We start from the raw sequence: 214,257 nt of genomic DNA, 5'->3' as shown, positions 1-214,257 counted from the left end.
GGCTAGAGGATGGAAGAATTAGGAAAGTACATGGATACAGCTGAAGACAGTGTGTTGGAGTCTAATCATAGAGGGCTTGAGTGCCCAAGTGAGGATTATTCCTTAATTGCAGATGCTGTGAGGCCCTTTGAAGGTCTTTAAGCAGGCAGTGACTTGCCCGGAAGTCTTCTGGCTGCTAGGGCACTGTAAGCATAGGAGGGGGTTCTGAAAGCAGGGAGGAGGGGTAGGAAAGACACTGCTGCAGTGGTTCAGGCGGGAGATAAGGGGTCCAAGGATGGTACTCTAGGGAACAGAGCAGTGGGCTGATGTGGGTGGAAGGAAAATAATGGAGGTAATGTACGTAGTGCCTAGTGAGTGGTGGCATTTAGGAGGCAGAGAGAGAGAAGACTCACAGAGAATATTCATAGTTTGGAAAACCATGAACAGAAATACCCACAACAGGCAAAGCCAGTTGAGTGGGAGGGCCAGGAGAGGAGACAAATGTGGAGTTTGGTGCTGACATACTGAGCACGAGGGACCTGTGGCATGTTCAGGAGACGTTCAACAGGATACTGGAGATCCAGGTCTGAAGTTCAGGAGAGAGGAGGTTCTAATCCCAGCAATGGTGGGCAAAGGGTTTAGGGCAAACTCTTCTGCTGAAAGCAACCAGAAGAGATGGGGAAAAGGTTCAGAACACCTCTTTGAAGGCATCAGAGGACTACCAAAGCAGTGAGGAACTGGGGCCCAAGTTCTAGGAGAGGAGGGAAGCTAAGGAATGTGAGCCTAACACTTGGAGCCAGCTTCCTCTCAAGGGGATTGTTAGTTCTGAAAGCAGAGGCTGAGAAGCTGAGCAGAGCTTCCATGAACAGGGCTGAGGAGATCAACACTTGAGGGCCTGCCAAGAGGGAGGGACCCTGATAAATGTACCAGGCTTTTTGTTGGGACCCTGTGGGCTACACGCTAGGAATAAAGGTGAAAGTAGACTAAAGCCCAGCTTTGAGTCATATCAATCCTTGGTTGAATTAACGTGATCCAGGCTTTCTGGGGCCCTTAGCCTAGAGCAGCCCACAACAAGCAAAAGTGAATTCTCTCTGATGGAAAAAATTCCATCCAAAAATAACTAAGCACGTAAAGACGCGTGCTCAGAGACATTTTCAGGGACAGGCAACAACAGAAATCCTAGGGAATTCACATAATGGAGTTATCAGACCAGATTTAAAATAGCTATGACTAAGGAGTTCAAGGAAGTGAAAGAAACTATTGAGAATTTCAGCAGTTTGATAATTTGAGAACTCAAATTTACAGTGTCTGATAGTAAGAATTCAATAGGTAAATTTAATAGTGGGTTAGACATAGCTGAAAAGAGAATTAGTGAACCAGAGGATAGAGCAGAAAAATATTCAGGCTGAGACACAGAATCAAAAGGATGAAAATAGAGAAAAGAGCATAAAAAACAAGTGGGATATGAGGAATAAGATTTATAAACATGTAATTTTAGCTGGAAGGAGAGAATGGAGCAATGTTAGAAGAGAAAATGGCTAAGAATTTCCCCAAATTGATGAAGAAGTCAAGCCACAGACTCAAGAATCACCATGAACTTCAAGAAGATAAAAATACCTTCCCTAAAAGAATTTTTAAAAATCTACATGCCTCTTGTTTGTTTAAATTGACATCTAAAATATTCATAATAACTAATTGGTTGCAAGGCATGTACTTTCTACTATATTGTAAATATTGATTCTTTCAAATAAAATTGTTCCATTGCTCTTTCCAATATATCCAGTGGCAGCTAGATACCACAGTGATTCGATACTCACCAACATCCATTAAAAAAATACATGACAAAGCTATTCATTAACATTTAGAAATTTCAGATTCTTGCCTTTGCTCCATGAACACATACTACCATTCCAAGACCTACCCTTAAGATCTATCCTATTAGAATTTTTTTGTGCTTGAAAGAATTTTATTGATAAACGTATAGTTCTTTGTTGTAACAAAACTACGTAGTATAAATATAATGGACTTATTTTGGACTGACATCCTTATTATTAGTAGTAGTATACATTTAATTAAAGCAACAAAATATACCAGGAATTTCATAAATAATTATCAAATGTAAAAAGTACAATTTTATTAGAAATTCCTGTCTGAAAGAGATGGATAAGCTTGTATTATCTATTGCTGTGTAATAAGTTATTGTAGAACATAGCACCTTAAAATAACAAACATTTATTGTTTCACACAGTTTCTGAAGGTGATGAACCTGAGAGGGTGTAACTGGGTGGTTCTGACCCAGGATCTCCCATGAGGCTGCAGTGAAGCTGTTGACAGGGGCTGCAGCCATTGAAAGCTTGATGGGGCAGAGTATTCCACTTCCAAGGTCACTCACATGGCTGTTCACAGGGAGGCCTCAGTTCCTTTGCACATGGGACTCTCCAAAATGTTTTTCAAGACACAGAGGTTGACATCGTCCAGAGTGAGTAATCCAAGAAAGAAAGAACGACCGGGACACAGGCATGGTATCTTTCTAACAACTTTATTGAGATACAATTTAGATACAATTCACCCATTTAAAATTTACAGTTCAATGGCTTTTAGTATATTCACAGAGTTGTGCATCCATCTCCACTATCAGTTTTAGCACATTTTCATCATTACCCCTGAAAGACACTTTGCACTTTTAGTCACCACTCCTCAGCACTCTCAACTCCCTCAGCTCCAGGCAACCACTAATTTTCTACTTTCTGTCTATAGATTTACTTACTGTGAACATTTCATAAAAATGGAATTATACAGAGTGACATCAGCATCATGGCGAAGTGAGCTGTTCCCTTAGTCACTTCCCCCTAAGTTACAACAAAATGGACGTAAGTTAACCAACAGAATATTCTCTACAAAGCACAATAGGATGTCTGAGAGGTCCCCGCAGCCATACCTCTGAAGGCAGGGGTACTAGATTCTCCAGGAAGCAGTGGAAGGAGGTGTGTGGATCACCTCCCCCTCCCAAGCAGCAGCGACCTAGGTCACAGGTCCTCACACAGTAGCTGGCAATTGTAAGAGGAAGAGGGGGAGCAGGCAGGCCTGTGCATGAATGCCTTTACTTTTGGAGTTGCAGCTCGGCCTACAGGAACACTCCACACCAAGTGGTGAGGCTCAGCCACTGCATGGGTGCCCCCAACAAATGCAAGAGCCTAGGTGACTGCCATGAGTGTAGAGCAGGCCTGCATGCACGCAAAAGAAAGCCCCCCTCCCCCCTGCCTAGCACACCACCTTGGCCAGTCCTTGGCCAAGGCAGTGGACCTGCACCAGAGTGCCTGGGTGTGTATGTGTGACCCACCACGTAGCTGAAGCCAGTGGGAAAATGCAGATGAGCCCTATTGGCAAAACTTCCAGCCGATGTGGTAAGTTCAGAAGACACAGCTCCTGCCCCCAACCAATGGTGGCAGGTGGAATCTGCAACCTGATACTACTACTATGTGCTAGCAAAGGGTCACTTCATCAAACACCGTGAAGAACTACATTAACACTCCAGAGCAGAAGGAATATGACAAGTCTCCAGAAACCAATCCTGAAGTCACAAATTACAACCTAAGTGACAGAGAATTCAAAATAGTTTTCATAAAGCAACTCAATGAGTTACAAGAAAACTCAGAAAGACAGTTCAGTCAACTCAGAAATAAAGTTAATGAGCAGAAGGAATTCTTCCTAAAAAAGATTGAAACTCTAACAAAAAACAAACAGAAATTCTGGAGATGGAGAAGACAATGAATGAGATTTTAAAAACCAATCTAGAAACCTCAAAAACAAAGCTGACATTATGGAAGATGGAATTAGTAATTTAGAGGCAAGATAGAGAAATGCCTCAGGTAGAGGAGGAGAGAGAACTTAGACTTAAAAAAATGAAGAAACTCTTCAAGATGTCTCTCACTCAATTAGGAAATGCAACATAAGGATTATAGGTATTCCAGGGGGAGAAAAGAGGGAGAAAGGAGCAGAGAGCTTGTTCAAAGAAATAATGGTTGAGAACTTCCCAAACCTGGAGAAAGAACTGGACTTATAAGTACATGAAGCCAATAGAACTCTTGATTACATCAATGCAAAAAGACCCTCTTCAAGGCATATAATAGAAAACTGGCAAAAATAGATGGCAAAGAAAAAATATTAAGGGCAGCTGGGCAGAAGAGAATAATCTTCAAAGGAACCCCTATCAGGCTTTCAGTGGGTTTCTCGGCAGAGACCTTACAGCCTAGGAGAGAATGGAATGATATATTCAAAATACTGAAAGAAAAAACTATCAGCCAAGAATACTCTATCCAGAGAAACTATCCTTCAGATATGATGGAGAAATAAAAACTTTCCCAGATAAACAAAAGCTAAGGGAGTTCCTCACCACTAGAACTCCCTTACAAGAAATGATCAAGGATGCCCTCATACCTGAAACAAAAAGGCAAAGGTTTACAAAGCCTGAGCAAGGAGATAAATAGGCAGACAAAATCAAATAATTACAGCTCTCTACCAGAACAGGTTAGCAAACACTTAATTATGAAATAAAAGGGAAAGGGAAAGAAAGCATCAAAAATAACTATAAACACTTCATTTTAATCACAAACTCACAACACAAAACAGAATAATTTGTGACAACAATAAGTTAGATGGGGAATAGGAAAGGGATGGAACATGTTTAGCCTAATGGAGGTAAAAGGCTATCAGAAAATTGACTGTCTCATCTATGAGATCTTTTATACAAACTTCATAGTAACCACTAAAGAAAAAATTAGAGCAGAGCCACAAATAATAAATACTGAGAAAACCATCACAGAAAACCACCAAAATGAAATGGCAGTCAGAAATACAAGGGAAGAGAAACCAGGGAAATATAGAACAACCAGAAAACGAGATAAAATGGCAGTATTAAGCACTCATATTTCAATAATCATTCTAAATGTAAATGCATTGAATTCTCCAATCAAAATACACAGAGTGGCAAGATGGATTAAAGAACAAGACCCAATAATATGCTGCCTCCAGGAAACATATCTCAGCTCTAAAGACAAACACAGGCTCAGAGTGAAGGGATGGAAGACAATACTCCAAGAAAATGGCAACCAAAAGAAAGCAGGTGTTACCATCCTTATATCATACAAAGCAAACTTCAAGGTAAAAAAAAAGAGAGAGACAAAGAGGAGTAGTATATAATGATAAAAGGGACATTCCACCAAGAGGACATGATACATGAATATATATGCACCTAACACAGGAGCACCAAAGTACATAAAGCAACTATTAACAAACCTAAAGGGAGAAATTGAGAGCAACACAATAATAGTAGGGCACCTAAACACCCCACTTCCATCAATGGATAGCTCATCCAGACAGAAAGTCAACAAGGAAATAATGGACTTAAATGTAAAACTAGACCATATGGACTTAATAGATATATATGTATAGAACATTCCATCCAAAACAGCAGAGTAAACATTCTTCACAAGTGCACATGGAACATTCTCAAATAGACCACATGTTGGGAAACAAGGCAAGCCTCAATAAATTTAAGAAAATTGAAATCATATCAATCATCTTTTCTGACCACAATGCTGTGAAACTAGAAATCAGCTACAGGAAAAGAGCTAGGAAAGTCACATATATGCGAAGACTAAACAACATGCTACTGAACAAGCACTAGATCAATGCAGAAATCAAAGGAGAAGCAAAAAATACCTGGAGAAAAATGAAAATGAAAATACATCAAATGAACTCTTAAGGGATGCAGTACTGGTTCTAACAGGGAAATTCTTAGTAATACAGGCTCATCTAAACAGACAAGAAAATTCTCAAATAAGTAATCTTAAACTACACCTAAAAGAACTGGAAAAAGAAGAACAAACAAGGCCAATGTCAGCAGAAGGAGAGAAATAATAAAAATTAGAGCAGGCATAAGTGAAATAGAGACCAAATAAACAATAGAAAGGATCAATAAAGCTAAGAGCTGGTTCTTTGAGAAGATAAACAAAATAGACAAACCCTTGGCCAAACTCATTATGAAAAAAGAGGGAAGGCTCAAATAAATAAAGTTAGACATCAGAGAGGAGAAATTACAATGGATATCACAAAAATACAAAGGATTATAAGAGAATCCTATGAAAAGTGGTTTGCCAACAAATTGGACAACCTAGAAGAAATGGATAAATTCTTAAACTCAAACAACCTCCCCAAACTGAATCAAGAAGAAATAGAGAATCTGAATAGACCAATCACAAGTAAAGAGATTGAAACAGTAATCAAAAACCTCCCCAAAAATGAAAGTCCAGGACCAGATGGCTTCTCTGGAGAATTCTATGAAACATTCAAAGAATATTTAATACCTGTTCTTCTCAAACTATTCCAAAATATTGAGGAAGACAGGATGCTTCCTAACTCACTCTATGAGGCCAACATCACCCTGATACCAAAAGCAGACAAGGACAACACAAAGTAGGAAAATTACAGGCCAATATCTCTGATGAACATAGGTGCAAAAATCCTCAAATATTGGCAAACTGAGTACAGCAATACATCAAAAGGATCATACACCATGATCATGTGGGATTTATTCCAGGGACATAGGGATGAGTCAACATCTACAAATCAATGTGATAAGCCACATTAACAAAATAAGGAATAAAAGTCACATAATCATCTCATGTGATCCAACATCCATTTATGGTGAAAACTCTCAATGAGATGGGTATAGAAAGAAAGTACTTCAACGTAATAAAGGCCATATATGACAAACTCACAGCTAATATCATATTTCAATAGTGATAACTGAAAGCCATCCCTCTGAGGACAAGAACAAGACAAGGGTGCCCACTCTTGCCACTCCTATTCAACATAGTACTGGAAGTTTTGGCCAGAGCAATTAGACAAGAAAAAGAAATAAAAGGTACCCAAACTGGAAAAGAAGAAGTGAAACTCTCACTGTTTGTGGATGACATGATCCTATATATAGAAAATCATAAAGAATTCACTAGAAAACTATTCAGGAATAATCAATTACCAGAAATAATCAAAAACAACAGCAAAGTTCCAGGGTACACAACCAACTTACAGAAATCAATTGCATTTCTATACACTAAAAAATGAATTAGCAGAAAGAGAACTCAAGAATACAATCCCAGTTACAACAAAAAGAATAAAATTTCTAAGAATAAATTTAACCAAAGAGGTGAAAGATCTATACACTGAAAACTGTAAGACATTATTGAAAGAAACCAAAGATGACATAAAGAAATGGAAAGATATTCAATGCAATCCCCATAGAATCCCAATGACATCCTTCACAGAAATAGAACAAAGAATCCTAAAATTTATATGGAACAACAAAAGACTTTGACTAACTAAAGCAATCCTGAGAAAAAAGAACAAAGCTGGAGGCATCACAATCCCTGACTTCAAAATATACCACAAAGCCATAGTGATCAAAACAGCATGGTACTGGCACAAAAACAGACACGGATCAATGGAACAGAATTGAAAGCCCAGAAATAAAACCACACATCTATGGACCATTAATCTTTGACAGAGGAACCAAGAACATATAATAGAGAAAGGAAAGTCTCCTCAATAAATGGTGTTGGCAAAACTGAACTGCCTCATGCAAAGAATGAAAGTAGGTCATTATCTTAGACCATACACAAAAATTAACTCAAAATGGATTAAAAATTTAAATGTAAAACCTGAAATCATAAAATCCTCTAAGAAGATATAGGCAGTATACTCTTTGACATTGGTCTTAGCAGAATCTTTTCAAATACCATGTCTACTCAGGCATAGGAAACAAAAGAAAAAATAAACAAGTGGGACTACATCTGACTATAGAGCTTCTGCAAAGTAAAAAAACCATGAACAAAATGAAAAGACAACCCACCAACTGGGAGAAAATATTTGCAAATCATATATCCAACAAGGAGTTAATTTCCAAAATATTTTTAAAACTCATACAACACAACAACAACAAAAATGAAAAAAAAAAAATGTGCACAGGATATGAACAGACATTTTTCCAAAGAAGATATACAGATGGCCAACAGGCACATGAAAAGATGTTCAACATCACTAAATATTAGGGAAATATAAATCGAAACTACAATGAGATATCACCTTACACCTGTTAGAATGGCTAAAATTACCAAGACAAAAAATAACAAATGTTGGAGAAGATGTGGAAAAAAGGGAACCCTCATACACTGCTGGTGGGAATGCAAACTGGTGCAGCCACTATGGAAAACAATATGGAGATTTCTCAAAAAATTAAAAATATAAATACCATATGACCCAGCTGTCCCACTGCTGGGTATTTATCCAAAGAACTTGAAATCAACAATTCAGAGACTTATGCACCCCTATGTTCATGGCAGCATTATTCACAATAGCCAGGACGTGGAAGCAACCCAAGTGCCCATCGACCGGTGATTGGATAAAGAAGATGGGGTATATATATATACAATGGAATACTACTTGGCCATAAAAAAGACAAAAGCATCCCATTTGCAACAACATGGCTGGACCTTGAGGGTAATATGTTAAGCAAAATAAGCCAGATAGAGAGAGACAAACACCATATGATTTCACTCATGTGTGGAAGATTAAAAAACATATGTATAAAGAGAACAGATTAGTAGTTACCAGAGGGGAAGGGGGTTGGGGGTGGGAAAAAGCAGTAAAAGGGCACATATATATGGTGACAGATAAAAGTTAGACTACCTGTGGTGAGCGCGATGCAGTCTATACAGAAACTGATAAATAATATTGTACATCTGTAATTACACAATGTTATAAAGCATTATGACCTGAATAAAATAATTGAAAAAATATGGAATACTATATGTGGTCCTCTGTGACTGCCATCTTTCACTTAGAATAATATTTTCAAGGTTCATCCATGTTGCAGCATGTGTCAGTACTGCATTCCTTTTTATAGCTGCATAATATTCCATTGTGTGGATATACCACTTTTATTCATCTGTTTATCATTGATGGACATTTGGATTGTTTCCACTTCTTGACTATTATGTATAACACTGCTATGAACATTCATGTACAAGTTTTTATGGGCACATATGTTTTCATTTCCTGAGTATATATACCTAGGAATGAAATTAATGGGTATATATAACCAGTATATATATTACTGGGTCATATGATAACTCCATGTTTAATCATTTCAGAAATTGACAGACTGTTTTCCAAAGTTGTTGCACCATTTCCCTTTCCCACCAGACTGTGAAAAGTTTCAATTTTTCCATATCCTCACTAACACTTCTTATCTGTCTTTTTTATTATAGCCACCCCAGTGGGTGTGACATGGCATCTCATTGTCGTGTGTTTTGTTCTGCACTAAACTGATGACTAATGATATTGAACATCTTTTTGTGTGCTTTTTGGCCTTGTGTGTATCTTCTTTGAAGAAATGTCTACTCAGATCCTTTGTCCATCTTTTAATTGGGCTTTTTACCTTTTATTATTGAGTTGTAAGACTTCTTTTATATTCTAATACGAGTTCCTTGTTAGATATGTACTTTTCAAATATTTTCTCAATTTGTGTCTTTTCATTTTCTTCATGATGTCCTTTGAGGCCCAAAAGTTTTTAATTTTGAAGATGGTTATTTATTTTTTTGGAGTCATATCTAAGAAATCACTGCCTATCCAAAGTCATAAAAACTTACACCTGTGTGAGGCTGATAAAATTTTTTTAAATTAAAAATCAGGAATAAAAAAGGGATCACTGAAAAATCTAAAGACATTTTAAAGATCATAAGAGGACATACAAACAATTATATATTAATAACTTTGAAAATTTAAATGAAATAGAGGAATTCTTAGAAAAGTAAAACTTAAAAATAACATAAGGAGAAATAGAATTGAATATTCCTGTAACCAGTAAAAACACTTTAATAGATTAAAAACTACCCCACAAAGAAAACTTCATTGGCATCATTAGTGAAAATTCCAGTCTTCATAAATTCTTCCAGAGAAAGAAGATAAAAACAACAACCAGCAAACATATACAGACAGAGATTGGATTGGTGGTTATCAGAGGGGGAGTGGGGAGGGAGGAAGGCAAAAGGGGTGACTAGGCACATGTGTATGGTAATGGATTGTAATTAGTCTTTGGCTGGTGAACATGATGTAATCTACACAGAAACTGAAATATAATGATGTACACCTGAAACTTATATAATGTTATAAACCAATGTCACTGCAATAAAAAAAGATTCTTCCAGCTATTTTAAAAAGGAGGATAAACTCCTCAACTCATCTTATGGGAAGCATAATTATGATACAAAACCCAACAAAGACAGTGAAAGAAAGGAAAATAACAGGCAAAGTCATTCAAGAATATACCTGGAAAAACACTGATTGGGAGTAAGATAGAGTAAGCACGTTCCTCCTGGTCTTTCCCACTGAACGCAGCTATTACACCTAGCCAGGAAGCAGGGAGCAGAAGCTATGGAGAACTCTGAGCAGTAGACAGTGGCAGGAGAATTGGGGAGGAAGACCAAAATAGGAAGTGCTGAACTGGCAATGAGTTCACCACTTTTTATCCTCTGGTCCTCCTGCCACTTGGCCTCAGACATGGGCACAGCTATGAAACACATGGAAGAGTGGGCTGAGTTGGGCTCCAGCTTTGTGGCTGGGGAACCAAAAAGAGAATCCCCAGAGAACTGAATAGTACAAGGAAGATCACAGAGAGGGAGGAGCTTGGGAAAGTGACCCCTTGAAATTGTTTACACTCTCCTGGGCTCAGCCCTGAGCTGTACTTAGGTGATCTGGTCTTAATCAGCATATAAAAGACTGAAAGAACTGGATTTACCATCAGCCAGGTCCCAGACTGGCCACTGGGTGGCACACACACACGGGACAGATCTGAATACCAGTGCAAAGCCTGAAAATTGAAATGAAATTCTAACCACAGCCCACCAAAGTTCAGTTGGAACTTAGGGACTGAACCTAATTAGGTCAAATGCATACTAATACAAAAATATCAACATTCTTCGTAGAATTTCAACAAGAGCCAGAGTCCAGAGTCTCATAGCACAATATTCAAAATGTGCAAGAGTTAATCTAGAATTACTTGGCATATGAAGAACTAGGAAAATTCACAAACAAAAAGACAGTTGACACATGTCAATACCAAGATGGCTCAGATTTTGGAATTATCTGATAAAGACTTTAAAGCAGCTATTATAAAAATTACCCAATAAATAATTGTAAACACCCATGGAACAAATGAAAAACTAGAAAATTTCAGTAAGGAAATGGAAAATATAAAGAAATAACAAAATGGAAATATTGGAACTGGAAAAAAAAAAAACCCTTAGAAATTAAAAACTGACTGAACAGAATCCAATGCAGAATGGAGATGACAGAGGTAAGAGTCAGTGAACTTAAGATTAATTAGTAGAAACTAGTCTTAACAACAGTGAAGAAAATAAAATGAAAAGAGCCCCAGACACTGTGGAACAATAAAAGAGTCCAACATTTCTTCCATCAGACTTCCAGAAGGAGAGGAGAAAAGACTGCTGGAAAAACATTTGAAGTAATAACAGCTGAAAGTTCCCAAATTTGCCAAAAGACATAAATCTACAGATTCAAAAAGCTCAGTGAACCCCAAAAAAGATAAAGGCAAAGAAATTTATACCCACACATATCATAATAAAACTGCTGAAAACTAAAGGAAATTAAAAAGTCTTCAAAGTGGCCAGACCAAAAAAAAAAAAAACACATTATTGATAGAGAAACAAAGATGTGAATGAATGTTGAATTCTCATTAGAAAGCATGAATGCCAGAAGGAAGTGGCACAACATTTTTAAGGTGCTGAACAAAAGAACTATGGAGCCAGAATTTTATATCCAGTGAAAATAACTTTCAGTAATGAAGATGAAATAAAGACATTCTCAGATGAAGGAAAAGTAAGAGAATTCGGGGCCCGCCAACGTGCTCTAAGAGAATTGCTAAAGAAGTTTTTCGGAGAGAAGGGCAATGACACCAAAAGCACACCTGGAACATCAGGAATGAAAGAAGAGTGAAAAAAATGACAAATATCTGGGTAAATATAATAGACAATAGACTATTCTTTTTCTCTTGAGTTCTTTAAGATATGCTTGACGTCTGAAGGCAAATATATATATATATAACAGTGTCTGCTGGGAATTCCATGTGTGTAGATGTATATAAGCCAACTACCGTATAAAGGGAGGTAATGGGACCAAGATGAAGTAAGGTTTTATATTCCACTTGAAGAAGTAAGCTATTAATCTTAAATAGATTATGAAGTTCATTATATATATTGTAATCCTGACAACAACCATTAAAAACTTGATACAAAGAGATGTAGTCAAAACACAATAAATTAAAATGAAACACTAAATAATATCCATATAACCCAAAAGAAGGTAGGAAAGATGGCAGAGGAATGAAAAAGCGGAAAATGGAAAACAAATAATAAAATGGTAGATCTGAGTCCAAACATTATCAGTAATTGCATTAAGTGTAACTGTTTAAAACACACCAATAAAAAGGTCAGAGGTTGTCAGAACGATTAACAAGACATGGACCAATTATATTCTGTCTATGAGAAACTCACTTCAAATATAGTGATATAGATAGGTTCAAAGTAAAAGGATGGAAAAAGACACACTGTGCAAACACTCATATCAGAGTAGGCTCAAAGCAAGGAACATTACAGGGGATAAAGGCATATATTACACAATGATAAAAGGGCCAATTAACCAAGAAAAGATTACAATCCTAAATGTGTATTATGTAACAACGATGACCTCAAAATACAGGAAGCAAAAACTGACAGAACTGAAAGGAGAAACACACAAATCCACAATTACAGTTGGGGACTTCAACACTGCTCCCAGAAACCTCTATAGAACTCATAGATAGAAAATGAACAAGGATATAGAAGGAATGAAGAGCACCATCAACCAACTGGATCCAACCGGCATTTAGAGCACACTCTATCCAACCATAGCTGAATATACATTTTTTTTAAATTAATGTTATGATAGATTACAACCTTGTGAGATTTCAGTTGTACATTGTTAGTCATGTTGTGGGTACACCACTTCCCCCTTTGTGCCCTCCCCCCACCCCCCCTTTTCCCTGGTAACCACCGATCAGATCTCCTTGTCAATATATTAACTTCCACCTATGAGTGGAGTCATATAGAGTTCGTCTTTCTCTGACTGGCTTATTTTACTTAACATAATACGTTCGAGGTCCATCCACATTGCTGAGAATGGGCCAATTTTGTCTTTTTTTATGGCTGAGTAGTATTCCAATGTATATATATACCATATCTTCTTTATCCAATCATCAGTTTCTGGGCATGTAGGTTGGTTCCACATCTTGGCTATTGTAAATAATGCTGCGATGAACATAGGGGTGCAACGGACTCTTGGGATTTCTGATTTCAGGTTCTTAGGATAGATACCCAGTAATGGGATGGCTGGGTCATAGGGTATTTCTATTTTTAACTTTTTGAGAAATCTCCATACTGTTTTCCATAGTGGCTGTACCAGTTTGCATTCCCACCAACAGTGTATGAGGGTTCCTTTTTCTCCACAACCTCTCCAACATTTGTCGCTCTTGGTTTTGGATGTTTTTGCCAATCTAACGGGTGTAAGGTGATATCTTAGTGTAGTTTTGATTTGCATTTCCCTGATGATTAGCGATGATGAACATCTTTTCATGTGTCTATTGGCCATATTTATATCTTCTTTTGAGAAATGTCTGTTCATGTCCTCTGCCCATTTTTTGATCGGGTTGTTTGTTTTTTTGTTGTTAAGCCGTGTGAGTTCTTTGTATATTATGGAGATTAACCCTTTGTCGGATAAGTGGCTTGTAAATATTTTTTCCCAATTAGTGAGCTGTTTTTTTGTTTCAATCCTGTTTTCCCTTGCCTTAAAGAAGCTCTTTAGTCTGATGAAGTCCCATTTGTTTATTCTTTCTATTGTTTCCTTCAACTGAGGAGTTATAGTGTCCGAAAAGATTCTTTTGAAACTGATGTCAAAGAGTGTACTGCCTATATTCTCTTCCAGAAGACTTATTGTTTCAGGCCTAATCTTTAGGTCTTTGATCCATTTTGAGTTTATTTTGGTGTGTGGTGAAAAAGAATGGTCAATTTTCAATCTTTTGCATGTGGCTGTCCAGTTTTCCCAGGACCATTTGTTGAAGAGACTTTCTTTTCTCCATTGTAGGCCCTCTGCTCCTTTGTCGAAGATTAGCTGTCCATAGATGTGTGGTTTTATCTCTGGGCTTTCAATTCTGTTCCATTGATCTGTGGGCCTGTTTTTGTACCAGTACCATGCTGTTTTGATCACTGTAGCTTTGTAGTATGTTTTGAAATCGGGGATTGTGATTCCCCCGGCTTTGTTTTTCTTGCTCAGGATTGCTTTAGCAATTCGCGGTCTTTTGTTGCCCCATATGAATTTTAGGATTCTTTGTTCAATTTCTATGAAGAATGATCTTGGGATTCTGATTGGGATAGCATTGAATCTGTAGATTGCTTTAGGTAGTATGGACATTTTAACTATGTTTATTCTTCCAATCCATGTGCATGGAATGTCTTTCCATCTCTTTATGTCGTCATCAATTTCTTTCAAGAAAGTCTTGTAGTTTTCATTGTATAGATCCTTTACTTCCTTGGTTAAGTTTATCCCAAGGTATTTTATTCTTTTCGTTGCGATTGTGAATGGGATTGAGTTCTTGAGTTCTTTTTCTGTTAGTTCATTGTTAGTGTATAGAAATGCTACTGATTTATGTATATTGATTTTATACCCTGCTTCTTTGCTGTAATTGTTGATTATTTCTAATAGTTTTTCTATGGATTCTTTGGGGTTTTCTATATATAAGATCATGTCGTCTGCAAACAGAGAGAGTTTTACTTCTTCATTACCTATTTGGATTCCTTTTATTTCTTTTTCCTGCCAAATTGCTCTGGCCAACACCTCCAGTACTATGTTGAATAGGAGTGGTGAAAGTGGGCACCCTTGTCTTGTTCCTGTCCTCAGAGGGATGGCTTTCAGTTTTTGTCCATTGAGTATGATGTTGGCTGTGGGTCTGTCATATATGGCCTTTATTATGTTGAGGTACTTTCCTTCTATACCCAATTTTATTGAGGGTTTTTATCATAAATGGGTGTTGGATCTTGTCGAATGCTTTCTCTGCATCTATTGAGATGATCATGTGGTTTTTGTTTTTCATTTTGTTGATGTAGTGTATCACGTTGATTGACTTGCGGATGTTGAACCATCCCTGTGTCCCTGGTATAAATCCCACTTGATCATGGTGTATAATCTTTTTGATGTATTGCTGTATTTGGTTTGCCAGAATTTTGTTGAGGATTTTTGCATCTACGTTCATCAGTGATATCGGCCTGTAGTTCTCCTTCTTTGTGTTGTCCTTGTCAGGTTTGGGGATCAGAGTGATGCTGGCTTCATAGAATGTGTTACGGAGTACTCCATCTTCCTCAATTTTCTGGAATAGTTTGAGAAGAATAGGTATTAAGTCTTCTTTGAATGTTTGGTAGAATTCTCCAGTGAAGCCATCTGGTCCTGGACTCTTATTTTTGGGGAGGTTTTTGATTACTGTTTCTATTTCCTTACTTGTGATTGGCCTATTCAGATTCTTCATTTCTTCCTGATTCAGTTTGGGGAGATTGTAGGAGTCTAGGAATTTGTCCATTTCTTCCAGGTTGTTCAATTTGTTGGCATATAGTTTTTCCTAGTATTCTCTTATGATCCCTTGTATTTCATTGGTATCTGTTGTGATTTCTCCTCTCTCATTCCTAATTTTATTTATTTGCGATTTCTCTCTTCTTTTCTTGGTGAGTCTGGCTAAAGGTTTGTCGATTTTGTTAATTTTTTCAAAGAACCAACTCTTTGTTTCATTTATCCTTTCTACTGTCTTTTTTTTTTCAATGTCATTTATTTCTGCTCTTATTTTTATTATTTCCCTCCTTCTACTGACTCTGGATTTTGTTTGTTCTTCTTTTTCTAGTTCTGTTAGGTGTTGTTTGAGGTTGCTTATGTGAGCTTTTTCTTGTTTAGTGAGGTGAGCCTGTATTGCGATGAGTTTCCCTCTTAGGACTGCTTTTTCTGCATCCCAGATGATTTGGTATGTCGTGTTCTCATTTTCATTTGTCTCCAGATAATATTTGATTTCTTCTTTAATTTCTTCAATGATCCATTGTTTGTTCAGAAGCATGTTGTTTAGTCTCCACATTTCTGCACCTTTCTCTGCTTTTTTCTTGTAGTTGATTTCTAGTTTCACGGCATTATGATCAGAAAAGATGCTTGATATTATTTCAACTCTCTTGTATTTATTGATGTTTGCTTTGTTTCCCAAAATATGGTCAATCCTTGAGAATGTTCCATGTGCACTTGAGAAGAATGTGTAACCTGCTGTTTTTGGATGAAGTGTTCTATATATATCTATTAAGTCCATCTGGTCTAATTTTTCATTTAATTCTATTATTTCCTTGTTGATATTCTGTCTGGATGTTCTGTCCATTGGTGTTAATGGGGTGTTGAGGTCCCCTACTATTATTGTATTGTTGTTGATGTCTTCTTTTAGTTCTATTAAGAGTTGCTTTACAAATTTTGGTGCTCCTGTGTTGGGTGCGTATATATTTATAAGTGTTATGTCTTCTTGGTGGAGAGTCCCTTTTATCATTATATACTGTCCCTCTTTGTCTTTCTTTATCTGTTTTGCTTTGAAGTCTACCTTGTCTGATATTAGTATAGCGACACCTGCTTTCTTTTGCTCATTATTAGCTTGGAGTATTGTTCTCCATCCCTTCACTCTGAGTCTGTGTTTGTCTTTGGGGCTGAGGTGTGTTTCCTGGAGGCAGCATATTGTTGGATCTTGTTCTTTGATCCATCCTGCCACTCTATGCGTTTTCATTGGGGAGTTCAATCCATTTACATTTAGAGTGATTATTGAGATGTGGGGGCCTACCACTACCATTTTGTGTCTTGTTTTCTGGTTCTCTTCAGTTTCCTTTGTTTCTCGTCCCATGGTTTAATCTTTTCTGATGAAGAGCTGCTGCTCTCTGTTGTTGTCCTTCTACTTATCTCCTCTGCTCTTGGTTTTGTAGCCCCTTTCCTTTTTTTGATTTTTCAGGAATGAGGGTTTTCCTGAGGATTTCCTGAAGAGGAGGTTTTGTGGCAATGAACTCCCTTCATTTTTGTTTATCTGCGAAAGTTTTTATTTCTCCATCGTATTTGAAGGATATTTTCACTGGGTAGAGAATTCTCGGCTGTAGGTTTTTGTCCTTCAGATTTTTGAATATATCATTCCACTCTCTTCTAGCCTGTAAAGTTTCTGCTGAGAAATCTGCTGATAGCCTGATGGGGGTTCCTTTGTAGGTTAGTTTCTTTTGCCTGGCTGTCCTTAGTATTTTCTCCTTGTCGTTGACTTTTGCTAGCTTCACTACTATATGCCGTGGGGTTGGTCTTCTTGCATTGATAAAGTTTGGAGATCTATTGGCTTCTGTCACCTGAAGATCCATCTCTCTCAGCAGATTTGGGAAGTTCTCAGCCATTATTTCTTTGAATAGGCTTTCTGCCCCTTTCTCCTTCTCTTCTCCCTCTGGTATACCTATAATCCTTACGTTGCGTCTCCTAATTGTGTCTGATAATTCTCGGAGAGTTTCTTCATTTCTTTTTAGTCTTATTTCTCTCTCCTCTCTGCCTGCAGCATTTCTATATTCCCATCTTCCAAATTGCTAATTCTTTCCTCCATATTATCGGCCCTACTGTTCAGTGCATCTAGATTTTTCTTAATTTCCTCTATTGTGTTCTTCATTTCCAGTATTTCTGTTTGGTTCTTCTTTATCGTATCAAACTCTTTTGTGACATAGCTCCTGAACTCGTTGAGTTGTCTATCTGAATTCTCTCTTAACTCATTGAGTATTTTAATGATGGCTGTTTTGAAGTCATCATCATTTAGGTTATATATCTCATTTTCTTTGGGATTGTTTTCTGTGTATTTGTTATTTTCCTTCTGTTCTGGAGATTTAATGTATTTTTTCATATTGCTTGATGTTGTAGATTTGTGCCTCCGCATAGAGATAGAGTTTAGTTGCTCCTTCCACTTGTTTCTGCTGCTGTGGTGGGGGAGCAGCTGTTTATACTGCACCAACCAGGAACCCTATCCGCAGTTGCTAACTGGGCCTGGGCCCCTCCTCGTAGTCACAGTGGTCCTTTGGATTCCCTCTTCTGCCATGGGGGCCGTCACAGGGGGGCTTCAGACTGCTGGTGCCTACTGTTGCAGCCCACATAGACGTGCTCCCTCCTTGGGGTCTGCAACGGTGTTATGGGCTTTTCCAGCAGCCAGGGGTAGGATCACTTATATTTGCCACTCCGTCACTGTCGGCACCCACAAAATCTCACTTGTCCACTATGGGTCACAGCAGAGCTACTGGCATCTTCTACAGTCTGTGGTTAGCTCACCTAGCTATGCTACTTTTGTCGCGGGGTCTTCCAGCCTCGTGGCTCCCGGATGGGTGCTCTCTACTAGTGCTGTGCAGAGGCTTTCCCTGAGGCTGCTGTGAGCCTGTAGGGTTTCCCCCTAGGCTACGGAGCTGGGTCACTGGAACTCCACCCAGCCCCAGTCCTGTTCCCCAGGAACTCGGGGAGCCCTTTGCCCTGTCTGGGGATAGCTGGAGATCCTGATTTCAGTGGTAGCTGGTCAGCTGCTGCACTGCCTGATATTCTCCTCTCCGGGACCCTCCTGATGTTGTGGATGCTGGGAATAGCCCCTCCGCTAATAGCAGACAGAGAGTTTTGTCTGCTGCCCAGGCGGAACTCTGGAGCTTCCCCTCCGGGCCACAGAGCCGGCCTTTGGAGCTCCCCCCAGCCCCAGTCCTCTCTGAGATCTCTGGCAATCCCTAGTCCCACGGGGCCGGCAATGGCAGCTGGGGGTCACCTCGCCCTGTGGGATTCTCTCCGGGAATCCAGGACTTTCCCGGAGTTGTGAATGCTGGGCGTGGCCCCTCCACTAATGGCAGGCAGAGAGTTTTGTCTGCTGCCCGGGCAGAACTCTGGAGCTTCCCCTCCGGGCCGCGGAGCCGGCCTCTGGAGCTTCACCCAGCCCCAGTCCTCTCTGAGATCTCCGGCAATCTCTTTCCCCACTGTGCAGGCAGTGGCAGCCGGGGGGGCCGCCGTACCCTCTGTGATTCTCTCTGGGACCCTCCGGGCGCCGTGAACACTAGGCGGGATCTCCCTGTCAATGGCGGGGCGAGGCTCTCCCCGCATGCTCAGGTGTGTAACTCTAGAGTTTCCCTCTGCATTTAGGAGTAATTGCGGGGGGTTTAGGTAGGGTTCTGGTCACCTGTTTCCACCGTCGCTCCTCTGGTGTGTGCTCACTCCTGCCCTAGGTGTGTGTTGATCTTCTGGGGGCGTCCGTTGGACGAAAGCCCTTGCAGGTACTAGGCTGTTAGGTCGGGGTTGGAGAGTTTTCACCTATCTCCACATCCTCCCGGAGGGAAGTCCGTCTGCCTTCCGATATATAGTCGTGTGGGTCTCTCAGATGTCCTGAGATGCTATCTGGATATCCTTTGTTAAGCGATGAGTGTCCAAATAATTGTAGACTCAAAGGGGGAGAGACAAAGAGGACTACTCACGGTGCCATCTTGGATCTCTTTTTGAATATACTTTTTTGCCAGTGCACATGGGACATTCACCAAGATAGACCACGTCCTGGGTCTTAAAACAAACCTTAAATTTAAAAGAATTGGAAAAAAGTACAATGTATGCTCTCTGCCCATAATGGAGTTAAAGTAGATGTCACCAACAGAAAGATACGAGCAAAATTCCAAACCTTTGCAAATTAAACAAAACACTTCTAAATAATCCAGAAGTCAAAGATGAAGTCTCAAGGGAAGTTAGAAAATTTTTTTAACTGAATGAATGAAAACACAAATATAAAATTTGTGGGATGTAGTTAAAGTTGGTTTTAGAATAAAATTTATAATATTAGTGCTTATATCACAAAAGAAGAAAGGCCTCAAGTAAATAACTGGTTTCCACCTTAAGAAACTGGAAAAAGATGTGGGATATAAACCCAAAGCAAGGGAAAGGAAAGAAATAATAAAGATAGGAGTATAAGCCAATAAAATTGAAAACGGGAAAATAATGAAATGAAAAGATCAATAAATTGATTTTTTGAAAAAAATCAATAAAATAAATCTATAGCCAGACTGATAGGAAAGGCCAGCCTGGTGGTGTAGTGGCTGAGTTCATGTACTCTGCTTCAGCAGCCCAGGGTTCGCAGGTTCAGATCCTGGGCTTGGACCTATATATAGCTTATCAAACCATACTGTGATGGTGTCCCACATGCAAAATAGAGGAAGATTGGCACAGATGTTAGCTCAGGGCCAATCCTCCTCACCAAAAAAAAAAAAAAAAGACTGACAGGAAAAGAGAGAAGAGACAAATTATCAACATCATGAAATGAAATACCCTTCAAACATTAAAAGGATAATAAGAGAACATTATGAACACCTCTATGCACATAAATTTGACAGCTTAAGTGAAATGGACAAATTCCTGAAAGCCATAAACTACTGAAACTTACCTAAAATGATACAGAAAATCTGAATAGTCCTATGAATATTTAAGAAATTGAATTTGTAGTTAAAAACGTCCCCTCCCCCAAAATCTCCTTGACCAGATAGTATTCCTGGCCAGTTCTGCCAATTTTTTAAAGAAGTAACACAACTTCTACACAGTATCTTCAGGAAAAACAGAGAGAAGGGAGCACTTTCCAATTCATTTTATGAGGCAAGCATTACTCTGATACCAAAACTGGACAAAGGGAGTGAAAAAACACTATAGGTCAATATCCCCTAAGAACAAAAACACAAAAATCTCCCAACAAAGTATTAGCAAATGGAATCCAACAACATAAAAAGAACAACATATCATGACAAAATGGAGTGTATCCCAGGACCCAAGCCTGGTCCAATATTTGAAACATAAACCAACGTAATCCACTACATTCACAGTCATATGAATAAAAAGCACATAATTATACTAATTCATGGAGAAAAAAAACATTCAACAAGATTCGACATCCACTTATAAATTATAAAATCTCAGCAAACTAGGAGTAGAACAGAACATCCTCAGCCTGTACGAACATCTATGCAAAATCTATCATATTTAATGGTGAAGGACTGAATGCTCGCCCCCTAACATCAGGGACAAGTCAAGAGACAAGTCAAGGATGTTCCCTCTCATCACTCCAGTTCCACATTGTACTGGAAGTCCTAGCCAGTACAGCAAGACGGGGAAAAGAAATAAAAGGCATGCAGATCAGAGAGGAAGAAATAGACTCCTAAAGAAAAAAGTGAGTTTAGTAGAGTTGCAAGGAAGATGGTCCACACATAATCATCAATCATATTTCTATATACAGTACTGGCAATGTACAATTAGAAAATAAAATTGCAAAAATATCATTTACAATAGCTGCATATTATAACTTTACAAATAAGAACCTGAGTGAATCTACAGCAAATGGAATCGTCATATTTTAAAGGACTTATATAATTACTGAATCTAATAATTTTATTAAAACATATAGTGCTTTACATAAAAATATATAATATGTCATAACCAAGTTAGGTTTATCCCAGGAATAGATGGAGGGTTTTACACTGACAAATTAATAAAAGTGACTTGCAGTGACATCAGCATCCTGGCGGAGTGAGGTCTTGCAGAATTCTTTTCCCTCCAATATACAATGAAAAACACATTCATACTCCAACAGAGGACATCCAAACCCAACACATAAAAACGTCAGAGAGATAAACGCAGCCATACGATGGAGGGTGGAGAGGCTAGAGCCTCCCTTGGAGGTGGAACCGGGTAAGAGAAACCTTTGCTCCATCCCCTGAAGACTGGGACTGGGACTGTGGGAGGCCTCCTAGAGGGAAGGAATGGGGGAGGGGATGGTCTTTCATGGGAGCATCAAGGACTCCCTAGGGCCCTTGCAGCCTAGAGGGAAGCCCTCTACTAGGGTGAAAGCTCTCCCTGGGGCGACCTCATCAAGTCAACACCCCAGGACAGCAGAGGGAGAAAACCCCAGCAGCACGCAGGAGAAAGCGCCCTTCCACATCCCCCACCCCCACAGAGTGCAGCCCAAGCCCCTGGGATTTTGGCTGAAGGCGGAGGGCTCAGAATATAGGGCTCTTGACCCCCACCCAGTGGCAATAGGTGGTAACTGCGACCAAATAACACCAGGATAAGAAAAAACAGAGCCTCTAGGAATATCAAACACTTTATTAGATCTCCAGACCAGACAGAGAATGACAAGTACTCAGAAATCAGTCCTGAGGATGCAGAAATATGTAATCTAGATGACAAAGAATTCAAAACAGCTGTCATCAAAAAACTCAACAAGGTAAAAGAGAATGTAGAAAAATAATTCAAGGAGTTTAGGAGCTACTTCACAAAAGAGATTGAAACTATAAAGAAGAATCAATCAGAAATATTAGAGGTGAAAGACACAATAGAAGAGAAAAAACAAAATACAGATTCCCTGAACACTCAAGTGGACATCATAGAGGAGCAAATCAGCATAACCAAAGATAGACATGTTGAAATGCTCCAGACAAAGGAGGAGAGACAACTAAGACTACAAAGAAATGAAGAAAGTCGCTGAGAAATATCTGACTAAATTAGGAAATGTAACATAAGAATTATAGGTGTTTGAGGGGCCAGCCCCGTGGCCAAATTGTTAAGTTTGCACGCTCTGCTTCGGCAGCCCAGAGTTTCACTGGTTCGGATCCTGGGCGCGGACATGGCACCGCTCATCAAGCCACACTGAGGTGGTGTCCCACATGCCACAACTAGAAGGACCCACAACTAAAAATATACAACTATGTACCGGAGGGCTTTGGGGAGAAAAAGGAAAAATAAAATCTTAAAAAAAGAATTATAGATGTTCAAGAAGAATGGAGGAGAAAACTTGTTCAAAGAAACAATAGCAGAGAACTTCCCAAACCTAGAGAAGGAAATCCATGTAGAAGAGGTTACCAGATCTCCTAAATATGTCAATGTAAAAAGACCTACTGCAAGGCATACAGTAGTGAAACTGGCAAAAGTGCATGACAAAGAAAGAATACTAAGGGCAGCAAGGCAGAACAAAATAGCATACAAAGGAACCCCTATCAGGCTTTCAGCGGATTTCTCTGTAGAAACCTTACAGGCTAGAAGAGAATGAAATGAAGTATTCAAATCTTTGAAGGACAGAAGCTTTCAGCCATGAGTACTCTAAACAGCAAAAACACCCTTCAGATACGATGGAGAAGTAAAACCGTTCCCAGACAAACATAAGCTAAGGAAGTTCATAGCCATGAGACTCCCCACCCCAAGAAATCCTCAAGAAGGCCCTCATACCAGAAAAAAAAAAAGTGAGAAAAGGGTTAAAAGGATAGACTAAGGAGTTAAGTAGGTAGACAGAATCAGAGTAGGATGGCAAATACTCAGGTATAGCATTAAAGACAAAAGGAAGGAAAACACCAAAAACAAAGATAATCTTGTCATTTTAACCACAAACTCATAACACAAGATGGAATAAGATGTGAGAAAAACAACTTAGGAGGGGAGGAGGAAAGAGACTGAATTGGTTTAGTCTAAGGAAATTAGAGGTCACCAGAAAAGGGACTATCCTATCCACGAGATCTTGAATACAAACCTCAGAGTCACCACTAAAAAAAAAAAAAAAGCAGAACAGAGACACAAATAATAAATAAGGAGAAAACAAAGAAACACAACATAAAAAACTACAGAACTCGACTGGTAAACCAAAACACAAGGATGAGAAACAAAGGAAATGCAGGAGAACCGGGAAATGAGTGATAAAATGGCAGTATGAAGCCCTCATATATCTATAATCACCCTAAATGTAAATGGATTGAATTCTCCAATAAAAAGACGCATAGTGGCAAGATGCATTAAAGAACAAGACCCAACAGGATGCTGCCTCCAGGAAACACATCTCAGCTCCAATGACAAACAGGCTCAGAGTGAAGGGGTGGAAGACCATACTCCAAGCTAATGGCAAACAAAAGAAAGCAGGTGTTGCCATATTATATCAGACAAAGTAGACTTCAAGATAAGACAGGTAAAGAGAGACAGAGGGGCAGTATATAATGATCAAAGGGACATTCCATCAAGAAGAAATAACACTTATAAATATCTATGCACCCAACACAGGAGCACCAAAGTACATAAAGCAACTATGAACAAACCTAAAAGAAGACATTAATAATAACACAATAATAGTAGGGGACCTCAACACTTCACTCCCATCAATGGATATATCATCCAGCCAGAAAGTCAACGAGGAAATAGTGGAACTAAATGAAAAGCTAGACCAGATGGACTTAATAGATATATATAGAACACTCCATCCAAAAACAGCAGAATATGCATTCTTCTCAAGTGCACACGGAACATTCTCAAGAATAAGCCATATGTTAGGAAACAAGGCAAGCCTCCATAAATTTAAGAAGATTGAAATAATAACAAGCATCTTTTCTGATCACAATGCTATAAAGCTAGAAATTAATTACAAGAAAAAAGCTGAGAAAGGGACAAAGATGTGGAGACTAAACAACATGCTATTGAATGAGCAATGGATCATTGAAGAAATTAAAGGAGAAATCGAAAAATATCTGGAGACAAATGAAAATGAAAACATCCCATACCAACTCACAGGCATTGCAGAAAAAGCCATAGTAAGAGGGAAATTCATTGCAATACAGGCTCACCTTAATGAATAAGAAAAACCCCAAATAAGCAATCTGAAACTACACTTAATTGAATTAGAAAAAGAAGAACAAACAAAGCCCAAAGTCAGGAGGAGAGAAATAATAAAAATCAGAGCAGAAACAAATGCTATTGAAACAAAAAAGGCAGTAGAAAGGATCAGTGAGACAAAGAGCTGGTTCTTTGAGAAGACAAATAAAATTTACAAACCCCTAGCCAGACTTACAAAGAAAAAAAGAAAGCTCAGATAAATAAAAGTAGAAACAAGAGGAGAAATAACAACAGATACCACAGAAATACAATGTATTATAAGAGAATACTATGAAAAACTGTATGCCCACAAAATGGAAAATCTAGAGGAAATGGATAAATTCTTGGACTCACAACCTCCTCTCTTGAAGAGATAGAGAATCTGAATAAGAAGGAAAGAGATTGAAACAGTAATCAAAAGCATCCCAAAGAATAAAAGCCCAGGACCAGACAGCTTCCCTGGGGAATTCTACCAAACTTTCAGAGAGGATTTAATACCTATCCTTCTCAAGCTATTCCAAAAAATTAGGGCAGATGGAACGCTTCCTAACACATTCTACAAGGCCAACATCACTCTGATACCAAAGCCTGAGAAGGACACCACAAAAAAGGAAGACTACAGGCCAATATCACTGATGAACATAGATGCAAAAATCCTCAACAAAATATTGGCAACCTGAATACAGCAATACATCAAAAGGCTCATACATCATGATCAAGTGGGATTTATTCCAGCGACACAGGGATGGTTCAACATCCACAAATCAATCAACGTGATACACCACATTAACAAAACGAGGAATAAAAACCACATGATCATCTCAGTAGATGCAGAGAAAGCATTTGAGAAGATCCAATAGCCATTTATGATAAAAACTCTTAACAAAATAGGGATGGAAGGAAATTATCTCAACATAATAAAGGCCATATATGACAAACCCATAGCCAATATCATACTCAATGGGGAAAAACTGAACGCCATCCCTCTGAGAACAGGAACAAGACAAGGATGACCACTATCACCACTCTTATTCAACATAGTACTGGAGGTTTGGGCCAGAGCAATTAGGCAAGTGAAAGGAATAAAACGAATCCAAATAGGGAGTGAAGAAGTGAAACTCTCACTGTTTGCAGATGACATGAGCTTATATAGAGAAAATCCTACAGAATCCATCAGAAATCTATTAGAAATAATTAACAACAACAGTAAAGTTGTGGGGTACAAAATCAACTTAGAAAAATCAGTTGCATTTCTGTACTCTAATAACGAACTTACAGAAAGAGAACTCAAGAATACAATTCCATTTACAGTTGCAAAAAATAGAATAAAGTACCTAGGAACAAATTTAACTAAGGAGGTGAAGGACTTATACAATGAAAACTATAAGACATTATTGAAAGAACTAGATGATGACATAAAGAGATGGAAAGAGATTCCATGAACATGGATTGGAAGAATAAACATAGTTAAAATGTCCATACTACCCAAAGCAATCTACAGATTCAATGCAATCCCAATCAGAATCCCAATGACATTCTTCATGGAAATAGAACAAAGAATCCTAAAATTCATATGGGGCAAGAAAAGACCCCGAATTGCTAAAGCAATCCTGAGGAAAAAAACAAACCTGGAGGCATCACAACTCCTGGCCTCAAAATATACTACAAAGCCATAGTGATCAAAACAGCATGGTACTGGTACAAAAACAGGCACGCAGATCAATGGAACAGAACTGAAAGCCCAGAAATAAAACTGCACATCTACGGACAGCTAATCTTCGACAAAGGCACCAAGAACATACAATGGAGAAAAGACAGTCTCTTCAATAAATGATGTTGGGAAAACTGGAGAGACATGTCCAAAAGAATGAAAGTAGACCATTATCTCACGCCATGCACAGCAATAAACTCTAAATAGATCAAAGACTTGAAGATAAGTCCAGAAACCATAAAACTCCTAGAAGACAATATAGGTAGTACACTTTTTGACATCAAACTTAAAACGATCTTTTCGAATACCAAGTCCTCTCAGACCAGGGAAGCAAAAGTAAAAGTAAACAAGTGGGAGTTCATTAGACTAATGAGCTTCTGCAAGGCAAAAAACTAGGATCAAAACCAAAAGACAACCCACTAATTGGGAGAAAATTTTTGCAAATCATATATCCAACTAGAGGTTAATCTCCATAATATATAAGGAACTCACACAACTGAACAGCAAAAAAACAACCTGATCAAAAAATGGGCAGAGGATATGAACAGACATTATTCCAAAGAAGATATACAGATGGCCAATAAACACATGAAAAGATATTCCAACATCACTAACCATCAGGGCAATGCAAATCAAAACTACACTAAGATATGACATTACACCTGTTAAAATGGCTATAATCACCAAGACTAAAAATAATAAATGTTGGAGAGAGTGGAGACAGGTGAACCCTCATCCACTGCTGGTGGCAATGCAAACTGGTGCAACCACTATGGAAAACAGTATGGAGATTCCTCAAAAAATAAAAATAGAACTACCATATGACCCAGCTATCCCACTACTGGGTATCTACCTAAACAACTTGAAATCAACAATCCAAAGTAACATACGCACCCCTATGTTCATTGCAGCACTATTCACAATAGCCAAGACATGGAAGTTATCCAAGTACCCATGGACCGATGATTGGATAAAGAAGATGCGGTATATATATATATATACACAATGGAATATTACTGAGCCAAAAAAAAGACAAAGTCATCCCATTTGCAACAACATGGAAAGACCTGGAGAGAATTTTGCTTAGTGAAATAAGCCACACTGAGAAGGACAAACACCAGATTATTTCACTCATATGTGGAATATAAACAAGCACATCGACAAAGAAAACAGTTCAGTGGTTACCAGGGGAAGGGGGGCTGGGCACAGGGGGTGAAGGGGAGTACCTATGTGGTGACAGACAAGAAATAATGAGCAACTGAAATTTCACAATGATGTAAACTGTTATTAACTCAAAAAAAAGTGACTTGCCCTATTAATAGATTAAAGGAGAATACGTACTCATTTCAGTAGATGCAGAATATTCAATATCTAATGATAAAAACTCTTAACAAACTTGGAAAAGAGGAAATCTCTGTAAAGTAAAAAACAAGTCATTGTTTATACATGATATAACTGTGTATGGAAAGTATGGAAGCATCTACAAGTAAATTATTAGACCATTCTTTACATATTCTGGATGCAAATCCTTCGCCAGATAGGTGGTTGGCAAATATTTTCTTCAATTTGTGGCTTGTCCTTTCATATTCTTAATAGCGTCTTTCCCAGAGCAAAGAGTTTTCATTTTGATGAGATAAAATTTATTAGTTTTTTTAATAGATCATGCTTTTGGTGTCAAACCTAGGCAATCTTTGCTCAACCTCAGGTCACAAAGATTGTCTCCACATTTTCTTCTGAAAATTTTGTAGTTTTACATTTTACATTTAGAGCTGTGATTCATTTTGAATGGAGAGAAGATATTTACCACATGGACAACTGATAATGGGCTCACCTTGAGAATATCTAAAGATCTCCTACAATTTTCTAAATATAAATTCAATATATAAAAATCGACTATATTTCTATAGCCTAAGTATACAAAGAGGAAATAAATTTTTTAAAGAATACTATATATATAATTCTAAAGTGTCAAGTACCTAGGAATAAATCTAACAAAAGTTGTGAGACAAAAGTTATTTACTGCTAAATAGTAAAGTATGAAACTTTAAGAGAAATTAAAGAAGACTCCCCAAAATGGAGAGATATGCCATGTCCATGAAGTTTTAAAACTGATATTGTAAATCAATGAAATTTCCTGAAATTGGTCTATAAATTCAGTGCAATCACGACCAAAATCCTAACAGGTTTTTTGTGAATCTTGACAAACTAATTCTAAACTGCACAGGAGATGATAAAGCTATAGTAACAGAGACTGTGGGATTGGCACAGCTCAGACAAATAGACAATGGAATAAGAGAGCCCATGAACACATCCACTGGTGTATGGATGTGTGATTTACAACACAGGTGGCACTGCAGAGAAGTGGGAAAATTGGGCTGGGTCAATTACATATCCATATGAGAAATTCGTGACCTCAGATTAGAGAAAGATTTCTTCAAGTATCAACGAGTACTAACCAAAAAGGAAAAGACAAATCAGACTAATTAAATTAAAATGTAGTATTAAGAGTGAAAAGGCAAGCCACAGAGTGGGAGAAGACATTTACCACATGTGTAACTGATAAAGGGCTCATATCGAGCATATATTAAGAATTCCAAGTCAATAAGAGATATAGTCAACCAAATAGAAGAAGCAGAGATTTCACAAAAGAGGACATTCAAATCGTTAATAACATGAGAAGATGCTTAACTAATTATCAATCAAGAAAATGTAAATTAAAACCACATTGAGATACTACTTCATATCTGATTGGTTATGATCAGGAAATCGGACAATACCAAGTATTGGCAAGCATGTAGAGCAACGGGACTTCCTGTACTCTGCTGATGGCAATGTGAACTGGCACAATCACGTTGCAAAAGAGTCTGACATTATCTAGCAATGAGGACAGCAATTCCACTCCTAGGTATGTGCCCTGGATAAACCTGAGTACAGGTGCACCAAGATACATTCACAAGAGCAGCATTGTTTGACACTGCCCAAACTGGAAACAACCCAGATGTCCATCAACAGGAGACTAGATAAATAAAATGGTGGATTCCTGTGACACAACACTATACAGAAGAGGAATGGAAAGAACTACAACTACATACAACATGGATAAAATGTAAAAACAAAATTTTGAGTGAACAAAGCCAGACACAAAATAATTCATACTCTACAATTCTCTTATATAAAGTTCAAAACCAGGATGAACTAACTTTATATTTGAAATGCCTACTTAGATGGCAAAACAATATAAAAAAGCCAGGAACACATTATCATAAAGGTCAGAGGGGAGAGAAGGGTTATAATCAGGAAGGAGCTACACAGGAGAATTTGGAGGTGTTGGCAATGTTCTATTTCTTGAACTCAATGGTGGTTATGTGGATATTTACAATAATTCATTAAGCTACACAATTATGTGTGGTCACTTTTTATGTTTGTTGCATTCATAATAAAAAAAGGTTTAAAATGTTTCTTACGAGGCTGAATGAGCATTTTAACCTACATGTGATATATTTAGTTTTGTTCAAAGATGTAACACTGCCATTTTGGAAGTAGATGTGGAACTTCTTACATCATCCCTTAAATGTTACTAAATTGGCACCTGGACATGGGAGAAGGGGAGCTCTTTCTCACCACAGAGAGTGGTGAAAATGCAGAGAGGACCCTCTTGGTAGGGAATATTTCTAACATACTTGCAACAAAGCTTGGATATTCTAATTCTAAGACAGATGGAGAGGTAGGAACATATAGAGACTTGTCATGATTCTGTGGCCTGAATGAAATAATGCACTATGACCGTCAATGTTTCTGAGCCATGCTGTCTTGGTTTTGTCCTCACAGAGCTCTCCCTCAGGAGTCATACTTTCTCTGACAATCATTGAGCATGGAAGAGACTAGGTTATTAAATAAACATCATCAAAAATAAGCTCATGAAAAGATGCTCCACATCACTAGCCATCAGGGGAATGTAAAGCAAAACCACAGTGAAATGCCACTTGCTCCCACAAGGATGACTATATTTGGAAAGGCAGACAATAAGAAGTGTTGGTGAGGATGCAGAGAAATTGGAACCTCATATATTGCAGGTGGGAATAAAAATGATGCGATTGCTTTGGAAAACAGGCTGGCAGTTCCTCAAATGATTAAACAAAGAGCTACCATTTAATCCAACAATTCTACTCCTACGTATTTAGCCAAGAGAAATGAAAACACATGTGAACATAAAAACTTGTACACAAATGTTCATAGAACATTATTCATAATAGCCAAGAAGAGGAAGCAACCTAAATGTCCATCAACCAATTGATAAATGGATAAATAAAAGGTGGTAAATCCACACTATGGAATGTTATTCAGCCATAAAAATAAATGAAGTACTGGCATATGCTATGATATGCATGAACCTTGAAAGTAGTATGCTGAATTTCTGGGAAGGTGGTGGCATAGGTGGACTCTGAACTCACCTCCTCTCACAGCTCAACAAATTTACAACTACTCTTGGAAAAATTGCCCCTGAGAGATAACCGAAAACTAGATGAAAAGAACCCCCACAACAAGGGAGAGTACTAACTGAGGAGGAAGAGGCAGAAATTTTTTTCTGGAGAGGAAAAAGCCACATTTTAGCCATGGCACTTCACAGCTGGAGGCAATCTTAAGGTATGAAGCATTCCCTGGAGGAGCGGGGGATCTGAGCAGGAGAGCTTTGCCACTATAAGCAGCTTTTGGACTCATCACAACCAAGATGAATATCATAATATCTGGCTTTGCTGGCTATTAACAACAATGGGGAATACCCCCAGAAAAGCTATCAGACACAAGGGGAAAAAAGCTTGCTCTTAAAGGGCCCACATACAGATTCACCCCTTTTTGAAAGCAACCTAAAATCACCAGAAAGAGGTACACAGTCCTTTGGTGAAAAGAGACTCACTTGATAGGCTCTGGGGGCATGTTGGTGAGAGGTGAGACCTCTGCAGGCTGAGACCACCTCCCCAGGGACTGAGACATTGGCGGCAGCCGTTGTTGTGACCTAGGACTGGTGTGATGACACAGACACTAGCAGACACCATTGGAGTTCTTCCCTTGACCTGTTTTTTGTGCAGGGGTCTACCCCACCCACTAGAGCACACTGATTTAATCCAGGTCAGCCAGGACAGGCAGCCTGCCCTAGGGACTGGCCAGCCCCAACAGCAAGCCCTCAGGAAACTTGTGGGCCCCATAGGCGGGGTGCATGGGACCTCTGCAGCAGGGCGGCTGGGTCCGCTTCAGTGTGGTGGGGTAGGTGCACGGGGCAGGACTACATGGACAGGGTGTGTGGGCCTGCAGGCGGTGGGGCTTGTCAGCTGCAGCAGACTTGTGCTTCTCAAACAGCCACATAAGGGATCTGCCCCACCTTCCAACGCCTGAAATAACTGGGTGCTGAAAGGCCTGAGGCCAGCCCACCCAGCTGCAATCCTGGAAGAGCTGATAACAACTTTGCAGGTGGGAGGCCTACAGCAATTGTAAGTCCCTGAGCCTAGCAACCAGCCATGCTAGGGATCTACACACTTCACAGAAAAACTGCAGCACAAATGTGCTATCAGACCTTGCAGCCAACAGTCCTGGGGCTCCCCACAGCCAATAAAGTAACGGAAGGGACCATAGCAGCCACATGCAGCTGAGCATTACAAACAGTGAGCCAGGTAGACAGCCTAGCCTCCCTGTGCACCTGCAGCAAGAGCAACCCTGTCATAAAAGAAGGACACATGTAGCACACAGGGGACACCCCTGGAACATTTGGAACTGGTGATGAGAGGGAAGGCATCTCACGCATAAGGCTAGGTGCCATATTGTTGTTAGTGCCCTCCAGAGGATTCTGACTCCTAGCAACCCTGTGGACAGCAGAGCGGAACACTGCCTGGATTTGTGCACCATCCTCTCACCTTCCACTACATCAGACAATGTTGCTATTCACAGGGTTTTCATGGCCAAGATTTTCGGAAGTGGGTGGCCAGGTCCTTCTTCCTAGTCTGTCAGTCTGGAAGCTCCGCTGAATCCTGTCCACCATGGTGATCTTGCTGGTATTTGAAATCCGGGTGGCATAGCTTTCACCATCACAGCAACACACAGCCACAGCAGTATGACAAGCAGGTGGTGGTCTGGTTCCCTGAGCTGGAAAGGTACCCAGGCCAGGGCAGTGAGAGCCCCGAATCTTAACCACCAGACCACCAGGGTTGGCTGCCTGCTGCCATTATTTGGTTAATATTGTAACAGTTTGCCCAGAGCTGGCATTCCTGGCTGCTCGCTTCATAAATACTTGTCATTGTGGTTGGTTCTTCCTTCACGGTGGTGGGGAGTCTGGAATCCTCGGTCTCCTCTGGGCCGGCTCCCTGCGCCACCTCCTGCCACGCGGTGGGGCTGGAGAGTCACCTCCTGCCTGGAGCCCGCCGGCCGGCCGACCGACTGCTCTCAGCGCCTGCGCCCTGACCCCGGCGCAGCCCCTCCGGCGAGGAGAGCAGCGGGGGCTCCCCTTTCCCGCGGGGCTTCCACGCGCCTGCGGCCGCAGGGCAGATGCGCCAGCGCAGGTCCCCCAGCTGCGACCCCGAATTCAAATGGCAAGGCCTCTCACGATCACCACAAAACACGCCTGTGCCCACTTTACAGAGGGGAGTACTGAGCCCGAGAGGGCGTGCGCAGCCTGGGCCCCCAGGGAGCAGCAGCCTCAGCCGGACCCTCGTGCCGGGCCAGGTGGGGTGTTCGCAGGCTAGGCCACCTCGGATCCCCGCCTCGGGCGGGCGCGGGGCCCCGAGAGTTCCTATGGTGGGCCCGTGCCAAGGAGAGGAGCAGGGCCAGGCAGGGCCCCCGCGGAGGGGGCCCCACTCGGACCCCTCTGGGGGCTCCCAGAAAGGGGCCCAACACGCAGGCCCTGGCGGCATTGGCTAGACGGTGCAGAGAGGCCCTGGGCTCGGCCCCCACCCCTGATCCTCCAGCCGGGCCCTAAGCCCCACTCTTGACCCTCAAGCTGTCCTCAGTGGTCCTACTAGGAAAGTGCAGTGTCACTGAGAGCCTGGGGAATGTACACCTGCCAGCTCCTTTCCTTCCTGGATTAGTCAAGTTCTCATTGGTATTTACTGTCTTTCTCCCTCATCCTTTGATTCCAGACCTAGCCTTTCATTTGGGGATTTGGTAACTTGAAAATTATTTCAAAGCACCTACCTTTTAGCGTTGAATTTGTTCACCTTGACGCCTGACGGGCATAGGGGCACTCAGTCTCTTGAGATATCTGTCTGCAGAAGGCTAAGAACTTGTTTTCCCCGTGGGAAGAAGGTTTAACCGCAGCTGCTCCACCACAGACTGGCTGCGTGGCTTAGGTGAGTTCCTCCCCTTCTGTTCTCTCCCTGTGGGAATAATTGAGCTCTAATTGCTTCTCCAGCCCTTATCTCATGAGAGGAGGCAGCGACTTGGGCAGAGGATGAGGCCTCTTGGTGCTGATGCCAGAACCCTTCTCATTCCCATTGGCCTCCAGGCCTGCCCTTAAGAGAGGCTGGCAGACTTTACCTCCTGGAGCCTCCCTACCCAGGACTAGGGGATGGGTGGGTCAGGCCCCGCTGCTTCGCTGCTCCTTTGTCCCCACATCCTTCAGCCTTGGGGACATTTTGGTGGAGGAGGTGGCTGTGCCCTTGTTTTTGTTTTAAGCCCCAAAAGACTAGAGCAGGAAGGTCTCTCATCAGATGCTTCCATCTAGTAAGAAAGTTGGGCCTAGGGGGTGTCACGATGACCTGAAAGGATCCAGTAGACCTAACTCCATGTACCAGACCTTGTACAGCTGGACAAATTGGGGCCCAGAGAGGGGAGGGGGCTTGCTCAACTTGGAGTGCACAGAACTAGGGCTTGGAGCCGAGGTTCCTGACCCCTTTCTCTGCAATCCGGCTGCAAAGGAGAGCTGGCAATCTGGCTTGTCCTCTGCTCTTGTTGAACTTGTGGGAGTTGCCGTCTTTAAGAAATCCATTAAAGAAGTGAGAGTAGTGCCCACCTGCTCAGCCAGCTTTGTTGTCAGGCTTTTCTTTAGCCTGGAAAGTTCCCTTGGTCAGCTTTTTCCTTACTCCAGCCAACTGAGGAAACAGACTCTGGCCTAAAGAGGCTGGCTGCATGTCAGTGTCCACCACCTGGTGATGTATGTGTGTGTACCGGGTGGAGAGTGTCTCTAGGAGCCACCAGGAAGTTGACTGGTCAGAGTCCCTGTTGCTCCTGGTGGCTGCCCAGGTGTGGCCAGAAAAGGACCTCAGCCCAAGGCCTCAGCTAGGTGTATTTACCCCATCCATCCTCAGCTTCCTGCCCAGCTCAGCATTTTCTCTCATGGCGACTGCTTAGAGGAGGGACCCCCAATATTCTAACCTCCTGGAAACCATCAGTTGATATCAACTTGCTGGGAGGCCTGAAGAAAATGAGGGGCATGTTTGAATGAACACAGATTCGGCCTGGAACTAGCACTCTCAGGATCAGCCTCTCAGTGTCTGCACCTCTTCTGTCCCTCTAACTGGGTTTCTCACTTCTGTTTACGTCCAGCTCATAACTTGGCCTGCATCGAGCTTTGGCTTGCCATGGCCCAAATTCAAATTCATGGCATCCTTATTTTTTCAGTTCCACTGGTAAATTCTCTCCGTATTTCTTAGCTCAAATTCCTGATCCATGGCCCGCCCAGGAATGGGCTGCCCTTGGATCATGTGTCCACTTTAGTCCAATCAGCTGTGTGATGGTAGGTCGTATGGTTTAAAACATAGAGAGGTTGGAGGTATTCAGAAGCTTGAATTACCTAACACAAGAACTCAGCGTTATGGATTACCTTAGTCACCAATTAAGAGTCTGGCACGAATTACATGGGAGGAAGATATCACAGAAAAGAAAGATTTTATTGTGGTTTTAGTCAATATCCCTGGGTGAAATGAAGGGCACAGCAGGCGACTGTGTTCACAGTGCAACATCCACCTTCAGGAAGCATCTCTCAAAAACTGGCCGCTCAGACTCCTGTTTTAAGCTGGCAACCCCCTAACTCCCGACCCCGCTGCCTTCCCACCGGGACATGCCATAGTTTCAGGGACACTCCACTTGGTATCTGGGTTGGTCCCTCCCACATGGACCATGTGAAATTGTTATTCAGGGGAACTCTGTGCAGTTTGAGACAAAACACAGAACTATATTAGTGACTCTAAGCCCCCACATGGGGTATCTCCCTGGAACATTTGGGCCTGTCACACACCCAGGGAAGAGCAGCAGCACAGCTGCAGCCACAGCTGCCAGGGCCAGGCCTGGGCTCCCGCCCTGTGTGCAGGGGGGAGGGCTGAAGCTGGAGGGCTTCCTCTGGGGCCCAGAGTGAGCTCACCCTCCCTCCTACGCTCTCTGACTTCATCTGTCCAAGGCTGCTTGGCCAAGAGCCCAGGCGTGTAAGGGGCTCCCTCCCAGAACAGGCCCCGGGCCACCTAGAAGAGGAGGGGGAGGCGTGTATTTCTGGCCTAGCCCAGCTCCTCAGAAACCAGGGGGGCATGCTGAGCTCTCAAATGCCAGAGGAGTTTCAGACAAAAGGGTGGGGGGCAAGGGGTGGCGGTGGTACTTTGCTATTTAAAGGCAGAAAAATGCGAGGAAGTAACGCTTTTTTCTCCATCTGTTCTTTGGCAATCCCATTAGAGAATTCCAGGAGGCATGCAGATGACATCAGGTCTCACAACTGAGAAATCTCAATCATTCTGTGAAATAGAGCTCCTGCCTGCCCCATGTTTCTGACAGAAGTTGCCTTTATATTTACATGTTTAAAGCCGTATTTTGTGTCACATTTAAATGAGAGTTTGATTTTCTTAAATATCTACCAAAAGTAGATTACAATGCACGAAGATCACACAGAATGAACTTCACTTCTTAGCATCACAAACATGTGGAATACAAAAAGCCCAAGGATGGGTATTATAAGTAAGAAAGGTATAAAAGAAGTTTGCTTAGAAAATAACAAAAAACGTTTAAAAATTGATTTTTACCCCCAAAGTCCAAATAATTCTGGTGTAGGTAACCATTAGGGTAAAGCCTTCATATGCTTATTCCTTTGATAAGAGTGAGTTCATGCAGAACTGTATATCCAAGCGTGTGTGCAAGAGACACACGCATCACACACACAAGCACACACACCCACAGGGACAGGCACACAGCTGAGTTTTTGTTGTTCTAGGCACTTCATATCTATGTTCTTAAGTTTGCTACCGTCCCATTACATTTGACAAATTACTTCTTTGGAGGCAGGACATTTTCTTCGAAGAAGCCCTGGTTGACAACATTCCCTGCTGGGAAGTATCTGGCAACCACGAAGGAGGACCCGTCACTGGCAGATGCCTTCCCCACTCCCATCTTCTTTGTATTCTTCCACACCATGGCTGTGAAGTGTCCTGTAGGGGAACGGGGCGGGGAGGGGTGGGAGAGGGAAACAGGCTAGTTAGCAGAGCCTGGAGAAGGATGGTTAAGGGGTTCTTGAACCCCTGCACCATCTTGCCAGGCTCAGGGAAGCTTAATGCTCACAGACCCCAGTCAGAAGAAAGAAACACAAAACATGCCAACTGCCTGACTTTCTGAAGCCTCAGATCCTGTCAGTCACCCACATGGACCCTACTCACCTCACCACTTTCTGATGCCCAAAGGTTTCATGCTCTCCCACAGATCACGACAAAGCCCAGTGACCCCAATAATCAGGAGGCCACCCTACCTGGCACCTGCCTCCACCCCTCCCCACACACTGTACTCTTCAAGGTCACCAACCATCTCCATGTTCCTCCCCAGTGGTCACTTTTTGTCTTCATCTTACTCGACAGCTCAGGAACATTTAATAGCGTTGACTCCTTCCCTTTTCAAAGCACTCTTCTTTTTGGTTTCCACGATGCCGCCCTCGCTTGGCATTCCTCCCGTCTCACTGCCTCTTCCTCCTCCTCTTCTATCTCACTGGTAAATGTCTGAGGACCTGCATTTCCCCAGACTCAATTCTGGGCTCTCCTTTCTTTTCTTGCTGAACTCTTTGGGCAATTTCATCTCTCCCTGGCTCCCAAATTGATTCCTCCTGCCCGAATCTCTCCTCTGTGTTCCAGACAAGGCTACTTACTCAACATCTCCACTTGGATGACTCATAGGCATCTCCACTCTAACCCCACTCTTGATTTTGGTCCCCCCAGAGTTACTCCTCTCTCTTCTCTCCCATTTCCATGAACGGTGCCCCTACACACACTGTCCTAGGGCTTGGCCTGCATTCCTCCCTCTCTCTCATTTTCCCCACAACAATCTATCATTCAGTCCTGAAGAATCTAACTCCAAAATACATCTCAAGTCCATCTACTCCCCAAACCTTAGATGCTCAATAAATATCTGATAAGGAAAGAAAGAGACAGAGAGAAGGAGGAAGGAGAAAAATCATGATCAGAGTAGCTAAGCTTCCCACAGGGTGGTTAAGAAAGAGAGGGTAACCACTTTACACCCAGTAGGATGGATATTATTTTTAAAAAAACAAAAACGGAAAATAACAAATGTGAGGATGTGGAGAAATTGGAACCCTTGTGCAATAGTGATGGGAATGGAAAATGGTGCCACCACTGTGGAAGACAGGACGGTGGTTCCTCAAAAATTAAACATCAAATTACCATATGATCCAGTAATCCCACGTCTAGGTATATGCCCAAAGGAATTGAAAGCAGGGACTCAGATATTTGTACACTTACGTTCACAGTAGCATTATTCACAACAGCCAGAAGGGACCAAATGTCCATTGATAGATGAGTGAGTAAACAAAATGTTGTATACACACACAATGGAACATTATTCAGCCTTAAAAAGGAAGAAAATTCTGATGCATGCTACAACATGGATGAACCTTGAGGACATTATGCTAAGTGAAATAAGCCAGACACAAAAGGACAAATATTGTATGAGTCCACTTATATAGGATACCTAGAATAGTCCAATTCACAGAGACAGAAAGTAGAATAGTAGTTACTTGCGGGGGACGGGCGAGGGGGTTATTGTTTGACGCGTTCAGAGTTTCAATTTGGGATAACAAAAAAGAAGTTCATGAGATGGACGGTAGTAATAGTTGCACAACAATATGAATGTACTTAATCCCACCTGAACTGTATGCTTAAAAATGGTGAAAATGGTACATTTTATGTTAAGTACATTTTACCACAAAATGAAAGAAAGAGGAAAAGAGAGGCTCGCCTCCACACTCTGCCTATCCTTCAGGGAAGAGACAAAGTCACATCCCCCACTGTGTCTCATATATGGTAAGGACTGAATAAATGTTTACTCATTAAACTGTATTTTTTCCCCTACAGTTGAACTCCATTTTTATCATTTTTCAACTTAGGTATAGTTTATTTCTTTGTCTTCATCTACAAAAGATCTGAGGTTACTAAATTTTTTATGAAAATAGCCAAACATGAACCCTAAGAAATCAGCAGAGCTGATGTGATGCCATCAAGGCAAGAATGAAAAAAAACAAACCCCAAGTACAATTATGCATCTTCAGCACTTATCATTTCCCAATAAACTCTGATTTTCACCTTAGAATAAAGGAGAAACACTTCTTGCTAATTCATTCTTTTGAGTCACAGCTCCGGGCTTCTGGCAGCTTTGCCAGGTGACCCTGCTTCTACAGGCTGCCTTTTCATTAAGGCTTGAGCCCTTCTTCTTTTCTTTTTTTTTTTGGGAGGAAGATTAGCCCTGAGCTAACTGCTGCCAATCCTCTTTTTGCTGAGGAAGACTGGCCCTGAGCTAACATCCATGCCCATCTTCCTCTACTTTATATGTGGGACGCCTACCACAGCATGGCGTGCCAAGCGGTGCCATGTCCACACCCAGGATCCGAACCGGTGAACCCCGGGCTGCCAAAGCGGAACGTACGCACTTAACCGCTGCACCACCGGGCCGGCACCTGAGCCCTTTTTCATATTAGCCTTTTCTCTTAAGGGATCAAATGCTTTGGCCATTGACCCACCCACTCTCTCTGTCACCTAGGCAGGGAAGAGCTGCCATTTATCCATTGGTGGCCAAGAAAATGATTACAAACACAAGGTGACTATCGGCAGCATGAATGTCTGTGGGAAGCCTTTCCAAACAGAGGAGACTCAGTCATCTTTCTTCTGGCCGGGGAGGTTTCTGTCAGCACAGAGATCACTAAGTATGGGTCTTTAAAGATGAATTAAAGGACACAACTTCCTTAGCAACCATCACATACACATTGATTTCTAACCCTATACTACTACCACAGCTTCCTTCTTTTTCTTTCTTTCCTAACAGGAGCACATCCTCTTTCCAGCTATGGACCCATACTTCCTAGAATATATCTTTGAAAAACACATTAAATAAGTTACAGTATATCGTTGCGAGGGAATAATGTGCAACAGTCAGAAGAATGAGACAGCTCTTTTTGTGTTGATGTAGAACAATCTTGCCAATCTGCTGTGTGAAGAACACAAGTATAAGACAGATCCTACATCTGACATCAGAACATAACAAATGGAGAAAGAGAACATACACACATGAATGCTGGTGTACGCTCAGAACAAGCCCAGAATGAAGCACAGGAAACTGGTTGGGCGGGAGAGTGCTGGAGGCCGGGAAAGGCCTGTATACAGCTTGCAAATTTCATGTCATGTAAAAGCATTACTTATTCAGAATCAACAAACAAACCGACTCGTTAAGGGCCGCCTGGTGGCGCAGCAGCTAAGTGTGCACATTCCGCTTCTTGGCGGCCTGGGGTTCGCTGGTTTGGATCCCAGGTGCGGACATGGCACTGCTTGGCACGCCATGCTGTGGTAGGTGTCCCATATATAAAGTAGAGGAGGATGGGCATGGATGTTAGCTCAGGGCCAGGCTTCCTCAGCAAAAAGAGGAGGATTGGCGGTAGTTAGCTCAGGGCTAATCTTCCTCAAAAAAAAAAAAAAAAAAAAAAAAAACCTGACTCGTTAAAATAGAATATAACAAAGGAATTGCAAGAAACCGTTTCCCTCCACTCAGCACAGAGCACAGAACTGCGTCCTTCATCATGAGATGCTGACCTGGGGTGGGGTGGGGATAGAGTATAAGATATTTCAAAGGCCTGTTCACCTACAACGTGGACCCAGGGAATCCCTGAACGGGGCAGCAAGAAGAGCTTCGGGGGAGGCTGAGGCATGGGGGATGGGCCTGAGGATCTCTAAGGGTCTCACAAGCCCTCAGTATACCACCAGCCAAAACTGTGCTCACCTCCTAGGATCAGGCTCTGTCTGTCCCCAGGCATTGCCGACTGGCACCTGGGATGGCAGAGGGGCTAGTTGCTCTGAAGTTTTCCTCTTTACAGGTGGGAGATGTGGGGCAATGGGTGGAACAGGCGGTCAGTGACCCTGGACAGTTGGATCCCATTCCTAGCTCTGACACTTGCGAGAGTCCCACCGTGGAGCAGGGGCCATGGAAAAAGTGTCAGATCAAGGATAGAAGGTATAAAAGAAGTTTCTTCTCCTTTCTGGGTCTCAGTTTCTTCCTCTGCCAAATGGGTGGAATAAATGCCCTGTCTTCAAATGGTGCTGCGAGGCTTACGTGGCCATGGATGCGGAGGTGCTTTATAACTGTCAAGTGCTGTGCACAGATGAGCAATGCTAGTAACTTGCTCTGACACATGTCTCATTGCTCATGAATCTTGCTTATGGGAAAAGCAAATGCAGATGCTATGAAATAAAACACCCTCTGCACATGGGAGGAAGACGAGGCTCTGCGGTGCATCCTCAGTCACCGGGCGGGGCTCTTACTGCTCCCGCCCTCCCCGCTCAGATTTAACCGCCACGGGACCATCAGTTCTCACTCAGGGCCCTGACAGCAGCCTCCTCATCGTCGTGGGCCTGCTGTGCCAAGAGGTAAACGCTTCAGCAGACGCTCTGCCTCCCCCTGGTCCTGCCCACACGGCTGCAAGAACCCCTGACCAAAAGGCTGCACAGCAAACAAACCACAGGAAACGGTGACTGGTTCAGAGAACGTGTCCCTTCCTACTTCTGAAGAAGCCTCCAGGGGTGGGAGGCTAGGAGTGGCCCCACCATGGGGGGATCGGGGGAGGGCAGAGAATCCCCTTTCCAGTTTCCCAGTGCCTTCTGGTCGGAGAAACTCATGGCCCCTTCCAACCATCCTGGGCCCCAGGCGGATCCAAGTGGGGTCTGACGCAAGACAGCAGCCTGGGGCGGCCTGGGGAGGGGCAAAAGGGAGCCCTGAGCTCAGGGCAGCTGCTGGCCAAATGTTTGCTGGTCACCGTGGAGGCCTGGGGGAAAGGCTGGATGGCCCCACAGGTGGCCCTCCCAGCATCTAAGCACCAGTTCTCAGAATGGCCTGTAGAGGCCACCAGCTTGTCCCTCTCCCTCAGGGACAGGGAAAGACAGGGAGTAGACCCAAGGTCCCACGATTAATAGTGCCAGAGCTGAGACTAGATCCAGGCTTTTTGCATTCTAAGCTCTCTGAACCACCAACTAGACCATAAAGGGGAAGCCAGAATGCCTGGGAGGCCCTGAGGCGTGGGTCATGCAGGAAGGATGTGGGGGTGAGAAGGGAGGAGGGAGTTAAGACCAGGAGAAGAGTGAGCAGCTTGGCCCTTTTCCTGACGGCCCCAGGGAGCCACTGGCAGTTTACTCAGGAGAGCAACACAGGCAGAGAGCGCTTTATTATATCCTGGCTGCTGGGGAGCAGGCTGGACGGAGCGGAGCAAGAGTAGAAGCAGGGGAGCAGCTAAGAGGCTGAGGCACCGCTTCTGGAGCAGAGACACAGCCGCCTGGAAAACCCACAGCCCCCTTAGGACACTCGCCAGTTATCTGAAGGACTCTGAGCTGGGGGGCAGGAACCAGCAGCTTGTGTGCTTAGATGGACGGGTGTGTGTGTGTGTGTGTGTGTGTGTGTGTGTTGGGGGAAAGAGAGTTTTTCCTCTTGGGCAAAATCAAGCCAGAAAAGTATGGAAGGAGTAAAACAGGAAGGAAATGATTGCTTTTCAAAGGGTTAGTTCCTCTCCGAGGTTAGACGCCCCAACTGCAGCCCCACCCAGGGCCAGGCCCCTGCTGTGACCCCGTCACTCACCAGTCCCGGAGGTGAAGCCAGGCTGCTGGAAGTTGTAGTTCTTGATTTCACTGTACCATCTATCAGCGACCTCCTTTCCTGTGTGGAAGAGACACTGTTTAAACTCAACAGCAAAGTCAACCCACTCGATTCCTTCCACCTTCTCCCATGAACCCCGAACCTCCCATCGCACAACTGGACGTCTGAAGAAACACCAACGAGCTGAAACAGGGACTCCTGCCCAACAGCGTATCCAGCTTGGAGAGAGGTCCTTGTCGGGGGTTGGGAAGAGCCCTGGTCTGGGGTCAGGGGACCTGCATCTGTGTCCCCGCCCTGCCACTAAATCGCTGTGTAATCCTGGGCAAGGCCTTCCTCTCGCTGGGCCGCTGTACAAGACGGGTGAACGCAACGTACTCCAAGGGCTTCTGATGATGCTCTGAGCTTCCGGGAGACTCTGGCCTATCCCACCCCAAGTCGGGCGCCTGAAAATATCCACAGGAGGAAAGGCAATCCGGCTGGTGGGCCAGGGTCTCCACTGCAGGCAGAAGGGTCCTCACCTGGAGCATCCACTGGCCCAGCAGGTGTTGACAGGAGAAAACCCACAGCATCTCCCCGGGAGCTGCTGATCTCAGGGCCAGAGCCAGGAGCCTCTGACCTCAGGGCGAAAGTCTGCAACCTCAGCGTGTGCACATTGTCCCCTGGGGCTCTTGTTAAATGCAGATTCTGCCTTCAGCAGGTCTAGAGTGGAGCCTATGAGTCTGCCTTTCTAACAAGCTCCCAGATGCTGCTGCTGGTCCGTGGACCACACCTTGAGTAGCAAGGCCTCAGAGAACAGTGGCTACACACTGGCATCACCTGGGCAGCATTTCAATTACTGATGCCTGGGGCCTGCCACAGACTAAGTGTATCAGTGTCTCTGGAGGAGGGACCCAGGCATTGATATTTTTCAAAAGCTCCACAAAAGATCCTGATGTGCAGCCAGTGTGGGGAACACTGCCTTAGAAACCGCCTCCCCAGTCTTCTTCTGTAGAGAGGGAGAAACTGGGGCCAGAGAGGGGAGGACCGGCTCCAGGTTCCACAGGGAGCCAGCGCAAGGCTGGGATGGAACCATGGCTCATGCAAGCTTCTTCCCATCCCTCTCCCCTCTCCTGGGCCCACTCAGGCCCACGGCCTCGCCCCGGGGAGGGGGCTGCAGGCTGCAGGCTCCTGCCTGCCTCGGGAGCATGCGCACACCTCGCCTGAGGGCTGCCGCGCTGGGGAAACCCAGAGGGCCCTCGCCCCAGGAACTCCCAGGAATGTGCGCTGGCCCGCCGGCCCGGAGGGAGGACTCACTCTCCCGCTGGGATTGGAGAAAGCTTCCGAGAGCAATGCAGCTGTCTCCAGCATTTTTCCTGAAAAGCCACAACAGCCCTGTCAGGGCCAGGAAGCTCAAGAAAGTTTGGTCAGTGTGGTGGGATCAGCATTCCAGGCTGCAACCCTGGATGGTGGAGTTATCTTCTCCATTATTTTTTTTCTAACATGGACAAAGCTTTATTGTGCTTTTTCTGATGATAAATGTTAAGAGACCAGCACTGAGGAGGGAGGGAGGGAGGGAGGGAGGGAGGGATGAAGGAGGGAAGGAAGGAGGGACATTGTGAAGGAAGGAAAATTTTTCTGTAGCTGGGGCTACTTCAGCGCCCACAGGGAGGCTGAGCCTCTGCGTAGAAACCGTCAGTCCCCCACCCCCTCTCCTCAGCTGAGAGCTCTTCCGAAAGTGGGGGCTGGGCAGCCTGACTCATCTCTGTGTCCCGGGCGCCCAGCACAGGCCTGGCCCTGAGCCAGCCACCAGAGGCCTTGTGGAGAAGCGCAGTCAGGCCCTGGGAGCACGGGAACGCTGGGCTTCCTTTCTCTTTCTGGGCCTGTGGCTGAGCCTCGGCAGCACCATGGCTACACCACGAGGGCGCTGAGGCCAGGAGGGGCCTGATGCCCGGTGTCCTCCGCTCAGCTCGGGCAGACAGGAGGGGAGCCGGGGAAGCGACCCACCTGTCTGATCATAGGATGCCCATGCCAGGTTCTCTCCACACTGGCCCCGGCTGGACTCCGGGCTGTGCTTGAGGATCCTCGTGCTGGCCAGGGCCTCCGAATACCTGCCGGAGGCCACGGAGCTTCTCAGAGCCGGCATGGCCCCAGGAAGCCCCAAAGTGTGAACCCTCCACTGTGGGGCTGGGCTTCCTTCCCGGCCTGGGCTCCCCGAGGCCATCAGGAGCATCGCATCAGCATCTCTTCTGAGCCCCAACAGCCCCAGTTTACAGAGGAGCAAACTGAGGGTCCAAGGAACAAAGGGACCCGCCTCGGTAAGCCGCAGAGTATTATTTAAGCCTGGCTTATCTGCCCCCAAAAGCCACGTCCCTCCAGCCCCCAGGGCCCCTCCGTGACTGCAGCCGCAGCACTGCGAGGGCCTGAGGCGCCCCAGGGCCTCGGGCACTCACTGCTGAGCCTCCCGGTTGAGCTTCTTGCAGAGCTTCAGCGGGGGCACGCCATGCTGCCGCCGGTACTCGTTGTGGGCCTTCAGGACCTCGTCATTAAACTGCTTGGAAGCTGCAATGATTTCAAAGCGGAGAACGTCTCAGGACAGAGAAAAGACCCACCAGAAGGATGACAGCAGGCTTCAAAGGGACGCCCAGCTCACAACCCAGGCCCCAAGGACAGGCTGCTGCTCGCCTTCAGCACCCCAGCCAGAGGGGCCACCGTGACGCCCTGCTCCCCACCTTTGCCCATCCTGTCTCCATCCCTGGTGGCACCCTCTGCATCTCTGCACGGCCACACCCCATGGATTACGCTGGGCTGCATGGGCCACTTCAGGGATGTGGGTCTTTATCCAAGGCAATGGAAGCCACTGAATGGGAGCAGGGGAGTGAGCTGATGGGGTCTGTGCTTCTGAAAGACCCTCTGACTGCTGAGTGGAGGACAGGCTGGAGGTGCAGAGCAGATGCTGGGGGGCTGGACACCTCAGACTGGACCTATGGTGTGTCGGGGGGACTGCAAAGGGCTAGAGGTGGGAGCCCAGAGACAACAAGCCTGGCTGAGGTGGAGAGGTGCCCACACTGGTCTGGAGAAACCAAGAAGACAGAGGCACAGATGCAGAAAAGAGGACCAGGGCCGGGCAGCCCTTTCACCCCAGAGGCTGCAGTGACCCAGAAAGGAGGCTCCTTCCCCTGCCTCCGCCAGATCCTCTAGGGCTCCTGAGCCTTCACGCCAAATCCCACTGGGCCTCTGAGGGAGCTCGAGGGGAAGCCCAGGGCTGGCCCTCAAGGGGCTTTGGGCCCGATGCAGGCCCAGCAGAGGGGAGGGCTCCTGCAGCTCCGGCCAGCCATGCTCCAGCTGTCCAAGGGCATTCCGATAAATTGAGGAGGGAGCAGCACTGACCTAGAGGACTCTGGGACCCTGCGGGGAGGGCCAATGAGGTCCAGTCACAGTAATATGGGGGGCACAGGGATGTGGCAGGGCGGTGTGGGACTGAATGCCAGGATCTGAGAGCTTTGGGCTGACAGGCAGAGATGGGAGACGCTGTGAACACAGGTGCGGAGGTGAACACCCTGGCGAGGTAACTGGGCACAAGGCGGAGGACCGAGCCACAACCTGAAGCCGTCAGGTCTTTGTGGCCAAGAGACAGGCCTTGTTGGTACAGAGACAAGGATTTCAGGTGTACTGGAGGGAGGAGGAAAGGGAAGGTACTGTTTAACGGCTACAGAGTTTCAGATTTACAAGATGGAAAGTTCTGGAGATCTGTTTCACGACAATGTGAATATACTTAACATTACTGAACTGTAGAGTTAAAAATGGTTAAGACGGTACATTTTATGTCATGTGTTTTTACCACAATAATAAAAAAGGGATTTTGGGTTTGGCATGTTAATGTGGTGTTTGGGATAACGAGGTCACAGAGGCCTCTAAAGAATCTCAGGTGGAAGTGGCGGGAGCCATAGTGACTCCTGGGAACCAGAGAAGCGACTCACTGAGGCATGCTAAGGAGTCAGGTGGCCTAGGGGCCAGAAACCCAGGAGCTCCTAGGTGATGCGTGCTTGCCCTGCAGGAGCCAGGGTCCCACTGGGATGCTTCCCCCAGCCCACCCCCACCTCATGTGAGAGGCAGTGACAATCTAAGTGTGTTCAGAGGTGGTGACGATGTGGAGAAGGGGCTGGAAATGGGGTCTGATAAGGAACAGTTGCAAGTACTGGGTATGCTCCTCCTGGAGAAGGTCAGACTTTGGGAGACATAGGGGAGGCCCCTGATGAATTCTGGGACCACAACAGGGCAAAGCTCAGACTGGTGGGTGGGAAGGGCAGGATGGCAGATTCCAGCTCAGCCTAAGAAAGAGCTTTCTCTCCATCAAAGCTTTCTGAAGACTGCAAGCGCTATCTCACGAGGTAGTGAGCTCTCCAGCACTGGGGGAATACGAGCAGGTGACTCATCTCAGAAGGATTCAGGCACTGGAGGCCCAGTCAGATGACCTTCAAGCCCCTCCAATCCTGAGATCCCGTAAGGTCCCTCAAGGTGGCGGTGGGAGGAGACAAGATGAACAGCTGGCCCGGGACTTCTAGGAGCTCAGGCTTCTCTAAGGAGACAGAGTGATCGAGATGCGTGTGTGGACGCACAGGGCAGGGCTGGGTGCACCCAGGCAGGTGGTGGAGGGTCCCCATCCGAGTGACACGCGTGGCCAGGCCCATCTGAATGTCCCTCCCAGCTCCCATGTCCCAGGCAGGCCATGGAGGGACCCCACGGGAGACGCATGGGACTGAGTGGCATGGGCAATGGGAACCACATGTGTCTGGGGGAAGGCTCCCTGGAGGAGGTGTTCCTGGATCAGGAGGCATGAAGTGAGGAGGCAAAGGACACTGACAGGGTCAGGGTGGATGGGATCTGGGTATCCCAGGGCTGTGGGGAGGAGGTGGAGATAGGGTAGTGGGGGTAGCTAAGGCGAAGCCAGTTTAGAGGCAGCCCTGAGTGTCGGGGTCAGGTTGCACTGGACCTCACAGTGCTGTGGGCCTTGCAGTCCCCTTGGCAGAGAGGGACCTAAAAGGCTGCTAGAAACTAGGTCACTGCATTCCCAGAATGTGGGAAGTAAAGAGAAACAAAAGTGAAAGTTCCTGTGGCCAACCTAAGCTCAGAAGACAAACTGGTCACGGTCCCCAACAGGGCCAGCTCCCAGGAAGTTCCCAACAGGGTTCCAGGAAGGGGTCAGGTGATCTGGAGAGGAGCTCTCTCTCCCCACCCCCGCTGGGAGGCAGGGGGCCCCAACCGAGCCACACTCAGGCTGGCCCGGGAGTCCCCTCCCCCCAGGGCAGCCACTGCCAGCCCAGATGGCTCCTCAGCCTCAGGGAGGCAAGATATCACTGGTGACCACACCCAGCAAGAGGCACACACCCTCCTGGAGAGAAACCCAAGAATACAGATAAACATCAGGAAAAAAAGTCAAAATCCACCCATCCCCACATTAGGCAGGGAGAGGCTCTCGCCACCCCACAGTGGGGGAAGGTAGGAGTGGTGTCCTCATTTTGTAGGAGGGTAAACTGAGGCTCAGAGAGGTCATACAGCCTCAGGGGGTCAGCCCAGAATGAGGGAGATCTTTCTTCTGCTTGCTGGCCAATCATTTCCAGGGGCTGGGCCTGTGCACGATCTTAATTACTTCTCACCACCTTTTGTGACAGCTTCCACTACTGCACCCATTTTTTGGATGAGGAAACTGAGGATCAAGAAGGGAAGTAACCTGCCCACATCCACTCAACTGGTCCAGGGGTAGGCCCCTCAGGAGGGAGACCCTGTCCTTAACCCCACACCACCCCCAAGGGTCATGAGACAAAGGACACCACCGAGAAGAGACAGAGGGGTCACCGGACCTGGGAGGAGGGTGAGGCCCAGCAAGGTTGGCAGCTGCCTTCAGATCTCTGAGGGGAAAGAAGAGGAGGAAGGAAGAGGAGAAAGGACTAAGATTCCTCATGAGCCTCCTCCGCGCCAAGCCCGCTATGGACAGACCTGCCTGAGGGGCCCCAGAGGAAACTCAGGGGCTGTGGGGCAGAAGTGAGAGGCAGCAGATTAGAGGTTTAAGATTAGAGCTGCCGGAAGGTGGCAGGCGTTCCTGGGCATGGCTCCCTGCGCTACGAGAAGGCAGCGCGGGCTCTGCGGGGGAGACCCCAGGCAGCTTAGGTGGCGCTGAACTTAAAGGCCATTTGGGGCGGGGCTTTCAACTGCTGAGGGGCTCTTTCTTCCCTGCCACCCCCCAGCTTTGGCTGGGACAGGCTCCGCCGTCAGCATCCATCCTCTTCTGAGGCCTCCCAGAGCCCAGCCTGACTCACTTCTCTCCCCTCCAGACTCCCCACCAAGAAGCCCAGGACATCAGGGGCCAGGGCAGGAACTGTGGGCAGGCCCCTTCTGTGCCTTGGCAAGAGGCTGGAAAGCGACCTGGTCCCACCTTGGGGCACAGCTGTTTTTGCCAGTTTTTCAGAAAGGAAGAATAAAAAGTTGCCAAAAAAAAAAGCCCAGAGCGAGCTCCAGATGAGCAGCCCCTGCTCCTTCAGCCTGGGCTGCGGGAGGTTCCAGAGGAGAAGCCCAGCCCTGCCTCCTCCTGGCCGGCGATCCTGGGAATTCAAAGGATCAATCTTTAAATGCTTCAGAACAGTTCTGGAACACAGTGAACAGTTACGAAATGTCCACTATAATCATCATCGTCACTACAGGGTGGAGACCCTTTAGCCTCTGGCCTTAGGAGAAAGTGCCCTGTCAGACCCCCCACCCCAAATCGGGGGCAGGGCTGCGGCTATTTAAGTTGGTCTTTGATGACATCTTTTCGCACCTCTGAGCTGGATTATTTGCTGAGTGAAGGAGTGTGAGAACAAATGAACGAGGTTCTCCCACCTGCACTGGGGAGGCACTAGGACAGACACCTTCTCATTACAGATGAGGACACTTGGGTCTTTGGGAGGACATGTGAATTGCCCAAGGTCACGTTAGAGCCAGATCTAAGAATGTCCCTCCCTTCACCCCTCTCCTCCCCAAATCTCAGACGCTTTCCACTTTCCACACATCTTCCTCTCCCTAAGCAAGAAGGACAGTCAATGAAGAGTCGCTCAATTGCTTACAGGAACAAGGGTGTCCCAGGGAATTTGCCCCAGGCTGCCCCTTGCAGACAGACAGGAGTTGATGAAGACAGAAGGAGCCAGGGCAGGGAGGTACTTGTTCCGACCAGCAGAGAGGCTGTCCATTCTCCAGCCCTGCCTGCTGCTCCACTAGGCCTGCGACAGCGCTGGGCCACGCCCGGCCTCTCTGGGCCCGCTTCCGCTTCTGCGTGCGAAGGAATAATGGCATCTGTGGTTTTCCAAATACCTTCACAGCAGGGAAACCCTTTCTTTGAACTTTTCTTTTTTTCAATAAAATCAACAGATGAAAATGGAACTGCTGACCTGACCCAGCCCACGCCACCTCCCCCTGCAGAGGTGTGAGGGTCCCACTCAGCAGAAAGTGCCTGGGCTAGCTGGTCCCTAAAGGCCCTTCTGCTCTGATATCCCCTGATGCTGGGACATACGGCAAGGGGGACACTAAGATTCTCAGGGGAGTCCAGGCTGAGAAGCAGGCGGGGAGCGGGTGGCAAGTGGTTGGTGTGGTAGCGGGGAGTACACACAGCTGGGAAGCCAGAGAGCTGTGTGCCAATCCCAGCTCGTCCACTCACTGGTCAGTGTCAGCTTGGCAAGGCACCCAACCTCTCTCGGTCTATAAAATGGAGAAATGCCTTGCAGGACTGCTGCAAAAGTTGGTAACATATATCAAATACGTAGCTCCAAGTCCGGCGCACAGCAGGAGCTGAATAATTGGTGGTCGCTGTCACTGAGGACTAGAGGCTTTCACTGAGCCCAAGGCCATTGCCCTTCACTGCCCCATGACACCTGCTGCAAACTGAAGCCCTAAGGGAAATCAGGGCTAGGACAGGACCTGGGAGTCTCTGAACACGGGGCAAGAGTCTTCTGGAATTTAAGCTGTGTCAGTTGTGTGACACTTTTTCAGCAATGCCCATGATCCACAGCAGCTCTGGAGTATATGTGAGGTTAAAGGTTAAAAAGAGACTGTCTCCTATGCAGTGATGAGGAAACTGAGACCCAGAAAAGGCAGGGACTGGCGTCTCCGATGGTCTTTATGGAACTACATAGAGCCCTGGGTGGCTACACGTGTGTGGGTGCTCCCCGCCCTGCGGTGCAGACAACCTCAGGCTGGTGGCCTGGAACTTCAAGATGGGGCCTGGGTCACCCAGAATAGTCACTTTTTCTTGGGGACCCTTAGGGGAGCCAGACACTGTCCTGGGGGCTCACACTCTTTGGGGAAGACAAATAAAATGCATGTGGCTAGGAGGGAGATAGGCCTTGGCCAGCAACTGGAAAGTCCCTGGGTATGGGGGGCTGGGGAGCACCTGCCTGAACCAGCTTTAAATCTGCTTTCTGCCACTGTCCCCCTCCTCTCAAACTTGCCCCACTCTGCATCTTCAGTCCAAGAAAGCATCACCACCATCCTGCATCCAGACTCACACCACTGACCCTTCCCTCTCATTCACAATAAGTTGGTCACAAAGTCTGCTCAAGGCTACCATCTCGAAATCCATCCTCTCTAGTCCCTCAGATGCCTCTGTCATCTCTTGCCTGAGTCACAGCAGCAGCCTTCCTATGACCCCCCACCTTTACCCTCTCCCCATCTGATCCACCCTCCTCCCTGGCACAGCTCTGGTCCTGCCACTTTCAGATCGATGCCTTTCAATGGCACCCCAGGTACCATGGATAAAGTCGCAATTTCCAAGGCCCTCTAGGATCTGAACGCCTCCTCCAGGAGCCTTCCGTGGGCCCCCTGCAGAGATCTCTCCCTCCCCTGAGCTCTACCACTCTTCACTTGCACCGTCTGGGGGCTTGGACCACTTTTCACCTCTTCCTGGAGCCACGTGGTGCCTTTCTGTCCCCTCAGTCGGCTTAACGATTTATTTCACCATCAGATGCACGATTCTGAGGCCAGGGGCCACACCCTCCACAGCCCTGGTCCACAGCTTGGTACAGAGCTGACAAATGGAGGAATGAAGGAAGAAAGGGAGGGAGGGAAGGAAGGAGGGAGGAAGGGATGGATGGATAGATGGATGAACAGAGAGAAGGATGAGAACACAGCTGAGTACTGGCAGTTCTGGAAAACTGTTTCTTAGGGAACTAGAAACAACTGATTAAAATGTAACTTTAGAGAATTTGTGGATGTTCCCCTAACATACAGAGAAAGGAGCTGGTTTCTCGAAATGCTCTCTCACACCTGCCATGCTCTTGCCCCACCACCAGCCTTCATCCAGTTCTTTAACTACATGACTCCTTACATCACCCTTCCATACTGCAAAGGACCCTGGATCATATGGGCCACCCTCACTGTACATGAGAGGAAGCTAAGGCAGAGAGACAGAAAAAGCCTTGCTCAAAATCACACAGCAAGTCATTAGCAAAGCCAGTGCTGAAAGCCAGACCTATGACTACAGATAAGGTAGGTTGGGACCAGTGTCAGGGAAAGCCACATACTCGCAACACTGGTGACTCGTGAGACCAGATCTTGGAGGACAGATTCAAGAAGGGACCCAGCCTCGTCCACCTGAGGCTGACAACCGCAACCTCCCCTGAAGCAGGACTTCCGGACTCTGCTCTGCAGCTGCTCTTTAAGCCTCCTGTGAGGCAGGAATTACGCTGAGATAGACAGGGCCCTGGACGTCAGGAGTGAGGTGAGTATGGGAAACAGGTCTACGGTTGGGTAGTGTCCCAAGCTGACCGCTGGGCGGGCTGCCACAAAGAAGACACCAGGTGGGCCGGTCCCTCTCGAGGGAGGGGAAAGCAGCGGGGGACTCCCAGGTCAGGAGCTGAGCCTGTAAGGACCGGGAGGATTTTCAATCTAAGGAGCGGGGGGCGATGAGCCCTGGGAAATGGAAGCCAGCGGAAGGCACCAGTGTGCCAGCCGCAGGACAGCTGAATGGAGGAGGAAGCAAAGTAGGACCACCAACTCTCAGGGGGCCCCAGGAGGAGCTAAGGACTGTGTACTCTTTCACCTGTAGACAGTGGATGGAAGGCGTTAGAAAGTGACAGGAGGGAATCTGCATTCACCGTGACACCCACAGTGCTGAGGATGGGCGGGGAGAGGCAAGAGAGAACGTGGAAGCGGAGTCTGTACCCGGTGGAGCCTGACTGAGCCTGGCACACAGCCTGGCACAAAGGGGGCGCTCAGGGGAGGAGGGAGAAGGACAGAAGAAAAGGATGCTCAGAGCTGTCCCTAGGAGGGTTAGTTGGGGCAAGCTGCTTTGCAGCCAGAGATGCTGTCACAGTTTGGTAGCTTTTTCCAACTCTCTGTTCTCCTGAAACAAAGCAAAAGCCACGCCTTGGCGGGACGCTGAGCGCTCACCCCTCAGCGCCGGGAAGCCCTCCCTGACGCAATCTCTGGCCCGCAGACAGGGGGACCCTCCCTCGGTCTCGCCTTCCCTCCCTCTCTCCCGGCCGCCTGCGGCCACCCGGCTTCCTGGCTGCCCCGGAAACTGCCCGCGCCTCGCCTCCGGGCGCCTCGCCCGCGCGCCCCCAGCCCGCACCCGGGGGTCCCGCGGCGCCGCCGGAGCCCTGTCCCCACGCGGAGGCGCCGCCGCGTGCCCCGGGCTCCCGCGCCCGCCCGCCGGCCCGCCGGCCCGGGGCTCACCTGACTTGCCCATGGCCCGCTCGCGCGCTCCTGCCGCCGCTGCTCCCGCCGCGCCGCGCTCCCCGGTCGTCCCCACGACGCCCGCGAGCCGAGGAGGAGCCGGCGGCCGCAGCCCCTCCCCCGGCGCCGCCCGGCCCCCGCCTTATAAGGCCGCGGCCGCTGCAGGCGGAGGCGCCCGGGGCCACGCCGCCGGCTGCCTGGAGGAGGCGCCCGGGGCCCCGCGCGCCTCCCCGCCCTCCTCCGGAGGACTTGCCCCGCGAAGGGACCCCAGCGACTGCCCAGGGCTCCCGGGTGCGGGCGGGGCACCGGGACCTCCCGGATCTCCGCCCCTAGCGGTCCCCTCTCGGGACGCGGATGGCCGGGGGAGGCGAGGGGTGCATAGGGAAGCCCGCGCCTGCCGCTCGGTTCCCGGTAACTCAGCGGCTGACGCGCTGCGAGGACCGCGGAGCTCACTGTCGCCGCGCGAGGGACGATTCCGGCCGGTGTCACCAGTGGTCGGTGTTCTCCCGGCCTCGGCCTGACGCAAAGCACCTCAGGCCCCGAGTGTGCCTTTTCCTCTCCCCAGCGGCCCCGGGCTCTGAAGGGAATCTGCGTCCTCTGCCCAGGCCACACCCTCTGGTGCGAGGCCGGCTGGAGCTGGGCTCTCCCTCCGCTCCCGCGGGCCGCCCCGGGAGGCTCCTGCCGCCCCGTCCTGACCTGTCTGCTTGCCCCTCACTGCCTGTCACACCAAGCTAAACCCCCGCCTCCGGAGTATGGCCCCAGACCTGTCTCCTCAACTCCCTGCTTCATCCCATGCTCCAGCCGAACTAGACTTCTTGAGGTTTCCCAAACGTGTTCTGAGATGCCCCACCTCCTTGCCTTTGCTCAGGCTGTTCCCTCAGCCTGGGGTGCTGGCCCTTCTCTTCCCTTCAAGTCCTCCCCATCCCTCAGGGCCTAGGAGTCCTTTCAACTCCAGAGGTCCTACCTTTCCCGACCTTGGGGGCAGCGGTCAGTGCCACCTGGCACTGGCAAGACTTGGTCCCAGCCGTGGCCCCACCCGTGTGAGAAGAGCCCTTGCATGAAGGGGTAGCAGGACTCCTGTGTGGGCCTGCCCAGGGGAACTCCTGACTGCCGAAGGGGCTCAGGAAACCCTCATGGAAGGAAGCAAATTTTAAAACCTTTCAATAAATGTGGACTGAAGGAACCGACTTGCTGATTATAAAGGTAGAATTTGCAATACCAAGGGCTTCAAAAGTCCAGCAGGGCAACAGCAGGGCTGGGCACTGCCCTTTCTACTCCCTCCATGTCAGACAAGTCCTTTCAGACCGTGCCAGAGTGCCCTGAGAACTTAACTGCTGAGCCACTGGGCTGGCCCCAAATATTCAGACCTAAAGTAAACTGTGAAAAATTCCTGAAAGTAGAAACTGTTCAGTCAAATTTTCTGAATATAACAGAACTAAAACTTAGTAACTAAAGGTTAATTGAAAAATTGTGACCCACTTAAAAAATCGTTGAAAATCCCAAGTAGAGCACTGAAGGGGGAAATCAAAGCAGATGCTTAGAGATGGGTGACAATTAGAACACGCGGTCAAGAGCACGGGCCAGGGATTTGAAGTCTTGGGGCCCCAGTCCCAGTGCTGGCGCTGCTGCTCCCTGACTGGGATTCCAGTCACGGGCTTGAAATGAAGGTGGTAAGACCTATCTTAGGAGGTTTTTATTTCTAGATTAAATGAGACGATAATTAAAAAATATTGTTTAAACATCACTTACTTTTGTATGTAGAATATTTTGCAGTCACAATTTAGATATGTAAAGAGGTGACTGTTTCTCTGTATAGATCAAGCTCAAATTCTGCTGATGGTAGAAAACTTGTGCATTGAAGAAAACTCCACTAAGTTATACTACTTTAGTCTCTTGGAGCTAAATATTCAAGCAATCCAGAATCTTTCCCAGCCCCTCTGCACTTCTGGGCCAACTCCTCCAGACTCAGATTCTTCGGCAGGAGCATCTGTTGGACTAAGCCTGGGTCACATGCCTTCACACAAGCTTTCAGAAAGAGAGCAGAGGAATGTCTTCACCCCTTCAGCTTCCATAGTTAAGTACAAGATCTTTTACACTCAAATAGAGACTTCTCCACATGCCAAGCAGCCAAAACCCAGCAAATGTCTCCCCTCTCTCCCTTTTCAGAAAGGGGAATTTTGTTTCTCTCTTACATCTGTTTCCCCAGAATGTTCTACACTCCATGACTCAGCCATTCTCAGTGTCTAAGCTCTTACATCATTATGAGTTCTTCCCCAAACTATGGCTTAAGATACAACTATGCTTTAAGCCCTTCAGGCTTTGGCTTTTGATCTGCAGAGGTTTTTGGAATAAAAAATTCATTGTAATAGCTTAATGTATGGAAGGCCATGGCAACTAGAAAAGTGGGGGAAAGAAAAACCTTGGCAGAAAAATCTCCTTATTTTATCCTCTTATACTCTCTTTATTGTTGTTGTTAGAAAATGTATGGGATGCTGCCAAAGCTGTACTTAGAGGAAAATACACAGCATGAGAAATATGAGCATAAGCTTTGAGTTAGTCCTGGGTTCAAAATATCCCTGCTCTGCTACTTACCAGCCATGTGACCTTGGAGAAATTATTTAATCTCCTCAATCCTTAGTTGCATCAGCTGTAAATAGTGTTAATAATACTATTTGCCTCATAGAGAGATTGTGAGAATTGCATGAGATAATTCATTTAAAACACTTGCTACTATGCTTGCGTGAAAGGAATCCTTGGACAATCTTGAGAAAGTGGTCCAGGAATCTTCTTGGTCATTCTTGGCCACTTGTCACATGACAGTTCTTCCAGTGGGAACTGTCAGTAAAAGGGCATGGTACACAAAGGCTCAACCCTCTCTAATCCCAGGAGATAATAGACATAAGATATAACCAAGCATGGAGTGTTTGCTAGATTTTACATTTTGCTGATTTGTAGTATAATGTTCCTGTTAATATACAGACCAAGTTCATCACTCAGTGCTCAAAATGAGAAAGAAAATCTGTAGTTAGATGACATCACTGTCAATCTTGGATAAGCAAGAGGAAGGTAGGAAAGCAGAAGGGAGAGAAGTAGTCACCAGGTCATGTCCATGGAGCTAAAGCGTTGATGAGCCTCTGATTGACCCCCTTCCTAAGAGAAGGGGCTCATTTGACTCTCTGCCCAGGGCTTGGAAACCAGGAAGGAGAGAAGCTTCACCATCAAAGGGTGGAGAAAACGTATAGATAGTCACTTATTGTTACTTAATACTTCCTTGATTGAACATAAAGGGACTTCAATGAAATCCCTTCCTATTGATCTCTGTATTGCTGTAGACTGAATGTTTGTGTCCCTCTAAAATTCATATGGTGAAACTATTCCCCAAGGTGATGGTATTTGGAGGTGGGGCCTTTGAGAAGTGATTAGGTTATGAGGGTGGAGTCCTCACGAATGGGATTAGTGCCTCTATAAAAGGGACTCCAGAGAGCTCTCCTGCCCTCTTTCCTCCCGGTGAGGAAACAACTAGAAGTTGGCAGTCTGCAACTCAGAAGAGAGCTCTCACCAGCACCCAACCATGCTGGCATCCTGATCTCGGACTGCCAGCCTCTAGAACAGTGAGAAATAAATTTCTGTTGTTTCTGAGCCACCCAGTCTATGGTATTTTGCTCTAGCAGCCCCAGCTGACTAAGACATGTATCTTAGAATCCTGAACCTTACATTTACTGACTATGAAAATAATCTATTACCGAATTTGGAGCCTGGAAGGAGAAGGCTCTCCCCTGATCTTTGATAAAAAAATTCCCCTGAAACAGCCTGAAACATGATAGATGGCCGATAAATCACAACTATTATTATACTCCTTATTTAAAAAGAGAAAAATAAACTCTAAGTGTTGGACTAAAGAAGCTAGACAAATTACAAAACAAATTAAAAAAAGAACTATAAGCATAGTTGAACTCTGGTTAGTGAGTGAATGAATGCTGACGTGTTTCGGGGTGAAATATTGACGTTTACAACTTACTCTGAAATGCATAAAAAAATAAAATGGATTCAACTTACTTTGAAACACACATAAAATAAGATTGATGGATAGAAGGAGAGATGGATAGCTAGTGACAAAGCAAATCCAGCAAAACGCTCACAGTAGAATCGAGACGGTGAGCACAGGCATTTTCGCCTTAAAATTGTCTGCAGCTTTGAAATTTTCCCTAATAAAGTGTTTAAAAACTAACTGAATAAAGAAATTAATATAGATAAAAACAGAAAATTATGCATTAGAAAACAGAAAGGAGCAGAATTGAAAAATACATCCTAAAGCTGGAAGACATATTGAGTAGATAAATCTCTACAAAATCAAATCAATAAAAAGTCTAAAAGGAGAGAAAACTCAAAAGTACTACATTAGTAATAAAAAAGGGGATATGATCTTTTTTTAGAAATGTTCAGAAAAGTAATATCCATGTCTCTACTAGTAGTTTTTCTGAATTGGGCAATTTTCTAGGAAAATACAAATTTCTGATATTTATTTAAGAAGAGGAAAAAAAACTCTATGTGAACAAATATAGCCATAAAAAAAAGAAAAGGAAAATATCACTGCTTACCCAAATAGAGATGGACTCAGGTAAGTTTGCAGGCAAAGCTCGGTCAAGCCCTTGAATGACAGATGAGTCTGGTACCATGTACATGTTCTAAAGCAGAGAAAACCTCCCCCATTCGTTTAGTGAAGCTAGAATGATCCTGACTCCAAAACCCGAAAAATGTAGCAAATACAAAAAACCAGAGTGCAACAGCATTTATGAATATAAATACCAAAATCCAAAATAAAACATCACCAAATTGAATCTAGCAGTGTATTGTTAGAATAATACATCATGACCAAATAAAACTTATTTCGAGAGTATAAGGATGGTTCAATATTAAGATATATACTCGCAATTTATAATATTAATAAGTCAAAGGAAAAATATAATGTAAACAAGTGCTGAAAATATCTTTGATACAATTCAATATCCATTACTGAGTTTTAAAAAAATCTCTTATTTTCCCTTAGCAGAATAAAGCGAAGCCTCCTAAAACAAACGGTAAAACATGTCATACTTAAACACGTCCCACTTAACAGTAAAACAATGGGACACTCCCGTTGAAATCAAGAACATCATAAAATTTCTTGCCATCATTACTGTTAATCAACATTGATGTGGACTTCTAGCCAGTACTAAGACAACAAAAAGAGATAAGAGGTATAGATATTGGAAAAGGAAGAGCCAAGTTTTCATTATAGTTTCTCCATGGAAAAACCTAAGAAAGTCCACTAAATTCATATAAAAAAATTTACATGATGGCCAGGTCCCAAAAAAATATTTAAAAAAATCAGCTCTTTGGGGGCCAGCCCGGGGGCATAGTGGTTAAATTCACATGATCCACGTCAGCGGCCGGGGTTTGTGAGTTCGGATCCCAGGCACAGACCTAGCACCACTCATCAAGCCATGCTGTTGTGGCGTCCCACATACAAAATAGAGGAAGATTGGCACAGATGTTAGCTCAGTGACAATCCTCCTCACCAAAAACCAAAAATGAAAACAAAAACACCAAAACAAAGTCAGCTTTTTTACATAGCATCAATAACCAGTTCGAACATATCGGGGGAGAAACACTGAAAACAGTAACGACAATAACCCCTTTTAAAAGCACCTGGGTATAGACTTATGTTGCTATAATACATTCATTTTATCATGAGGATTGTAGACGTGCCTCCCATGTGACAGCCTGGGCTCTTTTAGGAAGAAAGTAAATACTTGCTATGATGAGGGGTGGCTCCTCGCCACGGGGAAAGTAAGCTAGATCCAGAGCGCCACGTTCCCCACACGTGGGGCCAGAGCCCAATCCTCTGCTTGAGAGGCAGCAAAGCCGGCTTTGAACTGGCGAAGCCTGAACGAGCGCGGGCCACCGTGCAGCTCTGGGCTGAAGCCCGAGAGCCGGCAGCTGTGTTGGTGTAGCTCCAGAAGGGGCAGAGGCTGGCCTGCTCTCTGGGTGGTGGAGCAGTGGGGTTCTTGGGGAGATAGGGAGAGACTCCGGACAACACGGGCGTGAAGAAGGGCTAGGAGAGGCAGATGGAGAGGAATGAGGTCAGGAAGGAAGGAGCATTCCGTGGGCACCTCCGAACGTTTAAACCAAGAGCTCTTGCCCATCTTGGGCGGTGTGCCAGAATGAGTGGGCAGATCCTGTCACATCTCCTGGTCCTTACCCAGCATTGCCCTGACCTGCTGCGTCGGTATCTTCTTTTTGCTCCACTTCCTTCCCTAAACTGACTCTCCGCCCTGCTCTCTGCCCAGAAGGCGGACCTGTCGAGTTACCACAATGGGCTCCAGGAGTGGGGAGACCTGAGGGCGGTGGGGGAAATGCCTGCTCCAGGCAGTGCTCTCCTGGGTTCCGGTAACTACCCCACCACTTTGGCCTTGGGGGTGCTAACAGCCTCTGTTACAGCTCACGCCCTGCACTCTTCCTGTGGTTTAGTACATCCTGCTCACACCTTTGTAAATAGCTCCTTTATTGAGACTTCCTCAGATTATCCTAATTTGGGTGGGTCACTTGTTTACCTGCTGGGTCCTGACCAACATAAACCTTACCTGACAGCTCAGTAAAGCAACTGCTCACATCTCCAGCAGAGTTCAGGGGGAGATTGGTCTGGTGAAGACAGGTGAGCTGGCCCTCAGGAAGAGGACAGCACGTCGCCTGATTGCTGGCTGGGGTTCTGGTCAAGATGGGGCTTCACCCTGTGAACCATTAGACAGGGAAATGCCAACCAGCAGACAACTTCCCAAATAAGAAGCCATGTTCCTGAACTTGCCCTCACAGGGCAGTGAGGTAAGTGCCTCCACCCCGATGTGGACAGAGGGCCCCGCCCCAACGATAGAGAGAGAGATACGTATGGAGGATTCTGTTGTGCACTCACTGGTACAGGCAGGGAGAGCAAGGGGCAGTATGGGTGACTTTTTCCTTTGTTTAAATTTCCAGTATTTGGGGAATGCACATGTTGTTTTCATAATGAGAAAATACAGTGAACTTCATTTTGGGAAAATGAAAGAGCAGGTGGAGTTGGAGGCAGGAGTGTGTTAGCAGGCTTCCTCATGGGAAGGCTTCCTGCCTTCCCCTTCCCCCGCAGCAGCCTGACTTCCTGAGAACCTCACTCCACCTTTGGACTTTAGACTTTTTAGACCTTGCGTGTGCTCTCTGTGCACCATTTTGTGTGGGCCAGCGAGAACAAGGTGAAAAGCGCAGTGTAAACTGTCTTGGAAAGTGCCAGAGAGCTGTGTCAGTTACTTGTATGATTCCTGCTGCTCCTCGACCATGCATGTCTGCCTTGTTGGGCTGACCTGACCTTGAACCTATTCCACTGTGCCCGCCCCTGGTGCCCACCTTCAGGAGGCTCTGCCGCACGGCTGCTCCATCCCTGAAAGCACTCATCCCGCCCAGCTGCCTTGTGCCAGGGAAAGCCCAGACCTGGCCTCAGGCCTTGGCTTTGCCCTGACTTGCTGTGTGACCTTGGGCTAGTAATTCTGCTCTTCTGGCCTGTCTTCCTCTATACAAAGTGGAAATCCACCCCCCAGCTCCAAGCTTGCTTGCCTGGGGAAAGGAATTTCCCTAGGCATGAGCCCTCTGCTTTCTCTTCCCCTCAACAGGCAGAGTGCCCAACGCAGGCTCCTTCCGCAGCAGGGAGAGAGGGAGAGAGGGAGGGAGAAGGCTCCCGGGGCAGGGCCTCCAGTGCCTTTGAGAGATGGAGCGCCCTCTGGGGGAGCCTGTGGGTTTGGCTCCCACTAGCTCAGGGATGAAGGGAAACCATTAAATCAGACGAAGGACAATAAACATCTTCTGTGTCAAGACCATCAGTGTTGCTGGTGGGTTTAACTTTCTCCCGGCAGTGGAGCTGAAACAGACGCAGGCTGGACCCTGAGGGAGGGCACCGGGCGCAGGGGAAGCCTGGCACCCAGCCTCATTCAGTTAATGTTTGCTCAGCAGAGTCGAGGATGAGCACAGGACAGGGAAGGGAAGCTCGCCTGACAGCGAGGTCAGTGGATGATCTCGAAGGTCTCTCCTGACACGGAAGTTTGACACACACAGTTCTCTGCACACCAGAGCTATCCAGATCAGTCAGTGGAGCCGGGAGGGAAGGGCAGATGCTCTGCATGCCACTCTGGCCCGGCATTCAAGGCCAGCACGTCTGACTTGCCTCACACCTCCCCTCATCACCCCTTCCCAACCCATCACCTCCACTGTTCTACCACTGGGACGGCCCCAGACTCTCCTGCTCTGTGCCTTTGCTCAAGCCGTACCCTCTACTTAGAATGCCCCTCCTTAAAGCCATCTGGACGAGCCTCCCTATTTCTACCTGGCCCAGCTCAAATCAAACCCTCAAAGAAGCCTTCTGTCTCCTTGTTAGACTTTCTCTCCTCTTCACACCTCCTGTGGCACGTTGTCTGCACAACCGGATTACCTGCTCCTCCTGTCTTGCACAAGCAAACCATAACTAAGTGCGATGCCACTTGGGAGCTCCTAGTTGACACACTTCCTGACTAGAAACGAGCGTCCCACAGCTTATATTGAAGACATCCTAATGACCATTAGTGACTGACGCCAGTGACATGCCAAGCTCACTGTCCTGAGGAAGTGAGCCTTGCCTATGTACAGGGCGGAGACCACAGCTCCCACCCGCTACTCTAGGCAGTTAGAGCCACTCCTCCAGCCTGGGCAGCGGGAGGCAGAGACGCCTTTGAATTGGCTATGGCACTGAAGTTTTTAAAATAACCAGGAGAGAGGCCTGAGGAACGAAGTGAGACTGAAGCAGTAAAGGCATGGAACTTGACAGAGATGTCGTTATGGGCTCCACTACCTAGTAGGAACCAGCGGCAGTTACTGGACAAAGAAAACTGTGCTCATATTTGTACTCGGATAAGCTGAGACAGCAGTTTTATCTCGAGGCAGATGCACTTCGCCTTTTTACTTGCCCTCCTGCACCTGATGTGATCTGGGCAGCAGCGTGTGTGGTCCCTGACTAGCCAGCTGTGGCCACCCTGCTCCCCGGAGCCAGTAATTGGCCTGGGCATGGGATCCAGCCAAGGAGACACAGGGGTGACTGCCGAGGAATATTTTTCTTACTCATAAGAGGCCCTGGCAGCAAAAGGAGAAGGCACTGTGGCTCTCATGCCCTTTCTTGCTGAGAACACTGTGCTGGACCTTAGCTAGGAGCTGAGACAGCCCCCATGAGACCAAGAGGGCAGAGCTGTGATCTCTTCGTCATGCACACAAAATGAACATTTGGTGGCGTGAATGATGTGCATTTGCTGTCCCCAGCCTACAGAAGAATGATTATGTAGGATTAAGGAGAGACCAACTGTGTAGTGTCATCCAGTGACAATCAAGCCTTAAGCCCAGATCCTGTCCCGGAGCCCTTGGGAAGCTCCCTGGCAGAGCTGACTCTGGAGCGAGACCTCCAGGAAGCAGGCAGAATCTTCCACAAATTGACCTGCTTCTTTTTGCACTGATTTCAATTTTCTGCACTCTCTTTTTTGCCATTTTTGCCCTGGGTGTAACAATTATTTCATTATTAGCCACTTTGGATAATTCCCTTTTTCTATAGGTGAGTCGTACAAAGCGCCCCAGGGTCCTTACTGGGCTCTGGGGGCTACATCTCCGGTCTGTGCTCAGCCTGAGGGCGAGGCAGTGCTGTGTGCCCGCAGGCTGAACTGGTCTGAGGGCTAATGGCCTCCTGCTAGAGAGATGCACACTCCTCAGAGGACGCAGCCAGCAGAAGGCTTCTTCCAGGAACAGTTACTTCCTGTGAGAAATCCATCGGGCCCGCTGTAGGCGGGGCTGCAGCTCCCATAACTTTCCTGCTCTGCTACAGAGGTGAGCTTGTGACCCAAGCCGGGCCTGTGACCCTCTTGGGGTCCACACCTGCCCAATTACTCGCTTTAGACTGCACACGGAGCTGTTTCATCTGTTTTCTAGTGTCTTGGTTTCATTACCCATGGCATAGGAGCCTCTGAATCTTTCTCTCTCCCCCAAGACCCAGTTGTCTCCTGCAGGATCTGCATTCGAGGCCTCTACCAGCCTGACACACTTGGCCTTGGGCAGAAGGCTGGAAAGCCATCCAGCACGAGCTCCACCTGCACTCATGCTGGGAAGCCATGAGGCAGCCTGGGTGTGCTCAGCACAGCAACTGGCCAGCGAGGAGCACCCTCTGCCTGTCCTGGGCTTGTCTGGCCCCTAACATCTCATGATTGTGTCCTCAGAAGGACAACCTTTACATCTTTCTCTCCCTTGATACACCCCCACCCCCAAACCCCAGCACCTCTCATTTTCTCTTCTTTCTTTCCCAGGCCATGAAACTGGTATTACTTTCCCAATAAAAAATTTAGTCAGTCTGGCTGTTGTCCTATCCTGATGAGAAAGGACCTCTGTGGTGGACTATTATTATTCAAAAGACTCATGGTCCCTCCTCCAGCTCCTCCCCTGCCACCTCCCCCTAACACACACACACACACACCCCCCAGAAGATTAAATATCCCTTCCTTTTGAAATCAGGAGTGGCTGTGTGACTTGCTTGGGCCAGTAAGATGTAGGCAGAAATGACAGTGCCACTTCTGAGCAGAGACCTAAGGGCCAGTTGTGGTTCTCTCTGCCTCTTTCCTCCCTTTTGTGGGGACACTGGAATGGGTCCTTGGAGTGAAGACAGTGTAGAGAAGAGCAGCTGGCCCACAGTGGACATGTGACACGAGCAAGATGTGAGCCTCTGTTGTTGTCAACCATGGAGATTTCAGGATCTTAGCCTCAGCTGATTGATAGAATGTCCCAGGCCTTGATCAACAGGCCCTCTTTCTCCACAGTCCAAGGGCCTCTCTGCCCCAGGACACACCCTGAAGCTAGAACATCGGGCCCAAAGCAGTGCGGAACAGAGCTGCCTAGTCTGCTCCTGGGTCTCAGAGGGCCTGGAGCTCTCGGTCCTGAAGGCCTAAAGCTGGGGTCTTTGTATTTAAATTCCTGCCACTCTGGTGATGCCTGGTCTGGTCTGAGCCGCTCTCTTCCAGCTGCCCCACTTGCCCAGGGCCCATGGCTGGCAACAGTAACACTCCATGACTTCCTATTCCAGATGGAGGACACAGCTCACCCAAGAGTGATCAGTGGTTTCATTTTAAATGCCCACATTGCTTAGAAGTACATAAGATCATATAAAAATTGTTTTTATTAAAATAGAAAAGCTTTCCAGTATATTGCATTGAAGACATTTATAGAGAAAAGGCCGATGCAGCAAACACGCTCCAGCAGCCCCGAGATCATCCGGAACCTTGAAGTGCCCACTGTTAAACAACGTTTTGGTAAAATAAGCACATCCCTATATATTCCAGAGAGTACATATAATACTGAAAACAATACTTCATGTAAAGTCTAAGTTTAGGTGCATACAAACAAGAAGTATTACATTGAATAGCTTATTTCAAACTGTGAAACACATTCAAAGTATTCCACTTCTTAGACAACATGCAAACATTTTAATACTTAGATTGACATTTTTAAATATATAAACCATAATTCTTTATAATTCTATATCAAAAAGAAAGTCAGACAGAACACTTATCTATATTGTGCATATCACAGAAAGCAAATGTGTCTCCACGAAGAGAAAGTACTGGGTTAACATGCATGATTGTCGCTTTACAAATATGGCTGTTCACCTTCATAATAAAATAGAAAAATCATGTATTTTTTACATGAACTACTCTTTATTTCACTTTTTGGCAATTAAATAAGTAGCAGCAATTGGTTTAAAGATTGATGTTTAAAAACTCTAAATTTAACTTGGATGAATACTGAAGAATATACATCTGGTTAATATAAAAATGCATAATGCAAGACGCTTTGATGCGACGTAACTGCCTTTCACAGAAGTCACAGTAAGCACATTAGTAACCACTGAGACGGCCACCATATATCATTATCTGAGTGTCACTTAATCAGCTTGCTTTTACTTAACAAGATAGATGGGTTCCCAAATTACATTTCTGTAAATTAAATTTGCCCGATGACTTACATGATCATTTCAAAACGCTTTCCCTTTATTTCTTCCTCTAATAGCAGCAGCTCTTCACCGCGAGCCCCCGCTTCCAGACAGAGGAGGTAACTGTCTGCAAAGAAACACACACCTCCTAGGGGCATCTGAATACTTAACGGAACTCTGAAATGAAGTTCCTGTGATATGAAGCCCACAGTGAAGTGAGCTATCTTTCTAAAAAGGGATCATCTCATTTATCAGTAATCCTGAATTTGGTTTAGAGTAGAGGACCCATCAAAGGAGCAAAATGTAAATGGTAAGGGGTGATCCACCTGAAGGGGACATCCTCTTTTCAAAAGTATTTGGAAGCATATATTTTAACATTTGTAAAAAACAAAACAAAAGCCCTACAAATATTGGCAGGTTGAAGAAAAAATACTGTGTGGTGAATAGAGGTGACAAGAGCTTTCACTTGGCCACTATTCAACTACAAACCAGCAGTCCTGTATGTTTTTCACAAGGTAGAAAAACTAGATCGAGGCACATTTTACCCTTCTCACGGGCAGTCAGTTGTGTCTCCAGAGCAAGTGCAAGGCGAGGCCCAGGCTGAGGAAGAGGCAGGAGTGGCAGGGGGGTGTGGTCCCGATGCCGGCCGACGGCACGCTGCTAGAGACCTGTACCTGGGAAATGATGAGGGCAGACAGGGGGATGTGGGATGCCAGGGTAGGGCTGTCAGAGTTGATGAGGGATTCGATCTTCTCCGCTTCTTTATTGCAGGCCTCAATCTGGAAGAGGAAAATCAGATTCTTTTAATATAAAACCACAGAACCCATAAAAAGGTCAAGTCAGACAAATCCCACATATATCCTAACACATACATAACATAGGGAATACGCTTTCTCTCTGTCCTATCCTTGGCTGGAGTCACATTTTATTAGAGTCTTAATTTATTACACAAATCATAACAGCATCAATGAAAATGAAATCAGAGAAGAAATGAGCCACAATGCCACTGCCCTTTCCTTTTTCCACCATCGTGCTCACCACTTATCCCCATTTAGACATTATCTTTCCATGGTTAAACAGTCACGAGGAATGGACTGTCAATGCCTAGTTAAACATGAGGGTGAAAGCAATGAGACTTAAGGAGCTTTCTTATTGTGCAGTTTACCAGGGGCTTATATTCACCCCCTTCATTTGAGCCCTCACTATTCTGATGCCGAAACTTGGGCCTACATGCATGAGGCTCCACATACATCTCGATTGTGAGGAAGAAAGATTGGGGCCCACAAGACCAGCTCTAGTGGGCTGCCCTCCCCAGTGGGAGCAAAGTCCTCCAGAGACTGGAGTCTATTCTGGCTCTGTCACTGCATGACCCGTGCCAGTCCCTCCCCCCCGGGCCTCAGCCAACTCGTCTGTACGATGAGCAGCTCCTTCCGTCTCTGCACCCTCTGAGTCACAGCATCTCAACCTCTCCTCTCTCCCACTCCTTTGAATCCTGCTGTCAAAAGGGTACCCAGCTTCAGCCCCCCGGAAAACGCTCCCCAGTGTAGCTCTGTCCTTCAGAGACTGCCTTGCGTCTCTCCCTCCTGCCCAGCCGAATGCCTCCATGTCCTCACCACCTGGTCCTCCCCTGGCTCTGGTTTGTGCCCACCCCTCCCAAGTCCCCCAAACTTGACAGTGACAAGATGGTGGCACAGCACCTGCTGAACCCCACCTGCAAAGCTTTTGGAGAATGATCAACAGGAACAATCAGGATCACAATTTCTGACTCAATGCTGAAGTATCCAAATACGTCGCACTGTGGGACAGACACGTGCATGCGGATTTTCTGAAGTATTTCCAGAACTGTTATCGGCTTTTTGTTTGTTACCTATAAAGAGAAAAAGTTTCTATTATCTGAAAAAAAGAATTCCTTATTATTGCCAAAGCTGCCTCGCCACCTTGCCTAAGGCAAGGAGGCTCTTTCAACCAAGGAACCGCTAAGCGCAGGCCCCAGAAGGCCCTGCCAGCTGCATTCGAAATCTCCAGTCTGTTCCAATGGGGTCTGGCCTGACTGTGAAGCTTTGCAGCCTGGATAAGTGTTCTCAACAGAAATGCTTCTTCTTCTTCTTTTTTTTTTCTTTAAATAAAGTATTTTGAGTTGGAGGCTGCAGGGAAATAATTAAAGTCTTTGTATAAAAATACAGGTGTTTTAATCCAAATGGGGACAATTTTCTAGGTAGCGGCAGGTGTTGTCTGGAGCCCTGCCTCCACAACAGTGAGCAGCCAAAGGAGTGGCAGAGAAGCAAAGTGGGCAGAGCCACAGTGGGTAGGGGCTGGCGCTGGACGCACCGGGAAGAGTGGGGCCTGAGAGGGCAGGCCACCTGGAAACCAGTGGGGCGCCTACCAGTCTCTGGTTGCCTGGTTCTGCCTCCAGCCCCAACTCTGCTTACCAGGCCAGGAGGCGATCTTTCCTAAGAAAGACTCAGGCTGTGACATGCGAGCAGGGTCACCATACAGCCAGGCTGCAAAGGAAAGGAGTGCAGGACCCGGAGCAGACAGCCCGGGTTCAGAACCTGAGTTGCTTCTCTGCAGATGGGTTTCTTCATCTATAAAGGGGATAACATCTTCTACTCTGTAGGATTACTGAGAGGTTTATCAATCCGCTTCGAACAGTACCTGGCATATAAAGCAATTTACCTTAGCAATAGTATCCAGCTTTTCTTTGTCAAATAAAACTCTTAACATCCCAGCACATAACGGGCAACAAGCACCTGTATAACAGAAAGCATTTCACGTGTGTTCAGAATTGGAAGTGTGGAGAACCCAGAACAGTTGGTGAAACCCCCCGGCCCTTCCTTCCGTGCTCGGAGAGCTGCAGCTGCTCTCCTGATGGAGCACTTTTAGATGTGTTCCCTGACTACCTGGGAGGGCCTCAGAATTTGCACATCCACCAGAACGCTTCCTCCAGCCCTGCTTTCATCCTTCAACACTTCTCAGGGTGAGGCAGCTGTGGTGGAAGGCAGCACAGAGAGGGCTGGCCTTTCGAGAGACATGGGGCTGAGACCCTGGCCCGCCTCAGAAGTCACTGTGTGATCCTGGGCAGGTGCTTTCCCGGCCCTTAGATTTCCTGTTTGCGAAAGCAGGGACTCCCGGAGTGTTTGATTCTAATTTAATATTTAAAATTATTTTAAACTGTTAAAAAACGATAACAAAGTATCAGAACAGCTTTGTTTTGCTCACTGCTGCGTCCACAGTGCCTAGAAGAATGTCCGGCACATGCTGGAAGCTCAGTAAACATCTGATGAATTCATGGATGGAGGAATGAGCTTGTTAGATTCCAGATTAATGTGTTCTGTGCAGACTTGGGATAGAGTCTCTTCTGCCACCTCTGTTTAACTGAAGAGTATGAGCCTGTAAGGTAAGCTGTTTAAGAAAATTGTTACCGCTTATAACAGTCTATGAAATAAGACTTTCTTGATTATACGCAACTAAAACAATTAGGTGCTAACGCCAATCTAAGACAACTCTCTTCTGTTTCTCTCAATTTCAAAAGTTGGTGTGCATCAAAACTACTTCAATTATTCATTCATTCATTATGATTTCTTTATTAACTTTATAATAAGTAAATATTATGCATTTGAACTAATAACCATAATTTTAGTAATTAAATACTGCTTTATCTGTTTATATATTATTGTTTGGTGTAAGATTTTCCTCGAAAAAAGTTTACTATATTGTTTTAAAACCACCAGACCAGATGATGTCTAAGGTAACCTGGTTGACCCGGAATAACACATCTAATCAGCATCAGGCACAGTCACGACTTTTTGAAAAATGTAAATAAACTAGTCAGCTCTCTTCCCCTCAGTGACTCACTCTCTTCCCACTCCCACCCCGGCCCCTCCCCAAGCACTGCCAGCCTACCAGGTGGGATGACAGGTTTGCACTCAGTCACCGAGAGCGAAGGACACTTCACAGCAGCGCATTCAGTGACAGAATTGTACTCTGAGAGGACCCCGATGGCCTGGCAGGGCCCGTGGTAATCCACCGCCACACGATCCGAGTAGGCAGCACACACGCTGCTGTAGGTCTCCCCATTGTGCCCGCAGACGGGCTCTGTGGCTCTGCAGAACGGCTGGGGGCAAATCAATCACATTCAGCCTGGAAACCTCAGTGATGCACTTTTCCTACCCAAGAACACACAGTAGAGGGCTCCCTACTTCCAGGAAGGAAAAAAGATGCAGGCGGATCCTCTTAATGAATCTCCCGAGGTGGGCTAAACACAGTGGGGGGGCGGGGAACAGGACTCTCCCAAGATGAACTGAGGAGATCACTCTCTCAGCCTCTTTGGGACTTGGGTGCTCATTCCATGTGAACTGATTTGAGATACAATCCCCTCCCTCCAGACTTCTATGCTTCCAGAAATGCCTGTTTGAAGAAAACGAGATCCACCGTCCTACAAATATGGAGGCTTTATCATTTCACACTGGGTGAGGGATAAGGGCAGAGTCAGTGGGCAGACAGACTCTGGATCCATGGGGCAGGTTAAGAATACGTAAGAGAAAAACTGTAGCCAGGAAGAGGGGACAAGTAGGAAGAGGAGACCGGGAATTCAGAGCAGCAGTCCTGATGCAACTGGAACACAAGTGCTGAGAGGAAACAAGCCCAGGGAGACAAGCAGAAGGGATTTTCTGACAATGAAGACCAGGAAACGAGAGCCAATCATGTCAGGTGCCAGCTGTTCGCAGGCAGGGGACGCTGGGCCCGAGGACGGGAACCAGAAAGGGGCGCAGTTGGCACACAGACCGGTGGTGCACGTGGGAAGCCTCAGTGGCACTGTCCTTGGGGTTATTTTTAACATGAATATGGATTTCACAACCTTAAAAGACTGAAAGATAAACTGATGTAAAAAGACATTAAGTCTTAGAGAAATTTTTGACCACTTTTCAGTACTGAGGGAGGGACTTCGGTGGGAATTGTGGGGGGAAAACTCTTTTCTTGGCTGTTTTAACTTGAATTCTTCGTGATTTCTTTTCCAATGACGGCCCACAAAACTACGGGAAGAGAAAATGGTGCTGACTGGCACCAGAGGTGTAAAACTTCAAATTCTTTACTAAGAGTGGGTGGCAAGAAGGCACTCTCCTTTCCTGCTCGTACACTAGATGTGCGGAGGTACACACACGAGCCAGGGAGGCCTCCAGAGTGAGGAGGAGAAGCCAGTCTTGGGCTGGCTCACTGTGAGTGGAGGACTGAGCTCTCTCGACGGAACAGGATTAACAGAAGACCCTCAAGTGGTCTTACTGCTGAGTCATCTGCAAAAGACCATCAACTGGTTTCCTGCGTACTTGGGTTTGTCAGCCAAACGACGGTACCTGGCAGGGGCCTTTGTATAAGAGGCTTTTCCCTCTCTGGTACAAAGTGCAGAGATTGCTGTGCTCCAGATGGTTTGTGTCACAAACAGGATCGCGGACCTGGTCACAGGTGAGCTGTCTTGGCAAACATTCATGTTGGCTACATCCAAATTTATCAAACGTCGTCAGACAGACTTGTGGTTTGGGTATGCATCTGAAAAACACGAATGGTGCCCCATGAACCAATGTTGGGAGGGCTGGCAGAGCTCCGATAAGGCACAGGAGGCTGAGGAGAAAGCACTGGAAGCAGTCCCCATCCTCCAGAGCTGATGGAGAACGGAGAGTCAAGCACGCATAGAAAGTAGGCTATCAGGTAGAAAATGTCATAAACGCCTGTGGGAGTGAGCCCTTCTGACTGGGGAATCTGGAGAAAGCCCTGGGAGCAGGTGGTGTCCTGGCTGGACCCAGTGGGGTGAGGAGGGCCACACAAGCTTGCCAGGCTGAGGGTGCAGCCTGAGCAAAGGAATGATGCTCAATACCCTGTGGTGCTGAGGGAAAGGGCAGGGGACCCGAGGGCAGGAGCAAAGAATGCACAGGGTCAAAGTGGCATGCAGTGAGGCCATCAGGTGGGTTGGGGTCTGATGCTGGAGGCCCTGTAATCAGAGATAAATGGAGCATCTTCAGGGGCTTAATTGTCAGTTGGCCAAAATGAGTCTTTTTTTTCTTCCTCATGGTGGAAAATACTATTTAAAAATGGAGAGAAAAATAAGAATACAGACCCCTGTTTGCTTGTATAAAGAAAGGAAAATGCAAGAAACAAACCTCACAGCGGCTATTGAGGAGGTGGGGTGGGAACGGGGGGAGGAAGGCCTTTTTATGTTTTTGGATATTTGAACTACATGAACGTATTATCTGTTTGGAAAAAAGTCTGAATATTCAGAATAAAGGCTGAGGGATTCTGGTGGTCTGTGTCCCCAGGATGCTCCCATCAAGGCTGTTGAGTGAGCAATAAAACAGCTGGCATCTGTGGAGCACTGACCACAGGCCAGGCACTGTTCTGGGTGCTGGATGCATAGAGTCATAACTTGCCCTGGTGTCCCTGAGACTTCCGGGTTTGAAAGCTGAGTCCCATGTCCCAGGAGCCCTCCTCAGTCGGGTTTCCAAGAGTCAGCTCCTTTGGAGCCCACAACTACTGTCCCAGGGCAGGTGCTATCAAGCCCCTTTTAGAGATGAGGAAACTGAGAGCCAGAGACGTGCATCTGAACTCAGGAAGGCCAGCGCAGGGGCCCAGGCTGCCGCCGTGCCCGTCCAGACTCTCCAGTCTTCCAGTAGCCCCAGAACGATCTCCTGGGAAGGCCAAGACCCTCTCCCACCCCCATCTGCTGACGCAGGAGTCCCCATGCCACCCCAGCCCCTGTCCTGGCCTCCAGGCTGTGAAGCTGCAGGAGGGGGACTTGGGCCAGAGGGGAGCTACAGACCCAGGAGCGGGGTGCCACCCAGCCCCAATCCCAATGGGCAGGTCTCAGCATACTCCAGCCTGGCTGCCAGCGCCAAGCCTGGCACCCACAGCCTTCTGTAAATGCCTGCAGTTATTCAGTCCCTCTCCTCTGAGCCTTGGTAGTTGGCCAGAGGTTTGGGCTCTCCCTAACTATGCATGGGGCTTCCTGGGGTCTGGAACAAGTCCTGAGGGTGGCCAGGGATAGAGTCTAAGCTCCATGCCCCCAGGGATTCTCAGACCACCAAGGGGAAATTGAGATTCAGAGAGGTTAAATAACTTGCCTAAAGTCACATAGCCAGTGAGAGCCTGGGGTTCAAGCCTAGGTCTACACGACCCATGAGATGACCCCACAGTGAGAAACTCTTGATTCCCCAGCTCTGGAGGGGGAAGTTTTGTGGGAGGGGATGCTATGGGCACGCCTGCCTGGGGTCAAGGCCCTGCCAGTAAACAATGATGTGAAGGTACATTACCTTCCCCTCGAAGATAAAAATCCCTGGAGGGGACTGCCCTGGGGGAAGCATAGGCCAGACCAATCGGCTTGCGGGCTGGTTCAAACTAGTGCTTTCTGCCTTTGGCTTGGAGACCTTGAGGACGGCCTGTGGTCATGCTGGCATTCCAGGGGCCTGTTTGGCAAGTGGGGAATGTCCCAGCAAAAATCTAGGTCTTTGGAGAGGGTGAGAAAAGGGAAGTGTTCCTGACAGGGGTAGGGGTGGGCGTCCCAAGGGAACGTCCCCTTTGAGGGAGGAGGATGGAGAGCTGGGGTCTTGAAGGAGGAGGACTGCAACCATCATCACCTTTCCTGTGGACCCTACTCAGCGTCCTATGAAGTCAGGGCCTGGGGGTACAGAATGGAAGGCACGCTGGCCCTGGAACCAGACGCCTGGGCTCTGTCCTTCCGGGCTGTGCTGTCCAGAACTGTCTCACTTCTCTGACCGCCTAGGAAAAGGGCACACTGCCCACTCCACTGCCTGTAGACCAGAACCCTGTGGCTTCTGGACCCTCAGAATGGGAATGCTGGTCACCTGTCTCAGCCACTACCATGGAGACCAACATGGGCCAGGGAGGCTTGGTGCTTGGGTCCCAGGGAGGGGCCTGGGTGGCCTTCAGAGCAGTGTCCTGGGAGGGCGGGAAGCCTCAGGGAACCACAGCCCCTGCTCTGGAGGGCCAGGCTGCAAGGCCTAGGTTGGGTGATTTGGGGTCTGCAGACCCCTCTTCAGCTCCTGGCCTGCCACCAACGCTTCGGCCAACAGGCCCTTGCAGGCGATTCTTCAAGGCGCTGCTCAAAGGCCACCTCCTCCGAGCTGCCTCCCGACTGCCTCCACCGAGTGTGCTCTGTGGTCTTCTGGGTCTCTGTCACAACCTCACACCTAGCTTGTCCTTCCTCCCCGCTAGGCCTGGGTGGGGGTGTCCGAGGGGCCGGGGCTCTAGGTGAATCCTCAGGCTGCGGCGCGTGGAAGTGGGGGCACGGCATTGGGGGCCGGGGGCTGGGGCGCGGGCGGTGGCCCGAGGTGGGCGCGCTGTAGAGGCCAGCCCGGCAGAAGCGGGGGCAGCGCGAGCCGAGCCGCGCCCCACGCTCCCTGCGCGGCGGCGAGCCCGGAGCGGGGCCGCTGCGGGAAGACTTTGCGGAGTGCAGGAGCAGGGCCACCTGGCCCTCCTGCCCGCCGCCACCAGCACGGCCGAGGCGACGCGGAAGCAGTTCGGCCTCATCAGCTGCAGCAACGAGTGCCTGACGGCCGAGGCGTTCGGGTTCACAGTGAACGCATCGGCCAGCATCCTGAGCAGCAGCAGATCTGTGTGCGGGAGCAGCTGCCCGACGAGGCCTGCACAGCCACCTGGGCCGCCAGGTAGCGGCCGACAAGGACGGCAAGGTGACTTGCGAGTGCGAGTTGCCCGGCGCAGCGCACGACGACGGCCGTTGGTCGCTGCAGGCCGAGGCGCCCCGGCGCTACCGAGGATCGCCTGTCTTGCAGCCCGTGTCGCCGGCAGAGGAGGGCAGCGCACACCTCGCCACGCACCCGCCGGTCAACGTCCACAGCCTGACTGCAGGCGCTCCGCGCACCTGAGCGCGGCCGGCCGAGCTCCGTGGACCGCGACGTGCCCTGGGGGGTCGACTCGCTCGTCCCGCTGGCCTTCCAGAACCGGCGCTGCAGCCTGCAGACGGCCCGCCACCGCTTCCTGCGCCACGACGGGCGCCTGGTGGCGCGCCCCGAGCCCGCCACCGGCTACAGGCTTGAATTCCGCTGTGGCAAAGTGGCCTCCCGCCACCGCGAAGGCCACTCCCTGGCGCTCAAGGCCACCGGGGGGGGGGGGGGGGGGGCAAGGACAAGCTCTTCGCCCGGGAGCAGAGCTGCGCCCAGGTCGTGCTGCAGGCGACCAACGAGAAGAACGTGCCCACGCGCCAGGGTGAGTGGGGACGCCGCCCCTCGCCTCTTGGGTCGCTGTACAAAGCGCACCCCACCCCCAGGATTCACCCAGAGCCCCGGCCCCTCGGACACCCCCACCCAGGCCTTTCTCGCCCGCGGCGCCCCCCGCCGGGCGTGCTGGCCTTTCCGCCCCGCCGCGGGACGCACGCTGGGCCGGAGGAGGGGCGGGGATGGGGCTCCGCCGGTCCTTGGGTGCCGCTGCACTGCCCCACCCGCCTTGGGGTTGGGGCTCCCTAGGCCCCGCGTAGGCATCGCCCCATGTGTAGGCACCCCCAGCCCAAAGTAGGCTCTCCCCACACGCGCTGATCCCTTGGATCCTGGGGCCCAGCCCTTGGGCAGAGTCTGTCTTAAGAGAAGACTTCACAGTATGTGCTAAAAACTTAGGTGTCTGTGCTCCCAAGGCTGAGGACCTGACGCTGGCTGGTTGCGAATCGCCGAGAGAACGCCACTCCACGAAGCTGGGTTTCCTGTAATATCTGAACCTTGCTTCATTCTTAATTCTGAACTTCTTGAGAGGAGTAAGGGATGAGGCCCTTCTTCTTTAGACCCTTAGACATCCCTCATTTCCATAAATGTTATTTATAACTTCCCATAAGAAGATAAGACCTATTCAAATGTTCAGCTTTCACTAGGTATTTGAAATAATGGGATACACAAATCTTAGTCTATAAAGGAGAAAAATATAGTAGCAAGCATTAGTTTAATTTCAAAGGAAATTACCTCTACTCTTTTTAGGGGTAAGCCTCCTGCCCTGAAATGCCCCCCACCGTCACCACCACCATCTGTGCTCGCCTTTTCTGATGGGATTTAAAATTAGAACGCACCTCGTTATGGTTTTATGGAAAATTAAAACATTTGAAGAGAAAGAATGGAAAAGAATATTTAGAACGTCATTACCTATTAACACGAAAGGGATGAGAACCAAGAACATCAGGAGAAATTTGGTAATTTTGGAAGGAAAAACTTTATCAATATGAGTATGTAAAAATAAGAGGATCAGCAGGGAAGGCTGAGAATCGGGGGGTCAATTAAACATGCTTACTGTTGTGTCCTAGTGTTGAGAAAGATGTCTGACACATCAGTAGACACTTGATGAATGAATACAACTTTTTATTTTTTAAACAAATTTTTTTTTAACATAATACAAGCTCATGGTGAAACTGAAAAGATACAAAATCATATATGGTGGAAAATGTCTCCCTCCTACTCTTATGTCCCAGCTACCTAGTTCCCGTCCCTAGAGGCAACCACTATTACCAATTTATTGTTTATTCTCCTGGAGATATGTAAATATAAGCATTTTCATATGCTGATTCAAAGAATATGTTATTTAAAAATTTTGGTGGGCGTAGCCAAGTTGCCCTCCATGGAGGATGTCCCAATCCTCCCCTCACCCCTCCTTTCCTATGGGAATGCCTGTTTCCCTATATTATATTATCAAACTTTTTGTCTTTGCCAATCTGGTAGATGGGAAGTGGTACACAATTGTAGTTTTAATTTAATTTACATTTCTGTTAATATGAGGCAGGTTAAGCATTGTGGTACATTGGTCAGATGTTCATCAAATTCATTTAATTTTCTTCTTGGGCACACACTTGGATTACATTTCCTAGTCTCCCTGGCAGTAGTAGTGGTCAAGTGACTGAGTTCTAGACAATGGAGTGTGGCTGGAAGTAGAGATGAAGGCCAGTTTTAAACCTGGCCTACAAAAGCTTCTCAAGAGCAACCTGCCTCATCTCCCTTCTCTTATCTCCTGGCCAGATGCAGAAGATACAGAGGAGGACTGTGAGGCTGTAGGAGCTAGCAGAGTGACCAGATGGAAGGCTCTTAAGTCTCTGAATCACCAGGTGGAAAGCCACCTGCTGAACACACAAATGGACTGTATTTGAACTTGTATTATGTTAAAATGCTGATATTTGGGAGTTTGTGTACAGTAGTTAGAGTTATCCTAATTAAAGCATCTTTTCAAGTGTTTAAGAACCATTTGTATTTCTTTTTTCTATGTTTATGTCCTCGATCCATTTTTCTATTAGGTTGTTGACCTTTTTCATATGGATTTGTAGGGGCTCTTTATATTGGATGGACATCAGCCTTTTCTCTGTGAGCTTCTTCCCAGTTTGTCATTTGTTTGTTACAATGCAGAAAATTTTCATTTCCATGTAGCTGCATTTTTCAATCTTTTCTTTTATATTGGTTTTGTATTATATTTCCCACTTAGAGATTTTATTATTTTATTATAAAAGCAAGACACCCTTATCCAGAAAGGTTAGCAAATAGAAGAAAATAAATAAAGGCACAAACAAATACCAAAACAACCCTCAATTCTATCCCCCAACACAATTATATTATCCTTTTGGCTTATCTTTTTTCCTAATGGACAGCACCTATGTTCTTTCCACAGGAACTTTTTGGGCTTAGTTTTCATGGTATAAACTTTGCCAGTTGGTGATCAACTCTCTGCCATTTCTTTTAACACAGGAGAAATCCCCCACCCCCCTGGCCCCGACTACACCAGAGTTTTCAGGATGGAGAAGCAATAGCTTATTCTCCACAAAATCCTTCATAAGGAAAGGACTCTGGCACTGGAATGTGTCCTGCTCAGGTCTTTGAGGCAGCCAGTGAAAACTCCAGTTCTAGAAGCCTGAAATTTAAGAGAGTCAGTAGGACCCTTGCTGCGGCCACCACATACAGAAATCTGTCATTAAGCCTAGGTCAACTGCACTCTGAGCTCATGAGGAAACTGCAGAGAAATGGCCCCTAAACCAATAACATTATATACATTTATGTTGCATTTCCACAGATGTCTCATGTCCAATCCCTAAGATGGAGATAGATAAGTAGAAGGAAGTTTCCCATTACTATCAAGCATAAATAGCTAACAAGGTAAGCAAACATCCATTTCTCTTGTCTCCTCTGCTCCTTCTCCTTGCCTCCTGCTGTTTCAGTCCTACAGAACTGCTATAAGCTTCCAGCCTCCAGCACGCTATCTTCTCATTTCCAGCAGCTGAGATCTCTGCTCCTGTTGCTCTCTGCCTTCACCAACACCACCATTCCTCCACTGTACACTCTGCCTGCAATCTCCTCGTCTTTGCAGCCGAGTATCACATCTTCTAGAGGCTTTCCAAGGCCTCCCCTAGGCTGCATCAACTGGTCTACTTCTGGGCCCTCAATCACAGCATGTTACCAAGCAGCTGTACATAGCTCCTTCCCTCTAGACTCCACACTCTTCAGGGCAGAGACCTTCTTGATTCATCTTTGTATTTTCACTGTCTGGTACACACTAGATGCTTAGTAGGTGCTGGTCTTCAGTTGAAAAAGATAAGGAGCCATTTGACTTACCTTTGATTTTTGGGGCAGGGGTTAGGATTACATGGATCCTTTGAGATGCACGATCCAAACTCAAATTGATGGTCTTGGAGGCCCACACAGCGAGCAATGCAGGCACTGGGGTAAGTGCGTCCGTTCTGCCCACACACGGGGACAAACTGATCTGCACAGTTACAGGGCAGACCTGAGGAGAGGAAACAGCCTCAACAATGTGTACTTGTACATGCCCCTTCCTCTCAAGTTTGTCCTTTTAGATCGGCACCTGAGCTAACATCTCTTGCCAATCTTCTTTTTTTTCTTTTTCCCCAAAGCCCCCCGCCAGTACATAGTTGTATATTCTAGTTGTAGGTCCTTCTAGTTGTGCCTTGTGGGATGCCGCCTCAGCATGGCCTGACAAGCAGTGCCACGTCTGTGCGTAGGATCCGAACCGGCAAAACCCTGGGCCATGAAGCAGAGTGCGAACTTAACCACTTGGGCAAGAGGCCGGCCCCTCACATTTTCTAATTAAGGCAAAGTACTAACAATCATGTGGGGGGTCTCATGTTAAAATTGTAAATTAAGTGAGAAAAAACATCCCTCCAATCTCTGACAGTGTTTTTAAGGGTGGCAAGGCTCTGAAAAGCCATTTGTCTGCATAATGGTGACAAGAAATTTTCACATATTGACGTATGTGGGGTAGCTATTCTGGTTTAAACCAGATTCAGCCTGAACTAAAGGAGTCTGACTTACAGCTATCAAATGCAGGCTGTACATCTGCTTTAACTATTAAGATACGGATGCATCAAACATTATCTCAAAGTAAAAGACTGTGCTCTGTGAAGCTAAGAATGTATACTTCCCATCCTATGAGGCCAGTATCAGTATTTCTGAAGATAAAGTTTCCTCTTGGACATTAAGGTCATGTTGACCTGCTAATCTGTAACTAGATATCGCTTTGAAACTTTGATGAATATGTATCCTGGGTGTGTTTGGTGTATGTTCTTTGTTCTAAAAAGGTATAAAAACGTCCTGAAGCCCATGCTTATCTGGAATGCTTTCTTCCTTTGTCGAGACTACCTTCCCAGGCTATAGTCCTTCAGTCTGGTTCAAATAAAATTCTCCTCTCTCTCTCTCCGTAGAATAGTTATTGGTTATTTGCTTCAACATTTCTTGGCATAACCGGCAGAATTTGAGAGAAACCCACCTGAGACCATGTGGAATCTACTTTAAACTGGCGCTTGGTACCAGCATGGGCTCACTGAGTCCCTCCGGCTTCACTGCACTCTTTGGGTACCTCAGTGAGTTCTCCTGAAATCCAGACCTCCTTATTGAAGTTGTAGGTCCTGACTTTTACCTGAGCTGTTTCAAGTCTTAAGACTATGTGTCTAAAGAGGGTACTGGTATCTATCCTAGGTAAGAGGAACCTAGGGGGAATTTCCTAGGTGGAACTTGGGAGTGAACGGGGCTGGCTGACCCTTTAATTTGGCTTTAAATTGGAAAACATTGTATCTAGAAAAGCTGAGCAAATTGTTTGATTGCAAAATGAGAGACTGAACTCATTCAGCTCTGAAGAGAAGGGACACCAGCTCCCTCCAGCTATAAGGCATTCTCAGGCAACTGAGAACCTAGTGGAAGTGTCAGAGGTTGATCCTTGTGTTGTGTAGCAGTCCCATAGGGAAATCCATCATGATTGTTCACTTTAAGTAAGTAACTGACGGCTCATCCAGGGATGCACACATAAGGATTGGTCACCCAGTGCTCCCAGGCCCCATGGTAATTTTAGAATGCCAGTGGGAGAAACCAAGACATGTAAGAGAGTGTTCACGGCCTTGTAGGAAGTGACACTCACAAGCAGCACACTTCTGACCCATTACACTGTCCTTAGAAATTGTTCAGATTTCATACTAAAACAAAACTAAAAGACAATGGGAAGTCATGTTTCTAAAGCCAACCAGCTCCTGAATGGGCCGCCTTCCCCTGGAACTCCAGCTGACTGCATGTATAGTACATATGGAGCTGTTACTTGCAAGTGCTAAACAAAATGGGAAAATTTTACAAAAGATGACCTCAGTCTTAAATGGCCAAAATGAGGAATGTTCAATTTACTGAAATTAGTTTATTTGCATGCACACCTGGAAAAAGCTGGCTATAAAATCAAGCAAGCACAATGGAAAGCATAGTTTAAGTAGTATTTAGAAGCTTCAAAGTGTGGTAATGATAAAATGACATCTTTACAGGAAACTAATAAAACATTATTATAAACAGCTGCTAAATTAAAGAAGTTTTCTTTTCTGCTGAGGAAGATTCGCCATGAGCTAATGTCTGTTGCCTGTCTTCCTCATTTTTTCTTTTTCATGTGAGCTGCTGCCACAGCATGGCCACTAAGAGATGAGTGGTGTAGGTCTGCCCCTGGGAACTGAACCTGAGCTGCTGAAGTGGAGTGCACCAAACTTAACCAGTAGGCCACTGGGGCTGGCCCAAAAAGTTTTTATTCTATCTGCCAGAAACACAGTTTGGATCCAACTATTCTTTTATAAATTACTGAATTTTGTATTGTACCTGATTCATTGCAAAAATTTAATGAAAACTATTTGAGGTCTCTGCATCTGTCTATGTATCTATGTATGTCTATATATGTATGATCTTTTTTTACCTTCAGATGGGATAATTTCTAAAAGAGCTCTATTTAATTGGCTTAAAGTAAGTGCTTATATAAATTATTTCTAAATGTAACAGAAACTATACCAAATGTTCTTGAAGTTAACATGATATAAAACAATCTTTGGTAAATGAAGTTTAGTTAAGTTTCTTAGTTTAATTGAAATAAGCACGTCTTCAAAGTTATCAGCATTGGAGATGATGCATACATGCAGCCTTCATTCAACCTGGGTTTATTAGTCAAATAAGTTCATGTTATCTCAGTTACAAAATTTGCCAGCAAAAATAATAGCTTAGAATGATAGCTGATTTTATCTAATGTCTCATGAAGTTTTTGTAGGCAATCTAAGCATAATTATTGGAAACAAATAAACTAAATTGATGTAAGTAAGATAAAAGTTTTGGGTGAACTTCTTTTTTTTAAGATTTTATTTTTCCTTTTTCTCCGTAAAGCCCCCTGGTACACAGTTGTATATTTTTAGTTGTGGGTCCTTCTAGTTGTGGCACGTGGGATGCCGCCTCAGCATGGCCTGACGAGCAGTGCTATGTCTGCACCCAGGATTCGAACCGGCAAAACCCTGGGCCACCAAAGCAGAGCACACGAACTTAACCAGTTGGACACAGGGCCAGCTCCTGGGTGAACTTTCTTAACGGTAACTGTGTCATGGTACATATACTTAAAAATAACTTCAAAACCTTTTGATAACTTGAAACCTTAGAGTTTTGATTAAGTTAAATGATAGAAATTTATTATCTAAATCATTTTCACATGAGATAAAATATTAGCCATTAGTTACTATAGATTTTTCTACCTTTGGCTTATTACAGAGAAACTATAAAAATACGTGAGTTTATTAATAAACATGTTTTGTGCCATGCTGAGAAGTTTTCTATGAGAATGCACGTTTCTAACACAGTATTTATAAGTCTGCCAATCCACAGGATGCTAATGTAAAAGAACAAGGGAAATATCCGTATACAAGGAGAGTAGATGTGTGTTTTCAGTAAAGAAGGTATAAGGAATGGAGATATTTTTGTTTGTTTTGCTAAAAAAGGTAAATGTGTCCTAAAGTACTAGGAAGGAGGGAAGGCATGGGACAAATTCTGAATTGAAAAAAGAAAGTTATAGAAGGTTTATGGAAGAGGAACCCAGAGGAAAGAGTTTTGTGCATGGGCAAATTGGCTAAGAGTGAAGTGAATTTAATGAGTTTCAATATCAAAAGTAAGCTGGTACAAAAATTAGAATTTGGTTTTCTCTCTCTTAAAAGGGTAATTTTCTTGGACTCTTAGTCTGCTCTTGATAAAGAGATTACAAAAGGTTTTTCTTCACCTTTGAGTAAGTCTGCCTAAAAGGCAAGAGTTCTATGTTTTGTCAAAACAATTTCCTATTCAAAAAGCTGAGGTGTCTCTATTAAGAGCACTAAGACTTTTTAAAAAACTTTTTAACTCTTTATGATTGCCTTTAAAATCTTCGGTTGTCACTTTGGTTAAATGGATAACTAAGCATTGTTTCATAGTGACCGACAATCCTATTTGACCAAGTGTTTTAAAACCTTTTGAGATTTTTGACAAACTTCCTCAAAATTCAAATCCTAAAAAAACCCAAAAAACAAAAAAACTTTCTTTTGACCTGAAAGTAACTTTGAGAATTTTCAGTGGGCCCCTGAGACATCTCATAGAATTTGTTCTCTTTCTTCCTATAAAGAGGGAGCTATTAAACTAATGAGGTTTGTTTGGTATGTTAAATTGCAATGAGAAGCATTACTAAGCAAATGATGATAAATCTTGGGTTATGTTGTGTGGATAAATGTTATTAATATAAGTGTTCTAAAAATTATATAAAATTCCTAAAGATCTGATATGTCCTGGTATAATTCTACTCATTATCTTAAAATGTGTGTTATAGAAATAACTAAATTTCCTTGTCAATTGCATTGTAATCATATCTTCAACTATGCCAGTTTTGACTTTTGTCATTTACAGGCAACATTGTTTTACCCTGATGCTTTTGCAAATATGTTTCATCTTCAGGGAGGTTCACGCAAAGGACTCTGACACCTACTCCAGAATACAGGTTTTTGATGAACTTTCAGATCATAAAACTGAACTGGATTTAAATAAATCTTTTCTCCTAAGCTATCAACAATTTGGTAAGATATACCTTTGTAAACAAAGATGAAACATTTACTTTTTCTCCCTAACTTATCCCTCCAGAACTCAGAAACTCTCAGTGAGTATTCTTGTTTTCACTTATATAAATAATCAGCCCAAGTTTTAATATAAAAAAAATTAGTTTTACTCTGATTATCTTTGGTAGAAATGAGGATAACTGTGGAGAGAAAATTATATTGCACCTTTGTGGATGTCAGATTCATCCTGTTAATTGTCTTTCAGGTTTTGTTACATACCTATAGACTGGACACCCTCCCCGCTTGGGTAAGGTATTGCTTTTTGTCTTGCCGATGTGGAAAACAGTATTTTTGGAGACTTTCTCCCACAGTGGCTCATAAAGCATCGTTAAACCTTATGTATGTCCTAAATACGATCCTGGGAAAACACCTCATGGGTCACAAGGTCACTTTCCCCTTCTTAAAGGACCTTTTGTGGTATGGCAATTGGACTTTGTTCAAATGTTACCATCTCAAGGATATAAATTTATCTTAGTAATGATTTGTATGTTTTCACATTGGGTTGAGGCCTTTCCTTGCAGAAGAGCAATGGCTTTAACAGTAGTTAAATTGTTATTGGAAAGATCGTTCCTGTTTGGGGAATTTCTATCGAGTTACACAGTGACTGGGGAACTCATTTCACTGGACAAGTAATGAAATCTATCTGTAACATTTGGCTAATGATGTAGCACTTTCACCATGCTTATCATCCCCAGTCCTCGGGATTAGTGGAGAGAACTAATGGCACTATCAAAACTCAATTGGCAAAACTTTCAGAAGCATTTAATCTCTGGTGAAAAGCTCCTCTGTTAGTACTTCTCAATCTTAGATCTATATCTTTTGGTAAACATTGGCTGTCTCCTTTTGAAATAATAACAGGATGGCCTATGTAATTAGATGAGGGAATATATGAACCAACTTTGCTCAAGGGACATATATTACATCATTGTCAGGGTCTCATTGAGGTGCTTAAAAGAAATGAAAGGTTGGAAGTTGATTCTTTTCACAGAGAGCTCCCACTAGACAAAGACTTTAAGGATCACAGACTACAACCTGGAGATTTTGTTTACTGGTAGAGGCATCAAGTAAAAGACTCTTTGCAGCTCTGTTGGAAAGGACCATATTAGGTACTTTTAACCAGTCCATGTGCTGCAAAATTAAAGGTCATAAACTCATGGATTCACATTTCTAATTTTAAAAAGGTCCCTCTGCCTGAGTGGATTTCAATTCCTGTTTCTGACACCCAACTTCAACTGACCAAGACAAATCCCTCCAAATAAGGATAAGAAGAAGATGGTATCTGTTGTAGACAGCTGTCCCAAGACTTCGGACCAGGCCTGTATTTCCAACCTTATCTCTCTTCATTTAAACCCTTGTAATGCATAAACTATATATCCACTTTATAATTGCTACAATAATCATGCTCCTAAGTATACGAGCAATTTTAATACTCTTATGATGCTGGTCACCTTCCTTGTGTTTTAGATGACTTTTTTGGTACTTTTTAACTATGTCCTTCCCTTCCACAATACTTTATTTTCTACCCCTCCAACTCTATGACATAGATTAGAAGCTAATTACAAAACCTTTTAATTAAGCACAAAAACAGCATTTAAGGTTTTCCTGATACTATGCTTATTTTTCCAGTCCACATCTGAATGGGACTCGGATGGCAGTGTCTTTTTACAGTGGACTCATTCCTTGGCTTCACACAAAAATCAGTCCAATTGTTGCATATGAGGCCAACTCTCCCTTTGTAGCACATCTGGGATACCTTGGTGGGTTTCTCTCTTTCAAGGTACAGATTGGAAAGCTTTAAAACAATTTATTATGATGGAAAGATCTCATTCCAGTGTTTGCATTTCATCCCATATTACTAATTATGATAGTGAAACATGGCTAATAGCCCACATTGTTCTTCCTATGTGTCATCTCTGCTAAAGCACATGAAAAATGCCCTAAGCAATCCTACACCTAGTTTTGATTGTTTCATTGGCTCCCTTCAGGTACTGGCTCCCTTTTGTGATCCAGATTGCAATTCCTATTTCCAGATTACTCCTTGGAATTCTTGCATTAATCATAATGTTCAAACTAATCACTGTTTTCTTTAGTCAGTGTTGTAAGACTGGCATGCAGGCTAAAGAGTGATAATTGCTCAATGACTTAAGATTGTAGATCAATATTATAACTCCGGATGAATTTCTTTTCCTGATAAAGATTAGGCCTAAAACTCATTCTTCTAAATTAATCATTCAAGTATTAAGTTTATTACCATTGTTACTATATCTGTTCTGTAATTACAAACAATGTAACCATAAGAAGTCATGTATAAGCACATGTACAATGTTTGTTTGACAATTTAAAAATTGACAAATCACATAACTTATGAAATGCTTCCCCTGTCAATATATATACCTCTATGCTTGTCCACTATATCCAGTTATTTTCCAACATGGATGCTTGGGCAAATCAATGAAATAAAAGCCTAGCACTGAGGGACATGAGGGACCCAGGGCAGGCAGCAACCACCCTGGCACCAAGGGACAGTATGTTGATCATCAATGCTTTCTATCAAAAGATTATTGATCAAAAGGGTAAAATGACAAGAAATTTTCACATATTGAGGTATATGGGGTTAACTATTCTGGTTTAAGCCTGATTTGGCCTGAACTAAAGAAGCTTGACTTACAGTTATTAAACATACATTGCACATCTGCTTTAACCATTAAGGATGCATTAAACATTACCTCAAAGCAAAAGAATGCACTCTTTGAAGATAAAAATGCATACTTCCTATGATGCCAGTATCAGTATTCCTGAAGATAAAGCTTCCTTTCCTGGAAATCAAGGTCACTGTCGAGCTGCTTATCTATGACTAAATATCTCTTTGAAACTTTGATGAATATGTATCCTGGGCCTGTCTGATGTTATGTTCTCTATTCTAAAACCATGCTTCTCCAGAATGCTTTCTACCTTTGTGGAGACTGCCTTCCCAGGCTATAGTCCTCAGCTTGGCTCAAGTAAAATTCACCTTATCTCTGTCTCTCTGCAGAATGGCTACTGGTTATTGGTAATGGTTATTTGACAATGGCTTTCCTTTGTTCCACTTATTGCCAGATAATTGAGGGTCTCCAGACCTTGATCTTAGGGGTAGTGACCCCTATAAACAAAGGTATAGGTGGGAAAAGTAAAGACTGTTTCTCCCAATCTGGTATATAAAATCTAAATTTAGATGTTTGAAATCTGGCTTGGGGGATTTCTGAACTATTAAAAAGCAATACCAAAAATAAGATGAAGAACAAAGGTTGTAAACTCCTCCCATAGGCTCCTTCCATCTCCTTAGGGAGGGGGAAGAACAAGAAGGTAACTTGGAAAACTATTGTAATTTTAAGACTTAAGAATTTTTATGAACATCTCTCTCTGAGTCATGTTTGGATGGGGACACTATCTGAGTCCCAACAAATGTGGTAGACTGTGGCCAGTAAAATCTCCTTAGAGTCTACTAGCTAAACAGTCATTAATTTATCCCAAGACATGAAGGGCTACACACTACAGGGAAAAAGAGTGCTGCTAGTTCACCTTCAAAAACATTTAGATATAGGTAAATAAATAAAGTCTTCCATATATCTCTTTGGCTCACTTGTCATCCCCACATCATTACATGGTTTCTCTAAGCAGAATAAATTGTCCATATCAGAGCAAAGCAGAGAAATGAAAATAATAAACGACAAGGACAATGACAACCACAACAACAAAGGAGCAGAGGCTGGTTCTCATGAGGGTGGATAGGGGATGCAATCAAGCTAGTCCTGCTTCTACTTCCCCATCAGTCTGCCATTCGCTTCTTATTTCTGATCTCCTTTTTATTTCCAATGGGCTGGCGATACAAGGTTGGTAAATCCCTATCCTGTTCTCCCCCAACCCCACTCTATGTGTAATACTGACTCCAGGGAAAGAGGAATCAAGTTGCTGCTGCAGCAGCAGCATGAAGTGGGCCAAGGGCAGCTACTTGGCTTCTCTTTACCTAGAACCAAAGGTATTTCTGGGAAAAAGCAGATACCAATTGATACCAGTAGACTGTGCTGTTGCTGTTGGCAACTGTAGCTTCTTCTCAAGGGTAGAGCATCCCCATCTCACCAGGCTTTTCACTTATGTAGCTGGTATGAGCATAATACCAGCAGCATAAAGCATAGGAAAGTCACGGAAGTAATATAGTTGATTGATTACGGGGACCTAAATGAACCAGTAAGCTAAAGTAGGTCAAGAAGGTGGTGAGAAAAACACTAGAAAGACACAAACTTAGAAAAGACATGGACATTTTAGACCTTTTTAGTAGCTAAGGTAAATGGGGTATTTTAGCATGTAGAAAGTTCCCTTTAACTAAAACCATCCCAATCACTGGCCCTGTTCTTTTTGGCTCACAAAATTCCAGAATATTAGTGCTGGAAGGGCCCTAAGAAACCATTTGGTATAATAATACCTTCAAATCACAGAGGAGGAAACAGATCCAGAGAGGGGAAATATCACGTTCTCAGATTATGCATTTATTTCACTCTGTACGTTTGCAGTAAAGGCAAGACCAGAGAAGCTGCCTTGAAGGGCAAAATAAATACAAAGGGGTGCTGGTCCATCGAGGACAGCTCCTGGTGACCACAGTTACCTGTGAAGGTGCGACGGTCATCGTCTGAACTGTGCTCACTGATGCACAGGCGGGTAGAACACACTAAATTGCCAGCAAAGCAAGAGCAGACATTGCAGTCGATGTTAAAGGATGCTCCATGACCTGAGAGAAAGAGAAATAAAACGGTGACCTATAGCATGTATTTATGAAGAAAGCATAAATTAAAAACTTAATAGTTTTTAAAAGTTATAAAACAGAAATTTTTGAAGGATGGCTTTTGAATATACAAATTAGGCAGTTCAATCTGTAATACTTACATTTTCTTATTTACCTCTCATCATATCCTTCCAAACCCCTAATTTGCTGTCTCACCAGACTGATCCCTATTCTGAGAATGCTTCGCACACAGTTAAGAGTTCAAGTGTTAATTAATTACTATTTTCTATTAGTCCCTTCTTGAGGAGGTTTCTAAGAGGGTTCCTTATAAATCCTAGTGTCCTCTCAAATTTGTTGTTACAGTGCTGTCAAGTGGATTCCAACTCCTAGTGACCCTGGTACAGCAGATTGGAACCCTGCCTGATCTTTTTTGCACCAACCTCTCACCTTCCAGTGCTCTATCAGATAATATTCTATTGTAATTCATAGAGTTTTCATGGCCAATTTCTTCAGAAGTGAGTGGCTAGGTCCCTCTTTCTAGTCTGTCTTAGTCTGGAAGCTCCACTGAAACCTGTCCACCATGGGTGACCCTGCTGGTATTTGAAATACTGGAGGCATAGCTTTCAGCATCACAGCAACAAAAAGCCACCATAGTATGATAACCGACTGATGGGTGGGTGGTTTCCTGAGTGGGAAATGAACCTGGGCCATGGCAGTGAGAGTGCTGAATCTTAACCACTAGTCCACTGGGGCTACACACGACTTGGTAAGTGAGGGCATTTAGGAGGCAGAGAGAGAGGAGATTCACAAAGAACATTCATAGTTTGGAAAACCATGAACAGGAATAGCCACAACAGGGAAAGCCAGTTGAGTGGGAGGGCAGGAGAGGAGACAATGTGGAGTTTGGTGCTGACATACTGAGCACGAGGGACCTGTGGCATGTTCAGGAGACGTTCAACAGGATACTGGAGATCCAGGTCTGAAGTTCAGGAGAGAGGAGGTTCTAATCCCAGCAATGGTGGGCAAAGGGTTTAGGGCAAACTCTTCTGCTGAAAGCAACCAGAAGAGCTGGGGAAAAAGTTCAGAACACCTCTTTGAAGGCATCAGAGGACTACCAAAGCAGTGAGGAACTGGGGCCCAAGTTCTAGGAGAGGACGGAAGCCAAGGAAAGTGAGCCTCACACTTGGAGCCAGCTTCCTCTCAAGGGGATTGTTAGTTCTGAAAGCAGAGGCCGAGAAGCTGAGTAGAGCTTCCGTGAACAGGGCTGGGGAGATCAACACTTGAGGGCCTGCCAAGAGGGAGGGACCCTGATAAATGTACCAGGCTTTTTGTTGGGACCCTGTGGGCTACACGCTAGGAATAAAGGTGAAAGTAGACTAAAGCCCAGCTTTGAGTCATATCAATCCTTGGTTGAATTAAAGTGATCCAGGCTTTCTGGGGCCCTTAGCCTAGAGCAGCCCACGACAAGCAAAAGTGAATTCTCTCTGATGGAAAAAATTCCATCCAAAAATAACTAAGCACGTAAAGACGCGTGCTCAGAGACATTTTCAGGGACAGACAACAGAAATCCCGGGGGATTCACATAATGGTGTTATCAGACCAGATTTAAAATAGCTATGACTAAGGAGTTCAAGGAAGTGAAAGAAAATATCGAGAATTTCAGCAGTTTCATAATTTGAGAACTCAAATTTACAGTATCTGATAGTAAGAATTCAATAGGTAAATTTAATAGTGGGTGAGACATAGCTGAAAAGAGAATTAGTGAACCAGAGGATAGAGCAGAAAAATATTCAGGCTGAGACACAGAATCAAAAGGATGAAAATAGAGGAAAGAGCATAAAAAACAAATGGGATATGAGGAATAAGATTTATAAACATGTAATTTTAGCTGGAAGGAGAGAATAGAGCAATGTTAGAAGAGAAAACGGCTAAGAATTTCCCCAAATTGATGAAGAAGTCAAGCCACAGACTCAAGAATCACCATGAACTTCAAGAAGATAAAAATACCCTCCCTAAAAGAATTTTTAAAAATCTACATGCCTCTTGTTTGTTTTAATTGACATCTAAAATATTCATAATAACTAATTGGTTGCAAGGCATGTACTTTCTACTATATTATAAATATTGATTCTTTCAAATAAAATTGTTCCATTGCTCTTTCCAATGTATCCAGTGGCAGCTAGATACCACAGTGATTTGATACTCACCAACATCCATTAATAAAATACATGACAAAGCTTTTCATTAATATTAAGAAATTTCAGATTCTCCATGAACACACACTACTATTCCAACACCTACCCTTAAGTTCTTCCTATTAAATTTTTTTTTGTGTTGGAAAGACTTTTATTGATCACCCTATCATAGTTCTTTATAACAAAAATATGTAATATAAATATAATGGACTTAAAAAAAAATCCCTTGACCATAAGGCTTGGAATGCTGAAATTTTGTTTTGGATTGACATCATTATAATTATTAGTAGTATACATTTAATTAAAACAACAAAATATACCAGAAATTTCATAATTATTAAATACAAAAATCACAATTGTATTAGAAATTCCTGTCTTAAAGAGATGGATGGGCTTGCATTATCTATTGCTGTGTAATAAGTTATCGTAGAACATAGCACCTTAAAATAACAAACATTATTTCACACAGTTTCTGATGGTCAGGAATCTGGGAGGACTTCACTGGGTGGTTCTGACCCAGGATCTCCCATGAAGCTGCAATCACACTATTGGCAGGGGCTGCAGCCACTGAAAGCTTGATGGGGCAGAGTAATCTACTTTCAAGGTCACTCACATGGCTGCTGGCAGGAGGCCTCAGTTCTTTGCCACATGGGACTCTCCAAAACGTTGTTCAAGACACAGAAACTGGCATCCTCCAGGGTGAGTAATCCAAGAGAGAAAGAACGACCAAGACACAGGCATGGTATCTTTTAACAACATCACTGAGACACAATTCAGATACCACACAATTTACCCATTTAAAATACAGTTCAATGGCTTTTAGTATATTCACAGAGTTGTGCACCCTTCTCCACTACCAGTTTTAGAACATTTTCATTATTACCCCCAAAAGAAACTTTGCTCCTTTGGTTGCCACTCCTCAGTCCTCTCAACTCCCTCAGCTCCAGGCAACCACTAATTTTCTACTTTCTGTTTCTATAGATTTGCTTATTGTGAACATTTCATAAAAATGGAATTGTATGGTAAGTGGTCCTTTGTGACTTGCTTCTTTCACTTAGCATAATAATTTCAAGGTTCATCCATGTTTTAGCATGTATCACTACTCCATTCCTTTTTATGGCTGAATAATATTCCATTGTATGGATATACCACTTTTATCCACCACCCATTTTCAGTTGATGGACATTTGGGTTGTTTCCATGTTTTGACTATTATGTATTGTTTTGCTACGAACATTCACGTACAAGTTTTTGTGTGCACATAGGTTTTCATTTCTTGAGTATACATACCTAGGAATGAAATTAATGGGTATATATTCCCAGTGTATGTATTACTGGGTGATATGATAGCTGTATGTTTAATCATTTGAGAAACTGCCAGACTGTTTTCCAAAGTGGTTGCATCATTTTACATTCCCTCCAAATTGTGAAAGGTTCCAATTTTCCCACATCCTCACTAACCCTTCTCATCCATCTTTTTTATTATAGCCATCCTATTGGGTGTGAAGTGGCATCTCACTGTGGTTTTGATTTGCATTTCACTGATGGTTAAAGATACTGAGCATCCTTTTGGCTCTGTGTATATCTTCTTTGAAGAAATGTCTTTTCAGATCTTTTTTCATCTTTTAATTGGGCTTTTTACCTTTTATTGTTGAGTTGTAAGACTTCTTTTATATTCTAATGCAAGTTCCTTGTCAGATATGTACTTTTCAAATATTTTCTCAATTTGTGTCTTTTCATTTATTTCATGATGTCCTTTGAGGCCCCAAAGTTTTTAATTTTGATGATGGTTATTTATGTTTTTGGAGTAATATCTAATAAACCATTGCCTACCCAAAGTCATAAAGACTTACACTTATGTGAGACTGATAAAAGTTTTTTAAAAATTCAAAATCAGGAATAAAAAAGGGATCACTGAAAAATCTAAAGACATCTCAAAGATCATAAGAGGATATACAAATAATTGTATATTAATAACTTTGAAACTTTAAATGAAATAGAGAACTTCCTAGAAAAGTAAAACTTAAAAATAACATAAGGAGAAATAGAATTGAATATTCCTATAACTAGTAAAAACAATTTTATAAATTAAAAACTATCCCACAAAGAAAACTCCATTGGCATCATTAGTGAAAATTCCAGTCTTTATAAATTCTTCCAGAGAAGTTTAAAAACAAGGATACACTCCTCAACTCATTTTATGGGAATCATAACCTTGATACAAAACCCAACAAAGACAGTGAAAGAAGGAAAATAACAGGCAAAGTCATTCCTGAATACAGTTGAAAAAATGCTGAGTGAGAGTAAGATGGAGTAAGCACATTCCTCCTGGTCTTTCCCACTGAACGCAGCTATTACACCTAGCCAGAATGCAGGGAGCAGAAGCTATTGGAGGACTCTGAACAGTAGACAGTGGCAGGAGAATTGGGGAGGAAAACCAAAATATGAAGTGCTGAACTGGTAATGAGTTCACCATTTTTTATCCTCTGGTCATTCTTCCACTTGACCTCAAACACAGCATGGCTATGAAATGCATGGCAGAGAGGGCTAAGTAAAACTCTGGCTTTCTGGCTGGGGAACCAAAAAGAGGAACCCAGGGAAAGGAATAGTACAAGGGAGATCATAGAGAGGAAGGAGCTTAGGAAAATGACCCCATGAAATTGTTTAGACTCTCCTGGGCTCAGCCCTGAGCTGTACTTAGGTTGATCTGGTCTTAATCAGCATAGAAAAGACTTGAAGAACTGGATTTACAGTCATCCAGGTCCCAGACTGGTGACTGAGTGGTGCGCACATGACACAGATCTGAATACCATTGCAAAGTCTGAAAATTGAAAAGTAATTCTAACCATAGCCCACAAAAGTTCAGTTGGAACTTACAAACTGAACCTAATTAGATTAACTGCATATTAGTACAAAAATATCGACATTCTTCATGGGCTTTCAACACAGAGTCTCACAGCAAAATATTCAAAATGTGCAAGATTTAATCTAGAATTACTTGGCATATGAAGAACTAAGAAAATCTCAAATAAAAAGATGATTAACATATGTCAATACCAAGATGACTCAGATTTTGGAATTATCTGACAAAGACTTTAAAGCAGCTATTATAAAAATGCTCTAACAAATAACTGTAAACACCCTTGGAACAAATGGAAAACTAGAAAGTTTCAGTAAGGAAATGGAAAAAATAAAGAATAAAAAAATGGAAATGTCAGAACTGGAAAATAAAAAAATCCAGAAATTAAAAACTCACTGGACAGACCTCAAAGGAAAATGGAGATGACAGAGGTAAGAGTCAGTGAACATAAAGATTGATTAGTAGAAATTAGTATGAACAACAGTGAGGAAAATAAAATGAAAAGAGCCCCAGACACTGTGGAACAATTAAAAAAAAAAAGTCCAACATTTGTTCCATCAGACTTCCAGAAAGAGAGGAGAAAAGACTGAAGAGCTAGAAAAACATTTGAAATAATAACAGCTGAAAACTTCCCAAATTGCCAAAAGATATAAATCTACAGATTCAAAAAGGTCAGTGAACCCCAAACAAGAAAAAGGCAAAGAAATTTATACCCACACACGTTATAATAAAATTGCTGAAATCTAAAGAAAATTTAAAAATCTTCAAAGTGGCCAGTCAAAAATAACTTAAATGACAGAGAAACAATGATTTGAATGAATGTTGAATTCTCACAGAAACCATGAAGGTCAGGAGGAGGTGGCGCAACATTTTTAAGGTGCTGAAAAAAAGAAATATGGAGCCAGAATTTTATATCCAGTGAAAATAACTTTCAGTAATGAAGATGAAATAAAGACATTCTCAGATGAAGGAAAAGTAAGAGAATTCAGGGCCAGCCAACGTGCTCTAAGAGAATTGCTAAGGGAAGTTTTTCAGAGAAGGGCAATGACAACAAATGGACACCTGGAACATCAGGAATGAAAGAAGAGCAACAGAAATGACAAATATCTGGGTAAATATAATAGAGTATTCTTTTTCTCTTGTTTCTTTAAAACGTGCTTGATGTTTGAAGGCAAAAAAAGTAACAGTGTCTGCTGGGATTTTCCATGGGTGTAGATATAACATATAAGCCAACTATCATATAAAGGGGAGGGTAAAGAGATGGCAGTAAGGATTTTATATTCTACTCAAAGTAGTAATCTATTAATTTTAACTAGACTACGAAGTTCAATATGTTTATTGTAATCCTGAGAACAAGCACTAAAAACTTAATACAAAGAGATGTAGTCAAAACACAATAAATCAAAAGGAAACACTAAACAACATTCAAAGAACCCAAAAGAAGGCAGGAAAGATGGCAAAGGAACGAAAAAGAGGGGAAAAATGGAAAATAAATAATAAAATGGTAGCCCTAAATCCAAACATATCAATAATTGCTTTAAATGTAACTGTTTAAAATACACCAATAAAAAGACCAGAGGTTGTTGAATAACAAAACATAAACCAATTATAAAATGTCTACGAGAAACTCACTTCAAATATAATGATATCGATAGGTCCAAAGTAAAAGGATGGAAAAAGACACTGTGCAGACCTTCATATCAGACAGAGGAGACTCAAAGCAAGAAAAATTATAAGGGATAAAGGCATATAATAGACATAGTAAAAGGGCCAATTCACCAAGAAAACAGTATAATCCTAAATGTGTATTATGTAACAATAATGATCTCAAAATACATGAAGCAAAAACTGACAGAACTGAAAGGAGAAACACACAAATCCACAATCATAGTTGGGGACGTCAACACTCTTCTCACAAACCTCTGTAGAACTCATAGAAAGAAAATCAACAAGGATATAGAAGGAATGAGGAGCACCATCAACCAACTGGATCCAACCAGCATTTAGAGCACACTCTATCCAACAATAGCCTAATATACATTTCTTTCCAGTGCACATGGACCGTTCATGAAGATAGACCATGTCCTGGGTCATAAAACAAACCTTAACAAATGTAAAGGAAGGGGAAAAAAGTACAAGGTATGCTCTCTGTCCACAACGGAATTAAAGTTGATATCACCAATAGAAAGATATGACAAGAATGCCAAACCTTTGGAAATTAAACAAAACACTTCTAAAATAATCCACGAGTCAAAGAGAAAGTCTCAAGGGATATTAGAAAATATTTTGAACTGAATGAATGAAAACACAAATATAAATTGTGTGAGATGTAAAGTCATTTTTAGAGTAAAATTTATAGTATCAAATGCTTATTATAAAAGAAGACAGGTTGTTGAATAACTCCTCAAATAACTAATCCAAGTTTCTACCTTAAGAAACTTGAAAAGGAAGAGTGATAGAGGAAAAAATAAAACTGCCGGTATTTGCAGATGACAGGATTGTCTACATATAAAATTTTAAGAAATTTACCCAAAAAACTCATAAAATTAATATGTGAGTTTAGCAAAGTTGCAAGGTACATGGTCAACAAAAATCAATCTTATATGCATGTACTACACAGAAATTCCTACAGTACTAGAAATATATGGTTAGAAACTAAAATTTCAAAAATACCATTCACAAAACCTCCATACAAGTAAAAACCTAACTGAGATCCAGCCCTGATGGCTTAGTAGTTAAAGTTTGGTGTTCACCACTTTGGCAGCCCGGGTTCGCTTCCCAGGCATGGAACCACACCACCCATCTGTCAGTTGCCAGGCTGTGGCAGCGGCTCACATAGAAGAAATAGAACAACTTACAACTAGTATATACAACCATGTACTAGGACTTTGGGGAGGAAAAACAAAAATAAAAGAGGAAGATTGGCAACAGATCAGGGCAAATCCTTCCCTGCAAAAAAAAAGAAAAAAATCCCTAACTTAATATATAGCAAATGGAATCCACTAATATTTTTAAGGAATTATATAATTACTGAGTCTAATAATTATATAAAAACATATAGTATTTTATATAATGTCATAACCAAGTTAGGTTTATCCCAGGAATGAATGGAGGGTCTAACATTGACAAATTAATAAAAGTAACTTGTCCTATTAGTAGACTAAAGTTGCGAAAACGTGCTTATTTCAATAGATGCGTAACATTCAATATTTATCACAATAAAAACTCTTAGCAAATTTCGAAAAGGGGAAACCTCTATAAAGAAAAATAGCAAGTTACTGTTTATTCATGATATTAATTGTGTACATGGAAACATCTACAAATAAATTATTAGAAAGTTCTTTTTATATTCTGGATACAGGTCCTTTGTCAGATAAATGATTTGCAAATATTTTCTTCAATTTGTGGCTTTTCCTTTCATCCTCTTAACAGTGTCTTTCCCATAGCAAACTTTTTCATTTTGATGTGATCCAATTTATCAGTTTTTTAATGGATCATGCTTTTGGCGTCATATCTAAGAAATCTTTGCTTAGCCCCAGATTACAAAGATTCTCCATGTTTTCTTCTAAAAGCATTATAATTTCACATTTTACATTTAGAGCTAGGATTCCTTTGACTGAAGTTATTTACCACACATACAACTGATAATGGGCTCACAACCAGCATATCTAAAGATCTTCTACAATTTGCTCACGTCAATTTCAATATATACATATAATTATATATCAATATATGTATTCATATATATAAAATTCTAAAATGTCAAGTACCTAGGAATAAATCTAAAAAATGTTGTATGAGACTACTATAGAGTAAAGTATAAAATTTAAGAGAAATTAAAGACTCCCCAAAATGGAGAGATATACCATGTCCATGAAGTTTTAAAACTGATATTGTAAATCAATGAAGTTTCCCAAAATTGGCCTATAAATTCAATGCAATCATGACCAAAATCCTAACAGGTTTTTTGTGAATCTTGACAAACTAATTCTAAACTGTACAGGAGATGATAAAGCTATAGTAACAGAGACTGTGGTATTGGCACAGCTCAGACAAATAGACAGTGGAATAAGAGAGCCCATGAACACATCCACTGGCGTATGGACGTGTGATTTACAACAAAGGTGGCACTGCAGAGAAGAGGGAAAAGTGGTGCTGGGTCAATTACATATCCATATGAGAAATTCGTGACCTCAGATTAGAGAAAGATTTCTTCACGTATCAAAGAGCATTAACCAAAAAGGAAAAGACAAGTTGGACTAATTAAAATTAAAATATATCATTTGGAGCCAGCCTAGTGGCGCAGCGGTTAAGTTCACAGTTCCTCCTCAGCAGCCCAGGGTTTGCTGGTTCTGATCCTGAGTGTGGACCTACACACCACTTGTCAAGCTATGCTGTGGTAGGCATCCCACGTATAAAGTAGAGGAAGATGGGCACGATGTTAGCTCAGGGCCAGTCCTCCTCAGCAAGAAAAAAAAGAGGAGGATTGGCGGCAGATGTTAGCCCAGAGCTAATCTTCCTCAAAAAAACCCCAAAAACAAACAAAATAATATCATTAAATATCAAATATATTTGCTATAAATATTTGATATAAATATCAGTATTTATATTTGCTATAAATATAAAATATTGATATACATATATATAAATATCAAAAATAATATCATTAAGAGTTAAAAGGTGACTGGAACCAGAGAAAGAAAGGGTTATTGAGGATCTGAGCAATAACTAAGATGGCTGTCCAATGTTTTCAGACAGGAAGAAACTGTGTTCTGTTTTGCAGATTGATGTCTCTGTTTTGCAGATGTTGCTATACTGCAGAGAAACTTAACACGTCTGCAGCAAGACTCCTGCAAAATGTTCCAGCTCCAAGTGTCCTAAAGTTATCTTAAACTTATTAGCATCTTAAATTCTTCTCCTCTGGGAGGGTCCAAACAGCCGTTTTCAGATCATCTGATGTTTGTAATAGCATGTTTACCTGCTAAACGTGAGTCCTGAATAAGCACAGTTGTTACATAGTTGTTACAAATAAACCTGTTATCCTCTGCTCTCTGTTTATAAAGTCTCCACTAGCGCTGGCCGCAAAGACACTGCTTTTGGGCGATATCCCTGGTATTCTTCATTGCTTGCCCAAGCAATAAATCTTTTCTTCAGCTACTTCGGCCTTAGTTGTGCTTTTTGGCTCCCTACTCACCAGGAGACGAGCCCATCAAGTTCGGTTACAAAAAGGCAAGCCACAGAGTGGGAGAAAATATTTTCTACATGTGTAACTGATAAAGGGCTAACATCCAGAATATATAAGGAATCCAAACAAGACAATAAGAGAAGACAGTCAACCAAATACAAAAAAGAAGCAAAGATTTCACAAAAGAGGAAATCCAAATGGCCAATAAACATGAAACGATGCTTAACCTAATTATCAATCAAAAGAATGCAAATTAAAGCCACACTGAGATACTACTTCACAACAACTGGCTAGAAATAACAAGTTGGACAATGCCAACAGGGTTTCTCGTACACTGCTGATGGCAGTGTGAACTGGCACAATCACTTTGCAAAACAGTCTGGCATTATCTATCAACGAAGATAGCAATTCCTCTCCTAGGCATATGCCCTAGACAAATTTGAGTGCATGTGCACGAAGCTACATTCACAAGAATAGCATCATTTGTCATTGACAAAATAACCCAGACATCCATCAAGAGGAGACTGGATAAATAATATATTCCTATCACACAATGTTATACAGAAGAGGAATGGAAAGAACTACACCTACAGACAACAACAAGGAAAAATTGTAAAAACAAAATTTTGAGTAAAAGAAGCCAGACATGAAACAATTCATACTGTACAATTCTCTTATGTAAAGTTCAAAAACAGGACGAACTAATCTCTATATTCAAAATGCCTACTTAGATGGCAAAACAATATAAAAAAGCCAGGAACACATTATCATAAAGGTCAGAGAGGAGAGAAGGGCTTATAAACAGAAAGGGGCTACACAGGAGAATTTGGAGGTGTTGGCAATGCTCTATTTCTTGAACTTAATAGTGGTTATGTGGATATTTAAAATATATACACTAATTCATTAAGCTACACAATTATGTATGTTCAGTTTTTATGTATGACATTCATAGTAAAAAAGGCTTAAAATGTTTCTTATGAGGCTGAATGAGCATTCTAACCTACATGTGATATATTTAGTTTTGTTCAAAGATGTAACACTGCCCTTTTGGAAGTAGATGTGGAACTATTTACATCATCCCTTAAATGTTACTAAATTGGCAACTGGACACGGGAGAAGGGGAGCTCTTTCTCATCACAGAGAGTGGTGAAAATGCAGAGAGGACCCTCTTGGTAGGGAATATTTCTAACATACTTGCAACAAAGCTTGGATATTCTAATTCTAAGACAGATGGAGAGGTAGGAACATATAGAGACTTGTCATGATTCTGTGGCCTGAATGAAATAACGCACTATGACCGTCAATGTTTCTGAGCCATGCTGTCTTGGTTTTGTCCTCACAGAGCTCTCCCTCAGGAGTCGTACTTTCTCTGATAACCACTGAGCATGGAAGAGGCTAGGTTATTACATAAACATCATCAAAAATAAGCTCATGAAAAGATGCTCCACATCACTAGCCATCAGGGAAATGTAAACCAAAACCACAGTGAAATGCCACTTGCTCCCACTAGGATGACTATCTTTGGAAAGGCAGACAATAGGAAGTGTTGGTGAAGATGCAGAGAAATTGGAACCTCATATATTGCAGGTGGGAATGAAAATGATGCAGTTGCTTTGGAAAACAGGCTGGCAGTTCCTCAAATGATTAAACATAGAGTTACCATTTGATCCAACAATTCTATTCCTACGTATTTAGCCAAGAGAAATGAAAACACATGTGAACACAAAAACTTGTACATGTATATTCACAGAACATTATTCAGAATAGCCAAGAAGAGGAAACAGCCCAAATGTTCATCAACTAACTGACAAATTGATAACTAAGATGTGGTATATCCACACTATGGAATATTATTCAGGCATAAAAATGAATGAAGTACTGGCACATGCTACAATATGGATAAACCTTGAAAGTATTATGCTAAGTGAAGGAAGCCACATAAAAGGACACATATTATATGATTGCATTTATATGAAATGTGTAGAATAGGCTAATCCAGAGATGGAGAACAGATGAGTGGCTGTGTAGGGCTGGGAAGATGAGGGGGTTAGAGGGTGACAGCTAAGGGGTACAAGGTTCCATTTTTTGGGTAAAGAAAATTTTGTAAAATTGATTGTGGGAATGATTGTACAACCCTGTGAATATACTAAAATCCACTGAATTGTACACTTTAAATGAGTGAATTGTATGGTATGTGAATTATATCTCAAGAAAGCTTTTAAAAGTGTCATCATTCCATCATGCTATTGAGCATTTCTGAACAACCCACCTTGGACCAAAATACCCTAGTTGTTTTCTTCTTTTTAAAGATTGGCCCTGAGCTAACATCTGTAGCCAATCTTACTTTTGTTTTTTCTTCTTCTTCTCCCCAAAGCACCCCCAGTGCATAGTTGTATATTCTAGTTGTAGGTCCTGGCAGTTCTGCTATGTGGGATGCCACCTCAGCATGGCTTGATGAGCGGTGCTAGGTCCACACCCAGGATCCAAACTGGTGAAACCCTGGGACACCAAAGCAGAGCACGCGAACTTAACCACTCGGCCAACACAACTTGGACCAAAATACCCTAGTTTTTTTTCTGTTTGTTTTTTTTTAAAGATTTTATTTTTTTCCTTTTTCTCTCCAAAGCCCCCCGGTACACAGTTGTATATTCTTCGTTGTGGGTCCTTCTAGTTGCGGCATGTGGGACGCTGCCTCAGCGTGGTTTGATGAGCAGTGCCATGTCCGCGCCCAGGATTCGAACCAACGAAACACTGGGCCGCCTGCAGCGGAGTGCGCCAACTTAACCACTCGGCCACGGGGCCAGCCCCAAAATACCCTAGTTTTTAACACCAGACTTGACACCTTAACAGAAACACTGCATTGATAAGACAGAAAAATACAAGAAACTCTTCTTTGGATGTTGGTGTGTTGGTGAAAGGAGGCTTCACTGACGCCTCACTGACACGGTTACACTCATGCGGCATCCTGGGGCAGTGCATCCAGGAAGATGTGGGATGGGTAAACATTTCTGTGTGTGTGTGTAAAGTGCTTGAAAGGTAATTTTGAAAGGGAAGGTGGGGAAAGAGAACTAGAATGAAATCTCTAGGCATATTCTCAGGTGGATCAGTTCTAGGAAAAAACGTGAGGATCTGGAAACTGATTCCCTTAAAGCCATGCACGTCTGAACTTCCCGTGGAAGGCCTTCAGGCACCCAGTTTGCAGATCTGAGCTGTAGTTCAAAAGCCTCGTCTTTCAAGACCATAATCTCTGCTATGAATTGACAAAGCTTCCCTAGCAGCAAATGCCAAGAATGTGACTCTGATTCTGACACTGAGCTGTGCCGGCCTCCTCCAGCGATGAGCCATGAATGCTTCAGCCTCATGGTCTAATTTTCATGTGGGAAGAGCTCAGGAAGGAAGAAGGGAGGCCCACGCTGGTTAATATATCAGATTATCATCCCTCTATGCTAACAATCTCCTTCTACCAAGCGCCCTAGCGATTCTGCTGCGTGGGGGAGTGGTCAATACTGCCCAGTACTGCAAGGAAAAGAAAGAATGCAGAGCAAAGGACAAAGAGGACAGTGTCGTCAGGAGACACCTGGGTGGCATGGTGGGAACAGAAGCCAGGCTAAGTGGGTTAGAGACTGATCCGGAGCCAGAGAGCACAAACAACATTCAGGAAGCTCAACTGAGGAAAGAGATGGGCAGACAGCAAGAGGCAGACCTCAGAGCTGAGGAGGGTTTGCTTTCAGGATAGGGCAAACTTGAGAATATGTGTGGGATGAAGAGAAGAATCAAGAAGGGGATGTGGAGAGAGAGGGAACCGAGGAGCCTGAGAAGTTGCGAGGGGACACAATGAAGACACAGGGGAGGCACGAGCTTTGAATCGCGGAAGGACGCCTCTTCCTCCGAGGTGCTCAACAGCAGGAGCTCTGGGGAGAGTTTTGGTGGACACGGGACTGTTTATGGAGCTCAGATCATCTGACTCTATTTCTCTCGAGCTCTGGTGCCAGAATGAGAGGTAAGTGGCCGAGAAAGAAGACAGGGGAAGAGCGGGGCCCCAGGACCCCAGAGAGGGCTGGAGAATCAGCTGTGGGGAGTGGCCTCTGGAGTCAGTGAGAGGTGACTCAGTGGTCAGCTAAGCCTGGTGGGGTGGGGAAGGGGCAGCTGGGCTTAGCTGCGTGGATCTGTAAGACCCTGCTCTTCCAGCTGGCGGATGGCAGAGAGGTGAGCAGAGGAGGGGGCTGCCCAGGGTTGGAGAAGTGAGAAATGTGGGAAAAGTTCCAGGGTAGAGAGGGTCAGCTGTGAAGTCCAAGGTCCTGGCCTGGAAGGAGGAAAGTAAGGCCTGGGCAGAGGGTAGGCTTTGAAGAGAGAGGCCAGCCAACAGAGGTCAGGAAGATGATGCTGAGCAGGTGGAGGAGGACGGAGTGGGGAAAGGAAGGAGATGGAGCAGATTTGAACCATGGGGATATGTACAGTATACGGCATTGTCTGATAAGAGCCACTAGCCTCCTGGGGCCTTGTGCCTGTGGCTAGTCCAAACTGAGCTGTGCTCTAAGTGTATAATACATACACTGGATTCTGAAGACTCAGTGTGAAAAAAAGAACGTTAGATATCGCATCAATAAATGTTTAAAATGGGGCTGGCCCGGTGGCGTAGTGGTTGGGTTCACGTGCTCTGCTTCGGCAGCCCAGGTTTGCCAGTTTGGATCCCGGGCACGGACACGCACACCACTCATCAAGCCATGCTGTGGCAGGCGTACCACATATAAAATAGAGGAAGATGGGCACAGATGTTAGCTCAGGGCCAATCTTCCTCAGCAAAAAGAGGAGGATTGGTGGCAGATGTTGGCTCAGGGCTAATCTTCCTCAAAAAAGTAAAATAAATATTTAAATTGATTATTTGTTGAAATGATAATATTTTGACAATATTGGGTAAAATAAATTATATCATTAAAATTAATTTCATCTGTTTCCTTATACCTTTTTAATGTGGCTACTAGAAATATTTAAATTACTCAGGTGGCTTGCATAATACTCCCGTTGCAGGGCACTGGCACAGATACTCCCTCCCAGGGACATGAATTGTCTCTGTCATGTCTGTGGCCCCAGCACCTGGAACAGGGCCCTGCACAGAGAGGGCTCAGTGATGGTGTGTGTGTGAAGTGGTCATTGGAGGAGAAAGTAAATTCATGGATGAATGAGAGACGGGATGAATGAGGATTCTACAGCTGTTGCAGGACGTGGTCAGCTCGTTCTAAATTGCTGAGGATTACGTCTGAGTACACACATGACGGAAAGGGAAAGGGGAGTTAGAACTGAGGAAAGCTCACTGAGGCTTTGAGGGAGGGGGTCTCAAAGAGCATTTGATGGGACCTCACTTAATCTAAGGGCCCAAGAACCTGGACCCTTGCCTCACCTCTCTTTTTTTCCTTCTAAAAAAGTACTCTTGTAGCCCTTTAATATATGCCAGGGACTGTCCTCGGCATTATGCATGTATTAACTCACTTACACTTCCCATCACCCTATGATGATGGGGACTCCTATTGTCCACCTTTGACAGATAAGGAAACTAGGGCACAGAGATGGTAAGTAACTCACCCAGGATGACCTAGTAAGTGGTGGAACTGGTATTCGACCAGGCCATCTGTCCCCAGCATCCAACCCCTAACTACTACACCACCCTGTCTCTCTTATCCCATCATTTCGCCTCATCCCCAAGCTGCTCTCCAATAGAGACATAGGTTTCTTTTCTCTCCCTTGATGACCTCTTGATCACCTCCAGTCCCTCAGACTCACATTCCTGGAGAAAGTTCTCCATGAACCTTGCTCTCTGGAAACAAGTGTTAAGTAACCCCCCAAGTACCCCACAAATGAGTCACAAACACATCACAGCTGCATGGTCGAATACAACAACCAAGTCACCTGGCCTCCCCGGTTCCCTCTGCCTCATCCCCGAACCTGGCCCACACCGCCTTCTCCCTTCCCAGCCAGGAGGCTCCTCTCCAAGACCTGGCCTTGGCCCACCTGCCTTCCCGGGCAGACTAGAGGGAAGTGAGTGTTGGAGGAGCCTGAGGCCTCACAGCTCTAAGCAACTGCTTCACCTGTCAGTCTACCACATGCTGCCAGGTGACTGCAGGGAACAGAACAGGGGGTTTCCAGACACCACCCTGGCCAGTGCCTGGGAGATGCCTCAGTCCCCCCCACCAGGAACTCCATTCCACCTCAGCTTGGATCCCTCCAGTGGGAGCAGCCCTAGCCCAGGATCACCACCTTCAGGGCCAAACACAGACAGGAACACTAAGAAGGAACCCACAGGCCATCTTCCTCTCTTTCTCTCTCATTAAATTGTGGATAATAATGCATCTAATTATTCTCCCAACTAAAAGTGGTTTAATTCCTTTGAAGAATCTTTCAAGGTAGCTTGACTAGACAGCAGGTGGGACAGTCCAGTGGCTCTGGTGGGGGGGCCAGGGTCTTCCAGTTGCCTGTCTTTCGGTCCAGCAAGTAGGCGTTTGGATTGATGGTGCAGTCCCTTTTCTGCACATCACTGGCTGTTGTGACACCCCCACCTACAAACACCCTGCTGTCTCCAATGGAGGATATAGCATGGGACACATCCAGGGGGCAGTTCTTGGGCAAGAGAGGTACTGATGTGGTCCTCTTGTTGGCCTTGATTTTCTGTAGGTTGATTTCCACGCTCTGATGGTGGCTGTGCATGCAGAGGATGTTGTCCTGACTGAAAGAGAGCAGGGGCCGGTGGTTGAACTTGATGGGGAAGATGATACTCTGGACCACCTCCCCAGTATTGGTATCAAAGCAATCTACTACCGCGACTCAGGAGATGGTGCCCTTCACCAAGCATCGCCCAGTGACCATGTACAGGTTCTGGTCACCCTTGGTGATCACAGCTGTGGCATCCATAGGGATGCTCATCTTCCCTGCCAGGCACCAGGCCTCCTTGCGCTCATCATAAAAACAGATGTTAGAGACATACCGCCTTGGGGCAATGCTCCCACCCACTGAGTACACTGTCCCCCCACAGGTCACCATGGTGTGGAAGACAAGACCAAGTGGCAGGTCAGGCACCTTGGTCCAGGAGTTGTCATCCATGTCATACCACCAAGCCATCTTTAGCCCTGTAATCTGCTCATTGGTGCCACCAGACATGTAGATGTAGCAAACAGTAGAGGTGGCAGTGAGTGCTGCTGCCTGATAGGGCACCTCTGAGAGCTTCAACCACAGGTTCTCCTGGATGACATAGGCAAACACTCCATCATTGAACTGGCCCTGGGCCTTTTGGCCACCAAGGATGACCACCGAATCAAGCAGGGCCCCTTTCCGCTGGTAGCTCAGCAGGCTGGATGGCCTGTCCTGCTGTCGTTCCACAAGGACACTCTCAATCAGGGATGTGTGGCCTGAGCTGTTCTCCATGTCCATCAACTGGTTGCTGGCAAACATCAGTGTCTTGTTGGAGACGGCATTGAGACTGATGTAATAGGAGAATTTCTTGAAATACTTCTCCCGCTCATCGTTCTGGAAGTACACCCAATGTAGGAGTGCACTGAGAGCCTGGTCCTCAATGAGCACACGCAAGTTTTCATCTTTAAGCAAGTGCCAAAGATGACAAGTCGGCAGCGCATGAAGCTCTCAGGACTGGCCCAGCAGTGGAAGTTGTTGCAAATACCAGTAAAGGCCAAGTTTGATACCTCTTTGAGCCCAAACAACTCAGCCAAGACGAGGTAGCGCAAGCAGCTGGCATGGCGGAAGGTCTTAATCAGGTAGTCACTGCAGTGGATTTCAAGGCACACTGTGTTGAAATAGTGGGCCCCACGAAGGAGCTCCTCCACGTTCTGCTCCAAGATCACCACCTTGCCACTGGAGAAGTAGTCCAGGACCTGGTCCACTGTGGCCGGACTCAGGTAGTTGGGGTCAAGGGCGAAAGAAAGCTCACTGCTGGTGTTCACATCATTGCCAGAGATGACGTTCTTCACTATTGAAGACACAGCAGGCAACAAGTTTTGATGTGCAAAGAAGTCATGGTGGTTCACAGTCAGGGCCATGTCCCAGAACTCTTTGAGTTTCCTCTGTTAGTTCGGTTTCTATAGCATGAAGCTGTCACAGTTTTTCTCAGTGAGTATCAATTTTATGGTGCTTCTTACTGGCTGAGACAGAAGATCAGCAGCAGGCATTGAAGAACAGACCACCTCAGGCCATTGGGATTGAGACTGATGGTTGTTTGCAGTGCAGCTGGTCAGGCAGGAGTGAAGGGTGGGAGAGAAGATGATGGCATAGAGTCGATGAGGTCATCACAATGCAGGTCCCCCTGAGGCCTTCCTCAGAGGCTCAGGGTCTTTCTCTCCTGTGATGGCTCCAACCTGCCAAGGCCAGATACCCTATCAGGACCTAGTGCCCAGGGCCCAGAGCTCAGGAGGAAACCCAGAGAGGGGTTGTGACTCCTAAGACTTTCAAGGTCAGTTCAAGGCTGCTTCTGGAATGTCAGAGCCAGTTGGGCAGGGGGTGGTGCAAGGAGGGATAAGGGCAGGCTGGGGGAAGGAAAGAGATTATTATTATTAGGTCATCAAGAAGAATCCTCCCGTTGTACAGGAGGGAAACTGAGGCCCAGACGAGAGAAGGGACTTGCCCAAGATCACACAGCCAGTTGGAAATAGAAAGTAGAGCAGGGCCTGGAACCCAAGCCTTCTGGAACTTAGTACTCTTTCCACCCTTCCCGGAAGCTCCTCACTACTCAGCTTTCCCCAGTCTCTGATTCTCAGGCAAGGAAATAGCTTTCTCTGTCAAGGTTCTGGCCATCAGAGAAGAAAGCCTCCGTCCTTTGGCTTCTGACCTTTGTGGCCACAGAGACCACTCTTCTTTAAAACAGAGGGAGAGGTGGGGACCACTCCGTGGAGCAGGGATGCCAGAGTCAGCATCCAGAGAGTGAGGATGGGAGGGCCTCTAAAGCCCTGATTATGTCAGTTCCTAGGCAAACCAGGACGTCCTCTGCACATTTCAAAGGCTCTAGTTGTAAAAGGTTGGGGGCTGCGGTGGGTCAGCTCTCCACATCAAGTGTGGACTTGGACACGTTGCCCAGACTCTCTAAACCTCAGTTTCCTCAGGTGTGAGATAGCTTCATAGGTTGTTAAGAGCGTACATGAGAAAAGACTAGAGAGGGTTAGCACAGAGTTTGGCTCACAGCAAATGTTCAATAAACGCTAGGTGCCATATTGTTGTTAGTGCCCTCGAGTGGATTCAGACTCCTAGCGCCCCTGTGGACAGCAGAGTGGAACTCTGCCCGGTCTTTTTTGCACTATCCTCTCCCCTTCTGGCACTATATCAGACAAGGCTCCACTGCTATTCAGAGGGTTTTCACAGCCAATCATTTTGGAATTTGGTGGCCAGGTCCTTCTTCCTAATCTATCTTAGTCTGGAAGTTCTGCTGAAACCTGTCCACCATGGGTGACCCTGCTGGTATTTGAAATCCTGATGGCTTTCAGCATCACAGCAACATGGACCTGCCACAATATGACAATCCATGGACGGACGGGTGGCATGGTTCCCAGAGCAGGAAATGGACTCAGGCTCTGGTGGTGAAAACGCTGAATCTTAACCCCTAGACGACCAGAGCTGGCTGCGTCCCACAGTTTGAAAAACATTGCCTGAGTGTATGAGTTGTAGACTTCACTCTCTGGTGAGAATCCATCCAATGTTCTTATTACAAAGTTAGGATAATCAATCTCATATCAAAAACAAAAAACAAAGAAACCTCGCCAAGACTCACTCTTTCTTTTCCCTCCGACAATACAAGACTTCTGAAGGTCTATGCAGTGCATGTCCATGCAGTTTTCCAAGAGTCCACTTTGTCCACATGAGCAAATTTTATAGCAACCAACTTCCCCTGCAGATGATGGCACCTGGATCAGTGTCCCTTGACGCACGATAAAATCAGAGGCTTCTCCCAATTTGCAACCTGCACAAACAGAAATTACCTGAGAGACATGATACTATTTTACGACATTAGATATACCTCACATAAGTTTTACAGGTTCTGTGTGGCTACTAGAGGTTATGAAACAGAATTTTCACCTAACTAAGGAGTCGCTTTGGTTCAGTGGTCAATAACATATCCTCTGAAATGAAAATTCCATGTTCTACGAGATGGTGGTGATTCTGGACCTGTACTCCAAAGTTAGCTCCAGTTCAGTATAAAATGCTATAAGATATGTGGTTTTTTCTTTCTTCTGGTTTACTTAAGATATTTAAAAATTACAGATATTTTTAAAATGGTATAGAGAAACTGACTGTACTTTTAGAATAATCTCGGTCAGGAAAACTTCTAGTGACAGAATATAAACATACCTTAAATTCAAAGAAAAGTTGAATACTTGATTTGGCTTAACAAAAACCCATTCATTTTCAATTTTAACAAGATTTATTACGACTCTATGGCTGATATGGTATTACACAAATATTATAGATGATCCTTTGAGACATTATAATTTAATCTTTTGTTCCTTTTAACTCCACATATATTTTAAAATGTTGATTCTAACATGATAAAGAAACACTTTCAATTGGGAAATAGCTAAAAGGCAGCAAAATCTTGTCACAACTATATTCTAAAGGGACCTACAAAGAGATAAACACTATAAAAATTCTATGGGATAAAAAAATTTCAACACAACATTCATCTCCGTGGAGAGAATTACACACCCCGCTGAGCAGGCCCTTTCTCCACATACTAAAGGAAAGAAAAGAAAAAACAAGAACAATGTGCAGTACATTTTCTCAAACATTATAACCCAGAAGACAAAGTACAAAAAGCTGGCCCAAGGCTTTCTTTCCTTTTGTTGTCAAGAGCCCTGCAACTCATTAAGAGAGTCTGGTTTGGGATTGATATTAGTTTATAATCTAAATGACTACTGAAACTTACATTTGTCTTTGTCTTTTTCTGCTTACATAAATAATACATGCTTATTGGGAAAACCTCAAACATTAAAGGAAAGCATACATGAAAATAAAGTGCCTTGCAATCTCATTCCAAAGATCACCCCCGTAAAGAAACATGAGCAGCACACAGCTGTGCTCATCCCACACCCGCACCATCTACCTCTTACCCTGAGCACAAGAGTATGGAAGGCACGGATCTCCGGCCGGACACCCTTTCCGGTTCACCTCACAGAGCTCATTGGTGGGGCAGGGACTTGGGTTACAGGGGTGAGTCACCTCTTCCACAATGGTACCTAAAGTACTTGGCCCTGAAAAAACAAAACCAGATCAGCTTAACAAACCCAAAAGAGTACCAGAGGTCTGTAAGTCATCTGAATTAATCACATCTGGAGTAAATGGAGAGCTCATGAGCATAAAGCGAGGCCTGATTCTAGTAAGACGGAAACACTCCGACTCTCTGATCATTTGTGAATTTAGCATAAACATACACACATTCACCCACTTGTTCATTTATTGGGAACCTACAACACGCTGGGCAAGGTTCCAGGTACTGGAGAGACAGTAGTGAACAAAACAGACAAATCTCTAACACGGAGTTTACATTCTGGTCGGGAAATGGACAATAAAAGTCAGACAATGATAATTAATAAGTAGTATACAGGGATAGAAAGTGACAGGTATATTTTGGAAAGGATTGTCAAAGGGGTGCTTCTGTGTAAGAGGGCCAATTTAGCAAATTTTACCACAAATGATCATAATTTATTACAGTAAGATGGATCCTGTCCCATGATTATATTTGTCAACTTGTGAAATAAGGACCAAGGATGGGTCTCACTTAATAGAAAGCACATGTGATATCTAAAGAGCGTACTGAAACTCAAACAAAAGCATTTCTTTAGTTTTTCTTCCACTGAAGTGGTTTCCTTCCACACGTATATTTGATGGCTCTGATAGAGTCTAGGATTGTGAATACATTAGCTTTGCTTACTTGGTTTTAGGCCAGACTCAGACTCCAAGGCTAATAGAGGAATAGGGGTTCTTGGAAGTCATCTCATCCAGCCCAGTCATTTTATAAAGAGGGAAGCTAAGGCTCAAAGAAGTGGTCTGCTCAAAGTCAGAGGTCTATATTCTAGTCTCGTGCTCTCTTTTTCTCCATACTGGTCACAAAGGCTAAGGGACATAGTCTGTTGGTCTTGAGAAAATGCGGCAGACACTACTAGCGGCAAATCTGGCATCTGCTCTTCCCTTCCTGCTTACTAATAGAACTCCAGTTTTACTTAGGGTGGCAATGGGCCCACAGCTAAAAAGATCATCTTTCCCAGTGTCCCTTCCAACTAGGGTGGTTTTCCCTCACACTAGGATACAGTGGCTAGAATTCCAGTAGCCATGCCGTGATGATAAAGCACACGCGGTAACCGCGATGATGATGAAGCCCAGCACCAAGGACGTGGAGAAAGAAGGAGCCCGGATTCCTGATGACAGAGCCACCACAGCAGCCCTGGACTATTTAGTTCTGGGCTTTTTCTCACTTCTAACTGTTGTTCTGTTATTTGCAGTCTGACTTAACTCTATCTGACAAAGGAAGACAAAGCAAGTAGGGGCTGAATTCACCGTCTGGCTTTCCAGCCTGCTCACAGCACTAATGGCCCGTGGTGGCAGCCTAGTCACTGCCCTTGGCCTAACTGCGTGGTGTGTAGAGGTTCTGCTTGTTACCCCCTGGTTTCCACACAGCCACCTCGCTGCCAGAAGGCTCAGCTTCAGGATGCCTCAGTGAGATCCCAGCTTATTCTTCCAGCTCTTGGCAGGAGTATTTGACAGAGAGAAGTTCCAGTTCATGTGCTAACCCAGACCATCATTCCTTACTCCCTACTTGGTGGTAAGTCCAAGCCAATGCCTCGCTCAGGTCCGCTGATGTTCTGATGACAAAAAGCTGAAGACTCCCTGGGGAGCTTCTACTTCCTGGTCAAATCGTGGCAAGGAGACAGCAATGATATGAGCTGGTTATCTGAGAACGCTGGCCCTGGCACACTGCTTAGAATTCCTGACTGACAACAGTCGACTGCCTCCTCAGACTGATATGATAATCACTCCTGCTTACATATCTGAAGATGGTAATTCTTTCCTGGGCCAAAAAAGCCAAGCAACTAAGAGCGTGCAATCGAGACAGTATCCTTAGACCACATGTTCTCAAAGAGAGATGCTCAACCAGGCAAACAAGAAGGGCAGAGATGGAAGGGAGGGGCATTTAAAATCCAAAAACACAAAGTCCTTACTGAGGTAGGTATCCAAAGGTATACAACTCTCCAGGTCATCTGTGGGTGACAGAAGCTCACAGATACTTTCAGCTGTGTGGTCTTCGGGGAATTTGTTCTGGTCCCCACATTTCTTGAGAATCTCCACGCAATCTGATCTTGAAAAGAAAAATACTCACAAATTTAGGGTTCGAGACACCTCCTCATGTTGTCTAGTCAACAACAATTCTGTTTCTGAACTTTCCAGAAAGTGAGTTCTCATAACTTAACCATGTTTCACAAGTGGTTAAGTGCAATGATGGCAAAAGAGAACAGGAGTCATAGGGGACCTTAGGCTGAACAGTAAGGTATTATGTTACCAAAACATCCCTAACTTTCTCTGACCTGAGATCCAAAGGCCTTGCTCACATTTTATACCCATCCTTACTGGTGCTACCATCAAGGTGGCTCTTCACTGTCTTTGAAAGGAATTGAACTAGGCTGGTCTGATCTGCTGTTTGCAAAATCACATCTCCTTTCTTTCAGGACCTTATCCATACTTGCTTCTCCCTCCTTCCCTCCCACCCTTCCTTTCTCTTTTTAAATATCTTTTTAGTTATCAACATTAAAGTGTGTGGCCCAAACAATCGGAAAGTCCACTACTTTAAAATTTTCTCAGTCTTCAGTAGGGCTTTGACTCCTCTTCTGTAAGTTCTGTGAGCTAAGAGTCTATTAATTTCCCATGCGTTGCCCCTTGCTTGTCACCCAATATTTACCCCTTCTCTCTCCCCTACTCAGGTCATCTCCAAGTCACGTCAGAGAATAGAGGTGGAGCCTATTTAAGGTTGAAATAAACTGCAACTAGTCGTCGAGTGCCCAGCAGCACCAAGCCACACACCAACAACTTAGGGGCTGGGTATTAACTTGGTTTTGGAAAAGCATTCTGGAAAAAAAGATGCTTAAAGAGCAGTTGACATAGGTTACTAAGTAGTTAATGCTTTTGGTTTCACCCACCATAGCAGCTTTCATCTTTACTTTATCCTAGGCCTCCTAAGCAAACCACTCACAAAATGATTGCCAGGAACAGGCCCTAAGGACTATATTCACTACCTCCTTCACGCGTCAAGCACTTACAGAATACCTCTGTGTGTCAGGATTATGCCAATCCCTGAAGAGGAGAAAAAGAGGAAGGAGGACACAAGGAAAAAAGGCACAAAGAAGAATACGCTCCTCAAGGAGAGCAAAGTCTAACAGAATAGGAGACAAGTACACAAATTAAAATATAAAAATAGAATTATGCATTGAAAGTACTCAATAAATGTTTCTTGAACTAAGTTCCATAAGAGAAGTACAAACAAAGGTGTATGGAAATTTGTAGTGAGGATAAATTACCATCAGCTGGAGCAGTCGGGGAAGATTCCGTAGGAATGACTGGTATTTGAGAGGGCTAAGAAGGACAGGCAGCGGGCAAGTGGAGAAGGGGGGAAGAGCATTTCAAGCAGAGGAGGAAAAAGTGGGAAAGAATTTGACATGTGGGGGCAGTGGGCAAAGGGAAGTGGTGGGAGAGAAAACTGTGAAGGTAGGCTGTGGGTGGAGATCATGGAGGGTCTGAACCAAAACCGGAGAGTCACTATGATGAAAGAAACTTACTTGCAAATAATACTTCCCCGGGATTTACTGTGACAGGGTTTAATCTGCAGTGAACAAGCTATTGCTTTCCACATTTCTGGCTGGCACTTTTTAATGTCAAGAACAGGAATGTTGATAAACGGCATCTTTATGCTTCCTTTTTCCCACAGCTTCATGTCATTCATGGCTCCTTGATCTGACTGAGCATTACAACTCCTGAAAAGTTCTGTTGGCCTAAACAGAAAACAGCCCAGAAGGAATGAAGAGGCAATTATTTTCCAGAGAGGAAGAATGTGTTAAATCCTGACATACTAATGAATCAGGAAAATCTGATTTTTTTAAAGAAGAAAGTACATACAACACATCAAAGGATATGGGCTTTGAATGTATGAAGATTCAATGCAGATGCTACCCATAAAATTCGGATTGCATGTTTTCTTTTTTACAGAGATTTTTGTGAGGCAGTTTAAAACTTCAAAACCCTGTGGACAGGAATATCATCTGCACTGGTACCATTTCTTTCATTTGACAAAATAAATATTATAAGTCCAAGTTTTTAAAATTGAGGTACAATTTATAAAAATAAAATGCAGATTTTTGGGGTACAGTTTGATGTGATTTGACAAATATGGACATCCAAATTAATTAAGGAGCATTTCCATCACGTCAGAAAGTCCTTGTGTCCCCGTCCAGTCAATGTCCTCCCTGCTGACTGCACCCTAGAGGCCACCACCATTCGCACTTATATCACTGTAGATTAACTTTTCCTGTTCTAGAACTTCATACAAATGGAACCCTATTGTATATTATACTCTTTCGGGTCTGGTGTCTTTAGCTAAACAATCTTTTTGAGATTCATCCATGGTGTGTATATAAATTGTTTGTTCCTTTTTATTGTAGAGAAGTATTTCATTAATAAATGTACCACAATTTGTTTATCCTAGCAGTTCTCAAACTTTTTGATCTCAGTACCCATTTACACTCTTAAAATTCCTGGCTTCTCAAAAAACTTTTGTTTATGTGGGTTATATCCACTAATGTCTATCACATATGAATCAAAACTGAGGGATTTTTAAAGTAGATATTAATTCATTTTAAATGATAAGCTGATTACAAGTTAATATAAATATTTTTATGAAAAATAACTGTTATTTTCCAAAAGTCAGTGAGAAGGGTAGGACTGTTTTACAGTTTTGAAAATCTCTTTAATGTCTATCTTCATAGAATACAGTGGGATCTTCATACCTGCTCCTGCATTCAATCTGTTGTTATACCATGTCTGGAAAACTCCACTGTTCACTCTTGTGAGAATGAGAGTGAAAAAGGGAAATAACATTTTAGTGTTACTATAAAAGTAGTTTTGATGTCACAGGGTTTGGGGACCATGGACCACACTCTGAGAAAGGCTGGCTTATTCAGTCACCTGTTTATAGACACTAAGGTTGTTTCCAGTTTTCTTGCCTGTTTTCACAGCTACAAATAGCACTGCTGGGTCATAACTTTCTAAGAAACTGCCAAACTGTTTTCCAAAGCCGTTATACCAGTTTACGTTCTCACCAGCAATGTACGAAAGTTCCATTTATCTGCTGTCTTCAACTTCTCTCTGCAAGGTTTTCTGGTTTTTTAGTGTAGAGTTCCTGCACATCTTTTGTTAAGTTTATCCCTAAGTATTCCATGTTTTTTGATGCATGTGTAGATTATTTTTTATAAATTTCATTTTCCAATTGTTTTTGCTAACACACAGAAATACAACTGGCTTTTGTATGTTAACCTTGTATCTCGTGACTTCGTTAAACTCAAGGATATAAGGGGAGGTTGTATGCAGATTTGGGAGCATCTCCTTTTGTGGTTCCCTCCTTTCTGGCATTTTCCCCTTCCACACCCAGCCATTCTGGCAGCCTCAACTCTGATCTCTAACTCCTCAGCCCAAGACTGCTGCTTTTTGCTTGAGTTCTAGAAGCCATACAAGTGGACTGAGAGTGCCCACGAAGGAAAAGCTGAATAAGTGTGCCTCTCACTCAGTGCAATTTCCATCTTTCACGAGATGAAGCCCCTCCTGCTTTTGGTCACTCTCCAATGCCTTCAAAACAATCGTTTTTAATATTTTGTACAGAGTTCAAAATTGGTATTGATAGAAGTGTTAGTCTGATACAAACTACTCCACCATGCCAGTAAGGCTAACACTCTATCATCAGTTGTAAAGATATCTCAATTTTTACTCAAAATTACAACCTGAATACTTTTAAGAGGATAGGACCTGTGTTAACTGGAGGTAAACATCCTCTGAACTTCCTTCTGGCCCAAGTGAATGATCCTCTTCCTTCTTGACCTCTTGATCTCCGGGCTGCTGCTCACAAAACCAGCCCCCTCTTCTTTACTAACTCTCCCTCTCTGGCTTCTGTGACGTGGCACTCTCTATGCTTCTGGATGCCCTTTTTCTGTCTTCTTCGCTGCTTCTTCACCCATTAGCTCAGTTCTTGGCCCTTATTTCCCTTACCCTACTGAATACCGCAGGAAAATACCTATTCAAATTGCTTCTGTAAAGAAAATGTTTTCGTATGAAATAGGGGACTCACTGAGGGGGAACCTCAGCCAGTCTGTAGGTCCTTCAAGTAAACTGTCCACAAGAGGGCATCTGGATGACCAGATTGTCCAGTGATTTATTCTGCGACGAACTGTTTCCACTGGTGGTGGAGCAGAAGAGAGAGAAGGAGAATAGTAGACTGAAGGCCGAGGAGATTCTGAACTCTAGAAGTTTGAAGTACTTCTAGATTAGAAAAGACTTGCTTATAGTGCTTCCTTTCCCAGGGTAATTTACCAGATGGAATGTACCACCTAAAGATGAAATCATAAGGAAATACTACTTCCTTTTAACTTAGCAGGAACAAAATCAGAATGCAGTCGTCTTTTCACTTACTTAAAAACCAGATAATTAATGATAAAAATATTTCCACTCCATGTATTATAATCTGCTCCTACCTGTTGTTAAAATTAGTACAGTAGGTAAGGTTTCTACAGCCCAACTGACAAGGTTCCCGAACATCTGCTAAACAGGTCAACATGGACACTTCCACTGGATTATATTCACAAAAGCGATCAAACTCTTGCCAGCTCTGGGTGTTGCCCCAGCTCATGCTATAAAGTTTAGTGCACAGTTCCCTGAAACAAAAGCACAAATGCAGAAACACAGATGAGCCAAATGAACAAATAACTGATTCACATAAAACTCAAACTCTATGAACTGTACTTCAGAATACAAATGAGTGGGCGGGCTCAGTGGTGTAGTGGTTAAATTTGCGCTCTCCGCTTTGGCGGCCCAGGGTTCGTGGGTTTGGATCCCAGGTGTGGACCTCCACACCACTCATCAAGCCACGCTGTGGCAGTGTCCCACATACAAAAAAGAGGAAGATTGGCAAAGAGGTTAGCTCAGGGACAACGTTCCTCACCAAAAAAAAAAAAAAGGCTACTAGAATATAAATGAGAAAAAAAGTACAAAAACCAAAAGATCTATCTCCTACAATTTAGAGCCAGAAAGTGTGAGCTTTCCGTGAAAAAGTTAGCCTTCTCTTATTTTCCATCTCCTTCCCTTCTGCCATGGTTGCTAGAAAGCTCAGCGCTAAATTTAATGTTTAATTATAGTATTTGTACATGTTTATTTTTAGCAGAATTACTTCCCTCTATATTTCTGATCTCTCTTTTACCTTTACTTAGAGTAAGGTAAAGCAAACAGTTTTGCCTCCACCCACATATATTCCACTATATTTATGTTCCCATCACAAGAGGCCAAACCGTGACATGGTCCTCAGACTTCTTTTAAGCAGCATTATAGACTTACAGTTCACTAGTTTCTCCCTGAAAAACTACCCTAAAGCCACATATATTCCTTAAGATATACCAAGACTGTATACATGGAAAGGCTTATGAATTCCAAAGCTTCTATATATTACTGTATTATGTACGTATTCTTTTCAGTACTTGATGAATACAAAGCAACTCAAGTGCATGCGTATAGCTAAAATATTATCAGTACCATTTCCAAAGGTTTTCACACATGATATTATTCATCAGTTTAATTTTTTAAATTTATAAATGTAATACATGTAACACAAAATTTTAATACTACCAAAATATACAAAATCACTCCTCCACTCCTGTCACATTTTATTTCACTCTCACAATTACCCCAGTGAGAGGGTATCTGTCCTTTTATGTTTGTTCATCACTCCACCAGGGCTTACTGAGTGTCTATTTTGTGTGAGGCCCTGTTGGAGGCACTGGATATGCAGTGGCACATAAAAGAAACAAGGTCCCTGCTCTCAATGGAACTCACACAACACGGGGATGAGGAAGCTGAGATCAAGTTACTTCAGACACCCTGATCTGGAAACCAGCCCTTCCTCTAGTCCTAACTCTCTGTATGACCTGGCACAGACTGTTTAACATCTCAGAGTTAGTTTTCTATATATAAACAGGAATTACACAAATTGAGACTAATCATAAGACGATACCAATCATCTTATAAGGTTTCATGAGGACAAGGTAAGATGGAAGTGAAAGTATTCCGTAAACCACAAAACCTTACATCAGGGGAAGAGAGGGCCAACTGTTTTTTACTGAAGTTCTTCTGGGATGACACAGCCATTCCAAGCTCCAGTGAGTACAGGGCATAAATTTTTTTGTGGACGTTCAAAGAATTGCTCAGCACCCCTCCCATAAAGACATTTACTAATTCCTATCAGCAACCCAATTTCCTTAATTATAGCACCAACTTAACTTCTCTTTAAGCCATTCTCTTAATTTTCTTTGGATATTTTCCAGATTTTTCACATCTTTGGTAAAGTTTGATGAGCTATTCTAGGCAGAATTTTTTGCTAAAGGTCCATCCAATTCAGAAACCACAGGAAAGACTGTTTTACTCCTGGTATGTCATATTCATTTCAGGATATCCTAGTAATATGTGGTCCCTTTTAACTCCAAACATTCCTAATAAAGCAAATTTCTCTTTCACCTGTGTTCTATCGTGACTTGATCTCCATTTACTCTTGTCTCTAGATTGCGTTTACTTCATCCTATATTTTTACTGTTAATTTTTTATCCCTAAGGGTATCACTCAAGGGAATGCCAATACACTGCTATCTAACTTTGGGAGCCACTGTCAACCCAGGTTAAGCACCAATCTACACAAAAGGTTGGTTAAGTTCAATGTCACATAATTTAACAAAGATAATATCCCCTAGATGTCAGGTCAAAACATCTTCTAAATTGTAGGCTTACTTAATGATAACCTTGAGGGTAGAATCCACATTGCATCATCTTTAAATATTTATTGCCCTGCCAATACTAATCTTCCACACTACGAAACATGATGTTTTTAGCACTCGATGTACAAAAACAATGTTTTATGGACACGTGATGCTCAATAAATATTTGCTGGAAGAAAGAATGAAAGATTTTATGTCTTCTAAACTCCTAAGTCTCCACAATGCAAGAACATAATACATATTTGCCAGACCTAAAATCATTGATTAAAATGCTATTTTCTACTGATTTTAATAAAGGAAACTGAGATACTGACCTACATGTTGAAGTATTTGCTTTAGAACAACAATGCAATTTAGCCCCATCGAGGCCCGTAGAGGGAGGAGGGTGTAGAGTGACTCCAGGGTGAACAGACTGTGAGCTTTCGAGAAAACACTGCCAGAGAGGATCCTGAGGCAAGGGCTGGGTCTTACAACCCTCGATGAGGCCGTCCACAATCTCCATTTCTGTTTTCTTAGACATCAGAATTCTCTTGCAGGCGTTTTGGCAAGCATGGTCTTCAGCTCTGTCACAGCAATATAAACCTACATTTTCAGAATATAAGTGGCTAAATTAGCTGGTTTATGTCATACATTGCTCAGAACAGAAGAACATTGCAGTGTACTGGAAACCATTGCTACTTTGAGCCATATGTCAATATCTATAGGACACAGGGCCTACCAAATTCTCCCTCCATTACTTTGCAGTGCAGCAGATAAGTGAAAAGCTAAAGGTGAAAGAGGTGTCTGTTACCAGAATTCACTACTGTCCCCAATCATGGGACCTCTAGCACCATTCCTACACAAACGAAAGGTCATCCTACACCAACAAGTCCTTACATGTGAGGTACTTCATGTTCCTGGAAAAGGTGCTGTAGATCAAACTGGAACTATTTCATGCTAGAAACAACTGCCTAAAATGGATTATGTTCTTGACATAATGCGAGATATGACATTTTAATAGCAACAACCACAAACACTGTATTTCATCACACTCTGGGATATAAAGCTTTTATAAATCTGTGCAAGTTAATTAATCTGTTATAATTTAAATAATACGTCGCAAACTGTGACAAGATATCAGTTTTCTTCAGCCCTTGATTTTCTACGAAGAATCAGAAAGTAAAAGAACAATCTGAACCATACTACAGAATTCAGAAAGGTTTCTTTGAAGTAGTTTTCTCAAGTGTCTTGACTTGCTAAGAAACCTATTCAGGTATATCTGTTTGTAGCGTTCTTCTCCAGATGTCCTCTGACTAGCACGGACGTTTGAGATGGTCATTCTTCTACCCTTAAAACATCTTTCTGGGGCCAGCCCGGTGGTGTAGTGGTTAAGTCCGTGAGCTCCACATCAGGGGCCAGGGGATTATGGGTTTGGATTCCAGACATGGACCAACAGACCGCTCATCAAGCCACGCTGTGGTGGCATCCCACATACAAAACAGAGAAAGAGTGGCACGGATGTTAGCTCAGGGCCAATCTTCCTCAGCCACCCTCCACAAAAAAACCCAATAAAACATCTTTCTGCTCTTTTTGGAGCTGCTATCACCTTAGCTCCAGCAGCACCCCCACAGCCTAAACGTCAGTGAAGGCAGATCTGCCTTTAAAATGAATGAAGGCTATTTGTGGCAAACACTTCACCTTCTGATTTTCAGCACAGAGCCACACCACAGAATGTCGCCAGTCGGAGTTCTGCTTTAGACGCTGGCCAAACAAGGCCAGAGCACCGCTTTTGCGTTTACAAAGCAAGTCTTTCACATTCCAGCGTAAATCAAAACATTCGCATCTGGCATATTTATAAGTCTTTTATCAGTTTGGTTAATTAGTCAGTTCTTTAAAGTTTGATCATCTCTAAATGAAGACAATGGATTATACGATATACAAAGCTGAGACAATGAAAATTCCAAAAGGTACAGCTTCATTAGGAGGCCCTGATTAAAAAAAGTTACCAGGATCTCTTCTCATTTTTATGATTGTTTTTTTTTGCAAAGAAAGATTCGTGCTGAGATAACATCTGCTGCCAATCTTCCTTTTTGTCCCCCCTCCCCAAAGTCCCTATACATAGTTCTATATCCTAGCTTAGTTCTTCCATGAGCCACTGCCACAGCATGGCAACCGACAGACAGGTGGTGTGGTTCTGCAACCAGGAAGCGAATCCGGGCTGCCAAAGCGATGAATGCCAAACTTTAACCACTAGGCCATCAGCGCTGGCTTGATGATATTTTTATTATGAGAGTAATAACTGTTCATTGGTAAAAACTGAAACATTACAGACAAATATAATGTGGAACAAACAGGTATATAAAAATAAATATGTCAGGGGCTGGCCCCGTGGCTGAGTGGTTAAGTTCGTGCGCTCTGCTGTAGGCGGCCCAGTGTTTCGTTGGTTCGAATCCTGGGCGCGGACATGGCACTGCTCATCAAGCCACGCTGAGGTGCAGCGTCCCACATGCCACAACTAGAAGAACCCACAACGAAGAATACACAACTATGTACTGGGGGGCTTTGGGGAGAAAAAGGAAAAAAAATAAAATCTTAAAAAAATAAATAAATAAATATGTCATATTATACATTTAGTTTTGCAACTTGTTTTTTTGCTTATTATATCTTGCACTTCAATGTAAGCATACTTGTTTATGTTCGTTGTATAGTGTTATTATACAGATACATGATTTATTGAATCAATTTTAATCAATACTCTATTGATGGATGTTTGGGTTATTTCTAATTTTTGTCTATTACCACTAATGTTGTAGTGAACATCCTTTATAATCAGATACATTTTTGCAAATTCGTGAGTTTTCTTGAAGGACAAATTCTGAGAAATGGAATTGCTAGATTAAAAGGTATGATTAATTTGAAATTCTCATGGTCAAAACCCAGCTCCCCCCCAGAATACCCACACCACCGAATTCCCCCAGTGCCTGTTTCTTCATACCCTTGACAGTTCCATCTTTCTTGGCATCTTTTAGCTGTGACAGTAATGTCCAATCTGCTAAATCTAAACACCAAAAGAAGTCTGGTGTTTCCCAAATGATCCAGACTACAGATATCTTCAAGAATTTACTTCCTTCTAACAAATTATTTTACCAAAGATCAAAATGAGAGGAATATGTAACTTTTTACTTACTATCTGTTGGGTTCCTCATTGGATAAGATTGGGTGTAATTGTTCACACAGTGTATTAATTGTGGACTAATAGAGGCACAATAATTTTCCACAGCTTTGATCTGAGATGGACCAGGAGAAGAGTCTGTTCGAAAAATGGCTTGACAGTATTCTCGGCAGTTTGTGTGATGGCCTGCATAACTACAACACACTGAGCCCACTGGGGGAAGAAAAGGAGATGACACTGAAATACAAACAGCTATTTGCTAACATTAAATCACCATCATAATGCTGGAACAATGTGTCTTTTTGAATTTCAGAAATAAAACCATGCCATAGAAGACAAGCACTGTCTTAAAATAAGTTTTAAAACTTAAGATGTTTTACTGTCTTAAAACTTAAAACCAGCACTACTGGAGGCCCAGCCATGGGGACATTCAGGTGCTCACTGGTATAGGAAAGTCACTATCCATCAACTTATCGTCTATAGTCCAGGGGTTCTCAGCAGGGGTGCTCCCTGGGAGAATTTGAATGCCTGTGGAAATGTTTCCAGTGTTCATGATGACTTGGGGGGACTACGGCTGGCTTTTAACGCATGGGGCTCAGGGCTATTAAATACTCTGCAAAGTACAGGCCAGTTTCATACAACCAAAACTGTCTCCCAAAATGCCAATAGCGCCCATGTTGAGAACCACTGGGACAGCTTCTTTCCGTTAGATTTATGGAAATTTATGAACAAAGCAAAGCAAAACAAACAAAACCAAAATAAAACAAAACCCCACATGCCTCACATTTATAAAAACTATGAGTATCATCTCATAAATTTAGCAATTATATAACTATGTATCTTGAAACAAAATCCTAAAAGTTCTATACTGCTTGAATATCTCCAAGAATATGCCTAAATTGAAAGTCTTCACTTAAAACTGATAAGACCTGCTTCAGTACTGAAGAGTAAAACCCATACTTGAAATAAATATGATTCTGGACTTATGTATTCTTATAAATCAAGGGGCACCATTTAAGGTATCTGGGCAGAGCTAGATGAGTGGCTAGGGATGAAGATGGAGGATTTATAATGGAGAAGAGCAGGAGACCCTCACAGGAGAAGGTGAGGAGCCTGCAGGAGGCTGAATGGAGCCAAGGTAGAGGTATGGCAGGGAAATGTTAAGAGAAAGGCAGGTAGGAAATCTCTGATAATTATTAGCGATGGTTGTGCACGAACCAAAACCAGGTTTCTGGTGAATTTCACAGACCAGGAATGATCAGGGAATTCAGGCAGCTTCCAGAAATAATGATAATGATAAAATCATATACAAATTAACTAAACTAGGACTGAACTGACGCAGCACAAGCCTCAGTTTCCTGGACTAGAAAATTATTTCATACCTATTGTGCCACCTAAGTTTTTGACTTGTAATTACTTCCAAACTTACTGTGTTCATTGCTGAATTCTTCATTTTCATCACAAAGAACAATTATTAATGGCTACATTTATCACTGTCAACCTCAACGAGGATAAACTGGGAGTGGGGAGGGGATACTGAAGACAGAAGAGAGACAAGTGAGAAAAGGACAAGGATGCCGATCTTCTGACTCCCCCATTACGCTGGCTTCTTTACCAGTGTGGGGGGACCTAAGATTACATGCCAGAGACTATCTGGGATATCTTGAACTCAGCCCCAGTTAGAAAGGGTAGAAGAGAAAGTATAGACAGCCAGTCTTTCTTACTATCCTTTGATACACCCCACTGCCAAGCTAATCTAAACAACTCTGTTGCTCAGATGCGTTTCCCCATCGCTAACCGCTCTCGCTATTCCCTTCACCTGGAATGTCCTTCCTCCAGCCTCCACTGTTCACATCTTGTCCATCCTTCGAGGCCCAGTTCAGCTACCAAGTCCACAAAGTCACCTCTAAGCACCCCTGCAGGATGTGATCCCTACTTCCTCTGAACTCCCACAGCACTTTATCAGTGACCCTATCCCATATCCACCATGTCCCAGTGTTCTTTGTGCACAGGTTGTGTCCCCCACAGATGTGCGTCTGCCCTGCACGGAGCAAGCAGTGAATGAACGTCTGCTGAATGAACTGAGAGGCGGCCCTGAGCAAGTGCTGCATTGCATCACGGGGGAGTGCTTCCCTTCTGAAAGTGATGCCATTATTCACGCGGGGCGTGATCTTCCTCTAGCACACCCAGCACTAGTCTCTGCTTTGCAAATCTGCAACTAGGACACGGAAACCGGTGTAATTCAAGAATGGCCTGAACACTCCAGAGGAAGGAGCCTATCGGAATCCCGCCGTGTACAATACTTCAGATGGCTTACTGACAACCTCAGTTCTACTGCCAGGGTCTTGGCAATATTTAGACAGCTAAATCCCATTCTGTAAACTGTGCTTTGCTCTTTGGACTGGTTACATAACCATCGACAATATACTTACTTTCATTTCTGCTAATGCAACTGAAAAGAGCATTCTGTAAATTAAAGAAAAACAAACAAACAGAAATTAACAACCACACAGAATTTCTAATTTTATTCCACTTTATTGTTATATGGAAATCAGGATATCAAACTCTTTAAGGCTTCTCTAAACCCAAGACTGAAAACAAAGAAGCTACGAGATGGCATCCTGGTGAAAAGGGAAATCATCTTCCAGCATGTAGTGGGGATCAAGATTATCTCTTGAGCCATAAGCTGACCACATCACAGCAAACCAAGTTTACGTAAAGCAGTACCAATGTGTGTATGTGGAGGAACTTACAACGTATCAGTTCATGACTTCTTGTAGTATATAATACAGGACATTTAGAGAGACATATATTTCATAGAAACACTGCATTTTAGAGCTGAAAGGACCTTGGAGGCCATCTCTAACCGTTCTCACACACGGCCTCGCACTAGAATCCCTCGGGCTTCCCACGCCTTACCCGAGAGCACAGGATCAGAACCTGGGTTCACGGTGAAGCACGGAAGTCTGCATTTTAAGCAAGGCCCCAAAGATAACTCTTACGTAGCCACCCTGGGGCCAGAGATGGGGAACGTCTCTACCATTTGACAGATGAAGACACTGTTTCCTCAACAGAGGAGAGACTGCCCCAGGTCACAGAGCAAGCCAAAAGCAGAGACTGAGATAGAATTAGTGTTTCTAGAGCTCTGAGATCACTGTTCAGAAAACATCATACTGTGTTAAAGTCTTTGTAGGAAAATAAGAAGCAAAACAAGACAAAAACAATTCACTGTACAAACCCATTTGGATATTCAGGGCTTGTCAACAATGATTAATATCACTCACAACTGGAAGAGAATGAATTCTTCAAAGAAATACTATGGGCATAAACGAAAGGTAGATGGAAATCAAGTGCACCCTTCTTGTTGAATACAGATGATTCTGGCTTTTAATTACAGCTAACGCACAAGCCAGCCACGTGATCTGGATTTGTTAAAGGACCAGCTTTACTGACAGTTAAAACCCAGGGATACTTGAAGTGTCCCTCTCCGTAGTGGTGTGAAGCTGTTCTGCATTCATTTTCTCCGTAAATAATATTCTACTGTAGGAATAAACCACACTTGATTTATCCATTTAAAGCAAAATAAAACAAAACAAAAACCCCAGGCGTCAGAGATGAGGGCTAATGAATTCACCCAGTGAATTCTTTCTGCTAGAGATCTCATCGAACAACATAAAAGTCGTGAAAAGGAAATACTCCTGGTGTTCTTTGACAGTGCTCTCTCTTCACCCATGCTTCTTTGTTTCTGACTTTTCTGCTACCAGTTGTAGCCAGCCCTCTATTCTGATTCAATGGTTTCAGGAACACTTTCCATAAAATGATATAAATCAGTATTAAAAAGCAATCTGCTACCAACTTTCCAGCTCTCATGGCCCTTCTCTAATAAGCTGGTGTTCCTTTGGTTTTGGCTTTTTTAACCTTGTACATGAAGAAGTGTTTTTGTTATCTTGGTGGCTGTTCTGGGTTGCATGGTCTGACTTCCACTTTTGGTATTCTTCTACTATCTCGAAGTCTCTAGAGAAGTAGTTCTCACCTGGGGTGACTGTGCTTTGGCAACGTCTGGAGACATTTTTCATTGTCACAACTGGGTGCAGAGGGGAGTGTATGTGCCACTGGGATATAGCAGGTAGAGTTCAGAGACGCTGCTCGACATGCTACAATGCACAGAACAGCTCCCCCACAACAAAAGATTACTCAGCTCCAAATGTCAATAGTGCCAAGGTTGAGAAACCCTGTCCTAGAGACTTACGAATCTGTTCAAGCTGGATTTTTACAAAATTTGACCTTAGAAATAAAAGAAATATCTCTGGGTCAGCCTTCTGGATCACTTGGCTTCAGAGAGAAGTACTGAAAGACACAAACCTGAAAAATGTCAGAGATCATCTAAACCAACTCCTTATTTGACAGGAGCCAGAGACCGAGGCCTAGAAAGGAGAAATACTTAGGGACCCTGGCTTTCACCCACAAACAGGTTGGCATACCATGGCACACAGGCCAAATCTTGCCCAGTGCCTGTGTTTGTAAATAAAGTTTTATTGGAACACAATCACATCCATATGTTTACATAGTGCATATGGCTACTTCACACTACGATGGTAGGTTGAATAGACACAAACCACATGGCCTGCAAGCTAAAATATTTGCTATCTGACCCTTTACAGAAAAAGTTTGCCAACCCCTAATGTAGAAGAAAGGCGCAGGTGTCTCCTTTGATGTCACATCCACAGTTCAGAGATATTCCCTAAGCACTTCTCATTTCTCTAATGTTCACTGATCCACCTTTCATGCATAGGTTTACTCTCATTTGTTGAACCAAAAACTTTTACATTTCTACATGGCAGCACCTCTTGTGTTAATAAATACTGTTTTTACATCTTTATGTTCATCTTAACCAATTTCCAGGTTTAAAAGAATGGTCCTTAATTTGGGTATACCGGCTTTTGTCTCTGTTGCTTACTTTATCCTCATGATTTCATAGACTCTGATCATATCCCCCTATTTGAGAAAAGATTCCTAACCTTCCGTAACTACACCTCACTATCAACTATACCACGGATAGCGATACCTAAGGTACAATCTATAGGTAACTCTACCTTTTCACCGCTTAAATTATTGCTGATTCATTTGACAGGGCTTAAGACATACTACGTAATGAGTTACAGGATTAACTTAAAGTTTCTTCATTTCTTAAGACAGCCAATCTTGGGGTCTTAGTGAAGTCAATCCTTAAGTCTTTCAAATGTCTGATCACCATCTGGTGGCAAAAGCAGAAGTAACTGATGGTTTACACTCACTTGTATGGAACCTCTTTGGACCTTCCACCACCAATCTATACCCAGTGTGCCTCCATGTAACAGTTCCCTCACCTCACTCATCTAACTCTAGAACAGATCAAAGTTACAGCGTTACTGAGGTGAGGATCTACCACAACCCCAGAGACCCAAAGAACACGTCAGTGTACTGGAGTCGACACGGTCCCAGGAGACCTTCAAATCCCTTCCACAACCTCAGAGACCCAAAGAACATGTCAGTGTACTGGAGTCCACACGGTCCCAGGAGACCGTCCAATCCACAGCCTTTGCTGTACAGCTGGAGAGACAGATGCACACATGACGCAAAGGGCAGAGCAGGGCTAGAACCCAGACCGCTCCACCAGTGCTCCGCCATGACACTATGCTAGAAGACGACTTTGGATTATTTTTCTGAGAGCAGCCAACACACGGATGAGTTTACGTCCATAGAGTAATCCATTTCGACAGTCTCCTATTTTTAAAATCAGTACCTTAAATTGTGAAAAAAAATCATTTTCTTGAGATTAACTTATATCCCTTTAAAAAATTTGATGGTGACATCTTTCCTCAGGCAGCTGCTCCATTAACCAGTTCCCTGCCCCACTCGCACTCGTTTTACAGAACTGCAACAAGCCCTTCCACCAAGTGCTGGAAGCAGGTGACCTGTGGGCAAACTTGGCAGAAAAACTAAGATATAGAGTGACATTGAAGTCGAGGGAACTTATGTGATCCTTCATGCCACACTGACCTTCCTTTTGGGGTACATCTGGGCGGTGGACTCTGCTGGTCCAACCTCTTGCTCAGAAGTTGGTTCTGCAGATGGATTTTCTGTCCTGGCCACCCACTTTTCCACTTCAGGGACTCCTTTGGAACATTTCTCCATTTGTCCACTTGTCTCAATCTTTTCTTTGTCCACTGCCCTTCTACTACTGGCCTCTCCAGCTCCCTTTCCCATTCTCACCAATGATGAGGATGATGAAAATGAAGCAAACAGTGATCATACGAATCTTGTGAAAACAACAACAGGTTTGAATTTTGGATGTTTAGTCACTTCTGGACAAAGACCCAAAAGAGCACATTTTATGAACTGTTATTTAATGTTTCCTATTCCCAAGGCCACTAGTTAAAAGTAAAGGAGTAGCTCTGTTTCTAAGGCCTCACTAAATAAAATCTGTTTGTTTGCTTTTCACAGATGGACTGAAATTTCTCCCAGTTTGAACTTTTGCATTAGTATGAGAAATCTAGCTCATCAAATGCTTAGTTGGAGAGATCAAATAATTGACCTTTCAAAAATATTTTTAAACTTCTCCAAGATGTTTTCTTCTTGTTGCGGACACCATGCTTTTAAGTCAAAAAGTCTAAGTGACTAGAATATGTAAAGGAGTTTAATATCACGACATGGATATCACTAAACAAGTGACTCTTCAATTTCTTCAGCCTCCCAAATGATAAATGTTATTTCAATACTTGGACAAAAATGAACACACAAAACTGAAATAAGTTAATATGTTTAGACTGCTCAGATAAGTTTGCTCATTATCAGCACAGAGCATCCAGCCAGCTGGAAGCAAATTCCCTGGTAAGTAACATCTGCAGAGTAACACAAGGTCTAGAACAGACTTTAGCACAGAGGATGTGTTCGTGGTGGACTGACTGCAGTAATGATCCCAATGTTCCTATTCCCCTGCCTCTATTTCTCACATAGTAACTCTGGACTTAGCCATGCAATTTGCTCTGGTGAAGCAGGCAGTGGCAGGCTTGAAGCAAGCAGAGGCCTGCACACACACTTGCATGTTTCCACTTCCTCTCGAGCCCCTGCTACCACCATGGGAATACACATGAGCCAGCCTGCTAGAGGGCTGGGGGAGACACATGGAGGAGAGCTGAGCTGACCCAGCCAAGGGCCTCCTAACCAGCCAGACCCAGGCCAAATGCCAAATGATTGCAGATGCATGAGTCAGTCCAGCCAGAATCAGCTAAGCCTGGCCACATCAGAACTGCCCAGCTGGCCCTTAGATTCATGAGAAATAATCAACTTTTATTGTTTAGGATATGGAGATTGGGGATGGTTTGCCATACATTATAGTGTAACAGAAAGCGCTTTCTCTCCTCATTCAAAGAATACCTAATTCATAGACATTTACACAGGGTTTCCATACAAAACTGCTATTTACTGTGGAATAAAGAACCTTGCGTAATTCAGCTGTCCAGAGTGGAAAAAATTCTATTTCTAAAAATACTAACTATAGCACCTATTTACAGGCAACACATTTTTATTTACTCTTACAGTCTTATCTGCTCTGTGAAGACTTCCCCATTACCCTGGGCAGGGTTTCTCCTCTAGGCGTCAATGTGTCTTGTATAGACTTCTAGCAAAGTACTTGTCTCACTGCATTGTAACACACTTTTTGAATTTCTCTCTTCCCATAGACTAGATGACGAACTTCCTGCAGACAGTGGCTAAATCCTTTCATCTTTGTACCCTGAAAACACTGCCTGATAGACATTAAATGTATCAGTTCGGTGTGTATCAGTTCAATGAATGCTGAGTAAATGAATGAATGACAGATACAAAGACAACTGAGACATGGACTCTGCCCCCAAGAACTGAGTTTAGCACTAAAAACTGACATGTAAACAAAGAGTTACACTAAAGGGGACAAATGCTATCCCAAAGCATGTAAAATGCTTAGAAGTAGCAGTCGATTTTATGTGTGTGGAGGCAAGAGGGCTGGGAAGGAAAGTGTTTAAAGAGGAACCATGTAAGCCAGAATTCGGGGCAAAGGTTGCCAGTGGGATGGAAGGGTAGTGGTGTGCTGGGACCAGCTTTCGCAGAGGTGTGGGTGGGGGTGGTCCTGATTTCTAATATTTGCTGATGTTTATGGTGTAAATACCCCATCATGACTGCTTTCCTGGTTTGCAAAATTCCTGAATATTTAACAATCAGTTCGCCCTAGCTGGTAGGAGCTGGCTCCAGCACACTCTGGATTGGGTGATAGGATGGATTCGGGGAGAGGGAATTCCAGGTAGAACAAACAGGTTGTGCAACTACAATTAATAAATCTAACACCTGGCCCACCTGGGGAATCCTGAGCAGCCAGCTGCTGAAGGGTAAAGGAGGGAAGAGTCAGGGGCTAGATCAAGAAAAGCCCAGTACACCATGCTGAGGAACGTGACCTGTGTCCCATGGATGAGCCACTGAAGAGGTTTAAGGAAGGGAGTGACACGACCATATGTGGTCTTCAAAGAGAGCACCCCAGGAGAAGTGGAGAGAGTAAACAGAGGAGAAATTAGATAGAAAAGCTGGTGGGGCAGCTATCCTAGCAGTCCAGAAAAGTGGTTTAAAGGCCTGAGCTAAGGCAGTAATTGAGAATCTGGAACAGAGGCTGACTTGAGATATATTTTTGAGGCAAATTTTTTGGGTTTGATAGCCAGTTATTTGTGGGAGGTGGTGAGAAGAGAAGAGAGTAGACAATATCTCTTAGGGTTTTAGTTTCTGTATCTGGGAGAACCATACTGGAACAACCAAGCAACAAATGTAAAAGAAAGAAGTTTTTTTTTTCCAGGAAGATTAGCCCTGAGCTAATATCTGCTGCCAATCCTCCTCTTTTTGCTGAGGAAGACTGGCCCTGAGCTAACATCCGTGCCCATCTTCCTCTACTTTATATGTGGGACGCCTGCCACAGCATGGTTTGACAAGTGATGCCATGTCTGCACCCAGGATCCGACCTGGCGAACCCTGGGCCGCCGAAGCGGAACGTGCGCACTTAACCGTTGCCCCACTGGGCCAGCCCCTAAAAGAAGTAAGTTTTTGTTTTGGGATGTGTACGTGTGTGCTGGTATGTCACAGTAAGGTGGAGGGAGGAGGAGGTAGGGAAGATAGGGAAGGTAACAATCAGCTTGGCTGATTCAAAATGTCAGTTGAACATCCAAAGTACACAGATCCACTAGTGATTCAGGAGCTCAGAAAAAGATGTCAGCAAAGAAGATTCTGCAGTTGTCATCATACAGGGGCAATTAAAGCTAGGGAGTAGATGAGATTGCCTAGCGGGAAAAACCTGGCCATTTATTAGCCCAGGTCACTGGTCCAACCTGACTTGATCAGATTTCCCTTGTGGGACGATCTCATTCAGGGGACTTCTGAGAAGATGGACTAGAGAGGAATTACACTAGCACAAAGAGACTAAAAAGGAGTTATTCCCTTCCCAAATAAAAAAATATGACACAAGAAAACAACATACAAAGGGAACATATTCAAGGTTTTGTCCTATCTTAAGCCAGTACTGCAGGACCTAACCGGTTTCGCTCTTTTTGGAGCTCATCAGCTGCAGGTAACGGCTCGGGGCTGCTCTCACGCAGCACACCTCCATAGCATCTCATCATTTACAAAGTCTCCCATTCCGTCTTCTACTGACTCTGTCCTGACGACTTTCAGAGTTTCCTTAGCATTAACTAAAAGCAGCTTTACATTTAGGTCCTGAAGGCTTTGCAAGGGCAAAGTGCGACATGATTCTTTGTGCTAAAATGCTCAAAGCTGCCTGTCCACAGCCCTGGCTGTCAGCAGCCATACAAGAGGGTCTACTCCAGTCTCTGAAGATTGGCCCTGAGCTAACATCTGTGCCAACCTTCCTCTATTTTATGTGGGATGCCACCAGAGTGTGGCTTGACGAGTGGTGCTAAGTCTGTGTTGGGGATCTTAACCCTTGAACCCCGGGCCACTGAAGGAGAGCGCACGAACTTAACCACTACGCCACTGGGCCAGCCCCAGGACTATTTTTTCATCTCTTTTCCTTTAAGCTTCTTGTAGTAAATCTAGAATCAAGTTTAATTTGAGAAAAAAGGAACAAAATAAAACTAACACATAGAAATCTTTAAAACAACATTTTATTGTGACATTTTCTGAGGATACACTGTACAGCCCATGTAGGCATACGTAAATATGCAGCAAACACTGGCATCCAGGGTTAGGACAAAGTGTATGGAAAGCCACCATCTGTGTCACAGGGGGCTGGAAGAGGCCTATATATACATATTTACACATAATTTACTTTTATATGCATAAAACATCTCTGGTGGGGGCCGGCCCAGTGGCATAGTGGTTAAGTTCTTGCACTCCGCTTCAGCGGCCCAGGGTTCACTGGTTCAGATCCTGGGCTGGGACCCAGCACTGCTCCTCAAACCATGCTGTGGCAGTATCCTTCATAAAACAGAGGATGACTGGCAACAGATGTTAGCTCAGGGCCAATCTTCCTCACCAAATAAAAAACCTCTAGTGACTCTAAAAACTGGGTGGCCATCACACAAGAAGTGGCAAAGAGACTTTTTATCATATACCATTTTTAATTTTGAACATGTGAAATTCAAACAACAGAATTTAACACATACCTCCACCCTTCTCTTATGCACTTAGCTGTGTGTTGTTGACGGGATGGCACGGACAGAACCAAGCCTGGAACTCACAAACCTGACCATCTTTGCTTTTGTGGTTCTCAGAGACTCTTTTTAATACTCTCAGTCTTAATTTAATCTTAGCATTCTCACAGAACCAGAGTCCCAGGACAGAACATTATTTTAGTTTTGTTAACAACTGTTTAATTTAAAACTTATAAATGCCTTAAGATTAAAAAAAAGTGAGTCCTCACAAAAATATCTCCTACTGACTTTCCTTTATAGTTTCTCACCTTCCTTAATGAAATAACATCAAATAACTGGACTAAAGAACGCTAGGAAAGAAAGAAAAGAACTGAAAACGCTATTTCTGAAAAGAGTATAAAGAAAAGCATAGAGAAGGATCTGTGAAGAAGGAAGACACAAGTAAAAACGTAAAAGTGTGATGATAAATTTGTAGCACGGCACTTCAGTGGCTCATGCAGCAATGGAGAGATTCATATTTATGACCGTTATGCTAAGAGAAGAGCAGGTGAGGCCTGACATAAAGGTAGGAAATGGATTTATGAACTGGAAACTAAAATGTGTCTCATCACTTTATAGCCATTGCCAGTCTCTGGAAATTCACTGGCCTCACGTCATCTTTATTCTAATGTTCGACAGAAAAAAAAAAACTAAGAAGAAAAATAACTTGAAAAAAAAATCACCATTTTGGTGGCTATAAGGAAATATGCTTGCCAATTTGTAGACAACGACTTATACTATATGTCTCACACCTCACAGAAAACATGAATTAGTTTTTACTTCAGTTCTAATCAGCCAGCTATACCGATGGCTTAGCCAGCATCTGTTCTGTTGGTGCCCACGTCATTCCACTTGTTGAATATTTTGAATATCATCCCTGGTTCTAGTGCCACATCTCAATGAACCCATGTGGCCTTACAAACACTTCAGCGTGGGTCAAGGATCAAGCCTGCGAAAATGCACAGAGAACCTCGAACTGAGCAAGCCCATGACACTTGAACATGTCCATACAGGTGCCATCAAGCCACTGGTTGATTTTGATAGCTCTAATTAAACAAGTGTGATTCTGAAGGAAGTACTCTTAAGTACAGAAGGAAGTAATCCTTCTTAGGTATTGGTCAAGATAAGAGAACTGGAGAGTTGGGAAATCATTAGTCAAATCTCCTGTCCATTGCAGAAATCCCTTCCACAATATGTGAGGCCAGTAAGCCTTTGCTTCAACGTTTCCAGCGACAAGATCTCCTCTTTTTCTTGGAGTATCTCATTCCAACATTCCACTACTGAATGCATCTTCCTACTAAATTGTCAGATCAGTATCTGGCTTCTTCTCCTCTAGATCCCTCAAGAACCAATTTTCAAAGTGCAGCGCTTTTCTTTTTCCTACACTTTCTCTTTAATAGAGCTTTCTTTCACTCTCAAGGTTGAAGGGTTACGTCAGGGTTGACCTTGAGCATAGCATCTCTCCACACCTTTAGTCCTGCATTTCTAACTACCTCTGAGATATGGGTTTTTACATTTAAAAAGACATAAGACTCAATATACTTCAATTTCTTTAAACTCCTCTCCCAACGTAAACACGATTGTTGCTGTGTATTTTATCTCTTTTTTTAAACTCAATTAATACATTATTGTTTTATATAATCTGTGTTTGAATTTGGTTACTTTGTATTTTCATCATTCTCATTTTCTTTTGCATCTCAAATAATTGTAGATATTTTAGAACTCTCTTCAGAGAAGGACTTCTAGAAGAGGTCCAGTAATGGCAATTCTGTTTTTGTTGTCTGGAAGTATCTTAATTTTGCCCTCTTTCTTGAGAAATATTTTTGCTGGATATGGAATTCTAGGTTAACAGTTATTTTCTTTCAGAACAGTTTAGGTATCACTCCACTGTCTCTGGCTTCCTCTGTTGCTACTGAGATACCAGCTGTTGGTCTCCTTTGAAGGCAAGGTCTTTTTTTCTGATTGTTTTTAAGATCTTTGGCTATGAGCTCTATCTACAATGTATGGATTTCTCTCTCTTTTTTAATCCTGCTGGGGATTTGCTGGGCTTCTTTAAACACTGCCTCTGCCCCATATTCTTTCTTCTTCTTGTAGTATTCCAATTAGAACACTTTCTCTATCCTCCACATCCCTTAAACTCCCTTTTATAAGCCTGTCCCTCTGGCATATAATTTCTTCGGTTCTATCTTCCAAATCATTAATTCACTAATAATTGTTTTTTATACTTCCCTGAACATCACTTCTTATATTCAATCCATCATAACAAATCCTGTAGGTGGATTCTGCCTTCAAATCTCTGATTTACTTCTGAATACTCGACTCTATTGCTATCACTCCAGTTTTGGGCATCATCTGATTTTGGCAAGATTAGAGGAGTTTGGGGGATCTAAAACTTAGCCTACACATCACTAAGACTTTCAGCTTTCTAAAATATTAGACTTGTAATTTATGTTGGTCTTCTATTACAGATTCATCATCTCCCTCTACTTAATAATGGGTTGAGCCTCAAAATATCACCTTTCTGGTCTGGTCCCACTTTGCCTGTCCAAGCATAGAACCTCAGCCCAAAGTTGGCTTATTTTCTTTTTGCCCCCTGCACAAGCAAAGTGTATGTTTGCTCACATGCTTTTAATCCAGTCTTCTTACCCAAATTACAGAAATCCTTTCAGACCTCTCTCTTTCGAGAACTCTTCCCTGATAACCTCCAACACACTCACTCTGCTTTCTGATTTCCCTGAGCCCTTGCGTGGGCAGTATATATTTTAATCATCTTGACTCAACTAGATACAATTCTTTGGTATTTGAAGTTATAAGTGGCTTAACCAGAATTCTAACCTAGGTCTAACCTAGGTCTCCCAAGTCTGTGCTCCTTCTAATATATAAAATGGCCTTTCTGTAATCAATAAACACTTGTTGATTTGCATAAGAAAGAAACCAGATGCTACAAAATCAGCCATAACAATGCTTTATATTTAACTGGCTTAGCCTAGCTTGGGTGGAACAAAACAGAATCTTAAATGGCATTAAGATTTTTTAACTTTATTCATGTAAGTAAATTTCTTAGGAAATCCCCTCAAAAGGAATTTTGCAGCAGCTTACCAGTAAAGATAAACATTAGCTCTTCCAAATATGATTACTCACTCTGAATCTTTAGTCAAACAACGTCAAACCATCCTTCAGGGTAAATGCTAATCCCTGAAACAGTAAGCCTAAAGGAGGAGCTTACACATCTAGAAGTTCACCCCAGGGACCATACAGTGTTAAGGAAAAGGTCCTAAAAGCCTAGTTTCATAAACTGTTCTAATGTTCATAAACAACCAGTCCAGTTAAAATAGGTTCCACTGCGGCAAACTTACCCAATTCACTTTATATCAAAGAGCTATCATCTCTAGACTTCAACAGTCCTGAGAGGGACTGTTATTTGGGGTTTATAATGTAGAGCCCTCTTTCTGCATTAAAGTGCTCGTCTCTCTTTTTATTTCTAAATAACATATAAGAAATCAAATTGAGTCTGAATAATTTGTAGGGTCAGTTTTAAATATACGTATACATTACATATATAGTATATTACACGTATACATTTTACATATATATGTAAAAGAACCCTCTTGGCATACAGATTTTTGGAAAACAATTGCTTAATTCTAGGCCAAATAAGGGAGGATAGACCAGGAAAAGTAAACTACTCTTAGTATTTCTCTCATAGGACAGTGTTTATCTCTCTTACCTTTCCTGTCCCGTCCTTCATCAACACATACTGGCAGACTTCCTAGGGCAATGCAGAAATCCAGACAAGAGAAGGAAGCACACTAAAATAATGGAGGACAGGCTACAGAAGATGGACAGTGTCAGACATCATGTGGGAGAAAAGAAGGAATTATCAGTTAGCCACTTCATTCAAGAGAAACTAAAACTAGTTATTTCAAAGGTAGAGAGATAAGGAAAAAAAGAAAGATCTTTTACTTCCTTGTAGCAAGGCTCCTTCCAATAAGAACAGAGGAGAGTTGTACTTTAATCTTGAAATTTGTCTTCAGACAAACAGATAAAACTTAGAAAATAGTATAAAGGGATAAAAGATAAATAAGATTTCTCCAATTAAAAAATATTAATCAAGAGATACAATTATAGGTTTTGAGAAAAGAAAAAAAATTCAGAACTAGATTTTTGAAGCAGTTAAGAGTTGTTCTAGCTTTCTTCTCCAAGAGAAAACAGACTATTAAAAGCAATAGGAATCCCAATGTTTACATATAAAAATGATGAATGAGGCATATGCACTTGTGTCCTTAATTACATGGTCTCACACTATGAAAAACGATAATATGCTCACATTTAACGATGGAGTTCTAGAAACTGAACAAAGGAGTCCCACCGAGGAGCTTTTTCACATCAGGACAATCCTCTCTACGTATCTGCATGATGTGAAACACCTCCTCTACCGCTGACCTAGTAACTCCCCCATCTAGAACCACAGTGCTTGAAATACCACCTTTGGGAACAAGAGTCCTTCAGATTCAACACAGCCTTTGTAATTTAGTACTTTTTCCCCCAAATGCAAGACACTATGAAAGTCTGAAGCTACTCACACTAGCAGTGTGATTTTTTTCTTCCAATTAGAGGTAGTTTATAAAGATGGATGCCTGGATGGGTCAAGGGACAGGAAAAGGGGCAAAAACGATATGGAACCCAAGACAAACTGTTTTACAACCTCGGGTACAGCCAGTTCCTTTATTATGAAAACATCATAGGTTAAATCCTCCATATATGTGATTTAGGCATTTCTTTAAAATTAACGCTTAACTTCAACAAGTCAATTAAAGTCACAGTATTTCCAAAAAAGGTAAACAACATTTTTGCCAAGGTTATACCTTCTGTAAAGTAAAAGGCAATTCATGTAAGAATGAATTCATTTTAAAAATGTAAGTGCTTTTATCAATTCTGATAACATCTGAATAGTCTATCCAAATTTATTAAATAAAACACATACCTCATATTCTTTTCTGCAAACTTTGGAAATATCATTTTTTGAAGATGCCTAAAAGATAACAGATTTCCCCGTTAATTTATTACACATGCTATTCTGCACAGGACAAAAAAGAACAGAAGTTAATATAAGTATATGTTAATTGTTAGTATTCTTTTTTTTGCTGAGGAAGATTTGCCCTGGGCTAACATCTGTGGCCAATTTTCCTCTATTTTCTATGTGGGCTGCTGCCACAGTATGGCCACTGAGGAGTGGTGTAGGTCTACGCCCAGGAACCAAACTTGGGCCGCTCAAGCGGAGCATGCCAAACTTAACCACAAGGCCACCAGGGCTGATCCTATAATATTCTTTATTTCATCAAGGAAAATGTTATGCTCAAATATTTAAAAGTTTCTAAATTACAACAAACAAATTTCACGCAATTTCTTTCTTTTTTTTTTTTGAGGAAGATTAGCCCTAACATCTGCTGCCAATCCTCCTTTTTTTGCTGGGGAAGACTGGCCCTGAGCTAACATCCGTGCCCATCTTCCTCTACTTTATATGTGGGACGCCTACCACAGCATGGCTTGCCAAGCGGTGCCATGTCCACACCCAGGATCCGAACCGGCGAAGCCCGGGCCACCAAAGTGGAATGTGTGAACTTAACCACTATGCCACTGGGCTGGCCCCAACGCAATTTCTTTAGAACAAACATCAGCCCCAGAACCTAAGAACTTCACTCTAACTGTAATGGCTTTAATCTCACATCATAACACGGTCCTTATGTTAATTCAGAAACTAAATGACTTTGAAGGAAAAGTAAATCAGAGGACTTTTTGTCTTTTAGCTGAATTCCACTCTGTAGCAAATTTTCTTGTGAAGCTCTGCCAGGGCGTTTATATTTTGCTTTTTCTTTAACCCTCCGTATTTTAAATTCTCATGCTGACTTATGAGCCAACTTCCTCAGAAAAAAATCCATATATAATAGAGGGGACAATTAAAGAGGAAAAGGCTATGGCAGGCAATTAACAAAAGTTATTTTTAAGAAATTCTCTTAAGTTTATGAAGAAGATATCGGTTCTACAGATGAAGAAAGTGACACTAAGAGAAAAGGCAAGTTATTCGCACATTTAAGTATGTACTTTCCATATAAAACAAGCCAAAACAAATCTGCTGAGGGTGGTCACATCTCCGTCTAGAGATGTAGTTCCACAGCCATGGGCTCTGGTTCCTCGTTCCATTCCCTCCTGTTCTTCACCTAGGCTCATGCAATTTTGAACAGGCCAGCTGATGAGGACAGGGAGAGCAAGAAGCAGAACAGACCTGGCAACTATTTTATGACCCACTAGACCCACTCTAGTCCAAACCCTCTGCAACTCAGCTGCATTCCACTGCCTGGAGGAGAGCAGCAGACAGCTAGGCTGTGTGCTGCCCACAGAGTGCGTAATCCACATCAAAGTGAAGGCGACACCAAGTCTCATATGCTCCTGTCCACAGACCAGTCGCTACAAGAAGAAAATAAAAGAAGGATTTCCAGCCGTGGTTTCTGGTCCATCTAAAGTTCCCAGTTAAGTCTACTCCTACCACTAGGAGTATGAGGAGCCAGGAGACCAGTTTCCCCACAGCCCCCGGAGGAAGCACCGTGAAAATAGACACAGGGAGGAAGAACTCAGGGGCCTAACCTGAACTGCACCAGAAAAGTCATAATTCACTGCAGGAGTCATGCTCACCTTCGGAGCAGAGAAGGCATAGAAGAATATGCTCAGGGTAAAACCATGGTGAAAGACAGAAGAGAGGACGAAAGCAAAGGAGGTCAGCTGTGTCAAATGCTTTCATCCGAGCACACCCTACACTCTCGAGCGTCTGGAATCATTCAGCATTGATAAGCATGATGACAGGCAAAGTACAGAAGACCTCAATTGCTATAGTATTCTTTGTGTGGCAGAGAGAAGGCAAGAAAGAACAGAGACGGCTAAGGGTCCCACATGCAGCAGCCATAACTGAAAAAGCAGCAAGCCTAAAAGGAAGCGTCTACGCAAGAAACGCTAAATGTGCAGCTTTCATGGGTCACCTCTTCAAAGGTACGAACGAGGGAGGCGAGGTCCAAGACATGCACAGCCAAAACTCAAACTGTACTCCCTGCTGACTGATTAAGAGCTCGAGTGCCCAGTGTTACCTGCTTACACGCCTGTCGACACTCCAAGGTGATAGCCAGTTCACAGCAACCTAAGCCAACCCAGCCGTCAGACTTCTTAAACACACCTTAAAAACAGAATGTTCAAATATTTTGGTCATTAGTACTGACAAACACAAAAAGCATGCCAAGTTGACTCATGGATGCCACTAAAGTCACAGCAGGCACCCACAGGAAAACTGGCTCAGACAGTAGGACCTCAAAACCACTGAGCCTATGTTCTTCCCCTTCCTCCCAGTGCCGCCAGTCTTCTCAGGTCCCCCAGCCCAGCAGAACTATCAGGTCCTTTGCTGTCCCTCTCCTCTCTCTGTCCACCCTAATCTTTAGGTCATTCTCACTCCTGGGTGGACAGCAACTCTACAAGACGTGCAGGTTAAGGAAAGCAAAGAGAAGCCTTCCTCACCTTTAGACTGAATCACAGGCAAAGATTCCAATTTAACTTAACAAGCAAACAAATAAAAAAGGGCCTAAGTATCACTGTATTCAAAATATTAAATACCTAGAATAGTGTAAAACCCATGAGGTTGTTTAAAAACTGTATTTAGTAAACCAACAGGAACATCTTCTGTGAGTCAGGACTGACTTTGATGGGTGCACTTAATTATGAGGCAAAATGATTATTCTGGTTAATTTATACACAGCAGCTACTGCTCCAACCAAATTATTGTGAGACCAAAAGGTGATAAAATTATAAAAAGTGTTCTAATGCATTTTTAGATCCCTTTTTGCAATTATCAATGTCAATGAATGACTCCTAGGATAAAATCAGGAGATACAAGCAATGATTATGAGAAAAGATTTATACAAATTCTTCCTTATATCTTTTAGAAAATGCTTTACGCTGCTTCCGTGTAATACACAGATCTACAAATCCACATCTATATTAAATCAGATTATTATTTACATTTGAAAAACACGTCAGGGATTCGAGGCAACAGGTAACATAGTTCTCCAAATGAATCTAGGACTTACAACAAATAGAAGCCTTCCGCTAAAAAACAAAACAAACAAAAGCAAACGAATGACCCACAGATAGCAAAGTTCTCAAAATATAATTACAGACTGCCCAATTATTAAAACTGGCTAAAAATACTGCGTATCATAAGCTTCTATATCCTCATATACTTTAGGGGTACAAAGGGCAACGGGCTCCCATCTAGCCCCACTGCCTAGTACAGTTTCTCTAAATCTTTGCTGCTTGCTATTCAGAATCACTCATATTTTCGAAAGAATTTGAACAGAATCAATGTAGGTCAAAAACTCTGTGGTCAGCTGGGGCTGACCCCGGGGCTGAGCAGTTCAGTTCGCATGCTCTGCTTCTGCAGCCCAGGGTTTCGGTGGTTCAGATCCTGTGAGTGGACATGGCACCGCTCGTCGGGCCACATTGACGCGGCGTCCCACATGCCACAGCTAGAAGGACCCACAACTGAAAATATACAGCTGTGTGCTGGGGGGATTTGGGGAGAGGAAGCAGAAAAAAAAGAAGATTGGCGCCAGTTGTTAGATAGGCGCCAATCTTTAAAAAGGAAAAAAAAAAACCAAACCTCTGTCAACTTTTACACCATAATGCAGTATACTGCTGTTTCCACACAACTAGTGGCCTCTTAGAAAGTATTAAATTGTTCAATAAGCATTAATTTCCACTGAGCCCCTATTCTGCACAAGGCACTCTATTAGGTATCATGCGGGCTATGAAACAGATAAAATATATGATTTCTCCCATAATGGAGACTACAGGTTGGTAGGAACAATGTATATGTGCGTGCACATACAGTATATGTATGTACGTATGTGTATATATATAAATGTAATTCCAGGACACTATGTGGAGGGATAACTAGGAGAACAAGCAAGGATGTGGGCAATTCCAGGACGACAAATAGTCCAATTTGTTTGAAATACAAACTTCAAACAGTGTGACAGCCTTTAGAATTCAGAGATACATAAGATATACTCCCTTTGTCCAGGGCACTGGCTGTAACAAGGACCAGAAGATGAGCTTTAATCTGAGGAGACTAGGAATGGTAGGCTAGGGAAGTGGGTCCTTATTCTGACGGAAGTGGCTATCTCCTAAAGGACCTTTTTGAAGGAGGTGAGGAGGACAGATATAATGTGTTGCAATACCGGTTACAAGGTTATTACAATATTCTACTCCAAGCGTGTAATAAAGGCTTCAACTAGGAGTAGAGAGAACAGACGCAAGATTTTACAAGGGGAGAGTCAATGGAGCTAAAAAGAAAAAGCAATCAAGATAACTTGAGGGTTTCCAGTCTAGTGCCATTCATAGAACAAGCAGCTATAAGAGGAGTCTGGTTCTGGATTTGCACTTCAGACACCATGTGGATGCAGAGATCCAGGTAGAGATGTTCAGAAGGCATGATCCAAGACTTGGATTTGAAAGTTATCTTCCCAGAGCTGATTAGTTAACAGTTCTGGGAAGGAATGCCATTACCAGAGTGACCGTGGACAGAGAAAGAAAGAGGATGCACACAGAAATAACAGTCCTTGGGGTGGGGAGGCAGGGAGGTCAGAGCGGACATGATAATGAGGCCAAGGTGGAGTCACAAGGAGGTAGTCAGTAGTCAATATTATCTAGTGTTGCAGGGAAGTTGAAGAGATTAAATACTGAGAAAAAGTCTTAAGATCTAGGAATCAAGAGATCCTGTGATCTTTCAAAGACCAGTTTCAACAGAATGGTAGAAGTGGAGATAAGAGTACAGTCAAGGATTGAGTGAATGAGAAATTACACATTTGAAAATGTGGGTGCCCGCAGGAAGGGGAGGATAGAAACTCAAGGGTACACATTAAGTTATAGGACTATGACACGGATTTTACAATCACAAAACAAGTTTTTAAAAATAAAGTGCCGTATGTTATACTTCTATAGCTTACCTGGCAAAGATGAATTCATACAACTCCAAATTTCAACCTAAAATTGTAATCACCAAAAGGCTTTTATGTAGGTAAGCAGTTCCTAAATACAAGAATTAAATTCTACAGAAATTGTGTACAGCTAATTTGACCACGTTTGTCTCTATACAGTCAACGTTCTAGGACTATATGAGTATCCACCAGCTATTCAGGGAAGAAAAAATAAAACTGAGATGCAAAAATATTGCTTGCTCTTTTCCCATCTTCCCATCTAAGAGCACTAAGGATGAGTCTGGTTCCTCAAGATGCTCACTGGAATCACTGCTTCCAAGCACAAAGATGAAAGTGTCTGCAGAATGACTAAAGGGAAACGTGTCAGTCAGAACTGTTTGAGCATCACCTTTCCCCCTCACAGAAGGCAAGCTGCCACATCTAAAGAGGCTCTCAGGCAGGCTCAGACTGCCTTAGCCCGGCCCACGAGCATCCCAAACATGGAGGACAGCCCAGGCAGGAGAGACATTTTAAGTCACATGATTCGGACAGGCAAGCGGTACATCTACTGTATACCAGAAAATGGGAAGAGAGGAAGAAGGAGAAGCACGTTTTCCCTTATCCCAAATCCAACTTTTCAAAATCAAACAAATACAAGATTTAGTTATGGTTTTCATAAAATTGTCAAAATATAATAAGTAAAATTCCAAATTCCAGTTAAGCTATAATGAAATTTAAAGACTGCAATACATTTATATTTAATATTGTTTTTATACTACATCAGAGAATAAAGAATAAAAGGTGAAAACAATATTCTATCTAGCAATTTGTGTGAAGATCTTTGTAAAGTACCTAGTTAAAGGTAACATTTTACTTTGACCACAAACTCCAATCACATTGAAAAATGTGCTAAATCTAAAAGTAACCTATCTGATGGCTTCATTTAGATAAAAGCTTCCATAGTTCAGTTAAACAAGACCTACCATTGTTTCAGGGCAATAATCTGGGGCTCGCTGTAACAGATGTTTTAGTCGGGATTCACTTTTTGAGGAGAATATCTATTTGACAAAAGAAAAAAAAGGTTTTTGTGGCATTTTTTCCATAAGAAATAAGAAGAGGTAAAATTTATTATCCTCTATACTAATCAGTTGTCTAGAATATTTTCCAACTCCTTTCATAAATGGAAAACATTTGGAAAGATCTAAATTAAGCTGAGGTAACATTTCTTAAAAGGTTGGTTAGTTTGGCAACTAATCAAGAAAGTCCAAATATACTAGGTCTGGATCCTTTTCTAATGACCAAAAACAGAGAAAACCAGGCTGAAAATCTGTTAGAGAATGGGGGAGAAAAAGAAGAAAACAGAAAAGGAAGAAAAAATGATAAATTTATTTTAAACTGTTCTACAAACTGCTTTTAATCAACTAACCACAATGAAAAATAGACTATGTCACACCATTGATATTGGTGAAGAACAAATCTGTGAACAGCATTATGGCATAAAGTTCTCCATAAAACAAAGACAAAGTCTTTTAATAAAGATACCAAGGAGATGACAAGTTCACTCACTAGCTAGAATATCACCATTTTGCAACCCCTAGTGAATTAATGCATTTAGACAATTATCAACGACTGCTAACATCACCAGAAGAGACATCCAGACACAATACCATTTATGAGCCAGACTTGCCAAACAGAAAAAAAAGAAACCTGACCCGAATCTGATCAAGGTGAATGAATTTGTCTCAGAAGACAGCTCCCAGCTACGTGAAGCTATTTAGATTTAAACTTAAACAATTAAATAAAATTTAAAAATCACCTCCTCAATCTCTTTAACCACGTTTCAAGTGCTCACTTGACACATGTGGCTAGTGGCTACCATACCTCTAGATTGTCCATTTTGTTGGCATATAGTTTTTTGTAGTGTTCTCTTATAATCCGCTGTAATTCTGTGGTATCCATTGTTATTTCTCCTCTTTCATTTCTACTTTTATCTGAGCTTTCTCTCTTTTTTTCTTTGTAAGTCTGGCTAGGGATTTGTCGATTTTATTTATCTTCTCAAAGAACCAGTTCTGTGTTTCACTGATCCTTTCTAGTGCCTTTTTTGTTTCAATAGCATTTATTTCTGCTCTGATTTTCATTACTTCTCTCCTTCTACCTTGTTTGTTCTTCTTTTTCTAATTCCATTAGGTGTAGTTTGAGATTGTTTATTTGGGACTTTTCTTGTTTGTTAAGGTGAGCCTGTACTGCGATGAATTTCCCTCTTAATACGGTTTTTGCAGCATCCCAGATGAGTTGGTATGATATGTTTTCATTTTCATTTGTCTCCAGATATTTTTTTATTTCTCCTTTAATTTCTTCAATGATCCACTGGTTGTTCAACAGCATGTTGTTTAGTCTCCATATCTTTCTCCTTTTCTCAGCTCTTTGCTTATAATTCATTTCTAGCTTTATAGCATTCTGATTGGAAAAGATGCTTGTTATTATTTCAATCTTCTTAAATTTATTGAGGCTTGCCTTATTTCCCAACATATGTCTATCCTTGAGAATGCTCCATGTGCACTTGAGAAGAATGCGTATTTTGCTGTTTTCGGATGGAATGTTCTATATATGTCTGTTAAGTCCAACTGGTCTAGCTTTACATTCAATTCCACTGTTTCCTTGTTGACTTTCTGGCTGGATGATGTATCCATTGATGGGAGTGGAGTGTTGAGGTCCCCTACTATTATTGTTATTGTTAATATCTCCTTTTAGGTTTGTTCATAGTTGCTTTATGTACTTTGGTGCTCCTGTGTTGGATGCATAAATATTTACAAGTATTACTTCTTCTTGATGGAATGTCCCTTTGATCATTATATACTGCCCCTCTGTCTCTCTTTACCTGTCTTATCTTGAAGTCTACTCTGTCTGATATAAGTATTGCAACACCTGCTTTCTGTTGTTTGCCGTTGGCTTGGAGTATTGTCTTCCATCCCTTCACTCTGAGCCTGTTTGTCATTGGAGCTGAGATGTGTTTCCAAGAGGCAGCATAGTGTTGGGTCTTGTTCTTTAATCCATCTCACCACTCTGTGTCTTTTTATTGGAGAATTCAATCCATTTACGTTTAGGGTGATTATCAATATATGAGGGCTTAATGCTGCCATTTTATCACTTGTTTTCCAGACTTCCTGCATTTCCTGTGTTTCTCGTACTGTGTATTTTGGTCTACCAGTCAAATTATGTAGTTTTTTTATTTTGTGTTTCTTTGTTTTCTCCTTATTTATTATTTGTATCTCTGTTCTGCTTTTTTGTGAGTGGTTACCGTGAGGTTTATATTCAAAATCTCATGGACAAGATAGCCCCTTTTTTGATGGCCTCTTATTTCCTTAGAATAAACCAATTCAGTCCCATTCCTCCTCCCCTCCTAAGTTGTTTTTCTCACATCTTATTCCATCTTGTGTTGTGAGTTTGTGGTTAAAATCACAAGATTACCTTTTCTTTTGGTGTTTTACTTCCCTTTGCCTTTAATGATTTATTTGAGCATTTGCTATCCTGCTCTGATTCCGTCTGCCTATTTATTATTCCATGCTTTGTAACCCCTTGCTTTTTTTTTTTTTTTTAGGTATGAGGGCCTTCTTGAGTATTTCTTGTAGCAAGGGGTCTAATGGCTATGAACTTCCTTAGCTTATGTTTGTCTGGGAAAGGTTTTATTTCTCCATCATATCTGAAGGATGTTTTTGCTGTTTAGAGTACTCATGGCTGAAAGCTTCTGTCCTTCAAAGATTTGAATACCTCATTCCATTCTCTCCTAGCCTATAAGGTTTCTACAGAGAAATCTGCTGAAAGCCTGATAGGGGTTCCTTTGTATGCTATTTTGTTCTGCCTTGCTGCCCTTAGTATTCTTTCTTTGTCATTCACTTTTACCAGTTTCACTACTATATGCCTCGCAGTAGGTCTTTTTACGTTGACGTATTTAGGAAATCTGGTAGCCTCTTCTACAAGGATTTCCTTCTCTAGGTTTGGGAAGTTATCTGCTATTATTTCTTTTAACAATCTTTCTGCTCCATTCTCCTTCTTGAACACCTATAATTCTTACGTTGCATTTCCTAATTGAGTTGGATACTTCTGGGAGACTTTCTTCATTTCTTTTTAGTCTTAGTTCTCTCTCCTCCTCTATCTGGAGCATTTCAACATGTCTATCTTTGATTATGCTGATAGGCTCCTCTGTCATGTGTGCTCAAGCGTTCCGGGAATCCATATTTTGTTTTAATTCTTCCATTGTGTCTTTCATCTCTAATACTTGTGACTGATTTTTCTTTATAGTTTCAATGTCTTTTGTGAAGTAGCTCCTGAACCTGAATTGTTTCTCTACATTCTCTTTTACCTTGTTTTTTGATGATAGCTATTTTGAATTCTTTGTCATTAGATTAGATATTTCTGAGTCCTCAGGGCTGATTTCTGGGTACTTGTCATTTTCTGTCTGGTCTGGAGATGTAATATAATGTTGGATATTGCTAGAGGGCATTGTTGTTTTTTGGCACCCTGGTATTATTTGGTTGCAGTTACTGCCTATTGCCACTGGGTGGGAGTCAAGAGCAGCATATTCTGAGCCCTCTGTCTTCCAGGAGATCCCAGGTGCTGGAGCCAGGCTGGGTGGGTGCGGGAAGGGGCGCTTTCTCCACCAAGCTCTCGGGCTGTTCTTACTCTTCTCTCACTATCTGCTCTCCTGGGGGCTTGATAAGGTCATCCCCTGTGAAAGTTTTTGGCTCAGTAAATGGCTTTCCCTCTAGGCTGCAGGGCCCTTGGGGATCCTTGATGTTCCCGCAAACGAATGTCCCCTCCGCCATTCCTTCCCTCTTGAGGCCACCCACAGTCTTGGATCACAGTCTTTAGGGAAGGAAGCGAAGCTTTCTCTTACCTGGTTCCACCTCTCTGCCCTCCATTGCATGGCTGCCTAAGTCTCTCCACCATTTTTTCTGTTGTGTTTGGATGTCCACTGTTGGAGTATGAATGTCTTTTTTGTTGTATGGGGGGGCTCAGATTACTGGGAAAGCTCACTCCGTCATGATGCTGATGCCGTCACCCTCAGTACGACGTATTTTCATTATCATTTGTCTCCAAGTATTGCTCGATTTCTCCTTTGATTTCTTCATTGATCCAATGGTTGTTCAGTAGCATGCTGTTTAGTCTCCAAACACCTGTCACTTTCCCAGCTTTTTTCTTGTAGTTGATTTCCAGTTTCATAGCATTGTGATCAGAAAAGATGCTTGATATGATTTCTATCTTCTTAAATTTACTGAGGCTTGCCTTGTTTCCCCAAAAAATGGTCTTTCTTTGAGAATGTTGCATGTGCACTTGAGAAGGATGTGTATTCTGGTGGTTTGGGATGGAATATTCTATGTATATTAAATTCATCTGCTCAAGTGTTCCATTTAAATCCATTATTTCCTTGTTGACTTTCCATCTGGATTATCTATCCATTGATGTAAGTGGGGTGCTGAGGTACCCTACTATTATTGTGTTGCTGTTGATTTCTCCCTTTAGGTCTGTTAATAGTTGCTTTATGTACTTTAGTGCTCCTGTGTTAGGCGCACATATATTTATAAGTATTATGTCCTCTTGATGGAATGTCTCTTTTGTCATTATAATACTACCTGTCTCTCATTGCCTTTTTTATCTTGAAGTCTGCTTTGTCTGATCTAAGTATGGCAACACTTGCTTTCTTTTGCTTGCCATTTTCTTGGAATATCGTCTTCCATCCCTTCACTCCAATCTGTTTGTCTTTAGAGCTGAGATGTGTTTGCTGGAGGCAATATATTGTTGGGTCTTGTTTTTTAGTCCATTCAGCCACTGTGTGTCTTTTGATTGCAGAATTCAATCCATTTACATTTACAGTGATTATTGACATATGAGGGCTTAATACTGCCAAATACTTAATACTAGAAATCTTTTGTTTTCTAGTTGGTCTATATTTCCCTTGTTTTTCTTCCGCTGTAATTCTGATTGTCATTTCATTTTGGTGATTTTCTCTGATGGTTTTCTCTATCATTTGCGTCTTGCTCTGATTTTTTGTTTGGTGGTCACCGTGAAGTTTGTATCAAAGATCTCGTAGATAAGATAGTCCATTTTCTGATAACCTCTTATCCCCATTAGCCTAAGCAGGTTCCATCTCTTTCCTCTTCTCCTTCTAAGTTACTGTCAGAAATTATTCCATTTTGTGTTGTGAGTTTGTGACTAAAATGAAGTGTTTATAGTAATTTTTGATGCTTTCTTTCCCTTTAGCTTTAATGCTGTAATTTTTTGCTAACCTGTTCTAACAGACAGCTGCAATTTTCCGATTTTGTCTATTTATCTCCTTGCTCAAGAGTTTGTAAACCTTTGCCTTTTTGTTTCAGTTATGAGGGCATGCTTAATCATTTCTTGTAAGGCAGGTCTAGTGGAGATGAACTCCCTCAGCTTTTGTTTATCTGGGAAGCTTTTATTTCTCCATCAGATTTGAAGGATAGTTTCACTGGATAGAGTATTCTTGGCTGAAAGTTTTTGTCTTTCAATATTTTGAATGTATCACCCCAATCTCTCTTAGCCTGTAAGGTTTCTGCTGAAAAGCCTGCTGAAGGTCTGATAGGGGTTCCTTTGTAGATTATTCTCTTCTGCCTTGCTACCCTTAATATTTTTTCTTTGTCATTGACTTTTGCCAATTTTACTAATAATCTTGGAAAAGGTCTTTTTGCATTGATGTGATTAGGAGTTCTATTGGCTTCATATACTTGTAAATCCAGTTCCTTCCCCAGGTTTGGTAAGTTCTCTGCTACTTTCTCCTCTGGAATACCTCCAGTCCCTATGTTGCATTTCCTAATTCAGTCAGATATTTCTGGAAGTTTCTTCATTTTTTTAAGGCCTTAGTCCTCTCTCCTCCTCCACCTGAAGCATATCTGTATGTCTGTTCTCTAAATTACCAACTCTATCCTCCATAATGGCAGCTCTGTTTTTTAAGGTTTCTAGATTGTTTTTTGTCTCATACATTGTGTACTTCTTCTCCAGAATTTCTGTTTGGTTTGTTTTAGAATTTCAATCTCTTTGGTGAACAATTCCTTCTGCTCATTAATTTTATTCCTGAGTTCACTGCACTATCTTTCTAAGTTTTCTTCTAACTCGTTGAGTTTCTTTATGACAATTATTTTGAATTCTCTGTCATTTAGATCATAAATTTCTGTGACTTCAGGATTGGCTTCTGGAGACTCATCATTTTCCTTCTGCTCTGGAGTGTTAATGTAGTTCTTCATGGTGTTTGATGAAGTGACCCTTTGCCGGCAGACAGTGGTAGTATCAGGTTGCAGATTCCACCTACCACCTCTGTGGGGTGCAGGAGCTGTGTTTTCTGAAGCTGCTGCATCTGCTGGAAGTTGTGCTGTTAGGGCTTGTCTGTGTTTGCCCACTGGGTGCAGCCACTTGGCAGGTCACACACGCACATGCAGGTGCTCCAGTGTAGATCTGCTGCCTTGGCCAGGGACCAGTCATGCTGGTGTACTAAGCAGGAGGGGAGGAGCACTTTCTTTCATGCATGTCGGACTGCTCTGCATTCAGGGGCAGTTCACCAGGGTTGCCGCACTTGGTAGGGGTGACCATGTGTTGGCTGAGCCACACCACTCAGTATGGAGCCTTCCCATGGGCCTGGCTACAACTCCAAAAGGACTCACACAAGTGCTAATCAGCTCCACTGACACACATAGGCTGGGGCTACAATCCATTTTCACATGGAATGCCAGATCAATTCCTCATTCTCTACAGTCCCCAACCCCTCCTCAGGCCATCCATCCTCGAGGGGTTGAGGAGCTGGTTAACTCTCTGCACCTCTGGCTACCCACAAGCTTTGGCCTTCTCTGTATTCTCCCCAGATACAGTCTGCTCCTCAAACCATTGTCAGGCAGAGCAGTCCAGTGGAACTCTGAGAAGGGAGTCCAACAGGCCTGGATTCCAGTCCCAGGTCAGCAACTAATGTTTGACCTTGGACAAGTCACTTCACTCCTAACCTCAATTTTCTCACCTGAGTAACAGGGATAAAAATTTTAGTTCTGCAGGGTCTCTGTGAGGATCCAAATTATATCTAGTGAATGTAAAGTTGCAAAGCATTGCAAAATGTAGCTAACATAAAGCATGGGCTGCCGATTCTAGAAGAACAGATTCTTTCTTAAAGTTCTCATGATAAAGCATCTAACTGAAAAATTAATGTTAATATTCTAATCACCTTGTGAGTAACTTTGATTTCCTCTCAAGCTTCTGTTTGTCCTCATTCTGATCTTTCTGGCTATGACATTTTGTTGAAAAATTATTTCCTATCTCTCTGGAGTAAAATATATTTTCTACCTTCAGAAAAAAAAAGAATTTGTTGCAAAGGCCTGCCTGCTCCCCCACCTCCTCTTACAGTCATGCACCAGCTGCTGCGTGAGGACGTGCAACCTAGATCACTGTTGCTGGGGAGCGGGGGGTATCCTCTCACTCCTTCTAAGTGCTTTCTGTGGATCCAGTATCCCCATCTTCAGATGTATGGCTACATGGATCTCTCAGACATCCTATTATGCTTTGTAGGGAAATATTCTGTTGGTTAATCAATGTTCAGTTTGGTTGTAACTTAGTAGGGAGAGACTAAGAGAACAGCTCACTCCACCATGATGCTGACATCACCTGCATTTCTCAATTCAAATTCTAAAAGCTTTAATTCCAAATCTCCAACTGCCTTCGCACAATGGTTTTCACTGATAATTCAGCAACTTGCCTTCCTCCCAAACCAAATGTTTTTACCAACCTCCCACAGCCATTACAGGTACTATTATTCACTCCAACTCAAACCTTAAACGTCATCAGGACTCTGCCATTTCTTCATTCCCTAGTGGCTGAAGAAATAAAGGTTCCTCCCTCCAGGTATTTCTTTTCATTAAGTAAGCTCTCCGAGTTTTAGCAGCCCAGGCTCTCTGCACATGACTCACCCCTGTTCCCGTGACTGGGATAACTGACTTGCCTAAGTGGTGAGTTTGGTAGGAGAAAGTGAACACATGCAACCCAACCCTGTCCTCTCCTCCTCTGGGACTAAGTCTAACTCTGCAGTGTAGTATGTATCTGGAGATAAAAGTTACATTCAACATTTGTGTAACTAGTAATAAAAGTAGTATTTGGGGTCCTATCTGCCTTATTCTTTTGCCTTATTTCTCAAGTAATTAAGAACTTAGACAGGGAAGAATGTTTTTTATTAGGGTAACAATAGTATTCACTTAATTTGCTAAGTTATAGAATTTCTAACATTTCAGATGTTAAGCAATTAGACCTTGCTTGCTGCAGCCACCTCACAAAAATCATTCACCCTGTGGAACACCAGTGGGAAAAGACATGAGGAAACAAAGCAAAAAGTCAGGAAAGCGGTGCTTCCAAAAGTAGCAGATCTAGTTTAAAAGCTCCCCTATGGTAACACCATCAAGGGGCTATTTTTGCTTTTACAAGCTATTGTTCTGGTACTAAATTCACACAAAACTTAATTTGCTAGACTGTTTCCACATGAATTCTCCAGCAGCTCTTTAGATGAGCTGAGTGACTGCCTTGTTTTATAATTAGAGAGTATCTTGCAAAATCTTTCTAAGTTCATAATATTATTTGAGAGTTTTAATCCCAGTTAAGCAGCTCTCTCAGTATCAGGAGGTGACAAAATCCACATCATTATTTGAAAACTCCTCCAAAAGTTAATTGAAGCCATTCGTTCTCAAGTGTTAAAGTCAGAACTACACAACCAAGGTGATGAAAGAAAGATAAGACTTTATGAACAAGTATTGTCTCAGTGGAACTTGCCTAATAAGGCTCAACCAGAAAAATTCAAACCTACAGAAAAGTTCCAAAAGTAGTACAATGAACATAGTCTTCATCTAGATTCACCCACTATTAACATTTTGCAACATTTGCTTTAACTCTATCTACATATACAGGTATTACTATTATTCTGATGAAACATTTTAAAATTCATTACAGACGTGATCATTCACTCTTAAATTGTAGCATGTTATCTCCTAAGAACAAGGACACTGTCCTACCTAACCACAATACAATCACCAAATTCAGGATCACAGCACTGATACGATATTATTACAGTCCATACTCAAACTTCACCAATTTATCCCAATAATTTATCCTTTATAGCAATCTTTTTTTTCATTCCAGCATCCAATCCAGGATCCCACAGTACATTTACTTATTTAGTTTCCTTTAATCTGGAAGTTTCTTAGCCTTTGTTTTTATAACACTGATACCTTTGAAGAATACAGCCTGTTGTTTTGAGAAATATCCCTCAACCTGGGTTTTATTGTTTCCTCATGATTCAAGTTATGCATTTTTGGCAGGAACCATACATATGATACAGCACTCCTTTTCACTACATCAAGTCAGCAGACACATGTTAATCTGTTCCATTACTGGTGATGCGAACTCAGATCACTTGGTTAAGGTGCTGTCCAACAGATTTCTCCAAAACAATTATACTTTAACGGTTACGTAACTAACAGCTTCTACAATTCGTATGTAGCTTACCTGTTCACATACATCACGGCACATTTGGTTATCCTTTGAGTGATTACAGCACAGTGCACCTATGGAGAAAAAATAAGATGATTAATAAATCAGACGGTTACACAAACCATTTATTCAACAGATTATTGTTGTTATTCATTTTAACTCAACAAACTTTTACTACTCACCTGTTACAAGCCAAGGACAGTGTTAAGTTTGAGGACATGGTTCCTGCCCTCAAGAAGCGTGCAGTCTAACAGGGGAAACTGTCATGTAATAATAACAGCTACTATGTATTGTGTACTTTCTATGTGCCAGAATTTTACTAAGTTTGCTTGATGCATTATCTCATTTAATCCTTATAACTACCCTATGGACTAAATTCTATTATATATTATACATATAATGTAAGGTTAAATAACAAAAAGATAGTGAATTCTGTTTTGGACATGTGATATTTAAGGTTCCTATAGGGCATCCTGATGGAAATTGCAGTCAAGTCGGAAACCCAAGCCTGAAGTGCAGACAAAGCCAAGCCTAAAGATCCAAATTTGGAAGTCATCAGCATAAAGGAGACACATGGAAATGAATGACATTGCCTAGGGAGAGTTTCTAGTGAGAAGTGAACGCAGCACCGAATTCTAAAGAACAGCAACATCTGAGACATGGCAAGAAACAAGCAAAGGGACTGAGATGGAACAGTCAGAGCAGTAGGTCAACCACAAGAGAGCGGCATCATGGAAGAGGGAGCAGTTAGTATCGGGCACCACAACAGTCAGGTTAGATTGAAGACTCAAAAAAGGAAACAGACTTACTAATTAGGAAGCCTAATTAGTGACTTAGTGACCTTCACAAGGTACTTTCTGTAGAGTTGGTAGAAGTGAATGACAGTAAGGAGTAACCCAGAGGTGAGGAAGTACAAGCAGCGAATATAGACTCCTAAGAAGTCTCAAGAAGGGAAAGAAAGTCGTAGTTACCGCAAGATGCAGGATCAAGGGAAGATTTCTCGTCCCCTTTTCTAGAGTGGCTTTTGTCTCTGGTTTCTGGGAGACTTCAATCCCTAGAATTTCCTGAGTAAGAGGAGTGTCTTTGTTATGCCAATGACGTGACCTCCCCCCTCCATTGTCTCACTTAGATAGTTTCAGGATGGGAACTGGTCAGCCAGAAAGACCAGCAATGTGATTAGAGTGGGGGCTTGGAGCCACAGGATATCAGCCTGACCTCCCAACCTCCAGCAGGGTGGGGGACTGGAGATTGAGTTCAACCACATGGCCAATAATTCAATCAATCATGCCTGTGTGATGAAATCCCAATAAAAACTCTAGATACTGAAGCTCAGCAGACCTTTCCTGGTTGGTCAACACTGATGTGCCAGGAGGGTGATGCATACTGATTCCATGAGGAGAGGGTGTACCTGAGGGCCCTCCAGGACCAGATCGACTGACCCCATCTTATCAACAGAGTGATTAAGAATCGCCTTTCAGAAAATTTGCAAAGTTGCATAGCCTGAGCATGTGCAGAAGAAATCTTGACCTGAAATGACCAGAGAACCAAAGACTCTCTTCCCCATGAACCAAAGGACCAGGACATGACTGGAACTTAAACATCACTCTTATCAGAAGCAAGCGGTCCGTCATTCCAGAAGATCCGGTGTTAAAATTCCTTTCCCACCTTACCATAAAGGTTTAGAAGCTCATCACAAATGCTTAAAACACAATCATAAATATTTAGAACCTAATCATAAACATTTAGAATCTTGCCATAAATGCCTGAAGACCACCAATCAAAAGCTGTCCCATCAGCGTTCCTGTGTGCCAGCCTTGTCTCCCTAACCTCTTAAATTGCGCCCTGAATACCAAATCAGGGAGGCAGATACGAGGGCACACACCCCGTCTCCCTGCAGATGGATCTCACAGAATAAAGCTGATCTCTTTTCCCAAAAGCTGATGCCATAATTAATTTATGCAAACCCCAATTAATTAACTAAAATTAATTTAAGAGAGCCCCAATTTTGTGTGGTAACAAGGGCATAAAAGCTCTGAATTTCCTCCCAGACTTTGCCCTGTGTGTCTCTTCATTTGGCTGGTCCTCCCAATTTGTAATCTTTATAATAAAACTATAATCATATCCTGAGTTCTGAGTCCTTCTAGTGAATTACCACTTCTGAGGGGGTCACGGGAAGCCTGGATTTATAGCCAGTTGGTGAGAAGTGTTGGTGGCCTGGGGACCCCCCCGGACTGTGGCTGATGTCTGGAGTAAGAGGACTATGCTCTATTTTAACTCCGGGTGGTTAGTGCCAGAAGTGAACTGCCATATATCCAGTTGTGGGTGAAACAAAATACAGAGAAATGAGGTGATCACTGGAAAGGGATGTGAGTTGAAGAAGAGGCATTGTGTTTGGGGCTAGGGCTACAACAGTGAATAGCTATTATGCTCTCTGATTTGAGCCAGGTTACAGCCTGATGGTAGAACGACGTCTAGACCAGAGGAAAGGATATGAGGACACTGATAAATTTAGAGAGAAGTTGATAGTCTCTGTTTTCTCAGTAAAATAGAAATTGGGTCTGAAAACAAAAAGCATTGAGATGGGCTTGAGGGCATGAGCTGAAATTGTAGAGGTCTGCAACAGCCACTTTTGAGACCAGAGAAAGGGGGCCAACTATAGATATGCTTCTCAAACTTGTGTTCTATGAAACACTGTTTCATGAGTTGTTAATATTTATCCCTCAAGAGAAAATGTTTCATGTTCAAATAAATTGGGAAATAAAGGAATTCTTTACTGCAGGATCTCATGAAGTTTTTAACATGTTAATACGTATTATTAATAATCTCCTAAAAACGGATCTAAGTAGATAAATTTCTCAGAGCACAGAACACTTTCTTCATGCCACTTATTAACATTTCAGAACGCCCGCCAGCTTGAGAAATATCAAATGAGAGAAAAGGAAAAATGTCGCCAAGCAGCATTACGGGCCGAGAGAAATCATAAATTGGCTACAGAGACAATCAGCAGGGGATTGTTACTATTCCAGAGCGTAGCTGACTGGAAACGAGATACAGCTGGATTTATCAGGGGCTGTCCAGACTGGCAAGTCAAAGACACAAGGAGATGGAAATATCACACTTCAGGCAGCTAGATTGATACAAGAGTTAAATTTGCACCATAATCTCCTCAAATAAAATCTATAGGATTTCAGCATATAAATTAGATGAAAACAGAACTTTTTTGATTGAAGGTAGGATTGGTAATGTGGAGAAATGAATGAATACATAAATGAACAAAAGAAATCCTCCTTAAATCTTACCAAGAAGTCTCCTAAGTTTGAAACTGGAAATTGTTTCTCTCTAAAACAATGACAGGGTTTATGATATTATTGGCATATTACTATAGTTTGGTTTCATAAAAGACTGTTGTGGGGCTGGCTTTCTAATACTATTTCTATGAGAAAAAGTGTCGAGGTTCTAAACAGTCTACTTAAAAATTGTGAAGAACATATAAAAATTTCACTAAGTTTCAGAAGAGAAAAAAAAATGTTCTTGGCTTATAACGAACGCTGTAGTTACTTTCTGAGAAGCTCTAATTGGAGGGAGGGCCCAATCACTCACTAGGCTTTCTCTCAACACTCCTTATCCTCTGCCACGCCACACCACGTTACCCCCATTTCTAAGATTCTGTTATGTCCCCAGGCTCATTACAATGGGGAGGGAAGGCAGGTGGGGAAAAAAAAAAGGCACTCCTGTGTGATACTGTGTGCTCTTTTGAAATGCTCTAGAAGTTGCCACTTTCTACTACCCTCTAACACAATGGTCACATGGGCAGAAAATCCAGCTGATCATAAGCAGAGATAACTCAGGATAACATATGGTCCCAATAAAATACAGGCTTAGCAAAGAGTAAGCAGGCAGACAAGAGGCTGAGTTGGGCCTAGGGATTTTTGAAAAAGAGTTTCTGGGAACCAGGCCTATTCAGAACAGAAACATAAAACGTTATAATTAAAACTCCGATAACAGTGGAAGGTTTTATTAAAAATATAAAGGCCTATTTCTTTTCCTATTTAATGGTAAAGGTAAAATTTATAGTGGAATGACTCCCAAAATTAAAATTTTAAGATAATTATTTTTTTCATTAAGAAACCCCAAAATTTGGAATATAAGAAAAATGATCTAGACTCCCACTGTCCTGCCAGAACCTGTGTTGACATTTTGACATACCTCCTTCTAGTCTTTCCAAAAGCCTTCTGATATGTTTGACTAAATGGGGTGGAATAGGAGAGCCTGAAGTGTTCTGTAACAACGCCTTCTCCTCCCAACCCAGCAGCCCCTGTAGGAGCACAGTCCTCCCAGGAGAGGATTGCCGTCCTCCGCGGACAGCCGATGCTCCACCCCATTCTCCACACTCTACTCTTCACCTTAGCCATTAGGATAGGGGTTCACACTTTTCTTCCTCTGAAACAACAAAAACTCATTAGAATCTTTACCACTGCATATTTTCCATGAAATAAATGTCTACAAATAGACATCAATTCATATGCCTTCATTAGGAATGGGGGGGAGGGATTCAAATGCAATTACTGTGGCAATCAAAGGTCTTTGTTGTTTTTAGAGCTTTTAAAATGGATTAATTGGGTCATTCAATTATTCAAGTGCAAAAAAACTCTGAGGCCTAATGTTTTATACAAGAGAAGACAACGAACTCTAGAAATATTTTGTTAATTTGATTCTAATTTCTTGTTCTTAAATAAAAACTTTAAAGCTGCTTATTTCTCATAAAATGGAATTGAACAGATAAATATAATTTAATTCAAAATAAAACATGATATTGACATGACGGAAAAAAAAAGCAAAGTGTTTTCTCATTAACAACATGAGTGTCATATTTTGCACTCTTATTCCAAGAGTCTGTACTATAAAATTAATAAAAACCAACAACTGATTACTAAAGGCCATGTATGTTGGGTTTAAGAAGGTATCAGTGTAACCTAGAAATATGCGAACAGAATGATCCAATAATTAGAAACATCAAGGTTTGGCTGCTGGTTTGGGCCACATGTAAGCAGCAAAGACAGGAAAGTAAGGAGGAAGCACCTGCTCCAGCCACAAGGGAAAAACGCAACTTTTAAGGCCAACTAGCATTCAAAAAAACAAATACACACCCTAATCAAAAACTAAAATACTCATATAATTAGAGGATTTTTGAAGTTAAAGGGATTTTGCCACAGAAGTCTCCCAAAAGCTGTAATTCAATTTGGTTAATGAAAAGTCATTCTTGTTTTCTTTTCTAAATAGATTCCCTCTAATCAATGTCTTCCTAAAGAACTACTAAAACCGAATATATAAAAAATATATATATATCCTACACTGTTGAGAAGGAAAAACTAATCTGAGCAGATAATGGAAAAAAGTCATTCTAAACAAAGAAAAGATGCTAACAGAAAATCTGATCTTACTTTTAATCAAATTTTTATTTTCAAAACAGCCTGGAAATTGACATTCACTTTTAAAAAGTTTAAATGACAACTGCATTAACTTACAAATGCACACTTGCAATTGTCACATCATGCATGTGTTTGTGTGCATACATATAAAAGATATCATCGGCCAAGGAAGAGCCAAACAGTAAAATGATCATCCACGTACTCACCCCCTGGATTCAACATTGCTAACACCCTGTCAAACCGCTTTCTCTATCTAGACAGATACATATTCTGTTTTTTTCCTGAATCATTTACATATTACAGATATCCTTCTCCATTGCTTGCTGCATACTGCATCGCTGCAACAACCAACTATATTCATTTGATTCTATCACCAATATGATTGCCCGATTAATTTTTCTAATAGACTTTTCACGATGTCACTCTTCTAATCAAGTGCCTACAATGGCTTCCTGCTTTTCCAATTCTAGATTTTCCAAGTCTTCTCATCTTCCCTTCCCTGACCTTCCTTTTTTTTCTTTTCAGGAAGATTAGCCCTGAGCTAACATCTGTGCCCATCTTCCTCTACTTTATATGTGGGACGCCTACTACAGCATGGCGTGCCAAGCGGTGCCATGTCTGCACCCGGGATCCGAACCGACGAATCCCGGGCCGCCAAAGCGGAACCTGTGCACTTAACCGCTGCGCCACCGGGCCGGCCGCCCTTCCATTATTTTGCGACAAGGAAAGCCTGCATTTACCTTGAACACAGCCTTCTGCCTGAAGTGCCCTCTTCCTGCTGTCCTAAATCCGAAACATCTTTCAAAGCTAAAATCCCATCTCAACTCTTAGGAAGCCTTTCTTCGCCAACAACCCCAAGCCATGTTGTTTTTGTTATTAAAGGCCCTACTTTTCCAATCACCACTGGAAACTAACACTTAACTCTTCTCTTATCACTTCATGCCTGTACTTACACGGTATCCCCAGATTGACTAGAAACTTCTTGTGCCCATTTAGCACTGTGCTCAGCTCAAAAAATTTTATTCATTAATGAATAAATAATAATTTCCTAGTTATACAATGCCTTGTTATAAAAGGAAAAAAGTCTTATTGCTCTCAGGGTACCACTTCAGTACCACATTTCGTATGGTGACCAGCCCACAACTCAGCAAACATCGTGAGTTTTGGGCCTAGGTCTAAAGATACACTGGACTCAGTCACATACTCGGGCACAGAGCTGTGCAGCCAGTGGTGTTGGGCTCTGCAGCTAAAAGGTCAAGACGAGTTGGGACTGGGGAAGCTGAGTTTTATGGTGGTGCAGAAACCGTGAGCTGAAAGAGCAAGCTGTTGGCGGAGAGAGATGCACAGAGAGAAGTTACAGGTAGAGAGAGACTGCCTCTAAGAGTAGGCTTGGTTCCTGGCAGCTTTCCAGTTCCCACAGCAGTCCCCGGAGTCTGGCTGTGCTGAATTTCCTACCCTCGGCTCCAGGCGCTTCCCTGTTAGATGCTACAGAAGTGGCCCCCTAATCCTGACCTACCTTGGTTTCTGTTTCTTTGGGGGTCACAAGAAGCTCAACCCAGACATTCATCATTATGAAACAACTAAAGCAAACGACTCTCCAGGTCCTCCTCTCAGATGCTAATAACCAGTACTCTTGGATAATTCCCTTCTCCACTCCACGCTGCAGGCCTCCCATCTACAGAACAAGACACGGAAGGATGGATGAATGGCTCCCAGTGGTACAGTCCACGGTCAGAATGTTTCCCTCAATACCACACTTTTCTTGTAGTACAAGCATCCCTCGTGTTATGTGCTATATACTTGCCTAAATCATATGATTTCTCCTGAAACATAGTCTTCAGATTTAGAATATAAATGGATATGTACTAATATAACCACATAATATTAGCACTGTAGATATTATACATTTTTTGGTGACATTTAACGTCTAAATTTCCCACTAAACATAAACTCCATGAAAGCAGGGACCATGTCTGTTTTTGCTTACCACTTTATATCTAGTGCCTATCACAGGGTCAGGCACTACTAACAGCTTAACAAACACGTGCTCAATGGATTACTGACAGGTATAAAATTTAGCTTAATAAGCAATGGTCCTGGGGCAGTTATTCCTAAGATCCACCTTAAACATAAAAATGGAACTTCTGATTCTCTTCTCCACTCACCTGACAAACCCCACCTCCCCCTAAACAGCTCCCCACCACCTTCCTGACCTCAGTAAATGGCATCATTTGTCACTAAGTTAGTCAAAGTAAAAGTCTCTGAGTAATCTTTACTTCCTCCTTCCCTCACATCCAATCCTTCAGCAACATATCTTGAATCTCTCCTCATCTATCCCCACCACCACTCTACTCTGAGTCACCATTAGCTCCTGCTTTGACTGCTGCAATGGGTTTCTAGGCACCCTGCTTTTACTCCCACCCCACTAGAATCACTTTTTTTCATTCAGCAGTCAGAGCCATCTAAAATATAAATCAAAGCACACATCTCTTACTTAAAACTCTACTAGTTTTGGGCCAGCCCCGATGTTAAGTTCAGCGCACTCTGCTTCGGTGGCCCAAGTTCAGTTCCTGGGCACGGACCTATACCACTCCTCTGTCAGTGGTTATGCTGTGGTGGCAGCTCAAATACAAAAAGAGGAAGACTGGCAGCAGATGTTAGTTCAGGGTGAATCTGCCTCAGTGCAAAAAAAAAAAAAAAAAGGCCATTGGTTTCTATCTGCACATGGAATAAAACCTACAATCCTCACGTGGCTTTTTGCAAGGCTCAGCATCATCCACCCTAGCCCACCCTCTCGTGTGCCGTGCTGCAACCACACGACCTTCTGCTCCTTCTTGCCTTAGTGCCTGCTGCAACCACACGACCTTCTGCTCCTTCTTGCCTTAGTGCCTGCACACCTCCTCGTCCCCAGCCCTGCCTCTCCTAAAGACAGCACCTTCACAAGTCTTCAGGTCTCCATTCTGAACCTTACCTTCTCCATCACTTCTCTTGCCATCACTATGTAAAGAACCCCTGCCCCTCTACTCACGCAATTCCCAATGTTACCATATGGTTTCCATCATAGCATACTTATTCCTACCAGAAATCATTTTATTTATCTGTTGATCGTCTCTCTCCCCTCCACCAGCCTGTAAGCTCCTTGAGAGCAGCAACCCCGCACCTACAGCGGCGCCGGACATATAATCAGCACTCAAGAAAGAGTTTTCTGAATAAACAAACCTCTGTAGTATCTGTTTTGCTCTTTTAAACCACACTTATAACATATAAAAACCACCTCCTTGACATCGTCTCACTTGTTCTAGACACGGCACACTGTGCAAAGTATGATTAATGAAAGACTGCTTAAGTCTACGGATATAAGAGGAACTTTTAGCGGCACACCAGAATAGACTGTTAGATCTGGTTTATCACCAATCCCAGCGCTTTCTACAGTGTGCGCCAAGAGACTTCTTTGGGAAGAGAACCTGCTTCTTATTACTTTCCTCCAGATAGGCGCTTGCTCGTACTAACATAAAATTCATTACATCCTTTTTCAGGATGCTAGGCTCACTATTACACGATTCCTCAAATGCCAACTTACTGAAACCTAGCCCGTAGTGTTACACCTTCCCCTCGTTCATACAAGACATCTTGAATAGAAACAGAGCTACCATCAGGTGCCGTGACACACGCATCCCGAGATCACAGCATAAGGTCCCACCCCACCCTCCGCAGGGAACATCAGAAGCGTTGGGGGATCACTCACTCTTCCTCCCACCCGAGGGGGACGTCATCTCTCCCTCTGCACCCACAGCCTTTCACCTTCTCTGGCCCCTTCTGCCTTGAACTCGAGCCGCTTGCGTCCTGCTGTGCCCGCCTCCCAGGCGGAGAGCTCCCGCGGGCAGGAGTCCGCACCGCCGAGAGGCCAGCACGCGGGGACTCTCCGCGAGCACGGCGCGCTTCCCGCCCGCCCTCGGTTCGCTCCTGCGGCGAGAACGAGCCCCGCCTCCGGGCCGCCGAGAGCAGGGGCGCCGGCCTCCACCGCCTCCCGCCGTCTGGGACCCGGCGCCGTCTGGGGCGCGGCGGCGGCGCGGCACTCGGGAGGCGGCGCCCAGCCCAGAGTCGGTCCCCTCCTGGCGCGGCCCGGGCGGCGGCCGCGCGTCCGCAACCCCACGCGCCCTCGCGACGGTCGGGGCGAAGGCGCGTCACGCGCTCTGGACAGAGGCCCGAGCGGGGAGGCCGAGCGCCGGCGGGGGTCCTGCCCGGAGGCGAAAGCGCGAGGCCTCGGACCCCGGCGCCGCTCGCGCTTCGGCAGATGGCTGGGCGGCGCACGCGAGGGTGGAGCGGTCCTCGCCCGGCCCGCCCAGCACGCCCCGCCCGCTCGGACCTCGGGACGGGGGGTCACCCCGCGGGGCCGGCCCGGGGGTCGCGCGCACCCCCGCCCCCTGCCCGCGCCATCTTGGAGCGCTGAGGCGGCCTCTCCAGACGCCGCGAACCGCCGCTCCGGCCGTCGCTCACCCGCACTGCCCGGGGCCAGGCCCCCTGCCCCCTCCGCGACCGCTGCCACAGCCAGGAGCAGCAGCAGCGCGCCTCGCGGGAAGCTCCGCACGGCAGCCATGTCCCGGCCGCGGTCCGGAGCCGCGGGACACCCGCGCCAGCCGGCCGCCGCCGCTGCCAACGAGCCCCGCCCCGGCCCCAGGCCTGCGGTGATTGGCTGCCGCTGCCCGCGAGCCCCGCCCCGGCCCCGGGGCCTGCGGTGATTGGGCGCCGCTGCCCGCGAGCCCCGCCCCGGTCCCGGGTCTGCGGTGATTGGCTGCCGCGCGGTCGGGCCCCGCCTCTCGGCCGCACGGAGTTTCCAAAACCTGTTGCGGGCCGGGTTTCTGCTCTTTGTTATGCCCGGCTGTGTGGGGGCCTTGGCGCCCGGTCCCGCAGCCGGCGCCTTCCAAGAGGGCACTCAGGATGGCAGAGCTGCAAGGGCCCTTAGAGCGCCTTTGCCACCTCCCGAGGTTTGCAGATGCCGTCGCTGGGGCTTAGAGAGGGGACCGACCTAGCCAAGATCACACTGCAAGTTCTCCTGAGGACTAGCTTGTGGTCCAAGGCTCAACCAGAGGGACTTCTCCCTTTCACATACCCGCAATGATCCTCTTACTATCCTTTCTGCCCAGACGCTGCTTCACACCCAAAGAAGGCGTGTCGCCCGGGACAACTGGGCCTCCCCTAAAATCTGAGGAGCTCTGCCGCAGACATCGTCCCCTGACAAGGGCCCGAGGCATGGATTTGCCACTGAGGCTCTTTGGCACCTGTAGCCTCATGTTTCTTTGATGACCTATTAAGTACCTATTCCTATCAGGAAAAGCTGGGGGGAGGATGCTTGTGTATCTAGATATGGAGATCCTTGAACGTCAGGTTGAGTTTAGACTTTAAGAGACAATTTGGGGGTGGGGCCCCACTCACCCCCCTTACCCCGCAGCTACTGCGGGGAAGGTTTGAGAGGGTCCGCTGGCTGGCAAAGCTCACTCTCTCTCTCTCCCTCCCCCTCCTCTTGTCTGTCTCTGCTCTCGAATTAATACAGTTTTTCCCTCCCCTCCCTTTTTAAAAAAGCACCACCGTGGTTAAAATTTTTAAATCCCTTAATATCATTAAAATATCCAGTAAGTGTTTACATTTTCCTTATTGTCTCATAATTTCCTTTTACAGTTTTTCAAATTACAATCAAAGTCCATATATTGAGGTTGGTTTGTATCTCTTTCAGGTCTCCTTCTGTCTATTCTCTTTGTTTTAAGTTTGCAAGAGGAAAACAGAATAAATTATGATAATCTTTGTAAACATCTGCTCCGAAGACAGCTCTCTGGCTCAGACTCTCTCGCAGGCCCCCGCTTTTCCTTCAGGATGCAATGATGTGCGGTTATTTAACGGTGTCAGAGGTTCTCAGCGATTGGACCCAACCAGCTTCCTCTCCACTCCCTCCCTGCGCCCCTGCCACCATCCTGTCAGATCCTTTTACCTTCTCCCAGACCTCCCAGCTGCTTTCACCCCCTGTCACAACAGGTGTCTCTGCCCAGAAACCCCCAGTTCCTGTGGGAACCGGTCTCAGCTGAGGGAACGGATGGTTGCTCTGGGCCCAGCTGTGCCCTGGAAGCACTGAGCAGGCAATGGGCTCTGCGTAAGATCAGCACATCTCCCTTTACCTGGGACTGTCCTGGTCTTAAACCTGAAAGTCCCATGTCCCAGGAGCTTCATTAGTACCAGGCAAAATGGAACACAGTGTCCTTAGCTCTCTGCACCTCAGAAAATGTCATAAGGGAAGCCTGTAGGGGGCTTCCGTATGGAAAAATAGGGTCACACAGGTTGCAATCTTGGTTGTATACATTCTGCGTTTTGACAAATGTATAATGACATGTAACCACCAGCATTCTTTCTGCTTTTTTACATGTGGCTATTAGAAAACTTAAAATTACATATGTGGTTCACTTTGGGGCTCCCATTATATTTCTATTCTACATACTGGTGTGATTATCTTTTATTCTAGACAAAGGCTGATGCTTAGAGATCAGTATGGCACTTTAAAAATGTTTCTCACCAATGATTTTGTCCTGAGTGCAAAAGAATCTTTCTGTATTTTAGACAAATAAAACCCATCAAATCTTTTGATTCATGTTTATGTGGTATCATTTCTCCATCATTTTGCTTTTAACTTGTTTCTTTATATTTAAAGTAGGTTTCCTTTTTTTCTATTTTCTTTTTTAAAATTTATTTTTTAATTGAGGTCGCATTGGTTTTAACATTATATATATTCAGGTGTACATCATCATATTTCAACTTCTGTATAGACTACATCATGTTCACCACCAAAAGTCTAATTGCCATCCGTCACGCTACACGTGTCCTTTTACCCCTTTCACCCAACCCCCTCCCCTCTCGTAACCAGCAATCTATTCTCTGCATCTATGTTTGTTGTTGTTTATCCTCCACATGTGAGTGAAATCATATGGTATTTGGCTTTCTCTGTCTGACTTACTTTGCTTAGCATAATAGCCTCAAGGTCCATCCATGTTGTTGCAGATGGCACGATTTTTGTCTTTTTTTAATGGCTGAGTAGTATTCCATTGTATATATATACCACATCTTCTTTATCCATTCACCCATTGATGGGCACTCAGGTTGTTTCCAAGTCTTGGCTATTGTGAATAATGCTGCGTTGAACATAGGGGTGCATATATCTTTTTGAACTAGTGTTTCATGTTCTTTAGATAAATACCCAGCAAGGGAATAGCTGGATTGTATGGTAGTTCTATTCTTAATTTTCTGAGGAATTTCCATCCTATTTTCCATTGTAGCTGCACCAGTTTCCATTCCCACCAGCAGTGTATGAGGGTTCCCTTTTCTCCACATCCTCTCCAACACTTGCTATTTCTTGTCTTTTTAATAACAGCCATTCTGATGGGCACGAAGTGATATCTCATTGTAGTTTTGATTTGTATTTTCCTAATAGTTAGAGATGTTGCGCATCTTTTTGTGTACCTGTTGGCCATCTGTATATCTTCTCGGGAAAAATGTCTGTTCAGATCCTCTGCTCATTTTTCAATTGAGTTGTTTGGTTTTCTGTTGTTGAGTCGTATGACCTCTTTATATTTATTGGATATTAACCCCTTATTGGATATATGATTTGCAAATAACTTCCCCCAATTGGTAGGTTGTCTTTTTATTTTGTTGATGGGTTCCTTTGCCATGTAAGGTAGGTTTCTTGTAGAAATCATGTAGTTGGTTGCTTTGTTTCTTTTTAATCGAATCTGAGAATATCTGTCTTTTAATTGGAGTGTTTAAACCACTCAGATTTGATGTGATTATGGACACGATTGAGTTTAAATCTACTGTCTTGCTCTTTGTTTTCTCTTTGCTCCATTTGTTCTTTTCTCCATTTTCTACTTTTCCTCTTCTCCTACCTTCTTTTGGAGTAATGGAGCGCTATTTCCATGGTTTTGTTTTCTCTCCTCTGTTGGCTTATTGGCTCTACTTCTTTGTTTCTCTTTTCAGCAGATGCTCTAGGGTTCTTAGCACACATTTTAACTTATTACAGTCTACCTTCAAATAGTAGTTATTGCTTCGTGTAAAATGTAAGAACATGGCAACAGTATCCTTCCACTTTCCCCTCCCATCTTTTGTGCTAATGTTGTCATACATTTGCTCCTATGCACTGTTAGTATTTTGCTTTAGATAGTCAATTATTTTTTAAAAGATTATAAAAAGAGATTATGAAGTGTCTTTTATATTTACCCACACCTTAAGCATTTCTGATGCTCTTCATTCCTTTATGTAGCTCCAGATTTCTCCCTGGCATCATTTTTCTGCTGCCTGAAATCCTTCCTTTATTTAACTTTTATTATATTGCCAGTCTACTGGCAATAAATGCTCTCGACTTTTGTTTGTCTGAAAACAGTTTTATTTTGTATTCACTTTTGAAAGATATTTTCACTGGATATAGAGTTCTAGGCTGACTTATTTTTTTCCTTTGCAACACTTTAACGATGTCATTCAGTTGTCTTCCGGCTTGCGTAATTTATGACAAAAAGTCTCCTATAATTCTCATCTGCTTTTCTCTGGGTAACGAGTCTTTTCCCCTCTGTTTGCTTTAAAGTTTTTTGGGTTTTGTCTTTAAACCACTGGTTTTCAGCAATTTGATTATAGTGTGCCTTGGTGTGGTCTTTTTGCATTCCTCCTGTTTGGGGTATGTTGAGCTTCTGGGACCTGTGGGGCTGTGTTTCCTTTCCATCAGATTTGGAAAAAGTTTTGGCCACTAATTTCTCAAAGCTTTTTCTGCCTCCTCCGATTAAACGGAGTGAGATTGGTAACCAAGTCTCTGTTCTTTTATTTTTTTTCCCAAATTCTTTTCCTCTCTGTGCTTCACTTTGGTTAGTTTCTATTGCTACATATTCAGGTTCACTCTTCTTTCCTCTGCAGTATTTCATCTGCTCTTAGTCCTTTCCAGTGTATTTTCATTTCAGTATATTTTTAATTTATAGAAATTCCCTTTGCATCTTTTTATATCTTAATTTCCCTCCTCATTATATACATGTTTTCCTTTGTATCCTTGAACATATTTATAATAGCTAATTTAATGTCCTTGTCTGATTCTGTCATCTCTATATGTTTCTATTGATGGATTTTTCTCCTGATTATGAGTCATATTTTCCTGCTTCTTCCCATGCTGGACAAATTTTGATTGTGTGCCATACTTGTGAATTTTATATTTTGAGTGCTGAAATGTTTTTGTGGGTGTGGATTCATTTAAAGAAGTTAGGCTTTGTTCTTGTATGCAGTTAAGTTACTTGTGGATCTGCTGAGATTACCCATTCATTTATTCAATATGACTGTATTTTCCTTTAAGTACTTTCATATATGTATAACAAGTGCTTTAAAGTTCTTGTCTGCTAATGCCAACATCTGGGTAATCTTGGCGATGAGTTCCATTGACTGTTTTGTATTCTAGGTAATTGGTTACATTTTCCCATTTTTCACGTGTCTAACAAAGTTCCACTTTTTGCTGGACCTAGAATATGCTCCTTATATAAGGGCATGGTCCCCACTCCTAAGGGGTGGCTGTCACTTTAGCAGAAAAATGGAAACTATAAAAATAGAACCAAATGGAAATTCTAGGCCTATAAGTAAAGTACTATGAGTTAAAAATTCACCACACTGGAAATGGCAGAAGAAAGAGTCATTGAACTTGAAGCTGGATCAACAGAAATTGTGCAGTCTAAAGAACAGGGAAGAGAAGATTGAAAGAAAATGAACAGATCTTCAGTGACTTGTGGGACCATATCGAGAGGTCTCATGTATGTGTAATTGGAGTCCCAGAAGGAGAGGAGAAAGAATGGGACAGGAAAAAATGGAAAGAATATAGCCAAAATCCCCCAAATTTAGTGAAAAACATCAACTTTCAGATCCAAAAAGCTTAGGGTACCCCAGGCAGAATAAATACAAAGAAAACTTCAACTTAGACACATAATAGTCAAACTGCTGGAAATTAAAAATAAAGAGAAAATCTTGAAATAAGCCAGAGAAAAATGACAGATTAAATATAGGAAAATAATGAGACAGGTGAGAGCTAACACTCATCAGACACAATGGAGGCCACTTTTACCCATCCCACTGCTACCACCCTAGTTGAAACCACTGTCATCTCTTGCCTGGAATATTGCAATAGCTTCCAAACTGGACTCTTTTCTTTTACCCTTTCTCCCTACGGTCTATTTCCAACAGTGCAATTACTGTGATCCTTTCAAAATGTAGCTCGGTTTCTGTCATTCTTCTCCTCGGAACTCTCCGAAGTCTTCCCATCTCATTCAGAGAAAAAGGTAAATGTATTCCAATGGTTCTCAAGGTCTTTTATCCTTGCCTCCTCTTATCTCTCTGATCTCATTTCCTACTATCTCTGTCTCGTTCAGCGGCTCTAGCCTCTCTTGCTCTGTGTCTTTCCTTAATTGCTCCTTGTACCTCCTGCCTCAGGACCCTTGCCTTTGTCATCCCTTCTGCCTGGAATTCTCTTCTCCCAGACAGTTGTACAACCCTCTCTCTTCCTTTACAGGCCTTAACTCAAATGGCCTCTCCCCATTACCGTACTTAAAATTACAGCCCAACCCAACCCCCGCACGCCCTCTTTCACACTTTATTCTTTCAAGAGCCGCTATCACCTTCTAACCTCTTATATACATAGTTTACTTTCCTGCTGTTGTTCATTATGTGTCTCCCTGCACCATGAGGGGAGGGATTTTTCTCTTAGACTTTGTTTCCTAATTGCTTCCTGCAATAGAATCTGAATCTCTCTGAGGAAGAGAAATTTTCTAATTAAGAACATGGCAGGTTTTGTTGATTTTAATTAACTAGGACCCCATGCATTGTTTCTAGGAATTTATGGATAGTAAATTTCTGAAGTTAATCTTTAAAGGAATTAATTTTTCTTGTTTTGTTTAGCCTGAACACATTTCATTATGGTGAATTGACCTATCTTGATAAGGAAGAGGTTCATTTTGAGTTCTTTAACTAGGACTTTGTGGTATCTTATTTCATAGTATATAATGGGCCAATATTTTGAAATATTAATTTATATCTTTTTTATTCCCAACAATTCCTTCACTAGAACTAAAACATGAGAGTAAAGCATTCATTTCTTCAGGGATGATCATTAGAGTAGAAAAGCAAACAAAGAGGACAATTCCTAGGTTTTTGGTTAGATGAATAAATGAAAAGCAATAGGATATATTGGATATATTGGAGTATTTGAGGAAGCCATTTGGTTTAAAACTAATTTGGCCTGACCTTGTCTTTCCAAAAGGGTCTGATGTGGCCTGTATTGTACATGCATTGTACAACTGCTTTAAACATTATCAATGTCCCAAAGACAAGAATGATGCCCTTAAAGATAGGGATGTATCATCCCCCATATCAGCATTTCCTTAAGGATAAGCATCTCTTCCTAGAAACTAAGGATTAGTTACCAACCTGCTGTGCCCACCTTGTGACCACTGATCTGCTGTGCCAGCGGAGAAATCACATGACTATTGTAAAAGGGACATTCCAGTGGCCTAGTGGTTAAGTTTGGCATGACCCACTTTGGTGGCCTGGGTTTGGATCCTGGCCACGGACCTACACCACTTAGCAGCCATGCTGTGGCAGCAGCATTTTTTAAGAAAAAAAGAAAAAAAGAGAAAGTTTGACAATGGATGTTAGCTGAAGGCGAATCTTCCTCAGGAAAGAAAAAAAAAGCAAGGGAGGACATTCCTGTCATATGCAATGTATGCTCTTTGTTCCAAGATGACATATAACCATTCTGTGCACCCTATTTCTTTGGTGCCCTTCCTTCCTTGGAGAAGGAAGGCCTCGGACTATAGTCCTCAGACCTGGCTCATAATAAACTCACCCTAAATTTTAATTTATAGATTAGTTATGGACTCGGTGTGTCAACAGATTTTAAAAATAGACATTTGAGGGTCCAGCCCAGTAGTGTAGTGGTTAAGTTCGCACGCTCTGCTTTGGCAGCCTGGGGTTCTAAGGTTTGGATCCAGGCATGGACCTAACACCACTCGTCAAGCCACGCTGTGGTGGCATCCCACATGAAACAGAGGAAAATTGGCCCAGATGTTAGGTCAGTGACAATCTTCTTCAAGCAAAAAGAGGAATATTGACAACAGATGTTAGCTCAGAGCCAATCTTCCTCACAAAAAGAAAAAGAAAAAAAATTAGACATTTGAAATTCCAAGCGGAGACAGAGACAATAGCTTTAAGAGCAAAAACTTTTGAGATATCAGAACCTAGACTGAAAGGCTGAGGGCATAAAATATTTGTATGAACAACAGGTATAGAAGAATACTGTGATCAGTCCCACGTAGTCCACCTTCTCCTCACCAGCCCCCAACAATCTGACTCACTCTGATGGGGGAGGAGAAGAAGGGGTCCCTTTTGGGGGATGCAATGAGGTGGGATGCAGAACCCTAGAAAGACTTGAGAATATGCGCTAAGAGGGGATCTGAGCCTCACTTTCCATGGAGCTCGGGGAAGTGACACACCTCATAAAATGGCCCTGCGCTCAGCGTGATGTAAGTGTAGAATAGAAATGGCCGCAAGTGTGTCCTGCTCCTTACTCCCGCCTAGAGTGCCACGGAAGAGGAGCTGGATGCTTTCTGTGCCCTTCAACAGGGGCAAGGCAGGAGTTGAGAGAGAGCCGAGAGCCTGAAGAGGCCTCAAGATCAGAATGTGGGGGCTATAGCTGCTGTTTGCGTGGTCTGTACAATTATATACCAGATAGGAATGCAGATGTGAACAGGCATTGATGACAACTGAGGCCCAGATGTCCTGCCTTCTTCCCCAGTCCCAGTGGATGGCTTCGGCTCTATGCAGTCCTCTCAAAACTAGGGAGGGGTGTTGGGGAGAGGCCTTGACTAAACTGAGATCCCACTGAACTGACTGAGATTAAGTTTCAGTCATTCAGAAGGAAGGGGGCTCACGGAGACAACTAGCTGTCCATCAGAGATCCGTGCTGCCCTCCTAGAAGTTGTTGCTTGGAATCAACTGCCCAGCCAGAGAAAGCATTTTCTAACTGCTGTCATGTTCGCTGTTAACTTTATCATTGGGAGCATGGCCTTGGAGAACAAAGGGTCCTTGTGCCTTGGAGCAGAATCTGTGTAGCTGACATCCCCATCAACCTCTACAGCGAGATCTCAGAGGAGGAGGAGAGGCCCCACCCCAAGGCATCCAACACCAACATGTTAGAAAATGCGGCACTGTCATCCTCAACCTGTGGTGCTGGTGTAACCTCCTGCCAGCCTCCAATGAGCCCTCTCTTTAGAGCCCGTGAGCCTGTGAGCGTGAAATTGTCCCCATTCTCTACTCTCTTTGCCCGTTTATTTCAGTAATTTTCAAACTTTAAAAAGATTATTTTTATTTTTTAGCAGCAGAATCCTTTTTTTCAAGAAAATCTTATAGAGTCCTGCTATATAAAATTTTTAAAAAGTGGTGTTTTATTGCTACATTTATTTTATAAGTTCAAATTTATAATAATTACTTGGTTCAAAGATAATGAACAAGAATTCAAAGATAATAAATGAGACTTTGATGAACAGAAAACCTTGAAATCTGGCATTATCATCATAATTGCAGTCACATCAGTTTCAGCTTCCAATTTATTTCTGTGTTTGGTTTTGGCTGCCTGCTGTAGAGAAAATCCTGATTCCTACAGATGAGTAGTTTGCAAAGGGTCTTGGTTTTCAAAATAGTCCACCTTCTAATCTCAGACTACTCTTTATTTAAATTAAAATGGTACCTTGATAAAGAAGTACTGAGAAATTGTTTCAATATTGATTCATGAAAACTTAAGTCCATACCAAAATCTGCACATGGATGTTTATAGCAGGTTTATTCATAATTGCCAAGATTTGGAAGCAACCAAGATGTCCTTCGGTAGGTGAGTGGATAAATAAACTGCAGTGCATCCAGACTGTGGAACATTATTCAGTGCTAAAAGAATGAGCTATGAAGCCATGAAAAGACATGGAGGAAACTTAAAAGCATATTACTAAGTGAAAGAAGTCAATCTGAAAAGGTTATATAGTGTATGATTCCAACTATGTGACATTCTAGAAAAGGCAAAATTATACAGACAGTAAAAAGATCAGTGGTTGCCAGGGGTTAGAGGTGAGAGGGATGAAGAGGCAGAGTACAGGGGATTTTTAGGGCAGTGAAACTATTCTGTACAATACTATAATGGTCAATACATGTCATTATACATTTGTCTAAACCACACAATGTACAACAACACCAACAGTGAGTCCTAACGTAAACCATGGACTCTAGGTGATGATGTGTCAATGTAGGGTTATCGACTGTAACAAAGGTACCACTCTGGTGTGGGATTTTGATAGTGGAGGAGGTTGTGCATGTGTAGGGACAGGGCATGTGGGAAGTCTCTGTACCTTCTGCTCAATTTTGCTGTGAACCTAAAACTGCTCTAAAAAACAAAGTTTATTCATTAAAAAGATACCAGTTAGACATGAAAAAATCAGGAAAATACCGATTCACTAATAAGATTGGATAACTGCTCAAAATCCTTATCATAAATGTAAAGTCAGAGAAGTAGCACCCCAAATGTACGGTTAATCCCAGTACTATTTATAATGTGACATTATTGCCGTGTGACCAGTTACATGTTCACTTGTTGTTGTGCAATTGGCTATGACACCGTGATGAGAACGTGCACCAAGCAGATGGTTCTGAGCCTCGCCCAGCACTAACGAGCACAGTGCACAGGTGTACTCCCTGGCACGATTTTATGTGAGCGGCTGTGCATAGGCTTGGATTAAAGAAAAGATCAGCGCAGAACTACACTTTTTCTAATCAAGGGCACATTTAAGGAAGATAAAATAAATATACAGAAACAGCAGGAAAAAATTTATTCTGAGGTCTATACAGAAGGGCGTCAACTCAACAGCATACGTGGTAATGTGGTAGTAGCCTCTAGTGTGTCAAAAATCAAAACGTAACAAGTTTGCGTGTGTCTGTTGTCTTACTACATATTAAAAGTTATTTAGAACATATATATATATATATGTATATATATATAAAAGAAATAAATCAAATACTTGTGGAACCTGACAAACCTCCATTCGATTCTTGTTTGACCAGACGATATTATTGAAGAGTTTGGTATAATGTACATTTGAACATGTCTATTTTAATTCTGATACCCTCTTTCTCTCTCAAAATAATGAATCACGCTCTCTTCTACAGCTGGAATAAATATATCATTCTGTTCTTTTTCAGCTTTTTGTAATCATGATGGTGTTTTATGTTTATTTCTACTCCATCTGAAGTTTATGGCAACGCATGGCGTGATGTATGGATCAAAAGCCAACCTTCATTCAGTTAAATACTGTTACTGTCCCACTCTTTATTAAGAAGAGATTCCTTCTTCATGCTATTAATTTTTTTATTAATGTTATGATAGATTACAACCTTGTGAGATTTCACTTGTACATTTTTGTTAGTCTGTTGTGGGTGTACCTCTTCGCCCTTTGTGCCCTCCCCCCACCCCCCCTTTTCCCTGGTAACCACCGATCAGATCTCCTTGTCAATATACTAACTTCCACCTATGAGTGGAGTCATATAGAGTTTGTCTTTCTCTGACTGGCTTATTTCGCTTAACATAATACCCTCGAGGTCCATCCACGTTGCTGCGAATGGGCCAATTTTGTCTTTTTTATGGCTGAGTAGTGTTCCATTGTGTATATATACCACATCTTCTTTATCCAATAATCAGTTTCTGGGCATGTAGGCTGGTTCTACGTCTTGGCTATTGTAAATAATGCTGCGATGAACATAGGGGTGCAACGGACTCTTGAGATTTCTGATATCAGGTTCTTAGGATAGATACCCAGAAATGGGATGGCTGGGTCATAGGGTATTTCTATTTTTAACTTTTTGAGAAATCTCCATACTGTTTTCCATAGTGGCTGTACCAGTTTGCATTCCCACCAACAGTGTATGAGGGTTCCTTTTTCTCCACAACCTCTCCAACATTTGTCACTCTTGGTTTTGGATGTTTTTGCCAATCTAACGGGTGTAAGGTGATATCTTAGTGTAGTTTTGATTTGCATTTCCCTGATGATTAGCGATGATGAACATCTTTTCATGTGTCTATTGGCCATATTCATATCTTCTTTTGAGAAATGTCTGTTCATGTCCCCTGCCCATTTTTTGATCGGGTTGTTTGTTTTTTTGTTGTTAAGCCGTGTGAGTTCTTTGTATATTATGGAGATTAACCCTTTGTCGGATAAGTGGCTTGTAAATATTTTTTCCCAATTAGTGAGCTGTTTTTTTGTTTCAATCCTGTTTTCCCTTGCCTTAAAGAAGCTCTTTAGTCTGATGAAGTCCCATTTGTTTATTCTTTCTATTGTTTCCCTCAACTGAGGAGTTATACTGTCCGAAAAGATTCTTTTGAAACTGATGTCAAAGAGTGTACTGCCTATATTCTCTTCCAGAAGACTTATTGTTTCAGGCCTAATCTTTAGGTCTTTGATCCATTTTGAGTTTATTTTGGTGTGTGGTGAAAAAGAATGGTCAGCTTTCAATCTTTTGCATGTGGCTGTCCAGTTTTCCCAGCACCATTTGTTGAAGAGACTCTCTTTTCTCCATTGTAGGCCCTCTGCTCCTTTGTCGAAGATTAGCTGTCCATAGATGTGTGGTTTTATCTCTGGGCTTTCAATTCTGTTCCATTGATCTGTGGGCCTGTTTTTGTACCAGTACCATGCTGTTTTGATCACTGTAGCTTTGTAGTATGTTTTGAAATCGGGGATTGTGATTCCGCCGGCTTTGTTTTTCTTACTCAGGATTGCTTTAGCAATTCGCGGTCTTTTGTTGCCCCATATGAATTTTAGGATTCTTTGTTCAATTTCTGTGAAGAATGTTCTTGGGATTCTGATTGGGATAGCATTGAATCTGTAGATTGCTTTAGGTAGTATGGACATTTTAACTATGTTTATTCTTCCAATCCATGTGCATGGAATGTCTTTCCATCTCTTTATGTCATCATCAATTTCTTTCAAGAAAGTCTTGTAGTTTTCATTGTATAGATCCTTCACTTCCTTGGTTAAGTTTATCCCAAGGTATTTTATTCTTTTCGTTGCGATTGTGAATGGGATTGAGTTCTTGAGTTCTTTTTCTGTTAGTTCATTGTTAGTGTATAGAAATGCTACTGATTTATGTATGTTGATTTTATACCCTGCTACTTTGCTGTAGTTGTTGATTATTTCTAATAGTTTTTCTATGGATTCTTTGGGGTTTTCTATATATAAGATCATGTCGTCTGCAAACAGCGAGAGTTTTACTTCTTCGTTACCTATTTGGATTCCTTTTATTTCTTTTTCCTACTGAATTGCTCTGGCCAACACCTCCAGTACTATGTTGAATAGGAGTGGTGAAAGTGGGCACCCTTGTCTTGTTCCTGTCCTCAGAGGGATGGCTTTCAGTTTTTGTCCATTGAGTATGATGTTGGCTGTGGGTCTGTCATATATGGCCTTTATTATGTTGACGTACTTTCCTTCTATACCCATTTTATTGAGGGTTTTTATCATAAATGGGTGTTGGATCTTGTCGAATGCTTTCTCTGCATCTATTGAGATGATCATGTGGTTTTTGTTTTTCATTTTGTTGATGTAGTGCATCACGTTGATTGACTTGCGGATGTTGAACCATCCCTGTGTCCCTGGTATAAATCCCACTTGATCATGGTGTATAATCTTTTTGATGTATTGCTGTATTCGGTTTGCCAAATTTTGTTGAAGATTTTTGCATCTGTGTTCATCAGTGATATCGGCCTGTAGTTCTCCTTCTTTGTGTTGTCCTTGTCAGGTTTGGGGATCAGAGTGATGCTGGCTTCATAGAATGTGTTAGGGAGTACTCCATCTTTCTCAATTTTCTGGAATAGTTTGCGAAGAATAGGTATTAAGTCTTCTTTGAATGTTTGGTAGAATTCTCCAGAGAAGCCATCTGGTCCTGGACTCTTATTTTTGGGGAGGTTTTTGATTACCATTTCTATTTCCTTACTTGTGATTGGCCTATTCAGATTCTCCATTTCTTCCTGATTCAGTTTGGGGAGATTGTAGGAGTCTAGGAATTTGTCCATTTCTTCCAGGTTGTTCAATTTGTTGGCATATAGTTTTTCATAGTATTCTCTTATGATCCCTTGTATTTCATTGGTATCTGTTGTGATTTCTCCTCTCTCATTCCTAATTTTATTTATTTGCAATTTCTCTCTTCTTTTCTTGGTGAGTCTGGCTAAAGGTTTGTCGATTTTGTTAATTTTTTCGAAGAACCAACTCTTTGTTTCATTGATCCTTTCTGTTGTCTTTTTTGTTTCAATATCGTTTATTTCTGCCCTTATTTTTATTATGTCCCTCCTTCTACTGACTCTGGGCTTTGTTTGTTCTTCTTTTTCTAGTTCTGTTAGGTGTCGTTTGAGGTTACTTATGTGAGCTTTTTCTTGTTTAGTGAGGTGAGCCTGTATTGCGATGAGTTTCCCTCTTAGGACTGCTTTTGCTGCATCCCAAATGATTTGGTATGTCGTGTTCTCATTTTCATTTGTCTCCAGATAATATTTGATTTCTTCTTTAATTTCTTCAATGATCCATTGTTTGTTCAGAAGCATGTTGTTTAGTCTCCACATTTTTGCACCTTTCTCTGCTTTTTTCTTGTAGTTGATTTCTAGTTTCATAGCATTATGATCAGAAAAGATGCTTGATATTATTTCAACTCTCTTGTATTTATTGATGTTTGCTTTGTTTCCCAAAATATGGTCAATCCTTGAGAATGTTCCATGTGCACTTGAGAAGAATGTGTAACCTGCTGTTTTTGGATGAAGTGTTCTATATATATCTAATAAGTCCATCTGGTCTAATTTTTCATTTAATTCTATTATTTCCTTGTTGATTTTCTGTCTGGATGTTCTGTCCATGGGTGTTAATGGTGTGTTGAGGTCCCCTACTATTATTGTATTGTTGTTGATGTCTTCTTTTAGTTCTATTAAGAGTTGCTTTACAAATTTTGGTGCTCCTGTGTTGGGTGCGTATATATTTATAAGTGTTATGTCTTCTTGGTGGAGAGTCCCTTTTATCATTATATACTCTCCCTCTTTGTCGTTCTTTATCTGTTTTGCTTTGAAGTCTACCTTGTCTGATATTAGTATAGCGACACCTGCTTTCTTTTGTTCATTATTAGCTTGGAGTATTGTTCTCCATCCCTTCACTCTGAGTCTGTGTTTGTCTTTGGGGCTGAGGTGTGTTTCCTGGAGGCAGCATATTGTTGGGTCTTGTTCTTTGATCCATCCTGCCACTCTGTGTCTTTTCATTGGGGAGTTCAATCCATTTACATTTAGAGTGACTATTGAGATGTGGGGGCCTACCACTACCATTTTGTGTCTTGTTTTCCAGTTCTCTTCAGTTTCCTTTGTTTCTCGTCCCATGGTTTAATCTGTTCTGATGGAGAGCTGCTACTCTCTGTTGTTGTCCTTCTACTTATCTCCTCTGCTCTTGGTTTTGTAGCCCCTTTCCTTTTTTTGATTTTTCAGGAATGAGGGTTTTCCTGAGGATTTCCTGAAGAGGAGGTTTTGTGGCAATGAACTCCCTTAATTTTTGTTTATCTGGGAAAGTTTTTATTTCTCCATTGTATTTGAAGGATATTTTCACTGGGTAGAGAATTCTCGGCTGTAGGTTTTTGTCCTTTAGATTTTTGAATATATCATTCCACTCTCTTCTAGCTTGTAAAGTTTCTGCTGAGAAATCTGCTGATAGCTTGATGGGGGTTCCTTTGTAGGTTAGTTTCTTTTCCCTGGCTGTCCTTAGTATTTTCTCCTTGTCGTTGACTTTTGCTAGCTTCACTACAACATGCCGTGGGGTTGGTCTTCTTGCATTGGTAAAGTTTGGGGATCTATTGGCTTCTGTCACCTGAAGATCCATCTCTCTCACCAGATTTCGGAAATTCTCAGCCACTATTTCTTTGAATAGGCTTTCTGCCCCTTTCTCCTTCTCTTCTCCCTCTGGTATACCTATAATCCTTTTGTTGTGTCTCCTAATTGTGTCTGATAATTCTCGGAGAGTTTCTTCATTTCTTTTTAGTCTTACTTCTCTCTCCTCCTCTGCCTGCAGCACTTCTATATTGCCATCTTCCAAATTGCTAATTCTTTCCTCCATGTTATCGGCCCTACTGTTCAGTGCATCTAGATTTTTCTTAATCTCCTCTATTGTGTTCTTCATTTCCAGTATTTCTGTTTGGTTCTTCTTTATCGTATCAAACTCTTTTGTGACATAGCTCCTGAACTCGTTGAGTTGTCTATCTGAATTCTCTCTTAACTCATTGAGTATTTTAATGATGGCTGTTTTGAAGTCATCATCATTTAGGTTATATATCTCATTTTCTTTGGGATTGTTTTCTGTGTATTTGTTATTTTCCTTCTGTTCTGGAGATTTAATGTATTTTTTCATATTGCTTGATGTTGTAGATTTGTGCCTCCGCATAGAGATAGAGTTTAGTTGCTCCTTCCACTTGTTTCTGCTGCTGTGATGGGGGAGCAGCTGTTTATACTGCACCAACCAGGAACCCTATCCGCAGTGGCTAACTGGGCCAGGGCCCCTCCTCGTAGTCACAGTGGTCCTTTGGATTCCCTCTTCTGCCATGGGGGCCGTCATGGGGGGGCTTCAGGCTGCTGGTGCCTACTGTTGCAGCCCACCTAGACGTGCTCCCTCCTTGGGGTCTGCAACGGCGTTATGGGCTTATCCAGTGGCCAGGGGTAGGATCACTTATATTTGCCACTCCCTCACTGTCGGCACCCACAAAATCTCACTTGTCCACTATGGGTCGCAGCAGAACTATTGGCATCTTCTACAGTCTGTGGTTAGCTCACCTAGCTGTGCTACTTTTGTCCCGGGGTGTTCCAGCCTTGTGGCTGCCGGATGGGTGCTCTCTACTAGTGCTGTGCAGAGGCTTTCCCTGAGGCTGCTGTGAGCCTGTAGGGTTTCCCCCTAGGCTATGGAGCTGGGTCACTGTAACTCCACCCAGCCCCAGTCCTGTTCCCCAGGAACTCGGGGAGCCCTTTGCCCTGTCTGGGGGATAGCCGGAGATCCTGATTTCAGTGGTAGCTGGTCAGCTGCTGCCCTGCCTGATATTCTCCTCTCCGGAACCCTCCCGGTGTTGTGGATGCTGGGCGTAGCCCCTCCGCTAATAGCAGACAGAGAGTTTTGTCTGCTGCCCAGGCAGAACTCTGGAGCTTCCCCTCCAGGCCACAGGGCTGGCCTCTGGAGCTCCCCCCAGCCCCAGTCCTCTCCGAGATCTCTGGCAGTCCCTTGCCCCACAGGGTGGGCAATGGCAGCTGGGAGTCACCTCGCCCTCTGGGATTCTCTCCGGGACTTTCCCGGAGTTGTGAATGCTGGGCGTGGCCCCTCCGCTAATGGCAGACAGAGAGTTTTGTCTGCTGCCCAGGCAGAACTCCGGAGCTTCCCCTCCGGGGCGCAGAGCCGGCCTCTGGAGCTTCACCCAGCCCCAGTCCTCTCTGAGATCTCCGGCAATCCCTTTCCCCACCGTGCAGGCAGTGGCAGCTGGGGGGCCTCCGTACCCTCAGTGATTCTCTCTGGGACCCTCTGGGTGCCGTGAACACTAGGCGGGATCTCCCCGCCAATGGCTGGGAGAGACTCTCCCCGCGGGCTCAGGTCTGTAACTCTAGAGTTTCCCTCTGCGTTTAGGAGTAATTGCGGGGGGTTTAGGTAGGGTTCTGGTCACCTGTTTCCACCGTCGCTTCTCTGTTGTGTGCTCGCTCCTGCCCTAGGTGTGTGTTGATCTTCTGGGGGCGTCCGTTGGAAGAAAGCCGCTTGCAGGTACTAGGCTGTTCGGTCGGGGTCGGAGAGTTTTCACCTATCTCCACATCCTCCCCGAGGGAAGTCCGTCCACCTTCCGATGTATAGGCGCATGCGTCTCTCAGACGTCCTGAGATGCTGTCTGGATATCCTTTGTTAAGTGATGAGTGTCCAAATAATTGTAGACTCGAAGAGGGAGAGACAAAGAGGACTACTCATGGCGCCATCTTGGATCCTCCAATCTTCATGCTATTAATTTTGACCTGACATATGCATATTAAATTCTTATAGTTGTAACTAATTTTCTGATATCTCTGATACCATTGATTTTACAAAACTTCAAAAAGCCAATGGTGTATAATTCAATAATTGTTACTTTGTGATAAGTTCAAATCTGGTTGGAAGAATCTAACCTGCGTGGTTCAATGGTTCTTCACTAACAATTTATGTAGTTCAGTAGCATCTTCAGGGGATTTAAAACCACTAAATAAGTATGTTTCTAAACTCAGGTTTCCTATTGGCCTTACCTCGGACATAGTGAGATTCAAAATTAGGGGTGGAGCCCAGGAATACGCATGCAAAGAAGTTCTTCTGTTTGTTATAATTTGAGAGCTTCCACCTTACAAATCAAGGTCATTTGTATTGGATTTTTCCTTCCATGCCCCTCATCAATCACTCTAACCTTCCTTCATACTCCCATAACATTCATAATGTTTTCTTGACTCATATCTGGAATTATATTTGTTCTCTATGAATGTTCTCCTTTTCTGAGCTCATATTACTACTAATAGATTTCTGGTTAATTTTTAGAAATACAGTAATTGTGTCCTCAGCAAAATTTGGCATATATTTATTTCTTCCTCTGCTATACTTATGCCTCTTATTTTGTACTTGACCACATTTTTATATCTATTTGCACTTGACTGCACTTTAGAGCTATTTGAAGTGGGAATAACTGGTTTCTGGTCTGACATGTCAGAAGCTTGGAAGTTGTCACTCTGTACTAACAAGTAAAAAGCTGAACGAGATAACAAATCAACAATTCTGCTTAGATCTCAAGAGAAGTGAGGTCACAGGGCAAACTGCTGTCCCCCACATTGGAGAGACCAGACTGGGTTGCTGATGCTGGAGGACTTGGCACGTGACAGGAGACTTCCACATGGGCGCTGCTTCCCTGCCTCTTCCTGCAGTCCCTGGCCCTGGTCCCGAGTATTCTTGGGCTTGCTACTCAGAGTATGGTCTGCAGGACAGCAGCATGGGCATCACCTGGGAACTTCTCAGAGGTGTAGAATCTGGGATCCCACCTCAGGCTCTCTGAAACAGAATCTGCATTTTCACAACGTCCTCAGATGACTCCTGAGCACATAAGTTCCAGAAGCACTGATCTCAGGAGCTTGTAGAAATGTCCCCCACACGGCGGGTTTGCAGCAGGCACAGGTAACCAGAGCCACAATCAGCCACCCAAGTTTCCTTCAAATAGTGCCCTCAGTGGCATTAGAAGTTTGGAGCCATTGCTTATGAACTGTGGAGGGCATGAATTGGGGAGGGAGCCCAGAGGAGGCTCCTCATTCATGAGTGGCAGGTTGTGGGGTGTGAGCCACCAATCCTCTCTGGGCTTATATTGGACAAAATAGACTTTAAAGCAGAAACTGCAACAAGAGACAAAGAAAGGCACTACATAATGATAAAGGGAACAATCCAACAAGAGGGTATAACACTTGTAAATATCTATGCACCCAACATAGGAGCACCTAAATACATAAAGCAGTTATTAACAGACATAAAGGAGAAATAGTAACACAATAATAATAGGAACCTTTAGCACTCCACTTACACCAATGGATAGATCATCCAAACAGAAGATCAACAAGGAAACATTGGCCTTAAATGACACGTTAAACCAGATGGACTTAGTAGATATATACAGAACATTCCATCCAAAACCCACAGAATACACATTCTTTTTGAATGCACATGAAACATTCTCCAGGATAGATCACATATTAGGCCACAAAACAAGTCTCAATAAACTTAAGAAGATTGAAATAATACCAACCACCTTTTCTGACCACAACAGTATGAAATAGTATGAAACGGTATGAAACAGTATTAACTACAAGAAGAAAACTAGAAAAGTCACAAATATGTAGAGGTTAAACAAAATGCTACTGAACAACTATTGGGTCAAGGCAGAAATACAAAAAGGAATTAAAAAATACCTGAAGACAAACGAAAAAGAAAATACGACATGCCAAAATTTGTGGGATACAGCAAAAGTGGTACTAAGAAGGAAGTTCATAGCAATACAGGCCGCCTCAAGAAACAAGAAAAATCCCAAATAAACAATCTAAAAATATACCTACAGGAACTAGAAAAAGAAGAAAGAATAAAGCCCAAAATCAGTATAAGGAAGGAAATAATAAAAATCAGAGCAGAAACAAGTGAAATAGAGACTAAAAAGAAAAAAATCAAGGAAATAAAGAGCTGGTTCTTTGAAAAGATAAGCAAAATTGACAAACCTTTAGCCAGACTCACCAAGAAAAAAAGAGAGAGTTCTCAAATAAATAAAATCAGAAACAAAAGCAGAGAAAGGATAATGGACACCTCAGAAATACAAGGGATTATAAGAGAATACAATGAAAAGCTGCACACCAACAAATAGGATAATGTAGAAGAAATGGATGAATTAACTTACAGACTAACCTAAGTAGGAGATGGACAGCAGGCCCAGAGAAAGGAGCTGGCAGGAGAAAGGAGATGGCAGGGGCCTCCAGCAGCCGGCCCGCGGTCCCGCCCACTGTCTAGTCATTAGTTCTGTCATCAGTTCATTTGGTTTTTGTTTGTTTGCTTACTTGTTGCTTTGTTTGCTTGTTTGGTCTTTCAGTTTATGCCTGGAACCATCACACAAAGGGTTTGAAGTAATCCAAATATACATCCAAGGCCAAAAAATTAAAAATAAATGGGTGAGGAAATGGAGCAAAGGGAAATTAAAAGTAGAAAAATTATAAATTTACAAAGCTAGGGAGGGGTAAGATTCACCTCAAAATGCAGACCATGGAGAGGCCTTCTCAGCCGCAGAGCTGACGTGACACAACACACCCAGAGCAGATTCAAAGTTAGGACAGAAGCTCAGATGCACAAGAAACATTCTTGTACTGATTTTCTCCAATCAAATTTGGACATCGAGCCCCCATCTGGTGAGGTTGATGGGAATATTCTGTCTCAATCAGTAAGAGGCCTTCTACCCTCCGAGGGATTTCCCAGAGTCAGGAAGCCTCACCAAGGGCCCAGAAAATGGTGGACATTTGTTGGTTGCCCTCCCAGGATCTGTTGCCTCTCTACTCCTTTCTGAATGACTCCAGAGTTTCCTTTGTGCAGCAGCCACACATGTGGGTGAGACTGACCCCATCTTCTGTGTCAGAGGAGCGCCCTGCTGGTCTAAGTCCATCTTCACAATCTTATCCCACCTGCCACTGGGAGTGGTTTGTGGTTTGCATCCGCCCAGTCAGAGCAAACCTCAGGGCACTTGTTCTCTGCTGTGGGAACCAGAGGTTTCTATCCCACAAGTGAACGGGGAACCTGCAGGCCCAGGGCTGGCAGCAGCCATCTTGTGACCATGAGAAGAGTCAGCCTGAGAACAAAGCTGACACACAGAAGAGTGAAGAGTGAAGAGAATCTCAGAGCAAAGGAGCTGGGGCCTGATTTACCGTGCCTGAGGCTGGCCATACTTGCGAATAAGTCCACGTTATTCTTGAACCAGGTTGAATAGAATTTTCTCTTTTGTGCAATTGAAGGTCTCCTGCCTGATACAACCTCCAACCTCCACGCTGTTGTGGCTGCTCCTGACCACCCAAGAATCCAAACTCCAGACTCACAGCCCATCACGTCTGTGCATAACCAGTGGGGCCCAACTCTTACTAATGGCCAATGGTTGCTGTGGAATTGAGGATTATTATAACTCTTTGCCTTGCCCAAAACGTTTTTTGGATGTCCTTGTAGTTTGGGCACCCCCATGGGAGGGTTTGGAGGGTGTTAATGCCATGAGTCACATAGGTCCCGTGGGAAGAAGGGATTGAGAGCTGCTGCCTCCCAGCGGTGCAGTACTGCCGCGAACGTGATTGGAGCTGGGCTACAGGCAGGAGAGTGCAAACATCTCTGTTTCCTCGCAGGTAAGTCCCGCTGTTCAAGGTAGGAGCCCTCTCTTCCCGGTGCTACAACTTGAGGAGAATTCTTGCCATGGTGCCATTGGGCAACACACTGTGATGACGTAGCTGATATTTTTCACCTCATTCTTACTGAACACGGGCCTCTGGGATAACACCAAAGCACGTCCAGTAATCAGCAGTTCTACATAGGGCCGAACACTACACTCCAAGAACCCAGCTCTACTGAAACCAGGTTCTGTGTTTGTCTCTTAATTTTGCACACATCAATGACTCTTCACAGGTATGCACCAGCTTCTGGTGAGGATCTAAGATTTTGCTAGCATAAAATAGCTATGATATGATGTCACTGTGGTTGTGCACAAAGCTAGCAGTTAGCCAGCATCTCTAGAAATGTGAAGGCTCTTTCCTTCTAGGTTCTTAGATAGAAGATTCCATTGCCCATGGAACAATGGGGTGGTGGTGTGGGAAAACCGGGTTAGTTTTTAGTCCTAGTCTCATGGCCCACAACATGCACCTTGGGAGAGTCCCTTCTCTAATCCAGGTTACCATTTTCCCATGAGAACAATGAGGAGTTTAGAAGTAAGGGGTTCTGACGACTTGGGATTCTGTGACAGTCACTCAGTTAGGTGTTTCTGATGTACCACGGGTTCTTCACAGCATCCTTCACATCTTTCTTCCTGAGGCTGTAGATGAGCATGGAGGTCAGCACTCCACAGAAGAGGGAAATGAGCTTGCCTGAAAGGTCCCATTTTTCTGTGCCCAGTGGGTCCTGGGACTTGGGCTTCCTGTACATGAAGAGGATGGTCCCATAGAAGATGACCACAACTGTGAGGTGGGCAAAGTAGGTGGAGAAGGTCTTTTGCCTCCCCTTAGCTGAGGGAATCCTCAGGATGGTAGTGAGGAACATGTAGGAGACAAAGATGACTAGAACTGGGAACCCCCCAGGAAGATCACATTGGCCACCCCTATACTGATCATATTGGTGGAGATGTCAGCACAGGCCAACTTCAGGACAGCCAGGATCTCACAGGTGAAGTGGTTGATGATGTTGTCTCCACAGAAGGGCAGCTGCATTTCTTGGGATGTCTGCAGCACAATGTCAATGATACAAGCCATCCAGGAGCCAGTAGCTTTACCCATGACCACAGGGTGCCTAAGAGCACTGCAGATGGCCACGTAGCAATTAAATGCCTTCATACTCAGGAGCACACACTCTGTGGTTCCCATGGCAAGGGAGAGAAACATCTGTCTAAAACAGGCTGAGAAGGAGATGGTTTTCCCGGGGGTCAGGAAGCTGTTGAGAGTAAGGGGGACTGAGGAGGTTGTGTAGCAGATGTCCAGGAAGGAGAGGTTCCCCAGGAAGAAGTACATGGGTGTGTGCGGGTGGGAGCCAAGGATGGTCACCAGGATGAGGACCCCATTGCCCAGCAGGATCATCAGGTACATTGACAGGATGAGCACAAAGAACGTTTTCTCTAGTTTTGGATGGGCTGAGAGGCCCGGGAGAATGAACCCCACCGCCAGGAGGACCAATTGAACCTGTCTATGGTGCATCTGCTCTGTCACCAGCAGGAACTCAGAAGGTCAATCTCAACACTCTCTGACTCTGAAGTGCTGGCTTGCCAGTGAGAAATGCACTTTCTGCTGAGAGGAAAACAGCTTAGCAATGGATGGTCTCTCTGTGGTTCTAAGTAAAATGCAGGGGACTAGAAAAGAATCTACTTTGTGACCTTAAGCCACCTTGTGTATGTGAGACATTTGAAATGTCCCTGTGGTGATTTAATTTACTTGATCAGACACACTTATTTCTACTGATATGTCTCCTGGATGGTGAACTCACCTTGCTCAACCCTGGTCACAAGAGTGAGACTAGATTCTCTTCATGTTCTCCTCTCTTGGTGCAATGATCAGGCCTGAATCTCCCGCTCTTAGCAGACTTTCCTGTCTTCATGTTGCCCTCATAGAACCATCCTCTAACCTTCCGCTCACCCTCCTGCAATAGCCCACCCAGGCCCAGGGCCGTCCTCTCATCCATGCCTTCATCCCATCCTGTCTTCCTCTCTGCATTCATCAGCCATCATGACTCACTCACACTTGGCTCTGAAAATCCACAGCCTTTCAGGGAAGAGTGCATTGGCTCCAGTGTAGGTCACAGTTCCAGACAAGGGGCACTGATGGGTCACTTTGGAAGGGCAAGGTGGACAGGGAAGGCCACTTGGGGAAGGTGACATCCAATCAGGTTCTAGTAGGAGGCTATGGGCTCTACTTGAGCAGATGTGTTGTGGAGGGTGATTGCATTCTAAGGCACTTATCATCCCCCAGCTGTGGTGCTGTCCTGGTCAGTTTGGCCTGATGCTCTGGGAAGCCAGGCTGGGTTACCAGCCACCATCTCAGCCTCCAGAAAGCCCCATGGGCATCTCTGTCTCAGTCTCCTGGTGGCTTCTCATCCCGCTGCCACTGAAGTCTGACTGATGTCTTATCTCTGACTTTGAAGACCTCGATCTTGGAAACGGGACCTCCAAACATCTAGTCCACCTGGATTTTTCTTTGTACACCCAAGCTGTGACCATCCAGTGTTTGCTTGATGCGTTCCACCAATGAAGGTCTCATTACCTCCTTAGGAAGCCTATTCTACCTTTATACATCTTTTTACCAGCTGGAAATTCTGTCTCTTGGGCCAAATCTCTTTATGTCTTCACCCATTAGTTCTAGTTCTGCTCTCTGGGGGCACATAGAGCGTGTCATGCTTTTCTGCCCCATAATGGCTCATCACAGATCTAAAGATAAAGCTTCCCTTAATTCTCCTTTTCTCTTTGGTCACACCCTAGGCTGAGTAAATCCAAATGTTTGTGATGGACTCCAGGCTTCAGGACTTTTTAAAGCTCCCCAAATGTTTTCAATATCCAGCCAAGATTGGGAACACTATGCTAACTTTATATTCTCAGGTATTCCATTCTGCTGTTACCAACTTTTTAAAACAAACAAATGAATAAACCAACAGAGAAACAAATGAAAAGCATTGTCTTTAAAGAATTTCGTGATCTCTCCCTGGACATTTGCTTGATCAAAACCATTCCCAGAATAGCAATGCCCACTGACAGGTTTTGAGGACCAGCCATCCTCACCTTCCTTGTGTTTTCTCAGGCCCTAAGTAGTCCGCCTCTCCTCTGCACATCCCAGGAAAGCTTGACGTGCTGGGGTGATCACTTCTGAAATAAATCCCCATCTTATTCCTCCACTCCTGAGCCTCCCTCTTCCCTGGGAACTTCTCCAGGTCTCTTCTGTCTCTCTTTCCATCCTCTCATTTCTCTTCCTTTTGCCCCCTCATGTATTTCTGTGAGTTGATAGGGAGTAGGAGGCTCTCTGCTCTTTCCTCCAATGTCCTCGAGGTCTTTGGAGGATGGGCACCTCTGTCACAGCCCCTCTATGCCCCGGGTGATGCTCTGCTGACAGGGTCTGTGCTGGGCACATTTCTTTTTGCTGCACTGGGGAAAGTCAGTCTTGGGGTGAACACTTAGCAGAGGGACCCAGTTGGCTCCATTGCGTAGAGGAACCTGCAGTAGCTGGTGCTCTGGGGCTGGAGATTTACCTCGGCCACAGCTTTCTGCTGGGAACTTGTTTCTGACACTCCAGGGATTCTGATCATGTTTAGTCTCTTCCCTCCCCTTGGGGCAGGTGGGGCTAAGAACCCCTCTGCTCTGGTGGCACTTGCCCTGAGTCAGGCCCAGATCCCGTGTAACCCTAGTGCCAAGATCTGAAAATCTTACCTTTAAGTACATTTCACTTCACTAGCAAGCCTCCATGACTAGACAGTAAGGGCCTCCTGCGTGTTTTGGCCAAGTTGAATGGTAGTTGAATGGTAGTTCTGCCTGGATCTTCTTACTCCCCATTCTCCATCAGTCCTCGCAAATGGCACTGACTTGCTGCTGAGGTTGCTCCTGAGATTTCCCTGGCTTTTTTCTGGGGACCTTAAATCTCTGTGTTTCTAGGTGCTTCCACGTGATTTTTTCCTGGACCTGCATAAACCTGCTGACAGCACAGAGGGTTTTGGCAGTTGGTTTTATTTTACTCTGTGCCTAAAACCTTTACAAACTGTCTAGGAATCCGTCTCCTCCAAGCTCTGCTTTGTGGTCTGGCCCCTTCCCGGGTTGCTCTGGGAGCACTTCCTGCGAGGAGTTCTGGGACTCTCCTGCCTTGTGCCAGCACGCGATGCCCGTGCCATCAGCTCAAGTCAACAGATGCTTACTGAGCACCTCTTCTGTGCCAGGCATGATTCTAGGTGCTGAGGACTCAGATGAAAATCCGAGTTTCTACTTCAGAGAGCTCAAGACTTAGGGGAAAACAGACGTGGTAATAAATCACTGCAAGAACTACGACAGCTACAACAGCACTTGTAGAAGCGGCAGTAGTAGCTATTATTGACTGAGTACAAATCATATATCAGCACCCTAATAATAATATTAATCTTATCTACTATCATTCTCACAACATCCTCAGGAGGAAAGAACTCTTATTCCTACTCTCAGACGAAGAGAGTAAGTGCAGTAAAACACGCATGTTCAAGGAGCTTAGGCAGATATCCTTAACCCACTGGTGAGCTTTAAGTTGTGGGAAGCTCAGCCATGTTACCGACTGCATTATCTTCTCGGCCCCTAGATGCAAAGGTCTGAAAGTGACTGAATGTCCATCTACCCCCGGCCTCTTCCATGCACAGATGGGATCTGCAGGGATGCTGTCTGGGGCCCCATGCCTCCGAGCTCAGAGTCCCTCTCTGACCCAGGGGTTAGATGTCATGAATCCCCTTGAGCAGTGCCTCTTCGACCCCAGGAAGGAAGCCACTGGTTTACTCTGTAAATGCAGTCATGGTTCCAACCTTCCTCCTCTTGTGAGAATAAAGCCGAGGCACGCCTCCTCTGGGGTCACTTGAGCCAGGTAGTTTGATTTGGAAGGGCTTCATGTTTGGAAATGTTTTCCAAAATGTTGTTCTCTCAGCGGCTGTGCAAAAGCAGTCATGGGAATAGTCACGGGGTGGATGTCACCTGCTTACGCAGGGCTTCCTAAAACATGCAACACTGGCTGGTCTTCAGTTCTGGCTACCATTATGCTGACAGACAACTGTAGCCCCAGGCTTGGAAGGGGCCTTAGGGCCTAACCAGCCCAACCCCACTGCAAGGCACATGGGCCCACTCCATCCTGGACCATAGTCCTCCGGCCTCAGCTGGAAGACTTGAGCGAAGCAGGCTCTCTACTTGCTGAGGAGGTTTGTGACATTTGAAGGTCGTTGCTGTTGTTAGGGAATTCTGCCTTCTTGAACCTTCCAACAGGATCTGCCTTCTGTAGCCCCTAAGTGAAGTTAGCCCCTCTTCCCCAAGTCCTCCAAATATTCAGAAATATCTTGGTTTCGGCATTAAAATGATGGAGAACCAACCTTGTTACTCCTATAGCACCAAAAAAACATCATCTAGTGAGAGGAATTGTCCACCATTCCTGAATAGTCTTGAGATGTCAGGATATTATGACCCACCAAGGGGAGCTATGGTGAATTTGGCACTTACTATGCCACTGAAGTCCCCTCTTTCTCCCCCTTTGGAGCCCTATTCCCCTGAACAATCAAATCTGTTCTTAGAAATGAGTTTGTGCCCATGAGAATCTCAGTCCTTTTATCAAAACCTTCACCTACTTTCATCAGAAACATGATGCAAAAGAGTGATCACTGTCCTAAAGGGTGGGAAATAGTGACGCTGGATCTGGACCCCCCGGGGCAGGGAGGGGGGCTAAAGGTCCAGGCCTCCCCACCCCACTTGCCTTGGTGCTCCAGGAACAATCTCCAAAGAACCAGCAGTTGCCTAAAGAAAGTAATTTAAGTCTCAGTTTCTTTTTGGGACCATTTTAGTCCCTGAAGTCATTTAAAGTTTGGAAAGTGAGTTGTATGCTGTTTAGATGCTTTGTATTCTTCTGGGATAACATCCCCAAGATCCAATTATGCTGAAGGCACGGGAGGAGGTTTGCTGCCTGCTGCCTCCCTCCTTTTCGTTTCCTCCTTCCCTCTCTTTGGTCAACATATTTCTACGGACACATTGCCCAGAACTGATAAGCCTACTGCTGGTCAGCCATCCTCAGCTCACTCAGCCCCCAAGCCCTTTTCTACCAGCTGCTGACGGCTGCATCCCAGCTTGTACTTTGTAGTGGTTTTTGGGGAGAGTTTGGTTTTAGGATGTATAATCCCCACAGTGATTAGGTTCCCTGAAGCAATGCACTGTCTTCTTTCTGGATCCCAACTCTGCCTCCAGCAAGTTACTGTCCTTTCAGCTTCCTGTCCTCTGTGCGGGCCCAACTCCTCCTCTGTGTCACTGGCTTGAGTGTAGCACAGGACGGGAGTGGATACAGAGCCCTGAGGCACTCCGTGAGAGACCAGCTTTTGTGAACACTGCTTTATTCAGGGCAGAGAGGGAGGCAGACATACGTAGAGAGGAGTAACACACTGTCACTCTCTTCAGGGCACTCGCCCTCTGTACTGGGAATGGTAAGTTAAAAGTTAATTACTGCTCTGCTTGAGCTGGGATATCCATCTTCTCCTGCCCTCAGACATTGGAGCTCCTGGTTCTTGGACCTTTGGACTCGGACTGAATTTTACCACCAGCTTTCCTGGTTCTCTAGCATGCAGACGGGAGACAGGGACTTCTTGGCCCCCATAACTTGTATCCAGTACAGAACATTCCACCCAAAAGCAGCAGAATATACATTCTTTTCAAGCGCAAGTAGAGCTTTCTCCAGGGTTGATCACGTGTTAGGTCATGAAACAAATCTCATCAAATTTAAGTATGAATGGAACCATGCCAGGTATCTTTTCTGACCACCAGGAATGGACTAGAAATCAACAGCAGAAAGAAAGCTGGAAAATTCACAAATGTGTGGAAATTAAACAACACACTCATGAACAACCATTGGGTCAAAGAAGAAATCAAAAAGAAAATTAGGAAATACTTGAGACAAACAAAAACAAAACACAATGTACCAAAACTGATGGGATGCAGCAAAAGCAGCACTGAGAGATGTGGGGGGACATTCGTTGGCTTGGGCAACAACTGAACCCCAATGATACTAGAAACTGGGTGTTTTAGTTAACTAAGGAAAAGGATAAGGAACTTGGATGCTCTTTCAAGTGCATGTTTCTAAAATTTCATGGTGTAAGTGACAAATTCAGACAAGTATAAGAGGAGAACTTTCTGAGTGTGAAAGACCAAAGGAAAAGATGGAAGAGCCTATGACTGTGATGTGGACTGTGTGGATTCTGCCTTAAGTGAGGACCACAGGGACAGGGAATCACACTCACCAACGGCACGGCAGCGCCAAAGAAAAGGGGCACCTGGGATTGGGAGTAACAAACAAGACCGCTAACAAGGCCAGAACGAAGGATGGAGGATGATTGTGGGCCTTTCTGTAACAACGTTTGTGCAAATAGAGAAGGACTTTGGAGTTGGCTGGATGAAGAAAAGGGGTGAAGACAATGGCCTCTCATCAGAGACACCTTATTCTGACAGTTAACACTGACAGGCTATGATAATGGTCTTGTTGTAACTTTGACTAATCAGAGCTAGACTAAAACTTCCTTTCTTTTTTTTTTTTAGATTATGTTTTTCCTTTTTCTCCCCAAAGCTTCCCGGTACATAGCTGTGTATTTTTTCAGTTGTGGGTCCCTCCAGTTGTGGCACATGGGATGCCGCCTCAACATGGCCTGATGAGCGGTGCCATGTCCATGCCCAGGATTCGAACCGGTGAAAGCCTGGGCCGCCGAAGTGGAGTGCACCAACTTAACCACTTGGCCACAAGGCCAGCCCCTACTATTTCTTGAATCTTCCTGTAGATAAAAAAACACAAGATTAGAGATTGATTGAATGAGGTGCCAGAGAGACTAGAGGAATCAAAATTTCTAGCTCAGGCGATCAGTGGATAATGGCAGTGCTATCACCAAGGAGAGAAAGTTGTCTGAAGAAGTGGTTTCAGGGGAGAAGGTGAGTTCGGTATAGGGCTTGGTGAGCTTGAGATGCTCATGGAACCTCTAAAGCCTGGAAGAAGGTTGGAGCTGGTGGTAAAGATTTGGGGCTAGCCAGCTTCTGCCCAGAGATTGAAACCCTTAGTGTGGATGAGGTCACGCAGGGAGAGTGGTTGGAGCCCTGTTGCATGTGGTCATTTGCTCTGTGTCCTCTGAGTACAACTCTGACTGTATGACCATGTAGACCTGGTTCTTCATCTGGTCCACAAGGACAACCATGGAAGACTGTTGGATGCCTCCTGAAGGCAGATGTATGATGTTTTCAGCATTTTTAGCATTGACATGCTGTGCCATAAGGCAATGAGGATGACATGACTTGATCTTGGTGACTTTTTCTGGCTCGTAGTACGCATTGCTTCCTTTCCTAAAAGCTCCCAAACTGTCATAAACATCATAAAGCAGAAGTCAATGAAGAAACTATAAGAAACCTAAGTCTAGAGTTGCTTCCCCATACCCCATTTGCTTGGTCCTCCCTTGATAGGGGACCAAAAGAAGAGAGAACAACTGTCCTGAAATAGGCACCATACAGACACAGACTGTGTACAGGGGCGGCTCATCCTCTGACCTGAAGGATCAGCTTGGGGTTTTCACCATTCCAGGCTTACACAAGTGGACATAGAACAAGGCACTGACTGACCAACTGCCTGCTCTTAGCCAGCGATTCAATTTAAGTCCTTCTGACTGCTCCAAGCTGATGAAGAACCAGATATTGATCACCCAGAGTGAGGTGGACATTTATGAAGCACTTGTTATGGTCTTTCTCATCCTTCAACAGCTCACATACTCTTCCATGAATCTTCCTAGGGATCAGTGTCGAGTTGTATTTTTCTTTGATTGTACTTATATATGTCTAAGAGGAGTGAACTTCTTTTCACTGTATTCTTTTCTCAGTCTTCCCTGTTACAAGTACATCTCACAGGCCACCATGTGCCAGTGGGTGTGCTTATGTGTCTGTCCTCTTCCCAGCCCTAGGAAGGCAGGAGCTGCGGTGGATTCTTCCCAGCTTTCTTTCAGCACTTTGCATTAATAGGAGTTCTGTATAAGTGCGATAAATTTGTTTAGAACTTATGATTGGGCCACCCAAACCATTAATTCTCCAGAAGTAAATATCATGGAGATATGGAGAGCCATAGACCCTCCAATTTTCTCTTTACACATCCCCCGGTTCCAATCCTGACCCATGTCACTTGTTCCTCCATTTACGTCATCATCAGCTACCTTTATTTCCTTCTGCCTTCAGACGTGAGCAGGCCTTTCCGACTTAGAATGGTTGTGTAAAAGGTGCCTATTAGTTTTTGCACAAACAGCACTGGACGTTATTTCCTTCTGAATATGCCTGAAACTAGAGTTTATGTTACCTATTGTCAGTCACAGAAATACCCCATGTCTTGTAAAAACAAGGTCTCTCTACTTGTTGGGCATGATTTCAAATTGAACCTGTGCTCTCTATATGGAGAGGAAAGGGGAGTGTATTCTGGGAATTATAGGCATGGGTGCAGTGTGAAAAGCGTTAATTTTCACCAATGTCAATGAGATGTTTGCTTTAGTGCTCCACCTTTAATTTGAGTCAGAATTGCTGCCCATATCTGCTTCTTTCTGTCAACTGACTTCTTTGCCTTTTTCTCATTTCATATGTTTTCTTTAAGTTATAGTTTCTGCTGCCTCACAGTTTCTGCTGCCTCACAACTCTAGTGAGCACATGGATATGGTCTATCTATGTACCATAATCTCTCAGTTTCAGCTCGTACTTCTACTGGGTCAATTCTTCCCAAGCTTCTTGCTTCAGATTCTTAAGAGACAATATGATTACTCTGACGTGTATTTGCGCCACATCACATCAGAGGATTAGGGAAGGACACTTTGAAGGGTAATGGATCTTAAATTCTTTTCATTTGCACTGTGTAACCCCTTCTCAAGAAGCACCCAAACATATTTCTTGCTAGAAGGACAAGGACATTTACTCCCAATTTATAGATGAAGCAACTGAGGCCCTGATAGGGGAAGGAGCTTGACTAAGGTCATAGCACTAGTATATAATGCTAGAGGCAGAACTGAAAGGCAGATGTCTTGGCTGTGCAGTCTGGAATAGCACTTCCTCTACTGGAACAAAGAAGGGCAAATGAGTCAGCCTAGTCTATGGTGGCCTCTCTGGTCTGACGGAGGCCAAACCTATCTCAGGTCTACCTTCTTTCAACAGCTACTCTGCCATATTTGGAGAGGGATAGAAGCAGCTTTGTAGTAATTTAGTTTGGGATGGCCAAGGGACCCCAGTTCTCCTTTCCTCCTACTTGTAATACTTAAGGTCCCCTCCTTATGATACTCAAGGTCCCTTCAATTGACCCTCAAGGGAATACTGAATCAGCTTAACGGGGATGAAATAGGATCTGCTCTTGTCTCCCCGTTAGGGTCCACCAAGAAGCCTGCTAGTTTCCGAACCTAGAGCCAAGACTGGTCATGAGCAACTGCCCCTCAACAAACCCTCACCCTGACCTAGCTTAGTTTTGTCGTTTTGGTTATAAGAAACCAAGACTCACTTAAGCTAGCTCAAGGAAAGTTTTATTTTTGTGGTGGTTCTAAATAAAGATGCATTTGGAGCAATTGGTGGAATCATATAAATCAAAGAGCAGGATTCTTAGCAGAGCAAGGTTAAAGGACTGTAGAGGTGGAGGGTGCTCTTGATAGCAGGAAGCTCCAGGGAACTCAGAAGAAGAGCTTGTGGGTTCACCTCCTGAATCTCCTCAATTCATGAAACAGACACTTTCTACATCTGTTTCTTTCTTTTCTCTCTTCTAATGGGCTTCATCTGCTAACTCAGCTTTGCTTCCCACTCCACAACCATAACTTCAACCCTACCTCACGGATTCTTTGATGGCTCCTTTCTGATTTGGGCCTCACTAAACTGATTTAGTCTTCCAATTTCCCAATTCCAAATTCCCCAAAGATAAATCTAATTAGCCTAGTTCATCCTTTTGCTTGAGTCGTGGGCACATTACCTTCAAATCTATGGATTAACTCCTCATGGGTCAGTTGATCAGGTCCCATGAACTATGGCCTGTAAGATTACTGAAAGTGTCACTGGGCTGAAGGTGGGACAGTTTCTTTAGAAGGGAATGTGGATAGGGCAAGCTCTATGACATCTTTAGGATGTGACATGAGCTTGGCAATATGGATCTACCCATAATTAGCAAATGCTATAGTATCTCACTTCATAATCTCTCAGTCCACCTCTGATTTCAGCCACAGCTATGTGGACAGTTTATGCAAGTTAGACTCACCTTGAGGTAACAGCGTTCCACCTCCAAGGGTGCCATTTATCTTTCTGCTTCTCTGCCCCAGGCCTTCTTTAATGCCGTGGAGGCCCACTCATGAAGATAGCCCAGAAGTGCAGGGGTTACAGCTGTGGAAGGAAGGATTCTAAGTTGCCCCCAAGATTTCTCTCCCCCTGGTGTCCATGCCTTGCACAATCCCCAGGACTGTAAAAATGGAGGATTTTACTCCCACGATTGGGTCATGTTATATAACATGGCCTTAACAAAGGGGGGTTATGCAGGCAGGCCTGTCCTAATCACGGATACTTTAAAAGCAGAGACTTTTTCTCTAGCTAGTGCCAGAAGGGAACGTCAGAGATTCAGAGCACTAAAAGGATTTGATGCACCATTGCTGACTTGAAGATGGAGGGGGCCACATAGCCAGGAAATGGGGACCTCAGTCTCATAGCTGTAAGGAGCTGAACTTTGCCAACATGAGTGGCAACATGAGCTTGAAAGTGGGTTTTTCCTCGGAGCCTCCAGGCGAGCACTCACTGCAACTGACACCTTGATTTTGGCCGATGGACACCCTGAGGAAAGAGCCAAGGCACACCGTGCTGGGTTTCTGACCTGGAGGATTGTGGGCTAATAAATGGGCATTGCTCTAAGCTGCTGAACTGTGGGGATTTGTTAGGCAGCAATGGAAAATGAATATGACTTTGGAGGCAACTATCAACCAGTTGGGGAGAAGCTGATTTAACACGGGAATGAGGAGGGAAGAGGAGGAGAGAAAAAGAGAAAACACTGCACAGACTAATCCTGTTCAAGGACCAAAGTCTGGTAACAACTGACTTTTACAAACACAAAGCAGATGACAAAGCATTGCCGTAACACAGTAAGTCTCACTCCTGTTTCAACACGTCCCCTGAGCATAGGAGAAAGTCACGGACCCCGTGGCAGATCCTACCTGAGCCACAGATGGGAGGGAGTCCCTGGTACTGTGCCTCTTGTTAGTTCTGGGCTTGAGAATAATGTTTGCATTTGCTCCCTGACAATCTTTTTGGGGGGTTCATCACCATGCGGCACGTTCCTAGAGTATGTGCTGTGTAACTACTATCCATGTGCCAGGTCGATTTCACGGACAAAAACTTGGGAGCTGCAGGCGCCCAGCCGTGCAGCACTCCACGACTGCTGCAGTGGGCTGGCACGTCTGCCTCTGCGCTTCTGGGCGGTGACAATAAAGAGGAGAACATGATAAATGATGAGATTCTTAGTGTCCATTAGATCAAAACAGAGCAGGTGCTCAAGATAAGTCCCACTGTTTCTAGTGCTAAGATTTGAGCGGAAGTCCTGCCACAGTGCTAAGGATCACTATTGTGTGTTGAAACAGATGACGTTTTCCACTTTATCCCTAATCTGGTAGAGCAGAGGTCTCTGGGATGAGACCAAAGCAGAACAGAGCAAGCAGCAGTTCCACACAGGGAAAAACAGGATACTCTAAGGTCCCAGGACCACTAACATTTCTGTTTGTTTGTCTCTTTTGACCACATCTATAAGTCCTTATGGGTAGCCATCAAATTCCGGTATCAGAGGATTCAAGGTTTGGGCAGCAAAATATAGCTATGATACGATACAGTGTGGTTCTGTGTGAAGCCAAGAAACTAAACAACAGTGCCAGAAACGAAAAAGCTCTTCCCCCTGACAGCCCGAGGACTCCCCTGGGTTACCATTTCCCCACAAGTTCAGTGAGGAGTTCAGAGGTCTTACACTCTGGCAGTCTGGGAATCTGTGATAGTCACTCAGTTAGGTGTTTCTGATGTACCAGCTTCTTCACAGCAGCCTTCACGTCCTTGTTCCTCAGGCTGTAGATGATGGGGTTAAGCATGGTGGTCACCACCCCGTAGAAGAGGGAAATGAGCTTGCCTGTCCCCAGTGGGTCCTTGGACTTGAGCTTCCCGTACATGAAGAGGATGGTCCCACAGAAGACGACCATGACTGTGAGGTGGGCAGAGCAGGTGGAGAAGGCCTTTTTCCTCCTCTCAGCTGAGGGGATCCGCAGGATGGTAGCAATGATGAACACATAAGAGACAAAACTGAACAGGACTGGGACCCCAAGGAAGACCACAGTGGCCACCCCCATACTGATCATATTGATGAAGATGTCAGCACAGGCCAACTTCAGGACAGCCAGGATCTCACAGGTGAAGCGGCTGATGACGTTGTTCCCACAGAAGGGCAGCCTCATGGCCTGGGATGTCTGAACTACAGAGTTGGTGAGACCAGCTTCCCATGAGCTGGCAGCCATGGGCACGTACACAGTCTTGCTCATGACCATGGGGTGCCTAAGGGAGTTGCAGATGGCAATGTAGTGATCAAATGCCATCATGCTCAGGAGCACACACTCTGTGGCTCCCATGGCAAAGGAGAAAAACATCTGAATGGCACAGCCTGAGAAAGAGATGGTTTCCTTGGGGTCAGGAAGCCATCCAGCACCAGATGGATGCAAGAGGTGGTGTAGCAGATGTCCAGGAAGGAGAGGTTCCCCAGGAAGAACTACGTGGGCGTGTGCAGGCGGGAGTCAGGGGTGGTCACCAGGATGAGGACCCCGTAGCCCAGCAGAAGCACCAGGTACATCAGCAGGATGAGCACAAAGAACATTTTCTAAAGCCTTGGATGGGCTGAGAGGCCCAGGAGAATGAACCCCACCACCAGGGACGTCCGATTGGATCTGTCCATGGTGCATCTGCTCTGTCACCTGCAGGAGCTATCTGAGGTCAACCTCCACACTCTCTGACTCCAAAAGTGCCTGGGCAGCCGGGCAAAACCCCCACCCTGCTGAGCAACTGAAGAACAGCTCTGACAATTCGGTCATCTCTGCAGGATTCTAGGGGAAATGTAGTGGAAATCAATATTCAACTTCTGCTTCCAGGAAGAAAGAACGAGTTAATTTGGACTAACTCTCCTGCAGATGACAATTAGAAAAACTGGACAAACTATATAAAACATTTGTGTAATGCATTTGCAAGGTAATAAGACAACGAGGAATCATAGGGTCACGATTCTGGGAATAAGAGGGACTCGGAGAAGAAGAGCAGCATTTGAAGGTAGGTTTCCACTGGGGCATTTGCAGCTTCTGGAGGTGGCACTGAGAGTCCAAGAAGCACTACAGACAGCCTGGAGGTGGGGAGCAAGGCCACTGCAAAGGTGCCCCTAACCAAACCTCCTCCCTTTGGGAGGGGACCCCAAAGGCAGCGCCCCAGGAATAAGAGTGAATCGGGAGGAAACATGCATTTCCAGGCGCTGGAGCTCACCTTCAAGCCTTCTCAAGCCCCAAGAGTCGATTGTGGCAGTCTCAGATTTCCCGTGCTCCCCAATATCTAACAGAAGCAAACACAAATCCACTCTGAAGGAAGGTGACCTCACCCCAGTCTGTAAATCATTTCTACAAATAATTTCGCAAATACGACATCTGGAACACATTAAAAAAGCATATGGCACGCAGGAGTCAAGACAACATAAATGAAAACCAACAGGAACTCGAGCATCCCTGTCCTCGGGGCAGGTGGGAGCCAAGGGCTCCTGTGCCCTGGCGTCACCTCCTGAGAGAATTGGCCGACTGCAGTGCCAAGGTCTTAGCAGCCTGTGATCCTTTGGTACCTTGGGGCAGCTCGTGCGCCGCTTGTGTACTGTGGCCACGTGGAAGGAGAGTTCTGGCTGAATATCTCCTCTTCACCCTCCACCTGCCTGCACCAGAGGCGCTGGCTTCTCTGAGACTCTGCCCACAGTCCTGCTCTGCCAGCGCTTCCTGCTGGGAAGCTTAAATCTCTCCTCAGACTTCTAAGTGTTCCCCGAACCGGGAGTTATTCTGGACCAGTAAAAAACTTGTTGGCAACCGTGAGGGTGTTGGGCATTCAGTTTCATTTGCCCTGTATCTGAAATTCTCGTCCCAGAGACCTATCTTTCAATAATCAGCCCTTCCTCGGTTGTGCCTGGGGAGCTCTGAGCCGCTCCTCTGCTGGTGCCCAGCATTAGAGCTGTTACCGAGTCAGTGCCGTCATAATTCAGGTCAGCTGGGCAGACATTTATTGAGCGTCTGCTCTGGGATGGGTATAATTCTAGGTGCTAGGAACACAGCAATGAGGGGCAGAACCCCTGACTCAAAGTCTAATGGGGATGGGGGAGGAGGGGTGGACATGGTGAGGATGCAGAATAGTCATGGAGACAAGTAATTACATCACCACCATCATCATCCCTAATAATCGTTCTAAGGCTACTGACAACAGGCCTTAGGGTCTATTTGGCAATTGGCTCCCTTTCCACCATAGAAAGCCCCTTCCTGCCCTTCTCACGGTGCCCCCGCCTGGACCTGACTCCCTGAGGGATGTGCGGTGCTGTGATGAGCCTCCTAGCCAGGCTCACTGCACTTTAATGTAGTTCCCCTCCGATACTGAGCTGAAATCTGCTCCTTTGCAACTTGAATCCCTCCTCCCCAGACCCCCCTCCAAATATCTACAAATAGCTTGGCTTCAGCATGAAGATAAACAAGGATCAGTCTCCCCTTTTCTCCCAGGGCCTTAAAAAAATTGATCCATCTCTCAGAAGCAAATGTACCATCCAGGAATTGGCTACAAAGGCTGGTCAGTACTGAGAACCGCCCCCAGCTTAGGGATGGCTCAGGTGCCTGGCACACACGGCTGCCTGTGGTGTGTGTGCTGGAGCAGCCCCGGCGGGGTTGTCATTCTGTGTCAGCCAGCCCTCCAGCCTCTCCCAAGAACCTGGATCATGTGAAGAAAATTATCCCTCCGCGTCATCACAACCAGAAACATGGCTCATTATTATTGCTGGACTTGGGATTCGTAACTTCAGAAGGAGAAAGAGCCCCCAGTTTTAACCGAGGAGGGAAAGCTGCAGGGGAAGACTACGAGCTGCGTGGCCCCGGGCAAGCCCTTTCCCCTCAGCACAAAGTGGGCGAGGCCAGAGATCTTGGAGACTCTTGCGGTTTGATGGATCTACTTGACCCGTGAGAAGAACGTCGTAGCAATGGCAGGGCTTCCTATCTCCCCTTCTCAAGCCCCCATTCCACTCTAATCAAGTCTGATGGCAGAAATGTAGCTGTGACAACGAAAATTTTGGTGTGATCAAAACCTGGACTTACCTGTATGAGAAACATGATGAGCAAGAATGATCCATTTCCTAAGGGTTGGGAAGAGGACACACGTCAGAAATAGTGACTCTCAGTCTGAGGTGCCAGGAGGGTTCAGAATGTGACAGGTGAAGGGCCCAGCGGTCCTCTCCCCTCCACCTGCTTTGTGCGCTCAGGGCACAGTCTCCGAGGGACTGGCCATTGCTCTTAGAAGGTAATTTAAATCCCAGCTTGTTCTTCAGGACCATTTTAGTCCCTGAAGTCATTTAAAGTTTGGAAAGTGAGTGGTACTCTGTTTAGACACTGTATTCTTCTGGGATAACATCCCCAAGATCCAATTATGCACAAGGCACTGGAGGAGGTTTGCCGCCTGCTGCCTCTCTCCTTCCCTCATGTTTTCCTTCCTCCCTCCCTCCCTCCCTCCCTCCCTTCCTTCCTTCCTTCCTCCCTTCCTTCTGTCTCTCTGAACATCATAATCCCTTCAACAGTCCAACAGCCTGCTGGTCAGTAACCCACTCAGAACACCAAGTCTTTTTTCCTGTGCTGTGCCAAGCCCCATCACCCCAAGTCTGTGCTTATGCAGTGGTTTTGCGGGGCCAGACTGAAAGACATACTCTCCCTCTAAGTTTTTAACTCCCCGAATTAGACCTCTTGAGACAACCTGCTCTGCCCGCCCTCCGCCCTCCCTCCTCCCCCCAACCCCGGCCCTGCCCCGCCCCGCCCCATCCCGCCCCTCCCCAACCCCTCCCTGGGCCCTCCCCTGCCCTGCTGCTCTCTCTACCCTCCCCCCATGCCTTCCCTCCCCTCCCCACCCCTCCCTCGGTCCTCAACTGCTGTCTTGTTTCTCGGTCCTTACTCGGCATCTGTATAAGTCACGGCGTATCAGCATCCTGTCATCTGTGCATATGCTCCTGGACTTCAGGGGAGTCATGACAGAATATGACCCAGAGCAGGGATGGGTGCAGAGAATGGGTATATTCCTTTATTCAGAAGTGATGATTGAGTGTGTGGTGCAGAGAAGGCGGAAATGTGCAGTGTAACCAGGGTCTCTGCCTTCCGGAGTGCACCCTCTCGAGGCAAGGGAGAGGCACATGAAAAGTTAACTACCACACAAGGCAGGAAGCCAGGACAGGGGAATGCCCACACTGTCATGAAAGCCCAGAGGGAGGCAGGGGCCAGACTGCTGGAGGAGGTGATCCTTGGTCCCTGGTGTGCTGGAGCTGCCTTACCAGTCGTGCACATCACCTCCCAACTCCCATTCAGTGACTTCAATGGTAGCTTGAAATTGGCCATTGTGGGAGTGTTTACACCACAGAAATCAGCAAATGCTCCAGATCAGGGCTTTTTTCAACCTGGAGATCCAGTTGTTAAACTCTACCAGCACAGCACTGGAATGGATGAGCGGCAATTTGCCTGATGAAAGGGTGTGGGAATCATCCCAGCGAGGAGGGGCTGCATGAACAGAGGGGTGGGGAGTGACCCGCAGAGCAGTGTTGCTGGAGCATAAGGGGCAGGTGCTGCTGATGGGGAGGAAGGCAGGGGCCAGCTCTGTGCTGGTCTTGGGGGCATCCTAAGGGGTTAGGACTTTCTCCTGTAGGGGATGAGGAGGCACTTAGGGGTTTTAAGTAAAGGTCTGACATGATCAGATTTGCGTCTTAGGTTGATCCTTCTGGGCACACTGTGGAGGGAAGATTGGGGGCAGGGGTACAAGAACTGAAGAGATAGGGAAACACTTCCTGCAAGTGAAGATAAAAACTGGGGAAGTGGTTGAGGGCTGGTGAAGATGGGCGATTAAAGAAATGGTGGGTAGATACAAAATACAATATTAGAGTTGGTTGGATACAGCAGGCAGGAAGCAGGGTAGAGTCAATATTTCCAGCTCAGATGATGGGTGGATGATGGTATACCACTGAAGTAGAGAATATTGACCTAGTTGCTGGTTTTAGAGGAGAAGATGAATTCAATTTGGGACATGGTATGTTTGAGGAACATCCAGGTAGAGGTGGGCGATGTCTGAGAAGGAGACTCATCGCTTCGAGAGAGTGGCTGCACCCCTGGAGATGCTGGCACTGCTGTGCTGTCTCTAGACACAGCTCTAACTGGACTACCATGTGAGACTGTCAGAGGCCCCATGAAATGCAAATTCATGATATCGACTGGGTGTCCTTGACCTCTGCCCACAAGGGCCCATCCGCTCTGTTGTGAGAACTCCCTAAGAAAGTGGATCTTGAGGATGGGAGGGAAGTTTCCTGCTGGCAGGAAAGAGAGAAAGGCCCCAGAGACCAGTGACCTAGAGGTTGGCAGGGGTGTGGTCAAGGGTCAAAGATCAGAGGTTAGGGGCGAGCAGGGACTGAAAGAGGCGCCGACTCCAGAGTAGAGGAATTATAGGCAGCTGCTCAGATCAACCATTGAAATATACCCTCCCTCCTCTTAGATTCCTTAAAAGAAATAACTGGGATCCTAGTCGTAGAAAGGGTCTAAGTAGACCAATGCTTCTCAGACATTAGCACATGAGAGTCCTCTGGAGGACTTGTTAAAACTCTGATTAAACACACGCACACAGACAGCACGCACGGAAGGCTGGGCTCCACCTCCCAAGATTCTGAGTCTGTAGGTCCAGGGAGGGCCTGGGAATCTGCATCACTAACTAGTCCCTGGGGGATGCCGACGCTGCTCATCTGTCAGTCACATGTGAGAGCACTGGGCTGACTTCTCACTAACACAGTGTGGGGGGCTCGGGGCATGGAGAGTTGAGATTTGCTGAAAATGTTTCTCCTGATTTCTCCTCACGGCCTGGAGAAGCCTCAGGCAGACCATCCTGGGGGTAGTTGGGTTTTAATTGGCCAAGACAAAGCTTTGTGTGTCAGGAAAACCATCTCCTTCTCAGGCTGTGCTGTGCAAACGTTTCTCTCCTTTTCCGTGGGAGCCACAGAGTGTGTGACTCTGGGTATGACGGCATTTGATTGCTATGTGGCCATCTGCAACGCCCTTAGATACCCCATGGTCGTGAGCAAGGCTGCCTGTGTGCCCATGGCTGCCAGTTTCTGGGTGGTTGGTGGAGCGAACTCCTTGGTGCAGATCTCTCTTGCAGTACAATTGCCCTTCTGTGGGGACAACATCATCAACCACTTCATATGTGAGATCCTGGCAGTTCTGAAGTTGGCCTGTGCTGACATCGCTATCAGTGTGATCAGTATGGGGGTGGCCAATGCGATCTTCCTGGGAGTCGCAGTTCTGCTTATCTTTGTCTCCCACATCTTCATCCTCACCACCAACCTGAGGATCCTCTCAGCTGAGGGCCGGCGAAAGGCCTTTTCCACCTGCTCTGCCCACCTTGATGTGGTGGTCGTCTTCTACAGAACCATCCTATTCATGGATGGGAAGCCCAAATCAAAGGACTCTCTGGGAGCAGACAAGCAGGATGTTTCAGACAAGCTCATCCCCCTCATCTGTGGAGTGCTGACCTCCATGCTCAACCCCATCATCTACAGCCTCAGAAACAAGGATGTGAAGGCCGCTGTGAAGAACCTGGTAAGTCAGAAACGCTTCTCCCAGTGATCATGGGAGGAAGCAGTGTATCTTGTGGTTCTGTGCACACAGGGGGTCCCCTGGGAAGTGACCACTTGGTGAGCACAGACTTGCTCGATGGTCCCACAGATTAGTTTCATCACAAAACTGCCCAAACCATGCACTTCAGGATGGGCCTTCCTGAGTGTTTGACAATGGAAAAAGTCTTTAGAATGAAGAGGGGATTGTGCTAAATCACCTGGAAGCAGGGATAACCGACTATTAAAAGTTAGTTTGAATCTGAAAAAATAAACAATAAAAATTAAAACTTTGTAAAAAAATATGTACCTTTTTCTTTGTTCACGTGCAGACCAGCTGCCCTTTGTATGTGCAAATTATGCATATATATAAAAAATGCATAGTGGCTAGCAAAGAACAACCTCCCAATTAATAAATGAAAATTTTTATTATTAATGAAGTATGTTAACTCCTCTGAGGAAGCCTTATGACACTTGAAGACAGAGTTCAGTACCACACTTAACTGAATCAATTCCAACTTTTTATTGTAGTGCCTTTTTGGTTGGCTTTCCAGCTTATGAGCCAGCAATCCCATTTCTCTGGGCCTTTTCCCCAGTCATTTCTCTTCTTTATCCTCAGAGATGGACTTATGTTTGTGCTGTGTGACACTGACCCTACCTAGACCAATCACATTCTTCCTGCCAGATTTGGGGATTGTCATTTACACCCAAGGAGGGAGTCACTGCTCCATAACGCACAAACTTGGGAGCTATGAGGTAATTGTGTTTGACCATACGAACTGGGGAGGTAATGAGAAACCGAGTGCGCAGAGAGGAAAGAAAAAAGACCCAAAGAGCGAAGATGAGAGCTGATGAGGGCCTCCTCATACGTTCCCAGTTCTTGGTTTCCATTTTTCCCTAGACCTGGCCACGTTCCTGCCAGGTCTGTTTTACTTCTAAAGGACACCCTCACATTCTTATACTAGACTCTATTTTTCGCTAATCTAGATTAAGTTGCTTTCTTTGAGGGGTCAATAAGAATCACATCTAATATGATTACCAACTTGACAAAATAGATATTCTGTTTCATGTGCCGTGCGCAGAGTGCCTGGCTATCATGCATGGCAGACGTCTTAGAGAAATCAGTTTTGAAACATTTGTTATGAGCTCAATATGTAGTGCTTCTTATAATCAACTACTCCCTTCCTGCTACAGTGGCTTTGCCTTCTGTGGGTTCTATCACCTGCAAATTTGGAACATGTCCAGGAGTTGATGTGATACAGGAGGTCTAGGTTCAAATCCCTGCCCTCCCACAAAGAGCTGGGTGACCACGTGTGTGTCCTCTGCGCTTGAAGAATCTCAGGTATATTCATCCACACAGTGAAGGGGGAGTACTAAATAGCTCAGGTGACCTCCACCTGTGAATTTCCCTGGATCTGTGCTTCCTTTCTCTAGTGGGAGAGTTCCTTGAAGAGAACAGAGCAATGCTATGTCTTATAGCAGTATTTCAGTATTTGAAGGTGAGTTAGGTTTCTCTCACCTCCTTAGCTGTGCATGTGCTAGGAACATCTTCAGAGCCTCCATCTTCCCCACTAGGTTCAACAACCAAATAGAATGACTCATGGATGTCATCCAACCTCTATCATTAGTACAATGAACAGAGTAGTCATGACTGCAGGAGGCTGTCTATGGACTAAACAGCAGGGGCTCTCACCCACAAAGGCTGATAGAGCTACTTCAGCAGCTGGTTGTTCGAACTGCCAGCAACAGAGACCAACCCTCATTTGAAGAAACTTATCAGTCACTTGTTGGCAAGTTATTGCATTAGACTATTTCCATTCTGAAGGGAACAGTGATTCACCTTGACTAAAATCAACACCTCTTTTGAGTATGGGTTGCCTTTCCTTTCTGCAGGGCATTAGCCAATGTCATCACCAGCAAGTTCATGAAGAGTTCGATTTAATGACATGAAATCCTGCACAATATCTCATCATACCAAGAAACTTATTTAGCAAAAGTGGATGTAGCTGTGGGATCATGACCATGGGACCCACTGATCCTTCCGTATGTAGCTGGCCCAAGAGAATGAGGTACGGCCTTTTGAAAGCTCAACTAAGGTACCAGCTTGGAGATAATACTATGCAAAAGTGGGGCACCATCCTCCAGAATGCAATATGTACCCTGAATCAGTGACTGTTTCATGGTACTGTATACCCAGTAGGCAAAATACATGGTCCAGGACTCAAGGGAGGTAGCAAGAGTAGCCCTGGTTACCATCAATTCCAGTGACCTATTGGGGAATTTGTGTTTTCCATCACTGCAACTCTAGGCTTTGCAGGTCTAAGGGTCCTGGATCCCAGAGGAGAGTTGCTTCCACCAGGGGACAGAGAAAGTGTCCCATTAAACATTTTTAGCACTTTATCGAGGTATAACTTACATACCATAAAATTCACCCGTTGTAGGATACAATTCAATGATTTTTGATAAATCTGCACAGTCATGCAATTATCGCTACAAACCAATTTTAAAATATTTACAACATTTCAAAAAGTTCTCTCATACCCATTTGCAGTCAGTCCCCAACTCCAACCCCAAGTAACTACTACTCTATTTATTTCTAGAAAGATTTGCCTTTTCTAGAAAGTTCAGATAAATGGAGCCATACAATATATAGTCTTCTGTGTCTGGCATCTTTCACTTACCATGTTTTTGAGGGTCATCCAGTTGTAACATGCATCAGTAGTTTGCTCCTTTTTATTGTGGAATAGTATCCTGTTATAAGGATGTACCACATTGGGGTTATCTGTTCACCCATTGATGGACATGTGGATTGTTCCCAGTCGGAGGCTATTTTGAATAATGCTGCTATGAACATTTATGTACGCAACTTTGTGTGGAATTGGTGGGTTGCATGGTACAAATGTATTTCACTCTAAGAAACTGCTAAACTGTTTTCCAAAGTGGCTGTATCGTTTTAAATTCCCACAAGCAATGCATGACAGTTCCAGTTTCTCCACATCCTCGCCAACACTTGATGTTAGCAGTCTTTTCGACATGGCTCTTTTAGTGGATGTGTAGTGGTATCTCACTGTAGTTTTAATTTGCATTTCCCTGATAGCTACTAATGTTGAGCATCTTTTCATGTGCTTATTAGCCATTCACATACCTCTTTGGTGAAGATATTTTAGTTGGGTTATTTGTCTTTTTATTGTTGAGTCACATGTAAAAATTCTTTGTGTAACCTGGATACAAGTCTTTTATCATACAGGCATGTGCCACATAACAATGTTTCAGTCAATGATGGAAGGCACATGTGGCGATGGTCCCATAAGATTGGTACCATATAGCCTAGGTGTGCACTAGGCTATACTATTTCGGTTTGTGTAAGTACACTTTACAGTGTTCACACAACAACACAATTGTATAATGACACATTTTTCAGGATATACGTCTATCATTAAGCAATACGTGATTGTATATATAATTTGAAAATATTTTCAGTCTTTTTAATTTGTATTTCCTCTTTGTTTTTTCACTTTTTATGGTGTCATTTGAAAAACAAAAGTTTTCAATTTTGTAGTACAATTTATCAATTTTTAAAAATGGATTTTGGTGTCTTGTTTAAGAAATCTTTTTTTTTTTTTAAAGATATTTGTCTTTTCCTTTTTCTCCCCAAAGCCCTCCAGTACGTAGTTGTATATTCTTCATTGCGGGTCCTTCTAGTTGTGGCATGTGGGATGCTGCCTCAGCGTGGTTTGATGAGCAGTGCCACATCTGCGCCTAGGATTCGAACCAACGAAACACTGGGCCGCCTGCAGTGGAGTGCACGAACTTAACCACTCGGCCACGGGACCAGCCCCCTAAGAAATCTTTACTTAGCCCAGGTTCACAAAGATTTTCTCCTATGTTTTCTTCTATAAGTTGTATGGTTTTCTGTTTTACGTTTAGGTCTCTGATCTATTTTGAGTTGATTTTTTGTATGGTGTGAGGTAAGGGTCTTATTCATTTTTGACATATGACTAACCAATTGTTTCAGCACCATTTATTGAAAAGACTATCTTTTCTCCCATTGGATTGCCTTGACATCTTTGTTAAAAGTCAATTGATCATAAATGTAAAGACTAATTTCTGTTCTAACAAACCTCAAGCTTTGGCTATCCCCCAGTCATGTTGGACTTCTTATGACAAGAGACCAGCAGGCAAGGAAAGGAGTTAATATCCTAGTGGTATATAATTGATCCTAGTCATCAGGAGGAGATAGGGCTGCTTTTCCACAAGGAAGGATGCTATGGATAGAAGGTTGGTGTCCCACCAAAATTCGTATGTTGAATCCCTCAGAGTCTAATACCTGGGAAACCCAACCTATGACCACTATATTTCCAACAGTAGGACCATATCACAGAGATTCAGAATCAAGTTTTCTGGCTTTCAAGTGAGCCACGTTTCTTTCCAGAAGTTATTCCATTGCAAGCATAACACAGCTGTGGAGGTAGAGAGAAGACAGCATTTCACAGAGAAAAATGAATGTGGCATTGCATGGAACAAAGGCATTGTGCATCTTCCATTTTGAGGCGGCTAAGTGTGAGTATCAGTTTTCAGAATAATGCAGAGAGACAAGCAACTAACTCATAGTACAACAAAAGGGTGGTTGTGGGATTGTGGCCAGTCTGGGAGCAGTACTCACAACTAAGAAGCAAACAAAACTACCCAAATTAACCCAAGAAGATCATGGTGTGGTGGATTCCAAGAAATGATGGACATCACCAAATAGGGATTCTGACACATCTAACACTTGCTCTGTGTTACTCTGGAATATCAATTAATTACTGAGGACAATGCTTCCCAAATTTTAATGGCCATATGAATCACCTGGGGATTTTGCTAAAATGCAGATTATGGTTCAATAAATCTGGAGTGGAACTGAAGATTATGCAATTCTAACAAGATCTCAAGTGATGCCACTACTGGTCTTAGACCACACTTTGAGTAGCAAGTACCTAGGATATTCTAGTAGAAGTAGTTTGGCACAGGGGTTCATTCATTCATCTGTTTGCCTGATTGTTTTATATATCCTTGTTTGAAGAAGAATTTTTGAGACAGCTAAAAGATTCAGATGTGTACAGTAATCCCTAGAGCAACCACTAGAAAAATAAAACAAAGAGATAGAGCCAACAGATAAATTAAAAAGCCAACAGATAAATTAAAAAGGAATTAGTTCTAAGAGTCTTTCAATTAACCCAAGAGACTGCAGGAAAGAAGGAACAAAGGAACAAAAAGTAGATGAGATAAATAGAAAAAAAACAAAATAGTAAATCTAAACCCAACTATTTAATGATTACACTAAATAGAAATGGATTAAATATACTAATTAAAACAGAGTCTGGGGAAAAAAGCAAAACTCAACTCTATTCTGTCTAAAAGAAGCATTTTAAATATAAAGACACATGTAGTTGAAAGTAAAATGATGGAAAAATATATCAAGCAAACTGTTAGCTGGAGGGTTATATTAATATCAGATAAAGTAGACTTGAAGACAAAGGGTATCACCAGAGATAAAGAGGATCATAGCATAATGATAACGTGTTAATTAATGAGAAAGACATAAAAATCACGTGTGCATTCACCTAGTAACCAAGTCTCAAAATAATATGAAGCAAAAATGGACACAAGTAAAGGGAGAGAGAGAGTTACAGTCAGAACTGGAAATTTTCATATCCTTTTTTTAGTGATTGATATAAGAACTAGGCCAAAAAAATAAAAAATTAATTCACTATTCAGGAACAAGACAAGGATGCCCACTCTCACCACTTTTATTCCACTTAGTATTGGAAATCCTAGCCACAGTAATTAGGCAAGAAAAAGAAATAAAAGACATCCAAATTGGAAAGGAAGAAGTGAAACTGCCATGATTTGTAGATGACATGATACTATATATAGAAAACCCTAAGGACTCAACCCAAAAAACTATTACACCTAATAAATGAATTCAGTAAAGTTGCAGAATATGAAATTAATATACAGAAATCAGCTGCATTTCTACATACTAATAACAAGCTATCAGAAAGAGAAATTAAGAAAACAATCCCATTTACAACTGCATCAAAAAGAATTAAATACCTAGGAATAAATTTAACCAAGGAGGTGAAAGACCTATACTCTGAAAACTATAAGACATTGATGAAAGAAACTGAAGATAATACAAATAAATGAAAAGATATACCATGCTCATGTATTAGAAGAATTAATATTGTTTAAATGTCCCTACTACCCAAAGCAATCTACAGATTCAATGCAATCCCCATCAAAATATCAATGGCATTTCTCACAGAACTAGAACAAAGAATTCTAAAATTTGTATGAAATTATGAAAGACCCTGAATAGCCAAAGCAATTTTGATAAAGAAGAAAAAGCTGGAGGTATCATGCTCCCTGATTTCAAAGTATATTACAAAGCTATTGTATCAAAACTGTTTGGTACTGGCATAAAGACAAACACATACATCAATGGAACAGAATAGAGAGCCCAGAGGTAAACCTACGCATATGTGGTCAATTAACCTATGACAACGGAGGCAAGAATACACAACGGGGAAAAGAGTCTCTTTAACAAATGGTATTGGGAAAACTGGATAGCTACATGAGAAAGAATGAAACTGGACAACTATCTTACACCAAATACAAAAATCAGCTCAAAATGGATTAAAGACTTGAAAGTAAGATTTGAAACTATAAAACTCCTAGAAGAAACATAGACAGCCAGCTCTTTGACATTGGTCTTAGCAATATTTTTTGGGACCAGTCTCCTCAGGCAAGGATAACAACAACAAAAATAAACAAATGGGATTACATCAAACTTAAAAGCTTTTGCACAGTGAAGGAAACCATCAACAAAACGAAAAGGTAGCCTACTGAATGGGAGAAGATGTTTGCAAATGATGTATCTGACAAAGAGTTAATATCCAAAATATATAAAGAACTTAATTTAATATCAAAAAACAAACAATTTGATTAAAAAATGGGCAGAGGACTTTTTTTTTTCTGAGGAAGATTAGCCCTGAGCTAAATACTGCCAGTCCTCCTCTTTTTTGCTGAGGAACCCTGGCCCTGAGCTAACATCCATGCCCATCTTCCTCTAGTTTATACGTGGGACGCCTACCACAGCATGGCTTTTGCCCAGCGGTGCCATGTCCGCACCCAAGATCCAAAGCGGCGAACCCCAGGCCACCGAGAAGCAGAATGTGCGAACTTAACCGCTGCGCCACTGGGCCAGCCCTGGGTAGAGGACTTGACTAGACATTTTTCCAAAAACGACTTCGAGATGGCCAACAGGCACATAAAAGATGCTTAACATCACTAATCATCAGAGAAGCGCAAATCAAAACCACAGTGAGATATCAACTCACACCTTGTCAGAATGTCTGTTATCAAAAAGGCGAAAAATATCAACTGTTAGGGAGGATGTGGAGAAAAGGAAACCCTCATACACTGTTGGTGGGAATGTAACTTGGTGCAGCCGCTAAGGAAGACAATGTGGAGGTTCCTCAAAATATTAAAAACGGAACTACCATGTGATCCAGCAATTCCACTTCTAAGTATTTATTTTAATAAAATAAAAGCAATAATTCAATGACATATGTGCACCCCTATGCTTATTGCAGCATTATTTACAATAGCAAGATATGGAAGTAGTCTAAGTGTCCATCGATGGATGAATGGATAAAGAAGATGTGGTATATATTTATATACAATGAACTATTATTCAGCCATAGAAAAGAATGAAATCTTGCCATTTGCAACAGCATGGATGGACCTAGAGGGTGTTATACGAAGTGTAATAAGTCAGACAGAGAAACACAAATACCACATGATGTCACTCATATGTGGAATCTAAAAAACAAAACAAATGAACAAACAAAACAAAACAGAAACAGAATTATAGATAACAGGGAACAAACTGACGGTTACTAGGGTTAGGGGGTAGGTGAAATAGGTGAAGGGGATTAAGAGGTACGAATTTCCAGCTATAAAATAAATAAATCATGGGGATGTCATGTACAGCAAAGGGGTTATAGTCAACAATGTTGTAACAACTTTGTATGGTGACAGATGGCAACTAGATTCATTGTGGTGTTCATTTCATAATGTATATAAATATTGAGCCACTATGATGTACATCTGAAGCTAATATGATATTGTATGTTAATTATACTTCAATAAAAATTAATTTACTATTGGTCATAGATATAAAACCTAAAACTATGAAGCTTCTATAATAAAACATTAAAAAATATTTGTGACTAAGGTAGGCAAAATTTTTGTAGAAAGGGTATAGAAAGTAATAACCAAAAAGAAAAAAAAGATAGAGTTCATTAAAATTTAAAATGTCTGCTCAGCAGAAGACACTATTAAGGAAATGACTACGTGAGCCACAGACCGGGAGAATGTTCACAATACCCATACTTGACAAAGGATTTGTATCTAAAATGTATAAGGACCTCCTACAAACTAACATTTTTTTTAAACAACAAAAAAAGTATACTAATGGAAAAAATATTTGAACAGATAATTCACAAAGAAAGATATATGAATGACCAATGAGCACATGAAAAAGTGCTCAGTATCACTAGTTATCAGGAAAATGCCAATGAAAACCACAATGAGATACCAAGACGTATCAACCAGGGTGGCTAAAATTTTAAAGACTGACAACACCAAATGTTGATGCGAATGTAATACAATGAGAACTCTCATGCATTATTGATAGGAGTGTAAAATGTACAAACACTTTGGCAAAAAAATCTGTTTATTTCTTATAAAACTAAGTGTATACCTATGCTGTGACTCAGCAATCACATTATCAGGTATTTAGCCAAGAGAAGTTGAAATATGTGTCTACAAAAAGACTTGAATGAGAGTGTTAATAATGGCTTTATTCATAACTGAATAAACTATTCAAAACTGGAAACAGCCCAGGTATTCATCAACAAGGAGAATAGGGGCCAGCCAGCTGGCGCAGCAGTTAAGTTTGCACGTTCTGATTCTCCGCGGCCCGGGGTTCGCTGGTTTGGATCCTGGGTGCAGACATGGCACCACTTGGCAGAAGCCATGCTGTGGTAGGCGTCCCACATGTAAAGTAGAGGAAGATGGGCATGGATGTTAGCTCAGGGCCAGTCTTCCTCAGCAAAAAGAGGAGGATTGGCAGTAGTTAGCTCAAGGCTAATCTTCCTCAAAACAAAACCAAGGAGAATGAATAAACCAACTGGGATGTTCATATAATGGAACACTACTCAGTAATAAAAAGGGACAAACTACTAAATCATGTAACAACACGGGTGAATCTCAAAAACATTATTCGAATAAAGACTTGCACAAAAGCATACTTACTGTATGATTTTATGAATATGATGTTTCTGAAAAGGTAAGACAAAAAAAGGTGAAAAATATTAGAACAATGGGGATTGCTCTGGGCAGGGTGGTATTGGGGATTGACTGGTAAGGGACGTGAGAAACCTCTTTGTGGTGTTAGAAACACTCTATAACTTGATAGGACTGGGTTACACAGGTGTGCACATCTGTCAAAACTCATTGGATGATACACTTAAGATTTATGCATTTTGCTGAGTAAATTTCACCCAAAAAAGTGGACAGCTATCTATCTATCTGTGTGTCTGTCTAAAGGTATGGACTTGTTGTAATGACTGCTATTGGCACACCACAAATTTGTCCCGTGAGCTTTCTATCAGCCTCAATACAAAAGGAAGGTTTACTCTATTGAGGGCTTGTTCTTGTATTTGTTATTGTTTCTTTGCTCTAAATAATAGTGAAAAGCTCCTCTCACAAGCAGGTCATCTGAGGGCCCAAGATTCCTTGTGCCTCTGGGGCTGACGGCAGAGACTGACAGCTTTTGGTCATGATTTCACCGTCTATTTATTGAGTTACTGTTTAGTTACTGTTAGTTATTTGTTGGGTTACTGTAGGAGGAATGTTGTGCTTAGTTCAGGCTCACATGTTTAGTGTACCTGAGCATATCTATAACAATTTATTGTCTTCTTGTCTTTGAAGGGCTGATACACAAAAGGGGAAGCAACGATGTCTTGTGTGGCCCCCAAGAGCTAAGTGAGGACCCAGGGTAGAGCTGCAGTGAGATAGTCAGACTTTGGTCTAGAATGAGGAAAAATCTTCCCATCGCTAATTTCCTCTGGCAATAGGAACTTTTTGGGGAAGTAGAGGGCTCCCGTTCACTGGACCACATTTTTCCAGGGTCTTTCACAACACTGCAATGAAGACGTTGCCTCTGGCTGGGATCTCATCTGAAGGCTTGACGGGGAAAGGGTTTACTTCTAAGCTCGCTTACATAGCTTTTGGCAGGATTCAGTGCCTTGAGGTTTATTGGTCTGAGGACATTAGTTCTTCACTGTCTGCTGGCCAGTGACTTCCTTCAGTTCCTTGCCAAATGGGCCTCTCCAATCTGGCAATTTGCTTCATCAAACCTAGCAAGAGAGTGTATTCTTTTGGTTAGAAACAAATTACTAAAGCAGAAGGGGTTACAATAAGGCCATGAATACCACTAGGCAAGAATCATTGGGGACCATCTTAGAGGCTGCTACCAC

General features: G+C 43.6%; 3 protein-coding genes, 1 long non-coding RNA gene and 3 pseudogenes across 12 annotated transcripts; 2 read left to right on the top strand and 5 right to left on the bottom strand.

Moving 5' to 3' along the window:
• Nucleotides 1-35,408: 35,408 nt before the first annotated feature.
• On the bottom strand, nucleotides 35,409-53,470 carry GLIPR2 (GLI pathogenesis related 2). Of its 2 annotated transcripts, XM_023629676.2 has the most exons (5): nucleotides 53,321-53,470; nucleotides 45,073-45,181; nucleotides 44,627-44,730; nucleotides 42,626-42,703; nucleotides 35,409-36,945 (listed from the first exon to the last, which is right to left on the bottom strand). In XM_023629676.2, the coding sequence occupies exons 1-5, from the start codon at nucleotides 53,331-53,333 to the stop codon at nucleotides 36,785-36,787; spliced, it is 465 nt and encodes a 154-aa protein (XP_023485444.1). In that variant the 5' UTR covers nucleotides 53,334-53,470; the 3' UTR covers nucleotides 35,409-36,784. The 2 variants fall into 2 exon arrangements, with proteins under 2 accessions (XP_023485444.1, XP_023485445.1); XM_023629677.2 differs by lacking the exons at nucleotides 42,626-42,703; nucleotides 44,627-44,730.
• A 6,478-nt stretch (nucleotides 53,471-59,948) lies between these two features.
• Nucleotides 59,949-63,740, top strand: LOC111770680 (uncharacterized). The gene is made up of 3 exons (XR_002804059.2): nucleotides 59,949-60,181; nucleotides 62,952-63,220; nucleotides 63,381-63,740. It is a non-coding gene; the product is annotated as an uncharacterized lncRNA (long non-coding RNA).
• A 798-nt stretch (nucleotides 63,741-64,538) lies between these two features.
• On the bottom strand, nucleotides 64,539-162,329 carry RECK (reversion inducing cysteine rich protein with kazal motifs). Of its 8 annotated transcripts, none has more exons than XM_023629662.2 (21): nucleotides 162,142-162,329; nucleotides 152,231-152,289; nucleotides 142,672-142,746; nucleotides 141,719-141,755; nucleotides 138,809-138,894; nucleotides 136,657-136,704; nucleotides 123,402-123,435; nucleotides 120,985-121,182; nucleotides 118,133-118,400; nucleotides 115,537-115,716; nucleotides 112,579-112,791; nucleotides 110,971-111,107; nucleotides 108,865-109,005; nucleotides 107,529-107,717; nucleotides 87,413-87,535; nucleotides 77,960-78,131; nucleotides 70,721-70,913; nucleotides 69,273-69,483; nucleotides 68,046-68,119; nucleotides 67,081-67,236; nucleotides 64,539-66,148 (listed from the first exon to the last, which is right to left on the bottom strand). In XM_023629662.2, the coding sequence occupies exons 1-21, from the start codon at nucleotides 162,239-162,241 to the stop codon at nucleotides 65,930-65,932; spliced, it is 2,913 nt and encodes a 970-aa protein (XP_023485430.1). In that variant the 5' UTR covers nucleotides 162,242-162,329; the 3' UTR covers nucleotides 64,539-65,929. The 8 variants fall into 8 exon arrangements, with proteins under 8 accessions (XP_023485430.1, XP_023485431.1, XP_070106808.1 ...); XM_023629663.2 differs by lacking the exon at nucleotides 162,142-162,329 and adding an exon at nucleotides 161,446-161,934; XM_070250707.1 differs by lacking the exon at nucleotides 141,719-141,755 and having other exon boundaries at nucleotides 162,142-162,309.
• LOC102149851 (calicin) lies at nucleotides 104,141-106,085 on the bottom strand. The gene is given in 2 exon segments (XM_005614696.4): nucleotides 104,141-105,363; nucleotides 105,366-106,085. Coding segments are annotated over 2 exon segments (1,797 nt in total). The 5' UTR covers nucleotides 105,940-106,085.
• On the bottom strand, nucleotides 184,302-185,200 carry OR13C7RP (olfactory receptor family 13 subfamily C member 7R, pseudogene; annotated as a pseudogene).
• Nucleotides 196,776-197,716, bottom strand: OR13C17P (olfactory receptor family 13 subfamily C member 17, pseudogene; annotated as a pseudogene).
• On the top strand, nucleotides 202,890-203,681 carry OR13C18P (olfactory receptor family 13 subfamily C member 18, pseudogene; annotated as a pseudogene).

This window comes from Equus caballus, chromosome 25 (assembly GCF_041296265.1).
Source record: "Equus caballus isolate H_3958 breed thoroughbred chromosome 25, TB-T2T, whole genome shotgun sequence".
In the NCBI taxonomy this organism is placed as follows: domain Eukaryota; kingdom Metazoa; phylum Chordata; class Mammalia; order Perissodactyla; family Equidae; genus Equus; species Equus caballus.
This window is presented reverse-complemented; position numbering and strand designations above follow the sequence as displayed.

Coding starts and splice junctions, on each gene's coding strand:
- GLIPR2 (XM_023629676.2), bottom strand. Junction 44,731..45,072: donor CTCAACCGGGAGGCTCAGCA/GTGAGTGCCCGA, acceptor GGCCTCCGGCAG/GTATTCGGAGGCCCTGGCCA. Junction 42,704..44,626: donor GGCATCCTATGATCAGACAG/GTGGGTCGCTTC, acceptor TCTTCCACACAG/GAAAGGAGGTCGCTGATAGA.
- RECK (XM_023629662.2), bottom strand. CDS start 162,241: ATGGCTGCCGTGCGGAGCTTCCCGCGAGGCGCGCTGCTGCTGCTCCTG. Junction 142,747..152,230: donor GCCGTGATGTATGTGAACAG/GTAAGCTACATA, acceptor TTTGTCAAATAG/ATATTCTCCTCAAAAAGTGA. Junction 141,756..142,671: donor ATTATTGCCCTGAAACAATG/GTAGGTCTTGTT, acceptor TTACAATTTTAG/GTTGAAATTTGGAGTTGTAT.